Here is a 288,358-nt window from a genome sequence, read left to right as displayed (position 1 = left end):
GTTACTGAGAATCTTGTGTGCACATGATAAGAAATAATCCATAGCATAGAAGTCTAAATGGAAAAAAATAGTGTGTCTCCTCCCTTAAACCCCTAGTTCCCAGTCCTCTATCTAAAGGAATATTCTGTTATGTATTCACACATAAAGTTTCCAACATAGTCTGTGCACCTTTAAGTATATTGCTTTAAAAATGAAACCAACAGCATTAAAAGCAAGAGTTCTGGAGAAAACCTGTCTGGATGAGTATCTTAGTCTTACTGTTTATTGCTTAGATTATCTCATTCAAGGGTTACAACCTCCATTTCCTTATTTGTGAAATGTGGATAACAATACCTGCTTTATAAAGTGTGATAAGTATAAAACAATTTATCCAATAATAAAAAATATCTTAGAAGAATACATAAGCTGCACCTGTCTTTTGTGTGTGTACATGTGGGCAGGGGGGAATTCTGGGTTTGATCCCAGTTTCTGTCTTTTAATGCATGTATTGTAGATACTTACTATTCCACCCATACAGAGGTATCTCCATTTTATGATCTATTTTATATTTATTCTACAGTCCTTTTCACATATTTATTTCTTGCCTCCAAAATTAGCATCAACAACTTCATTTGCTCCATTAGCCCATTGCCTTTTGATTTTTATAGTTCAATTTCTCCTATTTTTATAGCTTTATTGATAGTTGTCCCAGGTTCTCTAGCTGATATTTCAATATTTTAAGAAATTTCATGTTTAGACTTAGATCCCAGTCCTGAGATATTTTGTTATGTATATGCTAATTATTTCCTAACCTGAAAAACTGTACTTTTTCAAAAATGGACAACTTGTACTTCTGAGGATCAGCAATCTCTGAGGTCTTCAGAAAATTCTGATAGCAGAGCTCTCATGACCTAATCAGTTTCCAAAGCACCACCTCTTAGTACTATTGCATTTGAGATTAGTTTTCAAAATATGAATTTTGGGGTCTTGCACAAATATTTGGACCATAGCAGGTAGATAGGTAGGTAGGTAGGTAGGTATAGATAGATAGATAGATAGATAGATAGATAGATAGATCGATCTTCTGATTCACCTTCTCTCATCAAATCTGAACTCTTTTCTTGTTATGTCTTTTAATCTTATGTTACTCTCCATTTTATCAAACTCAACTAAGTTTCTTAACAGCAGAAGACTACATGTACTATTGCCAAATATCTAAGGGCACAATGCTAATTAGTACATAGCAGATTGAACCTGTGCTTCCTATTGTTAACAATGTGATGCTTTTTGATATATTTATATTTACATACATACATTTATATTTATATACACTAACCCCTAACAAAGTCAAGTACTCCTAATCCCATGGGAAATCCATCTTTTAAATGTAGCAGTCCTGATGATGATAATAGTAATAATAACTAAATGCTAGACACTTGCAGAAATTAATTAACCAAATCCTGACCACAACCTCACAGGAGTCACAACTATGCAGACTGGTACTCAGGTCTCTGTTTCTAACCACACTCTATCCTGCCTTTCAATGCTGTGGTTATTATAGATAGATATTATACCCTCTATAATTATACAAACCAAGATTTCCAGTGAATAAAACTTCTATTTGTAGGATTCGTCTTTTTGAGTAACACATGTGTTAGTCAGGGTCCCAACAGGATGCAGATGGCACACTCAAAATAGGATAATTAGAGAGGATATATTTACTAGAAGACTTTATAAAATTGAAGGTAGCAAAACTACGAAGAATAGCACTATAACTGATGGCTTCATAGCAGTTGATTTGCTATCACCTTTAGGGACAAAAGAAGAACAGTTCCTGGAATGAGAAGGGAGAAAGGATTGTAGAGTGAACCACTGTGAGAAGTAAAATGTTTATAGCCAGCTCAAGACAACCATGAGACATCCAGAAAAGAAATACTGTGACCTCTTGTTCGCCTCTCCAATCTCCTCTTGGAGCTTCCCCATTGGCCAAATGCAACTGAAAGTCTGGCATCTGTCATTCACTCACTGATGTAATTCATGCAAATCAGCCTGGTAGAATCAGAAGTCAGTATAGATAAGGGTGAGGATCAGGACATGCAGAAGTTATCTGTCAGGTCTGCTTTGAAATCTTCCCAAATAAAAAGCATAGGGTAGTTCATCTGTTCATCATACTCTTCTTCTCTGTGGTCTGAAATATTTGCCTTTCAGAAAACACAAATTAAAAAATCTGTAAATTAGTTTACGAGTATAGATTCTCTCTCTGCCAAGCAATTAAGTCAAGTATGCATTATATATATATATATAAACTTTGATATTTAAATATCTCCTTGATCATAGATGAATTTCCACATGATTTCCAAAATACTTACCACATGCTCATGACTTAATTCTCCCCCAAGATCCATCCTACTGACAGCAGGTTTTTCCTAAGGTTTAGCTGTGTCTTTAAAAGCAAATCTCCAGGTAATCATGTCACACAGAAAAAGAAAGCATTTCCTTTTTCTACTTGCACTGCAACCCTTTGCTTTCGATATTGGACACATGCCATGCATTTTGCATTAGCTCTGTGGCAAATGTCTAGTGTTAAAATCCAAGCTCCAGTGCTCATTAGCCTTTTCAGGAGCTTAGAGACAAGAGTTGGAGAGGTACAACTCAGAGAAGTAATTCACAGTGAGCAAGTAGCAATTTGCTAAGCAGACAAAAAAAAATGAGCAAGAGGGAGGAGGAAACCCAGAGAAAGTTGTCTGAGTTAATGAACCAAAGTCTAAGCCTATGACAGCAAAGGAAAAATAAAAAAGGTGAATAACTTACTGCAAAATTCTTAAAAAGGACACAGTGGATAGGGTTTTGTGAGTCATTTCCCATAAATTCACTGTAGCCTAACACGCATGTCAAAAGAGAAAGGGCCAAGTGACTGAGGAGTGAACCACAGCCATCCTGACAGATGGCAAGGAGGGAAGATCATCAGGAGACCATGTCAACCTGCTTGCCATGTTGAGAGAGGGCTAGGTGCCCAGTCCACTATCAGAGCCATTGTCCATCCTGGGCAGAAATAACTCCAATTGAAAGGATATGACACAGCTAAATGCAGGTCTTTGTTAAGTGACCAGTCCATACTTGCTCTTCCACCTTCACCAACACTCATGCATATTCATCAGGGATACCTCCAGACACACATATGTAAACCCCTACAAATTTTACTGTATCTTCCAGACTTGCACAAGCATTTTAAAAAGTTATACTATGAGCAAAACTGAATGCCACTACATGTCATGTGGATGATAGAATCATGTTGGTCGAGGTGTCTGGCATGAGGGGACTTGAGGAACACTTAGGAAGACACTTGTCAAAGATCCATGAAAGCAAAAAATGCCATTTTAAACAAAGAGGGCTACAAGCAAACTGGAAAATTCTCTTCTTCACTATTGAAGTTTTCCTATTCTTAAAATGACATACAATCCCAAAAGTTTCTCTAATTCTATTTAAGGAAGCAAAAGAAGACTATAGCAGCAAACCTAATGAGCCTATAGGTATGAAGAGTCCATGAGAGTGTTACTTAAAAGTAAGTGTCATCTCATGATCACAGTGGTTCCCTACAGATGTATAATGAGAACCTTCATTACAAAGGAGATCCTTTCTTCCCGGGGGTGGGGTAAAGAACTGGAAGAAATCTCCAGCTCCTCGGTAGGAGAGGGAATGAAAGAGGTTGCAGTTATTGTCTCCACTGTTTTTCTCTTATTGGACGGTGGGTAGACAGGGCCAACATTTCACATACAAACATTCTGTCAGTCCCAGGGAACACTGGGAACCACTTGTTTTCACACCCATTTATTCATGTTCTTATGTTTCCTGTTACTATCTCCAGGTGGAACGACCATGACATTATTGTCCTTGTGCTTAGCCAGGACCACAGCACATTGCAAAAATTTCCCCAAGTTACCCAAACCTCCTGACCTGCAGCTCAATTCAATTTTTGTAGAGTGGAGTTGAAATATACACATTGCAATTCAAATTTGCTAAATGTGTACTGGACATTTTTCTAAAACTAACTTTATTTTCTTCTGAAATGATCATTGATAATTTTAGTGATTCCAAACTGTGTTGTATTAATTAAGTGGGAGTTATGATTACCAGTAGCTTCCTGTCTGTTTGGTTTGGGGTGGTACTTTCTCAAGAGAATATTCATGAGAATTGAGAGGTGGAAATGAAAGATAGACTTTTATATTGGGAAATCAGTTCCTGTCATGGTAATTTGCACGTTCTCTCACTGATCTGTGTCTTAACTTGTTGGTAGGATAATCAATGAGGCCTCAGCTCCCCCTTTTCGTTTTACTTCTCTGACTGCTAGGCTGGATATGTGTACTTTGATGGTGAAGGCACCAGCCTAATTTGCAGCTCACCCATATCATGCAATTTAGAGATAGGGAGAGACAGATGCCGTTCCACTTGGTTCTCATGGGCTTCAGTTGATCCTCACAGATTCCAGTTTTGTTTTTTTTTTCCTCTTTTTTTAAAAATTTATTTTTATTGTAAACAAATGGGATACATCTTGTTTCTCTGTACATGAAGTAGAGGCATACCATTTGTGTAATCATACATTTACATAGGATAATGGTGTTTGACTCATTCTGTTATTTTTTACTTCCCCCCCCACCCCTCCCACCCCTCTTTTCCCTATTTGTTTTTGTTTTTCATATCTTCATGTTCTGATTTTGTTCTCCATTGCCTGCACAGCTGACTCATAGTCACTTCAGGTCCAACATCTAGCACAAAAGAAGCAAGCTTGAGTAGACTACTCCCACAATTCATAAGACCTGCTTGAACCCTGAATGATACACTGAGGCACACTTAGAATTGATGCTTAGAGATATCCTGATTCCTTCCCATTAAAAATAGACTCTGAGAAAATAATCAATAGGTCAAGGTTGCTTCTTGATTCTTAAAGTATTTCTTTGCCCTGAAAGTGAAATTAAAATGCAAGGAGCAGATCATGAACATGCACATTGGAATCTTGCTAATACAAATCACAGGTCTCTGGTTGACAATGTATTTACCCACCCCAGAGACCGAGTCACATTTGATAAGCACACAGAACCCTTAAGAAATTTGGCACATAGTCCAAGATTCTCTCTGGATTCTTCCTTCTACCAGTTTTTCTTTCAACTACTTTATCCTGTTGGCCTCAACAGCTTCCCAGAAAAGAAACCTTCTCTGGAAGTCAAGAGCCCTGAAGGTCTTAAGTTGACCCTAATTTTCATGGAAGTCTTCTGTATCCCTATTTCAGGGAACTTAGCACAAATGCAGAGTTGAAGAATTTAAATATACATTCATTCTCTTTTCTTTCCTCTCTACATATTCCTCTACAAGTACAGGAAGTCTATTCCCTCCCTTTAATTAGTGGAGGAAGGGCACATCCATTTCATTATACCCTTTCCTTCTCCTCCTGTCTTCTACGATTTATATAAAAACTCTATTATCTGAATCAGCCAGGCTTGGTTCTTGTTAGAAGAATGTTTTGGAATTTAGAAAAAAATCTCTTCTTTCTCATTAAAACATTACTTTGAAGACACAGTCTTATTGAAATACATAAAATGTCAATTTGAAACTAGAGTGAACAATTACCTCTTTGTTCTAGGTTTCCTTGAAGAAAATACACAAATAATGTGCCTAGGTCAATATCACAGGACAATTAAGTCCTAGAGACAATTTAGAATAAAAATACATTAACATAATATTTCAGCATTACTCTTATTTTATACTTTCCAGTATTTTAATTGTAATATGAAATGTGTTATAAAGATGATAGATGGAAGTGAAATAATGAATTTTTAGACCCATAGTTGCTTAGACTTGAAAGAAACCACAAGACTGGGTGTTTGAATACACATGTACATGATAAGAATTGCATTTGGCTGCTAGTGAGAGGGACTAGAAATTCATAAGGGATTGAGGCTGCTCAGTCTTTTGGTTCTCCCATACCAAATGTGTTCCTTTCATTCTAAAGGTCATGTCATCATCCAAAATACAGGTGAAGCTAAAGCCAACATATCTGCATTCCAGGCAGGATGCCAAAAAAAGAGGGGAAGGGCACAAAACCTTTGCCAGAAGATCCATCCAATGATTGCTCTTTATACACCATTGATCACACTCATATGCAAGGAATTCTGGAAAATGTATTTTTCATCTGATAAAAAAAAAAGTACTCCAGATCCTATTGGTAAGACAGAAGAGAAAAATGGATACTGGTTAGTCCTTGAGCTGTGTCTGTCACATAACACATCTACCAAATTGTTGTCTATCGAGTCCAGTTGATCATCTTTAGTGATAGGGAAATCTGCCCCAACCAAAGGCAAACAAATTCAGTTGAAAATTTCCTATATTCACCTGAAAGTACCTTCATGACACTTCTTAACTATTGCCAGCTCTGCCCTATGACATTGATGAAAACACATGTAGAAGAGGAAGTCCTTCTACATCTGCCCTTCAAACTCCTACAGGCAAACACCACATTTCCTCCAAACTTCTCTGTATTATCCTTGTTATTTTGTTTAGTTTTATTTGTCCCACCAAGCTTCATCCGAAATAGTCTGTATCAATACTGTTCTGGTTTCACCTCTCCCTGTAAATGTTTCACTTACGGCATGGATCCAGAGATTGAACTTGATGCTTGAGAAGTTTTACCAGTTCAAAGGAATTGATTAAAAGAATCACTTTTCTGATCATTGTGAGGTACAGTTAACTAGTCTTAATGGAGACGTTAATGATGTTAATACAGAAGAATTTCTATAGAATTGGGAATTCTGTGAGCCATGATACATCATACCTTGGTGTTTTAATAAAAACTATGCCACACAATCATTTAATCCATCTACATACAGAGCTAGCTATAAATACACAGACATGCACAAAGGAAGGCTCCACAGCTACAGCTCAGTTACATTACTAGAAATATAATTCAATGGTTTGGAATGAAAATAATATGGATAACAAGGCCAGAAAAATATCCTCATTCAGATATCCATATTATTTCCTATTCTGGTTGAGTTCTCCCTTTTCTAAGCCTGGATCGGATTCTCATTTTGCCATATGCTGCCTGAAATTTGAGCAGTATGCTTATTTCTATCTGACATGGGAATGGCACTCAAGAGGAACTAAGTGCCTTTGACTTAAACGATTGAGTGAGAATTTGGAGGAAGAGAGTCCCCAGGTGCACATGGAAGAGGCACACACATGCAGCTTGGCTGTAATTGCTGGAAGGCTGGTTTCACTGAAGGATAGAGATGCTGACAATAGATTTCCATATAAAAATCAAAAGTGTTGGAACTATCAATCTAGGTCCCACTGAGGAGGCGAAGTGGGTAATATTCTCTACCATGTGGATGTTGTTGATATCTATCCTTCCAGGAAAACCCAGCCAATTCTGTAGATTCAAGTCACCAGAGACCATAGCAACCCCATCCATCACAGTTCACCTGTGGTCCCCTGACCACATGCTGGGGAATTGGCATTGCTTATTCAAATTACAAGGAAACTGAGATATTCATCAAAACACTCAGACATACCAAAGGAGTACTTGGCCATTAGGAAAACAAACCACAAATTTATGTTCTAATGTGCAATGCAGTCAGCATGTCCCCAGATGCTTACAAGGTCTTTGAGTATGTCTCTCAAGGAAGCCTGACTACTGAGGTTATAACACCTAACAGAAGTTATCATTGGTTTCCCTGGTAATTTTGTCCACCTCATCCCAGAGTAAATTCTTGCTTGTATAGTTCCCAAACTCTTTGAGTCCCAAACTACTCAATTCAATGCAAGCAAAATGAACAAGTTTTACATGCCAGAGTCTACACTAAGCACTTACACTACAAAAATAAATATGACACCATGCTCAACTCAAAATCTAAGGGCAGTAATAAGACAAGGAAACAAAATTTAAATATGATTTATTTCAATGTCAAGTTGGCAAACTAGTTTAAATCAAAGCAAAACCAAACAAATCCACACACACACACACACACACACACAAAATGTGTGTTTTTGGAAGGGGATAGAATTTATTGGCAACAAAACTAGATATCACAGTCGATTAGATATGGAAAAAGGGATAAGAGTTTAGAATACTGAAATTTTGTATTTTGGGATTAATAGGCTGGGACTAGATTTTGTGTTAGGATACCTCACATGACTTACTACATGGCTTGCACTTTGATAACTTAGAAAACCATGAGATGCTCCCAGTTCAAGGAGATGCATCAAAAAAGACTCTGATATCTTGTCACAATACCAAAAAGCAGAGACCTAAAGCCTAGAAGCTGCTGATACAGGATGGAAACAAGGCCCAAGTATCACCTTCCTATCCCATATCTGCATGTTTTGGCTCAGTAATAAGAAACTGAATTCTGAATGTCCTAAAAAAGACTGATTACCTGCCACTCATCTCTATAATTATTGGCCCTAAAATCATTGATTTAGTGGCCACTGTGGGATACCCTTTACCTAGTCTATGTGGCTCTCATCAATTTGGGTTACCTTTTTTTTCCCTACTGCCGTAGCCCTAAGCTCTTCAGAGTACTTCCTGGGTTATTGATGCTGCTTAGGTCACAACCAAAACTGCCCAAAAATGCACTTCTTCCAGGACAGCCTTTAGACGATGAATGACCATTATTGCTTTCACTCCAGATTTCCCCATAAGGGTCAGGTCAAATGCATCCTTCTCAGTGCTTTACTGGAGTTGCACCCTTGCTCACCTTCTTTGCCTTTCCTGTCCTGCTTCTCTTACTTTCCTGAGTTTCTTCTAGGCTCACTTCCTTAACAAATCAAAATCTGTTCTGAGGAACTCAACCTAAAAGAATTTGCTGGCCATCCTACCTCTGGGTAACACTCAACAATTTTGACAGCTTTATGTTCTGCCCTTTATCACAGCAGGTTCTTAAGCCCCCATAACCAAGAATGTATACAAACCTTTAGATTTTTCCCTGTGCATATATAACACACACACCTTTAGATTTTTCCTCACCATTTCAAAGAGTTCCTGAACCCCTTGAAACTCACCTGTGGACCTCCATTTCAAAGCTGTCACATGACACACAATTTAAAACTGGGAACAATATGCTAGAGGCAAAATATATGTCAGAAGGGAAGATTAAGAAAATACACAGTTAATGTTTTTCTATTATTTGCAAGGCCTCATCAATTTTGCAGTGTATCTCCTATTTTTCCATTTCTTTGCAATTTCCTCAAGTTGGCAACTGTTCTGGAGATATTTGATTTACCACTCCAGATCAACATTCCTTCCTGTTGAGCTCCAATAGCTGATTGTATGGGCTGCATCAGCAGTCTGCCTTGGCCTCTACCATTCATTTGAATTTGCCCCATGCAAATAACCACTAGCAGTTTGGAGGGAGGGGACAAGGGAGAAAGTGAAGTTTGAGGCTTAATTTCCAGGCTCCCTCTGCAGGACTACCATGAATGGACAATGCCCCCTGACCAAAGGTCATGGAATCCTCTTCACAGGACCCTCCCCTTATAGATTCTGAACACTCCTCCTTCCCTTACCCCCTCAGGCTTAAGGTGGTGAAGACTAATTTTTAGTTCCTGGAGTACCACATTTCCCCCTCTGGTTTCTATGCACCTTGCCAACACAGTTTTGTAAATAACCTTATATTAAATTCATTTTAATTTATCCAATTGGAGTGCCAGCTGTTCCCTGATAACTCTTTGATTAATGCATCATAAATAACCAAAATGCACAGATGACCTTTCATGCAAAAAAGACTAAAAGTGGGGAAAGGACTGGACTAGAGTTAAGCCTAAGACCAGCATTGGTGAGAAGGTAACCATAAATATGTGCCCCTCACTGTCTCTTTTGAGCTAGAAATTTAAAGTTCAGACATGATGAATTTTGTCATCTCCCATTTTCTAATACAGCTGACTATCTCAGCAGCTGCTAGCCACATGTAGTGATTCAGCACTTGTCATGTCAGTAGAGATTTGCTGTAACTACAAATATAACAGATGCTGACAACCAAATATGAAAAAATAATGTAAAGTATCTCAATACTTTCATATTAATTTTATGTATAAAATATAATATTTTGGTTATATCAGATTTAATAAAATATATTATTAAAATTAATTTCATTTTTTTCTGTTATTGCTTTTTAATGTTTTTAAAATGACTTACTACTGGAAATTTTAACATTTCATACATGGCTCATTTTTTTTTTTTTGGTAGAACAACAGACATTCATTATCTCACAATACTGGAGGCTAGACATCTGAAAAAAGGTATTGGCAGAGATATGTTGCCTCTGAAAACTGTAAGAGTAAAATTCTTCCTTGCCTCTTTTTCTAGTTTCTGAATGTCACAGATAAAAGGGTTCAGGTATGTCACCCCAAAATATGCCACTCTGACTGGAGGATTATTTTGAGCTCCAGGCAATTGAGAAAAAACAAAGGTAAGATGGGCTTTCTGCCTTCCACCATCCACCAGAACACAAACATCTATTCCCTTTGTGAAAGTGCCCCTCACCATGAAGGACAGAGGGCATAACCTTATCACTGGAGGTTAGATGGCATCCAGAGAAGTCTACATAAACAAGACTTTATAATCTTTCTTTGCCATCAGTTTCTCTATATTTGCCTTCCCACAATTTACCACCCCTCTGAGCTCAGTCCTTTCATCTTGTCACTTTTTTTTTTTTTGACATGGAAATCTTTTTTGTTTTGTTCTTATTTTTTAAACTTGTTCTTTTTAGATATACATGACAATAGAATGTATTTTGACATATTATGCATACACCGTCCTGTCACTTCTCTCCAAAAGTGATCATTCTTTGCTAAAATAAAATGCTGTGCAAGTTCAAGCTGCAACCACCACCTCAAGTTGCTCCTCACTGAGTACTCCTGTGTGCATGCCCAGCGTTTGCATTAATCAACTATTTGTTTTTCTCTTGTTAATCTCTTTCATCAGTCTAATTTGCAGGACCCTAGACAAAGAACCTCAAATGCATATGGAAAAAGAACTTTGGCATTCTTTGACTTGAGGCTTCATCTCTCCAGTTTCTACCTCAGCCTCATATAGCACTCTTCTCTGGCTCACACTGCATTTCTAACACACTGCACTGATCTAACTGTAGCACTGAGTTATATTTGTCTCCATTTTGAATTGCATGAACCTCAGTCCTTTACATTTGATATCTCTCCATAATATCTTTCCTTAAGTTCTCTTCTACTTTATTCACTATTCCACAGAATTTTTTTCTAGAAATTTCTTCAGCATTTCTCTTGGTATCATACATTTTCATTTAACTTCAGTACTTTAATATGACCCATTACAAACATGGAAAGTCAAAATGCAGTGACACCCAGCATTTAACCACAGCTGCCACTAACATATGATCTGCTCTATAATTTACATTTTTTGAATCTTCTTGTAGCATTGAGGAGGTGAGAAATGATGATCAATTTAAAATACATTGAGCCACTCACAGTGATAAGAATTTGCACAGGCATTGTACTGAAGCAGAAATATATTTAGGCAGCACTGCTATATTCCCAAATTATGCTCGTATAAAATACATTTTTTGAGAAAGCCTGCTGATTTCATATTCTTTTCTAATATAAGGAATTTGTTCATGATGTCTCAAAAATGAAACTGAGCATCAAGCAATTGTTACACTTGGTGTGGGAACCATCTTAGAACTGGAAATATTCAACCCATCATCTGGCTTTACTGAAACCAGGCTTTATGACAAAACTTGAACTTCCAAACATAGGGTCTGTCTTATCATTATGGAGCTGTACAGGATAAATCTACTACTTCTAACATAATGAAACAAACCTCCATATATTGTAGGATATTTTTACAAGAATTGTAAAATTCTCTTTAGGCATGGGTGAGTTAGGCAGAACTCTTTCTGTTTTAAATAAAACCCCAACTTAAACAGACTTTAACCAAAAAGGGAGTATGTAGCTTACAATACAAGTGTTCAGACTAGGTCACATAAAATCTGAAACTGTTCTCTCAGTTCTTCTTTCTTTAGTGTTATCTCTTTTTTTAATTAATTTATTTTTTAACCCCTCTCTATGAGATGAAAAAGATAGTGACAATTAAGTCAAACATTTAAGTTTCCATTTCAGCAATCCTCCCAGAAGGAAACCACCTCCTCCCCAATGGGTCAAGCAGAAGTCACAGGCCAGATGGTCAAAGAGCCCATGTCCTTGCCCTAAGCAATGACTGCGGCCTGGTTGATCAGGCTTGGATCATGAGTCCTTCTCTGGAGAAAAAGGAAGAAAAACATAGTCACATAGTCTTGAGAATATAGAAGAAACATTTTCCAAAATGACAGGAGCAACTCTGCTAACAGAATAAAGGACACAGGACATTCAAGGTTTTTAGATGGCACAACAACAGAGAAATAAGCAAAAGATAAGCAAAACTGAACAATAGAGCCTTCTTTCTTATAGCCAGATTGCTTGTGAGCTATCACAGATCAAAAATCCAACAGTTCTGAGCCATTTTTATCAAGAGAAACTGACAGAGAGACAGAAAGGTATCATCTGTGAACATTTGAGAAAGGATGATATTTCTTCAACCATTATACCTAGATTTAAATCTGAATAAGAGACACAGAGAGGTGCTTTTCTCAATCTAAATGTATCCTTGGGAGTCATGATGAGTAGGAGTGGAGATACTTAAACTCCTCAAATTCAACATTTTAGATTGAACACAGTGTGTTGCTTAACTAAATTTCTATTTGTTACTTGGCTAAATTAATGATCTATGTCCAGTAGCACATAGCAACCCTGAATCAGAAATGCTATGTTTAGATGATTGCCAATTAACAAATAGTGTTCTTAATGCTTGCTATATGTCTGGTACGATGGTAAATGTGATAAGAGATACTTAAAATGTCTTGGATGTGATTGGACAATATTGGGCAACAGATGAACAGTGCTAAATGCATCTACTGTAGACCCAATGCTATGGAAACAGATCAGAGGAAATTCTTCACAGTTATAACAGGAAAGTGAAGGGCACTCTACTGCCTACATACATTGATGCGATCAGAAAGAATAAGTGAAGAATAAAAACTAAATTACTTAATTCTGACCTTATGTCACATAAGTAATTTATTTCATAATTATTTATGATAAATGAATGAGCACAAGTTTTATAAGCATTCTCTTTGTTTTAGTCTGTTTCTACCAAGAGATCTGAACATTTCAAAACATTTATTAAAGCAGGAAAAATGGATATTCAAAGAAACAAAGAACCAAGGATAAAAGCCTAAAACATATTGTAATGACTATATAAGCATCATTTTTCTTTAAAGCTTTGTGGTCAAATCACTAATTTTTACTTCAAAAAATAATCCACAATTCCTGGCATAACTGAATATTTGGCAGTTGGTATGTATTTGCCACATCGAATGTAAGGTAACATCCTTCTATAACAATTCATTGCACTGGAAAGAATTTGGTGGGTGGTTATCACATGTCATCTCATTCACTGACTGAAGTGTAAGTGTGTATGGCTTCTCCCAGGGTAGGCAGTATATACCAAAACTGCAGAGCTCAACCCTCAACTACAGTCTTCAACTATAGTAGAGGGCTGAAATTGTTACTAATAGATGTACTAGTTTATATCCTTCCAGTGACTGGTTATCTGGAAATCCTGATGGGGCATAAATAATGTGCCCATCTTACAAAGTTAATTCACTAGCCTAGAAAAACTATAACTGTAAAGAAGGCAATTGTAAAAACTCACCATGAGGGCTACATTTTAACCTTAACTAGATTTTTACCTAATCACTAAAAATGATGCTTTTAAAATGTGCTTGCAAATACATTATAGTTTTAATAGTTTAATGTGTAAAACATTTTTTAATTTTTATGAAATACTTTCAAATATATTTATTCAAATTTTTCTATTCCACATTTTAACCAGAAATATGACACATTATTCTTTTTAATTTTAACCTTCATAGGAACTTTTAAAAATTCCTTTTCTAATTTATTAAATCAATTATAAATAATACATATTCAAGGTTGCAGATGCGGTGGTAACAGAAACCAGAGAGTGTTTTGCTTAATATGAGACTTGATATTATACAGCAAAACAGCTTATATTTGTTTCCATTTAAAGAAACACTGACTAGTAATATATGATTTATAGTTTCTTGTGTATTAGTAGAAAACCTAAAATTTTATACAGTTACAGTTTAAATAAAGATTATATGACTAATGTGATTCTAAAAAATGTGCAATCAGAAAAATGAGAAATTATACTCTATTTATGTGTGATATATCAAAGTGCATAAATGCACTCTACTGTCATTTATAACTAATTAGAACAAATAAAAAAGATTTAAAAAATTTTTTAAATGTTTATGTGGTAAAGATAAAAGCAAACAAAGTAGAAAGCAAAGAGAATAGCAATGGAATAAGTATACTGCAAAGCAGAAAATAGAAGATGAAATAATAAAAAAAGATTACAAACTAACAGATGTTCTGTGCTGAAAATTGTATTGCATTAATAAAATAAATATTTATCTTATTCTTAGTTTAAAGAGACACAATAGATTTTAATCTAATCTCTTGCCTGCAGAATTGATGTAGTTTCATTTTTTATTTAATAGAGTTTCTTTAAGAAATTCCAGATTTTTTTTTAGTACTCTTCTCTGTTCAACTAAACAGACATTTAAGCTCTGAGTATTATTTATACCAGTCTGCTGCCTTCCCATCCTTCTATTTGCTAGTTTTTCAAATCTCAGTCTCCAACACTCAGGTTAAAGAATAAAATTGGCTATTTGTAAATACTAATGGCTCTAATTTACCTTTTGTTTTCTAGTTATTCTCAATTTCTTATTATAGTTGATTTAGGGCAAAAATAAACACGTCCATTATAGTCCTTTTCAGATTTCAGTAGCAAAAGAACAGCATGAAAAGAATTTGAGAGGATTATATACAACTGACTTATAATTTACTTTTTTAAACAGAGGTCAGAAAAGTAGGGTCACTAGACCAAATTGTCTCACAAACTATTTTTTTAATAGTTTTATTTGAAAACAGCCATGCCCACTTGCTAACATACTGTCAATTATGGCTTCTGCATTGCAACATCAAAATTGAGTGGGGGTGATGGACCATGTGACCTGCAAAGCCTAAAGCATTCACTCTCAAGCTTTCTGTAGGAAAAAAAAAAAAAAAAAAAGTTGCCTATTCTGGTTTATAGCAAGTATAATATACTCACTTTATGTCCATTGTCTTTAAATTTAATAATAGCTGATTAATTTTAGAAGACTTACTTTGATGGTATGTGGTGAAAGTAACCCACTGCCAATGAACTGTCAGAGTGGAAATAAATTACAGGAACGTTGTGAATACATTTTCTCTAGAAATTTGGATGTGGGTGAATTTCAGTGCAAATATATCTTAACATGTAGCTTAGAAATATATATCCTGAAGGATTAACAAGTTTATGTTTAAAATGATGTTGACATAATGACAATTTATAATTACAAAGGAAGAATAGGCACTGAAAACCATCATTGAAGAAAGACAATGCTGATTTTACTGAACCTAAGAGATTATGCCAAGCTTTGTATGTGTCTGTGCCCACAAGCATTGCAACAGGGATCCCAACAGGACTGAATTCCACAATTCACTAAACACTAGCAATGCCTCATTTTAAATTAAGATGAAATGTTGGTAGTACTTAATAACATGCTGGGTGGGTTACCATTAGGTCATCTTTATTTGTCTAAGTCTTCAGAATTACAAATTAGTTGCCTCTAAAGATACATTAAAGAATTGCCCAAGGTCCATAACTGGTTAAGTGACATACTCAGTTTTTCTATTGAGACAGTTTGACTTAGTAGCTTTGAGTGTATACTAACAAAATTTGATACTGAGGTTGAGGAAGGGCTTCATTCCATTATCCCTCAGATGGTGAACTACCAGATTCTCCTCTGGAGTTTCCAGGTATCTCCTTCCACCAAACCAAGTTCTAAAGAGACCAGAGAACAGTCTGAGATCAGAAAGGAGTGGAAACAACTACCAGCATATTTTCATTTTTGGTAGTATGAACTCAGAGAAGACAAAATTTCTACAAAATCCAAATTTAAGAGCTGTAAGGTGATTTGGTTCTTCTCCAGTATTTTCCAGGTGAAGTATGCACAGCCAAACAAAAGGAAAGCACCTCTGCTGGACCTCAGGTGTCCTGACTCCTGGCTCATGGTTTTCTCTGTTACAAATGGCATAACTTTCTCAATGGCTTAGGTTGTTCTGCACACCCAAGGAGCAAAATTAGCTCTGAGTTCTAGCATGGGACTCCTTACTATCCCTCTCTCTCCACCCAACTATTGTTTTCTTTCCTCGGCTAATTAATCTCAAATTGTTCGGAATTTAGTGATCCTGGGTCCTTAAGGGTCCTTAAGAAACTCAGCTACAATCTTCTCTTTTGCATTGAAACATTGTGCATTTTGTATTTTATCTATCAACTAAAATTGAATGTATTTGTGGATTTATTTTCTTTCATCTTTCTTTGTAAAAGACAATTTTTAAACTGCCATGCACTATTTTTTTAATTTAGCTTCAGCTCTTCTATGAAATGGATTCTTATTCTTAAACCCTTTTGTTGATGCTCCCATGACAAAGGGTCTTTGTCTTGCACATTCTCTAATGAAAGTTATTTGCAAAGGGCTGTATGCACGCCACTGCCTTCAAATGGAGTGCTGCAGATGGAAGGAGTGTTCACAGGGGGAAGATAGAAATGAGAAGCTGGATCACACTGTGTATTTCATTAGTATTTTGTAGAAATATTATGGTTCAGTGGGTTGAGAATATCACATACATCTATTTTCCTAAATGGTGAATAAATTCAAAGACTGTGCTTAAACTAACTTCAATTTTGAAGATATAATTTGAAAGCCTTCAATATACACATGGCTGCATATACTTGCACTACTTTGGATTGAATATATAAAGTTGCAACTCATTCGTGAGAAGCAGCATGGGGTAGTGAGCAAAATATTGGCCTCACAGCAAGGAAACCAGAACTCTCAACCATGCCTGCCACCAGTTGGCTTTGTGACCCTTAGCTAGTCCCTTGAGTCACCTTGGACTCAGAGATTCCAATTTTAAAATAAGGACATTGAGAAAGGATGACTATAGTGAACTCTTTAAGCTTCTATAATTACGTGAACTTGCAAATTATCCCCAATTTTTTCCCTGAAAGACATTTGACTGGACACAGACAAAACAAGACAGTGCCTGTTGTTAATATTCCCAGAATTGCTGAAATGCTCAATCTAAGGAGGTAATGGAATTTGTTTCAGGCTAGTGTAGATCAATTTAATCTTATTAAGTAAGTTAGTATAATTGAGAAATAGACTGGGGAGCACAGATAACCAGTTCCATACCAAAACCATATAAATAAGAGGGGAAATAATTTTTTCTCAAACCTTCTATTTCAGAAATCAAAAGCCTGTTTTAGTAGCATGATCGCCTGATTTCTTACTATAGTCTGAAGACTTAAATACTGTCAGAAGTCTTAGGCTATATTCTCTCAGTTCTCCACATGGCGTAGATGTAGGAAGCACAATTGGCACAGAAGTGGTGACTGGTTTAACCAGTAAATAGCAGGCACTCCATAAATATCTGTGAATGAGGTTACCAATATCATCACTTTAGAATTTCTGCTGGAATGATGAAGATTTGGATCATCATCTTTTATTTTTTATTCTTACTATTTGACTATGATAAAAAAGAAAAAATATCAACCAGTTAAGAGAGGAATAAACAAAAGTGTCTCTCCACCCCACACACTCAGTTGTAGCTGTAACTTTTTTCATCCAGCACAAGTGAAAAAGAGGCTATTTAAACTCCATCCACTGGTCATTGAACTAGAGGAACAGAACTTGAAACTAATAACTAAAATGACATTGAACACAACATAAGTAACATTCTCTGTCACTCTATATGGTAAATACACTTTTGTGCTTGACTATAAAATAAAATTTTCTACATTTAAATGCTTATCTTCTAGTCTCTGTAATATAGAATTCTAATCATAGAAATGGGTTCCTTTTTTCAATGGTATACACTTTTATTAAGATAAAGTGTACATAAATTGTATAATTTCAACCACTTTTCAGATTTATTGAGCTTAAATTACAAATAAAAATTATATATATTCAAGGTATTAAATGTGAGTTTTATATATTGTAGATATAGATATACTCACACACGTTGTAAAATGATTACCACAACCAAGCTAATTATATCCATCACCTAATGTAGATACCATTTTTGTAGGTATGGTAATAACACTTAACACTGAAGTCCACTCTCTTGGCAAATTTCCAATATAGAATATATTATTAATTATAGTAGCCATGCTGTATTTTAGGTCTCCAGAACTTATTATCTATTATTTTAGCCATTTTTAAGTGTGCAGCTCAGTAATATTAAGTATATTCACATTTTGCCACTATCTTCACCATCCATTACCAGAACTCTTTTAATCATTCCAAACAAAAACTCAGTACCATGAAGCAATAACTCCCTATTCTCCCTTTCCCAACCCTTAACCCCCACCATTCTACTCTTTCCTTTTTTCTTTTTCCATACTGGACATATAAGGGCACTTACCACTGAGGCACATCCCCAGTCCCTTAAATTTTTTTGAGACAAGGGCTCACTAAGTAACTTAGGTTGCTGAGGCTAGTCTTGAATTTGCAATCTTCCTGTCTTAGCCTCCTGAGCCACTGGGATTATAGGAGTGTGCCACTGTGCCCAACAACTGCTTTATATATCTGCTAATATTATCACTCTAGTTTTCTCATAAAAATATAATCTTACAAAGTTTGTTCTTTTGTGTATACCTTATTTCACTTACCATATGTCTTCAATATCCATCCATATTGTAGACCACTAACATCAACCAACCCTTAAACTAAGAAGACTGTAAGGTAACATGTAATACATAGGAAAGATTTTCCAGCTTACCTGTAACCTGTCTGCCTAAGGCCTCCACCAATAACCTATGTTGAATATAAAGATTTTGTACTTTCTTTGTTCATTGGGTATACAAGTTCATGTAAATTCTTTCACTGTGGAACAAATCATTGAGTATAACTTGAATCTGTGTTTCCAGGTCATGGTCATGCATATTTTGCTCAGAATAAACTATTTTCTTATTTTCTTTAATGCAGAGTTGATATTTCATGTTGAAAATATATATACCACATTTTGTTTATTCATTCACTCATCAGTGGACAAATGCAGGTTATCTGTACTTTTTAAATGTTGTACATAATGCTATTTTAAACATTGATGTGCAAATAACTGTGCTGAGCTCTTGCTTTTGATCTTTCAATGCTCTTCATTTCCCTGTAGTGGAATTACTAGATTGTAATTTTTTGGTTAATTTTATTAAGAACTGCGACAGCGTTTTCCACAGTGGCTGTACCATTTTTATATCCCTACCTGCAATGTGCAAGCATCCCCAATTTTCCATATCTTTGCCAACACCTGTCATTTTCTGGTTTATGTTTTTGTTTTATAATAGCCATTCAATTGAATAAGAAGTGGTACTTACTTGTGGTTTAGATTTGCTTTTTCCCAGTGATTAGTGATATTGGGCAGATTTCCTTGTGCTTATTGGTCATCTGTATATGTCTTCTCTGGAGAAATGTCTATCCATGTATTCTGTCTATTTTTAAAGTCCAGTTGTTTAGTTTTCATTGTGGAGTTATAAGAGTCCCTTATAATCTCTGGATATTAATAACTTACGAAATTGAGATTTGCAACTTTCTCCTATTCCATGGGTTGCTTTTTTATTTTGCTGATAATGTCCTTTAATATATGAAGCTTTTAATTTTGATGAAGACCAAATTATACATTTTTTTCTTTTGTTGCATTTATTTTTGGTATCATATCCAAAGAACCATTGCCAAATCCAACCTCATGGATCTTTTCCTCTATATTATTTTTTTACCTCAGAGTTTTATTATTTTAGCTCTTATGTTAGTCTTTGAATTGATTTTGTGAGTTAAGAGTCCCATTTTATCCTTTTGGATATGAATATCCAATTTTCCAGAGCCATTTGTTGAAAAATTTTTCTTCCTCTGTTAAATGGTCTTGGTACTTTTATCAACCATCCACACTGACACATACTTTTAAATGACTCCTACATTGAGGAAATGTGAGAGAAGCAACAATTTTACTTTTGCTTTTGTTATACCTAGGAATGAGAAAGTAAAAGTGACTCTAGCTAGCTATAGTGCACATCCTCAGACAATGTAGAATTCTAATTGATAGGGAGACAGAACGAAGAGAGAAATATCCTTTGTCAAAAGAAGCAATGTGTTCCAATGGAAAGAAGAGTGAAACTCATGTCAGAAGAACAATGCTGCTGCCACAGAACTCTATCCTAGTCTATTAATTACAAGTTCATCCAGAGATAATGATTATTGTCCTGAGCCTCATTCTGCAGATCTATAAAAGGGGATTTAGTTCATTATCCCATAGGATCAAGTGGGAGGTATATGTCGCTAGATATTTAGAAAACAAAAACAAAAAGGATCTCCAAATATGATACTGTTGTTATTAGTTTGCTGGCTATCCATATGAATTTTGATCTCTCTTGTAGTATGTTTCATTTTCTTAATTATGACTCAGAGGTAATAATGGACCCTTTTGATTATATAGGCAATTCAACTGGTTGCTAGATAGTTGCCAAAATGCTTCTTTCACAAATGTACTTGAAGATGTACCTCTACTATCATTCAATTTCAATTTCACTGACATTTATTGATATGTATTATACCAAATACATTTAAATTTATGGAAACTCAAAGATGGAAACAACAAAACACCACCTACAATATAATTTAACGTCTAAGAGTAGAGAATCTTACTGGTCTTTTGCTGTATAAATACCTTTAATAGTTTTAAATTTTATAAACAAAACCATTGCAAGTATTTATACATATATGCAGAAATGCATTTAGAATCAATTTTAGAAATTTAATTTTTAAATTCTATACTATTGTATCAATTCAGGTATTTTAAAATGTGTAGCTTTAAACAAATCAAAGTATCCAAACTAGTTGTGTATACCTTTTATCTTCTGAGGAAACAGTCCCACTGACTTGTCCATATAAAATATATGTGAATTCATTCCATAAACTGAAATAATTTTTTAAAGTTTGAATTAACTACAGTGAAAGTTTATTTTTATTACTGCATATAGACAGGGTTTTTTTCTCAAATTAGACTATGGAAAGACAGATTTTTTTCTCACATTTACTTAGAAATCAGCCAACAGCAGTAAAAAATATAATGCTCTACACAAAGAACAATGTGAATACTGACAGATGAATTGTATTGTGCCAGAGTTTATAACAAATAATACAGATGGTATTATTTATCTTTTGCAAGTTGAGAAATCAGTCTTCTCTCTACCTACTTGTAACTAGGTACCATTGTTCTAGTATATTAGTAAAGGTGATAAAGACAGTTTAACACTTCTTATAACTGTTATATCCTCACCCATTTAACCTCCTTCTTTAGGGCGAGTTCTATACAGTAGTCTTTCCCCCAAGGCCAAGTATGGAATCTTTCTTCCATTTCCTTGACATTTATGCACTCTTCTACCTTTACTTCTATTTCTTTATGTCATTAAGACCAGAACACCATACTTGTTTTACATAACCTCTGGCACACAGTAGGTATTTGAATTCTTCCCAACAGTTGGTGCCTTCTGAGACAGAAGTGGGAAAGTAATGCAAACAGTGGGTATCAGAGTGGGCAGGCACAATCCCAGGCTCACTCATTTGTTCAAGTAGTATTTATCAAGCACTTTATTAATATTATGGACACTGTTCAAGTTACTGGAAATATGCCAGGGAGCAAAACAGACAAAGTCTCTGCTTCTGTGAGGTTACACTTTAGTGGGCAAGTCAAACTACAAAATACTGCATACACACACACACATACACACACACACGTGTGTACACTTCAAAATTGGTAAGGGGTAGGAAAAACTATAGTAGGGTGTAATATTGTTGATAACTGTTCCTTTATATAGGGTATGTGCAAATTAGACTGAAAGGGATAAAAGGAGAAGGGGAAGGTGATTTGGAGATTACAGCCTAAAGAAGCTATCTTCTAAGAAGAGGAGCAGACTAGAGCACTGGAGGAAGGTGTCATATTCTGCATGTATTTTAAGGACAAAGCCTTATGGATTGGATGTAGGATGTGAGAATAAAAGTAACTAGAAGAATGGAATTCCATTGACTGAAATGGCAAAGTCTAGGGAAGGAACTGTTTGGGGGAACAAAAATGAAGAACTCTGGATATATTGACTCTATTTAAACCCACTTAGAAACTAAATAAATTCAGACATTTTCATATCCATTCATTTGTTCCTGGGGCTCGCCTGCCAACTGGTGTGGTCAACCCCAGGAAGAAGAGGGCACACAGCAAAAAGTCTCTTCCTCAGTGTCTTCCTCTTGGGGTGACACTTGTTCTCATCTCTTCTTTGGTGTTAACTGGCTTTGATTTCCTGATCCTCAGCTTGACACTCATTGGCCTTTACCTTCACAAGGCACAGTTTCACAGGAGGAACACACATCTTTTCCCATTTCATTCTTTCACACAGGTTTCAGACAGAATTTAAATACTGAATTCTGGAATCAGCAGGAACACTTGGAAAGCTTCTCAGTTCCTGACTAAATGTCAAGCTGTTCCTTGCCTATCGCATTCTTCAGTTATTCCTTGGTAAGTATACACACACATACACACAAACACACATAGACATGCTTGTTTCCATTCTTTGCTGTCCCCCTCTGTCACAATTTGACTGTACATTGGCTCCAATACTTTCACTCAGCAGAGAAATGTAAATTCAGAATTTTATGGGGGTTCAGATAAGCATAGGAGTCAGAAGAAGAAGGAGAGTATTAATTTTCTAACCTGCTGACTCAACTCTCTACCTCACTGAGCTGGTGCAGACCTTATTTAGAGAGGGGATCCTGGTTTTCAGTGGCCTCATCAAGGCCAGACCTAGAAATTGGAGCATTTTCTATCCAAGAATTAATGCTTTGTCCCATGTGCCTCTTTCAGTATTGCATTTTGCAGGGTGTATAATTGCCTTGGTGAAATATTGCAAAATGATTTCATGCAGCGATTAAAATATTTTCACAAGTGTCACCAGGGGAGCAGTGGAAATAGATTTCTTAGTGAGATCAACTAGATAACCCCAAAGCTTAATGATATGTCCCTGGCTTAACCAGGTTAGCATGAAATTTAATTTGCAGTAAACTGCCTCAGACCAATGGAGGACAAACCAACCCCTAGTTAGTGTTTACTCCCTTCCAGCACACAATAACTCAAGGGAAGCATCTCTCTAGAATGATGCCTCCCTCCCCAAGGAGGCAGGAGAGCTTTTGTCATTCCACAAGACACTCAGACACTGTCTATTCTTCCTCTATTGTAATTCTTCCATCACAACTCTCCTATCCCACTGCTACCACCCTACTTGGGATCTTGTCACTTCAATTTTGTTTGTGGAAAGAAGTGCATTGGTTCACCTCTCTCTCTCTCCATATTTTTATTGCTTATTTCTACCATGTCAGTCTCCCTAAAGTATGTGTATGTCTATCATGAAATTTCCCATTATCTCACATTTGGTGCATCTTTAACCTGGTATTAAACACAATTATTTTTCTGGAGTTTACTTCACAGCCCACCCAAAATACAGGGAATTTTTTAACTCCTATGGCCTTTCTTCCTATCTCACAACTACCTAAGATGTCCTTTAATTATCTCTCTTCCTACCCATCATTTTGTACTTAAATAAAATTCTATCTTTTCCTTAAAACTTTTTCTAGCCTCAGAATTAGCCAAAGGTGAATTCTTCCTGGCTTCCTGGCACTTGTTGTGTAAATCCGTTGTGTAAGAATTCTGATAAAGATGGAGCATTTATTCAACTACCTTGAACTTTCAAAAGTATGTGTATTTTAAGCAGTTGATCTTCAGAATCCTATCTGAAGTAGGTTAAATAGATAATAAAGGTCAAGGATGTTATGTTGCTGTTTTGGAACCAGGGATTTAGATCATCATATTTGAATGAAATTTGAGACACGGGTGGGAAACACCAAGGTCAGTCCTTGCCTCCACACAGGCGATTAAAGAATCTTCACTGGATACTCTAATCAGCATAAGAGAAAACTTTAGAGGCTTCTCCAATGAAAGATGCCATTAAACAATCTACAACAGCATCCTAATTAAAATAAGTTATACTTCATATATGTACAATATGTCAAAATACATTCTACTGTCACATATATCTAGAAAGAACAAATTCATACAAATTGCCTGCCCCCCACCCCCCAAAAATAGAGAAACTATCTACAGCAAAGACCACAGACAAAACACCCCATGCATGGGCACAAAGCTTTCAGCTTTTGTGAACTTAAGTATGACCAAACAATGAACTTGAATTTAGGACATCTCAAATATGAAAGATGGAGCCTAAACCAAAGACAAAGGGGAAACTTGGAAGACAGAGAGACTATGAAAACAAAAGAAACTTCATGTACAAACAATTATTGTTATCCTCAGTAACAAGAATATACTATAGTCATAAGAGAAAAGAGAAGCTTAAAAATACTGAGAAAAAAGCAGGGTTTTCAGAGAATAGAATGGAAACTTTTAGAAATTAAAATAGGATAAGGGCTGGGTGCAGTGGTACATGCTGGTAATCCCAGATTTGGGAGCGTGAGGTAGGAGAATTACAAGTTCCAGGCCAGGGTCAGCAACTTAGCAAGGTCCTAAGCAACTTAGTTGCCCTGAGCAACTTAGTGAGACTTTTTCTCTCAAAATAAAAATAAAAAGGGCTGGAGATGTGGCTCAGTTGCTAAGCATCCCTGGATTCGATCCCTCGTACTATTTCCCCCCTCCCAAATTATAATAAAATAAAAGTGAAATTCTGTAAAGATTTGTGGAATAAGTTTGAGGACTTTTCCCAAAAAAATACACAAAAAAACAAAAATAATAGCATCAACAATAATGGTAATGAAGGGATAAGAGTAAAAAAAAAAGAAAAGAAAACAGACTACTAACCCTCAAGATTTAATATCTGAATCATAGACAACAAAGGAAAAATGAATAATGAAAACAATAAGTATACCTTATTCCCAAGTACCAGTCTATTTCCTGGGACTGGAGGATAGTGCTCAGGGACAAAGGGACCACTGTCTGAAGCATGTTGTATGAGGAATGACATGAAAATGTGCACAGTGACACATCAACATAAAATTTCAGAACCTGAAGGAGAAAGAGAAATCCTAAAGAAACATAGGCATCCTGTATGAAGAACTGACCAGGAGTGGAAACCGTAAATCAAAGGAGGAAGAACATCTTTAAGATTCTGAGGGAAAATAATTTCTGACCTAGAATTTTTACATTCATCAAAACAAATATGATGGATGGTGATAAAAAGGATGTTTTGGGATGTCTGCAGTTTCTTAGGTCTTCTTTTTTCAGGTTACTGGTACAGAAGAAAACCAAGAAACAGAAACATATAGGCTTTAAGCAACAGGGAACCTAATAATAAGAAGAAAGGCAATTCTAGGATGCTAGAGAAAGGAAAACCCAGACAAAATTAAATAGTACTAGCAAGGGCAGGAGAGCAAACAGACTAGATGAGAGCAAGAAAGAGGCTCAGAAAGCAATATGGAGAAAATGATCGAATATTTATTGGGGTAGAGCTTATTAGTTCTTCTCTATATCTGGGAGATAATTTGGTACTAAATCAGGTTACATAAATAAAAAATTTTTAAATGACAACAGGAAACTGTTACACTAAAGTGTGTGTATATATATATGTATATATATGTATATATATATGTTCATAAAAGGAAAAGTCAACATCACAGACTACAGTCCAACTATGAATTGTATTCACATACTCACAATAACATAAACTATACATTAGCATAACTGTCATGATAACATAAATATATAAAAGAAAATGAAAGACAAGAATGTGCAGTGTAGGGGTGTACATACAGACAAATACAAGGTGGGCTGATTGCATCTGAGGTGTGAAAAGAATGTGTAAAATTCTCCTTCTAGTATTGGGCAGTCCATGTATACTAAGCACAACAGAAAAATCAAAAAGTTGACTTAGAGATATGGCTATTAGTTAGAGATAAAAATTAAGCAAACGTATCAGTGTTAATGGGTAGAAATAAAGAGGATTTTGGAGACTTGCCACCAAAACACATTCTGTACATTAACCCACATTTAATTGTAACTTTGGTAAAAGCTAAAATTAAATTCAAAAATTCAATTAACTGTACACATATCCATACAGATGCAAGAAGAATGGAGAGCTGTGGAGGCAAACTGGATTAAATTCCCAGCATTGAAGCAGCCTGTCATATCACATTAGATCAACACCACATTAGTGTGAAGCCAGCAAATTCCCATAGACCTGCATGCCTCACTTCAGGTCAGAGGTGGCTATCAGACCAGCCCCTCAGCTGCCCTGATATGGGTAGGGTACCAAAACCTCAGGGTCATGGCACATGCTGTGAAGAAATTAATCAGTGTGTGGGCCCAAGAGAATTAGCTAATAAAATACATTAATTTTTTTGAAGGATTTTTTGTATGAATTAGAACAGGTGCAAGTTTTTCCTATAATACAAGTCTTCTTACATTCTTTTATTCTAATATATTTTCTTGGGTTTCAGGGAAATGTGTGGAGTTGCAGTAGTAAAGGCAAAAAATTGTCTTAAACTGAAATATAACTAATCAATGTTGCTACTGGTAAGAATCAATAAAAATAACCCGTCATATGTGTTTCATAAAAAAATAAAATAAAATAAAATTTAAAGGTGAGTCATTCTGATTTAATTACTTCAGTGTATAAGCCTAGTACAAATTACATTATCATGATTTTTTTTTTTTTTTTTTTTGGCAGGGGTGGTAAACTGGCATTGAATCTGGGGGTACTTAACCACTGAACAACATCCCCAGTTCTTTTTATTTTGTATTTTGAGACAGGGTCTCACTAAGTTGCTTAGGGCCTTGCTAAGTTTCTGAAGCTGGCCTGGAACTTGCCAACCTTCTGCCTCAGTCCTCCTGAGATGCTGGGATTATAGGCCTGTGCTAGCATACCTGGTCATCATGACTTATTTTTCCCCCCATTTGCCATCATGACTTTTGACAGCATCTATCAGTGTTAATTCTAAGTGTCCTTCCTTCCTTCCTCCCTCCCTTTCTTCCTTTCTTCTTTCTTTCCTTCTTCTCTCTCTCTCTCTCTCTCTCTCTCTCTCTCTCTCTCTCTCTCTCTCTCTCTCTCTCTCTTTCTCTCTCTCTCTCTCTTTTTATAAGAGACATGCTTCTGTGCAGCTAAGAGTTGAGAACAGTCAGGTAATTCCAGATGTGAGAAATGGATTTAGCAATTCCAGGATGCAAAATAAAAAGAACCTTTTTTTCATTCTGTGCTCACATTCAAATTTAAGAAAAATAATCTGATATACATGGGTTATGTGCCTAGTGATTGGCCCAATCACTCTTTCTTGGAAGGTCAATTACTATTTCTTGAGTTTTGATGACTGACCAGATCTGGAACATATGACAATTTTTAAAGGAAAAGTCTTCAGTGCTCCCCAATCCTATCACCACTACCTTCACTGATAGATGGCCGTTGTTGTATCTTTTGAATTAATTGCGAGTTCAAAGCCAGTCTCAGCAACTTAGTGAGGCCCTAAGCAGCTCATAAGACCCTGTCTCTAAATCAAATATAAAAAAGGGCTGGGGATGTAGGTTAGTGGTTAAGAACCCCTGGTTTCAATCCCTGGCCAAAATAAATAAAGGCTACTTCTAATGAAAGATTTTGATTATTTTAAAATATAAATGTCACTGAGATAGGAACCAATTTAAGCTATAGCTTCCCCTATGGCTTCCACTGGAGTGCACATTCCAAAAGAAGCAGGCATAAGCTGCCAATCCCCTTAGAGGCTGGACCTGAAACTTGTTGAGCATCACTTCTGCTATACTGTATTTGTAAAAGCAGTCACAGGCCAGCCGTACTTACGGTGGTGGAGAACAGTTTCTACTTCTCAGTGGGAAAATGGTTAGCACACACAGGGTGGAAAGAATCCATCAGAGCCATTTCACAGACAAACCAACAGAACTTCCAGCCATGGGAAAGTTTCAAGAAGCAGCAGGAGGAATTCTATTTTCTAATCCCCCAAAAGGCACAAATGACACTGAGTGTCACTTCTGGCCATTCTTCAGTGTTTCTTTTCATGTACTCCATGATGATAGATGTGAGTTTTCAAAAGTAAAAAGATTAGCTATTGAATTTATGCGAAGTTGCCTTTATTGCAATTCTTTTTTAAAAAGCAGCCTTTTTTTGGAATTTTCAGTTATTTGGTTGATGATTATTTATTTTCCTTTTAACAAATGACAAAATTTAAAAAGCATTCTCAAAATTGAAGAGTGTGATATAAAGGAGATATTTTCATATATTGCATTTAGGAATATGAATCATCGATACAGTACTATGACATGTATAAAGTATATTAACTAATTAAAAGATCAATATTCTTTGTCACAATAACTACCATTTTGAAAACCTGTCATTAGGCAGTTACTTGAAATATGTGTAGAGAAGAAGAAAAAAACTTTATGAAGAAGTATATTATTAAAGAATTATTTATGATGATAAACTTTTGAATGACTTATTTGTCCAAAAATGGAGATACAGATAATAACTTTGGCATGTCAATAGAACTGATTCTATTAATTATATTATTAATTATATTATTAAAGAATTATTTATGATGATAAACTTTTGAATGACTTATTTGTCCAAAAATGGAGATACAGATAATAACTTTGGCATGTCAATAGAACTGATTCTATTAATCATATTACAGTTATTTGTAAATAGTTTTTAGCATGGAAATTTTTATGCTTCAATTACAAATTTAAATAAAGGACACAAGATCATACAGCAAGGGCATAATCACAAATATGTAACCCAAAAGAAATGCTACGCCGGGAGAAAAAGGAACTGAAAACAAAAATTCCAAAAGTATCAAAAATATTTAGACAGCTAGACTATTGAACTTTGAATACTCTTTTCCTACTGCTTATTTCTAAATTTCTATAATAACATCATGTTCTTTAAAGAAAAAAAAAAAATGAGAGCAACCTTTTTCAGTTTAACTCAATTATCCACTAACCACCAAGCAGCCTCTGAAGACAGTATCGCCTTGACAAGTGAGCAGGAATCGTTTCCTTCAATCACTTCACAAGGTAACAATAATAATAATTCAGATAAAGATGTCAGGGCAGTTAACCCAAAGGGAACTAGAGTCTTCCCCTCCTGAACTAAAAAGTGGTCTTTTACTAGGGACATATGATGACACTTAGCAGAAACCCCAGGCATTTGTTCAAAACTCAAAGGTCCTGAGAAATGGAAGACAGATGAGTTTTCAGTCAGCAAAATACCATTTTATTGGTTGATAGCAAATAATAAATGATGTTGGTGATTGAAAATTTTGGTGCTTTGTAGACTTTGACTGTAATTTGAGCAGAACTCAGAAAAGTTTCTCCTGAAAGTTCAGACTCTCAAGTGTTTATGAACATGTTCCAATTCAGTTCAGAAAACATTTATCACATATTGTGGTAACATTTTGTAAACTTGAAGTTCTAGAGAGAGGTGAGCATTATAAACCCACATTGTGGGCACAGCTCTACCAAGCAACCAGGGTGGGATGTCTCATCCAGAAAGCCAGGAGTGCCCCAGACAGCGGTATTCCCATAACACAGTTATAACCAAGAGGAGGGAGAAGACCATGTTTAGAATCTAAGAGAAGAAATTATGGAAGTTCAGCATATTGTGACTTCGGTTGTTAAAAGCAATGACATTTGCCTATATTCCAAAAGAAGCTAACAGTTTCCTCCTAAAGAAAAGAAGTGAAAATTTAGTTCCACAGGACTAAATGGACAACAAGAATTAAAGACTTCCTTGGTTTCCTTAGTACCTTCAAATGAAGTAAAAATAGACTTCTGCTATTTTCTATCTTATTTTTCTGATGAAAAAAATCGTTAAATGATAACACATAGCATCTTGGCAGGAGATATTCCAAGTCTTTGAGTAGCATGTAATTGCCATACACATGGAAGTTTGAATGTGTGGTAGGGATGAATGTGGCTTTAGTGGCCATTGGCCCTGAGAGACAGAGTCACTCGTACTCACAGAGCAAAATTGGTCCTATAATATTATACTTGAAACCACCATCCACATAATTTATGAGTCTTAATTCAAAATCAAAATATGTAACTCTGCTAAAAAATTAAGAATTTCAAGATGGTGACAAACATTAAACCAAGCACAGAGAACTCTCCTGAGTGAAGGAATCTACAAATTTAAGAAGCCAGACCTGGGGACATCCATCCTTGCAGGCTTGGATCCCATATTCTTACTTCTTTGCATTCTTTACTAAAACTCTCTCGGCAAATGTATAACTGTTTTAATCAGCTATTTTGCTGCTGTGACTAAATGATCTGACCAGCACAATTATAGGGGAGGAAAAGTTTATTTGAGGGCTCACAATTTCCGAGTTCTTAGCCCATAGAAACCAGACTCCATTTCTTGGGGCTTGAGGTAAAGCTGAACATCATGGTGGAGTGTGTGGCAGACAGAAGCAGCTCACATGAGATCAGGAAGCAGACAAAGACTCCACTCACCAGATACAAATATATGTATATCCCAAAGCCACACCCTAATTCTCACCTCCTCCAGACACACCCTACTGCCTCCAGTTACCACTCAGTTAATCCCTGACGGGATGAATTAATTCACTGATTAGGTTAAGACTCTCAAAACCCAATGGTTTCTCCTCTGAACCTTCTTACATTGTCTCACAGTTGAATTTGGGGGGACACCTCGCATCCAAACCATAATAGATAAATGACTTGTTTCTTCTCTCTTCCTCCCCATCCTGCACTCCTCCCTCGACTCTAAAAAGTGACTGATTCTCTACTATTACCTGGCTGCTCAGACCCTTCCTTTCTGACATGCCACAATGACCAGATCCTACAGAGAAGACCCCAGCTTAGAGAATATCACCTCTCTTTCTTAAAACCAGGCTACAGTGTACTCCACATTTTTTTACATTAAAAACAAAAGGTTGATAATGCCAATTAAGATGTTTTCTATAAAGTACAAATTTTACTGTGAATAGACTAAAATGTCAGAATTACTGTTCTTCCAAAAATCAAGTGGGAGGATTTTCAAGAATAAAATTTTTCAATACAACCAATAGCATCCCCTATAACTAGCCATGAAGAACCATATCTAACCAAGTCTTTAGGGCCTTTTTCTTAAATGGCCCTCTCCCATAAGCACAAAGTTATAGAAATCACAGAGAGACAATTTGTCTCCAGACAAAAAAATTGTAAGCTGCTTTGTTTTAAAGATGTTTTTTTCCAAGAGAACTGATCTGTCTGTTCAAAATATCCATAGAGTGCTTATTTTTCACACTATTCACTACAAAGCTCTCAAAGGATCATATTTAGTTCCAATAGCATGCAGGTATGACTTTCCTATCCCATGCTTCTCTGGTTGGATTCTTTGAGAAGCAGACTCAGATGGGAGTTCAGCAGGCAGGTCATTCACTAGGTTGGACCTTTGAGATCACAAGAAACAGAATGAAAGGAAGCAGGATTGAGCAGAGAGGGAGAAATCAAACTGCAATTAAGGCCAAATGACAGTTTTAGCCAACCCCATGGGGTCCCTAGAACTAGAACACCCACTAAAAATAGTCCAAACTAGGAGCAGAGAAAATACTGGACATTTAAACCCCTGTGTCCATCAGTAATTGAATCTAGGCCATCCCCAGAAGGCTTAGTTCTTTTCAACTGAAGTAATCCTCTAATAAATTAATAGCTCTATCTACCACACTAGTCATTAAAATACTAAAGTAGCCCTGCTCAGTCTGGAATATCTAACCACTGCCCTGCTACCCTAGACACCCTAGCATCTTGGGATCCCCAGGAATGATCTAACTTAGGACTGATACCTGCTCTGCTTGGACAGAAGTACCCCAATTGTTAAATATTTTGAATGTCACCTCTGGAACACTATCAGCCTACATAGAAAGAAAGTCCATGACTATGAAGCAAAGATCTGCATGCGGTAACTGTTGACACAACTTGAATGTTGAGTTAAAAGTTTAAATTAGATCTGATTGTCTATAGGGAACCAAAGAGAGTCCTAAAAACTGCAAAGTAAAGGTAAGATTTAGTAGATATTGGTATTTTGGGTAAATTAAGAGAGGAGAACCTGATAGGCAAATGTGAAACAGGAATAAGGAAGGTGAATCGCTGTGGAAATAAAGAAGACCTGAATCCAAAATATGTTCAATTCAAATTATGGGGAATCTACATTTACCAGTTCAATTTCAGGTGATGAACTCCAAACCTAATTATTCTTTTTCAGTTACAATTCATTGATTACAAGAAGTGCTCTGCATTTCTGCCATAATTAGAAAGATTGCTTAATTTAATTTAATCCTGCTGTCCAAAGGACTCCTGATGGGTATTTAAACTCACAATGCAGAGTGACAACCAGGTATGGAAATTTTCTCTGGAGTATCACAGGATGAATGTAGTAAAAAGCATTCAAAATATTTCATTAAGCAAGAATTTCTGAATCACAACTAATTTTAAAATTTACATAAAATATCTCAGAAGATTTACAAACTCAAATTTACATTTCATAATTAACTCTAGAGCTGAGGTTAAAAACCAGATGTCACTGAGGTTTCTTTATACCTGTAAATAAAACATTAAGGAAGAAGAGCAGGGCCTGAGATGAAACGAAGATGAAAAGCCTTAAGTGTTTGACTCTTAGGTTGACAGACCTTGTTACCAGCACCTCTATCTGCAGTGCTCACTCATTCTCATTTTCAACAGAGACCTTCCATGAATGAGGAAGACATCTAAGACATCTTGACATAAGGACATCTTGAGGAAATTTTTGTTCAAATGGTCTTCAGTGAGCTTTCAGAATTATGTGAATTGCTCAAGGTCTTACAGAAGGCCAGAGGGACCAAAGACAGCTGAAGCCCCCACTCCCTACCTCAAGCAAAGCTGCTCTGCCTTGATTTTTTTTAATAGAGAAGCCTTTGACAAAGTAGTTAGCTACCTTAAATAAAATAAAATTTTTTAAGAGTTCATGCTTTAAAATAAGGCTTAAAGTGTTGCAATGAAATGACCCAAATTACAGGAAATGTGAGGGAAAATTACAAATATGTGTCATTTTAGGATAACGAAATATAAGTAACTTGAATGAATTGTGAACTCATAAATTGATAATTTATGGTAATTCAGGCCTAAATCATGATCACATTGACCTTTTCACTATATACATGGAGAAATAATACATTATCAAAGAAAGGAACTGAGAACTCAAGAGAGAAAATTTAAGAGTGTGACCCAATTTCAAGCTAACTTTGCATACAGTTGGATACTTATAAGTGATTCTGATTAAAGCAAGTGAGATGAGCCCTTATTTATTTTTCATAAGAAGATATATTTTATATTTGGTTTATGTAAAATTAAATGATATCTGATACAGAATTTTTAACTTAGGGTAACCTTCTTTCAATTCAATCTGAATTAATTATACTTAAATATGGGCTAAATCATAGAAAAATACAGCCAACTATAATAAATTGTAATACGTATAATAAAATTATACCAAAATGAGTCAAGAAAAGCAAATTGAAGGTTGAATACTCTATCACAGTGTCTGTTTTATTAAGAAAAATCTGTTGATTCTAATGCAGGATAAAGATAAATCTGACAGCATAGTTAAACTATGCAGATTTTAAGTTACAAACTACTTGTGAATTGAGATGTTCACTTTTTCCTTTGAAGTATTTTTCTTCGACATTGAGTTAAAAAGACATTACCTGAAAAGAATATTTTAAGTAGGAAAAAGAAAGATTGTATTTATCATTATAAATGATTCCATTTACTTAAAAACAAAAATAATTAATATTAAACCCAAATCTGATTAAGTTTTCAGTTCTAGCAATCCATTTGCAGAATATACAAGACACAGAGAAACATGTTCATCGGTACCTCAAAGATTTATGCAGCTAAATGCAGATTGTGGGAAGTGCTATTAAACCTGGATTTTTTTTTAATAAAATAGAAATTTATTATGGTCAAATATATTTTCATTTAAAGTCCACTTTGACATCCCAAGTATCAAGTATACTAAGAAGAGAAAGGTTCATAATAACAAACTAATAATAATAATGCCTTTTATACTAATACCACTAATAATATCACCTATAATGAGTCTATGTACCAAGCACAGTGGTACATGCTTTATATTCATTTGAAAAATTAATTCTCGCAAAAGTACCAGAACTTTTTTAAATTTCAAACCCTGATATTATATTTAAACAGGTGATTTGGTCAGTAAGACCTGGGTTGGAACAGATAATCTGCCATTTACCAGTTGTGTGTGACAGGGATATTACAGTACCTTTTTTTAAAATAATTTATTTATTTTGATTAACAAATGGGGTTCAACTTGTTTCTCTGGTTGTACAAGAAGTAGAGTCATACCATTTGTGTAATCATACATGTACATAGGGTAATGATGTTTGTCTCATTCTGTTATTTTTTCTTCCCCCCACCCCTCCCACCCCTCTTTTCCCTCTATACAATCCATCCTTCCTCCATTCTTGCCTCCCTCCCACCCCCCATTATGTATCATCATCCGCTTATCAGAGAGATCATTCGGCCTTTGGTTTTTTGGCATTGGCTTATCTCACTTAGCATGAAATTCTCTGACTTCATCCATTTGCCTGCAAATGCCATAATTTTATTCTTCGTTATGGTTGAGTAATATTCCATTGTGTATATATACCACAGTTTCTTTATCCATTCATCAATTGAAGGGCATCTAGGTTGGTTCCACAATCTAGCTAAACCTAGATTTATTTTTAACAAATAAAATGCAAGGAAAAATAAAGAGGAAAGGGACCCAGACTTGTAGGTTAGATATTTAAGAGACATAACAATGAATTACAATGCACATTTCTTATTTGGATCCCTGTTAAAGAAACTAACAAAATTTAAGTATGGGTCTGTAGATGTTCAGAGATGGGTTTGCTGAGGGTGAGGATGAAGGACACCTACCCTACCTAACCTTACCCAGCGCGCTTACCCAGGCGTCAGAGATTGAGCTCTGAAGGCATGGATCTCATTTTATTTAGGGTTGCACAGGACATATATAGGCACATTATCCAATCAGGTTAACATGCTTGTTAAAGTATAACAGAGTCAGCCTATAGGTGAACTATACGTCGAGGGTCCAGGTAGTGTAAACAAACCAAGCACGCCTAAGCAATTCTGCCCAGCAACAGGTCTGAGACAAAGGCCTGGGGGAATAGCAAGCTCCAGCACACAGCATGAGGCAGGGCAGTGCAGGCGAGCTCACATCACAGCTTTCTGTGATGCATGTCAGAAGGAGGCCTCCCCCCAGTTCAAACTCAAGCCTCAGCAACTGCAAAGACCTTCATTCCATGGCGAGTCTTTACCATTACCTCAGTTTCTCTGTTCAGACTGTTTGGCTTACTTAGACCATGGTGTCAATGACTGCTGTCAGATGAGCTTAAGGAATGTTCCCTACATGGGTCATTCTAAATATATACTGAATAAAGATTTTTATATTTTAGAGATATACGCTATCTTTTTTGTTTTTGTGACCAAAAGACACATGAAGAACGATTAGGGGAGGAAAAGTTTATCTGGCGATCACAGTTTCACAGGTCTCTGTTCATAGATGGCTGATTCCACTGCTCTGGGCCTGATGTGAGGCAGAACATCACACAGAAGGGTTTGGCAGAGGAAAGCAACTAAGGACATGGCAACAAGGAAGCAGAGAGAGAGAGAGCTCTGCTCATCAGTCCAAAATATATACCCCAAGGACATGCCTCCAGTGACCTGTCTCTCCAACCACACTACCTGCCAGCAGTTACCACCCAGCTAATCTATCCTAGAGGATTAATGCACCCATTAGATTAAGGTTCTCACACCCAATCATTTCATCTCTAAACGTTCTTGCATTGTCTCACACATGAACTTTTGGGGAACAGCTTATATCTAAACTGTAACACACTAAGATATTTATCAAAAATGGTAAGATTTCACAAATTTGCTTTAAAATAATTATGGAAAAGGAAAGGTATTGCTATCCATGAAACAAGATTGACTGTGAGTTAATTACTGATGTTGAACCACAGGCATATAGAGGTTTATTCTATTTTTGTGTTTATTTAAAATTTTCTTTTACAAAAAGTTAAAAGTAAAATGAAATTGCAAGGCGATTGACCTATGTATAAATAAAATGTTTGAAATTTGTATATACTTTAAAAAAAAAAAAGCTTTTACATGATTTATTAGCAGAGGGAACTCTCTCACAATGTCTTGATTTCCTGATCAGCTGTGGACCAGTTTCAAATCCCAAAGCTGAAAAACAAGTGGAACATGGGCAATTGCCATTAGATCTGCTCTCCTCATGGATAAAGTAAGCATTAAAAGCTCTGTTACAGATAGACATTGTCTGTTTCCTAACAGTTCTCAGAACTGGCCTGCCACAGGATGAGCCCTCCCCAGGACTACACACACACATTACCTCCAAATTCCTTTCATAAATTGACTCACCTTTTTTCCTTGTCTCAGCTCAATCACCTCCAGGTCATTCAAATTCCCTGCAGACTGGTTTCTAGCCCAACCAACATTTAAATATGGTTGGGAAGACGACCACAAAAAGCACCTTAAAAATACTCTAACTACAGTATCAGATATGACAGACAATGCCACCTCAACATCCATTTCTCTTTCTTGCTTCTCAACAGAACTCCAACCTGTTTTATTAAAATTATTCACCTTACCAGTATATCTCACAGAAGTAGTTAGCCATGTGGCATAGTCCTGACCAATGAAATTTAAGTGAATGAACTTAGATGGAATTTCAGGAATACTCTTTTGGAAAGAGCCAACTTGTTTTGTCTTTCCTTTCTCATTTTTCTGTATGGGTTGCAACATGATACCCAGTACTGCAGTTGCCATATTGTAACCACAAAAGCAAAAGCCAAGTACTGAAGATGACAGAACAAACAAGAGCTATGTTCCTTAAACAGCTAACCATTCACGAACTGCCTAACCCCTAGTTCCTATGACATGAGAAAAAAATGAAGCCCCATTTTATTAAGTTAATGAGATGGCATTCCCAATATATGTAACCAAAAATGGTCCCTAATTGATATATCTGCCTATAAACTGCCTAAAATGTGAAAAATATGGGAAAATCCTCAAAATTAAATCTACGCTATTTTGTCTGTATAAGTTCAAAGAAAATAAACTATTATACTAACAAACTCACACTTTTTGTTTGTTTTGGATTCTGGTATTAGGGATTGAAGTCAGAGGTGCTTAACCACTGAACCACATCCTCAAACCTTTGTATTTTTCATTTTGAGACAAGGTCTCATTATATTGCTTAGGGTCTTACTAACTTGCTGAGGCTAGCTTTGAACTTCAATCCTCTGACCTAGCCACTGGAATTATAGCATGCACCACCAGGCCCAGCACAATCTCTCACTTTGTTTAATCTCATTTAGAAGGTCCTCAAGCAGATACCTGATATAGCAAATGCCTCTTCTATTACTATTACTATTCTATGTGCCTATGACTTAGTTTAATAGTCTTTTATTGAGACCATACTACCTCTACTTTTATTTATGATGGAAGAAGTGATAGATGTGCAATGTAAACTTCTAATATGAGAGGCTCACACTTCATTGGAAAGACAAACATACAAATGTAGTGATTGTAATTTAAAAATGTATTGTAGCATCTTGTTGCTTACCCTGAAATTACTATAAAAGGTTGAAATCGGCCCCACTGCTAACCATTCAACCATTGTGCAAATTGGAAAACTGTGGCCCTTCCACAGAACATCTTATTGCTATCTGTAATGTCTGTGTATAATAAATATGTAAGTATCATATACAAAATGTGTGAGTAAATAGCACCCACTAGAGGTAGGCAGTGTACAACCTGCACAGGATTGAAGGAAAAGATAGAAGGAGAGATCAGTGTGGGCTGAAGAAGTCAGAGATATCACATATGGAAAGGTTTTGAGTTAAACCCTCAATAAATTAGTTAGGAAAAATAAAAGAAGAGTCAAATTTTGTGTTTTATGGATTTTAGATTAAGTTTGTGTTAGTTTAAGAAAGGGCACCTATCCTCAGAAAACAGTAAACCGTATCTTGACTATTGATCCCTATATCCTGCCAAGTCTGCAAAGGTAAATAACTTTTTAATCTTGCCATTAGAAATCCATGATGCATACTCTCCCGTTCCATTAAGGAATTCACTCACAAAGGGGCAGAAAAGCTTCTGGTGTGCTGGAGAATGATACACCTGCAGGGAATTGAAGGCATGCAGAGGAAGCATGGTAGAGATTACACTTTTATGACACCTGCATGCAGCTTCAAGTATCTACAATGTGCCAGTGAGTCTGCAGCTCCCAGGCTGAGACATCCAAACAGGGGTTTTATCTGCAAAACAAATGAGTATCGATTTAACCCCTTCCTAAACCAGACTAGGGCAAAGCAGAGGATCTTGATTTAATAAACTTTTCAAGTAAAATGCTTGCTTGAGTGCTCTGTAGGTTACCCTTTTAAATATCTCTATGGTTTCCTTCTGATTAAAAGCTGGAATGATTTCAATCTTAGGTAAGATCAGGTGAAAATTCATTTCTAGGTAGGTGAAGTCAAGAGTACTTAGCTTGATAGGGCATTCACTCACTTGAGATTTTGTTTCCTTTTTAAGACACAAGAATTCTTAGCTCACTTCAGTCCTCTCATCCCTGGGTAGAACAAGGAGCCTGTGAATTTTTGTAATTTTCCCCAAATTATTCAAATATTAGCCAGTATGGCATGTAATTGACAGATAAACCTTGCAAAAATTAAACTACATAAAAATCCTGGCATATTTATTTTTTAAATAGGACAGTGTTTCCCAATCTTTCTGAGGCCCTATGACTCATCGAAAATAATCATATTTTAAAAGAACACGGTGTAAATGAACGAGGTTGTCTGTTGCCAGAGCCCAAAGACCTGGGAGTCTGTATACACTCTCTTCTCTGACCAGTACCCAAGGGTGTAGGGAATGAGAACTCTGGCTCACCTGTAAACCACCAAGACAGAGAAGGACATCTCATGACATGCATTTTGACTCAGGTAGGAGAGAAACCAGGACATTGGTTTCTAATCAGTTTCCCTTTTCTCTTCAACTCCCAAAATGGCTTTATTCCTTATTAAGCAGAAAAATGCTATATCTTTATTTAATAGTTAATATTTATACCTAATATTAAGGAAAAGTTTTAGATATAACTGCTCTGTCTACACTACAACATCTAGAAATCTCTAGTTCCATTACTTCTGACTTGGTTTTTAGCACAAAATCTCCAATTCTCAATGAAACATGACTACTACAAATCAAAAGCAGTGATTTTAGACTATTACCCAGCTATAGATTTTAAGACTTTAAAAACTGTACTTTGCTATTCAAAGACGAAGGACCACTTTATTCTGGGTGGAAGCCACCTTCCAATCCCTGGACAATTCAGCTTCAAAAGCTATGCCTTAATATAGAAAGAGTACAGTGAAAATATGTATCTATTGTATTGCTTATTCATTTACTAGGTGAGTAGATGGCATTTCAAAGGACTAGAGAGTCATAATAAACCTTGATAGGAACCTTGATATGTAACACTGATCATTACACACACTTGAGAAGAATATGAAAGTGTTCTAAGAGGCTTTTTTTTCTTTTGTTCTTTCTTTCTTGTCTCTGTTTCTTTTTCCTTCCTTCCTTCCTTCCTTCCTTCCTTCCTTCCTTCCTTCCTTCCTTCCTTCCTTCCTTCCTTCCTTCCTTCCTTCCTTCCTTCCTTCCTTTGTTTTTTCCAGCACTGGGAACTGAACCCAGGGCCTCATCTGGACATTTTTAATTGATGTAATTCTCATAAGAGAAAAGGCAAGAAATATTTTGGGATATGTTAACCTGAAATTTACTTTGAAATTTTCATTGTAAGTACATTGTTTTTTATCACTTCAGCAACTCATTCTGTATACACAAGACACAGTAGGGCTCTAATAATTAAACCATTGTCAATGAACAAGAGTTCTGGTGTAGGAATTTTCCAGATAACTATAGCCTACTTCCTAAAGCCCTGATTCTAATTTCCTGCTTTATTATTTAAGTCAATTTTTTCCTACTCAAAATAAAAGCAAGACATGCTTACTGTGGGAAAAAAGTACAATTGTACAGAAAATTATAAAAGAAGAAAAAATACCTAAAATCTCATTACCTCATATGAATAACCCTTTGATGTTTCATACATTTTTATACACAATATATGCATGCACAGTGTATTAACATTTCTAAAATACTATTCAATATTAATGATCTTTGATAACCTGCTTTTTATAATAAACATTATATAATGGACATTGAAAGAGAAAGACTTTTAAATACTGCCCTACTTTATTCAAATGCTCATATGGTATTGATAGTAGATAAATTTTGGTATTATAAATAATCTGGCTATGAATATCTGAGCACATAGACTTTTGCACATCCTCAGGTATTCCTATAGAATTTGGCTTCCTAGAAGTAGGATCTTTGGAGTAAAGTGTGTTCATATTTAGCACTTTAATGCATATCACCTGAGTGACTCCCAAACACATCTGTCACCACATGAATGAGAATCATCATAGTCTGACACTAGCACCAACCCAACCTTTTCTTCCTTGCCAATCTATAAAGTGTTTATACTAGTGAATTTGAATATGATCTTTATACTTATCAAAGTAATTCTGTTTCATTTTCTAAAAAGAATCTTTTTTTAATTAGAAGGGCTTTTATAGATTACTAATAGGAACGAACCTATTGTGGGTTATATGCATGCCACACTTTTTCTCCTTCCATTTCTTACTTATAAAATTATTTTAATCCATATAATGGCACATGCCTGTAATCCCAGTGCTTAGGAGGCTGAGGCAGGAGGAACACAAATTCAAAGTCGGCCTCAGCAATTCAGTGAGGCCCTAGGCAGTTTAATGAGACCCTGTTTCACAATTTAAAAAGAAAATTTTTTAAAAAGGGCTGGGGATGTGGTTCAGTGGTAAAGTACCCCTGGGGTTCAATCCCTGAATCCCTTGTACCAAAAAAATTTTTATATAGTAAATGTCTACAAACACTTGAATTTGCTGGTGTGTGTGTGTGTGTGTGTCATGCTTAGAAAGTTCTTCCAAATCCCAAGGTTATAAAAATATTTGATATAATGCATGATAATAATTATAAAAACACAACTGAAAAAATTCAAATGATTTTGCTTCTTATATGTAGAAATTCAAGAGAGGGAAGCAATTTTTTTTTCTAAATGGCTGACCAGTTGTCAACACTATTTAATGACAAACTCAATCTTTCTCCAATGATTTGAAAGACATCTTGTATCACATATTAAATTTCATGTTTCTGTGACTATCTGTCTATAAAAATGCAAATATATATTTAATTCCAGGTTAAATATCATTAAAATACATTTAATTTTAATTAAAATTACAGTTTTGATTAAGATTACATAAGGACATAAATTCATTTAAAGAAAATTAATATTCATACTACTTACTCTTCCCCAAAACAAAAAAGGTATGTTAAGTGTTCTCATGAATACTATATTAAGTAAATTAATATATATAATGTTTCCAGAATGGTTATTTTATATGTATGAATTTTTTTTTATTTTAGGATAGATCATTTGCACCAATCACTTTACTACAGTCTCATATTATTTATAGTGTGTTTCAGGAGATTCTCTTTAACTTTTTAGGTCAAGGATCACACCATTCAAAAATAACAAGAAATTTCTTCTAACTCTCTAAAATACTTGCCTCATGCATTTTTCCTTCTTTGATATTAAAATCACACACCTAGGAATCCTGTTTTATTGAAACTGGGTATGAGCTATTCTTTCAGGGGAGGAAAGACTGTTTCCAATGTGTTCCATTTTGTGAGACCACATTGATGAGTAAATGAGGATACACATAAGGTTTATGCTAAATTTCTAATGTAATTCAATTTTACTAATTATCTTTTTCACTATGTCCACGTTGCAGTTTATCTAAATCCTAGTAATATATTAGTTCTTACTCATAGTTTAGTCTAATGATTTAACACTTAGTGACTCCAGATCAAAGTATAGAGGGGAATCTTTTAAGAGTGACCCAGTATACAGAGCTTGGGCATTGGCTTCTGTTCCCCTTGTTAAACAAAGCTGCAAATAAAGTTCATGTGTGCAGCATGGACAGTGCCCACAAGAGAAATGGCTTTGGTGTCTGCACATTCTGTGTATTTATCTTATTCAGTTTATCTTCCCAAATCTGTCAGCTACGCACTCTCTTTTTAGATTGTCAATGTTTTTAGAGAAATGGGTTTTGCTTTTATGGGTGATGGTGGTAGCTTTAATCCAGAGCTTGGTTGTTGTTTAAGAAGGGAGAATGACCTGAATTAGATGGTCTGAATTACTGAGGGTTTTGGGGTGAATATATTTAGTCACAGAGGACTGAAGCCTGTGTCTTCTTAGAGATGACTGGGTGGTGCAATTGAATATTAAGTGTATAACCAAGGAGCATTTCTGCAATAGACATATCTTTATCTGGCACATTTTTTTTCAAACTTTAAACACTAGCAAATTGAACATGTAAAACTAGAGCTTTCATCCCAGCTGGAATTAATTACTCCTTCCTCGGGGCTTTCAAAGCAATTCGTAACTTAATATGGCACTAAAACTTCCTTGGATTATAGATTTGTACATGCATGCCTGCCTTTCCCTTTTGATTGAAAGCTTCATGATAGCAGTTTCGTGTTTTCATCTTCAGAACTCCAACAGTACTCAGTACGATGGTGGTTGAAATGCTTTCAACACTCAGAAGATGCAAAAGGGAAACTGGTTGAGATTTCATCTAAAGCCAAATGTAATTCACCTTCTAAGTTTAAGAAAAAGGAATTCAGATACCAACTGGAAAAGTCAGGTTAAAGACAAATGTAACAGGTGAACATCTTTTTAGAAGGGTAGCAGAGCTGTTACGTGCTATTAACACTATTTTGAACCAATTTGTCAGCAGTACACCTGGGGACAGTACCTGGAAGATAAAGAACTATGGCAATGAGGACAGAGTGAGCAATCTGCCTAGATAGCCTGAGAAATCACATGACCAGCTGAAGTACAACAGTGTAACTTAGAAAGCCATGAGCTGCATAAGATGGATGGGAGTGGATATAAATGGATACATAGGTATATAGATCTGGAAACTGAGATGGGAGAAAAACTATTCTACTTTCAATTGCACCTAGATTTATAACAATGCTTCAGCAGAACTTACAATGCTGGCTGAGTACAGGCAGGGAAGAAAGAAATGATAAGGATAGTAATCCCAGGAAACTAGATCCAAAATTCTTACAACTTATCTCCTCATGATAAGGAATTTGGCTCCTGGAAGAAATTTGATAAGTCACTGTAAATTCCTCAGCGCTAACAGCAATCCATCTCTCCATTTTGATCAGGGAAATTTGAAAGTAAGTTCATACATATATATGAGAAAGAGACAGAGACACATGTGTGCCTCTGTGTGTGTGTGTGTGTGTGTGTGTGTGTGTATGTATGTGAGAGAGAGAGAGAGAGGATATACATACATTCTATTGGTTCTGTTTCTTTGAGGAATCCTGACTAATGCAGAAGATGGAGAAATGACATATAAACAAATAGAATACAACAGATTCCACCCTGAACCCAAAAGAATAGCCACATGTAATATTTTTAAATAATTTTCAGAACCAATTTCTCCATCTTTGTCTCCCAAGTTTTGTCATGATGTCAATTTTAAAAGAGCCTACCAAGAGGCAGAATGCTAGGTGAGCTCATTGGATACATAACAACCATTTCAAAGAAATTCATTTTCTTGTCAAGCCTGGATTCAAGAAACTTTCAGTTTTGTGTAGCTTGCAAAGTTTTATCACTAGAGGAAGTGATCAATTTTTAAACACATGCTAAACTTTATTCTTTGTACAACTTGAGACCTGAAAAAAAAATTACCTTTAAAACTTTTGCTCAGGTGAAATGGTCAGTCCCCCTTGCTGCATTACTGGCCACACGAGGAACAGGAAATAATGCCAAGGATGTGAGAATGAGCAAGAGGTACTAGTTCATCCTTTAATAAACTTCAAAGAGAAACCTTGCTGTCCATGTGCAAAACTCAACAATTCCCAATTTTAAATGTTATATTAAAGAAAGGAGTCTTTCTTCATTTATCATACTCTTGACTAGAGAGAGCTATACCTGAGTCTATATGTCTGCCTGGAAGTGAACCATCTGATCGTGGAGAGAACAAAAGGAAGTCACAACACAGGTTTGTCCATGCAAAGGCATTGCCTAGAAGGCCTCAAATGGTGTCAGGGTAGGGGATAACCCAGGAGTATAATTTTATATCTAGGTCTATGACAGTATATATTTTTAATATTATAATTCCATCAATTACCCTATTAGTTTGAAAATAATTATCATCCTGATTCTAATGCACTGGAAACTACAGGTTTCATCTGTTAAGCATGCACAGTGTGATATCACAATTAAGAGTTCAGGCCAGGGTTTTGGAGCACTGGGTTCAAAAAAAATCCTGGGTGTACCAATTGCCAAGTGTCCATTTGCAAGTTATTTTTCCTCCTTAAGTCTTAGTTTCTTGCTCTAAGAAGAGTTAAAGAAAATTATGAAATCACTTTGTTTTAAACAGCTCCAACACTAAGTCCCAAGAGATCAAACCAAAAAGCAAAATGGAGTCACTCATGCCAAATGCAATATAATCAAACGGGAGCTCAAAGGAAGTAAATGTATCCCAAAACAGACCATTTTTTTCCCTAAAAACAGGAAATTTCAGTTTACATAAGTCATCAATAAGGAAGTCTTCCCGACTTTAACCATCACAAAAAGGTAACCTTAAGAAACCTAACATCAACCAATTTTGTTTTCTATTATTCTGTTTCCTTGTTTCTACCTTACAAACCCACTCTCATGCCATTGTCCTGTGAAAGTGTTCATTCAGTTTTCTAAAATAGAGGCAGCCCTGATTCAGTAATCATGAATAAAAGCCAATAAGATCTATAACTAAATTTGTGGTAATTTTGTCTTTTGACAGAAGAACAATGAAGTACACGTTTTATAGGATTACTATAATAAAAAATAATTTACTCAAAATTCTCAGACTTAAGTAGTGTTCAACAAATGTTCTTCTAGAACATTTAGAAACTTAGAAATTTCATATAAATCAAGAATCCATGAGCAGAAGCTTTATATAGGCAACAAGCCAAAGAAGAAGGGACAGTACATGAAGTGGCTGTGAAATGAAAACTTGCCCAGCATTCTTTTCCAAAAACATCTCCCTTGTAAATATTTTGTGCTTGCTACTAGGTGGAAGCCAGTCAGAGACCCTGACTTTACAAAGAGAAACATTTAGGGTCATTTGAACTCTCAGTTCTGTCTTCAACTTTAGATAAGTCAGAAAACTTAACTTCCAACAAATAGAAGCCAGCAGTAGTTGCTAGTCATCTATAAATTGATTCAGCAAAGCTTTTTTTCATATCCTCATAGCTTCTTTTTTGAGTTTTGTATAAGTACAGAAAATGTTGTCCTTTAAATAACTCACAAATATATTAATATTTTAATTGGTATCAATTATTTTTCCTAAATTTAAACTCATGGTGCTTATTTAGAAATGGGTCATTGCACACCCATATGATAATTAAACAGCAAAAACAGAAACAGCTTAAAGTGGTCTTAATTTTTGCCATATTTGAAAGAATGGAGTTATTCAGACTCTCAGAAGTCCTCTATCCCCTTGTGAACAAAGATACAGGAGGAGATAACGGCCTTCCCTTTGCAATGTCTGTTTTGTTAAATTCCCAGAACACCCCTCCATTTCCCATCTCTATTTTTCACTGAGAGAAAAAAAATTAACCTGATAATTTGCCATTCTTATCCAGGTCATGTCCTCTACCTGCCAGCAAATGAATGAGCAAATTTTAATTTTCTTATGTGCAAGAGAAAAGCATTTTGAAAACAGATTAAATTCAAGAGTGACTCATGTCACATTGAAAGTGAACAAACTCTGCTATTTTCAGTGTATATGAACTATTATTTGAAAACTATGTAGCAATGATCCTGGACCACCTGGGGCAAGTCTCACTGTAAGAATCCCTGTAGATATTCCCCCATAGAGAAGGGTCACTATCCTCACTACCTGAGGAAGAACCTCATCCTTCAGCCTGAGTTTGGCCTTGGGAGAAGAAAGCACAGTCGGGGACCTCTGCCTTCCTGATCATGAAAGGTCAAGATGTCATGAATCATGAACTGGATTGGAGAATGGTAAAATGGCAATCTCCCTAAAGAAGCAACCTAACTAAGGAAGAATGTGTCATCAAAAAAATGTCCCAGAAGCAGCTCTGGCCTTCCAAGAAACCATGTGCTGATTTCTGTACAATTAGATCTTGGTATTTCATGAGACTTTCTAAAAACTTCCAACCACACTCAGCTCTTAAAAGGTAAAATAAAAGGAGGAGTGTTTTACCTGAAGAGTTTCAAAGGAGGAGCGCTCTTGCATCCCAGCAGGTAGTATGGCAAGGAAGGTCAAGCTGAGAGCAGTGATGGATTTATTTAAAGTAAGAGAATCAATCTTAGAAGAGCAGTCTAGTAAGGTGAAACAGAATGCCCTCCCCACCAAAAAGATCTCCTTCAGAGTTCAGTTTTAGGACCATTTGTTTTTTTGTTTTCACATTTTGAATTAGCAGAGCTATTCAATCACTTAAATTGGTACTATACTTCATGTACTTTATTTTATTTTTAACATTTTTAAAAATACCACATATCTATTTCATGAGTGTTTTATTACATTTTTTTGTTAAAATATTCCTGCAATGTATGAACATGCAAAATATAGTAAGTATTCTCTCAAGCAAGGAATTGAAGAGAAATTTTTCAAAGTGCATTCAAGAAAACATATAGCTGACATCATATTTAATGTTAAAATCCTGAATATTTTTCCCTTAAGACTGGGAATAACAAAAGAATGCTTCCTCTTATTCCTATTCAATATTGTACTGGAGGTTCTATTCAATGTAATGTAAGAATAAAAATACATAAAAGTTACACAGATTAGAAAGAAAATTATTTTTCTCAAACAACATGATAGTGTGTGGTAAATATATACTAATAAATCCACAAAAAGATAGTAGAATTAATAAATGACTTTAACAAGTTTGCAGGAAATAAAGTCAATAAACAAGGATGAATAGTATTTGTATGTATTAGCAATGAAACCCACAAGATTAAAATTAAATTGATAAATCAGTTTACAGTGTATTCCAAACCATGAACCAAAAGATAAATTTAACAACTTTGTGAAAACCACTGAAACCACAAACCAAGGTTAAAAGAAATTAAAGAAGACCTAAAGAAATGGACAAGTTTGTTTCATTTATTCTGTGAGTTCATATTGCTAGGATGTCAATGCAGCCCCAATCAAAATCCCGTCAGATATTTTTACACAAGTCAACAAGTCAATTCCAAAATTTAATTAGAAATACTAAAGACCTAGAATAGCTGTGATTGTTTGTTTTAGGTGTCAATTTGACTGGATTAAGGACCCTTTAAAGACCTGAAAAAGCATTGTTTGGGGTGTTTCTATGAAGAAGGTTCCAAAGAAGACTCTGAGAGACGTAGGTGAAAAAGAACCTCAATGTGGATAGACACATCTAATTGGCAAGGAGACTGTAAAGATCAAATGCAGAAGGCAAATCAGTCTCTTTTCTGATAATTGGGATAGAATTTTTTCTATTGCTCTGAACCTCAGAACTCCAGGCTCAATGGCCTTCTGAGTCTAGTATGTGCAACAGCAGCCCCAGATTTCTTAGGCTTTCATTCTCAGACTGAGACTTAAACTACCAGTTTTCTATGTTTGGAGGCCTTCAGGCTTGGACTACGCCATACTCCTGGCACCTCAGAGTCTCCAGCTTGCAGATGACCTATTATGAGACTCACCAGCCACCATTACTGTGCCTGCAAACACCCCTAATAAATCCCGTCTCATATATTTCTTTTTTTTTTTTTTTTTACGGTGCTGGGGATTTGAACCCAGGGCCTTGTGCTTGCGAGGCAAGCACTCTACCAACTGAGCTATATCCCTAGCCCCCGTCTCATGTATTTCTACTATATGTCCTATTGATTCTCTCCAGAGAACCCTGACTAATACAACAGCCCAAACTATTTTCAGAAAGAAGTACAAATCTGAGGAACTTACACTCCTCAGTTTGTGAGTCCTATTTTAAAACTATCATAATCAAGATAGTGTCATCCTGATAAGAACCACCAATCAGAGAATTAATTAATTTTTCACAAACTTTCAGTGAGGAAAAGAAGTCTTTTTCCCATAAATTATTGTGGAACAACTGGATATTCAAATGGAAAAAATAATCTTAATATTGACTTCATGCTACATATAAAATTAACTCAAGTAGATCACAGACCTATATGCCATAGTTAAGATCATGAAAAAAAAAATGGTTTCTGGAAAAAAAAGGTGAAAGAAAAGTTAGTGATCTTGAAGTGAGCAACAATATTTTAGGCACAGAAAAGAACAAAGTATATGTGAAAAAATTAATTATTTGGTGTGATCAAAATCAGAAAATTTTGCTCCTTAAAAATGCATCATTTTTTAAACAAATGCATGCCAGAGACTATAATATGTATGTAATATACAATATATTTTAACATTTTTTGTGTGGTGCTGGGAATTAAACCCAGGGCCTTGTGTATGCAAGGCAAACACTCTATAACATTTAAAATATATAAAGAAATTTTACATCTGTATAAGAAGCTCAACAACATACAAACATTCCCCAAATAACCACCATTTGATTTAATGATTTTTCAACTTTACAATGAAATGAAAGTGACATATACTCAGTAGAAATGGTGATTGTAATTTCAAAATTTAATATTTTCCCAGGCTAGCAATGTGCAGTACACCACTGTTTTATGATGCCGGGCAGTGACATCAAGCCACAGTTCCCACTCAGATACACAATTAAATGGTAAACAATTGAAACTCTATATTGTACAGTGTTGCCAGCATTTTTTGGGATATAGGTACTCAGTAAATTACATGAACTATTCAACAGTTTTTTACAAAACAGACTTCATGATAGATGATTTTTCCCAACTGTAGGCTAATGTACGCGTTCTGGTACATTTAAGGTAGGCTAGGCCAAGCTATGATATCTCATAGTTTAAGTGTATTGAGCATTTTTTATTAAGATATTTTCAATTTCTAATGGATTAATCAGAAGGTAATTCCAGCATAAGCCAAGGAACATCTGTATTTAAAAACACAGAAAGTTTCTCCTTCACAAAATAAGAAACAAGAGTAGCCAAGAAGGGCATGAAAAGATGTTCATACTCATTATTCAATAGAAAATGAACATTTTAATCATAATTAGATCTCACAACCTACCTATAAGAACAGCCAAAATTGACAAAGACTGATGTTGATGAAGCTGTGAAACAGTTAGAACCCTTAAGCTTTGCTACTGGGAATGAAAAGTGATCCAAGCACTGCGAAAAACAGTCGTTGATTTCTTTAAAAGTTACACATGCCACTACTATCTTATCCAGCCATTCCTCTTTTAGGTATTTACCCAAGAAGATAAAACTCTATTTTCATGCAGACTTGAACACAAATGTTCATAGTAACTTCATTCACATTATCTCCAAACTGGATGAAACCGAAATGGATAGCAAGTAAATGGATAAACAAATTGCAGTACATTTATGCAATAACATGTAAGAAGGGCAAAACTACGAGTACAACACAAATAAATCTCAAAATCACTATGCAGAGTGGAAGAAACTAGGCTCAAACAAGGATATGCCATGTAATGACATTTATTTCAAATCCTAGAAAAGGAAGATCTAACCTATAATGATAATAGAGATCAGAGGTTGCTTAGGCCCTAAGGTGTGAAAGGAGTTGATTGGAAAGGGGCAAAGCAGTCTTCCACAGTGAGCAAAACCTTCGAGTATCTTGATTGCAGTGATGATTATATATATGTATATATTTATCAAAATACTTTAAATGAGTGCATTGTGTTGTTCATAAATCATACCTCAATGAAGTCAAGAGTAATAACTCCACTGAAAAATAAATGTCAAAATTTAACCCTTAAAATATGGCCCCACTTTTTGTTCCCATTGCCACTTGTCCCTCTTCAAAGCAACCTGTCCATAATGCTTTCCAGTAAAAGTGCATTGGCATCATCCTGATAAAATCAGTGGGGCATATGTACAGACAACCGAACATCTTCATAAAAAGTAAAGAAAAAAAATATCATTTGTTCGGCCCTGAAGATAGCTTAAATTTTTGAGATAGCTTAGAGTTAATTCGATAAGCATTAATTAACATCTATTTAATGTGACTCCATTTCTTTTTGCCTTTTTTTTTTTTTTTTTTTTTTTGATTCAGTTGTAGAAGTTCAGAGCTTCTCCTCAGGCAAAATTATGACCATTAACAAAAGAAAGGAAGAAATAAGCAGTAATATACATTTAATTTTTTTAATCAAATGACTGATTGCTTTCAAAGTTGTCCGAGGTCTCAAACTCTGGGGATAAATACATAGAATGACTTGCCAGACTGACCATGACTGGCTTAGACAGTGGTCAGGTCAACCACATAGCCAGACTCTGGGGCTAACATTATCCCTACTTTGTGATTATTTCTTGTGATTCTCAAGAGTTCTGGAATACAGAGTAAAACTGAAAACTCTTCCTATCATCCTGTCCTTCCTATACATTCTTTACCTGCCAAGTTAGCATTTTCGCCCTTAGCATTTTCACAAGCTTTTTGACCCAGCATGGGCAGGAACTCACAGTGACCGTCTACTACTGTGCAGTTAAAATGTACTGGAAATTACTTAAGAGGGAAAAAAAAGTGAGCAAAGTCTGCTGCTCTTTCTTTTGATTTCTATACCCTGGGTTTAGTTGTTATTTCAAGATGCAGTTACTGTAAAGAAGGTCAGTGGAGATGTTTCCTAGGAGAGGATCTAAAGAACACTGGTGAGGCTCCCAATGTCTGGGAGATAAAGCTTTGTGTTCAATAATAATGATGAAAAAAAAAATTACTTATAAACACTAGTTCCCTCCTCTTGCTCTTTTCAGAAGTGTGTTTAATCCAGAACATTACTGCTCAGATTATCCTTTTCCACCAGCTTTCACTCCCTAGTCATAACTTGCTACTGTGTTAAAAATGCTGTTACTGGAGTGGCTAAGAGTCACAAAAATAGAAAAACTGGAAATGAAGCTCTACAATGGTGGCTGCAAAAAGGAGAAAATATATATGGTATAAAATGACTAAGCTGTCAAAAATGAGTCCACCAACTGCTACTTGACTACCAACTCAGGACTGTCCTCTCCCCCGTCACCAATGATACTGGCCTGATCACATTGTCAATTCCCCACACCTGTACACAAAAATAATGCAAACTCCTGATGATTTAGTCCTTGCATTAACCTAAAGAACAGAAGCATCAAACATCAGAAGTACTTCAGATTCTGTGTCTGCCACCACACAGACTTCTGCAAAAAATTAACTCAAATAATAAATCACCAATACATTCATTTTTAACTTATTTTTGAGGGTTATGAATTTCTCTATAAATGTGTTTCCCCAATATCTTTCGGCACACTGAGAATGCGTTTAGTCCTTAGTTCCTTAGTTATATAAGATCCAAAGATGTTTGAAATTAGTGGGTTTATAAATTTCAGCATAAATATACTTGGTCCTTTTCAAGGAAAAAGAAATAGGAGGAGAGAGACAAAAGAAGTAAGAAAACACATCAAAAGTCACACTGTGTCCTGTCTACTCCCCAAGTCTTTTGTTTAGCACTTGGGCCAGAACCTCATTCAGAAGTCTTCCCGGGGGGGAGTGTAGTCAACTCTAGAAGGTGGTGTGACTTCTGAGTGACTATGTGAATGACCTTTCTCTTTTTTTCTTTCCTACCTGCCTGCTTTACTTCTTTCCTCCTCGCTTCCTCTCTCCCTTCTTCCCTTTCTCATTCTCTCTTCCTCTCTTTCTCTTTTCGTTTATCTTTTAAAATCGGAATCACATGTGAGTGTGAATTTGTTGATATATGTAAAATACTTAGGCTTATTTTGCACATTTATGTTTTTTTTAATATTTCTTTACCATATGATTTTTCTCTCCACCTCTTGCAAGTACTTAGAGGGAAGGGTAGACAGGTTTTTTTGTTCTGTATTATTTTGCTTTTTTGGCAATCTTCCTCCTTATTTTCTACCTGCCACTCAGTACATAAATCCAAATATACCCAAAATGTGCCTAGTACATACGCCCAAAATACATGATGCATCTTGCAAAAGATTCTGCTCAGAATTGTTGCTTGGTAAATTCTTACTCTATAAGTAAAGCAGATTAAATAAATCAAATAGAATTACACCTATCTTGTGAAATTATGTAAATGTATTAAAATGACTGCATAAAAAAGAAGTAATCATTTTTTTCAAATGACACTGAAAAGTCTAAACATAGATTTACAATTATCGTATTTTCCAATGTTGACACTACAAAAAGAATTTTCCCAATCTTGTAAAATAACTAAATATTTGTAGGATTAGCAGATTTGGTGTTTTACATTAATGGTTAAATGGCGTCCACTTGATATACACATCACTCATTAATCATACTAAAATCCTAAGACTAAATTTGAATTACCTGTGAATCATTTTCAGAACTTCAGAAATATTCATGTATTCTTCACTTGCAGCTTTGAAGTCTTGAGAAGATCAAAGAGACTTGTTCAACTGTGAAAACCTTCTTAAGAGCTTTCTAAGACTCTACACATCATACACATTTCACATATAAGACAAGATTTAGGAGAATTTAGGCCACAGTGGTATAAATGTCAGACTTATTTGCTTTTAATATAAATAATGTAAATGTTCCTCTATAGAAGCCATGATCAAATTCTGCTTTTGGATGAAATATGGAAGCAGATGGCCCATTCAGGATGATTAAAGCAGAGTAAAGTGTTTTAATATGACTAATTTTGGGAGGGAGGAAGCAAGGAAGAGGGGAGAGAAAGTGAGAAGTTGAGAGGGAAGAAAGGGACAGACAGACGGTTTTATTTAAATAACGGTGCTTACAGTTAGAAGATCTGGTGATGACTGGGCCCCACAAGATTTACCTTTTCAAGTGGGGAAACCTAGGCCCAGAGTTGAGAAAGAACTTGTCACTTTCTTTATGCTTTTCTTTGTTATTAGAACACCACCTACATCATTAAATACATGCTGCAATGTCCCTCCAAAAAGAATCAGTCGTTTACAAGATTTAAAGAAAGAGGAAACCCCCTTCATCTTACTAGAATTTCATGTTAAAATACTTTCATTTTTGTTTTTTTTTAAAAAAACAGATCTCCTTGGTGAAAAGGTAAATTAATGAGCCTAGAATCAATTTCTTGATCTCTGATATGTGTTCCAAATATGTGGAACAAAAATCATGGGATTTAGACTGAATGCTTCCTTAGACTGCAGTCCAAGAAGGTAGAGTAAAATATGGAAAATAAACAGGTTTGGGAGCTTAATAATAATAACAATATTAACAACAATAACTGAATTGAATTCACATCTAATCCTTAATGATTATGATTATGTATTATATGGCAAGAAACATAAGCAACCCATTCTCAGTTTCTCTCTCCCTTAAAAGGAGTATCATAATGTTAATGTTATGCTGTTCTACTGAAGATTGTAGGAGAGAACACACTTTAAAAATTTTGTTAAAAGCTTGAAATAAAATTTCTTAAATATTATTATCATTATTACTTTTTATTATCAATTTTTTCAGCTTCACCATTGATCACAAAATTGATTCACATTCAAATGTAGCCCAATTCTACATTTTAGAATCTTTGAAAGATTCTAAAGTTTAATTACTTCATACTATCAAAATTAACAAATGATTAATTTAAATATTAGAATAGCAATCTTTTCATTTAAAATAGAAATTGGTCACTTAGAGAGGTGTCACTGTATTTGTGAGACCAAATTATATATCCAGGCATTCTTGATAGTCTTTACCAAAGGAGCTAAAAATAGTAATAACCAACACAAATAACGATTGAATGTTTAGTACATGCAGAGGAATTTTCTCACATTCTCTTGTTGATCCAATATCAATCCTATAAATTAAGCATTGCTGTTATCTCCATTTTAGAGATAAGAAAAATTGAGGTACAGTGAGATTCAGGACTTTGCTCAAGTTCACAGGAAAGCAAGCTGCAGAGTCAAGAATTGAATGTAAATTTTTCATGCACTATTAAGCCATATACAACTCTGCCTTCCTAGATCTGAGTACTATTTCCCAGAAGAAGAGATGCCATTGTTTAGGATGTATACTATAATAGGGAGTATTCTGACTCAAAATCATGGTGGTTTTTAAAAGATATTTTATTTCTCAGTTGTGTAAAAGTCCAGATAGGTGGTCTGTAGAGGTTGACATGGTGGCTCCATCCTCATCAGGAAGGCAGGACTGGCTCTGGTTGCTGTGCTTCTCTACATTGACCTTTCCCTAACTCCCAACACACTGCCTTTCTGCTGGTGGGAAGAGAATAAAAGCACCACAGTTAAGAGTGCACCTTACTTTTAAATGTTTGGTCCAGAATGTTCCCACACTTTTCCTGTTCCATTGGCCAACAGTTGGTCACATAACACAAATAAATGTAAGAGATGCTAAAAATGTATTTTGGATTTCAGATGGCACACACTCAGCTAGTATATGAGCAAAGGGAGAAACTTCCTATCTGTTCAATACTACCCTAGAGCTAGTTTTGTCTAACTTAATCTAGGAGTCAAGGTTCAGAATGTACCCCTGCCCTGGGACACAGTTATAAACATCCCGATATACTTCATGCTCTGCACCTGAGCTGAATTTGCATTGGCATTAAGGTTTTTTTCTGCTGCTGACCTGTTACCATTATAGCTCATTTTGCATTAATCACTATATTGTATCTTTCCTTTACCTGACATGGGATACAATTTTATCTTATATCAAGTAGGTTGCCCTTTGTAGGCCCAAGTGACTCTTATCTAATTTCCTTTGATCTAGTTCAATCTCTCTGTATTCTTTGCTAGGCATTTGCTATCTTGGGCAGATCAAACATGGGTAATAACAGGATTTACCATCAAGTTTCCAAGACCAAGGACTTCAAATAATGCTTATAAAAATTCAATTGTCTGTTATCAGAGTAAGTGTTCTGGTTCTCTTTTGATAATTGTATTTGGTTCTCCACTGACTGAAGAACACTATGGACTAGAACACATTAGGGACTGAATATAGCCCAGAGGGGATTTAAAAAAAAAAGAGTAGAGGTCCAGAAGAGGTAATTGATAACTTTTGCTAAATTATTGGAATAGAAGACAGCAATATAAGAGCAAACCCCAATAATTTAAATTGTGTTGGAAAAGCAAACACCTGATCTGATATTTAGTAGACAGCCTTATAACATTTAGGACAAATGGGATTATTTTCTTTCTCAAAACCAAACCAAAATGAGTAAACACACAAAACACTAGGAAACACTATTTTGTTCTTCCTCAATTCTTACCTTTTTCTCCTCTTAGGCAATGTTTTCATTACAATTCATAAAATCATAGTCTAACCTCCTCTTGACTTTGGTCTGGAAAGTGGTCCTAGCTATCTGGCATCTGAAACTCTGGCAACTCAGAGAATAGCACCACATCAATAGGATCAAGTGTGTTAGTTCAAAGGTCAAAATGTGATGGCTGTCCAAGTAGTAAAGTCTATTTAGAGAGTAACTTCATTTTTTATTTCCTAAAGAAACAACTCAACCAGTTCACTTCAATAAATGCCCCAAAATCAACTGGAATAATAAACATCAGAATGTGCTTTTGAACAAAGTTGGAGTGTTTGGGGTCTATTGTACACATGCTTTCAAATGCCCACACCATGCTCTTGAGAAACAGAAGTAAACATTGCTCTGCAACAATTAATGTCCTTTCAGTTGTCTAAGGGCACTGCACTTGGAAGCTGAACGAAAAGAGACACACAGATTTAGCCTGATTTAACCTTATAACACTGGTCTGGGCATGTCCCCAGCAGAGGCCCCATTGCCCTAACAAAATACAAGCCTTCCAATGGAGGGATGAAGCTTTTGGTAGCTTATGACACTGACTCTGATAAGGATAGCTAATTACACTAGTTTAATATGTGGAATTGTATCTCTTCAGTGCACTGTGGATTTTCAGAGGCTCTTTCCTGCTTCTAATGACATCCCTTCCTGAAATAGTAAAGATCCTTTGTGACCTATAGACAGCCCCAGGGAAAACAGCACCATAGACAAGTGAAGATACAAATAGTTCTTAATAGAAGCTGATATAAACCTAACACTGATTTGTTAACTGAGGATGAAATATTATTTTATTTTTTTAATTTTTGTACTGGGGATTGAATCTAGGGGTGCTCTACTACTAAGCTACATCCCCAGTTCTTTTCTTTTGTTATTTTGAGACAGAGTCTCACTAAGTTGCCGAGACTGACCTTGAACTTGGCGATCCTCCTGCCTCAGCCTCCTGAGTCACTGGGATTACAGGTATATGACACCACACCGAGCTGAGATATTGTTCTATTGAGTATAATGGATACTTTAATGTCCTTGGAAACCAACCTATCTGGAAAATGAAACATTTCAGTTCACTGAACTTTTGGTTACCTGAAAGTTCTTATAATCAGAATTCTTGAACTTGAGTCAACTTCTCATCTTAGTATATGATTTAGGAGTACAGTGAACATAAACAAATTAGAGGACGGCATTTCAGCAGAGACAACAATTGTCATGGACAAAGAAGTTACAAGGGATTGGAGCTAAGTAATACTGACCCCAGAATATATACCTAAAAGCCATTAATTCATAAAACAAATACCTATCAAATATCTATTCTCTGGCAGTCATGGGAAATAAACTTGTCCAAACTGGTAAAGGGGAGTATTCAATAAAATATTACACAAATAAATATTTAATCACAGACAGCTGGATCAATGTTATAAAAGCAGAGGATAACAGACCAAGTACAGCAAGGGTCCCATTCTCTGCTGGCTGTTGGAGGTTTATTGGAGGACCTGACATTTAACCCAAAATCAAGGAAAGAAATAGCACTTAGAATTTTTTTACAACACAATTTCTGAATTTCTAAATTTTTAGGTTTTGATTCTGCTTTTAAAAGAAACATTAAAATTTAAAATTCTGGCTATCTTGGTTTTCAGTCATCTGAGATTTGAGCCTCAAAATACAAGGATCTCCAAAATGTTTGACATTCTAGATATCTTGAACTTGGAAGTATTTAAGTCCCTTGTTCTGAAACATATATAGATTCAGAAAGTGAATATCAACTGAAATCCCCATTTTAGCAAGATCAGTGTTTTCCAAGCCATTCCTGTGGATTACAAACAATTCCCTTTTACTCTGATCTTTGTCTGCTGAATCTTGGGAGACTTTTTCCATATTACCTTTCTTACTTCTAAATTGGTTTTAGCCAAGAAGAAAATTGCACATCTCCCGGAGATTATGTACAACTTCTGTCTGATATGATTCTACAGCAGGTATTTGATATCATTCCAAAATGTCTACTAGCAAGTGTGGTAAAGGTTAAAAAGGAAATAAAAGTATAGTATAGCATAACTTTATTACTTTTATTTATAGTCATTATGGTTTTGAAATAATCTTCTCAGCCTTCTTTATACAATGCAGAGACATCTGTTATGTTTCAGGTTATTTTCTGTTTTCTACATCTCTGTTAAATTTCACTTTACAATATTTTCTAATAAATATGCAGGAAAAGCATCTTTTCCAGAATTCCAGTAGATGGCAGCATAGAGCTGCTTTTGGGCAGGGATGCCCCACTATTCTGCTGAGCAGAGTCAACACTGATAAACTTTAGCAAGTACCTAATACAGAATCTGAGCTGGGTCTGCAAGCCAAATCCAACCCAACTGATAAATATAACATCTCCAAATGTTCCTGTGCAGCAGCCAATGGGTGTTTAGAGTAAACAGTATAACATTGCAAATAACAAGTGAAAGGAAAACACATGCACTTCTTACACGCTAGCTGGTTCAATGGCACCATTTGCAAAGCTGCAAAAGAAACATTTATGAACCAGAATACTCCTTTTGGTCAACTAAGGGAAAGGAACTAGAAGCCTAAGTGCTTCCCACAGATTATTTTTAACCAGGAGTGATATTAAAAATAGTGAACGGCTGGCAGAAGACAGGGCTCTCTGCCATCAGAAAGTTGCCTGGCCAGAAACACAGAAGCCTATCCCCTTACCATGCTTGAGGGCAGAGCCTCAGCACTCCTCCCTGGAATAACTACAGTCATGGAGTTCCATGTCCAGGAGATATGGGGACAACTTCCAATCATTCCCCTCACCTTATCTTTTTCGACCCTCAATTTCCTCACTTATAAAATAGCAATAATGGGCCTTTCTCTGCTTCCTTTGTAAGCTCGTGCAGGGGATGAGAAGAAGGTGACAGGTACCAAGGAATAGTCTGAGGCAACAGGATTGGTGACAGAATAGTTGGCTCTGAGCCACATGTATGAACTTGAATCCCACCCCACACCATCAACCATTTAACTATGGACAAATTATTTAAGCTCTCTGAGTGTGGATTGTATCCACTAGCTCTGATAATAAGAACTATCTTAAAAGCCTAGAGTATATTTATTCTCTTCCTCTGTTGATTATTAAGAAACAGATTTTGCCCTGACCTTGCCATTAACCATCAGTCTGAACTTGGGTGGGTCACACAACCTCTCCAAGTCTCAGCTTCCTCATCGCTAAAACAAGTTGAATTTTAACTACATCTAATCCAATTTTATGTATGTTTAGTTGAAAAGCACCATATAAAATGAGAATTCTTACTAAGTGAAAATCTAGACATGAGATGAACTGAGCTGACAGATACTTTCATGGAAGTGGCAAGCTTAGAAAGGGAATTTGAATCAGAGAGTTGTTCATGGAACGTACATTGAGCTGAAGAAATACTTTTAATGACAATATATATATAGTTTTAGATTTTTTATTTTTCTACTTTTTTTCTATTATTTATTAAATTTTAATTTTGCCTGTCAAACCTATTAATTAAAAAGTTGGGACTTAAATTTTCTGTGTCTTACTTATTGGTTTATTTTACAAAAACTCTCACCACTAATGGATTGGGCAGGAAACAAGTACCTTACCGTACATAGAGAAACATTTCTGTTAAATATAGAAAGGTGAATCGGACCAAAAATTTTCCTGCAAGAATCTAATAGATCTATCAATTAAGACAACATTATTTTTCTTATAAGCATAATTATAGTAATTGTGTTTTAGCAAACATAATTCTCAAGTGCATTTTCGGGCCAAAGTGGATGGTGTTTTCCAGATCTTCCTCTGCAGTTCAGAGAGTGCAAATGACACAAGGAAGAATGGTTTGTCTTTGAGTTTTTATGGAGATTCCCAAACGTGTCACAAAAATGCTTCTGCCTATGTATCTTTGGACAGAACTTAGGCAAATGATCAAAAGGGGGCTTTAAGATATCTCTTAACCTGAAAAACTACTTTATGACTACTGTGGCATTCTACTTCTAAGGAGGGAGGAGGGAGAGAATAAGTGATGGGAAGAGAAACTTGCATCTCTGCCACATTGAGATACAAATGGCACATTAGCAAAATTAACTTGCAATGAAAAGTCCATGAAACAAGCAGAGATAAAATACTAAGGGAGTTAAGGAGATAGTAGTGTGTTCCTATGAGAATCCTCCATCAGGAAGGGAAAAAAGTAATGTGTTGGGAGAGAGGAAGGTGGTGAATTAGAGGAAAAATGTGCTTCAGCAGTTCCTCAGCCCCAGACTTCAAAAGCAGGAAGCCTCTTCAAAGAAGTATGTGACTAAGGGAACTCACTGAAATTCAATACTGGAAAGTAAAAGAAACCACAGAGTCACAGAAAGTCATAAACTTTGAACATAATATAAGAAATAATAGGTCAAAGATGCTCCAGTTTGACGAGCAGCTGAGGCAGCTGTGGCTGCTGAGGGGAGGGAGAATGCAGGCAGAAAAAGAGGAAAGTTGGCCAAAAAAAGCAAAAAGGAAAAAAAAAAGTCTTGAGAAAAACCTGTGAATAGGGTGGGAGGCTAGTATTAATGGACCCAGGGTCAGTGGGGGAGCTGTTGAGTGAAAAGCAACTAAATTCCCTTGGTCCTCAGGCAGATCAGTGGGAACTTGGATCACCAGTTCGGAACCTTTTTATAAGCATTGTGCAATTGCAAGCAGAAGTAAGAGAATGGGAACTTATAAAGGGATTTGCCAGCTGAATCAGCAGTCACCTAGTATGAGCCCCAAAGTGTGCCTGCACTACTGTGACTAAAATAGGCACCAAGATACTTACATCGAGGGGCATCCAGGATCCAGATGCCAAGGAAAGAGAGCTCCCTTGATGCTGGGGCCCCATAAGAACTTTTGAAAAGATGGCAATAATGAGCAGACAGGAGTGCCTGCACTGCAGGGCTGATACTAGGAAATCCACATGCAGAGCGGTGAATGTGAAACCTATGGAGGTTTAGACCTTACACCCTAAAAGTACAATTTAAGGAGGCAATGTAGTTACAGATGTCCAGCAGAGATCAGCGTCTCCCCTCCAACAGAGTCTGGATCAAATCTTAGATACTTACCAACAGAGTTCCAAAGATCAGTCAGGACAAATCCCAACTTCTAGAACTTACAATTTAGAACTTTGTACCACCCCTGCTACAGTATTACACAATTTACCATCACTCCCCAGTCTATCCCAACCTATACTAGAAGACTGAAAGCTGAGAGCTACCACAAGCAGCTTTAGCTCCTGGGCACAATGGCTGCCAGTTAAGAGATGAATACAAAGACATTGGCTTAATAAGTTTGAGCCCTTGAACCAAGGTGTTATGGTGTGGGTGTGAGGTGTTCCCTAAAAGCTCATGTGTGAGATAATGCAAGAAGGTTTAGAGGAGAAATGATCTGATTATAGATAGCCGAACTAATCTAATCAGTTTGTAAATCCCCTGGTAGGTATAAATTTGGTGGTAACTCCAGGAAGGTAGGTTACAGCTGGAGGAGATGGGTCCCTGGGGGTGGGGAGAGTGTGCCTTTGGGGCTTATATTTTGTTCTGATGAGGAGAGCTCTCTTTCTCTCTTCTGCTTCCTGAGGCCATGTTTTCCTGTTCCATACTCTTCTGCCCATGGTGTTCTGCCTCATCCCACACCCTGAGAAATAGGGTGAGGCATCTGTGAATTGAAATCTCTGAAACCATGAGCCCCCCAAATAAACTTTTCCTCCTTTAAAACTGCCTTTGTTAGGTCATTTAGTCACTGCAGTGAAAAAGCTGACTAAAACACAAGGGTTACAAAGCCAAAAAAATAAAAACCCATCCTTGCCAAAAGTTTTGACCACATTGGTGGAAACAAGTTCTTCATTTCTCATTAAGAATTTTTATGATATTTTTACAAATTCACCCATTTTTCACTTTCTTAAATTTTAACATTAAATTTTTTTTCAAATTTCATTTCTTCATTTTTTTTCTTTTCTCCGTTTTGCAAGATTTTGTGTGGATGTACATGTGTGAGTTTTCACTATGCAGATAAATCTAGAAAAATACAGACTTTTTAAAATTTTACCTTCATTTTAATAGTTTTATTCTTCACACATTTATTATTTAGCCTTGGTTTGACTAGGGTAAAATTACATGTGGGTTTTAGTTGTATTGATCTTACATTTGTCTGTTGGTTTCTACCTTGATTTTTGCCCCTCTTATCCCTTCTTCATGCTCTTCCCCAATTAAATGCCAAATTTTTCTGTTCTCTTTTCTTCTTTGTTTTTTTAAATTACTTTTAGTTATTTTTATTCCTCCTTCTATAATCATCATCTGCTACCTATCTCTGTTCTTCCACTTTAAAAATATTTCAAATTTTCTCTCGCCTTTCTATCCTACTTTCTATTCACTTGAGAAACTATAATTCCACTATCTGATAGAACTATATATTTCATGTAATTTCTATCCCTTTTATGTTATTGTTATCATGAACATAGTTGATGAAGTTGTAGACACTTGCTATTTAATGCCTGATCTAGTTCATGGTTTTTATTGGTACTGATGTTAAATGCTGACCCCATCATTCCTTTGTCAGGTGGCAGTAAGTGCTATAGATGTCAAAACAGACAACAGACATTTACCTTAAGGCTATACATCTGTTGTTAATGTCGGTGCTATTCTGCCCCCCCCCCCCAACACCCTTCTTCTAAGAGGGACTGGGAAGTGATTGAAACACTTTAAGTTCACAGAGTAGAGATTATGTTGCTGAAAAATACCCACCACTCAGCCAAGTAACAGTGAATCTCACCCCACATATGACCTAGCACTACCAGAGCCTCAAAAATATTTCAACACATAGAATAGGGGAGAGAAACCCACACATCAGACCTCAAGTAGGAAAAAAACAAAAGGGGCCCTCAGATTCCACTCCTGGACATCAGTCATACACCAAAAACAGAGAGAAGTCTAAGTAAAATAAAAGAGAGAGAGAGAGAAAGAGAACTACACAAAAAGATACAGGTTAAAAGAGAAGGGGAATCCATCTCAATTGATGTGCAAGTCCAAGACCTCTAAAAATATGAGGAAACAAGCAAATAAATCTCCCTGCAAAATTTACAATCCCCTAACAAAGGATCCCACAGATAGTTGTGGATAAAATTCCAGAAAAAGACTACAAAAAACTGATATTAAAATGTTCCATGAACTAAAAGATCTAAGGAATGCATTTAAAGAGCAAATATAGGAGATGAAAGTCCATTACAATAAAGAAACAGAGATAATGAAGATGAAATAATCAGAGCTAGAAATTAAAAATATAATGAATCTAATTAAAAATTCACTTGAAAGCATCAACAATTGTTATGGTTTAAATATGAGGTGTCCTCTAAAAACTCATGTGTGAGAAAATGCAAGAGGATTTACAGGTGAAATGATTGGCTGGTGAAAGCCTTAACCCAATCAGTGAATTAGTCCCCTGATGTGGATTAAGTGAGAGGTAACTGTAGGCAGGTAAGATGTGGCTGGGGCAGTAGGTCATTGGGGGCATGCCTTTGGGGTACATATTTTGTCCTTGTTGAGAAGAGTTATCTCTGCTTCTCAGAGTCATGTTCCCAGCTGCTTTCCTCTGCCATACCCTTCCTCCATGATGTTTTGCCCCACCGCTGGCCCTGAGGAATGAATTCATTCCTCATTCATCTATGGACTGACATCTCTGAAAACATAAGCCCCAAATAAACTTTCCTTCCTCTAATTGTTCTTGTCAGATCTTTTGGATACAGCAGTGAAAAAAACTGACTAAAACACCAACAGATTAGATTGCACAAAAACTAGTACTTTAGGCTTTGAAGGCAGAGCTGCAGTCCTTGAAGACAGAGTAAATAAACACTTATACTCAGTATGCAATGAAAAATAAATAAAAGGTCATGATCAGAATATTGAGGACCTCTGGGACAGCATCAAGAGACCTGAGAGTCACCGCATAGAAGAAAGCATGAAGACAAGATTAAAGACATGAAGAATATCTTCCATGAGATAATAACAGAAAAAATTTACTCATATTAGAAAAGAATTTACTCATTTTAGAAAAAAAGTTAGACATCTGCCCACAGGAGACATAGAGACCCCAAATAGACAAGATCAGTACAGAAATTCTCCAAGACATATCAAAATCAAAAGTCCTAAAATACAAAATAAGAAAAGAATATTAAAGACTGCCAGAGAAAAATGTCAGGTCACATTTAGAGGCAAACCATTTCTCAACTCAGACCCTGGAGTTGATGGCCTGGAACAAGATAGTACAAGCTCTAAAAGAAAACAATTGCTAGTCAAGATTTCTACATTCAGCAAAGTTATCTTTCAAAATTGATAAAGAAATAAAAACTTTATATGATAAGGATAAACTAAAAGAATTATGACCACTAAGCCAGCACTACAAAAAATACTCAAATTTATATGTACACAAAGGAACCCAAAAACAAACCTGAAATCTACCAAATGAGGATCACTAGAAGAGCCACCAACTAAATGAAAATCAAAACAGAATTAAACATAGAAAAGAAGCCAAAATGGCACATATCTATAATAATAACACTGAAAGTAAATGGCCTCAACTCCCTAATTAAAAGACATAGTTTAGCAGAATGGATCAAAAAATAAGGTATGTTGTTTGCCTCGTATGTTATCTGTATGAGACTCATCTCATAGGTAAAGACATTCATAGGCTGAAGGTAAAAGAATGAGGAAAACATCTTATAAAAATGGAGTCCAAAAAACAAGCAGGAACAGCTATTCTCATGGCTGACAAAGCAGATTTCAAGCAAAAAAATGAATCAGAAGAGACAAAGAAGGGCACTACATATACAGAAAGGGAACAATCAAACAAGAAGATATCATGATAATAAATACATGTGCTCCAATTGTCTGTGTATATAATTATATTTAAAAACTACTTCTTGACATTCTTGACATAAAATCCCAGAGAGATCCCAGTATCATAATACTGGGTGATTTCAACACACCCTTATCACCAATAGATAGGCTATCTTTGATATAAAATCAAGATATTTCTGACCTAAATAATAGCATAAATCAAACAGACCTAATAGACTTCTACAGACTATTTCACTTCAAAAGAACTGAATTTACTTTCTTCTTGGCAGCTCATGGAACCTTTTACAAGATAGATCATGTCACAATATAAGTCTTAGTAAATATGAAAAACTGCTAAATCCCATGCATCTTATCAAATTATACTGCAATGAAACTAGAAATCAATAGCAAAAAATAATAGAAACCACATGAACAATAGATATTGGACAATATTCTTTTAAATGAAGAATGGATGATAGAAGAAATGAGAGCAGAAATCAAGAAATTCTAGAAGAAAATGAGATCAGAGATACAGCAAATCAAAATCTCTGAGACAGTATGAAAGCAGCTCTATAAGGAATATTAATAGCATTGAGTGCCCACAGAAAAAAGAGATATCCCAAAAAATAAGCTTATGTTCTATCTCAAGCCATATAAAAAGAACAAACTAACTCCAAAATCAGTAAAACACAGGAAATAATTCAGATCAGAGCCACAAGTGATGAAATTGAGGAAACAATACGTAACAGCAATGAAATAAAGAGTTGTTTCTTTGAAACAATAAATGAGATTAATAAACCCTTGCCCAATCTAACCAGAAGAAAGACAGAGAAGACCCAAATCAACAAAATTAGAGGTGAAAAAGGAGGTATCACCATAAACACTTCTAAAATCCAAAGGCTCATTAGAAACTGTGTTGAAAATTTATACTCCAATACACTGGGAAATCCAGAAGACATCAACAAATTTCTAAATATATAGATCTGCCTATGTGGAACCAGGAAAATAGAGAAAACCAATATCAAGTAATAAAATTTTCACAGAAATTAAAGGCCATCCAACAAAGAAAAGCCCAGGATCAGATGTATTCTTAGCCAAGTTCTACCAGACCTTTAAAGAAGAACTAACACTCGTCTTTCTCAAATTATTCCATGAAATTGAAAGAGAGGGAACACCCCCAAATACATTCTAAAAAGCGAATATAAACCTAACAACAAAACCAGACGAAGACACATCTAGGAAAGAAAACTTTAGACCAATATTCCTGATGAACATACATGCAAAAATCTTTAATAAAATATTAGCAAACTGCATTCAAAAACACATCAAGAAGATAATACACAGTGACCAAGAGAACTGCATCCCAGGGATGCAAGGTTGATTCAACATATGCAAATCAATAAATGTAATTCGCCATATAAATAGAATTAAGATCAAGAACCATGTGATTATTTCAATAAATACAGAAAATGCCTTTGATAAAATCTAGCACCCACTCAGGTTAAAAACACTAGAGAAACTAGAGATAGAAGAAACTTGCTTCAATATTATAAAAGCTATATATATCAAAACCAAAGACAATATCATACTAAACAGAGGGAAAAAAAGCATTTTCCCTAAAATCAAGAATAAGACAAGAATGTTCATTCTTACCATTTCTATTCAATCTAGTTCTCAAAAATCTAGCCAGATCAATAAGGCAAGAGAAGAAAATTAAAGGGATATAAAGAGAAATAGAAGAAGTAAAACTATTTCTGTTTGGTGATAACATAATCCTATATCTAGAAGACCCAAAAAATTTGACCAGAAGACTTCTAGAGTTGATAAATGAATTCAGTGAAGTAGAAGGATACAAGATCAATATTCATAAATAAATAGCTTTCTTATACTCTGATAGTGATTCTGCTGAAAAAGAGATCAGGAAAACTATCCTGCTTACAATAACCTTAAAAAATTAAAATCTTTGGGAATTATTCTAACTAAGGACATGAAAGATAAATTCAATGAAAACTATAGGACACTGAAGAAAGAAATTGAAAAAAATCTTAGGAGATGGAAAGATCTCCCATTTTCCTAGATAGGCAGATAAACATTGTCAAAATGACCACACTAACCAAAGCAAAATGGAGATTCATTGTAATTCCCATCAAAATCCCAATGATATTCTTCTCAGAACTAGAAAAAAAAAGAGTCCTTAAATTCATTAGGAAGAATAAGAGACCCAGAATCACCAAAGCAATTCTGAGCAAGAAGAATGATACAGGAGGCATCACAATTCCTGATCTCAAATTATACTACAGAGTTATAGTAACAAAAACCAAATGGTACTGGCATCAAAATAGACATGAAGACAATGCAACAGTATAGAAGACTGAAACAAACCCACATACTTACAGCCATCTGATACTTGAAAAACATGTCAAAATTTTATTTTGGACAAAAGACAGGCTTTTTAACAAATGGTGCTGGGAAAACTGAATATCCATGTGTAAAAGAATGAAATTAGTTCCATGTCTCTCACCCTGCATAAAACTCAAATAAAAGTGGATAAAGACTTAGGAATTTGCACAAAAACTTTTCAACTGCTAAAAGAAAACATAGGATCAATACTCCAACATATTTGGTAGGAACTGACTTCTTTCACAAGACCCCTAAAGATTAAGAAATAAAACCAAGAATCAATAAGTTGACTGCCATCAAATTAAAAAGCTTCCACATAGCAAAGGAAACAATCAAGAGCATGAAGAGTAAGTCTACAGAATGGGAGAGAATCTTAGCCAGCTGCTTCTCTGATGGGATTAATATCCAAAATATATATTAAAGAACTCACAAAACTTAACACCAGAAAAAAAAAATAACCTAATCAATAAATGGGCAAAAGAACAAACCAAAACTTCTCAAAAGAAGGAACAAAAATGGCCAATAATCAGGAAAATGCAGAACAAAATTACACTTGGATTTCATCTCACTCTACTAGGAATGACAGTCATACAGAATGAAAATAATAAATGTTGGTAAGGATATGGGGAAAAGGTACACTCATATATTGTGGTAGAAATGCAAATTAGTAGAACCACTCTGGAAAGGAATGGATCACAATATGATACAGCTATCTCACTCCATAGTATTTATCCAGAAGAACTAAAATCAGCATATTATAAATATACAGTTACATTAATATTTATAGTAACACAATTCACAATAGCCAAATTATGGATCTAATCCAGACCCCCAAAATAATGAATAAAATGAATGAATAAAAATGAATGAATGAAAAAAGAATGTGGTATATATACACAATGGAGTTCTAATTTCATTCCAAGAAGAATGAAATTATGGCATTTAATGATAAATGGGTAGAAATGATTATGATGCAAAATCATAGAGCTGATAAGGGGTTGAATCCTGATTTTAAAATAATTAAAATATTGCAGCCAAAGGAAGCATAATGTTACGAAACTAAAGTCTATCTGTATCATTGGTGATTAGTTAAGTTGGGCAAGTACACAGAAAACCTGAAAGGGTAATAAGAATAAAAATGTGCCATTAGCCTAAGGCTGGATGAGGGATAGGATAATGTCAACCTCAAGAACTACTAGTTTAGCCTGTAATATGACAATTTCATAGAGAACACCACAAGTTTGTGCCTGGGAGAGTAAGAGGATTGAAGTGGAGCCTTGTCGTATATAAAAATAGAAAGCTGAGAGAATGGAATGTATTCAACACTAATTCAGAAGATGTCTTATCCTACACGGTCAGACACAATACTTAATTCCATTTTTAAAGAGGTAGTAGCAGGGAATAATGCAATGTGATACATAAATCCACTAATCATTTGTTTCAATATGCTTAAAAGTAAATTCACACCCTATCTTCTGATGTAGTGACAAAGAGAGATTAAAATCCTTCATTGTCTTTCTTGTATAAACTGACTTACTGCATTATCTATGATTTCTACTTTCTTCTCAGAGCTTAATGACATTGTGAAATAGAGTATAGAATCCATATAGATTTTTGCAGTTCCCCCAAAACAAAATGTGATTTGACAGCATGTTTTAACAACTTGACTTTATTGATCCCAAAGCATTAAACTGATTTTTCATAGACATAATAATTATATTTTCACACTTATATTTAACCACTTAGTATTTTATTAAGTTATAGAATTACAAGTGCAGCTGGCATAAGTAAGTGTGCAAGTCAACACAAATAATCCTGGTAAGCATGTGTTTCTCTTGGTGGGTAGGTACATAATTGCTTGGGCACTTGATTAGTCATAAAAGAAATAGTGTATCTGTGGGCCTCAGCCAATGTAACATATCTTCTACAAAAAAATAGAGATTTTCCATTACTCAAGCAAACTGCTTAAATAGAAGTCAGGTAAGGTAATATTCACTATATTTTATATTACTATTTTTATAATATATTGTTTTGTTTTTATTAACAAAATAAGTATTTTGTTTTGTCAGCTATATACTGACAAATATTGTATATTTGTGGTACACAACATGGAGTTTTTATATATGTATACATTATAAAACAATTAACTCAAGCTAATTAATGTATCCATCAACTCATATCCACATTTTGGTGATGGGAACATTTAAGATCTACTCCTTTTTTTTTTTTTTTTTTTTTTGGTACCAGAGATTGAACTCAGGGGCATTCAACCACTCAGTCATATCCCCAGCCCTATTTTGTATTTTATTTAGAGACAGGGTCTCACTGAGTTGCTTAGCACCTCTCGCCATTGCTGAGGTCGGCTTTGAACTCTCAATCCTCCTGTCTCAGCCTCCAGAGTCACTGGGATTGCCACCGCACCTGATACATTATTATTAACTATAGTCAACGGAGATTGTGCTATACAAATCTCCAGAACTTACTCCTCCTAACTGAACTTCTGTATACCTTATAAACAGGGTCTCCCTATTCCTTCCTCATTGCTTCTATCCCCTGACAAACACAATTCCACACTCTGCTTCTATGAGTTCAAACTTTTTAGACTCCACATATGGTATTTGTTTTTCTGTGCCTGCTTTATTTCACTTAACATAATGTCCCCCAAAGTTATTTAGATTTTTCCTACATTTTCCCTCATCATTTTCCTTGAATTTTCCTCAAACCTTTCCATTGAATGATTGCATACACCTCCGCCAAGTTACATTATTCCTATTTACCAAGGTGGATTGCCATCACACTAACCCCAGAATGATACACTCTATCCTTGTCTTAGCTTGTATCCTGGCACATGGTTTATATGATCTTCCAGAGTCATAAAACATTAAGTGAAAAGAATTTTAGAGATCTTAAGTTAAATGCTTTTCACCCTCTAGTGCTATCTAATAGAAACAGAATGTGAGTCACATATGAATATTAGAATTTTCCATTACTAAACAGACACTTCTCAAAAGAATGAATACAAATGGCCAACAAATATATGAAAAAATGTTCACATCTTTAGCAATCAGGGAAATACAAATCAAAACCACACAAAAGTTTTATATAATTACAGTTAGTACGGAATCATCAAGAATACAAGTAATAAAAAATACTGTGAAGGATATGGGAAAAAAGATAACACACACTGTTGGTGGGATTGTAAATCAGTAAAACCAGTATGGAAATCCATATGGAGATTCTGCAAAAGACTAGAAATGGAAGCACTATATGACCCAGTTATTCCACTTCTTGGTATTTATTCACAAGAATTAAAATCAGTGTACTATTGTGATACATGCACACCCATATTTACAGCAGCACAATGCACAACAGTCAAATTATGGAACCAATCTAGGTGTCCATCAACAAATGAATGGATAAGGAAAATATGGTACATACACACAATAGAGTTATAGTTAGCCATGAGGAAGAATGAAATTATGTCATTTGTAGAAAAATAGTGGAACTTGTGAGTATTTATGTTATGCAAAATAAGCCAGACTAAGGGCACAGTCAGTAGTCATGTTTTCTCTCATATGTGGAAGCCAGAGAGGAAAAGGGAGAAAAGGGAGGGATAATCTCATGAAAATAGAAGGCAAACCAGTAGAGGAGAGAAGAGGGAGGAAAGGAGGGAAATGAGGTCTTGAGGATTGAAATTAACCAAATTATGTTTTAGGCATGTAAAAATATGTAACAGGGAATCCCACCATTATGCATAATTCTAACCCACAAATAAAATATATAAATAACTTTTATAAAGAGAATTTTCTAGTAGTCATATTAGAAAGTACAAGAGAAATAGGTGAAATTAATTTTTAAATTGTTTAATTTATTATCTCCAAAATATTATCACTTCAACATGTAAGCAATATAAAAGGCAATTATCAATAAAACACTTTATATTTCTTGTACTGTCTTCAGAATCCCATGGTTTTATCACTCAGTATACCTCTGTTCAGACAGACCACAGTTCACAACCTCTAACATGGGTAAGCAACAGTACAAATATAACATAGCCACGCCTAACAGCTTTCATAGACCTAATGACTTCCCTGATGCTGCATTTATATAATTCGAAATTTAAGTACACTATAGAGATAATGAAAAATATCTAAGTATATATATGTAAGAGAGAATGCAAGTTACTCCTGAAAACAATCACAAATGGAAAAAACTGTAAATAATATTTATTCATGTTTTCAAAATCCCTAAACTTCCTAAAATATTGTTTTGAAATTTATTCCCTCTCTTTTCTTGTCTTTACCATTTCTTTCTATGTTCTTAAAGATTTCTTCATTTTAAAAAATTATTATGCATCATTCTCTTTCTGTCTGCATTTAAAATGCTGTGCAATTTTTCAATACTATTCTCAAAAGAGTAGCAGCTGTCCCAAATATCAACTTATGAGCATGGGGAAAGAGGAGCACAACAGGGATCTGGAATCATTATGTATTTAAATACTTCTAATAATCCAAAACTAGACCTGCCAGAGTCTTCCAGCTCTTGGGAAAGGTAGATGCCAGGTTCATGAATGCATCTACCCCAGTTTAACTTAATCTTAAAGTAATATCTTTTTTTCAATAAACTATCCCTTTTAAGGATCCACTCTGAAATGTATTCCTGGAACTATAACATTTTTTACTTTGAATATCATATGTTCCTTACATTAGTTTTACCTGAAGACCCAACCAAGTCTAGATATAACAGAAAATCAGAGTGTTCTACATTAGAATCAGGTTCAGCAGCCCTCACATAAAAGTCACTCTAGGCACTTATGTATGTGAATAAAGTTATGATTTAAAAATAACAGAAAAGAAACAATTTAGGCTGGAGAGAATTTGGAACTATGTGGTGCCTAGGGGAAAACTTAGGATCTCAAATCACAGCATAGAAATAAAAAGGAAATTGAAAAAGTGAATTAGAGGAGGTGAGGGGGTAATTGAGTTATTTCCAGCTAATATCACAGAAATTGGATTGCACCTAATTGTGACCAATCCAGATCGTACCAAATGCTTATGTTAATTGGCACCTCCTTACAGTATAGGAATAACTGGCATACAGGGAAGAGTTATTGGCCATGTTCATCAGATGAGAAGAGTTTTGCTTTTAAAATGCACCCAACAATCAACAAGCAAATGACTCCCGGAACAATGTGTGGAGAAACATGCAGAGCCAATTTCTCTCACAGCCAACTACTCGCCACGATTTATCATATTTGGCTTCACATTTCTCAGTCTGTTCTGGAACACATTTGACCTGGCTTTGATTGTGCATTTAAAGGCGATCTGTTCTGACTAGGACTCCCCAGCTGGGCAGAGATTTCCTGGCCTCAAGCCATGCATAACAGGCAGCAGCTCTGTCTCTGCTCACAGACCTCAGCAATTGTTTCACAATGTAAATGAGAACAGGGAAATCTGTGGGGGAGATTTCTCCTGTATGTCCAGTGGTTTCTAGAGTTTGGGTTCTAGGACAAAACAGTTTCGAGGGGGGGTTTTCTTTACGGACTGTACTTAGCCTGGCCCAGAAATACAGTTTTATATCTTTGTAAATATTAACACAGTCTGTCGTGTTCCAATTTCCTTATTTAGTACCATCCCACACAAGATACTATTCTAACTTTTGCACCCCTGTTCATGAAATACCCTTCTGCGCTTTCAATTCCATTCATTCTTTAAGGATTGCTTCTCCATCAAACCTCCCTGGGTTTCCTCAGCCTTTCTACCCTGCCTGCATTTCTAAGTCACTGACAGGAAATAACACACAACTAATTATTATCACTCTGTATTGTTATTCAAATGTATTCCTGAACACCTACCATGAATTTGGCCCTGTGTTGGGAGGTGGGGGGTGCAATCGTGAGTGAAAACGGCACAAATCTCCCCTCCTGGAGCTTTCAGATTAACAAGGGAGATGCACATCAGCAAAATCAAATAATAGTTTTCTCTCTTCTCTGAAGTCCTAGTTATACCTCTGATTTTACACTTGGTATGGACTGTGTTCTTATTTTGTTGTACATTTGTCTACTTTCTCTAACTAGACTCAAAATTTTTGTGGAAAAACAAAAATCTCCCATTGACCATTTTTTTTTTTTTTTTTTTTTTTTTTTTTTTTTATTTATTTTTTTTTTCTTTTTATTGTAAACAAATGGGATACATGTTGTTTTTCTATTTGTACATGGCGTAAAGGCATACCATTTGTGTAATCATAAATTTACATAGGGTAATGTTGTTTGATTCATTCTGCCATTTTTTCCCTTCCCCCCCTCCCCTCCCACCCTTCCCCTCCATCTATACAGTCCTTCCTTCCTCCATTCCTGCCCCCCTCCCTAAACCCAACTCCAACCCCAACACTAACCCTTCCCACCCCCATTATGTGTCATCATCCACTTATTAGCGATATCATTCTTCCTTTGGTTTTTTGAGATTGGCTTATCTCACTTAGCATGATATTCTCCAGTTTCATCCATTTGCCTGCAAATGCCATAATTTTATCATTCTTTATGGCTGAGTAATATTCCAGCAAGAATTAATAACTGGGATAGATTCAAACTAAAAAGCTTTCTCTCAGCAAAGGAAACTATCAGCAATGCGAAGAAAGAGCCTACAGAGTGGGAGAAAATCTTTGCCAATCATACTTCAGATAGAGCGCTAATCTCCAGAATCTATAAAGAACTCAAAAAACTCTACACCAAGAATGTAAATAATCCAATTGACAAATGGGCTAAGGAAATGAATAGACACTTCACAGAAGAAGATCTACAAGCAATCAACAAACATATGGAAAAATGTTCAACATCTCTAGTAATAAGAGAAATGCAAATCAAAACCACCCTAAGATTCCATCTCACCCCAATTAGAATGGCAATTATCAAGAATACAACCAACAACAGGTGTTGGCGAGGATGTGGGGAGAAAGGTACACTCTTACATTGCTGGTGGGGCTGCAAATTAGTGCAGCCACTCTGGAAAGCAGTGTGGAGATTCCTTAGAAAACTTGGAATGGAAACACCATTTGACCCAGCTATCCCACTCCCATTGACCATTGATGCATTCCAGGTCTTATGATCTACCACTTCACACATATGAGGAGGCACATGTGACTAACACTGTTATTTTTTAATCCTCACTACAATGCTGTAATTCTATTATTGATATCTTGTGCATTAGGGCCATGAAACCTGAGAGATATGATGACTGGCCTATGATCTTGCAACTGTTAACGCTGCTAGCCCAGGACAAGCCCTTCTTAAGTATTATTTGAATCCATGAATGATTGACTGAGAGTGGATGAAACAGGAAGTTGTGTTCTAACAACACATAAGTATACCAACTCATCATCAGAAATAAAATGTCTTTAACAATAGCTATAAACAATACACACTAAAAGGAAATTCTTGTTTCTTTTTTCCTCAATTTTTTATCATATCAATGAACAACTTTATTTTTTACACATAAAGGCTGATGAAAAACCATTACTGGTCCTATTAAAGAATATCCAACATTTCAATTGAGAAGAATAGTAACTATTATTTGCTCATGAAATACTACTTAAGTTTTCTAACGCACAACTTGTAAACATCTAGCATGCTTCTTTAATTTCAGTACAATGGATTCAAGACCAAGATCAAGTATACAGGTTACATGCATCAAAGCCAGATTACAAATTATCATTATCATCATCATCATCATCTTCACATCTTCTCTTCACTGCATTTGATGATTCCTTGGAAGTATTTTGTGATTATACCATACTACTGGTAATAAGAATGCTTTTGGACCCAATTATGACAGATTAATCAGAACATTCTGAACTGCTGATGTTGCAGGAAATGAGGCTTTTATAGCAGGGGACTGTGAAGCAGACATCTGTACTGTAAACTTTGCCCTGTTAGAGATACTGGAGTCCCTACTTTAGTTGAAACAGACATGGCATTGGTGTGCCTAGTATGGGAGTACTTGGTCTGCTATTAACTGAACCAACACTTAACCATGGAACTGTTATTCTTTCTACAGATGGAGATGCTTTTTTTTTTTTTTAAGACTTAAGCCTATAGTTTGGAGCTGTTAAGCAGTATCTATCAGGAGGAGGCAATCTGGGACCTGAATATGACTTGATCAATGGCAAAGGAGTTTGATTTCTTTGCCTTGCAATATCTAATAAAAAATCTCTCTGGGGAGGAGAGGTAAAAAATTGGTCAGCTCAACACTGGATTGCCAATTATACATCATCTGTATTAACAGTAGCTTTCTTAGCATGGCTGGAATAAATTTAAGCATCATCTATAATTGTGAATATTGGAAGGCAAATTCAACATCTGATTTATAGCTCTTGGCTTCTATTCTGTAATCCCCATACCCTTCAGGATTTGTGCCATCTTCTGTGCATCTTTCTGCATGTTCTTGGAAGAAGTCATCTTGCCAGACTTCATCATATCCAGTGATCAAACTTCTCTAGCTAAATCACCCACATTAATGTATTTCAGTCCTGATCTTGATGCAATTTCTTTGCTTAGTGTAATTTTTCCAACTCCTGGAGTACCCGTGAGCAGAATGTTCAGTTACAACATAGTCACAGTGACCACACCAGCACCGTGGCACACGCGCCCATCACACTCCCCAAATGTTTTTAAAAGCTTAAGTTTTTCTTCTTCACTTTGCTAAGATCCCCCTTCCTGAACATACAAACACACACTTTTATTCCTTCTCAGTATATTTTCCTAGATGATTTGAGAAAGTCCACTGATGGCATGCAGTAACTCAGAAAGATACCATGCCCATGGAGAGAGCCCTTTAATCCACTAGAATGTGTTTAGTGGAGATGCCTGTGGCATGCCCTTCAAGACCTGCACATCTGATGGAGTAAGCTATGTCAAGGGATCCTACTCTTTTATCTTTGAATTAGTCTAAAAACTACTTCAGAATTAGCAGAACCTAGTGCACTGGCTCTAAAATAACTTTCCATTAACACATCCCCAAATCCTTTCTTGTCCTTTAGCCACAAGACTGAAGGGGAGAATCCAGAAGACTGTGTTGTGCTCCAGCCTTAACAAATTAAAAAGGAAAAAAGTCACTTTCCTTGTGAAATAAAGTAGAAACAGCTGTTCTTATTTATGTGATTTTTCTTGTTGTTATTTGTTTATTTGCAATTTGGGGGTTTGAGAAGTCATCAATAATTAATCAGTTTCAGTAATAAATCCTATCCTGGGGCAGTGCAGCAGGATAGAGTATCATCAAATTTAAGTAAAAGGAGGTAATATGAATCTACTGTCTTCTTTTTCCTATAAATGGAATTCTACTTTCTTCTTCTTTTATAATTGAAAAAAACAGTAATTTAAATCAGAGAGAAATTATGGTAAAAACAGGTCACCTTACAAAGAGGAGGAGTAGCAAAGTTTCTTTCAATATGAATACAATGAGAGATAAGGTCTCATTTTCCACATCTGTAAAATGGGAGCAGTAATAGTACTAACTCAAGACTACCACACTACAAAACTCTAGAGGATGCTCATGATTCACACCATCGCTGGACATAACACCCTGGACTCATTCACCCTCACAGGGGATTTGAAAATATTAAGTAAGTGTTTCAGTTAACTTTTTCATCATTATGACCAAAAGACCTGATAAGAACAACTTAGAGGAGGAAATGTTTATTCTGGCTAATGTTTTAAGAGATTCAGTTCATGGTCAGCCTGGGCTCACTCTATTGCTCTGGACCTACAGGGAGACATAACATCATGGCAAAAGGGTATGGCAGAAGACAGCAGTTCAGGAGGTGGCAACCAGGAAGCAGTCTCTCAAGCTTGTCTCTCACGGAGGAAAAATATGAACTCCAAAGGTACCCCCTCAGTGATCTACTTCTTCCAGCTACACCTTACCTGCCTGCAATTACCAGCCAGTTATAATCTCATCATTGCACTTCTAAACCTTCTTGCATTGTCTCACACATGGTCTTCTGGGAGACACCGCACATCTAAACCATAACAATAAGGAAATACATTAAATATAGAACAACTCCTATCATACAGTAAAAGCTCAACAACTGCTAGATTTTTTTAAATGAATTTCTAATTTTCTAAATTATCTTCTCCAATTGTTCTCCACCACATGCTTCCATAGTGACTGGATTTCTATTTCACCCATAAATTTTCTTAAAAATTTCATTTGCTATCGAATCCATAACTCTCTAAAACATCTTTCCTAAGACCTAGATAACTGATTATTTTTTTTCCTGGGACTCTACCAACTGATTATCAATGAATTTAAAAAATTATCCTCCTAGACATAAACAGGCTAATATGGAAGCCAGTCATAACAAGTAACTGTTGAGATTAGAACAACAGAGATGTGTTGTCAAAGACTTAGCGTGATAAAGGAATATAAAATAGCTCATTAATCATTTTTCATATTAAGATCTAAAGTGATAATATTCATGATATAGTCTGTTGAATTAAATATATTATTAAAATTATTTCTACCTGTGTCTTAGATTGTTAATGCACCTATTGGAAAATTAAACATTGCCTATGTGTCTCATGTGTTTATTGAACTGCTCTGGCCTCAACCATTTTTCTTTTTTTTTTTCACAATATATTACATCAGTACTTTGAGTGATTTGCAAAAGGCATTTTTATTCTTTCTATGCATTTTCAGCATCAACTGATATCCTCTCTTTTTGTCCTCTGAGTTTGGGCACTGTGCTTAGTTCAGCCTTCACCCAATTCTCTGGGCCTCCTAGAAACAAACCCAGACATGCCTTCTTTCTTCATCCAGGTTCATGATGCTGTCCAGGGCTGTTCAGTACTGACATTGATGTAAAGCTTTTCAGAATATCCAGGGACAGAACCTGAACATCTGAAAGTTTCAAACTCTCCACAGATGATTCTGAGGTACAGCCAGATTTAGTAAACTTCCCCAGATGTTGATGTTTGAGGGAATTCAGCTATGTGAAATTAAGGGTTCAGTAGAAAAGAATGCACTCTTGTCAGCTATTTCTGTTACTCCTCTAGAAGGAATGGGAGAGAGAAAATGTTTACCACTAGAGGAGTCCTTGCCCTGTGCTGATAAAACCATAAAGGTAACTACACAAATAAACCTACTCTTTTGGGTCTTCAGGTCAGATTTTACTGAGCTCTGAAACATATTGTTATTTTAGTTTTTTAGGGAATTGTAAAACATTAACTATTAAGATGGTGAATAAATTAAGAAATATAAATAGTATTGCAAGTGGTGACTTTCTCATACTAAGTATTGGTGGTTATTTTCTATTGCTTACTTTTCTTTCATCATTTGCTTTTCCCCTCATTACATATCCTAGTGAGTTGCTTATTGATTTTTCACTGGTAATGACAGAGGACGCTTTGGAACAAGTCCCTTTACAGCCAGGAATCAGTCAGAAACTTGTTGGTTTAAGACATCTGTCTGATCTTCTAAGGCAGACCTTGCTGTTAATTTAGAACAGCACCTGCTGGTAGAACCCCTACCAAGAGTTTACAAGATTGGGAGTATGGAAAAACTAATTGCCTCCCAATATCACAACTAAAGGAAGTAAAATGATAAGAACTACATTTACATCTTTGCATTTAAGAATCCTTCTCTTAAGGAGAGAAGGTAAAGATGAACCAATAGTCAAAACACAAAAAGAGAATATTTTCTTACCCTAAAAAGAGAATTTCTTACCCTAAAATTCTCATTTTTCATCAGTGATTCACCAATACCCAGCACATAGTCTGAAATATAATAGGTGCTCACAGACTATCTGTTGAATGAAGCATTATTAGTTCATAATAAGTTAACTATTTCTGAGGAAATGTCTGATATTATAGTACACTGGGAACTTAAATACTAGTAAGACCAAAGAAAATAATTAGATGAATTTTGTAATCATTTCTATATAATAACCATTATTAGTTGTATAAGACAATTTAAGTTCATGAACTTCATGTTTCACAATGAATATACATCAGTTTTATAATTAGAAAAATATCAATGAGACGGACAGAGCGGTGCATGCCTGTAATCCCAGCAGCTCAGTAGGCTGAGGCAGAAGGATCAGAAGTCCAAAGCCAGCCTCAATTTAGTGAGGTCCTAAATAACTTAGCAAGACTCTGTCTCTAAATAAATAAAAAATTTAAAAAGGTCTGAGGATGTGCCTCAGTAAACACCTCTGGTTTCAATCCCCAATACCAAAAATTATCTGTATATGTTAATAAACTTTCAAAGTACTAACTATGCTTCATGTAATTAAATCATACTTTTAAGGTAATAGAATGGGTACCTATCCTTAAAATAGAATGTAAGTGTGGAAAGGTGCCAGAGTTACAGAAGGTGTACTTATTTGAAAGTGAGATATTAGCCAGAAATGAAAGGGAAGTGTTAGAAAAACTTTCCCCCCACATAAATAGATGAAAAGAAGAAAAAAAGAAGAAGAAGAAAATATGGCCAAGTGGAAAGTACTTTTCTAGAATTTTGAATATCAACCTTAATAACTATAAAGGCATCACACACGTAATTTCATAACTAATAGTATCTTGGCTGGGTAGAAAAGAGATTCTTAGGGGCTGGTTTGCCTTTTGTGTGCTCTGGGAAGACTTCATTTTGCTCTCTTCAGAAGCTCTGGACATGAATTACAGAAGATTTTGCAGATTAAAAAGTGCTTAGAGGGCTAGAAACAGAGGCTAAAATATCTCTGGATCCCCCTGGACACAGGGCCCATGAAGCAGAGGAAAAGATCCTAGCACTTCTCTAGAGTTCAGACACAGGTCTGAGAGAAAAAAACTGGACCTCTGAGGCAGGTAAGTATAGGGGCCTGGCAAAGTAGGACCCACGAAGCAGCTGTTCTGGGTGTGAAGGGAGCAGGATGACCATGTTCAGTGAGAAGAGGGTTGAGACAAGAGGAAAAATAAATTCTAGTCAAAAATAGAAAAAAAAAAAGAACATTTACAATAGTTGGGCTCCTTCTGCAAACCCCTCCATGTCAACTGTAAATGGCATTTTACATTACTTATTTAATTTTAAATACTAAACTCATACAGACCAGTACAATGGAAAGAAAAGAACTGGAAACAAACAGAAAAGAGACAAATTTATGATTACTGCCTTAGCCATTTTGAGAGAGCTGAATCCTAAACTAATCATGTTAAAGTTGAGAAGAAACCAGATTTGCAGGTCCAAGAAAAGGTTCAGGAAAAGTTGGCCTCAGAGATCTCTTGAAAATTTAATCAAGGAAGAGGAAGAGTAAAAACAGATATTCCCAAGCCAGGCACTGTGGTGCACACCTGTAATCCCAGTGGCTCAGGAGGCTGAGGCAGGAGGATTATGAATTCAAAACCAACCTCAGCAAAAGTGAGGTGCTTAGCAACTCAGTGAGACCCTTTCTCTAAACAAAATACAAAATAGGGATGGGGATGTGGCTCAGTGGTCAAGTTCAATCCCCAGAACCGAAAGAAAAAAACAAACAAAAGAAAAGAAACAGATATTCCCCAAATCCTCTTACCAGTTCCACATAGATGAACAGATTCCCCTTCCTCACTCTCAGAAACTGTAAAACAGCCTCTCTAGACAAATATCAGACATCCTGTAAGGTTGGAAACACATAATCCAACAAAGAGACTCAGTGAACATTCACATACTGCATCTTGGTGTTCCCCTCAGGGTCATGTTACCAGTTAACACCACAAATGTGGAAGCAAGAAGCAAGACTTGTAGTCTCCATGGCAAAGATAGGAAAATTTTCTGAGCATCCTGATCAGGACAAAATGTTAAAGGTATTGGCATGGGTTCTCCAGGGAAATGGTCCAGGCAAATCAACTTTCAGTGAAGCTCAGAATTGACACGCATCCACCAATGGTGGTTACAATCAGCTTCTCAGTGACATAGTCTTCAATATAAGCAGAAAGTCAAGGACTACTCTGCCATTAGGAGACCTCTGAACATGAAAGATTGAAACCAGAGCTTACAAAAACAAAGCCATCCTAGGAAAACCATCAAGTCAAAACAAAGATTCTAGAAGAAAATTTCAAAATTAAAATCAGTGTCTAAGAAAAACAAGAGAAGATATTTCATCTACAAACTATAACAGATCAAAAGTTCTTTTAACATAGTAATATAACATAAACTAAAAATTCAAGAAGGTTTGTAAGACAAAATTAAGAAAATCTCCCAAAGAGTAAAGGAAAAACTACAGGGAGATGAAATGTGACATTAATAAGAAAAAGATCAGTCCAGAAGGACCAAAGTCTGAGTAATGGACCTTTCAGAAAAAAACAAAAAGAAGGAGGAGGAGGAAGAAGAGAAGAAGGAAGAGGAGGAGGAGGAGAGGAGAGGATGGAGAGGGGAGGGGAGGGAAGAGAGAAGGAGATGGGAGAGGAGAGAAAAAAAGAAAAATAAGAAACACATAAATGAAGAAAAGTTCTCCAACATTAAGTAGTGTGTTTCTGGTATGATAAGAGCCTACTTAGTGCTCGCAGAGTGGATAAACATAAACCCACGTGAAAGGCATGGCATCATGAAATGCTGGAGACAAATAGAAACATTTAAAGCAAATCTCAAGGAGCATTCTCCATAGGTGAAACAAATTGAACCAGAGAAGGTTGGAGCAGGTTGGAGTGTCCAAGAAAGGCACCCCAGGAAGAGGACTGACCACTAACAGCTTTTGTACAAAGAGGAGATTTAAACAATTTGGGAAAAGTGTAAAGTTAAGAATGGGGGGTGTTCGCCATCTAGAAACGTATGGGAGGGATATTTTAATGTGTGTGGATTTTTCGTGTGATCTTTTCATATGAATTTGTTCATACTGTAAGAAGTATATATTTATTTCCCTTATTTTAAATTTATTAAATATATTTTAGTTGAGCAAAATGCTTATATATTCAAGGCACTCCATTGGCTTTTTACTGTCCTGACTCCTAACAACCAATACGTCAGGAAGCACTGTGAATATAAAGTCATTCAGAACACTTTAGGTAGGGACCAACTAGATTTAGCAAAAAGTGAACCTCTCTTCTTGGGTCTCCAGTCATTCTTTGGGATTCTCTAGCTAGGACGGAGTTGGAGGTTGTAGGAAAGGGCTTGTCTGTTCACATGCTAAACTCCTGCTTCTGCAGTGGCATTTATCTGGGTTCTGTTGCTTTCAGTGACCTTTGTTGGTGTGCTTCCCAGGGCATTCTCCTGGGCCTGACGCTTTCTATGGACAGCATGGAAATTTCTTTTTTTTTCTTGTGAACAACTTTCAGTAGAGCTTTTCAGAGAAATGAAGTTGACAGTCCCAATGACAGGGTTATCTTCTTCTTTTCCTCTTTTTTCTCTTCCTCCTTTTTATGAAATTATTTTCTTCAAAGACACACATAAGGTAAAAAAAAAAGATACTTGATTTCAAAATAAGATTTATTGTGAAAAACAGTATTCCAATGATTATTTGTTGCTCTCTTATATGCGTAGATCCCCATAGTCAAGCATTACAATCTATTTTATCTTATTTCTTTGATATTTATTGCCATATTTTAAATTTCCTATTTCCATTTCAAGGTTACTTATAATAGTCGTAATAGTACTAAAGCTGAATATTTAACCAAGGTTTCGATGTAACCATATTAAAGGATAAGAGGATGGGAAATAATGAAAGTTATAGCTTCATCTTACCTAGTAGAAAATGATAATTACAGAAAAATTGAAGAATGGCAACATAATCATTAAATTTAGAAAAAAAAAAGAAAAACAGAATGGGAAAAATATAAAATAGAAATAGAAAAAAAAATCAAAAATGGAAAGAGAAAAATTTAAATATGGTAATAAATATCTCTAAGGAGACAGTGCATATCCCTAGCAAGACAAGGATGATATAGTAACTAAAAGCTCAGGTCTTAGAAGTGATCAGACCATCAAATGTCAATTTTACCACTTTCTTTAAGACCTTACAAGCAGGAAGCAATGGTGCACACCTGTAATCCCAGGGATTTAAGAGACTGAAGCATAAGGATTGTAAATTCAAGGTCAGCCTCTGTAACTTAGTGAGATCATGTCTCAAAATAAAAAATAAAAAGGGCTGGGGATTTAGCTCAGTGGTAGAGTGCCCCTGGGTTCATTCCCCACACAAAGACCTTAAAAATATTCTTTAAACTAAGTCTCCGCTTTTTCTTGTGAAAAATGACATAATAATACCAAATATTTAGATTGCTCTGAGGATTATGAGTGAATGTGTATAAGTCACTTAGCACTGTGTCTGGCATACAGAAAATGGCAAATAAGTAATAGCTATTACTGTATTCTCAGAAAAGGATTACAGAAAAACCAGGCCGAAGAATCTAATGTATTGTTGCCCCTCCCAACTCCAGCATGTTCTAGAAATACTGTATGTGCTCTTACTTAAACTGAAAAAATTACCCAATTTTGCAAAGATGGTAACTGTTAGATTTGAATGTAAGCCTATATTGAGATATTGATTTGAAGACCCCATACTTTTCACTAAAAAATTCTTACCTGAATTCTGTTAGTGTATCTTCAAAGATTAATCCTTCAGATCAAAAACCTACTCTTTTTCTGATCTCTACACATCACTTAGAAAAGAAGAGTACTTTGAGGACATGGTACAGTTGAGAGAAAATATTTGATCAGAAGAATGAAGTAAGCAGAACTCCAGGAAGTTTGGCCCTACTTAGAGGACCCAACACAGGGGACCCCAAGAACCAGGTGTGCCTACCCAGATACCAAAAGAGTGGGGAGGATGAAGAGGAAAGAGGAGAAAATGAAAGAGACCATTTAGAACTATGAGAATGAATTACCTAAAGGGCCCTATTCAAGTCCAAACACTTCCCAGCTAAGTATTTTAGTCCTATTAGAACTCTTAATATTTTATTATTAGTACTTCAAACATTGAAAGCTAGTTCATTCTAATTAATACTCATTATCAATGATTTACAGTAACTACTCTTATGTCCTATGCAGATTTAAAATAACAGAAACACAGCCTTTACCTCCAGGGAGTTCACCAGTTGATGCTTCTGATTAGACATTCTCAGTCACAAAAGACACTAACAGTACCCTACACTTTTTAAGAAGAAGCTGATGAGTGGTTCTCACTGTATCTATGGAAAGAACTCAGAACTCAGGACAAATCTGTGAGTTGGACAAACCAGGAAGTGTCTCTTAAATTAAACCTTGAAAATGGATTTGATTCAAACTCATAGAAACCAAGAGTAGAAGGTAGCAGATGCCAAGGATTGAGGCTGGTGAATGGGGGAGGAAGATGTTCAAAGGGCATAACATTTTCAGTTTTAAGATAAACAAATTCAGGGGATCTTATTTTAGGATGGATGTTGATGAATGTGTTAATAAATTTGTGGTAATCATTACACAATACATATTTATATTATATCCTCACATTGAACATCTTGCAATCCGAATTTGCCAATTAAGCATTATAAAATAAAAAGAAATAAAATGGATTTGAATAGAAATAAAGGAGGTATCAGAATTTTGGAAGACATGAAGGAGTGAATTCATGGGCATAAGAATGCCAACGTGTGTTGGAAGGGCAGTGATTTGCTTTAACTGGAAATGAGAATCCAGGTTGAGAAGCAGTAAAAATAATACTGGGAAAATAGGCAATTGCTGATGGTAGAGAACTTGAAATATCCAGCTAGTGAGTTTGAACTGAAACTTCTAAGAGGAAGAAGGCATTAAGGGTTGGATTTTGCTTGCTGGTTACTGTTCTAATCAAGAAATGATAATTACAACCTTATTCTCCATTACTTCACTGCAGTTTGATCTGTAGATTAAAAATGAAATCCCAATATAAATCTCAAAAAGTTTTTTGTAGATGTTGACATACTGATTCTAAACTTTACATGGAAAGAGAAAGGAACTAGAAGAACCAATTCTGAAACTCTGAAAAAGATAAAAACAAAATCACAGGCCTCACATTATCCAATTCCAAGACAGTCTAAAGCTACTTTAATTGAGGCAATGTTGTGTTGTCAAAAGCATGGACACACACAGGTGAATCAAGAGCCCAGAATTAGGTCTGCACAAATATCCTCAATTTTTGACCAATGTTCAAAGACAATAAAGTGGAAATAGTTTTTTAACTAATGGTGCTAGAATAAGTGGACATCTATGTAGGAAAAAAAAGCCTTTTATCTCACACCACATTTTTAAAAAAGGAGATTAACAGCTGCAAATTATCATATACTTCTTTTAGGCAAAATCTGTGTTTTCTGTGATCTTTCAAAGAGTTTTTAGATACAACGCCTAAAACACAGTTCATTAAAGAAAATATTGATTAATTGGGACTTCAAATTTTAAACTTTTGTTTCATGAAAAATCCTGTAAAGAAAATGAGCATACAAACTACTGAGTAGAAGATTTGTACCAAAGACTACTCAAAGACTTTTATCAAAAGGATATAAACACCCTGGAAACTCAATAAGAAAACAAACACTGCAATAAAAAGTGACTAAAATGCTTTAAAAAATACTTTATCAAAGAAAATACATGGATGGCAATGAGTTGCTCAACACCATTAGTATTTGGGGAAATGCAAACAGAACACAATGAGATGCTACTTTTGTATTAAAATGATTTAAAATTTTATTCAAATTTTAAATTGGCAAATAATAATTGTATACATTTATTGTGTATGATATGATGTTTTGAATGTGGAATGGCTCAAACAAGCTAATTAACATAGGCACTACTTCACATACCATTTTTGTTATGAGAATATTTGAACTTGCTCACAGCAATAATACATTTATTTATTTTTAATTTATTCATTTATTTTGCAGTACTGGGGATTGAGCCCAGGTCTTCACAAATGGTAGGCAAGCATTCTACCATTGAGCTATATCCCTATTCTGATTTAAAATTTTTCAAACACGCAATATCTAATGTGGATGAGGATATAAAACAACTGGAACTCTCACACACAGCTGGAAAAATTAAAAATGGTACAGGCACTCTGAAAAACCATTTGTTAGCTTTTTTGAATGTTGGGCATACACATAGCACATGATGAAACAATCCCACTACAAGGTATCCACCCAAATGAACTGACAAATGTATATTCATACTACTCTATTCATAATTGTCAAAAGCTAGAAAGAACTTCCAGGTCTCCTAGAATGGGAGAATAGATAAACAAACACCAAACATCAGTCAAATGTAATATAGGAGATATTAATTCAAGCAACACTGTAGAAATCAGATCCCAAACACTAAATTTTTTAGTATTCAGAAAAAAGGAAACTATTGAAATGGGAACTAAATCAGTGGTTGCCAGGGTTTTTGTTTGTGGGGATGGGCTAACTCCAAAGGGACAGTATAAGAAAACTGGGAGGGAATTAAAACACTTCAGTATAATACATGACTGTATGCATTTGCCAAAACTCATGACACTGCACACAATAAAGAGTAAATTATACCACACAAAAAAATTTCTATTCCATACCATATTGATTTCAATTTTCTCAAATCAGAAATATGGTTACTATAATTAAGGAATATAAAAAAATATCTGAAGAGCTGGCCATTGTTTACCAGGCAAAGTACATAAGTTCAAGTCAACTCATGCTTGCTCCCCTTATCCCTTTCCCATGATCAATGTAGAGACAAGAATTTATACATGATTTGATCCATGACCTCACTTAATTTCTCCCCTGTGCAAGAAGACATGGCTCCTATGTGGTTCTTTTATGCTTCTCAAAGTATATTTTGGATCATATGAACCTCAAAAGAGACAAAAAAAATTAAGGATTTAAATTGTCATTGAATAAACAGTCACTTCAACTTTGTTTTGTTGCTTCTCGAACTTATCTGAACTCAGGATTTTTCCTGCTTGTTAATATTTTGACTTTCTTTAGAACTTGTTTTATAAGAAACACAGATGGTGGAACGCAGATCTCCTCATCAGATAATATGAGAATAATTTGGAGTCAGAAAAAAATTTTGAGATCTTAGGGAACTGGAGAGGTTTATATTAATTTTTGTATTGCCTATTTAGAGATCACTCATGAAACCTATTTATATATGTATAACTCTTAAAAATATCACAGTCCACATGGTTCAGTCCCAGAGATGGGCCACAATCTGAAGAACCCAATTCTTGCACCAAAAAGTAATTTTAAATTAACTCAAGTTCTTAATTTTCTTGTATACCTTGAAAGGGATTTATAGTCTACTCAATATTTTTTTTTGAATCCTCTTTTTTTCCTTTCCACTGCATTTACGCTAAAGCTACCTACATTTCTCTCTTCTTAATGGTTCTGCCAAGCTCCTACAATGCTCACTACCTCCTATGTTTTGGTTATGTTTCTCTACCCCTTTACACTTCAATTATCACCTCTGAAATCCAAAAAGTCTGACAAGGTAGGACTTTTTTCTCGGAGAAAATGAGGCAGAAGCAACTGAAGGTCCAGGCAGAGGAGAAGAAACTCAGAAAACAATCACTTGTTAAGAATTCTATTACAAACCAAGAAGGGACATGCTTCTCCTAGAGGAAAGCATTATAGCCCCAAGAGATTAGTCAATTGACATTAAGGAGAATGAGGGATTTGATCATTCTGAACAATTGTAAACTATAAATAATGAGAGGATAACACTTGGAGATTATGTCAGTCAAGGTTCATTAGGCAAGCAGGGCTATTGATCAGCCAGGGATTGTTTAGTAGGAATTAGACTCTACACAACTATTGGGTGACAGAGAAAGTGAAAATTCAGAAGGGGTTGAAGCATTAGACAATTGGTCTTGTTGAAGCATGGGGGCAGGTGAAAAGTTGGAACTGTCAGAATATTCTGAGATGCCACATGGGGTCCATGGAAAGATCAATGGCAAGTGCACTATATATGTATCTCCCGCCGGCAACCATCCACAACCCACTCTAGGGCTGGGCTATTGGCATCAGGGACATGGGTGGAAGAACCAGATGACATGGAGGAAAATGAGAACAGGTTGAAACCACAGGGCCTGCTGTGGTCAGCTCTTACCATTGCTGCCTGAGAAGATTATGAAGGAATGCTGCTGTCAAGCTTCTGCATTCTAGAATTAATCTCAGGCAAGTTCCTTGTTGGCTTTCTCTAACCTAGGACTGAACGTGTTAAAAGAAGGAACTCTGAGCTTGATGGATTACACAGAGCAACCCACCACAGTGGTTATTTCTGAAAAGAAAAATAAACAAGTCCCCTTACTGGTTGAAATCAACATTCACAAAATTCACATTTAACCAGTTAGAGGGAATTCCACCCAGTGTTAAGGATTGTACCAGATTCTCTCTCTCTCTCTCACATGCAAAAAGTTGGAACCCAGGGCATGGGTTCTTCCACCCATGTCCCTGATGCCAATAGCCCAGCCCTAGACTGGGTTGTGGATGGTTGCGGGCGGGAGATACATATATAGTGCACTTGCCATTGATCTTTCCATGGACCCCATGTGGCATCTCAGAATATTCTGACAGTTCCAACTTTTTTCTCTCTACATATACACCCCCACACACCTTCTTTAGCAGCCTCGTGCCACTTGCTGTTTGTTCTCATTTCTTCTGGTTACAATGAAAGACAAATGATGAGGAGTTCAGACAGTCTGATGAGATGAAAACAGCAGTACGGTTGAAGAAGAGATTGGGTAATGAGTCAGAGAAAAAGTTCCAGAGTTTCTTGATGCAAATTCTGGGTCCTACCTTGTAGAACCCAAGGGATCTTTGGTGAATTACTCAATTCTGCTTTTCCTCAGCTTTGTCATAGCAAATCTCAGATAATACCTACCTCATAAGGTTGTTGTAATGATTATATGTGAAAGTATATACATGGCACCTAAGGTGAGCGAAAATATAAAGCTCAATCTAAGAACAATAGAAATACGTATTAGTCAGATTCCTACATGAGTTTACAAATACAATTTTTTAAAATATTTCATTTTGAGATAGAATAGTTTAAAGTTATAGCTAAGTATTTTTGAATTATATTCTTTTTCATATCAATCAAAATTTTATACCTATCATTAGTTAATAACATATGATAACTAAATAAATAAAGCATATCATATAGGGTTTGGTTAGGATATTCAATTTTCAACACTACAGTGTAAAATGGAAGATAATCTGAAGTAGTATGAACTGATGCAAAAACTCTAAATGACTGAATAACAATTTAAGATCACTGAGTTAGAGGCATAAGTTGCATATTAAGAAAATAAAAATTTAGACTGAACATTTACTTCTCTCTATATTGTTTAATATACATGAGGCCTAATTACAGCTTCATAAACTGGATTTTGGCCTAAGTTAATGTCACCACTTTGGGCCTTCCTCTTTATTACTGTCCAATAATCAACAGCATCTCTAACCCTTTGCTCTTCCTTTATAACTATTTGTCCTAAGTGGGACAATCTTTCATTTTGCTATTATAAGCAAGATGTCACTGTTTTTTGACTGTGTCCGCCACTTTTTTTGGCTTTGGCTCTCAAACACTCAATGTTTCACACTACCTCCTCACATGTTCTTTTCTGTAAATTTGATTAAAGCATAATTTACTTCTCTAGATAATTTACGAGGCACTTGAGGAGAGAGTAGGGTTTGATTAGCAAACATTTGAGGAATTTTAACTCACAACTTAATATTTTTGCTTCAAATATTCTGTTCAATGCTATTGGTATTGACAAGTACTTTTTATCTGAATTAACTAAAAATAATTTTTGTAAATTTTCTCCTCTATCTGGACACATGAAGAAATAAGATTATGGATTGATTATATATAGCTAAGTTCATTTTACATTAAAGGCTTACTTTTTACATTATTCAGCAAAGTAAATCAGATTTAAGCTATTCAGAGTGAAGCATTTCAAGGAAGGACAAATGGGCACCTGCTCATCTACCACATTTCACTTATATTACAACTTGTTTGACTCCTAATCAAAGGATCCATTGAACTAGAAGACAATGAACAATCCCTAGAAATGATATCATCCTAGACAGAAGTTCTTGAATGTGCTAAAACATTCAGACCTTGCCCAAAGTTATTCTTAAAAGAGCCATGACAATTTGCCAGATATTCACTCTTTATGAGGTAGTGCCTCATTTGGCCAGTAGATAGCACTAAAGATATTCCAATAAGTGAAGAGAAGGCATTTGATGCAATGATTGCTCTGCCAGGGAAACATTAGACAAATTCATTTTAGATCAGCAAAAGAAGAAAATAGAAGCCCCCAGACACTTAGAAATTGGAATTTGAAAAAAATCAAATCCAAGTTGACACTTAACGTAAAACTTGTACTTTAACATGATAGGAAAATTAGCCTGCTTGTTTCCTAACACAGTTTCTCTATGCAGGTAAGAAGGTATCACACATTTGACATAGACTGAAATAAAACACAGACTGAAATAAAATAGTATTTGAATGGTAATGCTGAGATCCAGAGAGATCATGAAGTAGAACATGCCAGTTACATTTCACAGAAAGAATGAAGAAGACTCCAAATGCAACACCTTGTAGTACTCATTGATACTCCCAAAGGGCATAGTTTAAAAGTTACATGTATTTCATGATGCAGTGTTTTAACAACTAAAAGCCTGCCTATTAACAAAAGATGGGTCCTGATTACCTTAAGCAGGGAGATAGCAGTGGCTACTATGTTTTGACAAGTGATGATGGCCTTGGGGTTTAAGGATCAATTCCACTTTCCTTTCCAGGTAAGAAGTAGTTAAAGATCCGTTCATGTGATTTTGAACCAGAGTCCACATGCAGAAATGTCAGTTCATCTACATCACCAAGAATGGGTCTGTATTTAAAAAGGTAAAGGGTGCTGTCCAGGCAGATACAGAAGGCTTAGGTATGAGAAGTCAGGAGTTGAGAGTCAGCCAAGTATCTCTCAAAGAATAACTGGAGGCATGTAAGGAAGGAAAGCCTATGTTAAGGGGAAAAGGCATCTGAAAGAAGTTGATGATACAACTAAAGAAATAACTTCAAATTCCTTCTGTAGAAAATTGGTGGTGATGGAAGAACTAGCTCTTATAAAAATTAGAAGATAGGTTTTTGTTCTCCACTCTCCAGGACCAACTTTCACCTTTCTGCGTCTTCTGCTTCAGCCCACTGGAATGAACTTACACATACGCTGGATGGTCAGCTCTAAGTACAATTCATGAATCTTCAAAGTTAGCCTCAAATTGCCTAAAACTGCTTTCAACCTTTGAACTTCAATTCATGTAAACCATAAAATTCCTTTCCGCTGTGGTTTGTGTTTGGGCACTTGCAGACAAAATGCCTCATTAGTACATGGTAGGAAATCACGGGCAGAAGTGGTGGGGGTGGGGGTTCACTCCAGTCTCTTTTCATCTTAGGTTATGGTCTTACCTCTCCTAGGAATCCTACATATTCTCAAATCAGGAAATTTCCATTTGATTGTCTATGAAAGTGTTTTATAAGTGCGTTTTCCCTTTCATAATTAATGGGACATAGGAAGTTCGCACTCCACAGCTCCATGCCATCCCACAGAGGAAGCCTAGCATAGTTTGAGAGCCACTGACCCTGGGGTTAGTCTTGATGTGACCATGTGACCTTGGAAATCTCTCTTTCCTTCTCTGGGCTTTAATTTTTTCCTGTATAAGCTAAGCAAGATATTATAATTATATGTCTTATGACTCTGTATCCCTGCCCTGTCACCATATATGAAGCAACATTCAAAGCAGGTTAAGTGATTCCCACAGTAATGACATATATCATATTTGATGTTGAGGTAGAAAAGGTGACTGTTCAGTTAACTATTCATGTATGCATGGACAGTGCATAGGAACACACATGGAAAAATAGGGAAAGTATATAAAAAATTTGTCTTATTTGGTAGAGATGTAACATTAGCTTTTAGGAAGAAGCTCTCTACTGCCTTGTCAGTCCTGTGTAAAGTGCTCTTGACCCAGCTGCCTTCTCATCACAGAACCTACTGGGATCCTGCCTGTCTCTCTTCTCTTCTAGCCTCTCCTCTGCTGCTGACAGTGGTGTCAACCACCAACACACTGCTGTTACCTCCTTCCAACATCCAGGAGAAGAGAGAAGAGGCAATGTTGAAGTCACCAAAACCGGGGATAAAAATAGTGTCACTGCAGGTGAAAACTTTGATTTGTGTTGGAACATCAAATAAACAATGCCATGAAACTATAAAAATCCTCCAACAGCACCCAAATATCTCTAAAGAAAATACCCAGTTCTGTCCTGAGAAGGTCCTATAGAACCAAGAATAGGTTCTGATGATATTCTGTTAAAGTTTCAGTATATTCCAACAGTTCTTCCCCAATTCTATTTGGGAAGGAAAGAAGAAAAAGAGGAGGGAAGGAGGCAGAAAAGGAGAAAAGGAGGAAAAAAATAACAAGCTCCTGGTAGAGCAGTAGTTTTCAACCATGGTTGTATTTTGAAATCTGCTGGGTGAAAAATATTACTGTTCCAGTTCACCCTCAGAGATGTTTAAGGTGTCCAGTGATTCCATTGTGCAATCAGGGTTGAGATTTAATGCAATACATTATATTTTGTGAAATAGTGATTCAAGGATACTTAATTGCTGAAGAAGAGTAGGACTCAAAAGGATTTTAGTTGTTAAGAATTGCTACTGAAAAGCCCACTAGCCTCTTACTGCAGAAGTCTAAAAGGTTGGAAAGCTCCCTGTGCATTTTCTCTGTCTTTGGGGAAGTTCTGCCTTGTTCTCAAATCCTGAATCCCACTTCTCCGCGCACTGCACAGTAGCCCTATGCCTTGTCATTCTCCTTCCTGCTCACCTTTCTAAAATTATTGCCAGATCAATGCTTCAGGCTCAGTATAGTGGGAACTCTTTTTCTGATAGGAATATAGATTCTGTGGCTTTTAGCATCCATAGATCATTCCCACATTTCTTATTAGCTAGAGGTTCATTCGTTCACTACATCAAAACTTTTATAACTGCTGGCGAGTTGAAAAATACCTGAGGCAGAGTGATGAATTGGAAAAAGTAGTGCACCGGGAATCTTAGAACCTTGAATAGAGTTACATATTTGCCCCTGCCTCTTTAGGTGACCTGAAGCGATTCACATAACCTTTCGAGCCTCTGTTTCCTTAAATGTGAAGTGCACAAGTTGGATAATATCTCATATCCATTTGCAACTCCGAAATGCCACACTGCATTCTACTTTCCTATCCACCTTCTGGTAATGATGCTAATGAGCAGTAAATGGTAAGAAAGTAACTAGAGGGAAAAAGCACAAGAAAAAAGTTAATGGTCCAGATAAGCCCCAAGTTGACAAATCTGCTCTGCAAGCATTGAACATATCCCTACAAAACTACTGTGGGATCATGTGACAGTAAAATTCAGTAGGTTCTAGCTTCTGCCCCTGGTCTATATGAGACGATCTTTCTTCCTCTCTCACACTGTGAAAATCACCCTTAGAGAATGGAAAAGCAATGATCTGACTCTGTAGTTAAGTTGACCAAAGAAAGAGAAAGTAGTGTTTTAAAAAAATTTTTTTTCTAATCTGCTAGGAAAGTTTTAAAATATTCAAACCTCAAGTTCAGTTCACTGTTCCTTTACAAAGCTCTTTCACCCACGTCTTTCCACTCCTTTCTTTCCAACTACCATGACCTTCTCTCATGCCACCTCCTCCTCAAGACATCCTGCATTCTACCACTGAATACATCTTATGCCTCTTGATGTATGACTTGTCTACTCCAAAAATGTTTCAAGACTCCTTATTTCCTGCAGATTAAGACTAAACTGTTTAACTTGGCATTCCAGATCACTGTAGTCTAGTTCATAAACCTACCTTTCCTTTCATGTTTCCTCAATACATTTCTTATCAAGTCTGGTCTGCTTTTTTGTCCACCCATCAGCTATGCCATCTGAAAGTCCCTCCACTCTGCTTTTGCTCATGTTATCCCTCCTTTATGGAATTGCCTTCTTTATGGAATTTGCCTCCTTTATTCCCGTTTTCTCCAACATAGACCAATCTTGGACATTCGTGGAAGCTGAGCCCACTAGCATTTCATCTCTTCCACAAAGCACTCCTGCTGACCTATGATGATGGATGATCTACCCTTCCTCCCCCATACCAGGCGGTACTTACATATTCTGGTATGTTTCCTGGTTAGGCCACATGATTTTATTGCATGTTTCCTGGTGAGATGACATGATTCTGGAGGACACAGACACCTATTAAATGCTTCTACCTATCTTTCTGCCTCCCTCCATCCTTCCCTCTTTTTTTTTTTTAATCCTTCCTCACTCTTCCTTTCATTTTCCTGTCATTTGTACAGTAGATTTTAGGCAATCTAGAAAGTGATCAGTAGTCACCTTATTAAAAACAACAACAACAACAACAAAACAGCTGTACAGACTTAAGCCAGTGAGATCCTCTGTATTTCTATTTACACAGCCTGACCACTGGGATGCACAAGTTCTCTTGTGACCCTTAAATTTCCTCTTGGAATTCCACCCCCCTCAGTAAGCTGGTTTGTGAGAAAACTTGGTGTTACAAGAACACATATCCAAATTTAGGTTCCACTTTTACATTTAATGTATAAGTTTCCTAAAAGCACAGAAATGGTCTAAGAAATATGAATAATTTGAAAGAAAAGAGTGAAGTATTCCAGTATTTCATTCTACTTAATTACTTATTTTGATGTGTTTAATCATGCATTCCTCTTTTAGAGAGTTGGTGATAAGAGAATTAAAAACTACTAAATTGAGAAGGGATCTTATTTCCTGAATTTACAAATGAATCAGTTGTGGCTCAGGCACAGACATTTAGTCTAAATAAGGTAGGTACTTCATCTTGCACAGTTGTTTGCCCTCCTTCCCCTTCTAACTGCACCTTTTCAAAAGGAGGTTCCTCTATTTTTGCCAAACACTTTAAGTCCTTTTTGTTTTCTAAAGTTATCTGTAAATAAATGAAACCCTATCCAGAGTTGGGCAAGAAGTTCAACCAATAAAGACTTCTTTCAATTTCGGAAGTATCTTATTTTTGGTTTTAGGACAGTCTAACTTTCTAGAAGAGGTGGAACTGGGTTCTAAGCTTTGGTGAAAAAAAAAACTGTGGGTGAGCTATAGATTTAGATATTCAAATAGTGATTTTATTTATTTTTGAGTCTGTTGCAAGGAAGAGTCTAAAGCTCAGCAGAAGTACTACAAAGGTGATGTATCCTTTGCAGTAGGTCCTAGAACCCCCCAAGTCAGGCTTGGCATGGGCTAGGAAAGACACATGGTCCGTCTTTGCTGCAACTCTTCCATTCAGGGAAAGGATGGTACTGGTGGGATAAGCCACTATTAGCCTCAGGGACAACACCCTTACCAAAACACACTGGGATTCCAGAGCACACTGGAATAACCTCCCTCTCCTCTGCACAATGTCAACACAACCTCTGAAAAGATGAGTAGGATTTGCCCTACTCAAATCAATCCTCCTGCCTGCTTCAAGTATATAGTTTTGGACCAAACCCCTTCATTTTATTTTGAAATCAGGGTGGTGTGAGGAAGAGAATGAAACTTTTTTTTTTTTTTTTTTTTTTTTGGCGGGGGGGGGGTGGGCTGGGATGGGGATAATGTCTTCAGATTACAAACCAAACTACTCTTTTTGTTTTATTTTTTAAAACTTGGAAACAATTGCAATTTTACTTCTCTGCTTTAACATGTTTTCCTTCTGTTTTAAGTGCTTTGCCTAGATGTAAGGGTTAGTGTTGCCTTGTGTTTTCTGTTGAAGCAGCAGCTTAGACTCTCATCCCTGGAGAAGCGAATTTACCTCCCGGAACTTAGGTTTTCCATCTGTTCAATAACGGGGTTGATGGATGGCGACTGAATTCTCAGCCATCGTAAAAATTGTGGGAGTTTGAGAGCCCCATTGCCCTTGACTTATCCACTCGAATGTCCAGCACAAAGATAGTTAAGGTTAAGGATCTCTCCAATGGAGAGTTGTTAACACAGAGGTTGAGGCACACGGTCAAGGTTTGCAGACTTGCTGGGCCTCAAAGGTTTTTCTATCCAAGGTCTCTGGAGTGGAAGGCTGCGGCATGCTCTCCCCTCTATTCTGCTCCTCCCTCTCGGGGGCAAAAGGGTCCCGCAGCGCATCTCTGCGGGTCCTGATCACTGGCTGTCTATACCTTTCGCAAACCACAGTAAGCTGGAACCGCTACACCTAGCTTCATTTCTCACTGCCCGGCCACTACCACTCCACGAGGTTCCTTGAGGTCTGTATTATTGCCAATCCCAAATATCCTTCCAGCTGTGCCAGCAACATCTTGCACCTCTTGCTTGAGACTCTGCGAGCGAAGAGCTGCTGCAGAGTAGGATACTCCTCTGGAGTCCGGAGCTCCAGTCCCATCTCCCCGCCCCAGTCTTTTCTGCTCACAGCTCCACGCCCCGCCCCAGGACCCTGTCGTTGCCTTCTCGGACGAACTCCCTTGGTGTTTTCCCGAAGCTCTACTTCTTGCATCCACTCAAGAAGAACCCTTCCTATCCCCACCCCATCAGCCTTCGCAGCCAAAGCAAGAGCCAGTCAGTGGGCAGGGTGCCTGGTACAGTCAAGGCGCCCGGACCGGACCTCTCTTGGGAGGGGGTGGAAGGAGGCACCCGGCCTCGCAGGGCTCTGGTGCTCCCGCTGGCCAGGCACGTCCAGATTGGCTAGGCAGCCGCCTGGCAGGGCCGGATCCCTAGAATAGCCTTGCGCTTGAACCAGGCACCAAAGCTCCGGAGTCGCTGCCTCCAGCCCTTGGGCGCCCCCTGAGCTCACCTGGATCCCAAACAAGCCTGAGTACCGGCCGCGGTTGGAACCCCGCACAGCGTGCGGTAAGCTCTGCGGCCCGACGCTCTTTCCCGGCCCCCTCCGAGGAGGGGCGCGCGGGGGCCTGGAGAGGCACCTCCCGCCCGCTTACCCTCCCCTTTTCCTCGCCCGCCCACCCGGCCTGCGCTGCGCGGCTCAGCGCTGCGCTCGGATTCTAGGAGGGAAGTGCGGCGCTCTGTCCCTGGCGTCCTCAGTCCTGCCCCAGAAGTGGAGATGCGCGAGAGGCAGGCGAGGGCGCGCAGCTCCTGAGACGCAGCGCTAGCCGGCACCATGCGCCTGCGGCCGCTGCCCCTCGTCGTGGTCCCAGGCTTGCTGCAGCTGGTGAGTGCCCGGCCCGCTGCTCCGCTCCACGCGCTGGAGATGCGTTTCGGCGGGAAAATCACGCTGGTGACCGACTCGAAAGCGGAGCTTCGGGCTGCTTGGAAATGAGGCTGGGGGAGCTTGGAGTGAAGGAAGTTTTGGTTTGCCTTAGGGCTTGATGGGGAAGGAAGAAGTGGGTACTCGAATAGAGGGGACCTAAAGGCGAAAGAGGGGCTTTGCAGGGTTGGGATTTGAGGGCTGGGGTAAAGTAGGCAGAAGGGAGGTGCTGAAGAAGAAAAAGGTTTATTGATAAGCGGTGAGTAAGAGGATGGGAGTCGATGGGTATGATGAGGATGGGTTGGAAGACCTTCCTGTAACCAAAGATTGAGAGACTTGGCGGTTTTATTTTCTCGTGTTTGGCCCAGATGCCCTCAGACACTTCTTCCAAAACGGAGCATCATGTGTCCTATTTCTTAGGGTTAAGTGGAGGCGCCTTGATGGGAGAAACTTAAGCAAAAGACTGATTTTAGGGGGCAGCTTGAATTTCTCTCCTTTTTCTGTCTGGCGCTGAGGACTGGGATGAGGATTTCTGCCAGCTGGGAACGCGAGATATAACTTGGCGCCCAACTCCACGCAGGAGACCCCTCTCCGACATTTCTAAATAGTCTTTTCCCGGAGACCTCTTTAACCCGGTCTGGAGGGCTCCGGGAGGATGTTGAGGAATAGGAAAGATATTGAAAGGTGGTTCGGAGTTTGCCAGCGATACTGGGCGACTATTAGTGTTAGGACTCTCTTCGATTTCCCTGAGTCGCGTCATGCTCTCCTCCCAATATATGGGTTTATACTATATACGTGTATATGGTATGTTTTGCTAGTTAATTTAAGACCGATCCAAAGTAAGACCTTCAGAAGCAACTTTTGAATAATATTGTAGAAAGGGACTGCTTTGGCTTGGTCTGACTCTTTGATGGATTTTTCCTGGTCATTTGGCACCTGTATTGCTTGATCCAGTACTATTAAAAGGGCTTCTTCCCATGCCACGGTTTCTTTGATCCTCATGCTTAAATTTTACCCACTTAGCTCTGGCTGTTAAAACCAGATTAAAGGACCTAAGAACATACAGATAAACAATCTCTCCCCTTTCCTTTTAGAGGGAAAATCAAATAACTTAGGAAAGTTTCTCTGTGAAATGTACAGTATTGTAGAGGCAGAAGCACTTTCCAAGTGTCAGGGGTGTAAGGGACTGTAAAAGGAGTAGGAGAGACAACACGGAAGGGTCTATGGTCCATTCTGTTACAACAGAGATTAGCTTTACCTGCACAGTGTTAATTTAGGCATTCTTCAATGGCATCAAGAAGAAAATGCAGTGATATTCCTGAATGTCCTAGAATGAGCCAGTATATACTGGTTATTTACAATACAGCATGTTAAAATAAATTTTACACTTAAAGCCCTATGCATTCAGACTATATGCCACATTATTCTTTAGTATTACTTGCTTTTTAAATTTTTTAATCTGAATTTCAGTGAAAGGCAGCCGACCAAGCAACATCTGTATGGTGTAAGAAAAAGCCTGGGGGGAAATCAAGTACTTATTGTAGGGTCATAGAATACCTTCAAAACTCTTAGTACATTAATTTGCATTCAAAGATCATGGACTGTGTATTTGCTCCATAACTGCTGTATTAGATTCTTAAACAATAAGGAAATATATTTGGACATGTGTTGGGAAAAAGTTCTATCAGCTACTATTTTGGAAATGTTAGATTTTTTTCCCCCTCCACATTCAATAAGGACTAGGAAATGCATCTTGAAGGGATTATACACCCTCCTTAAGAGCTAGATTCTAATATTACAGCATGGATTGATTGATTACTTTTTAAGGAAGCTTATGTCAAATTCTAATCCATTTTTGGATTGTACTGGGGTTGTAACGTTTTTTTTTTTTTTTTTTTCCTGGAGCACTTTATCATGGTAAGTGAGGTGGGGAGCTGCAGCCCTGTGATAAGCCCACAGCCTTACATTGCCATCCTCTTGGACAATAAAAGGCTGTTTACATTCTCCACATTCTTAGAGCTGTTTCCAGCCTTATAACACAAGGGGGTTAGGATGTGAAAGGAAAACAGAGTGGCTGAGCAGGGAAGATCTGAATTGTAACCTTGCCCAGTCCCACTATTCCCCCTCACCCCAGTAGATATCAAAAGGACAGATCATAATTTGTTCCTTTGGATGGTTTATAGTTTTGTTCTACCTTTTCCAGCTGATATTGAACTTGTTTTTCAAATCCCAAAAGCAAGTGGGTAAAATCTTTTTTATTTTAGAATTGAAAACTAGTCTTTTAGTATTCTAGGAACCATAAATACTCAAAAGACCTGCTCTCTGCTGTATAGATATTTTTAAAACTTGTTGGAGGGGGAGGGGTGGACTTGCATTATTTTGTAAATTGGATTTTAGTCGTCCATCTGCATTGCCAGCCTAAAGAATATACTTTAAAAAAAAGAAAAGCTAAATATTTTAAATAAATATTGGATTCATTTGGGCATATTCAACATTTAATTACATGAAAATTGCCTGTTTCATCTGAAAGCAGTAACAGGGAGTTGGGCCCAAATAAGTCACTAACCATATAATATTGTTAGGACAACTAGAATTTTTTTATTTATTTTATGTCATTTAAAACTTTTAAGAAAACAATAAACTGAACTGATAAAGTTGCAGGTAGCCTACAAGAATGTATGTATGCTTCCTGTCTTTGCCCAATTTTGCTGGCCTACGTCCAGCCTTTTTAACAGATAGGTTGCTATACCTAATAAATGAGATGACTGGACACTTGCAAATTTATATACCCACTTTGAATGTATCCTTTTCTTGATATCAGTAGCATTTTTTATTTGTTTTTTTAGATATACATGACAGTAAAATCACATTAATACATACATGGAGTATAACTTATTCTAATTAGGATTCCATTCTTGTGGTTGTACATCAGTAGCATTCTTTATGAGAATATTGATAGAACATTATTTCTTTTCTGACACCCAATGAAGAAAAATTATTTGGAATTAATATTGTTACAAAATGAGTGTTGTTTCATGACATTATACAAGATAATGGCTTTACCAGTTGTCATTTTCTTATAGATTTGCTTGTTAATTTGTAACTCATAAGGGTAACTTTTCTTTTAAATGCAGAAAGTAAAAAGGTTAGTTTGAATTAAAGTGGATGATATGCTCTAGTTGAGATAAAATGTAGGAGTGACTAAAATAGGTTTGTTCAACATTCCAACTCATTTTTCTGTGATACAGTGCCAAATTTATAAAATAAAAGCTAAAAGTGATGTAAATAAGCAAATTTTTAGAATCTTATAAATAAGAACACTTGTGATGTAAGATAGTGAGATTTTAAGTTCATCCTTGTTATCTAGTATTGTCTTACATGAATAAAGGGCATTTATATTTATTTTAACCAAGTAATAATTTTAATGTTTGTTTAGTGTGATATTCATAGTTATTCCTTGTTTTATATTTACCAGAAGTGATAACTCATAACCATCTTCCACTCAAAAATCACGATTTCCTTCATACAATCCTGATCTATAAACATCAAAACAGCATTTCCCAGGGTAGGATCAATAGTCATCTGTTGACTAGAAGACAATGCGGAGGAGAAAAAAATACTTCCATATCACAGTTATGACTGAGAGATAGCTGGGCTTTAAAATTAACATACAAGCAACCATGTCTTAGAATTTTTAAAAATAAGAATTAAGATTAGATAATTAAGTCCTTGGTTCCAGCCACCCACCTCTCAGTAAAAATTGCATTTCCTTGGCCTATTGGGAGATTATGATACCTGGTCTAGTTTAAATGCCTTAGATAGGAACTGACTCCTCTGGGGAACTTATATTGCTTAATAGATTTCTGAATTGAAAAGAAAAGCTTTTTAAAAATCGTCATTCTGTATTTTTTTCTGAATTTTCTTTTTATTGTTTCCGATTAGTGGTCAGAATACTAAATAAGGTGGAAACCTTTTTGAAAAACCTTTCAGAGGTTTACATTGTCAGCTTAAAATGCATAGTTACTGCAGAGTGAATGAATTAAATGTTAATTTTGTCATGTACAACAATGATGTTTTGAAACATACATTTGTAATATATTTACCTACCTTTTAACTATTAAGGACTTAATCAGTGCATCTTGATTTAGTCATTTAGTGGTAACAATCAAAGGTGAATAAATGTGTCCTAGGGTTGTGATTTATAAAAGCTCCAGGATGTCTCCTAGTGTTTACATATTCTGTAGAATCCTTTACCTGAAGCTTTGCTGGGTAAGATTTGAAAAAAAGAATTATAGCCACATACTCAAGTGCCTACAGTTAAGGCTGTGTCAGCGTTTCTGTGAAGAATCTCATTTCTATCTTAGCCATAAGCATTATTGCTGGTTAGAAGCTGGCATTTAATATCTTGATTTGGAAGTCAATTATTTTAAAGCTGCTTTAAAAAATTGGTCCAAGTGATTCTGAGCACTCACCCATGTGAGGTTGCTCTCTAGGTATGCTTATAGTGTGCAGGATGGTGATTTAAAAACCTAATTTCTGTATTATTGACTTAATGACTAAACTAACAGGCAGAATCCTATAGTTATGACTTGCATGTAATTATAACCTAAGTTGTAATAAAATTATTTTAGATTATCTTTTTCCAATTAACCTATTTATTATACTGTTGTGTGACTTTATAACACTATTTTATCAGAAGCATTTCTCATTGTGTCAGATTCAGGTACCCTAATCAGTGTTTTATGAATCTTTATTTACCAACAATCTATTTAAATTTTGTGTTACTGGTGATATGACCAGTGGTGTGGATGACAACTCCATTCTTTAAAGTTCTGCTCAATAAAAAAGTGATCTACAGTAATTTACAGTATAGATTTTTATATTATGGAAAAAATTCTAAGATTTAATTGACTGAAAACATCTTTTTTATGCTACTTTAATTTGTGAAACTCTAAATGCAAACCCGCAAACAACTGTTTGGTTCAGTATAGTATAAAAGGAATTCTGTTTCTTTATAGAACAACCATTAAAAGTGAGTTTTGTTATTTTAACCATTGTTATAGGAATATCCTTTTTCTTTGTCAGATCATTCAAGAAGTTTAGATTGTTATCTTTAAAATCGCCATTTTTGTCAATCTTTTCTTTATTAGACATATGGATCTATGGTAAGAGAAACAGGACATTTTATAAACCCAAACCACAAGTATAATAATGCTTCACCTATTCTTATCCACCTATAAGTTTCTTTCACACAAGTTATTACGTTCTATTCTCACAATAAGACTAGAAGATAGAGAAGGGTATTTTAAATATTTCCATTCTTGGAAAGAGCAACGACCATAGTATCAAAAAATATGAGTTCTATTTCTAAATGAATTGAACATTCAACAAATATTACTCTCTATTTTGACCTAGACCTTGTGCTGAGACTACAGCAAGCAGTAAAGATACAACAGTAAACAAAACATACCCAGTTCAAGTTTGTGAGTGTGATGTGTTGGGTGTGTGTGCTCACGTGAGTATGTGCTTAGCTCAGGGAAATCACTTACCAGCCTCAGATCCCTCATCCATAAATGAGATCATTATTGATTTTAAAGTACATGAAAAATTATTTCTACAGATATAACAGTAATTCTGGATTTTTCTTTTTATGAATTACATCTTTACTGTACAATTTAAAATATTTCTTACACACAAGTATAATTGATTAAAATATAAAGTCTATGTGGGTTTATGCTGTTAACCACATCATAAATGATAAATATACTTAGAAGTTGATGTACAATACTGTGAGACTGATTACTGTTATCTCTGCTTATGGAAAAGGAAAATTTAAGCAAAGGGAATTGATGAGCACTTATTTAACGTATCAAAATGAATAAAATTTTAAATTAAAATAGTGCATTCAGGATTCCCCCTTTTTACTTTTTTAAATTTGTAAACAACTAACATCTATTCACTGTTTGAATATAAATAAAAAGAAAATTGACTCTCAGTTAAATTCTAATTATTAAGTAACATTACAGTTTCTTTCAACCAGAAATCTAGCAAGTGGCTTTTGTATGCCTCAATGTAGAGTACAGCCTGTTCAAAACAGAAATACTTTTAATGCCAAGAGTTCAGGAGTTGGTGTGTTACAAAATTTTGTTTTATTTTATTTATTTTTTGTGGTGCTGAGGATTAAACCTAGGGCCTTTTACATGCTAGTCAAATAAAGCCATAAAATAAAAACACATAGCATAAGACAAGTGTCAAATGTGAAGAAAATCGGCAACTTTCCTAAACTTGGGAGATAATCTAAGTGAAACAGAAAGACTTAGTCCTGAGGTTCAGTTCATCTGTGAACAGCACAATGTCTTTCACAATGAAACTTAACTTTGTGATATTGCTGTTTTGGAGGCAAATAAAATGATTCAAAGGCCATAAAAACACTTGCATATGTTTATGCAAGAATATGCAAGATTATGATTTTTAAGATTATCTTAATGACAATTTTTAAAGCTAATCAGTTTGTTTTGAATTGCATAGTGTGTATCTTTATCTGCCCAAAACAGTGACATTATAAATCATGTAGATTTTTTGAAGGAGAGGATCCTACATGTATTTTTATATGGCGATTAACAATGCCTATGATTTCTGTTCCTGAATTCTTTTCCTCATTTGTATGTATAGACTTAAGTGGTAAAAGTGGTTGATGCATATTTTGAATTGTTAATATATATAGTAAGCAAATAGAGACTGAAAAGAACCATTGAGTATTCTGTAGTAATGAGAGCAATAATATGTATTAATGATGTTTTGCATTTGTATAGTGCAGACTGGAGTTGACTGGGGAGTAGTTTAAGGACTAGGGTCACAGAAGTGGAAAGGTAGGTGTAGTTTTCAAAGACATGTTTTACATATTCTTGACTGTATCTGTTGCTCCTGTGTTGGTGACTCTTAGTTTCTATCCCATTAGGCTCCAAACCATATTTCTGTAACTTACTATTCTTTTTGGTTTGAACATTGTACTGCCAACTCATGTTCAACATGTCCAAAGCCAAACACCTTTTCTGAACAAGTGCCTTCCAACATTCATGGATTCTGTTTCTCAAAAGTTGCCACCTCCCTGTTTTTGATGTCTGGGTCTTTATACAAGTGACCTGGAGTAAAGTACTATATAGTTTATAAAATTCTTCCGTATATTTGATTCCGTGGTCATCTTCACATCAGCCCTGATACGTAAGTAGAACCATAGTTGTATCTATTTTGCAATTGAAGAAACAAAAGCACCAAAGATTTCAGAGACAGACTGTAGCCGTATGAATGGTAGATTGAATTGTCTGCCTCGTTCAGCCCTTAATTAACTCATGGCAGCATCCATTTGTAGCAGACTGTGGGATGCATGATGAGTGCTGTCTTTCTAGTTACCACTGAGCTACAGCCCCAACCCAGGAAGATGCTTCTTAATCTATTTCACATTTAACCTCACAGAATCTGCTTGCCATATGTTTCAGCCTATACTCAGCTTTCATGTTAAATTGGTGTCTAGTGCATGTGACTCCAGATAGCATCAGCAGAGGGTTTCAGAGTTCCCCTAAGTTCTCAAGACCTCTCCTTAGCACTTTAGATAGAAAAACACGAGAAGCAGACAGGGAACTTGGAGGTTCAAAGGCCACTTAATCCTGGTTTTCTAAGAAACATGAGAAAATGAGACAAAGCTGGAGCGGATATGGTGAACCCTAGTCAGCGTCCATACTTGTACAGAGTTCAAGTGCATTATATAGAATTTTGTTTGGCTAGTAGCACACTACTATTGCTCTCTTTCTTACTTTTTATGAAAATACGCATTTTATTATAAAAGTAACATTATTTTGGATGTTGTTGCTTTTTATCCAGATCCATTTTGGGGATGCTTTTTGACAAAATGCAGTCAGAGCCACAAGTGCTATTCAGTTCTGGAAAACTTCATTGATGACCTAATGTGCCACACTGTGGAAAACCCAGCTCCCTTGCCCAGCTCTGAGGTGTAATGGGTACTGTGATATCCCTGCAGGAGTAGGATGAAGCAACTGTCTGCAGAACTTTGTCTCAGATAACACACTTCCATGTCTTTCTCCTGGTCCCTCAGCTGCCCCCCAGCCCGCCACCTGCTTCCTTATCAGACTTTTCTGGAAGCCCTTCAGTTATAAATCGCTTTTACCCAAATACTTGTATCAGTGAATACTTCAGGGGAACTCGACCTAAGATTTCTGTTTAAGATTTTTTTCAGTATTTAGACATTTTTATAGTAGCCATGGTCACCCCTAACCTGCTTTCTGCTACATTGTAGTTCACATTCAGAAATAATCACTATTTTCAGTATAATGTGTTTCCCCAAGATATAATAGATATGTGTGCTTTTATCATAATAATATAATGTACAACATAGTGTTTTGTTACATGCTTTTTAATATAGTGATATGTTTTGGCCTTTTAAATACTATATAGAGCAACTTGTATTTTTGCAAATTCATAGTATTTCATGGGCATGAATGCACCATGATGTAGTCAGTCCTTAATTAATATTTTGATGTTTTTAATTATAAAATACATTTGTAAGTCTATCTATACAACATATTCCTGGAATTGAAAGTGCTGGCTCGATGTTGAGAACATACAATTTGGATTTGTATAATACAATTTTTTCCTAAATGATTATAACAATATATAGTACTACATACAGGGTATATATGTGCCTATATCCACACCACAATATTGGTGGTTTTTCTAAACTTGCTGGCCTATTATAGGAAAACACCTCATTGTTTAAAAAATCTGTAATATATTGTTTACTAGGGATGTAAAATGTTTTTAATATTTAATAACATTTGTATTTTTTATTTCATGAATTGCCTTTTTAAATAATCCTGTTTTTCAGTTGTCTTTTTTTTTACAGATTTTAACTTTTGTAGTTTCATTTTAATATTATTTTTGCACAATTGGTTTTTTGTTTTTCCTAGATGTGTTATACATTATGGCATTGTTATGGATATTTTTATGCCCGACATTTTAAATTGATTTTTTGCTGGAAGAAAACTACGTATTTTTGTTATTTATGCTTATATCTGTTCTATTCTGAACTGGATTATTGGTTCTAATAATTTTTATTTGGTTCTCCTGGATTTTGTCTAGACAGTCATATCATCTGCAAATAATATTTGGCTCTTCCTGTGGAACATTATATCTCACATTAAAATTTTCTTAATACAATGGATAGAACCTTCAAAATATTTTGAATAAAACAGAAATTGGGTGTTTTTCACCTGTTTCCAACTTTAATGAAGACATAAGAAAATATGAAAGTTGCTTTTAGTTTCTGATAAGTAATCTATCAAGTTAAGAATATATTTTCATATTCACACTGAAATGATTTTATATCAAGAAGACAGGTTGATTTCAGATACCTTTTTAGCATCTCTCATGATCATATAATTCTTAAATGTAAACCTGTGTATATTTTTTATTTATGAGCAATTTCCCCAACATTAATCTGTTTTCTGTAAGTCCGAATTGTCTGTATTTTAATATACTGATAAGTCTGTTTTTACATTAGTACATTAGTATTTAATTAGGAATGCTGACTATATATTTATAAGTGAAATACAGCAAATGTGAAACATGCCAGGTTTTGCATCAGGATTACAGTATGTTACAGAAAATCTTCAATATTTTTCCCACTGAGTTTTGGGAAAAATTAAAATTGGAATTGTTTTCTCCTTTGAGAAAACCCTTTTAAGCCTTCCTACTTTGGGGGAGGAATTTTTTTTTTAATGAACTGTTTATTTTCTTTATCACTACATATCCATTCATAAATTTCCTTCAATCTTTATTGAATCCCTTTTACTAATTTTGAAAGAAATGTATACAGATTTGACTTATCTTCAAACTTATTTAGCATGAAATTAGATGTACTATGACTTTAATTTTTAAAAATACATCCTATAGTTGTGAATTTGTACACTGTATTTTCCCCCAAGTTTGTGTTGATCATTTTGGAACATTGAAAGCTAAGGGACTGCCCTCATTTTGTCTCTGGGTCTAGCAATGTAGACAGAAGGCCTCTGTGGCAAATTCCATAGATAAGTTACTAAGTGGTCCAGGCTGGATTAAATCTAGGGTAAAGAATGAGTGTCCAGAACCCACCTGCTTTCTTTCTGTAGGGGACTTCGCGGTCCCCTGTAGCTGCCTCTCTCCCCATTCCTGCTGCATTAAACCTGGTGGTGGTTAGGGGCATGTGGTGAGGATAAGCCTGTTTCCTGATCAGGTGTTGTTCTCCTTTGCCTTTGGTTACAGGCTGCTCAGCACATTTGGTTTATCCACAATTCAGATACACTCTTCTTTGTGTCTTCCAGACAGCCTCAAATTTTGGGGACTCTTTTGGCATCATTTTTTTCATTTTAGCACCCCAGTGCATTCATTTTTGTTTTTGCATTCCAAATTAATTTCTTCAGGATTTGGAGAGGAAGACGAAGTAAATGCATTCATTCAGCTTTCCTCATTGCAGCTAGAAGTCTTGTAGGCATTTTTGGCTTATCTTTCCTCATCCCTGTAATATCAATTCGGTCACAAAATCCTGTAAAACTTCCCTCAGAATCCCTCTGTAAACTGTCCCTTTGTCTCCATTCTCTGCTATTTCATCACTACCTCAGCCTCTGAGCTGGTCTACCTTATTCCAACATGAGCCTTCTAAATTCATTCCACATATCACAGAATCATCTTTCTTAGATTCTCTTTTGATTTACTATGCCACTCCACTATTAAGAATGAGATTGTGATTCTCTCTTTTTAACACATTAAATCTAAATTCCTCTTCCTGGCTTTCTTAGCGTTAAACCTCTCATCCAATATTCATCACATACTCTTAACTGCAGATAAGCCTGTATCCTTAATGCTCCCTGAATACTTGAGGTTGGAGTGGAAAGCATAGGTTTTGGTGTTGGATTAACTTGAATTTTGGCACTTTCTCTGGCGTCTTTGTCAAACTAATAAATCTAATCTTTGTTCCTTGCTTCATAAAATAATTGTAATTATATAGCTGTTTCAAAGTGTTCATGATGGTTACATACAAAAATGTAAAATACCTGGCATATCATTAGCTGAACAAGTGTCAATTTTCCTTTCCACCTGTACTAGCTAAGATTTTTTGTGTGCAAGCAATAAAACCTGACTCTAATGTAAGCAGAAATAAATTCATTGAATAAGTTTCTAGGTCACCGGGAAGGTTGGAGAACCGTACATGTCTAGAACAGAATGGAGCGCCTAGGTATCAGGAAATTGTCTAGTAGCTAAGATGATGAATAAGTGCTAACCATTTTTTGTTCTAATCTTGCTTCATTTTATTTAAGAGGTCATGTCCTGGTTGAGAGGGTCTGGTTGGGATGGGTCATATGCTTTGGCTTAAGAATGTGGGGGTGTTGATCAGATGAACAGCTCCACATCCTAAGAAATCAACACTGTGCTCCCATTAAAGAGCTTGTGATCACTACTCCTACTGCAGAAGGAGCTCCATTAGAGAAAGACACAAAACAACTACAGAGAAGACCCATTCCAGCCTTCCAGAAGAATCAACACGGTCTTCCACTCATAAGTGGATAGAAAACCAGACCTCCAGACACTTAAAAGAAATCTTCAGAGGAAGAATAAACAAGAAGCAAACAAAGCAAAACCAGAGAGAGAACAAGTACAACTTATCCTGGAAGAAACCAGTAACACAAGGAACAGATTTTAATTTCAAAAATCCTCAAGCAGTCTTCTCCGAGAGTCAAGAAGATATTGTGTCCTGAACTAAAGCAGGTCGCAATGAAGAAAGTAAACTGGGGAACAAGTAGTAATTCTTAGAAATGAAATATGTAAATGTCTACAATAAAAAGTCAAGGAAAGCCTGAAATGAAAGGAACAAAGAGCATGCTGCTGCACTATGAAGTCATGGAAATTACCCATGTCTAAAATGGGAAATATGAGAGAAAAGTTGAGACACAGAGGATAAGTACAGAAAGCCCAGTAAAGAGCCCACAAAAAGATGACAGAGGAAATGAGGGGAAGGACACTAGTCACAGAAAAAGTGTTGAATAGGCTGACTAAAAAAAAAAAAAATTGTGAAATTTCTGCATTCAAATGATAAATAGAAAATCCTAAGTGCTTTCAGAGAAACAAGATAGATTACTGTTACAAAACAAACACGTCTCATTAACCACACTGGATGTTAGAAGCAGTGGAATAATGCCATCAAAGTTGTAAGGGTGAAGAGATATTGAACTGACAGCCAAATTATCAATGAAGTATGAAGGAATAGGGGCGAGTACAGAACAGAGAGAAAACCAGAGAAGGCAAAATAACATTTGGGATTGCAAGGATCTCAGAGGAGTTACTGTGCTCTCCATGTAGAACAGTTTTCAAAGAGATGCTTTAAAGCAAGAAAGGAGTACAGAACAAAGAGATGGTGTGAATCACTGTTGCAGTCAAGTCTTAGTGTGACTCAGTTAGCCTCTGACTCTGGAAGGCATGGGGTCCCATTTCCTTCTGTGGTGCAGGTGTGGTGGCTCTGCAGGGCATTCCTTTGAAATAATTCTCAAGTTCATAAATGTTATTGTTAGTTTGCTGTGTTTGAACTGGGTTTTTAAACAAAGTCTGATTTATGAAAGTATAGCGCAAGTGTAATATAATAAATATTGATGAGCTGTAAAAATGAGGTAAAAGAAATGTAGAAGGCGAATTTAAGTGTGCATACCAGGTTCCTTATCTTAAGTAGGAAGATGGTAATAGAATTAAGAATAGGCATAATATCTTAAAAGTTACCAAATGCCAAAAGAACTAAAAATAATAACAACCAACAAAATATCAAATGTGTAAATTTGTTTTCTATGTGCTTTTTGTTTCTTCTGTAGTTTAAGTAGGTTAGAAAATATATGTAAAATAAAGACTTAAAAAAGGAATTTTGAACCTAAAATATGATTTTGTTTTAATTTTTACTTCAAAATGTTCTTTTTCTGTATTGCTTTTTGATAAGTGTTTATAAATCAAAATTTCAAAATAAAGTTGTCTTCTTAGCTTTCGGAGAGCTGTCCAGCAGAGGAGAAGACTTCTTATGAGGTCAGGAGCTCTTCACTACAAGAGGAAAGACAGACACTGCTGTAGGCAGGGTTTATCAAGCCCCAACTCTGCTGTCATTTGGGGCTTTTATTTCAGGATGGGCCATCCTGTGCATTGTTACTAGCATCTCTGATCTCTAACCCATAGAAGCCAGTAGCACCTACTCCCATTGGGGCAACCACTGTCTCTAGACATTGCTGCATGTGCCCTAGGGAGCAGAGTGCTCTAGTTGAGAATCTCTTGTGTAGATGCTTTCTGCCTATCTGAGAAGCTGGACCAAGTGACCTCTTTGGGAAGGGAGTTATCACTTGGCATAGAACCTTTTGTTTTCACCAACACTTCTGTTTTTCTAACTCAGGTAAATTTCCTTCAGTTCATTCAGTTCAACCAATATTTTTGAGTGGCAGGCTCTGTTAGGCTCTGTGCCCAGTGCACACATCTCTATTGGACATGTTTTCCTTTTTAAGGGAAATAGATGATGAATGATCCCCTGATATTTCTCACTCTGAACAAGCTTTCCTTCCACACTAGAAATTGTCACACATTTTATTTTGCCTCAGGTACAGATCTTACCAGTTGTTGGGGCTGGCTCAGGAAGTTTTAGTAAAGCCTTCTAATTTCCATATTTTGAAATGCAGTAATGAGAGAGAAAAAAACTTGGCTAAGCTTTTCCTTAGAATGTATTCCTAAGGCAGCAGAAAAAAACTGAAACTAGCAATCATAAATATAAGCTGTTAATAAAATGTGAACTAAATCACACTTGACATGCATATTTTTTATAATTAAAATATAGTTGAATCCTGTTCTTCAAAGATTTTATCACAAAGTCAAGTTATATTTTGGATAAAAAAACTAAAGGGTAATAGTTTTGAATATAAAATTCGAGTCAGTGTATTTGAGATTTTAAAAAGTAGCTTAAAATTATTAAGTTTAACTTTTAGGGGCTAAATTCAATTTTTATTGAAAAGTTGGGGGTTTCAAGTTTACTGAAATGGAAAGTATAAGTTATTTTATTTTTATAAATTGTATGAATCACTTTCTTCTACACAGAAATGTATTTTTTTTTCCTTTAAGGCAGTTCTCATTTTTTTAAGAAAATATATCTATGAAGGTGTCCCACAAAAGTTGCATCTTCTGATAAACGGATGATGATACATAATGGGGGGTGGGAGGGAGGCAACAATGGACGAAGGATGGCTTGTATAGAGGAAATAGCAGTGGGAGGGTGGGGGGAAGGGAAAATAACAGATTGAGACAAATATCATTGCCCTATGTACTTGTATGATTACACAAATGGTATGACTCTACTTCATGTACAACCAGAGAAATAAGTTTTGCCCCATTTGTTTTACAATGAATCAAAATAAATAAATTTTTAAAAAGTTGCACCTTATCCCCTGGAGGTGGATATTATAATTGAAAAGTAAACAGAATCACTGCTGGTGTTAAAATTTGAAATATGATGTGTTTTTATGAAATTATAGTTATGCATAAGTAATGACCATATTTATTGGGATAAAGTCTGAGAACTATAGTGAGATGCAGCTCAGTCCCTTTATACATATGGAAGATGAGCTTCCAGTTACCCTCCAGTAGCCTGGGGTGTGTTGGGGAACCCTGGACAGAACAGCTTATTCCTGCACCTGCCTTTATCCAACGCACATATGCACACATAGATAACACTCTCCTACTGAATTTCCCACCACATAAAAGGCTGTATCTTTTCATTAGAGGAGTATGTCTTAAGCTAGATTGTGCTACTAAGCCTTCCCCATACAGATGCCTAAACAAACCAGTATTTACCAATGTACCCTTAGCTCCAAAGATTAACATGAGACATTTTTTGGTGCTATATCTATTCATGTTTTCATTCATTCATTCACTAAGTAGTTTAAGCATCTACTGTAGGCATGGCATTAGGCTAAGCTTTTCCTTAAAATGCATTCCAAAGGACAAATATTTTTTCCTGGTAATTCAAGTATCCTTGTTTAAGGAATGAAAGTTTTGAATTGGTGTTTATTTAAAAAAATTTTTCCTGTTAAGACATGCAGTGCTAATTTATAGCTCAATTACACTAAGCATCTTTATTAAACCTAGATTTCTTTCCCATTATATAGTTCTTGACCTTGTATTCTTTTACACATGGTTCTGTTATAGATGGCTTATGTGATATGCCTTCTAAATATTTTTACAGTATTGGGGCTAAACATTCGTTTGCCTGATATTTCACCATTGCAGTTCCAATATGCCTATAACACTAATTTGGTGAAACTGTTTTAATTCTGTGGGTATGAATTTTCTCTAAACTTTTTCTTCTGAATATTCAGGTGGTTGAATTCAGTGATTCCCAAATGCTGGTCCATGGACCAGCTACAGCAGCCACAGTGAGGGAGCATTTTCTGAATCTTCAGGCATGTTGCATCAACATCTCTGGGACAGGGCCAAGGCACCAGGTGATACTGAGATCCAGCCAGCTTTGAGAACCCTTGGACCAGATGGTCTCATAGATGTCCTTTGCCTTTATAAATTCATGGTGCTTTTGGAGCTTTGGCTCCTGTGGGTGGAACATAAGCCAGCCCCTAGGAAAAGAGCTACAGAGACACTGATTACACAGCCAGTGAGTGCCTCAGGAAGGGGAATACCACAGGACATAAATAGAGTTTCCAGCATTGCAGACATCTCCCCCAAAGAAGTGTTAAATGCTTCTTTCTGGTCTCTTCTACACCCTATTTATACCTCCACTGCAGCATTTATCTCATGGTATTGGAATAGTGGGTGCACATCTTTGTATATTACCCTCCAATGAAACCTATGAACCCGGAGAATGTGGATGTCAACCTCTGTAATATACCAAACCATCCATGTAGTAGGCATCAGATAAATACTTTAATGAATGAATGAATTGTTGAAAGAAATCACACAGCAGTTCCCCTGACAGGCTGTGCTTCAGAGCCAATGGAAAGCTACCTGTGACAGATTATAGGGAACACATTTGGGCAGCATATGAAATCTGAACCCATAGTCCCCTTAGCTCACTGTCATTGATCTTCAAAGTGTGCATGAAACCCTTTCCTTTGGGAACTCTGAATTTATTCAGAAAACGTCCCCTGTTATTAACAATATTATCATTAGACTCTTTGGGAATGAAACTTCTATGCCTAGGTTAAAGTGCCATATTAAAGTAGAATATTTCCTCTCCTGACTTTTTCAAGGTTAACCATGTTTACTACTGGGGCAAAGAAAGAGAACTGGTTAATTCTCTTTTGGAAGTAAATCCAATAGACACAAAGTAAAATTTGATGTTCATTCACCAAAATCCACTTTATAATTTAGAATGTCATCTTCCTTATTGACTCACACATTACTTCTACAATATGCCACACAGTTGACTCATTTAATATATTGATGCTTGCATGACTATAGAAATAAATAATTAATATGGGAAATAAATGTTTAGATTCAGTTGCATGATAGAAAAATACTACGCAAATAAGAGTTAAAGCAGTCAATAATTTTAAATTTATATCAAGACTTCTGATCTGGTATTTAATTCTGATATTTTAGTGCTTGTCTGCATTAATGTCCTTCTTTTTTTTTTTTATTATAAAATTGTAAACAAATGGGATACATGTTGTTTCTCTGTCTGTACATGGCGTAAAGGCATACCATTTGTGTAATCATAAATCTACATAGGGTAATGTTGTTTGATTCATTCTGCCATTTTTTCCCCTTCCCCCCCTCCCCTCCCACCCTTCCCCTCCATCTATACAGTCCTTCCTTCCTCCATTCCTGCCCCCCTCCCTAAACCCAACTCCAACCCCAACACTAACCCTTCCCACCCCCCATTATGTGTCATCATCCACTTATTAGCGATATCATTCTTCCTTTGGTTTTTTGAGATTGGCTTATCTCACTTAGCATGATATTCTCCAGTTTCATCCATTTGCCTGCAAATGCCATAATTTTATCGTTCTTTATGGCTGAGTAATATTCCATTGTATATATATACCACATTTTCTTTATCCATTCATTAATTGAAGGACATCTAGGTTGGTTCCACAATCTGGCTATTGTGAACTGAGCAGCTATGAACATTGATGTGGCTGTATCTCTGTAATATGCTGATTTTAAGTCCTTTGGGTATAGGCCAAGGAGTGGGATAGCTGGGTCAAATGGTGTTTCCATTCCAAGTTTTCTAAGGAATCTCCACACTGCTTTCCAGAGTGGCTGCACTAATTTGCAGCCCCACCAGCAATGTAAGAGTGTACCTTTCTCCCCACATCCTCGCCAACACCTGTTGTTGGTTGTATTCTTGATAATTGCCATTCTAATTGGGGTGAGATGGAATCTTAGGGTGGTTTTGATTTGCATTTCTCTTATTACTAGAGATGTTGAACATTTTTCCATATGTTTGTTGATTGCTTGTACATCTTCTTCTGTGAAGTGTCTATTCATTTCGTTAGCCCATTTGTCGATTGGATTATTTGCATTCTTGGTGTAGAGTTTTTTGAGTTCTTTATAGATTCTGGAGATTAGCGCTCTATCTGAAGTATGATTGGCAAAGATTTTCTCCCACTCTGTAGGCTCTTTCTTTGCATTGCTGATAGTTTCCTTTGCTGAGAGAAAGCTTTTTAGTTTGAATCTATCCCAGTTATTAATTCTTGCTTTATTTCTTGTGCTATGGGAGTCCTGTTGAGGAAGTCTGGTCCTAAGCCGACATGTTGAAGCTCTGGACCTACTTTTTCTTCTATAAGATGCAAGGTCTCTGGTCTGATTCCGAGATCCTTAATCCATTTTGAGTTTAGTTTCGTGCATGGTGAGAGATATGGGTTTAGTTTCATTCTGTTGCATATGGATTTCCAATTCTCCCAGCACCATTTGTTGAAGAGGCTATCTTTTCTCCATTGCATATTTTTGGCCCCTTTGTCTAGTATGAGAAAATTGTATTTATTTGGGTTTCTGTCCGTGTCCTCTATTCTGTACCATTGATCCACCTTTCTATTTTGGTACCAATACCATGCCGTTTTTGTTACTATTGCTTTGTAGTAGAGTTGAAGATCTGGTATTGCGATACCCCCTGCTTCACTCTTTCTGCCAAGGATTGCTTTAGCTATTCTGGGTTTTTTATTCTTCCAGATGAATTTCATAATTTCTTGCTCTATTTCTGTAAGGTACATCATTGGGATTTTAATTGGAATTGCATTGAATCTGTATAGCACTTTTGGTAGTATGGCCATTTTGACAATATTAATTCTTCCTATCCAAGAACATGGGAGATCTTTCCATCTTCTAAGGTTTCTTGAATTTCTTTCTTTAGTGTTCTGTAGTTCTCATTGTAGAGGTCTTTCACCTCTTTTGTGAGATTGATTCCCAAATACTTTATTTTTTTCGAAGCTATTGTGAATGGGGTAGTTTTCCTAATTTCTCTTTCTGAAGATTCATCGCTTATATATAAAAATGCCTTCGATTTATGTGCATTGATCTTATATCCCGCTACTTTACTGAATTCACTTATGAGATCTAAAAGTTTTCTGGTGGAATTTCCTGGTTCCTCTAAGTATACCATCATATCATCAGCAAATAGGGATAGTTTGAGTTCTTCCTTTCCTATTCGTATCCCTTTAATTTCTTTGGTCTGTCTAATTGCTCTGGCTAGAGTTTCAAGGATGATATTGAATAGAAGTGGTGAAAGAGGGCATCCCTGCCTTGTTCCAGTTTTTAGAGGGAATGCTTTCAGTTTTTCACCATTTAGAATGATATTAGCCATGGGTTTAGCGTAGATGGCCTTTACAATGTTAAGGAATGTTCCCACTATCCCTATTTTTTCTAGTGTTTTGAGCATGAAGGGGTGCTGTATTTTATCAAATGCTTTTTCTGCATCTATCGAAATAATCATGTGATTCTTGACTTTAAGTCTATTGATATGGTGAATGACATTTATTGATTTTCTGATGTTGAACCAACCTTGCATCCCTGGGATGAAACCCACTTGATCATGGTGCACTATCTTTTTAATATGTTTTTGTGTGCGATTTGCTAAAATTTTGTTTAGAATTTTTGCGTCGATGTTCATTAAGGATATTGGTCTGAAATTTTCTTTCTCGATGTGTCTCTGTCTGGTTTAGGAATCAGGGTAATATTGGCTTCATAGAATGAGTTTGGGAGAGTTCCCTCCTCTTCTATTTTCTGGAATACTTTGAGAAGTATTGGAATGAGTTCTTCTTTAAAAGTTTTGTAGAACTCGGCTGAGAACCCATCTGGTCCTGGACTTTTCTTTGTTGGTAGGCTTTTGATGACTTCTTCTATTTCATTACTTGAAATTGGTCTATTTAAATTGTGTATGTCCTCCTCGTTCAGTTTAGGCAATTCATATGTCTCTAGAAACCTGTTGATGTCTTCGAAATTTTCTATTTTGTTGGAGTATAGGTTTTCAAAATAGCTTCTAATTATGTTTTGTATTTCGGTCGTGTCTGTTGTGATATTTCCTTGTTCATTCCGAATTTTAGTGATTTGGGTTTTCTCTCATCTTCTCTTTGTTAGTGTGGCTAAAGGTTTATCAATTTTGTTTATTTTTTCAAAGAACCAACTATTTATTTTGTCAATTTTTTGTATTGTTTCTTTCGTTTCAATTTCGTTGATTTCAGCTCTCAGTTTGACTATTTCCAGTCTTCTACTACTTTTGGTGTTGGTCTGTTCTTCTTTTTCTAGGGCTTTGAGCTGTAGTGTTAGGTCATTTATTTTTTGAGTTTTACTTCTTTTATTAAATGCGCTCCATGAAATAAATCTTCCTCTAAGTACCGCTTTCATAGTGTCCCAGAGATTTTGATATGTTGTTCCTTTGTTCTCGTTTACCTCTAAGAATTTTTTAATTTCCTTCCTAATATCTTCTGTTATCCATTCATCATATAGTAGCATATTGTTTAATCTCCAGGTGTTGGAGTAGTTTCTGTTTTTTACTCTTTCATTAATTTGTAACTTCAATCCATTATGATCTGATAGAATACAAGGTAGTGTCTCTATCTTCTTGTATTTGCTGACATTAGCTTTGTGGCATAATATATGGTCTATTTTAGAGAAGGATCCATGTGCTGCTGAGAAGAAAGTGTATTCGCTCTTGGTTGGATGGTATATTATATAAATGTCTGTTAAGTCTAAATTATTGATTGTGTTATTGAGAGCTATGGTGTCTTTGTTCAATTTTTGTTTGGAAGATCTGTCCAGTGGTGAAAGAGGCGTGTTAAAATCACCTAGTATTATTGTGTTATGGTCTATTTGGTTTCTAAAATTGAGAAGGATTTGTTTAACATACATGGATGAGCCACTGTTTGGGGCATAGATGTTTATGATTGTTATATCTTGCTGATTTATGCTTCCCTTAAGCAGTATGAAATGTCCTTCTTTATCCCTTCTAACTAACATTGGCTTGAAGTCCACATTATCTGAAATGAGGATGGATACTCCAGCTTTTTTGCTGAGTCCATGTGCATGGTATGTTTTTCCCCATCCTTTCACCTTTAGTCTATGGGTATCTCTTTCTATGAGGTGAGTCTCTTGCAGGCAGCATATTGTTGGATCTTTCTTTTTAATCCAATCTGCCAGTCTATGTCTTTTGATTGATGAATTCAGGCCATTAACATTCAGGGTTATTATTGAGATATGATTTGTATTCCCAGTCATTTGGTTCATATTTAAAATTTTTGACACATCTTGGTTCCTCCTTTATTTGACAGTTCCTTTAGGATAATTCCTCCCTTTGCTGATTTGCTTCTTTGTTTTTTATCTCTTCCTCATGAAATATTTTGCTGAGAATGTTCTGTAATGCTGGCTTTCTTTTTGTAAATTCTTTTAGCTTTTGTTTATCGTGGAATGATCTTATTTCATCGTCAAATTTGAAGGTAAGTTTTGCTGGGTATAAGATTCTTGGTTGGCATCCATTTTCTTTCAGAGCTTGAAAAATGTTGTTCCAGGCCCTTCTAGCTTTTAGGGTCTGGATTGAAAAATCTGCTGATATCCGTATTGGCTTCCCCCTGAATGTAATTTGGTTCTTTTCTCTCACAGCCTTTAAAATTCTGTCTTTATTTTGTATGTTAGGTATTTTCATGATAATGTGCCTTGGTGTGGGTCTGTTGTAATTTTGTGTATTTGGAGTCCTATAAGCCTCTTGAACTTGGTTTTCCATTTCATTCTTCAGATTTGGGAAATTTTCTGATATTATTTCTTCAAATAGATTGTTCATTCCTTTGGTTTGTTCCTCTAAACCTTCCTCAATCCTAATAATTCTCAAATTTGGCCTTTTCATGATATCCCATAGTTCTTGGAGATTCTGTTCATGATTTCTCACCATCTTCTCTGTTTGTTCAACTTTGTTTTCGAGGTTAAATATTTTGTCTTCAATATCTGAAGTTCTGTCTTCCAGCTGTTCTATCCTATTGGTTATGCTTTCTATGGAGTTCTTAATTTGGTTTATTGTTTCCTTCATTTCAAGGATTTCTGTTTGGTTTTTTTTCAATATCTCTAACTCTTTATTGAAATGATCTTTTGCTTCCTGAATTTGCTCTGTTAACTGTCGATTGGTGCGATCGTTCAATGCCTGCATTTGCTCTTTCATCTCATCGTTTGCTTCCCTAATCATTTTAATTATGTACATTCTGAACTCCCTTTCTGTCATTTCTTCTGCCATGCTGTCGTTGGATTTTATTGATGTAACATCTAGATTTGTTTGGGGCATTTTCTTCCCTTGTTTTCTCATATTGTTCAGGGATCAGTGGATCATTAAGATATTGCAGATTTCCTCTATCAACTTATAATGTCCCTGAAGATTGCTAGTATATCCCCTCTTATCCTTCAGTAGCCTGAGGTCTTGGAGGAGGTTGATAATGCAGAGCTCCACGAAGAAGCTGCCTCTCTAGGTGTGGTAACCCTCAGGTGGCGTATATTCCCTGCTAGTGGGCGGAGGTGCCTCCACTTGTTGACCAATGGTCATCCAATGGGGAAGTAGACTGTGGGCTGAGGCAAGGCCTGTTTGTGCCTATGTCTCTGGCTTTACCGTCCCTGTGGGAAAACCTCCCCCGGCCGGGAAGAGTCACTCGGTGGGGACGTCTCGCTAGTCAGTTGCCCTCCTAGAGGTTCCCCTCAATCTACAACTACCTCCTGGGCTGGGATGTCTTCTTCTGCAACGATGACAGGGGCCCGGACCTACGTCCTGGGCCTGGGAGCCTCACCCTTCGCAGGCGAGTCTCCTTAGGCTGCCTCTCCCAGAGAATCTGCCCGCAGCCCTGGAAACTTCGCTCCGCCCCTAGGCGTGTCTCTGTGCGGCTCTTCCAGCAAGAAGCCACCTAGCTCCTGGGACCCTGCTCTGCACCAATCGCCTGGTTATGCAGCCCCTCCCCTGAGCCACCACCTGGAGCCCCGTACAATAGCTCGGAGACACAGAGACCCGCCACACACCTCCTCCTCCGGACAGCCGCCCGGTTTCCGACGCAGTCACTAGGAATCCAAACAACTCACTTCGGGTCTCCTCCTCCCGCCAACCACCCATAGCCCTAGGCAGTCACTCCAAGTCCAAGTGACCCGCCCTGTTCCTCCTCCTCCTCCTTGGGGTAGCCCCCCAGGTGTTCAGGAACGGTGGCTCCGAGACCAGGTGACTCACCACGCTCCTCCTCCAGGCAGGCCACCGGTGTTCAGGAGCGGTTGCTTTTAGTCCAATCAGCTCACCACTCGCCTCCTCCTCTGGCAACCGCCTGTGGTTCTGATGCAGTCACTCCCAGGCTAAGCATCCCACCGCTCTCCTCCTCCAGGCAGGCCACCAGTGTTCTGGAGCAGCTGCTCCGAGTTCAAACAGCTCGTCACGCAGCTCCTCCTTCGGCAACCGCCCGCGGCTCTGATGCAGCCACTCCCAGGTCAAGCAACATGCTGCGCTCCTCCTCCTCCTCCGGGCAACCTCCTGGCACTCAGGAGCGCTCGCTCTGGGTTCAAACAGTTTACCACGCAGCTCCTCTTCTGGCAACCGCCTGTGGTTCTGATGCAGTCACTCCCAGACCAAGCGTCCCGCCGCGCTCCTCCTCTTCCTCCGGGCAGTCCCCCGGCGCTCAGGAGCGCCCACTCTGAGTTCAAACAGCTCACCACGCAGCTCCTCCTCTGGCAACCACCCGTGGCTCTGATGCAGTCACTCCTAGACCCAAGCGACCCGCCGGGCCTCTCCTCCTCCTCCGGGGAATCCCCCGGTGTTCGGAAGCGGTCACTCTGGGTCCAAACAGCTCGCCACGCAGCTCCTCCCCAGGCAGCCACCCGGAGCCCCAGTGGCTGCCCGAGTCCAAGCGCTATGCTGAGCCGCCTCCTCTACGATGATCCCAGTTGTCCGTGTTTACCGCTCCAGCGGGGGGAGGGGCGTCTCGCCGAGCAACTCCACTTCACAAATTCCCTGCGTTCCGGGGCTACCGCCCCATCCGGGACGCCTCCCCAACAGGAGAGACTCACCCGGCATCTTTGAGTTGGTCCCAAGTCTCTCACTATCTCCTCTTTTGAATCTTGCGTCCTGGAGCAGCGTGAAATGCAGCCGCCCTCTAGTCCGCCATCTTGGCCCCCACCTCTAATGTCCTTCTTTATTCCCATGTTTCTTGGTGAGGTAATACATTTAATTTGCTGATATTTGTGTAGCAAAAACACTCTTGATATAGCTTAATTTACCATCATTTCATATTTTAATCACTCTCAAATGTTTGTTCATTTTTATTTAAGGTGATTATTTCATTAATGACAGTGAAAATTTTCAAAAACCAAATGATTTTGATAGTTATCACTTTGTCTAACTGCAAATACTTTAACTCTCTTCTGAAAATGGGATATCTCCAAACTCTCCTGCTGTAAATGGAAATAGATTCAATGTAGCATAGTCTGTGTAAAAGTCAGCATGACCTGACTTGAGAAGCCAAGAAAGTCTCTGTGGGAAGTGGAGCCTCTTCTCATGGTACTAAACAAGGCAGTTTCCAGAAGCAGATCTTCCTTCGTTTGAAGAGTATCATCTGTAGACTGCCTCACTTCAAGAGGGACACAGCCCTTAACTCTATTTCATGAAGACATTCTCTTACCACCTACCTTAGGCTGTCAAGGAGGGGACTTACAGTTTCATCAATGAACAAATTTTCATCTGCTTTCTAAACAAGAAACATATTAGGTGTAATAAACCCTTCCTTCATATTGTATCACATTACCATAGTGGGCCAGAATTGAAATGGTGAAGGCATGTGACTAAGTTCATCAGCAGATTTCCTCCATAATATTTGGTTTTGATTTGTCTGTCTTTGGATTTATGCTGAGGTGATGTGAAACCTAAGCAGCCTAAGTTATTAAATGAAATGCCTGCAGTGGAACAGCAATATTTTATCAGTGCTTGCAGTGGGCAAAAGCTGTGATCTTTGTTATCAGTGAGAGATTTGAGGATATTTTATTAAAATTTTGGGATGCTTGAGGCTTCTGGGTAATGTCTGAAACTTGATGGGCGGTATAGTATTATTGACATATAATCTGTTTCCTTTGGTGATGTGACAAATGTAGTAGCTTATGGTTTTCTGTGACCTCAGGTTGACCCTTAATTGTGAAACACTGGAGTGCACTTCCAGGCCCTTCTCTCCAGATATGTCAGAGATAAGCTAGAAAGTATATCAGAAAAGAAGCAAGAGCTGTATCTTTGTCCTCACATCTGTTCTTTCCTTCCGTCTTCTCACTTACATTCAGTTCTGAATCTGCTTAGTTTGATTTCCCGTAGAAATTCCTCCTAAGTTTGTTCCTTCAGGACTCATGTTGCCCTGGCTGCTTCTCAGTTCTGTGTCTACTGTTCTCTGATCCAGGAAAAGAAATTCTCCAAGTCACACTTGCACCTGACCCTTATGTTTCTCTGGATTTTAACCAGCTAACTAATCTAGGATTTCTACCTCTGTAACCCTGTGCACTCTGAAATGCGACATTTCTGTGTTGAGCATTACTCTCTTGACATCCTCTCTGAACCCCTACCAGTGCTTTACATGGTTAGTTCTGACCCCTGCCTTTTCATTTTCTAAATCTCAGAACTTCTAGGTTTCTCTTTAACTGAATCTACCAACCTTCTTTTATATCTTTAGATAATACATACATTTGAATGCATAAGATGAAAGGTGTTTTGCTTTAAATATATACTTCAATCAGAATCTTTGAAAGTTAAATATTCTTATATCTGCAAGGGGCCGGAAAAATCACTTTCCCAACTTTATTTTAGTGAACTTTGGGGGTGGAAGAAGATGTACTTCAGTACTAAAACCCAAGACAGGATCCTCCTTTCTCAGCTTCAAATGGCACAGGAAACCCCTTTCAGATTCCCAACATGCTCTCTCAGAATAGCACTCATTTCTGTGCCTCAGAACATGCTTCAGCTTCTTGCTTAAAACCAACAGGAGGCACAGCAGATGTATTAGTAAATCAAAGAGATTTCAAAACCATGAAGAAATGCAGCCAAATAACATTAAAAAGCTCTGATGCATAAATGTGACTGGAAGGATACTCTGGCCCCTGAGGCATGGGGGCCTGGACATGGAACTGGGTGTCTAATCGACAGTCATAGGTGATTGGTGAAATTAGTCAACACAGATCAGACAAAAATCATTTGGAAAAGGGGTTAGCTATGGCAAACAGAGAACATTTTTGAGAATGCATAGTTGTAAGAATTAATTCAGGACAAGAGAGCCCAGGTTGGAAAGACGGGAGGAGGCTGGTTGTGCTCAGATGGTAAAGAAGTTTGGGCCAGGTAGAGGGAGTAGGTTTGGATGTAAGTTTTGGATCTTCAGGGATCCGGAGCTTCAGGTAGAGCTCTCTTCTTCACTGTGAACATCCCTGTAGGAGGGACATGTACCTGGCAAGGTTACTCATCAGGTGGAGGCTTGCATGTACAGACCCTGTACCTGCAGAGCCTGACAAAAGAGCTGCTCTTGTCCTGGATTCTTGCTTGGCCAAGGTGGCTCAAGATTTTGTCCTGAGTTCCATTCCTGTGCAGAGTTGAAATGATTGTTCTCCCACCAGATTTTGGCTTCAGAAAGAAGGTTCATATATGGTCTGTCTGGAAACTTTTTCAGTCTCTTCACCCAGTTCATATATCTGTATGTGAATCTAAGAAAGTAGTTATCAGATTTTAGTATGCAATGACCTGGGAAAGTTGCTAACAAATAGGTTATTTGGCTCTTGCCACAAGTTTAAGGTAGGAACCAGGAATCTGATTTGAAGCAGCATATAAAGGGTTTCTATTCATGTTTAAGGGATAACAAATTTTTTTTTTCGAGGAAGCTATGGGATGCTTTACCACTGAACTGCATCCTCAGTTCTTTTTATTTTATTTTGAGATATGGTCTTGCTAACTGACTGAGGACTTCATTAAATTGCCCAGACTGGCCTCTAACTCGTGATCCTCATGCCTCAGCTTCACGAGTTGTTGAGATTACAGGCTTGTGCTACCATGCTCAGTTAGAGATGACACTTTGAGTAACACTACCCTAAAAGAATCTGGTTCTGCTTAGCATTGGAAAATATTCTTCTAGATGCATTATGGTTTTTACCTATGAATCTTGACAACATTCACCCTCCAGAGAAGAAACCTTTGTGCAGTGAATGAGGTGTGGTTCCCTGGACACTGTGTGTAACTTCTCAGGATTTCACCCTTGGTGAGCACATTTGTAACACACATTTCTTTTTAAAAGGTCAGGATGAGTGATCTTAAAACTTGAGCAGACATTGCAAATGGGACAGACTCAGATGTAATATGCATCAGGGAATAAAGGGGAATGATTTACAGATGAGCTTATTGTTGCTCACTAGTAGTTGGGGAACCTATTTGTCTTATTGGTGTGTTACCCCAGGCATATACTGTTAATTTTCCCAGTTTGGGGGGACTGAACAAATTCAATGAGTTTTAATTTTTTTATTTGGGAAAAAAAGTTCTAAAAGTAGACTTTTAATTTGAACACTTATTTAGAATGATCGTCGAACACTTTATAGGAGAAAATTGACAAAATGTGTAGCAGATTCTGCTGGCTAATTGTCACAATCTTCATTTATAACTTCTTTGTTCTTTATAAAATGCCAGTTCAGGTGGCTTATAAGACAAAGGCATGACCAGTGGCACCCAAGTGGGAATTTACTAAGTGCTACTTTCAGGAAACCTTCTACTATTTTGTTTAAAATAAGAATAAATTGGGTTGGTATGCCTTTTATCCTTTGGCATTTTGCCCTCTTTCTACCTTCCTACCTGTAATCTAGACTTAAGACTAGAGAATGCAGCAGCCACACTGTGAACCTGAGGCAGCACGCTTGGAGTAACGTTTTACAAATGACAGAGAGAAACAACGGACAAAAACTACATCTCTTATGGTATTACCAAGCCTCCGTACCAACCCTAGCCTGCCTGCCTTAGGACTTCTTGTTTCTTGACTACATGCCTATTTAAGACTTTGGTAAGGTTTTGTCCTGATGCAGGTGAAATACTAACCATTATATGAAATGTACCACCTTATCGAACACACCCATAATCAATGATAGTTTTAAATCATTATTAAAGGGACATGTTGGTTAAAAAAGAGGAAGAAAGGAAAGGTAAAGAAAAATGCTCTTAAAAACCACATGCCCCAGTAGGACACACCTGTAATTCCAGCTACTTAGGAGACCAAGGCATCAGGATAACAGTTTGGAGGTCAGCCCTGGTAATTTAGCAAGACCCTACCTTATAATAAAATAATAAAATTTAAAAAGGGCTAGAGATATAACTCAGGTGTAGAGTGCCCCTGGGTTCAATTCCAGTACCATGAAAATAAAAAAAATAAAATAAAATAAAAAACCACTCAGCAATCTTATGGGGTTCAAAAGGAGTTGCAAAGAGTGTTCAGATACCAGTTTATTCCTCCACCTCAAGAATGCATGACCATACATTTATCACTTGAAGTGGGTAGTTGCAAAATGTTTTAGAACCATGAGTTTGGCTATCTCTGAAGCTAGACAAAGAAAACACTTTTATGACATAAACATATTGTGATGCAGAAATTGGACCAGCTCTCCTTTCCTTAGAATGGGGGAGTGAGAATGGTCTGGCTTGAATTCATTGAGTGAATTTTTTGAAAATAATCTTGGTGTGGTACAATTCATATGGGTACAGTCTGTTCACCTCAGAGTTTTCTAGACGTGTAAACCAGTGGTCAGGGAATAAGTCTATAATGCTGTGTGTGCTCTCTGATTATGAGCCTTTACTTCTTCAGAGCTGGAAATCTGCATCTGTAAGCATATGACTTGACAAACTTAGGATATATAGTAAGCAGGACTTGTTTCAAACAAAAGGTTTATCTCAGGAGTTTAGTCAGGTGGAGACATGAGTGAAGCACAGAAAGAGTATTTTACAGAGAACTCTTGGTTGGTGGCAGAGAGTTGAATTTCAATCCTGGCTCTTCCTGTTGATTAGCTGAGTGACCCTAAGCAAGTCACAGTGTTGCTAACCTTCAATTTTCTTCTCTACAAATGAAGAAATACATGAACTTTAAAATTACACTCAGATCCCAAAATCTATGATTCAGTGTTAATTTCACAAGGGTAGAGGAATATGATTTGAGGCTAGAGCAAAATTCAAGCAGAGGCCTAGGACCCCCAGATAGTTCCTTGGTAATACTGTTTAATATTATTATAGATAGAGCTCAGGTAATAATATTGAAAAGATTGATGAGATTTTTCAAAAGTGGTACAGTCATACTCAGTGATAGTTTTTGATTTTTCTGGAGTTCTTTGTTGTAAAAGGATTTTGACTTCTTTTATGAGGTTTAGTTTGTGACTTTAAAAGATGATAGAAATTTCCCTAAAAACTTGAGACTGTCTGAGAGTCTTAACAGGTTTGTCCCTGGTTCATCTTTGTGATTCTCTGTTTGTTAGTCACACAGCTGCGGAGAATCACATTTAACTGTAGTGTACTTGGGCCACCATTCCTGCTACTCACATGACTCTCAGGGAAAGTTCATTGGTGTGTATATCTGTCTGGTTTAAATCAGACAGGCAAAATCAGTGGAAGACCATCAATAGATATTTAGATATAGATATGCATACACACACACATGCATGTGTGTGTGTGTGTGTATATATATGTATGTGTGTGTGTACATATATATATGCACACTTGGTTCTACATATCTGCAAGTTATGCATCCACAGATGGAAAATATTTAAAAATTCCAAAAAGTTCCCAAGAGCAAAACTTGAATTTGCTGTACACCAAGCACTATGCTAAATCACATGCCCTGCAGTAGCTTCCTGCTATTTCATGGATTCTGAGCCTTTTTCCAGCACTGGTGTGAAAGTGTTCACCTGCAACTCATTCATGTACTTGTAGCTAGGCCTTGTGATGATTGCATCTATAGTGAACATGTGTAGACTTTCCTGTTATTATTCCCTAAACAATACAGTATAACAACTATAAGGCATTTACATTGTATTATGTATTATAAGCAATCTAAAGATGATTTAAAGTATATATGAGGAGGTGCACAAGTTACATGAAAATCCTATGTCATTTTATATAAAGGACACGAATATTCATAGACTTTGGTGTCTTTGGAGTGGGGAGTCCAGGAACCAATCTTCCATAGATACTGAGGAAGGATGGTACATATATACGCACATATACATTTATTTATATGAGAGAATGATTTGTTTGTGTTTTTTGTACATCACCGATTTATTATAGGCATTTGGCCTTTATGCTGTTTGAGGGCTGATTAATTACTCTGTAAGGCTGTTTCCTCCATGTCTGATGCTAAAGTGAGGTCCAGGGCAGGCAACCAGGAAGGGGAGACCACTAGCAGGCTACAACTGACAAAAATGAGCTCTAACCCCACATGGATGGACTGAAATACATGTCAGTTTTAGTTAAGTCTGAACTTGGTTACAAGGATAACCTTCAGAATAAATCAACTAAGGCCTTTTGCCAAAGAGTTAAGACACTGACACCTGGCCAGGAGTCAGAGGAAGGTGGAGGAAGACCCAAGAGAAGGTGGAATGAGTGCAGACTCAGCTGCTGCTTCATGTCAGCCCAGCAGTTCAACAACATGTGTGAGCTACAAAACGGTGGTTTTCTTCCTTCTGCCTTCCAAAGCTCACAGAAAATCTCTCTTGGCCCTCCTATCCTAACATGCAAGAAAGAAAATTCTGAGAAATGTAGTTCAGCCTAGCCAAATTGACCCATTACAAAGCCATCACAGTGGGGAATATGAGGAGATATAAAGCATATTTCTTGCCCCATAGAACTTTATAGCTTTCTTAAATTAATGGAATCTCTGTAAAGAGATTCAACATAATTCTCATAAACTGCTAGTTGCTCTTTCCAGGTAGTCTTGTATTGTGGTAGACTTAAACCCACACTTAGTCTTTGCTATTTAAGTCATACTGCTTCAGATTATAGCAGTCACACATCTGCAAAATCAAGAATACTATGTTGTACATTACTTTGTTTAGTGTGAGAGTTTAGTATTAAAATGAGTGGGTCCCTTAGCTGCTGAGTGTTACTTCATTTGTTTATTGGGCCAAATTTAAGGCTATAACTTAATACAACCAATTACCTCTTAATCCACTTGAATTGTTTGCCAGCCTAGCTAGCAGCTGAAAAATTAAGGATGGGCACAGCAACTGGAAAAAAGGCTAGAAGATTTCCAAAAATTCTAGGCAAATTCTGCCTCCAGATTGCTTTGCAAATATGTTCATTTAGGGGGTACTTAAAGAAACTGGCACTGAAAAATCTGAAAGAGAGTGTGGTTTTTTACAGGAAAAATTAAACATAACTATCGTCAGTGGGCCCATTCTCAGAGAAAAGTTCTTATCCTGTTAAGGGAAGACTGGCATTTTTATATATTTTGGTCAAAATGAAAAATGTTGTTTTAGAAATTCTACCTAATGTGAAAGAAAAACAAGAAAAAGGAATAATGTTCATACTAGAAATGAAACAATAAAACTGTCTTGAATCATGGATAACAAGATTGTGTAACTAGAAAATCCTCCTCAAATCAGCAAAAACTAATAAGTGATTTATTAGCTTAAGTCAATTAAGTGGTTATTAAAAGGTCTCAGGATATAAATCTAATATACAAAGGTTTTTTTCTGTATGCAAGAAAAGAACCATTGGAATTTAAAATTAAAAAAAAAACATGATTTATAATAGCAACAAAAATAATGAAGTACTTAAGTATGATGCTAATAAAATATGACAGGATCTATATGAAAACCCAGAAAACACCCATGAAAGAAAACAGGTAAGATCTAAATAAGTGGAAAGTGGTGTGTGTACATGATTGGAAGATTTAATATTGTTAAGATGTCATTTCTTCTTACCTAGTTCTACCTATTCAATGCAATATTCACTAAAAGCTATTTTGTAGATATTCATAAATTGGTTCCAAAGTTTACACTGAAAGGCAAAGACCTAGAATATTGAACACATTACTGAAGAAGAACAAAACTGGAGAACTCACACTACCTGATTTTAAGATTTAATATTTTTCTTCAGTATTATAGTTTTGGTGAAAGAATAGACACATAAATCGGTGGAACAGAATACAGTTCCCAGGAATAGAAAGCTGGGCTATACTTTCACAGATATAGTCAGCTGATCTTTAACAAAGCAGTGAAGGAAGCTCAGTGGAGAACAGAGTTTTCTTTTTTTTTTTTTTTAACAAATGATGCTGGAGCAATTGGACATCCCCATGCAACATACGTACCTGGACAGATCTTAACACATCTCACAAAAATTGACTCAAAATGAATCATAGATATAAAATACAAAACAATAAAACTTCTAGAAGAAAGCAGGACAAAATCTAGGTGATCTGGGGTTTGTTGATGAAATTTTAGATACAAAGCCAAAAGCAAAATTCATGAAAAAGAAAATTAGTAACATGAACTTTAATAAAATTAAAAATTTCTCAGTATATGCATAAGAGAATGAAAATAAAAGTCATAATCTGGGAGAAAACATTTGCTGACTACATCTCTGGTAAAGGACTTGAGTGCAAAATATACAAAGATCATTTTTGTTTTGTTTTTGAGACAAGGTGTCACTATGTTGCCCAGGTTGATCTTGAACTCCTGATCTAAAGTGATTCTCCTTCTCAACTGAGATTGTAAACACACACCACCATGCCTGACTTAGGCAAAAAAAAAAAAAAAAAATTCTTGAAATTAAGCAATAAAAAACAATTAAAAATGGGCAAAAGATCTGAACAGAAACCTCATCACAGAAGATATACAGATGGCAAATCAGCATATGAAAAGATGCTCTACATCATTTGTCTCCAGAGAATTGCAAATAAAACTATTATGAGATACCACTATGCACTTATTAGAATGCTGAAAATCCAAAACACTGACGATACCAACTGTTGAAGCGGATACTGAGCAATACAAACTCTCATTCATTGCCGATAGGAATGCCAAATTGTACAGCCACTTTGGAATAAAATTTGACAGCTTCTTACAAAGCTAAACATAGTTTTTTTTTTTTGACCCAACAATTGAACTCCTAGGTATTTATTCAACAGATGTGAAAACTTATTTCCACACCAAAACCTCATACAAGGGCTTATAGTAGCTTCATTTATAATTACCTAAAACTGAAAGAACACAGATATCCTTCAATAGGTGAACAGCTAAACTATGGTATGTCCATGCAATGAAATATTATTTAGTGAATTAAAAATGAAATATGTGAATAAATCTTAAATGTATATTACTCAGTGAAAGAAACCAATCTAAAATATTGTATACCTAATTCACATTATGTAATATTCCAGAAAAGACAGAACTACAGAACCAGTTAAAAGATCATTGGTTGCCAAGAGCTCTGGAGGCAGGGGAGGGTTTGAATGATGAAGAACAAGAGCAATTTTAGGACAGTGAAACTATTCTGTCTGTTACAGTAATGGTAGATTGGTGACTCTATTTGTTAAAACCCATACAGTTTTGCAGCACAAGGAGTAAACGTTTATGTGTATAAGTTTCAATTTGTGTGTCTGTGTGTGTGAGTGTGTGTGGCACTAGGGATTGGACCCAAGGCCTTGTGCGTGTTAGACAAGCACTCTACCACTGAGCTACATCCCTAGACCAATTTTTTTTTTTTCTTAGGTATGGGGGATTGAACCCAGGGGGACTTAAACACTGAGCAATATCCCAGCTCTTTTTCATATTTTATTTAGAGACAGGGTCTCGCTGAGTTACATAGAACCTCGCTAAATTGCTCAGACTGGCTGTGAACTTGTGAACCGCTTGCCTTAGCCTCCCAAGCCACTGGTATTAGAGGTGTGCACCACCTCGCTCGGCTGCCCAGACAAAAATTTTTAAAAATCAAGGGATTCCAGGGTGGAATGCAGAATACGACAGAAGAATCTAACTGTATTATAAATATATGAGAAAAACTTCACTGAAAAGGATGGGGAGGGGAAAAGGTTGCTGACCTCCATGACTTTATAAATGAGGAGATAAAGCTAGATAGTATAACTAATTGATAACATTGTGTTACATGGCAGTATGAGTTAGCTATTCTTACATCATTTTATATGTATACCAGAATGGATCAATTAAGCAAATGAATGATACATGGTGGGAACTTGATTTTTCACTTTTGAAATTGGAATTTACAGCAGGAGGAGGCTAGAATTATCCACTTGGTAATAGATTGGAGTTTGGAGACTCTTGTATGATCTCCTGTTTAGCAATAATGTAGATATAGATGGTAATACATTCAACTTAGTACAAACACATATATTCATGGTCTACCTACTAGAGGGCCTAGAGGAAACCACACCCTTGCAGCAGTGAGCATGCCTAGAATCCAGCTTTTATTTTTCAACATTTTTTTTTAATAAAAAGGATCAAAGTCCTTTGGAGAAATGACTGATTCTAAAACTTGAGCATGAAATATCCAACATAAACTTGGAGAATCTTGTATGCTGGAAAGTAAGACAGTACTCAAAACCAGAATACTGCACCTCCGCATTAAAAAAAAAAGAACACACACACACACACACATGAAAACCCACACCCTGAATGATAAGGGTATGGCTACAGGACACAGGAGCTAACTGAAAGAGTTTCCAGTGGCCAGAATGGATAAAGGTGAACACCAAAATAAATTGATATGACATTATAAAGTATAAAATAAATACCCATGAGTCTTTACTAATACTAGTTATTGAGTAAACAGATGGGGCAAAATAAACATCTCTCATGGAGAATTCCAAAATGATTTATATAGATACTCCCCCATTATGGAAAACCTCACTTCTTACACGTGGTCTGTGCAGTGACTTCCTTCCAAAGAATACAGCATGGAAAGGGGAAAAATAAATCTATGCAGGAGAAACCTGACACTTGCTACCTCAGCTAGATGATCAAGTTTAAGTTCCACATGAGGTCAGGCTGATGATATGTATCCTTGATATACTATTGTGGAAATCTCGGCAGTCTTTGGACACATGACCCAAATCTGATTATGAGAAAAACATCAGACAAATCTCACTTGAGCATTTTACAGAATACCTGGGACTGTACTCCTCAAACTGCTTATGTTCTCAGAAGCAAAGTCTGAGAAACTCACTAGAGGAGCCTAAGAGATGCAAGTACTGAATGCCATGTGTGTCCTGGGTGGGATCCTGGAACAGATAAAGGATGTTAGGAAAAAACTGAGGAGATATGAAAAAGTATGGATTTTAGTTAATAATAATATATCAGAATTGGACTATTAATGACAAATATACCATACTGATATAAGATGTTAATATTATGAGAAATTGGGTGTGGAGGACCTTAGTACTTACTATCTTTGGGATTTCCTGTAAATTTAAAACCTTTAAAATTAAAGATTTATTTAAAACGTGTGAGGAGAGGAACTCTTGTGCAAGCCTTGGTTTTATTATCTCATCCAGTCTCCTTGACCCCACAGGAATAGTGTTTTCTTCCAAAGGCTAAGGAGGCTGATGTTGAGGGAAAATCAAATTTGTGAGAACCCTTATCTCTACTAAATGAAATTTGAGTGGAAACGAATTCATAGATGTACTTTTTCTCTTTATATTTCCTTATAGGAGAATTTAAAACATAATTAGATATAGAAGGCCTTTAATAGCATGTTGTTTTCTAGAATTGTCTTTCCTTTGTGTTGTATTCTCAAATTTTATTTTTAATCCCTTTTATGCCTCCATTTCATTGTTCCACATATCTTTGAAACCAGACTCAAACTAATTTAGGTATCACAAAAATTCCTTAAGTTTCTGTCCACAATCTCAGTGATGTCTGTTATCCAATTTAGTATTTGTGTATTTAATATTAAGCAACAGATTTAGGATTTAACATTACAATTTGAATTCGGCGTTACACCCTTTCTAATAAGAACTGAAGATACCCTGGAAAAAAATATAGTACTAGTAATTTTTTTAAAATCTAAATACTTATAAGAGTATAAACAAATCCTTTAACCATTAAAGTTAATATAGGTGTTATAATTTATCATAAAATCTGTCATTTTTTAAATCTGGTGACCAAGAAAAACAAGGAAATCTGATTAAATTATATCTCCTTTGAAGAGGGAATTTCTCAGAGAAACAAACCTTTCCCTTGTTACAGATTTTAAAAAAATATATATTATTTAAGGTATTTTAAGGAGGTTAAAAAAAGAAATGTTTGCAATGATTTTATGGCCAATATGAAAATAAAATTTTATGGTTGTTTTCTATAAAATCTAACAGGTTGAAGCCATAATAATAAAGAGCTTCTCAACATACATAGTTATTTGAGTGATATTATAATCTAGTCCATATACATTGTAGTACACTCACTTCAAATTTTGTCACTTTTAGAATATGTTAAATGACCAAGAAAGGTATATAAAGAGCTTATTCCTGAAATTATCTCCTCTACATGTTATCTCTCTCATCTGGGCTTCTGTGGGGAGCTCCGTCAGAGAGATGATGTGTATTCTCTGATAAGTGATCTGTACTGCTCATTGATTTCTTGCACAAATAATTCTTCCCATGTACCTTCTATGTCCTGGTTCATTTGACAACCAAATTCCTGCTCTCGAGAACATATATTGTGGGAGAGGCAGAAATAACAAGGAAGTCGATCATCAGGAGACTTGGGCAGTGAAAGATGCTTTTAGGAAAATCACCCAGGGTAATGAGAAACAGGACAGAGGTGCTTGTGGATGGCAGGCACAGTTTTATAGAGGTAGTAAAAGAAGTCCCATGTGATGTGACACCTCAGCTGAGACCAGAGTAAAAGGAAGAAGCCTGATGTGGGAATAACTGAGGAAGGATAATCTGTTCCCAGGAAGAGGGAACGGAAGATGATGTGGCACCCATTTATTTCCAGTTTGAGTGTTAAGAGGTTGAATAACAATGATGTCAAAGTAGCACAGTATACCTTTTAAAGGAAGGCAACTGAGGACTATGCTAGCATCCCACCATCTAACGTTACCTGGTTTAACAAGAAGTCTTTCTGCCTCCTCTGCTGATGGAGCATTAGTATAATGCAGCTTTTGAAAGAGGCTTAATAAAACAGAATTGTTTCCCTGAAAGGTGTAAACAGACTTACATTTTCCTTGAAATATTCTTCATAAGATGGGAAAGATTTTAATAAGAATAGCCTTGCTTCTGCTGAAAAAAAATGGATTGAGAGACAAACTTGCTATTTATTAAAAATGAAATTTTCAAAGCTAGGAATGAGACAAATATAGTATTGGAACAGCTTAGTAAATTAATGGGCACACCATCTTTAAAAATATAAGATAGTGCAATAACTCTAATTATAATTTCAGTTTATCTTTTTAATTAATCATCTCTGAACTAAAGGGTTGAAATGAGGAAAGTAATCTGTGTATAACCAATGATAGTGTGACATTACCAAGAAGTGTTTAAGAAGGTCGCCTTGCCTTATCTAGCAGGATGCCTGGGGCCTTAGACTTTGGAACGTATTTCCTAGAACTAGAAAGCTTTATGTTATTACTCTATAATTATGTTACACACCATTCACCCAGCAAACGCATTTCCAGACTTGTCACAGTTCTAATAGCTAAGCCTAGTGTCTACCATGGGGATTTATTTTATACCTTTTAAAGTAACAAAGTATTTGTTAGAAAATATTTAATAAAGTAAAATGTTTGCTTAACTCAGTGCAATCAATTAACTCTTGGTAGGTTTTTCTGTGTGCCTTCTAAATAACCTGAAAATGCTTTTTTCTTTCCAGTTATTTTTATTGTGTTCAGGAAGGTGTATTTGTCTGAACACAAAATGTTCTTACTCAGTCAGGCTCACTAGGTCCTTGAGCTAAAAGATCTGTCTTATGCTATACCACGTGAAAAGCCACAAAATAGTCTAGGGCAGTAGAACTCACCACTATTGTTATAATTTGCAACGAGGGCCTCAATATTTCTGCTTGACCTACAGCTTGTAATATTTACATCTTTTTGTTGTTATATTGGAGTTACTGGAGCTGCGTATATATCTCCTCTTGCCTTTTAATTTAATTTCAGTAATATTATTGTCCAATAGATTTGTCATCGTGCACTTCACTGTAAGGCCTTCATAGGTAAGAACTGTGTCTTATTCACCTTTTTGCCTCTCATACACAAGTATAAATCCTGGCCTGTATCAGCACTCAATAAATGTTCATTGAGTCAGTAAGTGAATGAATAGATAAAACATGAGATTTCACTCTACTCATACATATTTGTAGCAACACTCGCTGGACTACATCCATAATATTTATAACTCTACAATTTGACTGTTTACTACATATAGTTCTTTTTATTTCAGGAACTTATTTTATTTTGATATCTCAAAATGATGAATTATTTAATTCTTAATTTGCTTATGCCATAGGGTATATTTGGACTGTATGCTCATGTTCTGAATTAAATTAGTTGCATATTTTCCAAGTTATTTTTTAACTCCATGAGAGATAATAAAAGCAGAATACAACTTTCACATTCTCAAAATGCTTCCTTTGAGCATAGTAGTTGGTAGACTGTAAAAAAAAAAAAAAAAAAAAAAAAAGAATACAAGAATACAACACCTCAGTTTTCATCATGGAAGAGAATAAAATAAGAAGACCTGAATTTTGGAAGCAACAAAAGATTGCATTTTTATTTTTATCCTGTTTGAGCCTCACATCACCCTGCATATCATTGAACGTGTATCACTTGTGTATTTTCTGTTTGAGACCAAGAGGAATAAAAGTTCAAATTCTGATGCCTCCTAATCAGTGAAAGGTTATTTCATCTATCTTCTCTGAGGTTCATGGGTAATAGACACCTGTGACCCTAAGTTTGTGGCTTCAACCATAATATTTTGAACTCTACAATTTGACTATTTACTAGATAGTTTTTTCTTAAGAACTGTTTAATTTTCATATTCCAAAATGAAGCTCCTGTGAAATGCAAAACTAGACAAGGCTTTTATATAAACAGTACACTCCCTGCTATTGGTTTAATATGGATATCAGGAAGCACTTTCATTGCTCTTAAGTTAGCAGAGGAAAGTTGGTTCATTTTAATACTCCCTTATAAGAAACAAGAAGACTGTGTGTTTCCAAAAATAAGTATTTTATGAGTGAAATTTATTATTTTAATGTGACATTCTAAATTATACTTTTAACTATTTGTGATATGAAATATTTTTCCCCTGCAGTTTTAGCAACTACCCTGAAAACATTGAATAATTTTGCCACTGTGTGTGTGTGTGTGTCTATGTCTGTGTCTGTGTCTGTGTGTGTCTGTGTGTGTGTACTGGGGATCAAAGCCTTTGCTAGGCAATTGCTCTACCATGAACCATACCCACTCTGCCCTGCCTTCTTGTTTTTAAACCAAGAATCCTACCTAGAATGCAGAGACAGACGAAAGACAATGTTTAGGGAAATCTCCAGTTCTTGAACTTGTAGTGTTTTCTTTTTTTTTTTTTTTTTTTTTTACAGTAAAAAATTTACTCTCCAAATGTTCAAGATCCATTATTGGAAAAATTCAAAACATATTGATAAAAGATAAAGTATATGAAAGTAATTTGAGAAGTATATGCAAATATTTAAGGTCTTATTATTAGTAATTTTACTCATGAAACCTCACAGTTTAGGACCAGATGAACTAAATCATAAAAAAATCACAGCCTTTTTTGAAAGAAAAGTAGTTAAGAAACAAAAGTGCAAAACTACTTTTTTATTCTATTTTATTGTATAATCACAGAGTAGACATTAAGCATGCTGATCACAATGCATAATTTTCTCTATAAAAATGCCACTCTTGATCTAACTTCAAGTTGTACATTAATTTCTCTTAGTCTTGGGTTTGCAGTAACATGCCATCTTTGATTTCTAGAAGTTAATCCAGTAGTAAGAAGTTTCTACTGCTGTTATTGAGATATAGTAATTCCTTCTAATAATAATAAACACATCTGTTGTGTATTATTCTGTGTATATGTGTGTAAATTTCTAACCCATTTCTAGCCATTTCCATATTACATCTGGATTATTCATTACATTGGAATATGTACTGTGTTTGGAATATGTACTATATATGAATGACTGGTACTGTGTTTTTCTATACCTTTTTGTTGTTTGTACTATTATTCTTGCTCAAAGAGTGAACTGTGATGGGGAGGCAGTCAAGAAAGTGGCCTCCCTGGACACCAGGATGCCTCATTACAGTGCTGACCTGCAGAGGATATAAATGATGATGCCAGATAACTTTAATGAGCTCTCACTCTCAGTCACGGGGCTAAGAGCTTTACGGCACCTCTCATGTAGTCCTCGGAGGTAGTCATAATCATTTCATTCCTGGGTAACAGATAAGGAAAACTGAGGCCAGAGAAGCTAAGCAAATTTTCACTGCTTATCATCCCTTTTCCCTAGTGACACACTATAGCATCACTAGCTTCTAGCACAGTACCTGCCACATAACAACATCCATAAACAGTCACATAAATTAAATTTATGACATGATTTGCTATAGTAAATGATAAAGCTGATACAAAAGAATTCTTAGCATCAGACTCCAAACCTGCTTACCTAACCTCACAAGTTTATGTCAGAGGGACTATGTTAAAAAAATCATCCTAGAAAAATAAGTCCGGAAGCAATGGTCAGAGCAAAGAGGGCCTGAGGCTGAGGGTCTATAATTCCAGGTACTTGGGAAACTGAGACAGGAAGACTGCAAGTTCTGTACCATCCTGGACAATTTAGTGAGACCCTGTCTCAAAATAAAAAAATTAAAAGAGTTGGAGAGGTTGCTCATTGGTAAATACCCAGGGGTTCAATCTCTAGTACTGGGGTGGGGGTGGGGGCAGGCAGAGATCTAGGAGAGAAATGGTTGTAAACACAAATCCCAAGCAGGGTAAATTATACCAATTAACTGAACCTGGAGGAAAGGGAGCTGTCTAGACAAATTGTGGTGGAACATTGATGTCTGTAAGTGGGTTCATGAGTCATTAGCATACATTTTTGTGATCAGGTTGCATCAACCTTATGAAGCAAAGGTACTCCCCCAACCTTCCTGCTTGGGCTCCTGTCCCAGGAAGGACGAGCCCAGCCAATGTCTGACTGATTTCAGAAAAAACGTCCTGAAGTGCACTGATACACATGTGGATGAGATTTACACCCGCCTTTCTGTACCTCACTCTCTCTCTGAAGCCAGCTGGGGTACATCAGTTCCTCTGGAATCACAACAGTGACATTTTTCAGAGAGGATCCGGTAAAACCATGATGGTCTCACAGCCATAAGGGGCACAGGTCATCATCTGGGACCAGTATACCATGTGTTGTCCCTTAGTAGCCTTTGAGGTTAGAGTTTGATTTGGCCCCTCTGTGGTCCTCCATAGTGGTCCACCAGTTGGTATAAAAGCACAGTCCCAGAATCAGGGCATCTGCCTCGCTGACTGCTTATCCTAATGTACCACCCCTCCTCAACCAGCTCTAGGATACCTCATATCTGTGAAGTTTGGTAGGTAAGGTCTTCATTTTTCTCTCCCTGCCAGATCTCCATCAAGCTTACTAGGAGTGTAATTGTCATAACTTTGACAAAACTGAGGATGTGTGATAAATGTGCAGCAGTGTTCATCATGTCACTGGTTGTGATAGTAAATAATTAAAAACAACTTAAATGTCTCTCAACAAATACTCAAATAACTTGAGATTTATCTCCATAGTGGACTCATTAACCCTAGGTGAAAGGGGAGTATACTGTATTTGATGAGCTCCTAAATTGGGTTGGCATTTATATATATAATACAAAGTTTATTGCAAGGTTTAGATAAAGAATTCTCACTTATTAGGAGTGGGGCCAGTTGCTGTATTTATCATACAGTCACTTGCCTTTGTTGTCTTCTGCTTTAAGAATACATCTTTGTAGGAAATCTACTTGGTGAAAAAACAGAAGGAAGTATTTAATGGTTCTGGGAATTTCTATGGAGTAAAGACAACCCTAGGGACCAAATTCTAATGTGAAATGAATGGAGTGAAACTAATGATGTCATGTGGCTTTAAGTATGAGAGGCCAAGGGAAAGTAGGGTGGGAGCAACAAAAAGCAGGAGTCTTATGCTGCCTTCTCAGATGCTCAGTTCAGCATTTTTATTTACAAGAACTATGCGCTTCCTGAGAATTAGCAATATCCTCACCTACTGGGCAATCTTGGTTGGGTTGGCAGTTGACTTACTGGGCAGAGGTTGGCCTCCAAAGCTTCCTGTTGCCCAGAGAGCTACCACAAACTCACCATAAAACCAGATACAGGTCACCTTTAGTTCTTCATATGACTGGAGCCAGGTACAACAAGGGAGCAGGGAAAGTCTTGATCCATCTCCCCAAGGGAGTTCCCGGTTGCAGAAGTTGTATCTCCAGGTACCTGCAGTCTGTGAAGTGCCTCTTTGCATACACTGTGGTGTTTCTGTCTAGTAGCTTATTCTTTCTTATGTTGCCAGAGAGGGCCAAGCACAGGCAGATATCAGAGGAATTGATGGGGGCCATGAAGAAATCTCTATAGGCACCGAGGAGCATCTCTATTGTTATGACAAAATTAATGAAAATGGAGAATTTGGTGGACTTGGCTGCTGTTATAGGCTAATGTGCAATATCCCCCACTCCTTGTTAGAATGTGCTCAGAGTGCCAATTTAGTCCATTCAGAGAACTACAAGAAAGAAGAATTCACTTCTGTGCTGCCATCTTCCTTGCCTCCTCTCCCCAGGACTATGAGCATTACCACCAGAATTTTGGGATCTGTGGATGGTGATCTTGACCATCTCTTGGTGGACGAGGCAGTTGTGCTGTCCCACAGGAATGGAAGGCCTGTATGTAACCAAATGATATTATAATCCTTTAATCATTTGGTAATTATGGAGCATATCATTTATTCTTTCCATATTTTTGTTGTTGCATTGTAATTCTACATAATGGGATTTGTTGTTAGATGTTCATCCATGCACATGATATAACAATATATTTGGTCAATATTGTTCCCTAGTGTGTCCCTTTCCCTCTCTTCCTCCCTCCCCTAGTCCCTTTCCTCTACTCTGCAGGTCTTCCTTCAATTTTTATGAGATCTCGACCACTACCTTGCTTTCCTTTTTCCTCTCTAACTTCCACATGTGAGGGAAAACATATGACCCTTGACTTTCTGAGTTTGGCATCTTTCACTTACCATAATGTTTCAAGTTCCATCTGTATTCCTTCAAATAACAATTTCCTTCTTCTTCCTGGCTAATTAAAATTCCATTGTGTATATATTCCACATTTTCTTTATCCATTCATCCATTGACAGACACCTAGACTGGTTCCACAGTTCACCTATTGTGCATTGTGCTGCTGTAAACGTTGGTTGCATGTATCACTATAGTAAGATGACTTTAATTCTTTAGGAAAAACACCAAGGAGCCGTATAACTGGGTCCTATGTTCCATGCCTAGTTCTTTTTGTTTTTTTGTTTGTTTTCTTTTTTGGTACTGAGGATTCAACCCAGGAGCGCTTAACCACTGAACCACATCCCAGCCATTTTTATTTTTTATTTTGAGACAGGGTCTCCCTAAGTTGCTTAGAGCCTCTCTAGTTGCTGAGACTTGTCTCCAACTTACAGTCCTCCTGCCTCAGCCTCCCAAGTCCTTGGGATTACAAGCATACACTACAGTGCCCAGGCTCATGCTCAGTCTTTTGAAAAACCTCCGTACTGGTTTTCATCATGATTGTATTCATTTACAATTCTGCCAACAGTTTAAAAATGTTCCTTTTTCTCCACATCTTCTCTAGCATTTATCATTGTTTGTATTCTTGATAGCTGCCATTCTGACAGGAGTGTGATGAAATCTCAGTGTAGTTTTGACTTGTGTTTCCCTAACTGCTAAAGGTGTTGAACATTTTCTCGTATATTTATTGGACACTCATATTTCTTCTTTTGAGATGTATCTGTTTAGTTCATTTGACTATTTATTAATTGGGTTACTTTGGGTTTTGGTACCAAGTTTTTTGAGTTTTTTTACTAGATATTAATCCTCAGTCAAAAGAGTAGCTTGCAAAGATTTTCTCCTATGAAACATACCACATTTAATAAATAAGATGCTATAATTATACTTACTTTCCTGCTGTTCTCCTTCCCTCTCCCCTTATATTTCAATTCCTTTTCCAAAGGTAGGAAAAAATGCAAATTACTCAATTTTTTTTAAAAAAGCAAAGGACTTTGACAGACAATGCATGAAAATGGAAACTTCATTGGCCAAGGCACACCTTAAAGCATGCTTAACTTCAATGGTAATTGCTAACAAAAATAAATCTTATCCATTTATATGTTGGAGGGAGGTTAGGCAAGTTGACATTGTTATGCCCTGCTGGCACAACTATGTTGTAAAACAATTTTTTAGTATATGGAGCAAATGCTCTGACCTACCTGATTCTGTTTCAGGGAATTACTCTTCACTCTTCCTTTCTAGCATAAACCTAGAATCATTATTCATTGAGTTTTCCTAGTTAATGCTAGCTTGAATCAAACCAACAGGGGAAGACTGAGCAGGGTCTCTGTTAGTCTTAGAGTAACAGTCTCTCTGTTAGGAGTAGAGGCATGGTGGGAATCAGGCTGCTGTTTTCATCACTGCAGCAGCTGTAGCTATTTCCATAGCTTTGCCAGTCGCACATGGACAGCTGACAGCTGGGCACACATTTCTGCACTTACACCCATCAGGCTGCCTGGCTAAGAATCCCGGGCTCCCCTGGTGCACCCAACCATCTCACTCCTCTTGACATGGATATATTTGGGAAGAGCCCTCTGGAAGCAGCAGTCTACACAGAGACCCAGCACCTCACAAGGGAAAAAGTGAACCTATCTTGTTGGTCCTCATGGAGGGAGAGTGGGAGCCTAGAAGAACAAATACCCTCACAGTGGAAGAAACCAGACCTTAAGGGCCAGAGCCAAGAGAGAGTGACTAGGAAGCACGTTCAGTCAGGTCCATAAGGCAAGAGAGGCTCAAGAGGAGGAGAAGGGACTGAGGCACCTGAAAAAGGGAGATCTGGTGTAGATAAAACTAGGAGTGCAAATTAAAGGAATAGCAAGTGCATGGAGGCTAGGATCAGCTGGACACCTATCCAATGCCAGATCATGGAGCTAATCAAAGAAGAGACTAAGAGGTGACTTTGGGTACTGGTGGGACAACCAGCTTATTATACGAGCCTGTAACAAATAATGTGAAATAGAGCTAACACCAAAGATAACAATTACTCTTTCCCTTTTTTTGGTCCTTTTCCTTCTCACTTTTATTTATAAATTTATTTATTTTTTAACCTAAAGGAGATCCATTATGAAGTTAGTAATCAATTCAGAAACTATCTGTACTAGTTAGAGGAAAAAATCTGTAACTTGTTTTATTTATGATGACGAAATTCTTAAGAAAAATCTATTGTAATACATACAGATCCATAACATTTTACGTACTAAAAGCATATTTTTTATTGCCCTAGAGTAACTTTTCTACTAATAATCTTCATAAAGAGAAGGACATTTAAAGACAAGGTAAAAAATAGATTGAAATAACAGGATTGCTTCAGTCATTTTTATAACAGTTTCATTGAGATATGATTCACAGACCATAAAATTCACTCTTTGAAAGTGCATAATTCTATTTTAGTACATTGAAATAGTTGTGAGGCCTCACTACTCTCTAATTTTAAAACCTTTTCCACCACCCCAAGAAGAAATTCCATACTCACTGAGCAATCACTCTCCATCTGCTCCCCATCCACTCTCCAGCCTAAGCAACCCCTGAATTGCTTCTCTAGATTTCCCTATTCTGGATGTTCCATGTCAATGTAGTCATGCAATATGGGTTGCTCTTGACTAGCTTCTTTCACATAACATAACATTTTCAAAGTTTATCATGCTGCAATAGTGTTTGGCATTACTTCATTCCTTTTTATAATTGTACAGCATTTTACTGTATGGACATACCACATTGTGTTTACCCACTCATCAGTCAACGGACATTACTTTCAAGTCTTTCCAGTTGCCCAGATAACCCTGACTTCTAGGAAATACCTCCTGGTACAGGTCATTTCCTTTCTTCTTGACTTGTGTAGCTTTATCTAATCAATGCAGACTAACTGCCTTTGTGAGAACCATTCAAAAGAACTACTTAGATACTCTCAAAATCCCTAGAAATACATTTCTAATTCCTTTCTTTTGGCCATTTTTTAAATGTGAGTTGCAGATATTTACCAGAGGGAATATTCCTGACATAGAAATTATCGTATTAAATTATGCTAATACACATGGATAGAGAAGTGGAAATGCATAATAAAAATATTATTGCTGTTTGTGATTGTCATACCCAAGGTTGATTAATGTTTGTTATTTTTAGACACTACTGTATTTCTATTGTGATCTCCTCCGTTTTTTCTTAATCCATGTTTTCTGAATCCTGATGGACACTGAGCTTCAAAAACATTTTGTTGACCTTGCAAAACTCAAGCCAGGATTTAAATTGACTACTTTTTTTGTTTTTTGTTTTAATTCATCAAATAAAATTGGCTTGTACTGGACCCAACAACAAGGGGAGATATCTGCTTGCTATAAGCTGATGCTAAGTAGAAGTTTAGCTAAGTAGAAGACTTGGTGTTCTTATCTGTTTGATATTCTGATGTCTTTTATTCCCTTCACATTCACATTTATAGAATCTACTTCTGTCTCTGAACACTCCTGGTATATCTGGGAACCTTAAACTCATACTATCTGATTCATAATAATGGTATTAACCCATACCAGGGTTTTTGAAATGAATACTCAGAAGAAATATTAGTGAAAACATTCCTATGGAAAGACCTCATTACATTCCCAGAACACCCAAACTCGTATCTTCATTATTCAAAAGCACTTCCCATTTTTCGCCAGTATTCTCTGTTAAAAAGCCCTCACTTCTTCCCAGGAGACCTCAATATTTAGATTCATATGGATTCCAGAGAAAAATTTGCACCTTTTTAAGGGCTCCAGCAAGGTACCTTAAAGATAGAGTTGAGTGTCAGCTCAGAGGCATCTCACGTCTGCAAGGCTACAAGACACCCAAATATAGAGCTATTGAGGATCAATAAAACAATCTGGAGTCTTAGCCTGAGACTCATTATCCCTAGGATTAATACCTTCTTAACAACTTCGTGCAATTCGAGCCAAATTTTGTGCTGATCTCTTTTATTTGGAATGATGACAGTTAGCTAGAGCTATGGGCTACTAACAGCATGGACTGATTTTGCAAGTCTGCTAAACAATAGTATGTTTGATTTTGTGGAAGATGTAAACCATGAACTAGCAAGAATACATTTTACCATGGTAACATTCTCTCCAATAATACCTAACCCGAATGCCACACAGGTCTTTCTCTGCTTTGGGGATCCTTTACTTCTGTCTATTTTTCATCTAATTAATTATGTAGGGACCAGAAGGAAATGGGAGAAAATATAGGAGATACCTGTTATTTCCAGCAGTAATCCAGGATACAAATAAATGAAACCACTATGTATGAAGTACATAGTCCTTGAAGTGCCTTGCTTTCATGTCAATTTTCACTACTTTTTCTATTTTAGTCTGGGCTTTTTTTCTTAGTTAAATTAGAACATTTTTCTCTAGGTTATTTTAGGACTTACGAGTGCCACTCCTTCTGTAAACAGAGAAATTAGTTAAATGATAAGACCTGACATTCCCAGTTGAGAAATCTGTTTGGATATCTTATCCTGAAATCACTGAGATTTTAGGGTCAAACAATTTTAGAACCTCCTTTGTGACAAATATGAGGAACGAAAAGTAGAGAGTGAATTCCTCTTTCTCCAGCATTCTCTGAAATCACTTCAAAGAGAAAGTCAGTGAGGTGTCTCTCAAGGACTTTGGCCTAACATTCCTTTGACTGAGTGGCTGAATGAATGATGGTGTATGAAGCTGTGCAGGCGCTCGGTCTCTGGAGCCAGTAATGCCCACAGCTCTGCCACTGGCTTGGCCAGAGGTGATAACTGCCTCTGCACGTCATCCTTCTGTGGATGAGTGCCTCCATAGATTTTGTTCATTCCATCCACAACAGAGCTAAAAAGAATCAGACCAAGTCCTCAAAAACAGGAGTTTTCATTCCCTTTCTCAGATCTGTTAAGTGAAATTTCTATTCTGTTTTATTTTAAAATAAATCATTTTTGCCAGGAGTTGATGTAACACCTATTATTTGCCAGGAAAGCATAGAACGGGAGGTGGGAAGCAAAGGAATTGTCCCAACATGGTTTTCCACTTTAAAGTATCATTCCAAGGTGCATTTTTCTCATCCAGCCCCCACTCACATTCTACTTAAAATGAATTTTCAAAAGTACAGAGCAATCCAACATTGCTTTAGCAGAATTTACAGCATGGCTTCATGAACATTGTTTCAGACCTAAAACATACCCTCCCTTTTTCCCTCAAGCCCCATTACGAACTCATTCTTAACGGTGATCTATAAAGCAAGCAAGAGACTTTAAACTTTATAATGCAATAAGAATTAAAATTTTGGATGATAAAAGTTATCACACATGAGTGAGTTTGTCTCTCCAAATCAATGAAATAAATTAGGTTCCCTGCTTTGTAGCATATGGTATCCTCAGAATTGCCTTCATATAATTATAACTCTGTTTATTAAAAAGAATTATGTAACAATATGGTTGATTTATTCTGATGTGATTGCCTTAGTAACTTAATTGGACCAAGCAACATACCGAGATAAAATTAATTTAATTAGCAGATTCATTTCAGGATGACTAGAACCCCTCATCACGTTTTGATAATCTTCTGAAAAGGTGCACAAGCAAACAAGCAAAGTTCAGGAACAATTAGACACCTGTGTGGCATGTCAATTAAGAGATGAAAGAGAATAAACACAGCACCATTCCAGAACACCTCCAGCCAAAAAGTTGAAAAAAATAATAATTCTATCTCATGCAGTTAATTTTTTTCCCAAAGGACAGATATTTTTAAAAGACTGTTGAAGTTCTAGGACCCTCTCTTCCTGAGATAACCAACACCTAAACACTAAAATCTCTAGTCTTGCCCTTTGTCCCTCCATCATTTCAGTCATGGCCTCCAGCAGGCCAGATCATCCAAGCACTCTGGACCCTAATGTGAAGACCCTAACCTGACCTCAGCCCAGTATAGCTAATCAACTTGCTTTTTCCCAGGGAATTAGAGAGAATGCCATTTTATCTACATGTGCCCCTGGGTTATAGTGAGCAGAGATAGATGGATTAGGGGAAAATGACCATGGCTATTCTAGAAGCACCCCCAAAGTCTATATATCCAAATAATTCCAGGGTCATGCACTATATCTTCCCACTTGTCTTCTGTCTGTTCTCCCTGCTTTTTTCCTCTCCTCTTTGTATTTTAAAAATTCATTTCTGTGCTTTGCTACTGCTTTTCTGTTTGCTTGTGAATACTTTTTGTTTCTTTATACATAGACACAGATCCTGCCTCATGCCAGAAAAGAGACCTGAGGCAGATTCACTGCCCCTCTGCTAATCTTGCACCACTGCTTTGTTCCTGTGTCACTTCCCTACTTGAGAGCAGATGACTTCCCATTGATTCTACATCAATACTGCAGAGGAAGCTCACACATCCTCAAAGCCCCAAGTTCCCTCTGTAAGTTCCCACCGTGTTGCTCTGGCTTTGTCTCATGTGAGCCTGCTGTGGGGACCCTGTGTGGCAGGCACGTGGGACTACTCACCGTTTTCTCCCTTAGCCATTCCCTTTCTCATTTTTTGTGCCTTCTGTATCTTAGCTTATCCCATATTCTGTTTCCACAGGAGTTGCTCATGGCTTTCCTTTGCTGCTTCGTATGTGAAACCTCTCCTGATCATCCCAGCCAGTAACTCTTTCTCCCATTTTTATGCATGTGTGCACTCATGTGTATACTTTTGGTATCAAATACTCTGCTTGTTTACAGGTGTGTAATAGTTGCATTTACACGGGGCCTGTGACCCTCTTTCTCCATCGAGTGCTTCCTTGTACCATAATCTCATGGAATTTAGTGACAGCTTATTGAATTAAACATTAGTATTATTATTGTGGTGGTGGTAGTGGAAGTCGTTATTGTTGTCATTTTACTTTTATTATTGATAGAATTCTTTATAGTTTCTGCCTTTCAGAAAATAAAACCTTGACTATGGAAACAATAATATGCAAACTTATTCACTCTTCCTACATCTGTTGTAAAATTTAACCCATTGCTTTCAGAAGGTTCCTTTCTTAAAACAACAGATTGTTTCCCTGGAGTTCAAGCATTATTGGAGCCAACCTATCTTTCAGGGCTTGCTGACTCCTATTGTACTGTCTATTGAGTCTGTGTGAGTCACAACCAGACAAGGTCTCTGAGGGTCATATTATAGGACTGTCCATCTGCAAAGAAGCTGATGAGAGACAATGTTCCAATTCATATCGGATTCTGCACCCTTTGATGCTGCAGCACACGTGGCTTGAGCGATAACAGCACTAACCAGGCAGAGCAAGGGGAGCGACTGCAAACAGTCCCCTTGGTTCTGCCTCTTTGTTTCGGTGTAGTTAGCCCAGAGTTGCACTGCATTGCATTGAACTTGGGTGCTTTGATTTCCTTTGTTGTAGGAACAAAACTGCGAAAGAGAATAGAACAGAGGTGCTTCTATAATGAGCATTGAAGTGATCAAGGAAATCTATATTGGACAAAGACCCATTTATCAGTGCCATGAAAATCCTTTGAGTAATAACAATGTTTTCTTTTTTTCTTCAAATTCTTTTATCCTTATGGACTGATGTAATCAGTATATCTCTAAAGGCTAGATAAAGATTTTTGCACACAATGAGGGGAGATGAAAATATGTTTTCCAAAATAAAATTTTAAATATTAATTATCATTTGAGGGTGAGTTCATAAGTGTTGTGCATTATTCCAAGTATTTTTTATTTAATTATCAGAATGGCCCCCTGAGCTTCATAACATTCCCATTTTAAAGATGAAGCCTTAGAAAGTAATAAAGTCAGATTACAACCCAAATACTGAACTCTGCCTTCTTTCTCTACTACACTTGACTATATCCACATATGAAAATGAAGATGATTGGTTTAACAAGGCCATAGAACAACTCTTTTGTGTTAATCATTGAGTTATTAATCAGAAATTGGGTTGGCCATGTCTTTCAGACAATGCCACGCTATATTATGATTCAGAGAAGCTCTTCAGTTTTTACTTGCTTGAAAATCGTGTATTTTCCAGATACTACTGATGAGAATGCTGGCAGTTTAAAGGACTGGAGGGAGCATCCAGTTCTAACTAATTCAAACTTTGCTCTTGAAATGGGAGGGACTGTCCCACAGAGGTGGAGACATTCCAGAGATGGATGCTTCCAAATACATATGAAAATACATGGGGACTGGAGACACTGGAAAGCAAGAAGCAATACCATGAAGGGATCCCAACCGTAAAAGCCGTTCCCAACCTCCAGCTCTCAGTTCTTAGCCATAGAGACATAGGCATCAAATGGCCTCATAGTCCTCAAACCAACAGCTCCAAGTTCAGAGGTCTTTTTCATGGACTTTCCAGAGTGACACCATGTTTATACTTATGACCGCATATAAATCACTGCCTGCCTGGCTTCAAACTTTCTACATCTTTGTCAAGATGTCTCTGAGCCACTGAGAGCTCAGTTTACCCAGCACTGAACTCTCCTGTCTCTTTATCTCCATACATGCACCTGGTCACCCCATTTGCTTTTTATTAATTATCATTCAAACCCAAGTGTGGATCTGGGGAATGTTTCTGGGTTTATTCCCTTTCATTCCCTTTACCATATCTATTAGCCAGCCAGTCTCATTCATTCTACCTCTTCCAAATCTCCTACCCCTACTGTCATCTCCCTCTGGCTTATTGCTGTCACCTTTATAACTGACACTCCCATCCCTTGGCTCACGTTCCATGTTCTAGATTTCATCCTTCTATGAGTAGGTGTGCATTTGCTAATGATTCTGCTCAAGCACACCTTTTCTCCAGAAGTGTTTCTGGCTTGGCTAGTTCTTCCTCTCTGCCACCTATCAATAATGAACAGTTCACTTAATCTCTTTGCCTCTTCCTCTGAATATAACTTGGACAACAGAGACTCAGCCCTATGTAGCTTTGCATTGCCAATGCTCAGAACATGATAGATATTTAAACTTCTATTGAATTGAATACTAATCTGAATTTTTCTGCTCAATAACTTCTATTCATTCTACACTGTCCCTTTACAACTGCTCAGAATGTCTCATTCTTCTTTTACTTAACATTTCTTCTGATATTTGTAAATAGCATTCGAAGTTTCCCTATGCTTCTCTTTTCCCAGTGTATACCTGCAGATCCCTTAACTGTTCCTGACTTATGTTTTCAGGACACTTCCAGAAAACTGTCTTCTAGCAGTGAATCATTCCTCAATACTCTTTTTAGAATCAAACATGAATATTGAGATGTGGTCTGAAAGGAATAGATACAGGTCACCTATTTGGTGGGTTTGTATGAGAACTTTCTTAGATAATGTATCCTCTTATTCATCACTGATAGGGAACAAGTAGACATCCAGACTTTTTTTTCACATGAAATGACAATTTCTGCAGGATTTTTTTTTTCAAATTTTAAATGTAGGACTTCACATTTCTTTCCATTATTTTCAAATTTTTCTCTTGCCTTTTGAAAACATTCATTCGTGGTTCTGTAACTTGACATATTAACTGTCACTCTTAATTTTGGATGGCCTGAAGATTTGATTAATGTTTTTTTCTCTAAGTTCATATAGCAACCCCTGTTAAAAGTCAACTATTCTTTCTCAACACCTAGAACTTGCAGTTCTTCTTTCTAAGCGATCACCGGTTAGCCAAGTGACCATTTGTTTACCTTGATTCAAGCCAAAACTAGTCAGAAGGGATAAAGAAGGACATTACATACTGCTTAAGGGAAGCATAAATCAGCAAGACATAACAATCATAAATATCTATGCCCTGAACATTGGCTCATCCATGTACGTCAAACAAATCCTTCTCAATTCCAAAAATCAAATAGATCACAACACAATAATACTAGGCGATTTTAACACACCTCTCTCACCACTGGATAGATCTTCCAAACAAAAATTGAATAAAGAAACCATAGATATCAATAACACAATCAACAATTTAGACTTAACCGACATATATAGAATATACCATCCAAAAGAACGAATACACTTTCTTCTCAGCAGCACATGGATCCTTCTCTAAAATAGACCATATTTTATGCCACAAAGCCACTGTTAGCAAATACAAGAAGATAGAGATACTACCTTGTATTCTATCAGATCATAATGGATTGAAATTAGAAATAAATGACAGAATAAAAAACAGAAACTTCTCCAATACCTGGAGATTAAATAATACACTATTATATGATGAATGCATAACAGAAGACATCAGGAGGGAAATAAAAAAATTCGTAGAAGTAAACGAGAATAAAGACACATCATATCAAAATCTCTGGGTCACTACGAAAGCGGTACTTAGAGGAAGATTTATTTCATGGGGCGCATTCAACAAAAGACGTAAAAATCAACAAATAAATGACTTAACACTACAGCTCAAAGCCCTAGAAAAAGAAGAGCAGACCAACACCAAAAGTAGTAGAAGACAGGAAATAGTTAAAATCAGAGCCGAAATCAATGAAATTGAAACAAAAGAAACAATCAAAAAAATTAACAAAATAAATAGTTGGTTCTTTGAAAAAATAAACAAAATTGATAAACCCTTAGCCACACTAACAAAGAGAAAGAGGGAGAAAACTCAAATTACTAAAATTTGGAATGAACAAGGAAATATCACAACAGACATGAGTGAAATACAAAACATAATCAGAAGCTATTTTGAAAATCTATATTCCAACAAAACAGAAAACTTTGAAGACATCAACAAGTTTCTAGGGACATATGAATTACCTAAACTGAACAAGGAGGACATACACAACTTAAATAAATCGATTTCAAGGAATGAAATAGAAGAGGTCATCAAAAGCCTACCAACAAAGAAAAGTCCGGGACCTGATGGGTTCTCAGCCGAGTTCTACAAAACCTTTAAAGAAGAGCTCATTCCAATACTTCTCAAAGTATTCCATGAAATAGAAGAGGAGGGAACCCTCCCAAACTCATTCTAGGAAGCCAATATCACCCTGATACCTAAACCAGACAGAGACACATCAAGGAAAGAAAATTTCAGACCAATATCCTTAATGAACATTGACTCAAAAATTCTCAACAAAATTTTAGCAAATCGCATACAAAAATATATTAAAAAGATAGTGCACCATGATCAAGTGGGTTTTATCCCAGGGATGCAAAGTTGGTTCAACATCCGGAAATCAATAAATGTCATTCACCATATCAACAGACTTAAAGTTAAGAATCACATGATTATTTTGATAGATGCAGAAAAAGCATTCGATAAAATACAGCATCCCTTCATGCTCAAAGCACTAGAAAAAATAGGGATAATGGGAACATTCCTTAACATTGTAAAGGCCATCTACGCTAAGACCATGGCCAATATCATTCTAAATGGTGAAAAACTGAAAGCATTCCCCCTAAAAACTGGAACAAGGCAGGGATGCCCCCTTTCACCACTTCTATTCAACATCATCCTTGAAACTCTAGCCAGAGCAATTAGAAAAACCAAAGAAATTAAAGGGATACGAATAGGAAAAGAACAACTCAAACTATCCCTGTTCGCTGATGACATGATTATATATTTAGAGGAACCCGGAAATTTCACCAGAGAACTTTTAGAACTCATAAGTGAATTCAGTAAAGTAGCAGGTTACAAGATCAATGCTCATAAATCCAATGCATTTTTATACATAAGTGATGAATCTTCAGAAAGAGAAGTTAGGAAAACTACCCCATTTACAATAGCTTCGAAAAAAATAAAATACTTGGGAATCAATCTCACAAAAGAGGTGAAAGACCTCTACAATGAGAACTACAGAACACTAAAGAAAGAAATTAAAGAAAATCTTAGAAGATGGAAAGATCTCCCATGTTCTTGGATAAGCAGAATTAATATTGTCAAAATGGCTATACTACCAAAAGTGCTATACAGATTCAATGCAATTCCAATTAAAATCCCAATGATGTACCTTACAGAAATAGAGCAAGCAATTATGAAATTCATCTGGAAGAATAAGAAACCCAGAATAGCTAAAGCAATCCTTAGTAGAAAGAGCAAAGCAGGGGGTATTGCAATAACAGATCTTCAACTCTACTACAAAGCGATAGTAACAAAAACGGCATGGTATTGGTACCAAAATAGACAGGTAGATCAATGGTACAGAATAGAGGACATGGACACAAACCCAAATAAATACAATTTTCTCATACTAGACAAAGGGGCCAAAAATATGCAATGGAGAAAAGATACCCTCTTCAATAAATGGTGCTGGGAAAACTAGAAATCCATATGTAACAGACTGAAATTCAACCCCTATCTCTCACCCTGCACAAAACTCAACTGTAAATGGATCAAGGACCTCAGAATCAGAACAGAGACCCTGCATCTTATGGAAGAAAAAGTAGGTCCAAATCTTCAAGATGTCAGCTTAGGATCAGACTTCTTTAACAGGACTCCCACAGCACAAGAAATAAAAGCAAGAATCAACAACTGGGAGAGATTCAAACCAAAAAACTTTCTCTCAGCAAAGGAAACTATCAGCAATGTGAAGAGAGAGCCTACAGAGTGGGAGAAAATCTTTGCCACACATACATCAGATAGAGCGCTAATTTCCAAAATATATAAAGAACTCAAAAAACTCTACACCAAGAATACAAATAATCCAATCAACAAATGGGCTAAGGAAATGAATAGACACTTCGCGGAAGAAGATCTACAAGCAGTCAACAGATATATGAAAAAATGTTCAACATCTCTAGTAATAAGAGAAATGCAAATCAAAACTACACTGATTCCATCTCACCCCAATTAAAATGGCGATTATCAAGAACACAAGCAACAATAGGTGTTGGCGAGGGTGTGGGGAAAAAGGTACACTCATACATTGCTGGTGTGGTTGCAAATTAGTGCAGCCACTCTGGAAAGCAGTATGGAGATTCCTCAAAAGGTTGGAATGGAACCACCATTTGACCCAGCTACCCCACTCCTTGGCCTATACCCAAAGGACTTAAAATCAGCATACTACAGAGATACAGCCACATCAATGTTCATAGCTCCTCAATTCACAATAGCCAGATTGTGGAACCAACCTAGATGTCCTTCAATTGATGAATGGATAAAGAAACTGTGGCATATATATACAATGGAATATTACTCCACCATAAAGAATGATAAAATTATGGCATTTGCAGGCAAATGGATGAAAATGGAGAATATCATGCTAAGTGAGATAAGCCAATCTTAAAAAACCAAAGGACGAATGATCTTGTTGATAAGCGGATGATGACACATAATGGGGGGTGGGAGGGGTTAGTGTTAGGGTTAGGGTCAGGTTTAGGGAGGGGGGCAAGAATGGAGGAAGGAAGGACTGTATAGAGGGAAAAGAGAGGTGGGAGGGGTGGGGGGGAAGGGAAAAAATAACAGAATGAATCAAACAACATTACCCTATGTAAATTTATGGTTACACAAATGGTATGCCTTTACTCCATGTACAAACAGAGAAACAACATGTATCCCATTTGTTTACAATTAAAAAAAAGGACATTTATAATTGGAACATTCATGCTAAAGATCAAAAGAAGCCTTTTAATCAAAGGAAAAAATCTTTAAGGGCTTTATTTTTCAGAATGTTTTATTATAATCCCTATAGATACAGATAAATGGAAACGAACATACAACACAAGTTACCTCAAAAAGTTCACTTTTCTCAAGTGTTCTCTCCACCACCAGAAAAAAAGGAGAGTAAAGAAAACATGTAAGGTAATGTAAGGCATTAAAAGATTTGGGTACTTCAAGTAGGATAAGAGAAGATTTAAGGAGCAAGAAGTCATAGATGGTACCTGAAAAAGGAGAAAGGTATTAAATTGCTTAGAAGCTTACTTTATATTATTAAATGTGTATGATTTGCCTCAGAATTTTTCTTTTGAGTCAGATTGCCAAAATGTACATAATCAAGAACAGTGAGCACACCTCTAAAAGTGGAATAGAAAGAATGAGCAGTGAAAGAAGGAAGAGCCATGTTCTTGAATTACAAAAAGACAGTTTTTAGGACTGAATAAGAGGTGAAGGCCACAGACCAGAATCAGAGTATTAGCAGGAGGAACACTTAGAGGAATCAGCACTCAGAAAGAGAAGTCAAAAGGGTGCAGTTTGGACTTATAAAGTCAAGGTGACATATCAAGAGAACTGGACCAGTATAGCAAAGCTTTGAGGTCCACCAGTGGGAAGGTTGGGACAGTATACTCGTGAGAAACCAAGATCTCACCTAAGATGTCTGGCCTCAAGTCTGATCTTTGCAGAATTTCATAAGTCATCTGAAGAGAATCCTGCTATTCACAGGTTAACACATTAGTGTTTCTACTCTTTCTCTTTACCTTTTCAAAGTAGAAGCATAGTGCTTCTTCTCACAGTGCTAGAGGTATAATGGTTCACCAGAGAGGCCTCCCAACCTCCTGCTCTTCCCTGACTTCTTTTTCTTTACAGGATTCGAAAAACGTTTTTGTTTTCTTGGCTTCTGATATAGTGTATGTCAGAACAGCAACCTCGGCAGAACAGTGTTGTCCAGTGTTCCTGGATGTAAACTGAGGTGTCTGAGAGCAATCAGCCAGTTCTGTAACCTGCACTGCCACATTAGACACATCTTTCTTTTTTGTTTCCTCTTGATCTCTCTATCCATTCACACCTGTCCACTCTCCAGAAGTCATTTTCAGATTTGGGCAGAGGTGCATACATGTGGGTCACAGGTTGAGGCGATGTACAATTGGTGAATAATGAAGGAATCAGCTAGAAACAATGATAACACGTGGACAAAAAGAATGTATAATTTCAAAAGGAAGGGACTATAAAGAACTGTGAAACTGGACTTGATTATGACCATGTTCCTCTCTCCTCCTTATGATGGTCTTATGACCCTAGTTGCTGTATACAAAAAATGCTGATGTGCAGTCCTGGGTCTCCAATCCTGCCTTTGGAAACTTTCAGTTCTCTCTGCGGGTTGACTTCCCTTTTTAGCAGGTCTGTCTACCAATTTACTAAAATCTATAATATTTGGTACCCATGGACTTAAGGCCCAGCCTCATGTTTACTAGAGAACTTGGAAACTCCACTCCACTTACCAAGTGCAGACAGTGGTTAGCATCTTTAGCCAGTATTTTCATCAGTGTTGATTTTTACCCTCAGTTATCAAAGTCCTGGGGAGACTGTGCCCAACAGTTGCCACAGTGTTCTTCTCTAGAAGCTCTACTTATGTATTTGGGTTTCTTTGTCCGTCATTGCATCGTCAGTTCCTAGATTAGAGCTGGCGAGAGCAGTTGCTCAGTAAAAGTGCACTGCTTCAATTTAACCAAACCTCTTCCCGAATCCAGTCATACTATTTTCAGTGATTTGTTCCCCAGCAAAAATAGAGCAATACTGAACCCATATTCATTAATTTTTTCAACAGATATTTCACAGCCTCCTACTATAAGCATGCAAAGCATATCCTATATAAAACAAAGAAAAATAGTTATTCCTACTCTTTAAAAGCCAGTAGAATTGGGGAATGAAACTAAACAAATGTATTATATTCCATGCTTGTATAATTATGTTAAAATGAACCCCAATATTATGTATAACTGTACTGTACTAAAAACCATAAAAAAGAAAAGCTACAAAAATTTTTAGGTATTAGAGCTCTGCACATCTAGCAAAGAATAGAACTATAAGTAGAATTCAATGTCAGTCTCATTTTTTAAAGGAGGAAATACATTTTTCTTTTTAAGAATAACAAGTGTAACTTGTTCTCTAATGAAATCACTGGCAATGTGTAAGGAGAATTCTGAATACATTGGGGAAGACTGAAGACATACTTCATAACCTACATCTTTCTCCAGAAGATAATCTTGTCTAGTAATTTGGCTAATATGTGTGAAAAGAAACAGAAGCAAAGTCCAGATCTTTTTAACTCTAAAAAAAATTAATACGATTTATAAGAGAATTTCAGTAAGGTATAAGAAAGTGGGATGCCAGGAAATATTGTAAGCCCTTAGCAAAACTTTGATTTTGTCTATGTGATTCACAACATTTAGATTAAAAAAATGACATCATAAGTAATTAAAATGTTTTGTAAAGCCACATCTGGATTTTTAACTTATTTTCCCGTTTTTAATTTATAATTTTTTGCTTCGCTTATTTGCTTGATTTCTTGATAATGACAAACGTTTTTATCAGAGAATAAATGCACCTACACTGTTGTTCTGGCAGTATTTTCATATATGATTTCAAAATTTTTATTCTGTATTTATAAGCATTACTTATGCCCTAAGGAGAAAACTGATGCCAGTAAAAGCTTTCTTTTTGACTGCCAGTGAATTAAGAACCCTCTTATTTAAACAAATAGTTAACATTTGTTCAGATTTCCATGTCAGATACTATGCTCAGTCATTTAAATGTTATTCTTTTAAATCCAAATAGTCCTTTTCAGGTATGTGTTATTTTTATACTCCAAAGATAAAATACTCAGTTTTAGAGGTTGTGTTAGTCTTCTAGGTTGCCTTAATAAAGCACCACAGACTAGGTGACTTAGATGACAGGAATTTATTTTCTCACAGTTCTGGGTGCTGGGAGTCCAAGATCAAGATGTCAGTGGCTTTGGTGTCTGGCCATGATCCTCTTCCTGGCTTGCAGATGGATGTCATCTGCTGTGTCTTTCCGTGGCCTTTCCTCTGTACACTCATGGGAAGAGAACGTGAGAGCTCACTGGTTTCTCTTCTTCTCATAAGGACACCACTCTTATTGCCTGAGGCCCCATCCTTATGACCTCATATAAAGGCCCTATCTCCAAACAGTTAAATTAGGTATTAGGGCTTCAGTGTATGAATTTTGGAGAAACACAGTGCAACTCACAGCAGAGATATTAAGAGGGTATGTGAGAGCCAGGATTGGAGCCCAGGTAGCCTGACTGTAGAGCCTTGAGCCTCTCACAACAACTTTACACTTTCACTCACTTGACATTATGTGGGAACATCTGCCTCTGTTTTCCAGACACTGTAGCAGGATACTCAAAAATAGGAATAAAAGGAGTGGGTAGAAATAATTTGTTTTAAAGAATATGAAATAAAACTCACTAAAGTAAACATGAAGGTGAACCACAAATTGGCAGAAAATATTTGCAGAAGACACATCTCATAAAGGAATATTACCTGAAAAATACAAGAATTTATAAAATTCTACAGTAAGTAAACAACCTGATTTTAAAAGTGGACAAAACACTTGAACAGACAGTTCAACAAACAGTTTTTCCAGATCACAAGAAAAAACATGAAAAAAAACATGAAAAAGATATACTTAAAGAAGTACAAGTTAATACAATAATGGAACACCACTATACATCAACTAGAGTGACCAAGATCTAAAATGCTGATAGCTCTAAATGTTGGTGCTAAGAGCAACCGGAACTCTTATTCATTGCTGGTGGGAATATAAATGGTACAACCACTTTGAATAGTTTGGTACTTATGCAAATGAATTGAAGAAGTCCACACATGTTAATCTTGGCCACATGAAAAGCTGCACATGGATGCTTGTAATAGCTTTATCCGTGATTACAAAAAACTTAGAAGAAACCAAGATGTCCTTCAGTAGGTGAATGGATAAACTATGGTATATCCAGACAAGGGGATATTATTCAGTGCTAAAATTAATGAGTTATCAAGCTATGAAAAGACATGGAATAGTTCTAAATGCACATAACTCATGAAAGAACCAATCTGAAAAGGCTCTCTACTGTATGATCCCAACTATATTATATTCTGGGAAAAGCAAGTTAAAAGATTAGTGGTTGCCAGGAGTTAGAAGGGAGGCAGGGATGAATAGGCAGAGCATAGAGAATTTTTAGGGCAGTAAAACTATTCTGTATAACGATGAGTACATGCCATTAGACACTTGTCCAAAACCCAGAAAATGTACACTGCTGAGAATAGATGTAAACAATGGCTTTGGGTAGTCATATATCAGTTCAGATTTATTGATTGTTACAAATGTACCAGTCTGGTGGGGGACATTGATAATGGAGGTGAATATGTACATGAGGGGATAAGAGATGTATTGGAAATCTCTGTGTTTATTTGATTAAACAAAAATAAAATAAGTTGCTTAGGAACAACTTTGAAGTCCAGACACAACTTTGTTTTAAGAAGACGTGTTTTGTTTTAAGGCTGCAGTAGCTGATACAGCATCTCCTTGCTACCTTCTCCAGCCTTCTCTGTGGACCACAGCAATGCATCCAGAAACCTATTAGTTAACACAGGAGTTTTTTTTTTTTTTTTTTTTTTTTTTAAACACATTTCCATTGGTTCTTCATCTGCTCATTGCCGGTAGGAAATGTCTGTACTTACTGCTTAATTCTGCTCTAAACTTAAAAATGCTCTATAAAATGGTCTGTTAAAAGATAAACACACAAATCTATGACTTATCCAGTAAAAGCTGGGCTTTGGTGCTATGGAAGAGATATATATATTTTTTTTCTTTGATTTTTTGAAAAGGGATACAAATTAAGCAATTTAGTTCACTATACATTGAATATTTTTAATCTCTAGAAATTCTGAGGATATTAAGGTAGTATAGTAATGGTTCAATTTTGTAACACAGTTTCTACATCTTGGTTAATAATCTCTGAAGAAATAAATCAACATTATGTTAATTAAACTTTAAGTCGACCATACTTTGGTAGCTATTATGCTGCTGAAGAGATAAAGTCAATATGCAGACACCTAGAATATCAAGATATTGTCAGGAAATTGCAGCCAAGATGAAACAAATTCATACATCCTGAAACAAGAATATAAATGAAGATAATGTGAATGACAATAAATACTAGAAGCAGGCATACTGGAAGAATGGAAATACTTCTTACTGCACATTTGAAAACTCTTTACACACAGTAAATGAGTTTTTTATGCAAGAGAATAGAAAAGCATAGAGAGGCTGTCAGAGAAAAGCCACTGATCATTGAAGCTGGGAAATACAATTCGTTAGAAGATCATTTTGAAATATGAAAAACAACTATATACATATATGATGAGACAAGTATGGGATTAATTCAAGAGTAAAATACATTTTCTTTACAGTGCCAGCTATTATATAACATAATCTTAGAATATTCTTTTGCCCAATCTTGAATTAAAGCCATCTTTGAAAAAGTCTCTGCTCGTGAACTTTACCTAAAAGTCATGATGTTAGTATCTATTAATGAATTATTTGGGTTCAGCTCAATAATCATTATTGAATCAGAACCTGTATTATATAAGAAATTAGAGGGCTGGGGATATAGCTCAGTTGGTAGAGTGCTTGCCTCGCAAACACAAGGCCCTGGGTTCAATCCTCAACACCACAAAAACAAAACAAAACAAAAAGAAATTATAACTTTGCAGATTCATCTCCTTTCTCCATTCTACCCCAGGAGCTTACATCTATCCCAAATTGGGATAAACATGAGCAAAATGCAACATAAAGAAGAATCGTGTTCAGAGGATAGGCAAATATTTGAGTTTATCTTATCTGTTTTGGGATTCTGGCTCAGTGTCCAACACAAAATATCAGATGAAAAATTTAAACATCAGCCACTTTGTAAATATTTGTAATGTGTTACCTCAGTAACTGTACAGTTTGAAAACTTGCAGAGGTTTAACAGAGAAGGATAAAATATTCTCATAATCAACGGACCTCTGAACCCTTTTGCTATGGAGTAGGCATAATTCATACTTGTCTTTCATGCTATGTTTTTTCAAGAGAATATTAAATGTCTTTTAATCAGATTGCATCTTAGCTCGTCTTTTTCTCTGCTCCCATTTGTTAACACAGAAAATAATGAGTCATCCGTAATTGTGGAGAAGCAGAAGGGACAGCTCAGCACACAGCAGTCGCTGCCACTGGTGGAGTCTCTTCCACTCGCAGACTGATTGTCAACTGTGTGTGATGTTATTTATGAGGGCTGCTTTCAAAGGGCATGCAGCGTAATGCCTGCTGCATAATAGGCACTCCATTGCTACTCGTTTAATTAATTAGCTAATTAATTAATTAATAATGGCATTCCTCTTGAGTGACTAATAGACAAATTCAGACAAGAAAACACACACAGGTCACACACATAATTGTGACTATTTCACAATTTCACTGAATCACTTTAGCACTGAAGCAGTTAATCATGAGTTAATCAGTGTCCCCACCACCTCATAAGCCTCTGCTTTTCTTAAAGATAGAAACTCAATGAATACAATGAGTAATTCAAGGGGGGGAAATGGTCAGGATGAAGGGACAAGTATCCAGTAGTGAACAATGATCCTGCCCCACAGGGGGATGGATAGAGGCTCCCTAGGACATTTATAAACATGGACGCACGCACACACACACACAGGCACAGAAAAGCATCCCTTTAATGGCACTGGTTACTTGAAGTTAGATCTGACTTTACGTCATTGTGTCTTGTGTCCTCTTCCCACACTGCAGACTCTGAGGATGTGACAAATGATTGGTGGGGAATAGAGTCAGGCTGAGTGGAGGCAACTCTCCCTGGAGTTGATAAGATGCTATGTTTGCCTAAAACTGTTCCTGATGAAAGTGTTAATAAACCATGAAATGAATGGTTTCGGCATAATGGTGAAATAATCAGGGCTCACAGAGTGCAAAATACCAGTCGGTGATAGTGCTGGAAGAATGGCTGTGAACAGAGAGGACAGGTCTTGGGCTATGCCTCAGCTCAGTTTCATCCCAGCTTCATGATGTAACAGCTTCATTTATTCACCTCTGATGAGTGGAAAAAATAATGCTCAAGCTAGAGTGGCACTATGAGAATTAAGCTTGAGTATTGAGGACGACAGGAGGCAGAGACCCAGGAGACATTAGTTTCCCTCTCTAATGAAAACCTGAAGGTCTTGTGGATGGCCTACACTTGGAAAGGGCAAGATCCAGCATTTTATGTGGAAATCCATCTTGTAAAAGTAGGATACCAGCAAAACCAAAGCTGCTCCCCTAACGGTTGGTTTAATGTGAAAACTAGATTTCAGGGATGGAGTTTGAGCCAAATGGGTTGATTCTTTCCTCAGATGCCAAGTAATCTGATAAGCACACTTACCCATGTTTTTTTCCACAAGTTTTCCAGTATTTATAATCTTCAATGAATTTCATTTTTTTATTGCTTCCTTCTGGAACTAAATCTTCTGCCGTGGTTGGTTGTTGCTTTTTAAGGCTTCATTAAAGCTACTTGGATAAAGGCTTCAAGCCATGAGAAACACAGTTTGCTTGACTGCCTGCTTGTGCTGCTTCACTTTGCTTTAATAGGAAAACCTACAATGAATCTCCAGAGTTTTGTTTTGGGAAGGAAAATACCTTGTTTCAAGCAGCTCTTCTTGCCTCTGCTTGCCTTAGTGACACATATAAAAAGATGTGGTACTTAACCTTTTCATTTTGTTTTACCTAGAAAACAGGCAGTGGAAGAAGACCCAGGAGGCTAAAAAAGCACCTGGTGTGCTTTGACTGTGTTCTGCACAGGCCAAGGTTCTGTAGGGGCCTGGAGCTGCTGAAGCCAAAGAACCTCAAGGGAAGGTATTGTGGTTTACATATGAGGTTTCCCCCAAAAACTCTTGTGTCAATGCAGGAATATTCAGAGGTGAAATGATTGCATTGTGAGAGCTGTAAACCAATAGTGCAGCATAGTTTGAATGGACTGACTGGGTGGCGTAGGTAGGTGGAGCTTGACTGGAGGAGGTGAGTCACTGGAGGCATATCCTGGTAGGGTGCAACTTCTTTGTGGTCCCCTTCCTCCCTCCTCTGCTTCTCCAGTTGCCAAGAGTTGAGTAATTTTCCTTTGTCTCTGCCCTTACTCCATGATGTTCTCCTCACCTCTGGCCCAGAGCAAAGGAGTCAGTCAACTAAGGACTAAACCTCTGAAACTACAAGCCCCAAATAAACTTTTCCTCCTATGACTTGTTCTCGTTGGGTACTCTGTTTACAGTGAGAAAAAGCTGACTAACACAGAAGGGGAATAGGAACTAATGTTTTTAAGCAGTTACAGGCACTTTGTCCACTTTGTTTTATTCTTAGAAATGAGCCAAAATTCTTTTAGCTATAGGTCATTCCTTGGCCATTCATCATTAAATCTTATCAGCACCAACTTGTAAATATATGCAGAATATAACCACACCATAACACTCCCACCTGCTAGCCTAGACTAGGCCTTCAATGCTCTATGAGATTTTGTAGCATCTCCTGAAGATTGGAATGCTCTCTTCTGATGTGCCTTGCAGTCTACAATCAATACTGTAGTCCAAGTGATCCTCAAATAAGACAGATGGTGCCTCTGCTCTGCTGAGTGACTGCCCATCCTTCTGACCAGTCCAGGAGATTTTGGCCTGAATGCATGCCCATGCTTGCTGGGTGAGTCTCTATGCTGCCTGCACATGGTCTGCCCTGCACCGCTTCCTTGGGCTCTTCTCTGCCACTTTTCACTAACTGGTGTCACTCTGACAAGACACACCTCCTTGATGTTCCTTTTCCAAAGCCAAGCTTTCTTCTACCTCCGACCCTTTGCATTGCTGATTGCTAGACCTGGAATTCTTTCAAAACTTAACTTCCTGTAAGTGTGTCCTCAAATATTACCTTATCAAAAATACCTTCCTTGACTGTCTTAAATCAGAATCCATTCTCAGATCCTCTCTGTCCCCTTGCTCACTCTGTTCTTCACTACATATTCCATCATATATGTTTGTTTCATCTACTTCCACTACCGTGGGAATTTCATGAAAGAGACACTAACAAATGAGATTGACTTTCTGCAGGAAATTAACTTACTTCCCTCTAATCTAAGTGTAGCAACTAGAATTCTTCCCTCAGTCTAGCGGTCTCTGCAGCCTCTGCTCTTTCTGCTAAATCAAGCAGCTGACTTTGAAGCAAAAATAGCCACGCTCCATCCATCGCTATTGTAGGTCTGCAAATTCAATAAAGACAAAATACTCAAAGCACACTGCACTTTCATATCTACCTGCTGCATCTGAATCCTGCAAACTTACAGGCATTATCCACTTGCTGACAAGGTTACTTAGCCTGGGGAAGTTTAAGCCTTTATCAGTCTCAGATTTGCTGGGAGAGTAGAGAGCAAGAGTGAGCCCAACAAGGGATTCCTTAACTCACATAGTTTGTGTCACCTCTGTAGGTATTAAACATGCTTTTTTTTTTATTAGTTTTTTTTATTTCTGCACACATCATCTCTCTCCCATTGTAACTCAAGAAAAAATAGTTTCCTTTGAAATAAAATAATCTTCTGTATGCTTTATTAATATACAGTCATACCTCCAAATACCTCCAGTATATTTTCTGTACTGTTACCAGGAGGGTCTTTATAAAACATGAATCTGATTATTTTACCCCCCCCCCCGCCCTTTTTTTAAAGACTGCAAACAAAACAAAATCACAATTCCTTGACCTGGCATACAACATTCTTTCTAACTGAATTCTTGTGCCCCTCTCAGCCTTCCACCCAGCTTTCTCCATCTGGAAACTTTTAATTTCACAATACAAAATGATTTTATAAAGTCCAGTAGACATCCTTCGATTTCACATCTATTTCTGTCTGCTGCACATTTCTGGTTGTCATTGATATCTAGCACCTCTTGAGAGCCTACAATGTGTGGAGCATTGTTTGGGCTGTTTCATACATTGCTGAGTGAACACACAGAGTCTTCAAAAGCATTCTCGTCTAAGTTTCATATATAAAGGAGCTGAAGCTCACAGAGCACAAGATCCCATAGCTTGAAATTGGGAGAGCAGGGTTCTGAGCTGCATTTTCATGCCACAGTAGGAGTGCCTGCCCTCCTGTGGTGCATGCCACCATCTGCCCAGAGGATTCCACCTCCTCCTGAGAGCCACAAGCTCATCACTGGCAGAGCCTTTTCTTTCTCTTGGCAGCTGCATGCCTCAATGGCCTGGGCCATCAATTTTGAAGTCACATAAGTAGTTTATTGTCTGTGAAAAAGAATGTGACTGGGAATTGTGTCATCACATAACCATCATGGGACAGTCAGCCCTCACCATTAGGCACGTGGCCTTGCCCCTCACCACCCCTTCAAGGCTATCTAAGCAATGCCTGAGCTTCGCTAGCATTTACTCATTCAGTGTGCCGTGAGCCCTGGTCAGTGAGCACAGCCATCCCTGAACACCCTTGTTTTGTTGCAATGAGATGATTTATAAGCATACTTGTTTTCAGTCACTGAGAATAACACCCGTGGCTTCTGTTCTTCATGCCATCAATAGGAAACTGGTTTTGGGCTGTCCTTCCAATGGAGGTAATTGATTTCTGTTGATCTAACCATGCTGGCTTTTTTTGTTTTTTTTTAAATATTTTTATTTTAGTAACAATGCATGTTTCATGCATTCCAAGAAAATTTTGAAAGATTCACTTTTTTGTGATGGGCTGAATAATCGATTTGAAAGTTCATATAGAAAAATAAATACAAGAATTCCCAAGAATATATGAAGGAGGAGGAATAATGAGGAGGAACATAGAATATCAGAGATTGGAATTTACTTTAAAGTTAATGCAATAAAAAAAATGGTATTTGCACAAGAAAAAGCAAATATAGGAATGGAATAGAATGAACCCAGGAAACATATAGAAGTACATGTGGGAAGTTACTGTATGATAATGACAGTTTCCATTCCATAGGAAATAGAGTTTATTTAATAAGTAATATTGGCACTATTTGGTTACACAAACAAAAAGTTCATCTTTTAATAATACATTTAATCTAAGTTCTAAATGAATAAAGTAAGAAAGTAACACTATACATCTATATACTTACGGGATTTTTCTGACTTGCTATATAACACATTACATTTACAATGTTAAAAGTATAGAAATTATTTTTAATGTTTACATATTACACATTAAAACAATTCAGAAGTTTTAGAAATACATACTTAAGGACTCCTTCCTTCCCAGTATACTGTTTCTCTTTCCGATATTTTTATCTGATTAACATATACATATGTACTCAGACATCTCAAGATTTTTTTTTTTTTTTACTTGACAGGAATGATTCTATACTCTCTGTAAATTTCATTACTTATATTGACTTTAATGGGGACAGCCTTTTACGAAATACTTGTCTATCTATACACATATCTCATTCTTTCCAAGCACTATGTATTATATACTTACATGGTTCTGCTTCAATTTATTTGAGTAATCCTTTATTGATAAGAGAAGTCTTTAGTATACTTTTTTAAAGTTGAATCATACAGAAGGATCAAAAATTGAAATTTGGGCGATCTTGTACTGTATCCCTAATTCACTCCACAAGGAAAAATGTAAAAGCTTCTGTATTATGTATTATAGCTTAAGCTGTATTTCCCTCTGTTATTTTTTTTTTCTTTTAATTTTAGAGACTAGCTATCGACTTGCTGATTTAGGAACTATGTAGTCTAACCAGTTTAGACTGCATCTCCTCCACTTCCCTCCATCTGCTGTTTTGTTCTGTGACTGTAATTATGTATTCCATGTTTAGTTCATAGGTTAACTCAAGCGTTAAAACAAACTTAAAAGGCATTAATGGAATTATGCTTTTATTAATATCTACTATAGAACCAAGTTTTTCTATTGAATTTATGGAGAAAGAAATATAATGTTCAGATATTAACCTCCAGCCAATCCAAGGACAATTGCCCAAGCACAGAGGTCCAAGTGGGAGGGTCTCTCTTTTTTAATTTCTTTTCGAGTTTTCTTCTCTTAAATCATATGCCTTGCTACTCTTGTGGCCATCGTGGGTTACATAGATAATACACAAGCTTTTTTTCTGTTGTTTGCTTTTGGACAATGTGTGAAAGTGACAAACTTTATGAAAATGTCTATGACTGGAAATGCTCCATAAAATAATAGTTGAAATAAGGAATTTTGAGTGCATAGTCTTTCCCCCGGTGAGTTGTTTGCTCATTGCCCCTTGGGTTCTAGTGTTCCGTGGTGCCCATAGGCATCTGCTTGTTGATATCTTTTTCCTTCCTTTGATGATGACCTTGTTTTTTCTCTCTTTAAAAATTCTTAAAATTTTCTTTCCAGAAATGTCAACAGAACATGTTTAAATATGGGGTATTTTTTCCATCTACCTCACATATCCTGATGAGGATTTTAGTATGAAGAATTTTATTTTTCTTCAGTTTAAGATATTTTTATTCCACCATTGTTTCCTCTCCCTTCCTTATTTCCCTTTTGTCCTCCCTCTTTTCTATTCATTTTCATTTCTTGGATCTTCACTGGGCTCAACTTTTTATATTTCTAAACTTTTTTTTAATTTATTTTTTTATTTTTCTGTCTTTTTTGTTTGGTTGGTTTTTTTCTTCGGGGCAACTGGAAATTTCTTGGTTAAGCTTCCAATCGATATCTTAGTTTTTTAACTACACCATAATATGTGGTAGACCATCAACTTTTTTAATTTCCAGAAAAATCTTTCTTGGCATATTATATAAGTATAATAGCCTCACTAATTTTTCTAAGGATAATATTTAGGATTTCAGGGTTAATTTTTTTCCATTTATTTCCTGACATTTCTGTTGATCTTCTGCTGTCTGATTATAAGAATCCTGTAGGCTGCCTTGAGGTGCTATACCACCTTCAGGTGATTCTTATGTGAGGTAAAGACTCAGGTGTGCTACTGCCAGTTCATCGGGCAGGTATGGTGATATGCATTCTTCTTCACTTTGGTTTTTGTCATCTAATGTAATATGTTCTGCAGATTTTTCCTTATCATTGTTTGTAAAGTTCCTCCTTTTTTAAAGCTTCATAGTACTCAGTTGTGTGGATGTACTATGCTTATTGAACTATTTTCCTGTTGATTTGCATGCTTGAATAGTTTCAATATTAGGGCAGTATCACAATAAATAATATCATTCGTCTACCATTTCACACATGTGCAGTTACATCTACAAAATAAATTCTTGAGGGAAGGATTGTATACTCAAAAACTAAATCATTTTTAATTTTGACAAATATCAATAAATTGCCCTTCCATGTTAAATGGGAGGAAAAATCCCCGGAAAGATGGGTGATCACAGTTACATAAGATGTTTGTTCAAGAGTGTGGAGCAGGCTGTCATTTCAAGAGTTTGAGTCCAGCGTTCCCTCCACTGGGTCGCACTGCTTTTCACTGTGTCCTCTCGAGGGGACAGTAGCTGTGCACTTAATTTGGTGGAACTGGTAAAATATCTAAATTTGCACATATCACTGGGGCTATTCAGGGTAAGTAAAGGATACCTTTAGCCCTCTTGGGCTGCTGTAAAAGGAGTGGTTTAAACCACAGGGGTTTATTTCTCAAATGTTTATTTCTCATCTCTCCTGATCTGGGAAGACCAAGATCAGGACTCAGGCAGGTCTGGTGTCTTATGAAAGCATTTTTCCTGCTTTGCAGGCAGCTGTCTTCTGGATGAATCTTCATGTGATACAGAGAGGAAGTTCTAGACTTCCCTTTCTTATAACACTAATTTCTTCACAGGGCTCCACCTTCATGATCTCACTTAAATTTAGTTACCTCCCAAAGACTTCATCTTCTTATACCATTTCATTAGGGGTTAGGATTTCAACCTAATAAATTTTACAGGGACATAAATATACATTGCATAACACCTACCTACCTCTTATCCTTCATGGTCTTACTGAGATAAAGACAATGCAAAGTAATATCAATACTGGAAAAAAAAAAGTGGAACTAGTAGTTACCCAAAAAGTGTCAAGAAATTTGGAAAGCAGTGTATAAAAACTAAACAGGAGATAAAAGCCATTCTTCTCAAAAAAGCTTCCCAAGAAACTCCACATACAAATTATTAAGGACAAAGGCAAAAAAGCAGATCATTAAGCAAACACCAAGATATTAAGTTAAAGAATATTAGATATTATTATATCAAGGAATATTAAGGTATCAAGTTAAGAACGTACTGTGAAACAGCCAGTCCAGCTACTTCCTCACCCTCACCTCGTGTGCATAGGTGACTGTCAGCTGATGTGGAAAGTTTCTGGCCTGGATGTGAAGTTCACCACCTGTTCTTTAAACAATAGGTGACTGTTGGGATCAGGGGAGATCCTAAGAAATGAACTGAACCCCCAGAGAAGAGAAATGGAGATTACTGTGACTCCAGATATCAATTCAGAAAGTGAAGGAAAATAAAAAAGAAGTGATTCTCCAGTAGTAGAGCAGAAAAGCCTTCTGCTGCCAGAATACCGCCCCCTTTGCCCACTGCGGGGATGCCTGGGCTCCTCTGCACTCCACTAGGAAACCTGCCTGTCACACACCTGTGTTCTGCCCTCTGATTCAGGGGAGAAAGCTTATTGTAAACAACCAACCATATGAGTGTGGTCATGTGGTAATTAATCCTGCTATGGCACTATCATGTTTGTTATATTTCATATATTTTTAAAAAGTGCTGATGTATATGGACTCCCATAGTGATCAATTTAATCTCTGGAGGAAGGGCCCAGGCACTGGTATTTTATAAAACCTCCTTGAGCAATTCTAAGTTGTAGCCAGGGTCGAAAAAACCTGCTCTGAAGAACTGAACTCCACTGTGTTCTGAAAAAAAATAATTTCTGCTCTTTTTAAAATTGAGTTGAACCCGGGTGCGGTGACGCACACCTGTAATCCCAGCAGCTCAGGAGGCTGAGACAGGAAGATTGTGAGTTCAAAGCCAGCCTCAGCAATGGTGAGGGGCTAAGCGATTCAGTGAGACCCTGTCTCTAAATAAAATACAAAATAGGGCTAGGAATGTGGCTCAGTGGTAAAGTGCCCCTGAGTTCAATCCCCGGTACCAAAAAAAAGTAAAATGAAATAAAATAAAATAAAATTGAGTTGAGAATAAATTCCATTTAACAGATAAGAATTTATGTACCAGCCTGTAGTCAATTTTAACAAACACACAGGTACCGAAGTAAAATAACACAGGAACTATAGGGGACTTACCATGAAACACAATTCTTTTCAGCATGTTTGGGTGAGTGTACCTACAAATATCAGAACATCAGTGTCACCTCACTGATGAATAATTCATATTATGCTTTAGATTTCACTTCCAGATTTTACATCTCCTGTTTGTCATTGGTGTTCAGGAATTTCATCGATGCACCTACACATGGAATTGTTTTGCTCATTCTCATTGTGTTATTATCTGCAGACTCATGCCATTTTCATTAGTTCTAGAAAATTCTCAAGCCTTACCCCTTCAACTGTTTCTTCTTCTCCACCCTCTCTATTCTCTTTCTGAGATTCTCATTAGACATATGCTAGAATCCCACATTCACTTCATATTTTTAAACTTTTCTTTCCTGTTTTCCGTCTTCTTGTCTTTCTATGTTAATGATATTTTCTTCAACTCTCTGTTACTAATTCTATCTCAATCCAACTGGCACTTTTGTCTTTTTTTATTCCCTTTTTTTTTTTTTCATTTTTAGAGTTTCTGTTTGATTCTTTTACAAGTCTACATGGTCATATCTACTAATTCCCAACCGTTTCTTTCTTTTTTTTTAATTCTTATATTGTTTCTTTAAATAGTTCACACATAACTAAGTATGTATTCTGTATCTGACAGATCTAGTTTCTGCAGTCCTTGAGGGACAAATCTGTTCCTTGTCATTCCCTCTGACTCTTACCATTGGAACTTGCTTTCTCTTGTGCTTGGTGATCTTTGCAAATTTTTTGTTTGTTCTTTTGTGGGAATCTGAGGGGCTGCTTTCCTCAAGAGAGTATTTGTATCTATTTCTGCTCTGAATTGAGGGTCTCCATCAATAGGGGACCATTCCGCCCCTTGGAGAGTTTCAGGCTCAGTCTGTCTGTGCCGGCCCACAGTTCAATATCTAATTTACTATGTTACCCTAGGTATAAGACCTCAAGGCAACCCTCACCTGCCCCCTATCATTTGCCATCTCGTCCTGGTTCTGGACAGTTCCTAGTTCAGTTTTTATGATCATCCAAAAGCATGCTCTAACTAGGAACTTATAACAGCAGATGAGTCCTGCAGAACAACACCTGGTCTAGCATATTGCTGGAAGCAGTTATCTTTATGAAATATTTTTAGCTATGTACTGGGAAACCATGAGTGATTATATCAAAAGTAAATGATCATAGAAGGAAAGAATTTGGTAAATTAAGATAAACTGGAATCATTCAGTTATCATCTTAATATAGTGAAAATAACCCTCTCGGGTTTCTTCTGTATTAGTCCAACATCTCTTTTCTAACTTCTCAAATTAATTTGTTTGGCCACAATGTTTTATAGATCTACATTAAAAAGTGTGAGGAAATGTACTAATAAGCCTCTTAACTAACTTTGCAAGTAGGTTTACTGACTGTGTGGCACATATATAATGCTTTCTCCAGTTTTCCGTTGCTGTGGATAAAGAATTCACAGAGCTAAAGCTCATGAACATCAATTTGACATACATGTATACATACACAGGCATACATATACTTTTAGATGTTTTAATATTTGGAATGAAAGATTGTTGTAGTACATTGCCTAGTTTTTCAGGTGCTGAACTTTTGTTCCTGTATTGTGTGTGTGTGTGTGTGTGTGTGTGTGTGTGTGTGTAAATCTGTTGAAAAAAATGGGAAATCTGGCAGGAAGACATAGTGGAAGCAGGTAGTTCAATTGAATCGACTTCCTTTTCCTAAAAGGTGGACTTGGTTCTTTAGTCCCTCACCCTTATTTTTTTATCAGGACAGTAGCAGAAAAATATGTTATTTCCAGTTTTGGAGAAGGTAAACATAGCATGCTTCCTGACTCTGTGTTACAAGAATACAGCAGTCTCCTCTTGTGTATCTTCTTCAAAAGCTCCCAAGGTGCTTCCTATGGTGCTGGGAAAGGGGAGATCTTGTGTTTATATGAGGAGGGAGACTCTGTCAGGACATGAAGATCTCCTAAATGAGGACATGTCCAACATCAGCATGTCCTCCTAAATGAGGACATGTCCACCATCAATGCATATACAGGATAAGCATCTGTTGAATGAATAAAAAGTGACAGAATGAATCCTTTTACAGTACAGAATGAATAAAGTACAGAATGAATAGTACTAAAATATCATGGAGGAGTGATCCAATGTGTCTTCTGCCCCAGCATAAACATACGTGGAAAGATAGAGGGACAGGCACAGAAAATAAATGTGAGGTATATCAGCATAAGGCCAAATGAGTGCTCTCTTGTACATCTAATAAGTTAAGACATATATTTAATCTCCTATCCTTTTACAGTAACAAAGAAGAAAGGAACCCCTTCTGACTGGTTTTTCTGCATAGTTTTGTTCCACTAAATGTAGCTGGATTTTGTTTGGTTGGTTTTTATTATTGTTCTGGGATTGTTTTTTCTATTTACATATTTGAAGTGGAGCACTGAATAGGAATGTGCTGGTTGAAACTCAAATTTATCTTGTGAGAAGATAAGATGCAGTATCTGAGGATATTTCAGTAATTCACACTGAAAACAAAAAGGTTCGATAAGAAACACAGTGGATTCCCCTGCTGGGTAGGCTGTGACTTGGTGCAAAACAAAAGACTCCTTTGTGCCCACAGCCCCACCTCAGCCTGCTGATCTGGGCACATGACTCCAGCACAGAATGTGCAGTGAGATTCTCTTAGGGTCCTGGGCAAAGGAAGATTTTTGCATGCACCAGTTTTACAATTTTTTAAAAATGATTTCTACACTTGAATCTAGGTGCTGTTGAAGCGGTCTTTAGAAAGAATTTTAAAGACCGCTTTTGTTCTTCTTTCCTATTCCTTTCATTTCCCTCACTAAAACCAAGAAATAAATGGATGGCAGATGACCAGCACCATGTGGTAAAGTGGAAGGCAAAATCCTCTTGACGTTTATGTTGTTTTCCTTCCTTTGGAAGCTTCGAAAGATAGCCAGGGAAATGAATCTTACCTCCAATGTTTAAGGGTCTCTCTTCAGATAATTTGGGTCAACAACACATGCATGAACATTCAGCAAGTTGACCTGTAACTTTTGAGTTTTGCTACTTGAATTCAAGTGGTCAGACCCAAATCAGAAAGGCAGCAATCAAGAGCCCAGTCACAGGTCCAGGAAAGAAGAGCCACTTAGCAGACCCTTAGTGATCTCTCAGTCCAGTGTTCTGCCACAGACAACACCCTTGGATTTAGCAGAAGGACTGTTACTTTGTAACCAACTATTTAAGAATCATGTAATTGATTTAACATTATTTTTTCATTGAGAACATTTTCATCAAGAACAACAAACATTTAAAATTATCTCAAGACAATCGCTAATGGCAGATATAGTGGGAGAAGAAAAAAGTAGAGGTAATTTATTCAGAATATTTATTAGGACAACCTCTGGGTTAGTGGTCACATGATAGAACAATAAAGTAATTCCCAAGAACATAGGGAAGGAGGGAAGATACACTTTGTCTTCTGGAAATAAAAGGGTTAAAATGGGAAAGGACACTTAGGCACATTTCAGTGTTTGAACTTGGTTTGGATATAAGCCAAAATCGTGTGCTGCTGCAGGATTTGGGGGAAGCAAAGCTGTACCAAAGTCACCTTAGAGCCTCAGGGTGTAAGATAATGTGCTGAATGGCATTGTTGGCTGTTGAAAGTAAAACTGTAAGACTGCATGTTAACAGAAGATGGATGTTATGGTTTGGATATGCAGTGTTCCCCCAAAGCTCCTGTGTGGATGAGGGAATATTCAGAGGTGAAATGATTAGATTATGAGAGCTGTGATCTAGTTGGTCTCTTCTAGTTTGACTGGGTGGTAACTGTAAGGATGTGGCTGGAGGAGGTGGTCACTGGGGGTGTGCCCTGGGAGGATCCATCTTCCCTGCGGACCCTCCCCTGCCCTCTGCCTCCTTACCACCATGAATGGAGCAGTGCCCCTGCACCACAACCCTCCACCATGATGTCTGGGCCCTCACACTGGGCCCAGAGCAATGTAGTCAGTCCACCATCTGAAACTGTGAGCCAAAATAAACTTCTCCTCCACAAAGTTGTTCTTGTACATATTTGGGTGACAATGATGAAAAGCTGACTAACACAATGATCAAACCCAGATAGGGGGAAACTCCAAAGTACAGATATGGGGCGTAATCATTGGTCAAATAACATGAGCAGGTCAGCCTCTATGACAGAGGAATCCCCATTGTGGTTCATCAAGCCATCAGTTTCTTTTGATTTCCTACTCACTAGATATTCCCATTATAAATTGGCCTCCAGTGTAAGTCTCTCCATTGGGGAAAAGCTCTTGTACTTATGTAATATACATGCTTCAGTTCATGTAAGTTATACTGTCATTATAAATTAATTAAGTTAATGGCATTCTGTAACGCACACATAAACCCATCAGTTTCATCATCTCAGGTAATGTGTATTCATCCCTGAGAGACAATCTCACCAGAATGTGTAATCCAAATTCATGTTTCCCTACTCTACCAGACTGAGAATGAGACCTTAACCTTTGGTGACTGCTGGATATGTGACCACTTGGCCTCCAGCCATCTGCCCTCTTTTAGTTGCATGCTAAGCTTGTGAAAGCTTTTCAGATCAAGCAAAGTATAAGCCAGATATTATAAACTACATGAGATGAGCAGGGCATATACATTTCACTTCTAGCCACAGTCATCAAGGAAACTGTATCCTTGAACAAAATGTGGAGGGTTGTTAGCAAAGGACCATGGTGAATGAGAAGCAGAAAGACTGTCTTGAACCAGATGCAAAGGGAGGTACACAGCAGGTAGGCAAGAGCAAGACAGGAGACTTCTGTTAGGAAATGATAGGAGAAAGGTGGGTTGGGCCATTGTAGAAGGCCAGAATTTCATGAATCACACTTTTGAATTATACTGAATGGGAACTTAACAACTAATAGAATCAAGTAAAATAATCTGTACTGTAAATACTAGGCAGCTGACAGAAGTGTACTGAAGTACAATTTAAAAGCAAAGCCATAAGTGTGGAAGCTCTTGTCATGAAATAATTACTGACTCAAGTAGGATAGAGGCAGATGGACGAATGAAAAGAAGGTACACATGAAGGAAAATGAGAAGGAAACTTCTGTTAGTGTTCATTAATTAGTTAGCCTTTTTCTAATTTATTTTCTAATTTCTGTGCCAGTGCAAGACAATATTGTGCAATGTTAGGGTCAAAAGGAGCATCTCACCTCATTTTAATAAGGGGAACCTGGTCCTAAGATGCTGGCAGCAAGAGGTATGTTAACTGAGGAGCAAAGAGGCTATCAGCAAGAAACGCCGAATGGCCCAAGGAAAGTCAGGCAAAGACTGAGGAAGTGGGTGAAGCCGCCAGCTGGGATAAGTGTTAAGCCTAGGTGGTTGGGGTGAGTTTAGAACTTAATGGCTTGCACTACTTCAGAGTGCGAACCAGAGGATGAGAGAGAATTGGGATTCTATTAGCAGAAGGACACCCATGGCATAGAAACCAAAATCCTAGTGAGGGAAACTCCAGTGGAGAACTGTACTTCTGAGACTGGTAAATTATAAAAGCTTATAGTAAAATGTATCCTATAGAGTCTGAGGTGGAACAAATATGCTGACTACTCAAAAGGCCAGGTAAGTTCAAGTTAATTCTCATTTGAACTAATCACTGAGTCTAAAAAATCTGCGGTTTGGAATTCTTGTGTGTTGTCGATGGGAATGTAAAATGGTGCAGTTACTGGGAAAAGTTTGGCAGTTCCTTAAAAAGCTAAACATAGAATTACCATATGACTCAACAATTCCTCTCCTGGATATAGACCCAAAAGAATTGAAAACAGGGACTCAAATAGATATTTGCGCACCAATCTTCATTGTGGCATTATTCACAGTTGCCAAAGTTTCCATCAACAGATGAATGGATAAATAAAACATGGTTTATATATACAAATGAATGCTATTCAGCCATAAAAAGTGAATGAAATTATGATGCATCCACAGCATTGATAAACCTTGGAAGCCTTATGCTAAGTTATATAATCCAGAAACAAAAGGACAAATATTGTGTGATTTCTCTTATATAGAATATCAATAATAAAGAAACTCAGAAACTAGATTTCTGGAAGTCGGGAGTAGGCTATTTCTTAATGGCTAAAAGAGTTTGTGATGGAAAAGTTTGGAAAACAGCAGTGATGGTTACACAACTTTGTGAATATAATTAATACACATAAAAATGGTTAAAACTGAAAGCAACCAAGATGTCCTTCAGTAAGTGGAAATACCTATTGTACATCCAGACAATGGAAAATTATTCAGTGCTAAAAAAGAAATGCCCTATCAAGTTATGAAAAGACCTGGAGGAATCTTAAGGTATATTACAAAGGGAAAATATTCACCTGAAAATCTACCTACAGTATGATTCAATGTGACATTCTAGAAGGGACAAAATTACAAAAACAGTAAAAGGATCAGTGGTTGCCAGGGGTTAGGCAGCAGGCCACATGTATAAGTAGAGCACAGAGAAGGTTTAGAGCAGTGAAACTCCTCTACATGATACCTTAATGGTGAAAATGTCATTATACATTTGTCAAGACCCATAGAATGTACAACATTAAGAGTGAACCTTACTGTAAACTATGGGTTTTGGACAGTGACTATGTCAATGTAGGCTCATCAGTTATAATAAATGTATCATTCTGGCGGAGATGTTGATAATAGGGGAAGTTATGCATTTGTGGGGACAGGAGGCATACAGGAACTCTGTACTTTCCATTTAGTTTTGCTGTGAACCTAAAACTTAAAAAAAATAGTCTGTAAAAAAATTTGTTTTGTCATATATATTTTAAAACCAGGAAAAAATATTTTTAAAAGTGACTGAAGCCAGGTGCAGTAGCTCACACCTGTAATCCCAGCAACTCTGGAGGCTGAGGCAGGAGAATCACAAGTTTGAGGCCAGCCCCGGCAACTTAGCAAAATCTTGTCCCAAACATAAAATAAAAAGGGCTGGGATGTAGCTCAGTGGTAGAAGTCCCCTGATTTTAATCCCCAGTACTGGGAAAGCTGTGGAGAGTCTGCAAAGTCTGCTCTAGGGTCAAGAGTAAGAGAGAAAACACAGTCAGAGCCTACAGGTTGCTGAGGGCTCTCCTCTCCTCCCTGACGCAGTTGCCCAGTTGCCCTGAGAGAGTGAAGGAGCTGCTGCACCCAGCATCCCCCAGGAGCACTCAGAGACAGTCCTGTGGAACTTAAACAGTTTCCTGGCTAATTGGACTTAACTCCACTGCCAGGCCCTGCTGCTAGAATACACACATGGACCAGGGGGATATTTGAAGTGCCTATTTCTGGAACTCCTTATCTGGTAATGTGCCAGGCAACACAGATTTTGCTGTCAGAATTGGTCTAAATTTAAATGCTCCCTTGTTTTTGTTTCAAACTGGTCTGTGTGTGTGTGGCCACAGCTTAGGTTTGTGGGCACAGTCTATTTTGTCAACATGGAGAGAATGAATCAGAGTATTTTGTTGTCCAAAGCATCTCTTGTGTTCAGTTTTGATTTCCCCAAGCTTTGATAAGTGTCCTCGAGCCCTTGGATCAAGGAGAGGCTGGAATCTAGCTACTTAATTGGAGGTTTTCCAGTTCACAGTGGTTAACTTTTCGGCAACTTGTCTCCTTAATTTAGAAGAACATTCAAAGAATAATAAGCACTATACCTCACATTAGTTTGGGCCTATTTCTGGACTGCTTTGTAGAATATTCAAAACTAGAAGACATTTATTGTCTTTCAAAAGTTTTCAGTAAGATTGTGGAAGGAAAAGGAAGTTGCTTAGAAATTTGTTTAACAAATTTCAGTCAAATTGCTAAATGGGCTAATTTAATATTTTTTTCTGTGAATGCAGAATTAATTTGCATATTAAATCTCATTACATCTGCCTCCATTAATAAAATTATTTTTAGATTTAGGCAATCAGTACAGTTGTTTACAATACCCAAATCTTGATGAAAAATAATACTGGCACAATTATATGGTCAGAAACTTTCTAAAACTCCTGGGTTTATCTATGTTTATTTTACTCTTAAGTTTGGGTTCCTGGTTTCATAATAGTTGTGAAGTGGGCAGTATGTTTGAAAGCTGGGGACATAGAAGCAGTTTTTTTATTGTCACTTCACAGATTTGTCTTCTTTGTTGAAAAGAATGAAATTCTCTAATTTAAATGTATTTATCAAGTACCCTGTGTATTAAGCTAAATGCAATTGCCGACAAGGCGACACAGAGCCATGTATGAGCCTTTTCAAGAGAAGACAGCCCTGGCATCTTGGGACACTCAGATTTGTGACTGCCATCATAAATTACTCCAGTAAGAAAGAAACGGAAGAAGTATCTATAGCAATCAGCTTGACTGCCCAGGGAGCCTTCTGACAAGGTCACATTTTAAAAGGGCAGACACAAGTCTTACTTATTAAATTAGCTGATGACATGAGTCTCAGAGAGAGAAGGGATATGTTGGCTGACAAGATTCAAAAGGATCTCAGCAGGCTAGAATGATGGGCAAGATCATTCAGAAAGAAGGAAGTTAAAAGGGATAATTTCAAGGTCTGGCACTTGGATTCAAAAAGGACACCCCCACCAGAGGATAAAGGATATATGGATAGCAAGTATGGAAAAGTTTAAGTTGAAAATAAACTAAAGTTGTGAATCATCAATATGGCGAAAGCTTTCCAAATGTGCATAAGCTTTCCAGAATGCTTATGCAACCCCGACTGTATTAATAGACTGTGGTATTTAGTAAGAGGAAAGTGATAGCATAAAGCATTTGCAGGCAGTATACACAGATGTCAGGTGAATACTCTTTGAGGTCAACCATGTTTCAGACCCTAGCTCCATCTTGGAATGTAGTAGAAGCTTGCCTCACCAGAGGAGGACCACAAGTGGGTTACAAAAATATTCAAGGTACATTAAATGTTTTAACTTGCATTCTGAGTATCCATTCATCACAGATCTTTTATGAAAGATTGAGCCTTACTCTATGGCTGTATCTGATTTGTGATTGGCCTCTGTTCTCATTTACTTGCTGTGTATTCCAATTGGTTATAATATGTGGAATATCATTGCTCTGACGATGGGATCCCTAACTGGAGTTTTTAAATTTTTTCATAAGCCTCCTCATCCTTTAAAAATCATCTAAGATTTCTAGCTATTGCTTCTCCTTTTTTAGTGGAATGAATACCTAAAAACATTCTTAATCAATCCAAATTATTCTAGAATTTTTTATCTTTTCCTTTTGTAATTTTTCCCCTTACTTGTTTCAATAACCATTTGCAAAGAGATTCAAATGCAAGTTTTCTCCAAGCATTCAATTTTATTTTGATATTTAAATACAGCTTTTTTCTCATATTTCATCAGCTTATATAATAATTTATTAAATTACATAAAGTGACATATAACTAACATAAACAGGATGAGAACAAATAGCTAGCTCCCATAAAGCTCAAAAGAAGTAGATGGATACTGGAGAAAACCCCACAGTTTGAGCATTCAGTGTGCTAAGGGCCTCAGCAAGACCCACGGGAGGGGTTTAATCTGGTCAGTTGGTTATCAGGACCCATGGAAGAGGTTAATCTGGTCAGTTGGTTATCAGGCATAAGGACACCCTCACTTTTCTACAGTAAATCATTTTAATACAAAAGATCATTGCTCTGTTACTCCTTATTGACATTGCCAACTTAGTCCCTGAAGCCTCAGTTTCCTCATCTGTTAAATGTGGATAATGGAATAATACCATTGACTTCATGGGGCTCTTACAGGGTCCAAATGAAATAACATAATCCATAGCACAGAGAAAATTCTCAGTAAATATTCCTTATTATTTTATGAGTTGTCATAATCTGTTCTTTAATGGTTAGACAAGCAATAGATTCTTTTCCCTTAAAACATTTTCCCCCACTCTGACATAATAGATTACAAACTCCTGTATAGCAGGAATCCTGATTTTTTTCAACTCTGGATCCCTTCTACAGTTTGAGCTTCTAACAAATGTTTCTGGAATTAACTAATGACATTTTTTGTGGGGAACATAAAGAAACAAGATCATAATCAGAGTTAAGTCATGAGAATTGTTATGGGAATCAAGGATGGTTTATGATTGAAGAAAGTGGAAGCATTTGGTCTGAGAAGTGATGATTTGTGATGCAAACATTCACAGATATTTGAATGTTTATTATTCACAGATATTTATTATATGGAGGAATAACTGTGTTTCTTTTGTAAGACTCCAGAAAGCAAGAACTAGGGCCATCAAATAAAGTTGCAGGCAGACAAATTTCAGCTTAGTAGAAGTGTGAATTTTAATAAAGGATTTAAAGATGAAATAGGCTCCCTTGGGAGGTAGTTAGTTCTGTCACTAGACATGTTCAGACAGGGACGGGATGGCCAACTTGCAGTGGTGATATGGAACACATTCAAGATATTGTATGGAATTCATAGACAGAAGACAGTTCTTGAGTTTTAGATTACCAAAATAAGGGTAGTCCTAAATGTAATGGTTCATCTTAACTTATAAAAACATATTTTACTTCTAAAATCAATCATTACTTATTGTCTCAAGATGTCCAAAATATGACTTAAGTATGTATATGTTTATGATAATTACATATTTCAAATTGAAAAGGAAAAATATCTTAATATTATTTACAGAAAAGATATTTAATATCTCTATGATGTGAAGATTTGTTATATGAATTTCAGAGTCCTACAAATCTGAAAGAATATATAAGGTTGATAATGCTTAATAGTGCTTACTCTGAAGCATGGGAAATGTTGATGGCTCCTACCCTGTGAAATAAAGTCCACATGCTGTAGTTGTAGCACTTCGAGTGCAGAAATTAAATAGTGTTGACATCCCTTTGTTTTCATATTAAGGAACAAGACAATAGTCCAACTCTACCATAGTTGTCATGTTTTGAGGGATATAATTTGAGCCCCAGGCAGTATATCTTTTATCAGTTCCATGATGGAGTTTTACTCTACATCATGACCATCAGATAACCATAATTTCCATTTTAGAATCCCTTTCAGGTACAGCTACAGAGAAAAGGAAAGTGTCTTCCTCTTCACTATGGTTGCACCTGTCCAAAGTAGACTTCTTTGTGAAGGCTTGAACATGAAATGATGACCTGGAGCTTAACCTGGTGCTATAGTACTGATTGACCTGCCTCCATTCTGCTTGGTGGACGCTGACCAACTTCCATTCCAATCGGTTAGTATCCATGCTGGACCAGCCAATATCATATTAGAATTTCCTGAGGAACTAAATTCCCTGGAGATGTTGAGACAGTGCTCTCCTTCTGATTTAATTGGTCTAAGGTGGCACAAACTTTCTAGGATAATTATTTTCTAAACCATCTGTATAAGTGACCAGTAGTTGCAGTTTTTTAAGTTCCAATCCTATGCTATTATAAAGTAAAAAAATCTCAACTTCGTATGTTGCAGTGTCAAATTGTTACAAAAATTTCTGAACAGAGAAGTATATATCTTGGACTGCTAAGAGTTTGTGGATTCTACTTTAAGGAGTACTTATTCTAACATGAATAAGTTAGAGTTAGAGTTTAGAGAGCCTGAATTGTTTGTCAGTTATTGCCTTTCCCATGACTTCTTACATATCTTCTAGAATTGAATATTTTAGCCTGAGGACACTTTTTAGTCAGGACCACTTTAGGCAAATTTCATGCACATTAGAAAATGCTAGACCTTTATTAATTATGCTGCATTCCAGGCATAATCTCAGACTTAGAGACAAAGGGTAACTCAGATCCTGATTTTACCCACAATAAGTTCACAAATTTATGTAAGAGAGGATAACTAGCATGCATTGGAACCATGACAATGCAGTTAGTATGTGCTGTAATAAAGTCACATCCAGACAGGTGGTGTAGGGAAAGCCTGTGACTCCCAGGGGTTCCATACATTTGGAATGACCCCCAACCATTTGTACTGTAAAAAACATCCCCCTAACCCACCTTGTTAAAGGCAGATTAGGAGTAGACATGTATTCTCGATAAATTTCTTTTTCTCAATTAGGAGGTTGTTTGCCATAATTTTTTTTGTAATAACTATTTCACCTTGCTAAGCATTCATTAAAATGTACATAAAAAATAAAAGAATCAGTGTCATTGATTTTCATTATTTTGCCCAGTTCACATTTAGTTACATCATGTCCCGAATGTTATAACCAAAGTAGATACCCTGAGACTTGCTTTAAAACAGAGAGGTATCAACAAAGGTTGTTCTTACATAAAACTCCGTGAAGATAGAACCTGTGCTAGGTTTTAGTAATATACCACTCAGACACCTACTGGGTTTCTCAATAATGACCCCCAGGATCCGTCTCTCAGTTGCACTCCCGTGGATGGAAATAGATAGCTGTGGCACCTCTGCCTTTAAAAGGCACTAGGGACTTATTATTTTAATCCTCATACAGCCTGATTTATCCCTTCAAACATCTGTCAGCTGTGCTTTGTCTTGAAATTGGTACTGATGCTGCGGCTGATTTTCCAACAGCAGCTGGGAGACGTTCATTAGTTAGACTCTCAAAGGGTGTATATGGCTGTAATATTTTCTTTTACTAATGATCTCTGAAGCATTAAATATTATGCATCCCATATCTACAGGAAATCTTGAATTTTTATTTCCCTGCTTCAAGACTCGAAGCATTAGGTTTTACTCAATTAGCTAAATTATTAACAATCTAGTCCCTGGGTCCTGGAGATATAAAAGAAAAATGGACTTTAAGTTCCTGGGTTAAATACGTGTTATTTAACACAGGGGAGAGTATGTGGCCCATTCTCTCCAGCAGATATAAATAAGAACTGAAGCACAATTTTTTCTCAAATTATTTCTAAATTAATTTGCAAGTAGAGCATCCCCTGATTCCACTCTTGTTAAGCTTGATTTTGCCCTCGCCTGCTTTACCTCCTTCCACACTCAGATCAGAGGAGATACGCTTTTGCCCTTCCTCGTTTCCTAAACTTCTTTCTCTGTTTTTCTTTTTCTTTGCCAGTGTTAAAAAGCTTATGTCTGCTCAGAGATTTAAAGGTTTCTCTTTAGTTTTTTGTTTTTGTTTTTTGTACCTGGCAGTTTACTTCTCAGATATAGACAAAGGCAACCATTTTTTACTATTTGTGAAGCCCTGAATACAATGTCAAATAAATAATCAACCCCTCTGGCGTAATTTGTTACTCTGCTTCCACCACTAATTCTTTTTCCTTCAGGTTAATTTTATTCAGGTTATGGTAGGGTGAGGGATGGAGGGTGAATCTTCTGTAGTTGCTCCTGATAGTGGGTGGGTAGTTACTCATGAGGCTGTGGATCAATTTTATAATCTTGTGAACACTAAAACCTAATATTTTATAATTTTATGAAATATATTAACTCATCTTGTCCCATCAGTCCAGATGTGAAACACCTGTAAAAATGTAAATAATTATATAATTTTACCTATTGTTAATTAATATAATAATATATAAACTCTAGATTGTGATTTCCAATCTGTTTTAATGCAACTGTGTCAGTTTTATTGAAGTATGCACAGGATCGAAAACTTGCAACTTAATGGATTAAAAAAAAAAAAAGAATAGTCTCCGGAAAATGGTAGGTGACCTCTGTGTTGCAGAGAATTTGCCCGGTGTTCCTGCACACCTCCTTTGCCTTAAACCAGAGTAAAAGGCAGTGTGCCTTCACCTCTCCTATCCCATGATAGGCAGCCTACAGGGCCTGTTCCCCACAAAAGCTAGATCTCCCTGAATATGTGGCATAATTAATATGCATTCATTTAGAAATGAAACATTTTGCAGTGGATTTCCACACATTCCATTCTCACACCCTGAATCTGATCTCTCCAAGCTCAGTCTCCTCATCTATATAATGTGGATAATACCTCCTTGGCACAGCAAATGGTCTCTTTTAACCTCCCTCCTTCAGGTTCTGGTGTAATAACTGCTCGAAAAAAAAAAATACAATTTCTCCTCTCCATGCTATGTCTTTCCTCTTCCTTGCTATCTTCCTTTTTCCTATCCATCTTTTCATCCCTAGTTCCTTTTTGAAACCCTTTCTGTTTTCCTGTTTGCCTTTTTTTTTTTTTTTTCTCATATATTTATACCTTAAATCTGAGAATCGCACTCTGTTCTGCCAACCAATGGGCATTCCCTCAGCTGGCTGATGCCACTCCAGCCTAAAGATATCATTGACCTTTATCGTAAAACAAGAAATCACCCACCCCACCCCACTTCCCACCCACTTGAGCCAACAGATTGCATATTCTCCTGGAATTAGATTAGCAATTGCATAGTTAAAATTCTCCCAAATTGACAAAAGAACGATTACCTGGCCTGCTTCTATGTGATTGCTTATGCCTTTTTTTTCCCCCTAGAAGGTATTATCACGAATAGTTTTACAATTGAATTGATTTACCATATTTACAATTCTTCCTGCCTGTCTTTGCTGCTTTTCTTGAAACACAGTTCTCTACATGTCTTTCCAACTGCACCACAGTAACTCTTGCTTGAGGCTCCAGGGGATGAGAACAGATGTGAAATTCTCCTGCAGTTAGAAGATATCAGCGCCACTGTGGTTCAACCACTGATATGAACCAACAGATAATTACAGTTTAAAATTAGTATTTTAATGAACCAGTCTTAGCAAATGTAAAGTGAAATCTCCCAGGCATTCAAAAAACAAGCAGGAGGGAGGACATTAAGTAAGAAGTCCAACAGACGGATGGTCAGCAGGTGCTGGTTTGAGAGAATTGAATGTTCCAATTTTTATGTGCTGCATAAAAGGGGAAGGAAGCCCATATTTAAAGGTGAACAGAAATGCTTAAAGAGCCATGTCAAAATCTAATCAGTCATAGCTGTGAAGCTTAAATCCAGGAACCCCAAATTAAATATCAGTGCAAAATATAGCAAAAAAAAAAAATATATTGCTTATTCATTTAAACCTAATCTCAAGTTCTTTTTTTCTCTTTCAGAAATTAATGGCATCATTAAATATTTATGTGGCATGATACCCCACAGTAATTGATAGCAATATCATAAACCATTTCAGCAAAATAGAAATTTTAGAAACCATATATTGATAGGCGAGATTGTTGAATTGTGAAGGTTTTTTTTTTAAGTTTATAAGGCTAAATATGTATTTTACTGAGGACTTAGTCATTATGCAGCCTATTCAATTAAAGGAAAAGTTGTAAATAATGGAAAAAATGGTTCGAATGCTGGATTGAAATGGACTGTTAGATACATCCCTGTAGGGATAATAAAGGGTGTTTGGCTCTTCTTATTATCCAGGCCTCACTTGGTTGGGGAACTTGGATAAGTTGCTTAAACTCTTTGTGGCCTGATCTCTCATCTACAAAATGAGGTTATTACCATTTGTCTTACCTGGCTTACTGGGAAATAGGGAAAAAGAATTTGGTGATGCCTTCAAACTGCATGGGCTAGCACAAGGACATATTGAGCACTTGAATGGGAAAATGTCATAATATTCCATGGAACAGGCATTGAGGAAGACCTGCCACATGTGAGTACACTAAGCATGGTTTCTTAGTGTATTTTGGCCTCCTGCAGAAAATTTAATTAAAGGTTGGTATTAACAAGGAAATACATTTGAACATATTTCCACTGCTGGTGCTTTGCACCCCAGGAGGAGACTGATAGATCAGGTAGAAAAGTTGCTCACACAAAGCTTTGACTCAGTCTAATCCCTGCAGAAGATGCTTCCTCTGTGCCAGCATCAAGCCCTCTCACAGTGGGCACAGCCAGACCTGCCCTCACTTACACCTCCACCATAGGGTAACATCTTTCTCCAACCCCAACTTTGGCTCACATCTTTAACCCTGTCCCTGCTGCCCTAAGCCTTCTTGGCCATCTCAGGTTCACAAGTTACTCTAACAGAGAGTAACTGCTAGATAATACATAAAGCCAAGGGGGAATGTCTTGCTCTCTTCCCAGGCACTATTAAAGGTGAGCCTTCTTAATGAATTATTCACAAGGTATCAACTGGTAACCCAGGTTGTACTGTTTCTTTACTTTCTCTATTTTCACAACTCTACCCTGGGGCCAGCTGTGATTGAATAAGGTGGGAGGGGAGGAAAAGAAAAAGAAAACCTTCCATTGCTGTTTTCTCCCAGGCTGTAGGACAACACTTTTATTTCAGTAGATAATTTTTATTCCTTCTGCCCACAAAAGACTAAGATCTTTACTGACAACTGCAAAATAGGTTTGTATTCATTCGTTTTCTCTACTTGTACACTTGAAACTTGTTACATATTGTTGATTAATTTGGGAAAACATCTTTTATTATGTATATATATATATGTTTGTTTATGTACATACACATATTCACATGTCTTTAATTTTTTTCATTTCTGTTCATTGTAATGAATATTTATTAATGATTGTGAGCCAGGTTTTATGCTAGGCATCACGTATACAAATCTAAGTTTTTTAATTGCCTAATGAATTGTTTACTCTCCAGGCATAGAAGTAGCTTGAGTCCAAAAATTAATTATACCCTTTTCAATTTTGCCAGAAACGAGAAGTCTAAATGATTCTATGGTAGATAGCAAGTTACTTGTAACAGTTGATATTGGTCTAGACATATTTTAGTTTCTGAATCTTACTTGGGAGAAGTTAATTAAATTTACACATACTTACTATTGACTATTTTCAAAATACAGGAATGTATTTAAAAAAGGGAGAAATTTTCAGTGACCTTTCTGCCCTATTATAACCTAAGGATTTTTGGATATTCATTCTAATTTTGTTCCATTCATTTTTAATAAATGCAATCAAAATATTATCTTTTACAATTTTGTAGCTATTTTAACCAAACGTTACAGAAATAAGCATTACTCCATCCTATTAAAACTCATTATTATTTTAAAACCCCAGACGAGCTTTAACTAAATACATCAAAATCACGTAACAATTTTCTTAGTTTTTTTTAGATTTTGATCATTTTGCACTTTATCATAGTATAAATGATATTATAATGGACTCATTTTGCATGCATCAATAACGATTGATGTTATAGAAAATTTCCTAAGGGTAAACCTTCAAAGTTATTAAATCACAAGGAATGAAGAATTTTAGGACTCTTTGAGCACATTATAAATTGCTTTCTGGAAATCCTCTATTAATTTGTATTATCATAACAAATGAGAAAATATCCTTTTACACAGTAGATATTCTTATTTTATTCTAAAAAATAATTGTATTTTCAAACATTTCATTTTGGATAATTTGTTAGTCAGAAAAGCATCTGTTGTTTAATTTGATTAGTACTTATTTGATTAGTAGAGGTTGTACTTTTACTGAATGTTAATGTTATTCATTTACATTTCCTTTAAGAAGATTTACTTTATCAATTATTTTTATTTTGTTTTTCTCCAATAGCTTGAATGATTTATTTTTCCAGATTAGAAAAGCAATGTAGGCTTAATATAGAAAGTGAAACATAGAGACAAGTACAAAGAAGATAATAAGAAACACCAAGAATCTGTTATCCTAGGACAATCAGTTATTTTGATATATGTGCTGCCAATAATTTTTATCATTTTTTAATCTTTTCCCTTTTTCCAATTATTTGTAACATATATAAACAATTTTTTACAAAAGTATATCACTTTTCTCCACTCAACAGTATTTTATTTTTCATATTATTATTCTTTATGTACAAATAAATTACATTTAATGCTTCATTAAATATATGCACTGTACTACATTTTTCCATTATGAATAATTCTACAGTTTACATGCTTGTGCATAAATTGTGAGATCTTTTTTTAATATTGTTCATCAACTTTTAAATGTTCACATTGGTCTAACTACCATCTGAATCAAGATATAGAGCTTCCACATCTTCAAACAATTCTCTTAAGTCCCTATGTGGTCAGCATCCCCACCTGCTTGGTCAAAACCTCTGATCTGCCTGCAGATGAGGTTTGCCAGTTCTAGAATTTTACATCAATGCAATCATACAGTAATACCCTTAAATTTCCAAGATCTTTTGGATATTCATTCATTTGGGAGCATGGTATGAATAATTTTTGTTCTTTTTATGCTTTTTATAAGATTCCATTGTATGAAACTATTTATTAATATTTTCTCTATGATCACATTTTTATCTGTTTTATTGAATTTCATTTTTAAATCTAATTATCCACTATTTTACATTTGAATATTCACTGTTTAATTTTCTGTATTTGATGGTCCATTATTTGGACATTTGGGTTATTTACAATTGGGACTTTTACAAACAAAGGTGCTATAAATATTGTGTAAAAGTCTATATTTAAAGACTATATATAAAGTCTGTATGTAAAGAGAAGTGAATATATACACATAGACACACACATACACACACATACATGTGAAATGAGTACACACACATATATACACACATATTCTCATTTCTCTTGGATAGATATCTTAAAGTTGCAGGGTCTTATTGGAAGTATACCTTTAACTTCATATAAAAGAATTTTTTCCAGAATTACTTTTTACGTTTTATCTTCCCACCAGCCATGTATTATGGCCTTAATTTATTCTTATCTTTACCACTATTTGAAACTGCCAGTCTTTCTAATTTTAGCCATTTTGGTGGGTACATAGGTCCTGTCTCATGTGGACTTTAATATTTGTTTCCCTGATGACTAAAAAGTTGTAGCATTTTGTAATGAGCATATTGGACACTTGTGCCTTTAGTGAAATACATCTTCTTTTATTCAACTGTTTTTTTTTCCATTTTTAAAAATTAGATGTTTATCTTCTTATTGTGCAGTTGATTGAGTTCTTTATTACAGTCTAAATACAAGCCCTTTGTTGGATAAATATGAATGTTTCCCCAGTCTGTGACTTGTCTTTCTTTTTCTTAACAGGGTCTTTCAAAGAGCAAACATTGTTAATTTTGATGACATGCAATTTTATCAATTTTTTTTTTACTTCTGACTTGTTTTTTATATACTAAGAAGTCTTTTCTTATCCCAAGATCTCAATTATTATTATTTCCAATTTTTTTTTTCTTTCAGAAGTCTTAAATTTTTAACTTTTAAATTTAGGTATATGATCCACTTAGAGTTAATTCTTGTGTATGGTCTAAGAAATTCATTCATTTTTCCATGTGGATAGTCAGATGTTTCAACCCCATTTGTTGAAAAACTATTTCCCTTTTTATTTAGTTTGGCAATCAAAAATCTATTGGAATACATGGTTTTATTTCTGGGATGTCCATTCAGTTTCATTTTTCTGTCATTACATGTGCCAATACCTTTGGGCATCATTTTTGACTTATGATAATTTCCTAGACTTGGAATACTGGGTTCAAAGGGTATCTCATTTTTTAATGATATTGAATATGCCTGAATTTCTTTCTGGTAATATTACATGTGTTCATTCTTCTAGGCACTTTCCCAGTCTTCAACATGGGTAGATTCACTTTGAAGAAATTGTCAAACTAATTTTTGGAAATGTTATATCACTCTTTTAAAATGGATATTCATGTACTTATCACAATATTCATTGTCTATTTGTATATCTTGTGAAATGTGTGTTTTTATCATTTGTGTATATTTCAAAATTGAACTTTACTTCTTTCCTTGGTATTTATAATCTGTTTAAATGATAAGGATATGGAACCTTTCTACCACATTTATACATAGATATATCAAATAGTTTATCAGTTTATTTGCATTTTAACTTCGTTAGACTTATATCATGAGTCATTTAATATTTATTATTTTACTTCAGAGTAGACATTAGAATCATTTTCAATAGCCTGTAATAAAATCCTCAGGATTTTTGAATCAAGTTACATGAAATACATACATGTATTTAGGTAGAAGTGCTATCTTCACACTATCCATTCCTCTCAGACTAGCACATGATATGTCTCTATTTAGTGTAGTCTTGTTTTTCTTGTAAAGTTCTGTAAACTTACTCACAGAAGCAAATAGTTCTTATTTTGCTTATTTTTATACATGTTAAACTTTATGAATATGACCAGCATCTTTTCAAATTACATTTAACACTGTTAATATTAAAATATAGGAAACTATTTTTGCTTATTGCTCTATCATCTGGCCTCTTGATTAGATTAATATCAATTTAGAATTATTTTAATTTGCTATCCATGGAATTTCTATTTGTAAATTATTTTTCTTAGTGGATACTGATAATTTAATCATTTTGTTACCTGGAATTTTTCCAGTTATTTTGCATGGTGCTTTATTGAATAGGCTACTACTTCTGCAACAGTTCAAAATAATTAAAATAATAGTAGGCACATAGTCTTAAAACCACAAATAGAATTTATAGAACATACAAAACTATATTTAAAATGAAGATTATTGGGCATCAAAATATAGAAATATTCTACATTAATTCTAAATGAGTTTATGAATTTCCCTTGTAACTGTAGGCACTGTGCTTTAACATCTTGAATGACAAGGAAGAAAACTCCAGTATTTGTGTCAGTTTCCTAGGGCTGCCATAACAAAGTACAGTAGACCCCTTATCCATAGGAGGTACATTCTAAGACCCTCAGTGGAGGCCTGAAACCACAGATAGTACTGAACCCTATATACATGAACCCTGCAGATAGTATATTTTGTCCTGTACATATATGTTCCTATGATAAATTTATAAATTAAGCACAGTAAGAGATTAACAACAAAAACTTAATAAGAAAGAGCGATCATTATAATATGCTATTATTAAAGTTATGTGAATGTGATCACTCTCAAAAAAGTCAAGACATATAATAATATTTGCAGACCATGGTTGACCACAAGTACCCAAAACCACAACAAGTGAAACTACAGGTAAATGGGGACTACCGTCCTGCACACTGGTGACTTAAAACTGCGGAAATTTATTCCTTCACAGTTTCCAGGCCTTAAGTCTGAAATTAAGGTGTTGGCAGGGCCACAGCCTTCTGTGACCTTCTCCAGGAAGGATCCTTTCTTGACTCTTTCAGCCTCTGGTAGCCTCAGGCATTCTTGACAGGGGACAGCTTGGCTCCATTCTGTTGCTGTCTTCTGAGATTGTGTCTGTCTATAGGCACAGGGCCTCCTTCCTTTGTACTTCACCTTTCCTATAAAGACACCAGTGGTATCGAATTAGGACCCACCCTAATGACTTCATCTTGACTTGATTAACATCTACAAAATCCCTATTTTCACATCAGGTCACCGTCACAGGAGGCCAGGGTTAATACTTGTTAAGAGAAAAATATGAAGCAAAATAAAAATGTTAAGAGTTTGAGTAAACCACAATTCATGAATTGGGAAGCATTCATCCCAAAAGGGTTTAGTGCTCTGCTGACAAAGCATTGGGTGAACACAGAAGTCTAATGCAATTATTTAATTGGTTATAGTTATAAAATTGACATTTTTGGTTTACCTTACTGGGAAGTCCCTGATCTTATAATTTTATGCTGGTTGACTATTTCTGATGACTAAGTTTAGGTTTTGCTTTTCTTTCATGCAGGCATTTACCAGAAATGACCCAAGTTAAATTTTGCTTATGTTTGCAGTTTAAGCAAGGTTAAGGCTATTTTTAAGGTCTAGCTGGTTTTGTTTGCTCAGGAATTTTTCAGGGCTGGTCTCCATTTTAATTTTGCTTTAACCGAATTTAACATGTCTTTCGGAAGGACACAATTCAACCCATAAAACCATCACAGGAGCAGGCTACCGTATTGATGGGCAGTGGTCAATGGTGAGAATTCTCTTCCTTTCACCTAGCCACAGTCTACCTATTCCCTCTGTATGTAGGCCTAGGGCAGATCACTAAATAACTCATCTGGCTGCTATTGGACAGCCACGCAGATATACCAAAATAACTCATATTTGATGAAAACAATAAGACATACCCATAATAAAGAATCCATTTTCATACAACTAATATCACTAATTCATGGAGGGTACTTTAAAAATGTGCACAATAAAGCTGAACTCTTGGGCTTGTGAGTTCTGAGTAGCCTGGTCCTGATTTTCATTGATTGCATCAGGAGTCAGTCCCTAATTCTTATGACTCACATGGCATCAGGATGCCTGACCTGATTTTATCATTCCAACCCAGTCTACTCCTTGGCATGGCCTTGCTTTATGATTTTAGCCTGGCCAACGGCTTGTAAAGGAATGACTTGCACACTTTCTTATTAGGGAGTTATCTCCTACAGGTACATAGTTGATGAGGAAATGAGTGATCAGCATTTACAGTTTTTAGCCCTCTGGTGATTGACCATAGTGACCAGAACAGATGGCCACTTCTAAGTGATTCAGTTATGCTAAATGACAAAGCATGAGAAGCCAGAACATTCATGGGGCAAACCATGAAGGCACATCGAGCATAGACATTTGGAAAAAGAGAAAATATGGAAAAGGAGTCAGCAAGTGTTAAACATTAGTAATCCATTAATTCCACATTTGAGACTTCTTTTAAAAAGAAAATATGCATAAAATACAAATATATTGTACAAAACAGGAGAGCAGTTTAATTTGTTTGAGAAATGACTTTCTTGAGATTCTGACAACTGATTTAGGCTTCTTCTAACTGCTTCTTCTTCTATCCTCTGTGATTACTTATGTGATTCTTTTATGAATATTACCAATCTCCAAGTACTGTGAGGCACACACTGTTTAGAATTAGGTCAAAGCCAGATGAGAAGTGAAACATAGCTGATGATCAACTAAGCTATGTAGAGTATATTAAGTAAATGTATAATATAAAAAAAGCAATTTAACAATCATGAGTTTCATCTGCTTTTTCTTGGCCTGGTTGGCAATGTTGTCCTAACATTTTTTTCTCTTTAGGTATCTGTACAAAATTAATCTTTTAGAATCCTCTTCACAACAAAAAGATACCTGATGAAGACTCAAAACAGATAGGAATTCTTAGACAAAACAAAACAAAACAAAGAGATGACTATTTAAGCATCTGAGGTTAGTTACTCGAGCTTCTCTTATATATATATTGATTATCACTGGAATATTATATATAAATTGACCAAAGCTCTGCAGTGGCTGATGAAGATCTAGTATTGGTGACTTGGTATATATTAAACATGACATTAGCCTCTTATAGAATTCATATCACCAGTTTACACTTGGGTGACAGTGTTCAGGAAAACCTCAGAATTAAATAATGGACCTTTCAAGAATCTGCCTCAAAAATAACTATGACATCTTGGAGTCAGAGTTTAGATGGACCACATGGCTCTGTGTGAGCTGCATAAATTAGAAGAACTCAAATGAAGTATCCAGGCAGTTTCCCACAGGGCATTCAACATTCAGACAGCATCATCTCTAGGGCAAAGTTCTGATCTTTACCCCTGTGTGTTGTGGCTACTACTCTACATTTGCATAGAGTTACATAGGGCTTCCAAGTTTCAGCAATTAACTGCATTAAAAACCAACCCCAAAATGTGATATCTTAAAACAACAAACATTTTATTATATTTCAGGATATTATGGGTCAGAATCTTGAACAGGGCTTCCTTGGGTGGTTCTCGAACTCTGTGTAGCATTAACTAGGATTGCTCAAGGACATGCATCTGGCAGTGGAACTGGTCTGAAGGGCTCAGGATGACTTCCTTCACTTGCCTGATACTTGAGAAAAGATGTTTGGGTTTTTAATTCAGCCGAGCACCTTTCCTTCTGTATTTAATTCACAAACTCTATGCATGATCTTTCTAGTAAGGTAATTAGACTCTTTACCTGGTTATTTGGATTCCAAGAGTGCCTATGTTAGAGAATTACAACTTGGTCTCAATGAGGAATCACTTCCCTGATGGAGAAAAAAATAAGGGGGTAATTTTACAAAAGGAACATTCATGCTATTAATAGTAATTGTTGGCAAAATAAAGAAAGACTCCAGAAGACACATTCCAGTAAAAGACAGTAAAATAATATATAGAAGTCACATTTCATCTGTGCATGATAGAATCTGTGATGGTCATCTTCTGGTGCCATGTAATCCCTTCTCAAGTCTGCCTCCATGTCTTCATGTGTACTGAACATTATTTATAGTGATACTAGACATAGCACTTAACTGGGAATATGGAGACCTCAGTTCTAGACTTTTCTCTTAATTTTAAGGACCTTGATATCATTACCTGTATAATTTTGTAGTTGAAGTATGTTCATCTTATGAAAATGCTAGATATTTATTAAACACCTCCAAATAAGTGTCCCACTCAATCTCATGCACTAATGATCTGACTTCTCCAATATCACCTTGTGTCCTTTTCCCCACTGACATCTTCATCCAGCTCTTGCAGTTCACTAAGGTTAGTCAGGCCTTGGGGCTTTCACGCACTGTCCCTCTGCTCTGCGCTCCTCTAGTGTTTGAATGAAAAGCTCCAGCTAATTCTCTCTGCATGAGCTTCAATGTTACCTCCTCAGGATCATCCATCTTCCCTGCCCACCCATTCTAAAGTGATCCTATTCTCTGATACAGTCCTATTGGATTTCTTCTCTGCAGTCTCACAGTCCCTCTGTTTTGTGAATGCATTTGTTTACAAGTTTCCTCTTTTTCTTATGCCTCATTCTCCATTGTGTCCCTGTGCTTAGTACACAGCAACATGCTCAAAATATGTGTGGTAAGGCTGTTGTTAGAGACTCAGCTAACTTCCAGTGAGAAGAGGTAAAATGAGGCAGATTATTAATATTCCTTAAGAGAGTCATGAGCAAAGTTCTCCAAGGGTTTTCAAGAAGAATTGAAAGATATTCAAAGACTTTCTTGTTGAAAAAGCAGAGAAGGAGTCAGTCTGAAAGAACCTTTTTGACCACTTAAGGAGACTGAATTTCCCTGTGCAATAAATGAACTGAAGAGTGTGAGCAGTGGAGAGACAGATTCTGGTTGTGTGAAGCTCACTCAGGATACTGTATGTGAAGGTGATTGAAAAGGTAAGATTCAACAAGAGAACTCTGAACACATTAGGAGAGAGATCTTATTGCTCATAGAGGAGTAAATGGAGGTTAGAGAGTTAGATTTAAAATGGATTTGGGTAATATTACATTGTGTATATATACCACATTTTCTTTATTCATCTGTTGAAGGGCACCTAGGTTGGTTCCACAGTTTAGCTAATGTGAACTGAGCTGCTATAAACATTGATGTGAATGCATCACTGTAGTATGCTGATTTTAAGTCCTTTGGGTATAAATCGAGGAGTGCGATAGATAGCTGGGTCAAATAGTGGTTCCATTCTGTGGTTTTCTGAGGAATCTTCATACTGCTTTCCAGAGTGGTTGCACCAATCTGCAGTCCCACCAGCAATGTATGAGTGTACCTTTTTCCCCACATCCTTGCCAACATTTTATTGTTGCTTGTATTCTTGATAATTGCCATTCTGACTGAAGAGAGATGAAATCCTAGAGTACTTTTGATTTGCATCTCTCTAATTGCTAGAGATATTGGACGTTTTTTCATCTATTTGTTGATTGACTGTATTTCTTCTTCTGTGAAGTGTCTGTTCAGATCTTTAATCCATTGATTGACTATGTTATTTGTTTCTTTGGTGTTAAGTTTTTTGAGTTCTTCATATATTCTGGAGATTAATGCTCAGCCTTAAAGAAGAATGAAATGATGGCATTTGTAGGTAAACGAATGGAGCTGGAGAATATCATGCTAAGCAAAATAAGCCCATCCCAATAAACCAAAGGCCAAATGTTTTCTCTGATATGTGGATGCTAATTCACAGTAAGGGGTTGGGGCTAGAGAAAAATAGATGTATTTTGGGTTAGGCAGAGGGGAGTGAAGTGAGGGGAGGGGGTACAAGGGTAGGAAGGATAGTAGAATGAATCAGACATTATTATCCTATGTACATATATGATTACAGGACCAATGTGATTCTACATCATGTACAACCAGAAGAATGAAAAGTTATACTCCATTTATGTATGATGTGTCAAAATACATTCTGCTATCATGTATAACTAATTAGAAAAAATAAAATATAAATTTAAGAGAAAAAGAAATAATGTTAAAAATAAAATAACTTGGGGATAGACTATAGGAATTAGTAATGAATTAGATGTGGGAGGATGAAAACAAGGGAGGGCTGAATAAGAACTTGAGGTTCTGAGTTGAGCACTAGTGAATGAAGATGCACTAGAGGTGAGGAGAATACATTTGCAAGAGGGATATCAGAAAGAAAATAAGAGCAAAAAATAAGACCCTGTCATTGCACAGGGGATGACATTGTTAAGGAGAGGTTTAAGATGGTTTCCCAGTCACTGGTTATTATTTTCTGACTTCTTCCTCCCTCTGCCACCATATTAAGCTACTCCCTGAATGTGCTGCCTCATGCATTTTCACTGCAGGTTCTTACTTTCAGAGGAAGTCACCAGTATGGTCTGTGCATCATATTTGCTCAGTCAGCACCAAAGTAGACTGAGTTTAATTACCCAGTTGATGAGTTCATGTCTTGATATTTCTCTATAAAGACCCCTAGGTCACTGGTTGTTCCTTCTACCTCAGTAACGCTTTGGGGAGGTTTCCACTGATTGTTAAATATCCTGGTTTACTTATTCAATTGTTAAATTTGTCTATAAAAGCCAAATGAAGTATAGAGAGAAATAGAGCATTTTCCTATGTGACTTATGTCCAGAACACTTTTGGTCTGAAACAATCATTCTTTCCTACAATACTGTGACTTGTCTGAGTAACTTTGTCCTTATTTCTTTACTTTGACATGAACTCTCCTGGAAAACTTAACAAATTTAGTGGGTCCTGTGCTAATTCTCCCCAGAACATCAGAAGGTTCTTCTCACAGTAAATTCTCTCTGTTTTACAAGGGCAAATCATAGCCTCCCCTTTCCAGGACCCTTCCTGAATCTGACTATGCCTCTCAACCAAACTCAGCAACCAGTCTCCTCTGGAACCTCCAGGAATATTGTTGACTCCCTAAGGTCCAGAACTGCCAAGACCCATCAAAAATTGCTTACAGCATCTCACTTTGTTCCCTCCTCAAATGTGATTACATGCTCCATGTTTCCTACAAAAGCCTCAGTCAGTTAAGCCTCTTAAATTTATTAATAATTTAAAAATATTATGTAGTCATTTGAGTACAAGCCAGGAATAATTTGGCAATACTTAAAACCTCAAGGGAAATTTTAACCAACCATTCAATCAATACTGTAATGATATTGGAACTTCATGACATTTTCAGCAACATATGCAGCTAACTATGGGTACTTAATTTTAGGCATTGTGCTGGCCTTGGGAATACAGCAAAGAATAAGATGTCCTTATATTTGAGTTCAGCCTAGTGGAGGGACGCACACAGTTTAAACATTATTATAGGAGTACAATGACAGGGGCCCAAATGTGGGGAGGGAGTGACCAAGTCCATCAGTAGTCAAGAGATGCTCTGAAAGAGATGCTGCTATGAGCTATTTTGAGAGAGATGTGACTTCAGTGATCATGTATAAGCTCTGATTTCAAGTTCATGTTTGCTAAAAGATCATTATGATTCTCATTCAAAAGCTGTTAATGAAAATTATTATGCATTTGAACCCACATATAATTATACATTATAAATGGCATTCATGTGTCTTGTATATATTGGAATTCTACAAAAGGGGGAAAAATGTTCCATGTCACTGAAAGTATGAAATCCCTGTTCTGGATAATAGGGAGCTATTACTTATGGGCTTTAAATCAGGAGGTCTCACAGACAGATTGGCATTGTTACAAATTCATTGAGCCACATGGTCTGGCAGACTGAGTCTGTGCCTTCCCCCTGAGCCATCTAATCCCAGTAAAGTTCTGTTTGACCTTTCCCAGGACTTCTGAAGCAGGTGTGGAGAGCAGTCTGGGTGGGAAAGAAGGGAGAGCCACTAGAATGTCACCAAAGAGACAAGAGATTTGTATCTCATTTGTAAATAATTGCAGATGCCAAGAAAGAAACCACAACCCATTTCAGCCAGGTACCAGATGGACTGGAAAGAGCTCCCCACAGCTATACTTAGCTGTGTCTGTTGTCAGCAAGATAGGAAAGTCTATTTGGTTGTACAAGCAAAACTCCAGCCAGGTGCAGCTCCTACAGGGAAGTGCTGTGGTCAGTTGAGTTCTCACATAGAACCCAGAATCTCTCCCTCTAGACTTTTAAAATTTTTGTCCTCATCTTTAATTATTAATTACTACCACAGAGGAACCACATGTGTTTCACAAAGTGCAAAACTGATGTATACTTTTCATGGTTCAATTAAAGTGGATCCATTTATTCAAAAACTAGATAAATATGATATGGGCTAAAGGTAGAGATCTCTGTGTCAATCTCAGACCACAGGTGGTGGATAATCATCCCTGGAAAGCAATAGACCTTGTTATTTTTATTACACTTTGTCAATTAATCTTTTAAATAATTACTACCCACCTTTTCTCTTGTTCTATTTAAATGTTTTGATATAAGTTAAATTGTACTTATCTCAAATTATCATGACTTATTATTCCATTCTGCCAATGTCTAACTTCTCGCCTCTCATCTCCATTATTTTTCCTGCTTGACTGCTTTATTGGCTAAATCTCAATTAGAATTTAAAACATTTCCCAAAATGGCCTAAAAATAAAGCCTAAGGAAGTAAATAGTGAAGTCTAAGACAGTGAAAGGTTGTGGAAGTTATACACTGTCAATCAGTTTATTTTCTCTGTTCTTATTGGGAATTTATTCTGAGTCAAGCACTGTAAAAGGGGGCTGGAGACATAAGTAAGCTATAGTAATTGTGAGGGAGTGTGGCTCAGTTGTAGAGCATTTGCCTCACATGAGGCCCTGGGTTCAATCCCCATCACTGCAAAACAAACCAAAAATAACAAAATCAGTGTATGTGTGTTTATGTAGTTTGTGTGTGTGTGTGTGTGTATACAGCATATATGTGTGTATACATACACACAATATATACCTATATCTATATACATGCATACCTATATTATATATACATGTATTGTGTGTATATACAACAAAAAAGAAAGTGACAAGTGCGGTGACATGTACTTTCAAAGTTTACCCTAAGAGCAACAGATAGAGACATTTAACTCAAAATCTAAACCTGTGACAACTAAGTCACCATCAAGTACCATACTATGTTCTGTGGAGGATATAGAAATCAAGGGCATAATTGAGTCATAAAAAAATGATACTCACACACATAATAATTAAAATCACGGGAGTTCTCAAGAGACACAGACCAATAGAATGGAGAAGTAAATATGTAAAGAGCTTTATTTCAAGGAATTGGCTCATGTGACAATGTACTGACAAGCCCTAAATCCACAGGGCAGGCCAGCAGGCTGGAAACCTTCAGGCATCCATTAATGCTTCAGTTTTAAGGCAGAATTTCATCATTCTCAATGCTTAGTTGTACTTTCAAGGCATTCCAATTGGAAGCAGTGCACCTGCTTTATGAGAAGTAATCCACTTTACTTAGGTCAACTGATTGCTCTGGAGAAAACAGTAAAGGTGTGACTGAACAACATTTGCTAGAGACATTAGGTATATGACACATGGCTCTAATCCACCACCTCAGCAGAACCCAGGAGTTGGGATATGAGGACCCTCTTGATGACTTGGACTCTTGTGAACTGCCCAGAAGACTGACAAGGAGTTGAAAACCTTACACCCCCAGTAATGTTGCTAGCACAGACCGAATGGGACAGAGAAGGGAAGAAACCGAGAAAGTGAAACTTTGAGTACAGAACCATGGAACAAAGACCAGGATAGATGGGACCTCCTTGGGCTAAGAGGGCAAGTCTTCCATGCCAGTAGGCCCAGGACAGTGAACTTGCTCCTGCCAGAACCATTCAGGAGCCTTCTATCTGCATTTTGATGATAAATGCTATAACAAGAAAGCCTTATCCAAGGTTTAGGGAAGACATCTAGAGAAAATCAACATTAATTTGGATTTAGATTTTATTCATCATAATAGCAAGATTTGTTTTCTTCCAGGGTTTTTAAACTATAATTCAACTGACTATAGTTTTCTTAAAAATAAAGATAATATAGAAAATATATATTATTTATATTGCCTAGAGGAAAACCATGAATTAAACATTTAAATAGTAATAGTTATCAAACTTTAATTTTTCTCACTTTTATTTTCTAGAATAAACCTCATTATAAAGACAATTTTTAATCTATTAGGTAAATTTATTACATTTTATTATATTAGTTGAAATATTTCAGTGTGTGTGTATGTGCACGCATGTGTGTTTTGGTGTCAGATCCATTAGACCATTAGTGAAGAAATAACTGACTTTTTACCCCAAAACCCCAATTTCTAGATTTATTGATGCCTATTAGTACTTGGACCTTGAACAAGTCATTTAACCTCACTAAGGTTATTTCTTGCCCTAGATGCCTTTCAGGATAAATGTAAGAATAAAATGGGATTATTTATGAAGACTCTAATTCTCAATATAAATATCAAGAATAATTATTGCAAAAATATTTTAACATAATTATCAGTTTCATATACACAAGTTATGTGTGTTTATTTTTTATTAAGTAGCTTTTTTACAGTTTGTAAACTATTTCCAATATTACGAAACATATTTAAGTTGAATCATAATCAAGCAGCACATTTATATAGGATCCTGTGAAAGTCCCCAATAGATTGAATGTTACATTTAAGTGAAATATTACACTATGTGTCTACTCCAATTTGAAAAGTTATTTAAACTAACATGTCACATTTGGTGAAAGAATGTAACCAATAAATGCTAACGTTATGAATAGCAACAAAAAAAGTCAACTAATATAGATGTTAAGTATATCTACAAAATGCCTTCACACCAGTGCCTACATTAGTGCTTAATAGCTAAGTTGACACAGAGCTGACCAGGACAGCTAATGTAGGCTTATTGCCAAATCAGTGGTACCTATAGATTGAAATACCAAGTGGATCTGATAGTAAGATACAAAACTGTACATACACACAGTTCTAACCCTGGCCTGCTGCCTCCTCCCCACTTCCCCACACATTTTCTCATCTCTCATTGACACCCTGCCTAAACTGACATGGAAATAGAATAATCTGGCATTTCCACTCCTCATTTGATTGCTCTTCTCCTGGTTACAACTCTCCTTTTTAAATATCAAATCTTAGCGGTCAAGACACAGATTTGTGTTGTCTCTCTCAGGCCATGGTATTTTGGTAGTATTTATGTGTTCCTAACATGAGAAGCCATCTCTCTCATTGAAAATTTGAATGGGGTTTAAAGGACCCCCAGTGAAAGCAGACTGGGGCCACTTAACATGCTGATTCATTTACTCAGTAACAAAAGGACCATTTCAGTCTGTTAGATTTAAAAAAAAATTCCTTGCTTGACTATGCATAAACTGTGTTAAATGAGATTGCCTCCTGACCCTGTTTTAGTTGGAAAACGTGGTCATACCATATTTAGCAGCTCCTTATCACAAGACATCTTTAACATTTGCTTCCAACCTGTTTATAACTTGTTTAAAGAGTCCTTTTTATTCAGCTTTCTAATATAAAATGAAGTCTAAGTTTTTCCCACATAATCCTCTTAAATGTTTATAGAAAATTCTGGTGTGTGCACACACACACAAGTGTTTATGTGCATGATTTCTGTGTGTCATATTATGTGTGAGTGTGCATTGGTGTGTGTACTGATTTTTTTGCAGATACTTGTGTCATCGATATTCCAGATTACTGTCTTCAAGATAAAATAAGAATTGCCATATTTAACCTTAGCAGTAAGACTGCTGCCAAGCATTGCAATCTAGCTTTTTGGCTCTTACTGCTAAGATTTCTGTCTTCACATTTATGTTTCCTGTTAGTTCCTGTATCAATTTAGAAAAATGTAAAGGGTAGCTATTAAAAGATATTTGGAAGGTAAAATGAATTGCTACTCTCAGCAGAAAGGATGTCCATTGTTTAGCTTTCTTCTCCTAAGCAATCATTTGTTTTCTAACTTGCAAAATAAATTTTGAAATAATGCCACATCATGCCACAAAATATTAATAGGTATAATTAATACATTGAAAGATGTTTGATTCTGTCATTCTTCATTCCTTTTTTGTTGTTCTTCTTTTAATCTGCTCTGACAGTTCTGTAATGGAGCACCAGAAATATGACTCTAGGGCAAACCATACTAGTAATCATCAATATAGGATTGTATGTTGTCCAACAGATACATGTTCCTGTTTTGTCAGCAGGGATAATATTCTGTAAAATTTTTACCTAGAGAAAATGCCTTCCAAGATTTATTTACAAGCAAAAAATTTAATGGGATGCTGAGTTCAATCATAGCAAGGTTGTTTTTCGTAGGTCTTTGTTTTTTTTTATTTTTTATTTTCCTGCTGACCAAATTGTCATTTAATTTTAACTGCAGGATAGAGGACCGTATTGTTAACGAAATCCATTGAGGTAAGCTGTATGTAAGCAACAAAAGCAAGGCTTTGGATCACCACTCATTATTGGTTCTAAGTTTTCAGCTGTAAAGGGATCTGCAAGTCACCTCCAGGTTGCATAACGGTGGTCACTTTAGGGTTCTTGGCTTAAACTAATACTCCCAGTGAAATAATTAATGGTCAGCAATACAGATTCCATCATTACCACTACAAACAAATTCATCAAGCATAAGCATCCATTCTTCCCAACTGGCACTTAGGAATGGTTGTCATTATTAAAGAATATGAATAAAGGCCTCCAAAGTATCCAAGAAGGGAAAGTGCCAGGGCAGTGGGGTATGTTGCAAATGGGCCAAAGAAAGTTCCCAGAGACATCATGGGAGACACATGGTTTATTGGGGAAAGTTTACAGGAGATCAGCAACTATTCCAAGAGTTCAGTGGCAACAGGATGACAGCACAGCGGTGTCTCATGGTACTTTGCCAAGCAGAGCCTCCCCTCTCTCACAGTGTTTAGTCCTGTGATGGCTGACTGGATGAGTGACACATACTCTTTCCATGGTGCCCTTAGGTCCGTGCCAGGCCCTGCTCAGAAAGGAGTTTTATGTTAGACTGCAGAATTAGAATGAACTTGCTTAGTTTGCTTGCTTGTGCATCATCCCAAGGAGAACTGTGCTGGTACACACGGACAAAAGTAGCTTTCTACAGGTAACACCACCATGCCTTAGGTCCCAGCGTGCATAAGAGAAAGTCAGTGTCCTTCAAGTTAATATGTATCTTAACTTTCTGGCCCAGGCTTCCGCTTCTCATTCTCTTAACTTGACTAGGTTTTGGAGAACAGAGAACAGGCATTCGGGCCATGGCATTTTACTGTCCCCCTTTCTTTTAGGGATGATACAGTAAACCAGCTGCCTTTAAAAGTATTTGTACAAATCTGTATCGATTTATTCTTTGCAGTGTATGCCAATCCTCTTGTCAAGGAAAAGCCAACTCTCCTAACTTGTTACAAATCCACATATTGGAACACACAGCTCATTTTTCAAAATCCCCTTCTTTGACGGATAGAGTAGTACGTATTTTTGGTGTACTGTAAAATAGTTACAGCCTTCCTTTTTTGATGGTAAATGATCTATGCATTGTGTACTGTATGTTACACCAAGTGTTTCACAGTAAGCCTGTATAGACTATAAATATTTTATATTCAGTGCAAACACAGAAAACTGCAAACTCTCTTGAAGTATAGTGCCTCTTTGATATTATAACTATGTTGAAAAATTAGTTTGTTTTGTTTTTACTTTCATTTAGAACATTCATCAGACCCTGTGATAGTCATGGACATTAGCCAGATTTGTTGTCTTTTAGATTATTAAGACACCTATAAACATAAAAACAAATCTATTATTGAAGAATATTCTTATTCATTCAGAGAATACATAGTTCATTATCGATTATTGTTATCATTAACAGCCTTGATATATTACATTAATTTTACATAACTAAAAAGAGAATTATACCATAATCATGGCAAAGCTCTCACTATCCCAGGACCCAAGAATATATATTATGAACTTTCTCATAGCTTTTGGAAATTTAAGAGTAAAAGACACGCCTGCGTTGCTGAGGTCCTCTCTTCCTAGCACCAAAGCTGCAAGTCAAGAATTCAGCAGACTGAATATCACAGCCTACTCATCCTGAGCCTTTCACTAGAAAAAATATCACTATAGTCTTATAATGTTATCACATCTCATTAGTAATTATAAACAAATCAATAAACAATTTAGATCGGGTGATAAGGGAATATAAATTCTGAGATCGATTTGTTTTCTTGTCACTAATTCATTCTTTATCAGCTATCAACTGATCAGTCTTGGATTTCATTTCTCTCATCTGAATAAAGATATTAATTGCTCAATTCAGTTTATACCAAGATGCATTTACACATACATGCAGGCCCTTATGACAACTGTAAATAAGTAAATTATTATTTATGTATGATTATTTCTTTAATGTTTCTTCCCACTGCTTTTGTACAGACTGCATGAAGACAGAACTATGTGTGTCCTGTTCAGCATCACACCAGGCCGAGAATATACATACAAGCACCCAGATAAATTTGAAAAGTGTGTGTTGAGTAAGTGAAGAACAAGCATGGGCATTTGTGAGGGCATTGGTGAGCACAGTTGGTTTCCTTGCCTCTCTGCACTGCAGTGCTCACTTCCTTACAGAGACCCTGCCACAGACCTGTTCGCTTATTAACTGTCTGTCTCACAGGCTCCTCCACTAGGTGACTCCATCTGCAAAGTGCATCCCTTCTGTGCTTTATACCATTTCACTGTTAAGAAAACCAGGCTCAGAGAAGGGTTGTGGCTAGGATGGTTAAGTGACTGTGCCAAATGTCTGTTTCTATTTTCCTCAAGTTCATCTAGTAAATCAAATCTCTACCACTGCTGTTCCCATCTCTCTTTTCCCTTCTTTCTTTGATCCAACCTGTCCTGAACGAGCTCATTGCCCTGCTTCTTTAATTAGTTCTTTAACTCTTGGCAAAATTTTTCTGATTGGGTAAATTCAGCCACTGATGGATATGGTAGCCTCTTTTCTTTCTTCTTTTTCTCTCAAAAATATTTTCTTAGTTGTAGATGGACATAATATCTTTATTTTATTCATTTATTTTTATGTGGTGCTGAGGATCAAACCCAGTGCCTCACACATGCTAGGCAAGTGCTTCTGGCACAGAACCACAACCACAGCCCTGTTAGAGTTTACTACAGTAGGGACAGACTTGAATGGGACATTCCACTTTTCCTTGTCTTCCAATCAAATGATTGTGGGGGCAGTGAGGGAGTCCAGTAGCATTCCCATGATTGCAAGTATAGATAAAAAGTCAGTAAGCAACAAACTTAATCCTCTAAAAAATAAAATAATATTTCTGTGAAGCTATTTCTGAATACGGAATAATAATTTCTTCTAGTCTTTTCTGCTAAGCTAGGAGAAGCATATTTAGAAGCAGTGGGCTTAAAGGATTCAGCTGGAATTACCTAAGGAATCCAGGTCTCCCCTATCCCCTGTTGCCATTAAGTGAGGAGTCAATAAGAGCTAAATAAATGTGTCAATTAGAATTGCCAAGCCCTGGCAAGGCTAGTGGTGATCTCTCTTCCCTTAGGGTCCCCTCAAGTAAGAAAAAATAGCATCTCTTAGGACTGCTGTAATACAGAGCTACCCACACTGATAATGGCATAATAGGTATTAAAGTTTAAAGATTTCAAATTCCCTTTCATTATTAACTAAATGCTTAAAAATCATTTTCCCCCACAATTGATGACCCATGTAGCTACCAAGAAGAGGCAAAGCAATCACAATGATGGATTTATAGAAAAGGGTTAACCCACAGTATGGCAAAGCTTTGAATGTCATGGAACCCAGGGTAAGTCAAGCAAGCATTCATGGTGTTCTACCACCCAGAGCACTGAATATAGAAGAGTCCTTAGTGAGGGTGTCTTTCACTGTTACCTTTGGTAAATTGGTTGGCCTGGATAGAAAGCCCCATCTAAAGCTTGATACTTTCTCATTAGATATATAGCATTAATTTCTGTGCAATAGACTAGTTCCTAAACCAAGAAGGGTCATTTGACATAGTCAGCAAGTATTTTGTACAAGATGTTTGTAGAATAAACTTTTCTTTATGGAGCTCTTAATTATCAAAATGGATCCAATTTTTAAGGAATAATATTAAGTAAAAATAAAATAGCAATATTAGTAGTGATGTTGACAAACATTTATAACATGTAAATTGCCAGAATTTAGAAATCATCTATGAGTTCCTAAACAACTGAGGTTGTTTTAGACAATTCAGTGATGCTGTGAAGTTATAAACTGAAATAAAGTTTCTGACTTTAAAAAGTCAATCCTTAACCAAGTACCACTGAACTAAATATAAATTAAACTGTTTATGATAATAAAAGTCTATAATCCTTATGAGAATTCTGAAAACAAAACTTTTTTTTTTAAGGAATCTCTTCTACTTAAGCCAAGATATGAAGATTAGCCTCAACAGGGTGTAAGCCATGTTGCTAGCATGTACGCTTGAAATGAAGCAAAGAAAGTAACCTTTTACATCTGGATTCTTCCTACCCCAAACCTATCCCCCAAGTCTAACCATGAGAAAAACACCAGAGAAACCCAAATTGAGGGGCATTCTACAAAGTGCCTGATCAGTACTCTTCAAAACATTCAGATCATCCAAAACAAGGAAAGCCTGAGAAACTGTCATAGCCAAGATAAGCCCCAAGGATTCACAGTGACCAATGAAACATGCAATCCTCCATGAGATCCTGGAACAGATGAAGGACATTAAGAGAGAAGTAAGGAGAACAAAGTGTAGGAGTCAGTTAATAATACTGTATCAGTATTGATTCACTGGGTGTTACTAGTGTACTCTAGTGTTAGATGTTAACAGTGGAGGAAACTGGGAGCAGGGTGTGTGGGAACTCTGTACTATGCAACTTTTCTGTAAACTCAAATTATTCCAAAATAAAATGCTAATTAAAAAACATAGCAAATACAGTTGAAAAAAGGCTCTTCTGATATGATGTTTGCAGAGGAAGATGCCTTTTAGTTTATAAATTATTTCCATAATTCGTGACAGTTCTCACATCTGCTACTATAAAATTCATAGCAGCTTCTCTGCCTCTTGGGAAAAAATGCATTTAATTATCAGTGAAATTCAACTTCAGCTTGTTATGATGAATGATTTGAACCTGTCAGCCCCCCCAAAAAAACAAAAGAACCAAAATGAAATGCAGTCTTATTCCTCTACCCCTTCCTTCCACCTGCTTCATTTAATTGATGAAGGTTTGAGCTTTTATTAATCTTTTTGAGCTCTTCTGTAAGATGCAGAAAAAGCTAATATGATATCATTGTATCTAGCTAATGTGTGTGCTTTGTGAAATTGATACACCCTGCCAAGACATAAATTACTTAAGCTTTGATAAATGTGTTGAAATCAGGGAATGTTCAAACAGATAAAGCACAGCAATTCCTCTTTCTTCCCCTGTTTAAAACTCCATTTTGTGCTTGCGGTTAAATGTTTTGCATTATTATTGTAATATGATGGGACAGAAGACAGCAGTGATATTGAAATTAGCATGAAGAGCCCCAGCAAGTACAAAAAGTAAGCAGGGGAATACAGCCATGTGTTTAGATAACATCTATCTTGCCTTGAACAGAGAGGGTTGCCAACAGCTTCAAAAACACCTGCAGTCTTCTCCCAGCTTGTTACATCACAGAAATTCTCTGTGCAGGAATGAGGGCACCTGCCAGACACTTTGTCCTTTCAGCTCCCTTTGCTGACTCATTTGGTAGGTTAAAATCAAAGATCCACAAACACATTTTGTTGGCAAAGAGAGTTCACCTGTGTTTGTGATCTGGGTGTGACTCGGAGACCAATGGGACTGGAACCATGAGAAAGCATTTGATTGATGTTTGGGGGTTGAGAAGGTTGACATCTACTTGGTTGTTAATTTATCACACAGTGTTAAACAAGTTGCTCAATTAGCCATTAATTAGTTTTCTGGAGGTTTGAAAATTCATGTAATCCTTTGACTATGTGGGTCATAGACAGTGGAAGGCAGAAGGCTGCCCATTGGACCATGGAGAAGCCGTCAATCTTTGAGTTTCCTTTGCCAAGAATTAGGCTCCATCCATTCTTTTGATTAGCCTGTACAACCAACCATCAAAGGAGATATAGGTGAGAAAACTGGGGTTCTGGTCAGCACTTGAGCAAGGGGCGATGATGTCATCAGGTATCAAACTGCTTTTTCTACCACGTCATGCTGATTCCCAGTCAGGTGTGGGGGGGGTGCAGGGTGTGCTCACCAACCTTCAGTTCCCCCGTTAGCTCTCCTGAGATTAATCATGAGCCTTGGAGACTTAGGTCATACAGTGATTTAGTCTTGTATAGGAAAGGGTACCTTCTCTGCCTTGATGGTATAAAGTGATGATTTATAATAAGGGGCTGCCAGAACAAGGTACATACACCAAAGGAAAAGGAAATTGAGAGAGGGAGGCAGCTTATATATGTTTACATAAACTTATACATATAATAAATAAACATACAGTGTGTATGCATTTTATCTAAGGAACTGCCATTTAGTGTTTTCATTAAAAGAGAGAAATGTTATAAATCTGTGCTACTAGCTCAATATTACTATTTTTTATATAGACCAACTTTAAAATCAGTGGCTTCTTAAGCAGGTTTGGACCTGAAGAGTAGTATGTTAGAGTAAATTTTTTATAAATTGAATTCCATTTCAAGTTCTTACATGAAGAATTTTTCTGAGAAATTAAAGAGTCTTTATAAAAAAAATCATATTCAATTCATCTGTTTGATAGGCTCAGTTAGTTTTTGTTCTGTTTTGTTTCAAACTCCTATTTCTTAAGTAAGTTTGGGTGAAGTTCTGTTACAACATAAATGAATTTCAGGAAAATCTTCAGATCTTTAAAAAAAAGTTTCAGTAACTGGTTACACATTATTATTATTGAACAGTCTCAGAACCATCACAACACAAGTCCTAAAAATAAAGGGAAAATCTCTTAAGATGTTGGAGGTCTATCGTCTCTTCTAGAATGCATCAAAATTGGCTGAGACTATGTGATTGCCAAACGTACTCATCATTGAAAGATGGACTCATGTTTATAGGTTTTCAACAGTAGAGTGAGGAGAAAATCAAGCAAAGCACTGAATCAAGAGAAATTTTCCAGGCAGAAAAATTTCAGGAAATTATATAACATAAAACAAACACTTTGAGGAGAAGAAAAGAAATATACTGCTGCTGGTGGTAGCAATGAATGTTTTTGTACATGTGGTTGAATAAATATTTTGGATGGAAATATGTATCTTAGTTGTGCTAATGAAGTATTAATTAGCACAGTGGTGGTAAAAATAAGAATGGAGGGGTTTTTAAAGGCATATTAAGAAGGTAGCATGTCAGAAAGGATGTGTCCTATAAAAGAGAGGAAGGAAAGCAGGAATGAGGGAGGAAATTTGAAAGTTATACTGAATCAAGGAGTAGCAATGGGGAGGCAAAGGAGCAGCTCTTGTATACCAGATGCTGACTGAATGGTAGATGTTATCTGTCAACATTTCCCAAGCAAGACAAATCTTATTGGAGACAGGTGTAAAATAGGTGACAGACTCTGGGAAAAAAGACTCATGATCACAGAGAAGAGAAATCAGACCTTGATCAGCAAGGGGCTTCTTGTCTGCTCATGTGACTTTGATGCTCTCTGGAGTGAGGCCAGGACATGTCCTTTAGACTGGTCTGCATCAGTTCTCAGGAAACTCAAGTCAGAATTGGATCCAGAGTACTGAACTCCATGGGCTGCTATCAGTTGATCTACATACTTCATAATTAAGAGTGCTCAGCATTAGAAAACTATAGTTAGAGTATCAGACATATATTGAGCCACGAATCCTTAAGGATTATCCTTCTTTCCCTGGTGAATATGCCATCTTTACAAAAACAAAGAAGTAATCAATTTAGGATATATAAGTCCCTAAGAGGTCATACGGGTTCTTAAAAATGTAAGCTTATGCATCATATCAATTTGCCTTTCTGTCAACATCAGTAATTTTAATGAAAAGACTTTTTTTTTTAAACTCTAGAAATTGGGAAGAAGAGGCTTTGGAAAATTAATCAAAGAGAGAAATATATATGCAATACCCCTTTACCACTACCATCATGGAAAAAATAAGCCCACAATTCCTCCCCTAAAGTGATCCTGGGAACAAGTATAGATGGAAACACTTTTCACAAGGTTCTGTTAGAACTTAGACCTCTAAAATTTTATGAACATACAAAAGAGGACCTCATGTTATCAAACTACACCATATAGCTGAGTGCAATATTTATAATCCAGGCTGTGTCTTTTTTTTTTTTTTCAAAATTGTATTGAAAGCAATAATTTCTGGAATAATTTCAGACTAGTTCTACCAAGTGCTTTGCCAAGTTTGAAAGGACTGGAGCAACAGTACATAAACACAGCCCCTCTCCTCCCCTCATCCTTTTCATCATGCTGACAGTTCTCCGTAGAATCATCACAGGAGTGGATTGTGCCATTAGAGATAAGAGACTATCTGTGTTTCCACTAGAAACCTCTATTTTCCAGACTTTATAACTCATCCATAAATATTCACTCCAGTCAACAGTTTCATATGTAATGATTCTGCCCCTCGAAAATCCATATTGACTCAACTAAATGATTTTTAGAAATTGTAAGGACCCTTATAGTACAAAAGGAATAAAAAGGAAAATCAAATGCAAATAATGTGCTATATTTCAGTGGCTAAGATTTGAACTAAAAGGCTGTAGAACCAGTAAAACATGTGCATGATGCTTTCCTAGCAATCTTGTCTTTTGATTATAATATTGCTATAAAAAATGAATTAAATCATGTCTATCAATTTATACTTTTAACATTAATTTCTGTTTCTATTAAGACTATTAAATGCATAATTATTTCTTAACTAAAACCAGTAAAACTTCTCAATACTAATCACATGCTTTTTAAGTAACAGTTTGAGATGGAATTATATCAAAAATTATAAAATTTTGAGTCTTAAGCCTTTGAATATAATAATATCCTTAGTATTTTCAAATATATTTACTAGACTTATCGATATCTTATATTTTAATGCTTTATAGCTCCTTGGTAGAAATTTTCAGCATTTAAGTTGTCTTCCAACAGAAAAGACCTCACAAATTTAACAGTTTTTATCAAATGGGGGCCAAAACATGATACTTTTCACAATCTGGAAAAGAAAATTGTGAAGATGAGGAAACAGAAAGTGAAATCACATCAACCAATCAAAATGAAATGCCCTCTTCTTAATCTTACCATTTTAATTTTTATATTCACAGTTGGAATTAAATGCTCATCTCATAATACTGTTGAGCCCAGCTGTGTGTGTGAATGCTATCTAACAAGACTCCAAGTAATACTGAAGCTCTCTTTTATATTTTGTCTTCAGTCTGTGCATAGGCTCAAAGCCTACCTGAAGTTTATTTCTCTTTCTTCTTTTCCCACAGCTATTTTGTGATGGTAAAGAGGCTGTACATGCCACAGAAGGTCTGGATTGGGAAGACAAAGATGCCCCAGGGACATTGGTTGGAAACGTGGTGCACTCAAGGATCATCAGTCCTCTGCGCCTGTTTGTTAAACAGTCTCCAGTGCCAAAGCCAGGTCCCATGGTGTATGCAGACAGTATGGAAAACTTTTGGGATTGGCTGGCCAACATCACAGAGGTTCAGGAGCCACTAGCGAGAACTAAGCGGCGGCCAATAGTGAAAACAGGAAAATTTAAGAAAATGTTTGGATGGGGTGACTTTCATTCCAACATCAAAACTGTCAAACTCAACCTCCTCATCACAGGGAAAATTGTCGACCATGGAAATGGAACCTTCAGTGTTTATTTCCGACATAATTCAACAGGCCTGGGCAATGTTTCAGTGAGTTTGGTACCTCCTTCCAAAGTGGTGGAATTTGAAGTTTCCCCCCAGTCTACCTTAGAGACCAAGGAATCCAAATCTTTCAATTGTCGCATTGAGTATGAAAAAACAGACCGGGCAAAGAAGACCGCCCTGTGCAACTTTGACCCATCCAAGATTTGCTACCAGGAGCAGACTCAGAGCCATGTGTCTTGGTTATGCTCCAAGCCCTTCAAGGTCATCTGCATTTACATTGCCTTTTACAGTGTTGATTATAAACTTGTGCAGAAGGTGTGTCCTGACTACAATTATCATAGCGAGACCCCATACTTATCTTCTGGCTGAATCTGTCCACAATAATGAAACTGAAAGACCTATGTATTTAATTAGAATGAACAAGAAACAAGTCCAGCTTTTCATAGTAAAGGATCCCTTTTGTTTCTCTCAGTGAACCATCATTTCCTATCACACTTCCAAATTAAAAGAAAAAGAAACATATTCCAATGTGAAATGTGTTTTCTATCATAAGTACCTTTATCTAAAGAGTCAAACTGTTTATGAAAACCATCACTTTCATGTAAGATGGCTAAGTTCTAGAAATACTGTTTTCTGTAAAAGCAGCATCAATGGTAGCCACATGGGAAAAAGAAGGAAGTGAATTACGCATGTGATAAACATTGCTTTTGAAATGAACCTGCCTTTGAAATATATTTTGGAAAGTTACCTCAAATTCGGTAAAGATTTAGTAAAATACCTAAAAAGATCATCTTTGATAGATGAATTGTGTTTCTGACATTAGGTACTTTTTTAAAAAAATTGTTCTCTTTCCCCACCTTGGTGCCGGTATTGATATGAGAGATGCAGGGGTAAAATTTGTTTCAAAACCTGTGTGTGAAGTTTCAGTGCCACAGTGGAGTAACCTGAACAGGAGTTCAGTGGAATGTAATTCAAGCACCTAGCCCTGTGTTGGTCCCCACCTTTATGATTCTCACCTGAGTAGTAATACTGGAAAGCAAATTAGGTATGTCCATTCAACAATAATAGAAGACCATGTTGTCTGTAGAGTCTTTTACCAATTTCAATGCTGTGAGATTATCAGATGTGACAAAATTTGTATTCATCCTAGAACTTAGGCTCTTATTCTATTCATTTAATAGTGTGATTTTGTATACATATGTAGAACAACTCTGAAATTGAGCAAAAGTGGTTGATTCTTAGACTGGAATGTAAAAAATAAAAATGAAAGCTGAGGGAAGAAATTACAGGATTGTGGATTCATAATTTCTAACCTCTCAGATTCAGTTCTCCTTGCATTTAATTGTTAGAGAGTGGGATGAAATTCTATGTGGTAATAATGAGTTATATTTGAACTTTTCTATATTATTAAGTGCTGATATCCAAGATACCTGGCTCACTTGACTTTTGAAATTACTTCTAAATTAATATCACTCATAACTGATGCCCTTTCTGAATTCCCTGCCAGTTCAGTGGCAACCCTGTGTGGTAGGACTGGATGATCACTGGATTAGCACAGAAAGAGGATCTGCTTGGCCAGGAAAGAGACTTCTAGAACTTGGGCTTGTGAAATGACTTGCTATTGACAATAGATGTTAACTTCTTTCCCCCTTCTTATCTGTAAAATGTCAGTTAAAGTAAAACATTCAATCGTGGACTAAAGGAAGATAAGTCCTTAGCAACAAAAATGCCCTTACCACACTGTTCAGAAAGCCAACAGCTCTGTTCTCTATTTTTACATCTCCATTCTCTTCCTGTGTGATATCTGCACAGTGTTCGATTTTGTCTTTTGTAAAAATTGTACTAGGCTTAGTGTGTGGTAGTATAGGCTTGAAGTTTTTGCTCTGAGTTCATCAGGTGCTTTTGTAATTTTGTGGTCAGTAAGTAATATTTTGAGGCATCTTTTTATTTTCATCTAGAAACACAAGTAGAATACTATTTATTGTAAAATACGTGGGACCCATATATGTATATATACTTAGAATTTTCTGTGTACAGAGAAAGTGTGTGTACACATTTCTATGTAAATAAAAAGAATTTGCTAGATCTGTCACATGATTTCAGGGTGGTTATATTTTAAAGAGTCTTTATTCTTCTATTCTCAAGAATTTATTCTCTGTGTATGTGTGTGTGTGAGTGTGTGTAATATCAGTGGAGCATTAACATTTTCTTAATGTACATATTAAATAGGGCATCTTGGCTATAGAGATTATAGAGTAAAAGGATAATTCACATAGAACATATGGTACAGAGCCTGACACCTAGTAAGAAACTATAAATGTGAGCTGCCATTGTGATTGTAATTACTACAACATCAAATGAGATTTAAAGCCTATTTGATGTTCCAAAGTTGAGAGATATAAACATTATTTCCATGCAAAGGAAAAATACCTCTGTAAATTGATTTATACAATCTGTGGATTTTAGTCGGGCTTATGAAATTTTTTTAAAGTTTCCCACAGGCATATTTTTAAATTGGAGTAGAACATATGCCACATGTATTTCTAAGACATAATTTTATTTCCAAGCCTACGTAATTGTCAGTGATGGCACTTGGCGCAGTATAAATCAGACCCTATTTAAACATGCAAATGCACACATTTCTACAAAGCCAGTCTCGCCTTTTCGTACTGCAGATGAGGAAAAGGACACTCATGTAAGCTAATTTTGCTCCCAGTTACAAATTGTTCAAAAATTAAGAAACACAACTTTTGAGAATTTAAAATTAAACTAATGGGCATATTAGTAACTAAATAAATAAAAGTGGCTAGTCCAGTGTCAACAAAGAGATGGTAATATTTTAAAGAGTGCACCTTACACTGCTGTTACAATCCCCACATTTGAAGAAAGTTATACCCAAGTCCCCATGAAGGCAAAGGATGCTCCAGTAGTGAGTGGCAAACCTGACTGAAGTGCATTTCTCCTGACTTCTAGGTCCAGGACTTATGTTCCATCAGAAAGACAGCTTGAAGCAGGTATTCTAAGCAGCAAAAATAATTACAGTGAGTTTATAATAACACATGACTCCAAAACCCAAACTAAACAAAAATGACTTAAAATGTTCTCCCTCTGAAATCTTCATGATTACAGTTTCCCTAAGAATACATTTTTACAAACTACAACTGCAGAAGAGTAAAATACAGAGAGAGCCATTAAGGCTGGTGCATGCCTTGTAATCCCAGTGACACCAGAGGCTGAAGCAGGAGGATGGCAAGTTAGAGACCAGCCTCAACAATTTAGCAAGGCCCTAAGCAATTTAGAAAGGCTCTGTCTTAAAATAAAAGAAAGAGGTCTAGGCATGTAGCTCAGTGGTTAAAGTGCCCCTAGATTCAATCCCCAATTCAAAAATAAAATAAAATAAAGAAAAGATAGAGCCTTTATATCCAAAGATCAGAGTCCTGGAATATTTTAGAGCTATGCCTGGCTAAAAATTAATAGCAGTAGAACACTACATTTGACAGTTTTCAGATGGTTACAGCACCTGAGAATATGTTTGCATGGAAATTGGTAAGTTGTATTGAATATAGTGATTGCCTAAAGGTCTGATTTTACCTCATAAAGAATATTAAATCAATTGACCCAACTATAAAATAGAGGATAGAGTTATATTTTTATTTGTAATAAACTATAATTAACCCAAAGTTAATCAGAACTTTCAATGAATGGAAACTTAATATGACCCAATGTAAGAGGCAAAACAGGAAAACAAATTCCTACTAGAGATTTTTTTCCTTTTTATTGTTTTTTGTATTTTCATCTTCTAGACTAACCTCTAGAAGATATTCAAGGATCATTTCATATCTATTCCAATTTTCTATTCCATACTGAGTTCTGGAATTCTGGGAACACATCCCATTCTGTTTTAATTTCCTTTTTTCTTAATTCAACTCTGCTTCCTCCACAAATAGTATGTAATCTATTCTCTAAAAGAAGGTGCCCTCCACAGAACCTGGCAAAGTGTCATAGTTTGTAATAGTGTTTTAAGATTCTCCAGAGAAACAGAACTCATTGGCTATGTATGGATATTTGATATTTACTATTTGAATTAGCTCACACAGTTATGGAAACCAAAAAGTTCCAGTGATGTGCCACCTGCAAACTGGAAAGCCAGAAGAGCAGGAATTATGATTCAGTCCAAAGCCAAAGGTGTAACAACTAGGAGCCCTCATGTTCAAGGACAGGAAAACATGAATGTCTTTGCTCAGAAAGCAAAGAATGAATTTGTGTTTCCTCCACTTTCACGTTCTATCCCAGCCCTAAATGCATTGAGTAATGCCCACCATATTGGTTAGGGTGAATTCTTACTCAGTCTGCTGATTCCAATGCTAATTGCTTCCTGAAATACCCTCAAAGAAACACCCAGAAATAATGCTTTTCCAGCTAAACATCAGAGTATCCCCAATCCAGTCTTGTTGACAGATAAAACTAATCATCACAGGTGAATACTTGATCAGCATCTATTACTTGATATTTTCTTAATCTCCAGTGTAATAAAATGATTATTTAAGACACACTCTTTTCACACAAGGTGAGAGTTATCTTGCACCATTTCCAATACCAAAAACCTTGCTCCAGCTGAACACAGTATCCACTGAATATTAGCTCCCAGAACCACAGACACTTAAAAGTTAGAAACAATTCTGGAGTTCATCTACCGTAAGTTTTGCTTATCAGCTAAAGAAATGGAAACCTAATGAGGATTAACAGCCTGGTTATTCTTATTGTTCTTCCAGCCTAGATAAAGCCATTCTTTCTCTTCATTCCTCCAAATCATGGGTGCTTTTCATCAATGATAGAGACTCCCAGGTGTCCACCACAATATGTTCTATTTGTCCCATTACAACAGAAAGGTCAAGTACATAGCTGACCAGCTAGATTGCATGTCCCTGCCTCTCACACAGAGAGGTGCCTTGCTGAGCTGGAGTGAGAACCAGGGAGGTATACACTTCCAAGAGTGGAGCCACATACAAGTGCACTCATGCTCTTCTGTGCTCCTTCCCTATCCTTCCCTTGGGTAGATGCCCAAGGGACCCATTGACTGCTAGCCTGAGTGTTTTTCTTATCATGGAAGAGAATTACTCAACATTCCAAAACCCATACTGGACTCCTATATGAGAGATGAACACATTTTTTTCTTTAAGTCATGAATTTTTAGGATGGATTTGTTACTGCAGTTCCCTATTACATAACCAATACAAACATTGCATAAAATATTAATGTCATGTGGGGTTCAACAGGTGGAAAAAGATACAAGGCATGGTGTGAATAATGGTCATTATTTTTTTGGAGGTGGCCATAGCCATTAACCAGTCCTCAGCTTCAACTTTAGCCCCCAGCCAGTTCCATTTTAGCAGCTCCCCTTTGCCCATTTCATTAGGTCCTTTTTATATGCAGGTCAAACAAAGAAGGCACACTGTCAACAGGTTAGATGCGGAGGGTGTGCGCATGTTCACAAGTTAATGTTTATGACCTTGAGTCTATACACTGAAACACAGTGTTTCTGGCCTTGACTAACCATAACACAATCAGTTCCCAGCCCTGGCTACGCACTAAAAAAACAAAATAGCCTGATGGAAATCTTGGTGAGGGACCTAACTCACTGTGATCTTTGTCTTTTTGAGATAGTGCAACCCACAGTAATCATAATCCCACTCCACTTACTTTATTAAAGAACCATGCAAATCTACTTGGTTCCACCAGTATGCTAAATACAAATAAGCACAGACTTTAGAGTTGACCTTACCTGGATTTATGTCTTGAATCTGCTATTTATTAACAGTGTGATCTTAAGCCAGCTGCTCAACCTCTCTGAACATCAGTTCTCATCTGCAAAATGAAGATATAACACCTACCTCATAGTGTTATTGAGGTGAAGGTAGATATCATATAGTTATGAGCAAAAAGAAATGACAAGAACTTTCAAGTGCAATGCTCTTTTTATTATGTTTTTGCTACCAATACTTTTATGCAGGGTAGACATACTAAGCCTAGTGTAGACAATCAGTCTTCTTTTTTATTCCAAATCTCTCCCTCAAAAATTGTCTAATATATCAGTCAGTGAAAACATCTTCATTCCTAGGCTCAATACCATATCTATATGCAAGTAGACAAGTAATTGAATTTCTCAGGTGTCTTCAGAGTGATATCTACTTAAGATGTTTTCTTTCTCTCTGTATTTGAGAAAAATGAAAATTTAGATATAACATTTTGCAAACAGAAGGTTGAGTCAATATGATCGCCCACCGCCCGCGGGACAATCACAACGCATACGCTCTTCTTCATCACAGGAACCAAAAAAGCCCTTTATTCCACAAGTCTCCGACTTATATTGAGAACATCAGCCTATCAGAGAGTAGACTGCCAGGAAAGTCAGCCTATCAAGGAACAGTCTCCAGGCAGAAACCAGGATCGCCTCATGTACAACAGCCAACCAGAGTTACTTCCTAAAACTTGTATATGAGTGCAGCTATGTCTGGCAAGCTGCCAGGCGCCATCTTAGAGATCAGGCCACAATGCGGCTCTGGGGCCCTCAGAGCCCGCCCCTGACAAGTCAAAAACTAAGACACAGCATATTATAAAACTCAAATTTCCCTTAGGTAGAAAATAAATATTGCACTGAACAAAAACAGTAAAACACAAATAAACTAATTTTACTTAATTAATAAAAGTTGTTTAACAGAATAATGATATCTAAAGGAAACATGACTGAAACTGTCTAGGTATAGAGGGTACCTACCTAGTCTTATCTTTCTTGTTAATTTTACTTCAGCAAAGTTGACATAGTTATGTTGCTAGATCCCAGCAGCTACTTTGTGTAATTTGAACTTTCTCCTTGTGCTCTTTCTGCATCACTGAGGAGTACTAAGAAGTCTTCTCTGAGAATATAGAGTTAGAACTAACAACGAGTTTATCTTGAACACTACACTTTTGTTTTCTTGGCTATGATGTTTTCCAATATGTAGGTGAGAGAAATAGTGAAGTTTTCCTGCTAAAAGAGAAAGAGGAAAGCATCTGAAAGGAGCATAGTTGAGAAAAGGTGAGTCCTTAATGGACTCCACTCTCTCCCTCTGGTGCTTTCCCAAGGCTGGCCGCAGTTCTTATCTTCGGGCTCAACAAGACAGCAGCATGTATCATTGTGATAAAACTTGACTTTTTCTAAAATATTTTTAGTCAGAGTCTTAGCAGGAAACAAAGGTCACCCAGATGGTCTGAGAATCCTGTTGCAAGAAATGTGTCCCCAATTGCTTGAGCAGGTTTGATCACGTTGCATGATTTGGCCACTTGGATGTGAGTAGACTTGACTTTACCTTATCCAAGGAGAAGTTTTATGTGCAGTTGTAAAGTTTGGGTTTGTGTTATGGTTTAGATATGAGGTCTCCCCCAAAAGCTATGTGTGAGGCAATGCAAGAAAGTTTAGAGGTGAAATGATTGAATTACGGGAGCCTTAACCTAATTAGTGCATTAATTCCCTGATAGGGATTAATTAGGTGGTAACTGTAGGCAGGTAGGGTGTGGCTGGAGGAGGTGGGTCACTGAGGCATGCCTTTGGGTTTTATATTTTCTGTCTAGTAAGTGGAGTCTCTCTGCTCCCTAGTGCCATGTCCCTGGCTGCTTTCCTCCAACACACATTTCTGCCATGATGTTCAACCTCACTTCAAGCCCCAAGTAATGGAATCGGCCATCTATGGACTGAGACTGCTGAAACTGCGAGCCCCAAAATAAACCTTTCCTCTTAAAATTGTTCTTTTCAGGTTTTTTGGCACAGCAGAGGAAAAGGTGACTAAAACAGTTAGCTTTCTCTTAAGTGTGTCCCCTGAATCGTGAGAACATTATCTCTTCATCCTTGGATCTGGAATGAGAAGACACTTGGAACCTGAGCCACAGAAAACCCATAGCTCTCATATTTCATGAGAAAAATGCAAATTTTTGTTGTAATCTATTAGCCACTAGCCAAAATGGCAGAGAATGGACAGAGACTAGAAAGGGAAAAAGTGAATAACCCACAGGATGGTTCACATGGTTTTATGTCACCTGAAACCAACCACAAGTCCTCTTAAACCAAAAGAAAAATTTGACTTACATGAAAATTAGCAAGAGAAACATAACATTTTGAGAAGAATCTTTCAATAAATAAACAACAAATACACTGTGATACTGGTGGACCATAAGCTTCTTTACTGGGGGAAAACTCTTGATGAGAATAGGAATCATATTTTACTAAGCAGGCTCCAGGATACCTTGCATGTTCCCACATATTTTTAAATATCGCACTAAATACTTGTTCAGGATAATGATCATGATGAGAGATTTGCTTCTCATTCAGCACCAATTTGAGTAGTTGCATTCTTATTTCACCAATTATAAAATGTAGGGGGAGAAAAAAACAGCTTTGTGCTCTTGTTCCCAAAGATCTCAGGTAAAGAAAGACAGCATGTCATTGCTAAGGACAATCCTGAGTTGTTGGATTCTACAAAGTGATTTATTCTGCTACGTCACAAGAAAATAAATGCTCCTTCCAACTAACTGAGACTCTTTTCATTTGTCAACTATTGATCCCCTCCCACAGCCTCTCTTCTTAGCTCCATGATTCTTCTAGAGGTTAAACCAATGAAGCCCAGTCCCATTTATTTCTTCCTACTTTATGCTGTGGTATCACCATCGATAACATCAGAGCAGCCAGCCACTCATCTTCAGTTAGTAGCAAAGTGGCAGACACTGGCTACAGGGAAGCTTTTAGAAGTTGTCTAGGCATTTCCTTTCAGTGCCCAATATTATAAATTAAAGGTTGAAAGCATTTGTGGAATGTTTATTTTTAAAAATTATTTCCATTAAATTTGATGTGTGACTACAGCAGCAGTACCCCTTTGTTTGGCCTAAGAAACAGAAAGCCAGAAAGAAAGTCCTATCAGCCATCAGCATGTGGAATGTTCAGTAGGAGGAGGCAGCTTACAAGAGGGGAAGTGAAAGAAATGTGCCAAGTTCAAGGTCAAAGAAAAATCTTCACCACACCTAAATGTTGTACTCTTGATAATTTATTTCTAGTGTCCACTATTGATGTTCCCTTTACTTTCAACTTCTCAAATTCTACTGGAGAACATTTTGCTCCCTGAATATTTGTATTTTTTGATTCTAATTTATGAATAACTACTTCTGATTTCCAAGTTATTTTTCAGGGGCACTCATTTCATCTTTACATCTCCCCCACTAAATTGGCATGGTCCTGAATACCCAAGGCACCTGTACTCCACAAACACTTCCAGTACCCAGACCCTATCTTACACTGGCCCTCACTCCAAAGGAAAGCATATGTGTCTCTGTAAATAATTAGATTCCTTTAGGATGATGAGTGATTTTGTCATTGGAGAGATGTTATCACTAGTATTGTACTTCTTAGACAGGAAGATACACAGTTTTTTTTTTTTTTTCAAGTTCCCTCTTAGCTTCTTTTTGTAACTTCTTTTAATTGTAGGTCGTGTCCTGTCATTGGTGCCTCATCAGTACTACTCAAGGTTAACACACATCCATCTCTCTCTGTATTTACTTATCCATTTTATCCAAGGAAGAATTTAAGTTTTTTTTGTAAAAAAATGTACTGGTAGCTATATGAGTACTAAGCATGAATATGAAATCGATTAGCAATGTCTTCCGTGAGTACAGGAGGGAAAACAGTGAATATGCCATTCTGGTTTGTCAGTGTAAAGAATGAAGCCAAGTATTTAAGGAAAATATAAGTAAATAATAATATACTAGAAAAGGTCTTCCCAAATACTGAGCTCAGGCAGAAGCCATTGAAAAACTTGATAAATGAAAATTAAAATATCAAAACAGACCACAAAAAAGATAAATAGCAATGAGACACTAGAAAATATTTGACAACACTCATTAATTAAAATATTTTTGTTCTTTATGTTTAAAGATCCCTTCTAGGTCAATAACAAAACAGTGGTCTCCACAATTTAATGTGGACAATTAACATGATATGAGCTTCACCTAATAGCCAATCCAACTTAAAATGACTTAAGCAAATAAAGGTTTTTTTTTTTTTTTTTTCATGCAAAACAAATACAACTGGGCATGGTAGCTACTTGGGAGGCTGAAGCAGGAGGATCCCAAGTTTGAGGCCAGCCTCAGAAGTGAGCAAGACCCTATGTCAAAACAAAACAATTTAAAAAATGTTTGCAGCTATAACTCAGTAGTAAAGTGACCCTGAGTTCAATCCTCAGTATCTCCTCTCTCTCTCTCTCTCTCTCTCTCTCTCTCTCTTCAGTCATTTTGGGGACCCAGCATCTCTGGCTGTGCCATCCTTAGCAGGTGGCTTTCATCTCCTCTCACTTGATGGTGACAAGTCCTGAGCAGTGCAGTTATATACAGGCAGAAGGAAGAGGAGAGACACAGTACTCCACCACTGATACAAGCTGGCTTATCTGCCCCATTTTAAGGGCTTTCCCAAAGTTCCCACTAGCAACTCTTACCTACTCCTCATTAGGCAGGACTTTGACATACAGCCAACCTAACTGCAAGATAAGCTGAGAAATATCATTGTCGCCATTGTCATTTAATTTGGCAGATGACAGCCCTGAATCCAGTTGAAGTTTTCTTCACTAGAAAAGAAGGGGAGAATGAATATTGTAGAAGCAAGTTCCAGTGTTTGCATGCATAAGCATGAGCCTGCCAGTTGAGGAAAGAAGGAAGGAGAGAAGCAGAGAGGGGAGAAAGGATCAAGAAGATAAACAGCTAATAAATGTAAAAACAGCTTTTGTCCTCACCATTAATCAAATTAATGCAAATGAAGATTTTATTTTCACCTAATAAATTGGAAATTTTAAAAAACAAATTGAAAGGTCTGTAGGTGTACTAGTTCATTTCTGTTGCCAATAACAATGCTGTAGACTGAGTGAGTTATAAAGAAAAGAGGCTTAGGCTGAGCATAGTGGCACATTCCTGTAATGCCAGCACCTCTGGAGGCTGAGGCTGGAGGATCACAAGTTCTAGACCAGCCTTAGAAATTTAGGGAGACCCTGTCTCAAAACAAAAAATAATGGAAAGGACTGGGGATATAACTCAATGGTAGAGCACCTTTGGGTTCAATCCCAATACTGGAAGAAAAAAAAAAAAGAGAGAGAGGCTTATTTGGACTCAGTTTTGGAGATTCAGTGTTGAAGGATCACATCTGATGATGGTCTTCCTGATGGCAGAGTCCCAAGGTGAGGCAGGGCATCACATGGCAAGAGACAGGGAGCATGCATGTATAAATGTGTGTCGTGTATGTCTTGTCTTCCCTCTCCCTCTTCTTATAAAGACACTAAAATTCAGTCACTCCAATGACTTCATCTATTACCAGTCACCTCCCTAAGGCCCCACTCCCAAACACTGTAGTCAGATTGAGTTTCCACCACACTGCCGGTTAAATTTCAACACATAAATTGTTTTTCTCAAAGACAATTTGGCAATAATTTTAAAATTGTTTTTAGGCTTTACTTATTCTGTGACCCTATTATTGCACTATGAAAGAGCTGGAAATATATGAATGTAAAATTTAAGTAACAAGGATATTCATTAGAAAATCAATATTTATGTGGAATATTGATATATGCAATAGAATGTTGTACAATCATATAAAATGATGATGCAAAAGAAAATCCTGTTGGGACAAGTCAACCAAGGTCAAGTAACTAGCACCCAAAAAAAGGTATTTTTAATTAATTCTAACACAGCATAGTGAACTTTGAACTCTCAACCTTTTGGTTGTTTTTGTTCTTGGTTTTTTGTTGTTGTTGTTTGTTTTTTTGAAGTACTGACAATTGAACCCCGGACATTGTACATGCTAAGCAAGGACTCTACCATTGAGCTACATCTTCCATCTGCTTGTTTTGTTTTGTTTGTTTGTTTTGAGACAAGGTCTTTCTTAGTTGGTAAGGGCCTCACTTAATAGCGGAGGTGGAACTTGAACTTGTGATCCTCTTGCCTCAGCCTCCCCAGTCTACCTCCATGTGCCACTATTCCAGCCCTTTTCTTTTCTTTTCCTTTCTTTTTTTTTTTTTTTTCTTTTCTTCTCTTTTGGGATAGGAACTTCATAAATTTCTCAGGCTGCCTTTGAACTTCTGATCCTCCTGCCGCAGCCTCTGATGTAACTCAAGTTCTCAACATTTTCTTGCACAGTTGCAATAGTTTAAACCTGAAAGTCATTCTAAGATAGAAGAAACCAAACAGCTGCCTTTCCCCAAAACAAAATCCCAATAACGTACCCGTCAATTGTCTGGGTTTCAGCAAGACTAGTTTTTCAAGTATTTTACAAAATGAACTATCCAAAATGTATGCCAAGGGGGGAAAAAGTTATTTTACAATAAAGCATTCTTAGTCATTGAGGACATTTACCAAAAATAACTCTAGTTAAAAAAAAATAAACTGCATTTTCTTTCTGGCAAAAATCAGGAAGGAATTGTTTGTTCAGGTCTTTTCTAATTCAATATAATAAAATTCTATCTGCTGCAAATAAAAGAATGGTTATCTTTCTGTTCACAGTTGTGACAGGTGGAGGCAGATCAGGTAAGATGCAATTAATTCACTCACAAATAATTTAAGTATGTAAGAAACAAGTGAAGGAGAAAACATTTCAACACACCTCCTGTTGTCACCCAACTGGAATTTTTTTAACTATTTCATCCCCAAACTTTTCCAAACTGATTCTCATACAGATCCTGTCTGAGTATCAATATAAAGAGTTCCATGCTGAGTGTTTACCTCAGACCAAAAACAGATCAATAAAACCACAAGTAATTAAGTATTATTTTACTTGATTTTCTTATAAGATGGTAATGAATATCACATGGTAGAATAACTTTGGACCATGTGCTATTTAATACGTTACCTTGCGATACATACAACCTTAGTTACAAGATATCTGGTCAAGGTACAGTATGATGCAATGATAAATAAAGGGTGTATAATTTTGTGAGTTAAGTGCTGCCCTTTTAACTGGACTGTCAACTCCCTCAGACCATATATCTTTTGTGAATTGTCTTTTCCTAACACTTGGCAAAATGCCTGACCCTCATATGCTCAATAACATATGTTTAATTCAGTTGAGAACCAGAGTAACAGCTGGATGCAGTGGTGCATGCCTATAATCCCAGTAGCTTGTGAGACTGAGGCAGGAGGATCACGAGTTCAAAGCCAGCCTCAGCAACTTAGTGAGACCCTGTCTCAAAATAAAAAGGGCTGGGGATGTGGCTCAGTGGTTAAGTGCCCTTGGGTTCAATCCCTGGTATCAATAAATAAATAAATAAACAAACAAACAAAACAGAGATACTATCTTCTGGGTGTATTCATTCATAGTCATGATTACAGAATTAATAAAAGTCCACCTGTTTAAATGATTCTTTAAAAGTCAACATGATGTATTGGGCAGTGTTCTAGCAGGAAACAGAAAATGTTCTGAAGAGGTATTTTGAGGAAAATTTAATGAAGGGACTACTTACAGAGATGTGGCAGGAGTAGGTAACTAGCAAGGGATGTTGAAGCACTAGAAAAGGCATCAGCAAGAAGCCACTGCTGGGCTGGGGATATAGCTCAATTGGTAGAGTGCTTGCCTCGCATGCACGAGGCCCTGAGTTCAACCCCCAGCACCCCCCAAAAAAAAAAAAAAAAAAAAAAACAAAGAAGCCACTGCTACTCCCAGGCCTGAGAGGTAAGGGAAGGGATCAGTATTACAAAGGCCCAGTGAGTTGATCCTATGGAGGATGGGATGCACAACAGGACTGTAACCACAAAGTGTTCAAACACACATCTATACCACCAGAACCTTAGCCTGGGACAGAGAAGAGAAATATCGCTGCTTTCTCTTCTCCCACCTTCCAACCTGCTGGTAGTGTCTCCACTGGTCAACCCAACCATGAGCCACAGTGCAATGTAGACCACAAGGTGTGATATGTAGAGGTCGAATTTTGATGGTACAAAACAGGGCAAAGAAGATACTGCCCTGGTTCTGGGGAGGTAGCAGCAAACAGAGACTAACCAGCACAGGGAGAAAATAGTCCCCCCCCTGCCCTGCTGAGGAAGTTATTCAGGATGGAGGGGCATTACTGGGATCCAATCAGAAGGAAAGAAGAGATAACCCAGCTTTGTATGTGTGGGAGAAAGAAACCAATTAGTTGTCAGCTGAGATAAGGCTTTCTAAATGTCACTCCTGGACCATGTCTTTGCTAACCATCTTACTCTTTCCTCACTTAATAAGACCACCATGCTCAGCTTCTCCATGTTTTACTCTAATTTTTCAAAAGAAGTTTATAATGTGCTCTGAATTTTTCAGGACCCTCTATGACTATTTTTAATAAGGCATAATTTGTTCCTGTTTTGAATTCATTTGTTATTTGTTTTTCTGTAACTTGGCCTTCTGCAGAAAATCAGGCAACAAGTAATTGGGAGTCATTTTTATACAGGTAAAACCAGTTTGTTTTCAAAATCCTGTTCCATCAAAAGGAAGAAAACCTCGGCCTCTAGGTATCCAAATAAATACTATATAGTCCTTAGCTCTGAAAGTGTTCGAGTTCTTCACATTCAGCAGTATATTAACATTTTGGGCCTCAGGTTTCCCCAAATTTCCATGGTAGCTCTGTCCAAGGCTAAAACAAAGGGGACCTCTCTCCTAACCTCCAGACCCACCAATCCTCCTGTCTATTCAGCATTTCCATGCAGATGCTCAGTAAGTACCTCAATCCTAACCAATCCAAACTCAAACTCCTCATCCTCCACTCAAAATCTGCTTAAAGGCTTCCATTATCTTTCCCATTCTCGGCCCCAAATCCTGGCGGTCATGCTTGACTGCTCTTGCCTTGCACCTCACATCCTATCCCAGTGCAAGTCCCATTGGAGTTGCCACTTCAACTGTGCCAAAGCACATCACCTCTGGCCTGGATTCCTACCTCATGACCAACTCTCCTCCATCTATTCAGGCCTCTTCGCCTATTCACAAGCAGCAGGCAGAGTGATTCTTTAAACCATAAGTCAGATTACATCTACCCTCTGCCCACAATCTTACAAGACTACTTTCTCATTCAGAAACAAAGCCTAAGTGCCTACAACTGTCCATCATCTGATCCCTCCTACTCTCAGGTTCCTTCAACTCCACTGCCTTCACCTGTTCTGCCAACTCCACAGGCACATCCTGCCTTAGGGCCTTTGCCCTCCTGTCCCCCTGTGGAAAGTATCTGCCCCAAAAAGTCATGAAGCACTCTTCCTCACTTCCACTGAGTCTTTGCTCTAGTGACCTTTTATAAGTGAGGCTGCCCCTGGCCACCTTATTTTAAATATCCATCCCCAACTGTATGTTCTTTCTCCTTCCATCTGCTAATTTTCTCCATAGTCTGCAGCATCAGTGACATTCTGTATATATGTGTGTGTGTGTGTGTGTGTGTGTGTGTGTGTGTGTGTGTGTGTATGCACTTTCTTTTCTTTTTTTTTTTTTTTTTTTTTTTTTGTTGTTTTGTTTTTGGTGCCGGGGATTTAACTCAGGGCACTTTATCACTAAGCTACATCCCTTACCATTTTCACTTTTCATTTTGAGACAGGATCTCAATAAGTTGCTTCAGGTCTCCCTCAGTTGCCAGGGCTGGCCTCAAACCTGCAATTCTCCTTTCTTAGCCTCCTGGGTCCCTAAGACTACAGGTATGTACCACCATGCCCAACTTTTACTTTCATTTTTGTTGTTTCTCTCCATCACTCCTTCCCCACTCCCAAAAGTAAAACCCCAAGGGGAAAGGTAAGTTATTTTCCAGCTGATTTCCTACATCTGTGTACCTGTCACAAAGTATAAGCTCAATAAATAATTATTGGGACAATGAAAGATTGAATGAATAGTAGACTAACTGCTGTAGTATATGTGTGGGTAGATTTTAAAATCTTCATTAGGTTTTTCTTCCTGTGCCTATTATTTGAGTCTTCAAATTCTGTTCAATAAACATTTTAGGGAGGATTTTTCATTTAAATTATTTTCTCTCTTTAAAATTGTGTCCTGGTAGGAACCTCTCATTCCTCAGTTTGTCTCAATCAGGGATCAATAAATACTTTTCTTAAAAGGTGATGCAGTAAATATTTTCACTGTCTCTTCAGTGGTAAGGGTGTCTGGCATAACTCTCAGCTCTGCCATTACAGTCCTGGAGCAACTGTAGCCAGGGCCAAATGAATGCACGTGGCTGTGATCCAATAACGTTCTCTGACAAAAGTAGGCTGTGAACCAAATTTGGCTCTTGGGTCTTGGTTTCCCAACCCTTGCACTAGATGAAATCCCAGGAGACTTGTTGCTAATCCTGGAGTATAAATTCCCACAAATCACCAACCCTTCCAAAAGATGGACGTGCATTCGGTTTTCTAAACCTACTGAAATCAGTGGGCAAGCAGAAACCAACTTGATTCTTTCTCACTGCCATCCATTCTTATCTATGAACCATGTTTTCTTTTCTTTCCTCTGAATGAAATCTTGGGCTTTTTCAGTAGCTCTCAGATTAAAAAAAAGAAAAAAAAATTAAAAATTCCACTAACGTTGAAATAGCAAAAGTCCACTACCATATTTTCAACACCTAAGTCTATCACCTGCCCCTATTCTAACATCACTCAAGGGCTAGCACCTCCCTGAAGTCTCCTTTGATTGTTTATAGCTTGTTATGATTTAAATATGAGGTGTTCCCCCAAAAGCTCATGTGTGAGACAATGCAAGAAAGTAAAGGGGAAATGATTGGGATTCAAGATCCTTAACCTAATCAGTAGGTTAATAGGGATTAACTGGTTGGTAACTGTAGGCCGTATGGTGTGGCTGGAAAAGCCTCTCTCTCCCTCTCTCCCTCTCTCTCCCTCTCTCTCTCTCTCTCTCTCCCTCTCTGTCTTCCCTGTGTTGTTCTCCTGGTGTGATGTCCTGAGCCTCTACCACACTCTTCCTCCATGGCCTTATGATTTAACTCAGGCCCAGAGCAATGGAGACAGCCATCTCTGGACTAAGACTTCTGATACTCTGAGCCCCCAAATAAAGTTTTTCTCTTCTAAAATTGTTCTCATCAGTTCTTTTAGTGACAGCAGTGACATAGCTGACTAAAATACAACCTGGAGCACCACCCACCCCTGACTCCAGCTAACGTGTAGATTGGAGTCTGCGTGTATATTTTGCCAAGATACCCTGACATGTACTTTCATGTTTCATTTGTTTACTTTCTAACTATTGATAGTGTAGTAAGTTCTAAATCTTACAGACTTCAGGCTGAGGGATCCCCTCACCTCCATCTTCCACACCTCTCCCTCTCCCCTAACCATGTGTGACCTAACTCCTATGCCTGTGCCTCTTGACTCTTCCCTTGATTTTATTCCTCACTCTACAGAAAAAGTAGTCTTTCTCTTTCAAAAGGCAAATCTTATCTTTTCTCTATCTTTGTAAGAACTTTGCTGACTTACTTTGCTCTTAGAATGAAGGCACAACTCCTTAGTCAGTGTAGCAGGTAGTGGCTGCCTGACCTGACCCTCCAACGTTCCCAGGCCCTCTCGGTCCCACCCCGCTCTCCTCCATGCCTTTCAGCCCACTGACTGTGCTTTAGTCCCTCATGGTCACCAAGCTCCTCAATGGCAGAGGCCTCCCTGTGCCCCCACCTCTGCCCTGTCACTCTTCCCTCTGTGCTTCCCCTCATTAATTTGTACCAAACCTTTCTACTTAATTTCGGTTGTCACCACCCCATTTTATTGATCTTTAGAAACCCTATGAAGAATAGATGATGTAGACACAAACCACCCTGCAATGTCAAGTTCACTGTCCCCACTCTGTCTCTGCTGTGTACTCAGCCTGGCAATTCCAACTACCCTTCCAATGCTCATGACCTTGTTGTGAAAGTATTTCCTCACCATCTCTGCCACCTTCCCTCTGTTTTCTGTTTCCATCATATCTCTGGCATCTATCAAATAAAGAGTATTATAACCATGTGTTCATTTGTCTGACTTTTAAAATGAGCAGTGAATTATTTGAAGAATGGGACTATTTCTTCTTATGAAATTTAATCCTGTCATTTTACTACTTAGTACTGTGTCTGAAACTCAGGAAGTACTCAGAACTGTAATTTAAACTAAAAAGACATGGAAGTGACCACCTTCACAGTATGATCCAAGGAATCCCGTCAATCTCCATAGCCTCAGTGTTTTCCATTCATCCAGATTCTAGTGAGTCTCTTAGAGTTGGCACAGCACTGGAGCAGGTGATTTCTCTTGAGAGCACCACAGGGCTTTGCTGGTTATGGGAGGTAAGCCAGCCTATTCTTCAGCTGAAACCAGCAAGAGATCATCAGATCAGGGAGATGGGGACTTGGGATTGACTAAGCTCAAAACTAGATGACATTGCACCCTGTTTCTTGCAGAATCTCTTTATAGCCATCAATATACTTGCACATGTTTTTATATCCAGAAAAGAATGTAAACTTTGGATGTTATTCAGAGTGGAGTGGGAGAAGGATGAAGAAGTCCTGAAGGGAGACCTGAAAGACCAGCAGCAGAAAGGTATCTCTCCCTGTTCAGGCCAACAAACTAGGTCAGAATCTTCACGACTAGACACAAAAACTCCAGAAACAGATGCAACTGTTTTTGTTGGTGTGTTTGTTTGTTATTGAATGAAAGCAATGGGGAGACATCAGGGCATAGTGAGAGGCAGAAGCTGATGGGACCCTGCATCTCTGAGCTAGAGCAGATGACTTTGGGGCCAAGTGATGGACGAGGCAGAGAAGTGAGGGTGGGCCACTGTGTCCTTGACTGTGAGAAGTCACTGGGCAATACTAGCTCCTGAGAGCAAAGTTGTTTTCATCCTGGGGCAATTCTAAGAGTAAGACCTCAGAGGGAGACCTCACAGGCAGTAGAAGTGCACAATAGAAAATGAACCAGAGGGGATAGTAGGGCAGATGCTTCCTGCCATCAGTAGTTGACAACGTATGTGAGAAACCCTTTCAGTGACACTGCCAAAATATTAGGGGTCTTCCTCTTTCCCCTTCCCCTTCACCAGGTTCAAGCTTTTGGCTAATGCACTCAGTAGGGAGCAGTATGTACAGGGACCTAATTTCATCTGATCTTGTCAGGGGAGTGAGAAAATTAATAGATACATTAAAAATAATGGAAGCCTGGTTTTTCATTTCAGATAAGGGAGTTATAATTAAGAAAAAAAAAAGAATGCTAATAAACCTTAGAGTGCTGAATCAAATTGGCTTGTGATAGAGAGATAGATATATGGTTGGTACATAGGTAGGTGTGTGCATAAGTACATAGATTTCCCAGCACTGCCCGACAGGAGACTCTGGAAGCAACAGCACTCTGGGAAATCTGATCTTGGTTTCTTAATATTACTCTCCATTAAAAAGACTCAAGACTTCTTAGAGAAAAATTCATCATGCAACTAATACCTTTTTTCATGTCAGAAAATGAAGTACACTCAAGAATGATGGGGACTTCAAAGGAGAACAGAACCCGCCTAAAGAGGTTCCACTGGTGAAACCCAGGACAGTTTGAGTATGAAGTTAATGATTGTAACATATTGTAACCCTCTGAGTAAAACATAGTAATCCATGAGTACTTGCCCATATAAATGAATAAATAAATGAGGAAGAGGAAGGGAAAACTCCTCCCCACAAGACATTATCAATTAATAAGTTCAGAAGAAATGATAGAATTAAAAATCATTTGAAAAAGCCTGGTTTGACCATCGTGCTTAACACAGAAAACAGTTGGGAATATTCTCCCTTTCTATCCTGGCAATGTTCATCTTTCATTTCACTACATGTAGGCACCTTATTTATCATCCACAATATTTTCGTGACCTGCTGTTATATTACCACCTATAGTCGTTTTTCAATCCCTGATTTGGGCCTCCCTGAGGCTACACCACCTTTTTCCACCATCTTCATTGCTTCCATCACATCTCTGCCTGCCTCCCCTTCCCTGCCCTGACCACACCTCAAGTCTAGAGCCCTCACTTGCTGGCAACATAGGTTACCTTCTGTTCCATAATATGAGTAAGATTTCCCTTCTTCTTCTTTCAATATCTCATCATATTTCCCCCCAATGTAATCTAAAGTGTGTTCAGGGTAATATTCCTGCAGGATGGGCCTCTGTTGAGTACTCTCCCAGGCCCCTCACGGTTGAAACAATACAAGTCACCTAATGCCCTATGCTGCACATCATCTGTGCTCCTCAGCTACTAAAAAGATGAAAAGCAGATATGGAAGTAAATTTTCCAGCTTGGTTTGTTTCCTTCTCTTTTCTTTTCATCCCAGTGATCCCTCTTATCCTTCAACCCAGGAATTATTATCTTGATTATAAGATAAATGAAGGCATATTAAGCAAGTAGCTCAAAGATCTGCATGGCTGCTTGAATCTGCCAGCACAGATTATATGAAGTGAGCAACCTAACCATTTGAACTTGTTTATTTACCAAAACAATGAAAGGTTGAACCTAATAACCTCTTAAAGTCTTTTTATTTCTGAGTCCATGAGTCTGTGATTTGACCTTAAGTGCTGAAACACTCCTAGGCATGCTTCTCAAAATTCTCTTGGTGATTGACCCTGGAAGATCTCATGCAGTCTCTAGTGTGACATACAAGCGCATTGATCCCTCTGTATCTTTTCATGCCAGTCCTGGTCCCTCCTCTCCTCTCATTATGGACTCCCATCTTCAGCTCCCCAGTTGCTATCTTAATTTGGCTGTCCAACAGGCTTTACCAATTTGGCCTTTAGAAGGGAATTGTTCCGTCTGTCCCCTGCAATTCTCCTGTCTTCCTCATCTCAGTAAATGACACAACCATTTAAGTAGTTTCTCAGACAAGATATTTGGCAAATTTCATTGGTTCTTCTCTTTCTTTCACTCTCCACACTCAAACTCACAGTAATGTCTGTAGGCTTTACCTTCAAAAATATCCTCCAAATCAGACCATTTCTTACTTAGCACTTCACGTGACATGGCTTGGACCTCCTCCAAGCTGTCATTACCTTCCTGGTGAACTATCTTTTCTTTTCTCCTTTTTCTTGTTTCTTTTTTCTTTTTCTTTTTTTTTTTTTTTCCAGTACCCAGGATTGAACCCAGGAGCACATAATCATTGATCCATATCCCCTTTTTTGTATTTTTTGTATTTTGTTGGAGACAGGGTCTCACTGAATTGCTCAGGGCCTCACCAAGTTGCTAAGGCTGACTTTGAGCTCGCAACCTTCCTGCCTCAGACTCCCAAGCCTCTGGGATTATAAGGTGTGCACTACCGTGCCTGGCGCCCCATAAATTATCACATAGTCTTCCTTGGCTCCTACTGTAGATTCTACAAAGATATTTCAAGTCGTTTGTATAAATTAAAATCCAAGCTTATAATACATCTTTATCCAAAATCCTATGGCAGCATCTTAATATACTAGGAAAATAACATTGTTCAAAATCCCTACCATGACCTAAAGACTTCACTGCCCTAACATTTGCCCACTACTCAAATTCATCTCTTACTCACTCAACAACAGTCATTCAGGCCTTCTGCATATTTTTCATATATACCGTGGAAATTCAGAATCAATTTTCTCAAACCTGCATCCTCTTCCTCCTGGTTACACAGCCAGCTTCCTTCCTCTGTTTTCTTTGCCATTAGGAACTGGTGGCATGTGACTGAGTTCTGGCCAAGAGAAAAACAAAATAAACAATTTGTGCCATTTCCAAACCTAACCTGTAGAAACCTCCCATGTGATCCATTTCCCTCATCTGCCAAAAGGATGCATCAACACATGTCCTGGCAGGGGACTTGGGACCTAAAGGGTAAGGGCACCTAAGGGAGGGATTCTGGATGCCTAAAGCAATAATAAGTAGAAACACATCTGCCAAACTACACTATCCTCTGCATGAGCAAGAGATAAAGTCTTTTCTATTATACTACTGAGTTTTGGTAGTGGGTTGAGTGGTATTTGGTAAAGCATTAAGCCTCCTCTAATTGAAGTATTAACTCCTTCCTTTATCGCTTAGTCTGCTTGAACACTTCTTTCTGTATTTATATTGCTTACTTCATCAAATCTTTGTTTAAATGTCACCTCCTCCAAGAGGCTTTCCCTGATGACTCATCTAAAATAATCCAGTTCTGTCTGGCACAGTGATGCAGGCCTGTAATCCCTGGCCTAAGGGCAGGCTAAGGCAGATGAATTGCGAGTTCAAAGCCAGCCTCAGCAAATTAGTGAGGCTCTAAACAACTCAACAAGACCCTGTCTCTAAATAAAATATTAAAAAGGGCTGGGGATGTAGTTCAGTGCGCCCCTGGGTTCAATTCCCAATACCAAAAAATAAATAAATAAGTAAATAAATAAATAAAATAATTCAGTTCTACTTTCATCCCGCACCACGTGCCCCTGCCTTATGCTATTTTTCTTTACAGTGCTTATTACCTAAGGTTGTTATATATTTGATTTTTATTTGTTTATTTTCTTCTTCACAATAACATATAAATTTACAGGGACAGTTCTAGTTGTTTCTTCTTTTCTCCCTGTTGTTTATGTCAGGCCCTTTCAATGACTAGTACAAAGTAGGGGCTCTGTCAACACATAAATGAATGCCTGGATGAGTTAATGAATGAATTCAAGCTGCTCTTTAGCAGCCTGGCCCTGCTTCAGCTGCTGCTATCACAAGTCCAGCTTCCTCATACACATGTCATTTTTCAATGTATAATAGCATCTATCTCATCACTCCCCACCCATGACACTTACACTCCCCTTAATTTAACAGCTCCTGGGGAGGCAACATGCCTCCCACAAGGGGACATTCTGTTACAGTTTCAAAAATAAAGAGAAGTAAAAAATCAAAAGTGAACACAAACAATGAGAACCTCCACTGTAGATCCAGCTGAGGAGTGGGGTGATGGCACCTCAGGTAGGTGCTTCCCAGCCCCTGCATTCAGGCAACGTTTTGCCAGTCCTTCATTTCTCTTTGGCCCCTTGGGAGGCTTGGGCACCTTTGCTTTGAGTATACTTGGAAAGAACTTTGATGTAGTTAGGATCAGATATTTTTAGTTTCAAAGCCAGAATTTAACACCATGGAATCCACCAATTAAATAGTGTCTCATTCATTAATTCAGCACTATTTACCAAGTCCTTTTTAAGTGCAACCATATCCTGAGTGCTAGAGAAACACTACTTCAGAGATCACATCAGGGATCAGCTCTCTCATCTCTCTGTATCCTATTAAGTTGTTATATTTTAATAGGACAGACAGGCGTAACTTCACCATTCCTTGGTTACAGTTATGACAAATCATCTGTAGGAGAAGCCACATTGTCCATGGTGATTCACATCAGTTTGATCTGTGGAACTGGAAACCATTTTCAAAGTAGTATTGTATGGAAACCAAGGATGAGAAACTAACTCAGCAAGGGCAGCAAAGCAGGAGGGTCCTGAGAGTGTGCGGGGGGCATGGGGAAGGTGCCTGGAGTATTAGAAATGTGGCGCCTGACCAATGCAGCCTGTACTCAGTGAGCAGAGAGGAAACAGGCAAAAGGAAAGCCAGGGCAAGATGGTACAGCCCTGGGAGGCAAATTGAGGAGGTTGGTGTTACACTAAGAACAATAGGAAATCACTGAACTATTTAAGTAAGTGGGGAAGGCAGAGCATGATCAGTTCCGCATTTTGTAGTGATTGCTCAGATTTCTGTGGAAATAATGGATTATTAGAGGGACAATCATAGAAAAAGGTTATCAATTAGGAAGCTTTTTTGCAAAACCCAAGTGAAAAATCATCATTCCTTGGTAGACTGTTAACAATGAATACGGAGGGAAGCAGATGGACTTGAGAGGTGTTTGGGAGGCAACATCAGTAAGACTTTGTGATATACTGAGTACAGGCAATGAGCGAGGGAAGTGCATGCCAGAGAATGCCTAGGCTTCTGAACTGAGCAACTGGGGAGATGATACTGCCACTCACAGAGCTAGGCTGTGCCAGAAGCAAGGCAGTTTCAAGGGGAAGTACATGATTGTGATTTTGGACTTTTTGACTTTGTCTTGGCGGCTACTTACATTTTATGAGTCCTGAGTCCATCTGTGTGATAGTAAGAACATGACCATCTAAAGAGGAGTTATGAAATCTGGGGCATCATCCAGCACAGATTGAGTGGTCAACAATGTCAACTCCCTGTCCCTACTCACTCCTTGTCTTCATTCATTAATTCACTCAAGACATACTTATGGATTGCCTCCTATGTGTCAAGGTCTCTTCTAAATACATGAGTAAACCAACAAAGTCCCTGCTGCCATGGAGTTTACTATGTAACAGAGGCAGATAGATCACAAGATGGACATGTATACTCTAGATACCTACAAGGTAGATGCATCCAGCAGGGAGAGGAGGAGAGAGAGCGAGGCAGAGATGGTGCACCGTTCTATATAGAGTGGTTAAGGAAGGCCCATCTGTGGAAGTGCTATTTAAGTGCAGATCTGAATCAAGTAAGGAAGTCAGCCATAAATATGGGGATGAGGAGGAATAGTTCAGGCAGGAGACTTAAAGTTCTAATGACCCTGAAGTTGCATTTACTTAGGAAGAGCATGAAGGCCAGTTGGCTGGAACTCTTGCAGGAACACCATGTGATAGGATTTAATCCCAAAGAAGAGGTTCGGGATAGATTATGCATGGACTTGCAGGCCAAGGTGAGAACTTTTAACTTTACTCCAAGCAAGATGGAAACCACTGCAGGATTGAGTAAAAGAGTGACAAGAGTTGGGGAGTGACAGGATTGACAACTGACAAGGGGCTTAAAGTATACCAGAGAAGAAGCCTTACTTAACAGAACCAACTCTTTTTTTCTTCCATTTCTACCTCAACTCAGTGAATGAATATAAAACATCTATAGAATATAAATATTTTTAAGATGCATTATGGGGCATTTACTGAGTCTCTGACAGGCTCTTTCACATGTTACAAGTGGTTCCAATGTCAGCCTCCTGTTATTAAACATTTGCTAGAGATTAGAAACAGCATTCACATGTTTGTACATTATTTCATGTAGTGTTAAAGACAACCTAGGAGGGAGATTTTATTGCCTCTAGTTTACAGAGAAGGAAACTGAGGCTCAGAGAAGTTATATAACTTACATAAAATCACCCAGCCCATGAGCACTAGAGACAGGATTCATCAGATATACACAGGGTTCCAGACTCCATGTCATATTGTTTCCATGACTTCATGGAAACAATGGGAGAATCAGCAGAAGCACCTGATTCTCCCCCTGAGCTTTTACATAATGGAAGACATGGATCTGAAAACAAATGGGAACATGACCAGCAAAGTTGGTGTATTCACACTTTTAAAAGGATGTATGTCAACCATCTCTCAAGAAAAAAATTTAAACAGTGCATTATAAACAGTGAATGTAGAAGAAGGCAGAAAACTCTCATCACCTGAGCATGGCATTTTAGAATTGCTCAATACATCTCCTAGTGTCTAATATTCCAGGCAGTGATCATTCACCTGGATATATTGCTTGCATGGAGAAAATTTAAGTTTGAGTTCTTCTGAGTAAAAATTTATTTCCTTCTTTCTAATTACAAATTTTCATGGTTTTCCTCAGGATAACAGTGACAGAAACAGCTACTTACTATCCAGTGTGCATCCACGTGTCTGGTGTTTGGTTATTTTTATACATCATCTTTAACCTTCACAAACCTCAAAGATAGCATACACTATTTTGTTTGATATGGTTTAGTTTGAGTTTTCACAAATGACCAAGCCTAGCCCCCCTAAGCACACACCAAATAACTTTTCAAAAGGCACTCAACTATTCTAACCTGTCTGTTTGTTACCCTTTTCCTCAGGCTATATTGTTTCTCCCATCAAACAGCTGAATAACTTCATTGGTCTAGGTCTCAGTCTGGCCTCATTTCCAAGTTGTACCATTTTACTTATTTGCCAATTAATTATAGCTTTACATCATGTTAGACAAGCCATTATAGACTGCAAAGTGAGGTCTGAGCTCTCTTTCCTGTCCGTACTGTCCCTGGTACCATCCTTTTGTCCTGCTAGGGGTCCCTCTCCTTTGAAGTCATCTCAATGTCTTTAGAAGTCCTATGACTCGACCCTGTAGCTATGAATTAGTGACAAATTTAATCCTTCTAAAACTGGTTTTAAAAGCAGAGCTTTTGGGGGGGGGGTGACACTTACCCCCCCCAAAAAATAATGACACCCAGTGTGACCTTTGGCCTTGAGATATTTGAAAAAGTGACACCCAGTGTGATTTCTGCCTTGAGATATTTGAGTGGAGGAGAAATTTGAATTGCAAACACTCCTTGACTGCTAGGCTGCTTTTTCTGAATAAGATCTATCCCTGCCCCTAGGCATTGAGTTGACCTGCAATAACCCTCACTGCAGCAGAATTGGTTGACACAGTCCTCTCTAGGTAGCTAATTTTGGGATGACCTCTTAACATCTACTTGTTGTGCATCCTGAGATAATTTTCCAGAGACTGGGGAGCCTTAGACCAGGTCAAGAAAGCACTTTCTTTAGCATGTGATGGAAGTCAACTCACAGCCAGAAGTTCACTCAAGTTCTGCAAACTGATAAATGACAGGAGTGGAGCAAGTTCCTGGCTCTTCAGAGGACTCTACACTTTCTTGAGAAATACTCTAGTCCCTTTCCTGCTGTCAACTATATAATTCAATCTAGATGAACAATCTGTAGAAAAGAAGACACTGCCTCCCTCCTCCGTCACTTCTCACTAATAACAAGCCCCACCTTGTTTCTCATCTTAATACCAAACTCTGAAAATGAAGACCATTTCCTAGCTGTGCTCTCAGATAAGAAGATACCTGGGCCTGTTTAAACATGAAAAGCTTTTGGTAAGTCATTTACATTGTAGGACATATGAAGGGGTTCTTGGTGGTCACAAGTGCCTGTGGTGATCCTCAAACTTTGCTACATGGTCCATCAGCTAATCCATCTTTTCTGTGGATCTGTCTGCCAAAGACAGATGCCATTGTTAAGACCACAGAAGCAACATTAGGAGTGAAGAGAACAGATTGAAAGCCAGACATACTTGAGCTTATGTCTACAGTCTACCAAAGGATTGCATTTAAATTTTCTGAGGGTATTTACCCATGAAGGTAATAATAACTATGTTGCAGAATTATTATGAAGTGAAATTATTAGTTAATTATTGGGTCCTTATTATGTAATGAATGCTATGAAGAAATGTAAAACATGGGAGAGAGAGAGTTGTGTAGAGGGTTCTGAAATTTTATGTAAGGTTGTTGGGAGAGACCACACTGAGAAAATGGCATTTGAGTTGAGATCTGAAGGAGGTAAAGGAACGTGTCATGTGGTTTTGGGGGAAAGAAACTGCCAAGCCAAAAAATAAATAAATAAATAAAAGCAGAGTGCACATATGGCTTTTGATTTTTTAAAAAATTTTTATTTGTTCTTTTTAGATAGACATGACAGTGGAGTGTATTTTGACATATTTATACAAACATGGACTATATCTTATTCTAATCAGGATCCCGGTCTTGTGGTTGTACATGATGTGGAGATTCACTGTGGTACATTCATATGTGTACATAGGAAAGTGATGTCAAATTCATTCCCTGTCTTTCCTTCTCCCATCCCCCACGCTTCCCTTCATTCCCCTTTGTCTACATTTTTTTTGGGAGGGTACCAGGGATTGAACTCAAGGGCATTCAACCACTGAACCACATCCCCAACCATATTTTATTTAGAGACACAGTATCACTGAGTTGCTTAAGATCTTGCACTTGCCAAGGTGGATTTGAACTCAAGATCTTCCTGTCTCAGCCTCCCAAGCTGCCACTGGAATTACAGGCATGCATCACCACCCCAGCTACATTTTTTAAATTGTGGTACAATAGACAGAGCATAAAATGTCTCACCTTAATCCTTTTTAATTTACCACTTATTGATATTAAATATATTCATGTGAAACATTCATAATGTTTCACAACATATCCATGACTTATTTGTAAAACTGAAACTTTATCCTCTTGAAATAATATCTTCCTATTCCTTCTTCTCTTCAAACTCACCAGTACCTGGCAAACACCATTTTCCTGTCTATCTTAGTGATTTTGATGATTCTAAGTCCCTCATATAAGTGGAATCACATAGTATATTTTTGAGACTGGCTTTTTTCACTTAGTATAATGTTCTCAAGTTTCATATATGTTATAACATACGTAAAAATTTCTTTCCTTTTAAAGTTGAATAATATTCCTGCACATACTGTCAAAAGACCTATTATTATGCTACCTACCCCAGCTGCAGATTAAATCACTGAAGAATGGTTGTGCGAGATACATGTGTATGTTTCACACATATACACACATTCTAACTCCTCGTAAGGTCAATTAAATCAACATGTTTTAAAAGACCCCATGTCAATTCTTACATACAGCCAGGGTTAAAAATGCTGCTTAGATATTGTTTGTTAAACGTCATTGCTCACATCCCTGACCTCTGCTGTCTTTCTTGGCTCACCTGTAGTGGGGGCCAGGAGTCTGCCCATTGAGTAACCCTGTAATTCTAACAACAGTTATACCAGGATTATAATCTGAAAATCATCTCAATCACAACTCAGTAATGATAATAATGATCATATTTGCAGAATCATGCATTTGGCCTACAGGCAGGAAAAAAGTAAATGGCAACATAGGTGTTTAGGAAGATGTCATAGTTAACCTGAGAAGAAAAAGCCATACATCAGCAGAGCTCACCAGAACTTCAGTGGCTTTCTAACTCCTAAACCACCCACTTAAAAAAAATAACTAACCACAGTATGCAATGCTATGAACAGGGAATACTGAAGTCATAGAATCTCAAACATCTTCCCAAAAGAAGTACTGCATCCTTTCAGAGTTTCCATTTCCAAGTGATTTCTGAGCACTTTTAATATGGAGGGCAATAACTCAGGCTTTTTTTCTTTTTCATAGTGCACAGCTAATTACCAGACTTACCCGTACTGCAAGCATTTAATGCCAACATAAAACATGGTGCCATAATGAAGATAATTGAAAGTATGACTTTCATCAATATTTAATTAGCATTTGGTGCTAACTCATTATTTCGGTACAATTAATTTGACATCTTGCTATATGTCCTGAACAGATTTCAATCCAGAGGGCTGTTTTATTGGCGAGACATATGTAAAATCACACATGCCCCTGCCCAGAGGAAACAATATGAAATATGGGGGGAATGATTGACAATTTAATCTAGTTCAAAATAGCAAAGCCTAATATATTAAAACCAAATAAGCTTGTTTACTTAGCAAGGCAAATCAGTACTAGTGAAAATCCTGGCCTTACTCAAGAGAGTCAGGAATAAACCCACTACTGCCTCAGCACTACTTTGTGGGGTGTCAGGTATTGTACTTGTATTGGAAGCATTCAGACTAAGAGGCACATTGCAGATCACCTGAGATCAAAAAGTTGAATGCTCACATGTCTACGCAGTCTGAGAATCACAAATATGATCCTGCTAAAGGCAAGGAATTTAATAGCAGGAGGAGAAGGATTAGGTATCCACAGACCTATTTAGGTCCTAAGGTATAACCACTCTCAACCTTGGGGAGTTAATGTGTCAGTTCATATATACGTGCAAATGGAAAGAAGCCCCACAGAGAGTCTCTCTCCAACTCTCTGTGCTACAGAACCAGTTTTTGTTTTTTTAGTTAAATTTTTTTTTTCAATTAGTTGCAAGCTAGTATTTTCTTAAAATATTAAAATAAATGAAAACTACTAAATTCCTAACTCTGCCCTGGGAACTGAGGTGACAATGAGGCAAACAAAAACTCAAACAAGTTTTCTAAGTCCCTGACCCTTAAAGTCTGTGAGAGAAATAAACCAAGTAATGGGCCAGAGAGTGATAGAGAAAAATGAGTTGCTTCTAACTAGGTGGTGTCAAAGGGTCTCCAAAGCAAGATCTCTGGAGTTGAAATTGGATGGTGGGAAGAGTCAGGCATACTAAACCTTGAGGATTACGGCACTTACCCTATTTGTTGATTGCCATCTGCATACCGGGTACTAATGTAGACAGCATTACAAAGATTGATATGGTACAGGCCCCACCTCTGAGAATATCATTTTATGATTATTATGAAATGATTATTATTATTTTAGCAGATAAATAAAAGTATAAATATGAGGCACTGTAAGATAGTTTTCCATGATGTTTTGATACATGTACACGATATGAAAAAAATTATCTATCTGCTCAAACATTTATGATTCCTTTACAGTGGAAACATTCAAAACCAAAAGTTCATTTCTTATTAATAGTCTAAGTAATTTAAGCATTTTAATGTAAGAAAATCTTGGTTATTTTATTGCCATTTTGACTTGACCAGTTGTCTAAAAATTGTTAAAACTGATTTGATGCTGATAATGATGACATAAATATTTACCAGTTGATAAAAAGGCACAGAATAGGTAGTTTTCCTGAATCACAATTAGCAAATGGAAGAGGCAGATGTTTTGAGGAAGATGTCAAACCCAGTGCCCTTGACCTTTTGTATTATTTTAAGACACCTCCTTTCTGCGTTAGAAATACCCTTCTTCTATGGAGTTCAAGAGGCTTATACATTTCAAAAACAAAAGAGAAATAATCTTTTCATTTTGAAACAAAACATACTTTCCCATGCCAATATTAAATTCAACTATTCTGCAAAATGATAAGGCATCCATTTCTCATTAAAATAATTCATAACTTGAAAAAAAGAACAGAAAAAATAAAATAAAAACACAAAACATAAAGTTCCAATTTTGTATGATTAGATTCTATAGAAGTAAAATCTCTCTTTCAACTTGCTATGAGTTTCCATACTATTATTCTCGATTTTTGAGCTTGTTTTATTGTAAATTGGTAAACATTTGCAAGTCATACTAGAAGAGCACTGCTTTGGACTTCCTTCAGGGTTGTGAGAACCAATGACATTTAAGAGATTTTAAAAGTATTTGAAGGAAGAGTGAAAAGCACTCTATGAAAACAAAATGTTATTTCTGAGAAAAGGAGGCAATAGTAGCATTTGGAAATATAAAGGAGATCATGACTTTTCTTACAACTTAGTTAAGAATCTGGACTCTGGGATACCTACTCAAGAACAGTACAGTTAGTTTAATTTTGGTCCTGCTGTTACCAAAAGAGGAATAGTGAACTTAAATGGAATTCTAGTATGTGTGATATAGAAAAATTCAAAAAGCAAAGATAAGTGCTTTATAATATCCCAAGATACATGCTGTGTGCATGATTTTTTTAAATTGACATACAAAATTAAAATTGTATATATTTAATGGGATACCATGTGATGTTTTGGTACATGTATACACTGTGTAATGTTTAAATATCCTCATACATATATTCTCAAACACTGATCATTCCTTGTGATGAAAACATTCCAAATTCTTTTCGATAGCTTATTTGAGGTACATAGTGTGTTATCATTACTATAGTCATCCTACTGTGCAATCGGACACCAAAACTTAATTCTCTTATGTAATTATAACTTGTTACTGATAGAATAAGATTTTCACTACTCCTGCCTCCCTGCTACTATCTCTAGCCTCTGATAACCATTATTCACCTCTCCACTTCTATGAGATTTTTTTTTTTTCAAATTCCAATGTATAAGAGAGATAGTGTGATGCTGGTCTTTCTGTGCCTGGCTTACTCCACTTAACAAAATGACCTTTGCTTCTATGCATGTTGCCTTCAGTTACAAAATTTCATTCTTTTTATGGATAATAGGATTTTGTTGTGTATACATAAAACATTTTCTGTATCTGTTCATCAACTTATGTATGCTTCACACACATCACCATGAATTTAGGTCATTCTGTACTTTCAGTCACGTTTGGTTTTCAATGTATTGGTCTCATGTATTCTCATGTATCATTTGTCAGAGTTATTTCTAAGAATTTCACATATTTCCACATTATTATAACTGTCATTATTTCTTTTCTACTCAAATGTTAGTTGTTGGCTGCTAGTATATAGAAACACTGAACCATTCATCTAAATTTCCTAAGGAAGGCAAATTTCAGGAACTATAGTTGCCTTTGAGAAAGAAGATGGTTAGCAGGACTTGTCATGGAGAGTCTCAGACTGTCTTCTCCCTGTTCCTTGGAGAGTATCCCAGGAGATTAGATCCAGGCACTGGTTGTCTGCTGGCCTTGGGTGTGTAAGGAGAAACCTCATGGATAAGGCACGTCTAGTTCCACTGGGAAAATGAGCTTAATGCAATTGTGCTCATCATTCTTTGTTAATTGATTAAAATCTCAGTACCCTGAGGAGTCCTAGGATAAATACAGAGTTCAAAAGGAACAGAGGAAGTCAGGTGTGATGTAACACACCTGTAATCCCAGCAACTCAAGAGGCTGTGGCAAGAGGATTGCAAGTTTGAAGCCAGCCTTGGCAATTCAGTGAGTGCGTCAGCAACTTAGCAAGACCCTATCTCAAAAAAAAAAAAAAAGGGCATGAAGCTCCTTGATAAAGCACTCTGGGTTCAATCTCCAATACCAAAATGGGGTGGGGGGAGGAAGAGAAGAAATGAACAGTTAAGTATTGAGAGAATATGACCAGTTGAGTAATTCTGGTCCTTAAATAGACAAGTCTACATCTCAAGACAAGGGAGTCTTGGGCTGAAATCTTTTTGTTAAAATTCTTAGCTCTACAGGAAGAGTTTTAACTCCTAACCATAGAGAGGATGCATTAGTCAACTTTGTGTTGCTATGATCGAAATATCTGACAAGAACAATTTAGAGGAGGGAAAGTTTATTTTGGCTCATGGTTTCAGAAGTTTAATTCATGGTAAGTCAACTTCATTTTTCTGGATCCAAAGCGAGTCAGAACATTAGGGAGGAAGGGCATGGTAGAGGAGTGCTATGCCTTCCGTGGCACCCAGGAAATAGAGAGAGGGAAAGAGGGGAAAGGGCCACAGGGAAGATATACCCTTCCAGGACAAGCCCCAGTGACCCACCTCCTTCATCTGGAGTTACCACCCAGTTCACTTAAACTAGGATGGTCTGATTAGGTTACAGCTCTCACAAAACAATCATTTCCCCCTCCAAACACTACTACACTAACACAGGAACTTTGGGAGAACACCTCATGTCCGAATCTTAACAGAGGAATCCCATCTCCATATTTACCTAATGCACTTAAGTTGAGCATGCCTGGATCATCAATGAAATTTTAAGAGCAAGAGTCTTACAAGTAGGCTATAATAGCCCTATTAACAGCAGAGGACTGAACTGCTAACCAGGTTGGAAAATGGCCAAGCTAGCAGTAGGATTCAACTATTGGAGAGATCCTGCCATCAGATGGGTACAGCTGGTTCTGTCATGAGTGAGGACCACCTACTTAATTTTTTAAAGTATATACTAGGCCTGAGACTTGTAACTTCACAGATAAAAACACATTGCATGACAACAGTATTTTTTTATTCAACAAAAAAATGCCCAAGGACTAAGAATGAAAGAAGTAAAAAGTAATAATAATGGTCATATTATTGGGCAATTATATACCAGATACTTAGTCAAACACTTCACTTTTTCCTATTTAGTCCTCTGAGCACATTCCATCAAATCTTACCCTGCAGGAGTTCACAGCCTATCAAGGCAGAGAGATGAATAAATATCTAAATATAATACAATGTGATGTTCATCATAATTAGAAATGTATAAAATTCTGTGGGAAGACAGGTAATCTGGAATGTTTACATATGAATTTTATTTTTCTCTTTTTTTTTAGCAAACAATTGAGTTCTCATCTCATGGGATTCTAGCAGAACTGTCAGTCATAGCATCTTTCCTATATTATGTACTAGCAAATTATCATATTTCATCTCCTTGACAGCAGTTCTTGGCTGAAGGCTGGAAATGGCATTTAAGCGGGGCTAATTAGAGGGGTGATAAAAGAGTGCTGGAGGAGGGTCCTTTGGTTCTAAACTGACAACTAAACTGGTTGAGACTAAAGTGAGGCCAGTGAGTTCCTCGCCTTGGGCACAAAATTTAATAGTGTACCAAAAAAACCTTCAAATGCAGATCTATATTTATCAGTTTAATTGATATGTATTATATATTATATGTCACATGATTATATAGCATATATAATAGTTTTAATTGATATTTTAAATGAAAATATTAAATTATGAACAAAAATCAAAATTTCAAATAATAACAATGTCATGATAAAAACTTGAAGCTAGCCAAGCATGGTGGCGCATACCTGTAATCTCAGCAGCCTGGAAGGCTGAGGCAGGAGAATCCCGAGTTAAAAGTAAACCTTAGCAACTTAGCAAGACCCTAAGGAACTCAGTGAGACTCTGTCTCAAAATAAAACATAAAAGAAATGGCTGGGGATGTGGCTCAGTGGTTAAGCACCCCTTGGGTTCAATCTTTGGTACCAAAAAATCAAAAAAACCTTGAAGCTAAAGAAAAAAATTGGCCCTTTATACATGTTTGTATATATTTCTTAATGTTAATTTTTCCAGAATATGAAACTGTTTTAGTCAGCTTTACATCACTGTGACAAAAAGAACTGACAAGAACAGCATAGAGGAGGAAAACTGATTTTGGCTCATAGTTTCAGAGGTTCAGTCCATGGTCAGTTGATGCCATAGCTCTGGGCCCAACATGAGGTGGAAAATCATGGTGGAAGCACATGTTAAATGAAAGCAACTCAAGACGTGGACACTAGGAAGCAGGGAGAGAAAGAGCTCCCCTCATCTCAGACAAAATATAAATCCCACAGGCACACCCCAGGGACCCACCTCCTCCAGCCACCACGCCCTATCTGCCTACAGTTAACCACCCAGTTAGTCCAGAATAGTGGATTGATCCTGTGATTAGTTTAAATCTCTCATATACCATTTATTTTACCTCTGAAAATTCTTGCAGTGTCTCACAATAAACTTTTGGGGAATATCACATATCTAAACCATAATAGAAAGTAATTGAAAAAAACATTTAAAAAGTGAAAACAGATATATTAAAACTTGCAGCATTTTTAAGTATAAACATTTTCTTTATACTGAAAATAGAACTTATTATAATTTTACTTTAATGAGACTATTATCAATTATATTTTAGAAATATTATTCTGGAAAAACCTTTGCTACTAAAAAAAAAAATGTGTAAAAACATTTACAGTGATATTTTTCTTTTCTTTTTGCCTCAAGCTCCAGCATGACTCAACACAATACAGCTTCCTGAGCATAAATCCATGCAAAGAAAAAAAAAGAGATGTAAAAGTAAAGAGAGAGCCAGAGGCCAAATGGGAGAGACACAGAAAGACTAATTTTCTTTATGTTCAGCTGGCCACATCAGAAGCCATATCTGTACCTGGGCTTCTCAGCTGTGTGAGCATAAATTTTTGTTGTTGTCACTTGAAATTTGAAATCCATGTTTAAGCTAGGTCTTTGTCTTAAATGTGGTTCCCGACGTTGATTCCCAGACTAAGAAGTGAATTCAAGTAATTTGTTTGGGAGGTGATTCCAGAAAGTCTAAGAGGAGAGTTAAGATTCAAGGTGGGGAGAATGAAATGAAAGGAAGCTTTATGAAGCAGTCCCTCACTGTGGGCTCTTCTGGAGACTCAGTGAGATGGTGTAGAACACTGTCAGAGTTCCCTCACTCTGCCCGGGGGAACAAGAGCTGGAGTGTTTATCCTTCCACTCCCATGAGTCATTGGTTTCTGGGGACATGAACGTTCTGGCACTTCTAGTCTGCTCCTTGCTCAGGCAAAAACAAAGATGTTAAGAAGAAAATCTTAGGTGTCTACAGCACGATGCTGTCCAATCACCTGCACTGGAAAAGTGGGTATATGGTCAGAGCATGTTCAGTCTCTCTCTACCTTGAAGAATTATCAGTGGCACATGACACAAAGTCACTCTCAGTAGGGAGAAAACTGGAAAGCTGGTATTGTAGAGGATAAAGCTCATAGATTTATAAAAAGGAGATTGATCTTATCTCTAGATCTTCATGGTTATGTGATTTGGACCAACCTCTTCATTGTCTGTCTATTTCCTCATTTGTGTAATGAGTGGAAGACAATAAAACTCACTTCAGTGCAATGCAACGAGAATCAAGTGAGGTATATAAGTGATGGGGAACTGGTTTTAGTTTTCACTATTAAAGTTTTCATGGGCTGGGGATATAGCTCAGCTGGTAGAGTGCGGCATACCTCGCATGCACAAGGCCTGGGTTCAATTCCCAACACCACCAAAAAAAACTTTTCACGTGTTAGGGAATTGTAAAAGATGACTTAGAATGCTTATTAAAAGCACAGAGTCCTGACACCCACACCTAGTTTCTGATTCAAGGTGCCTAGATTGTGACCTAGAATGTATTATTCAAAAGTTCCCGTGATTCTGAGCAGAGGGTCTGTGGTTCACACTTTGAGAAAAGCTGCAAAAACATAAAATATAGAGTCAGAGAGAGAGAGAGAGAGAGAGAGAGAGAGAGAGAGCGCGCGCAAGTGGATGTAACTGAAAGATAGTCCTAAATAATGAGGTGAAGATTATGCAATAAACTCAGGGGGACTTGGACTTATTCTGTGAATAGAGGCAACATGTAAAAAGTATTTCTAATAGAGGAGTGATATGATGAGTACCATGTTGTAGAATAATACTTCTGACCACAACATTGAAGGTGGATTAGGGGAGTAGGGAAATAGGGACTGAGAAAATTAACAGTAGAGGAAGCTACTGAAATAAACCAGAAGAAAGGAGTGAGACCTGGAACTACGCAATGAATGTGAGTACAGAGAAGAGGGGACAGGGGCACAAGGAAGCAAATGCTGGTAGAGGTTTTAAGAGAGAAAGGAAAAAGCAGAATTCAAAAATATCCATGTGGACCACAGGTTCCTATTTTGCTTGTAAGTTGTATATATGTCTGTGTGAACACACACACACTTATGCAGAGAGAGAAAAAAGTGCAACCAAATGTTAAAAATGGTTTTCTCCCTGTAGTGTAGGTGATTTTGAGAGTTTTAAAAATATATGTTTTTCTTCCATAATTCTCTATAATAAACATGTATTACCTGTTATGGTCATATAAAAAAGAATAAAAAGAAAGCTGAAAAACTTCATTAAAATAAACAGAATTTCACAAGGACAAATGAGAAACAGAAAAATCTATCAAAGAAAAAAAATCCTTTGTAAAGACTTAGAACCAAATATGATGAGTCCTTTGACTTTAGTTACCTACGATGTAGCAATTAGATTTAGGCTCTTTTCAGCTACTACTATCACATAGGATTGTAAAATGCAATTAAGTAAAAGTTACTAAAGGTTGATTGATGGCTGAAATCTTGCTTGCTTGCAAAATGGGTAAAACTTGAACGATATATTTATTACACATTCAAAGGGTGAAAATGCTTTTCTCTTTCCTTAATGATTTTTAACTTTAAGGTAGAGTCAGATATTCACAAGGGAGGGAAAAAAATCTATAATTTTCAGAACTGACAGAAAAATGTGTAGGGTTTTCTAACATTCATGCCAAGTACCATGGTGTGGTAATATATCTAAGTGAGCACAGTATACTGAGTAATCCTCCCTAGACTAGCATATGTTAATTTTGGTTGAAGGAAACTTGATTGGAGGTAGAAAAGAGTAAATGTAATTCATGAACACAAAAATGGGGGATGCCATAACACCGAACATTCAGGATTGGCAATTTAATGAGCTTCTGATGAAAGTCTAATATTCATACTTCACTTTAAAAGAGATTCAAAGGGTCCTTAAAGTAGCCAGTATTTCTGAAAGATCCTCACAGTCCCTCTCCAAAATTCCTTCTCCAATGACCTCCAACACAAGGGAATCAAGAGACCTCTTGATCTTTATCTTCAAGGAGTAAGTCAGGCCATCTTTAAACATCTAAAGGGCTCATTGCTTCACAGTGTTAACAAGGGTGCAACAGGAAGTTTACTAACAGCTGGGTCAAGCAGGGACGTGACACAGGTGGCACAGGTCAGAAGAAAGAGGGTTCATGCTCTGCTATCATTCCACACAAAGCAAATGGCCCAGCAAGGTCACCAAGAAAGAAAAGCCTCGTGCATATTTAGTCAATACTTGTAATAAGATTAGTAAATGGCAGGGTTTGTGTTCTGGAAAATATTGGAACATGAGTAGAAAATAAAACAAAGCAATAACAGAAACAAGCAGAATTCAAGTCGACACTATGGAAACTGTACTATTTTCTGTCAGTTACGCAGGAGGTCAACATGTCCCCTTACAGTCTTATTCAGAAGAAGTTACTAAATTCAGTGGTTACTACTTTGTTGACTGTGGGCTTTTAGGGAAACAGGTATTTTGCAAGGGCCTTTATACCTACAGAGATACAAACCCTTTATAAGGAGGTACAGGAATACCATTACCTGTAGAGAGCATTGGTATTACTGTTAAGGTATATTTAAATACACATTACTATTTTTTCCCACTTCTTTTAAATTTACAGACTGCATTTTGATTCACTGTACACAAATGGGGTACATCTTTTTGTTTCTATGATTGTACATGATGTAGATTCATACCATTCATGTAATCATACATGTACATAGGGTAATGATGTCTGTCTCATTCCACCATTTTTCATACCCCCTCTCCCTCTCATTTCCCTCTATGTAATCTAAAGTTCCTCCATTCTTCTGTCATTCCACCCCCCGACCCCCATTATATATCATCATCCACTTATCAGGGAAAACATTTGGTCTTTGGTTTTTTGGGATTGGTTTATTTCACTTAGCATGACATTCTACAATTCCATCCATTTATTTGCAAATGCCATTTTCTTCTTTATGGCTAAATAATATTTCATTGTGTATATATACCAGAGTTTCTTTATCCATTTGTCTGTTGAAGGGCATCTTGGTTGGTTCCACAATCTAGCTATTGTGAATTGAGCTACTATAAACATTGATGTGGCTACATTACTATAGTATGCTGATTTTAAGTCTTTGGGGTATAAACTGAGGAGTGGGATAACTGGGTCAAAAGATGGGTCCATTCCAAGTTTTCTGAGGATTCTCCACACTGTTTTCTAAAGTGGCTGTACCAATTTGCAACTCCACCAGTAAAGTAAAAGTGTGCCTTTTTCCCCACATTCACGCCAACATCTGTTATTGTTTGTGTTCTTGATAACATGTTTGATTGGTGCATTATAGTTGTACATACTGATGGGATTCATTGTTACATATTTGTACATGCACACAATATACAATATAACAATATAGTTTGGCCAATATCACTCTCCAGCACTTTCTTCTCCCTCCCCACCTCCCATCCCACTCTCCCTCAGCTGGTCTCTTTTCTCTATTGCTCGCCCTTTGATTTTCATGAGATTGACCCACCTTTCTTTTCCTTTCTTCCTCTCTAGCTTCCACATACAAGAGAAAACACAACCCTTGACTTTCTGAATTTGGCTTATTTTGCTTAACATAATGATCTCCAGTTCTATCCATTTTCCTAACAATGACATAATTTCATTTTTCTTTATGGTCAAATAAAATTCCATAGGCTGGTTCCATAGTTTGGCTGTTGCGAATTGTGCTACTATAAACATGGGTATGCATTATCACTGTAGTATGATGACTTAATTCTTCAGAATAAATACCAAGGAGTTATATAGCTATATCAAATGCCTACTTCCTTGCCTATTCTTTCTAGCAACTTCCATAATGATTTCCATGGTGATTATACTAATTTACAATCCCACTAAGAGAATAAAAGTGTTCCTTTTTCTCTATATCCACTCCAGCATTTATTATTGTTATTCTTGATGACTGCCATACTAACTGGTGTGAGAGGAAACCTCAGTATAGTTTTTTTTTGTTTTGAGGGGTTTTTTGTTTGTTTGTTTGCTTTTTGTACTGGGGCTCAAACCTGGGAGCACTTAGCCACTGAGCCACAATCTCTTTCTTTTTTTTTCTTTCTTTCTTTCTTTTTTTTTTTTGAGATAAGGACTCCCTAATTCACTTAGGACCTTGCTAAACTGGCTTTGAACTTGTAATCCTCCTGCCTTAGCCTCCCAAGCTGCTGGAATTACAGGCATGTGCCACTGTGCCCAACAAATCTCAGTGTAGTTTGATTTGCACTTTCCTAATTGCTAATGATATTGAACATTTATTTCACATATTTGCTGGCCATTTATATTTCTTCTTTTGAGAAGTGTCTATTTAATTCATTTACTCATTCATCAATTCGATCATTTGATTTTTTGTGAGTGAAAAGTTTTTTGAGATATATATATGAATCATATATATAGATAGATATAGATATTCTAGATATTAATCCTGAAAGAAGAGTAGCTAGCAAGGTTTTCTCCCCAATTTGTAGGTTCTCTTTTGATATTATTAATGTTTCCTTTGCTGTGCAGAAGCTTTTTCACTTGATTTTCCATTTATGAACTCTTGGCATTATTTCCTGAGTTTTAAGGATCCTATTTAGAAAGTTGTTGCCTGTGCCTATATTCTGAAGTGTTGACCCTACGTTTTCTTTGAGAAGTTGTATATTTTCTGGTATAATTCCTAGGTCTTTGACACATTATTAGTTGGTTAAATACATATTGCAATTTTTCAAATGTGTATCAGTTTTGTTGAGATTAATTTATAGTTACTGTCTGACATGCAGTATTTTCTCAATCTATAGACAATAAAATAAGCCAAGTGTGGAATGAGAGACTGTGAAAGTCTTTGACATTGAAGAAGCCCTTACCTGCATAAAAAAATTGCTAGGAATTCCTGCCTTTAATAATACAATTATATGTAATACAATATCAATCTATAATAATGAAAGAATTTCTGATAACAGCTGAAAGCAATAGTTCTTAACTTTGGCAGCACATTCTAATTCCCTGAAGACTTTGTTGTTGTTGTTTTAAACTCTCGATGCCTAGTTCACAATTCCAGATACATTAAATCAGAATCTGTTGGGGGCGATCTCAGGATCAGGATCAGTATATTTAAAGTACACGTATCTCAATTTCAACTTCTGTGAAAACTGAAAAGATATATATGGTAAAATTTCAACACACAAATAAGGACATAAAATGAAAATTAAGTCTCCCTTCTGGCTTTCACCCCAAGACATTTTATTTTTCACAGATACTACCATTACTACCAACTTTTTGGGAATGGCTCAGAGATATTCTAAGCATATCTAAGCATAAAATTATTATATAAATCATCAATGATAATCCTCACCAAATACTTAACAGTTTACACTAAATATGTGTAGCAAAATCTGTGAGCTCATGAATCCACAAAGAGAAAAGCTGCTAACCTGAGTAGGATCAGTGGTTTATAAGTCTTAAATTAATATTCCTTTGCTATGTGTTCATCAATTTTACCACCTGTTAGCTCTTAGTATCAGACAAGCAATAGTAGATACCAAAGGTTAAAAAATACCTTGGGAAATAAACTTTGATTTTAGAAAATTCTATCAATTAACTTAATCTTCATGCAAATGCTTGCCACTATCAGAATTTAACTTTGGAAACTACTTTGGAAGTCATTGCCTTAAAAGATTCCAACCATTGCTTGGGTGCAAAAGACAGAAAGGGATGACTCATTCTGGCTCTATCCCTTTAAATGTCTCACCAAGATTAATTAAAATTTTCTCAAAAATCCAAGACTTTATGTTTTCATGCCTGTCTTGATTTTTTCTCACTTAGCATCCCACTGCACTGTTCCCCTTACCTTCAAAGGGAGTCATCAGTGCAACCCTAAAGCCCAGAAAGGTGGCCTGGCCTAGAGTCAAGATCCACAGGAATGGAACAATTCCAGGCAACCATGAAACTGCTTGGGGAGTTAGATGTGAGTGTTTGGGATAGACAAAAGAGAAATGCAAACTCACCAAAGAGAACTTTGTCCAAGGAATTTTTCAAGGACAGAAGGTAAAAATTGGAAGGTCTGGGTTCAAATTCTAATCCTGGTATTATTTGCATGGCCTTTGGTTGAACCATATTTGCAGCTTGAACTGCACTTTTTTGAATGTTTCTTTGTGAGGTAGGGTGGGAGAAGCAGTGTGAGAAAGAAGCCTGGAGTACCTGGCGCGGCCCTCTCCCCTCCTTTCATTCAGAACAGTTTCCATTGCTCTGAGCCTGTAGGGGTTTCTCTATAATGTTATTAGAAACGTTGCTCTAAATCTGGGTCAAAACCAGCTCAAACATTCTAGAATTCAATAATTTCTCAATTTAGAAGATATGAAATTAATATTATAGAACCTTGAAGTTTAAAATTCACTTCTTTTTGATCTGGAACTGAATCATTTTCTAGAAATGTCTAATAAAATAGTAATGCTCTCACATGATCATTTTATTTTATTTTTTTTATTCATTTATTTTTTTGTTTTGTTTTTTGGTACCAGGGATTGAACTCAGGGGCACTTGACCACTAAGCCACATCCTGAGTCCTATTTTGTATTTTATTAGAGACAGGGTCTCACTGAGTTGCTTAGCACCTCTCTATTGCTGAGGTTGTCTTTGAACTTGCCATCCTCCTGCCTCAGCCTCCCAAGTCACTGAGATTACAGGTGTGCGCCATTGTACCCAGCTCACGTGGGCATTCTTAATCCACATATGCATATGTGCATTAATGTCTTTTCAATATTTCCTAGGCAAATCAATACTTCTGTCTTCTAAACTCAAATTTTTATAAAGGCAAAGATATTTAACTGGCATATGAATGACCCACAAAGACTCACCTCTTCTGTGAAAATTTCCACTGAAAATCAAAATGTGGAAACTATTTTTGCTCCACCCCTCCCCTGCCAACTTCACAACAAGTGGAGGAGAGCTCCACTTTTCTGATAGCGTCTACTTCACTTCATTTAAAGATAACAAATGAGAGAGACACTATCCTAATAGGAATCAGGGAACTGAAGGATTAATTATTTTCCCTGAAGCGGTCTCTCCCCACTCTTTTGGAGTGTGGGCTTTCCCTCCCAGGTTCTCTCCCTCCTGGCTGATAATGCTGCCTTATGCTACAAAGCATCAGCAGCCATCCTCACTACACTTCCAAAACTCAGACCCAAGGACCTAAGACAACTTAGATTTTTGAGTGTAATGGAACAGAACTGCACTAGGATTTAGCACACTGAGTCCTAGTCTTGATTTCACTGAATGACTTCCCAAAATCTCAGAATTCTCATCTTAAAAATGGGAATAGGATCCTTGCTCTATAAATCCTGAAGGGTCTTCATGAGATAAGATACATGAAAGTTCTTTACTGAAGGTGAAGCACCATATCAAATTAATAAGTTGTATGTTGGCTAGTCTGTAACAATCTGCTCAGCATTCATTACAGCCTTTTTCTAGAATGCTGTGTGGTTTTCTTTCTGCTGCCAATAACAGAATACCACATACCAGGTAAGTTATAAAGAAAAGAGATTTATTTGGTTTATAGTTCTGGTCCAGAGTTGAAGGAACACATCTGGTGATAGCCTTCTTACTGTCAGAGTCCTTATGGGATTCAGGGCATCAAAAAGCAAAAGACAGGGAGTATGAGACACCCAGACAAACTGGTTTTTTATAACAAACCCATACTTGAGATAACCCATTAACCCAGTAATTCATTAATCCATCAATTGCATGAATGGATTAACCCAGTGTTGAAGTTAGCATTTCATCATTGTAACAAATGCCTAAAAAAATAAAAAACAATTTAGAAAAACAAAGAGTTGGCTCATGTTTCAGAGGTTGCAGTCCATGGTTGACTGACTCCATTGCTCTGAGCCTGAGGTGAGGCAGTACATCATCTGGGAAGGACATGGCGAGCTGCCTATCAGCTCATGGCAGCCAGGAAGCAGAGAGAGAGGAAGGGCCCTGGGACAAGATAGAGTCTGCAAAGGCACAACCCATGACCTACTTCCTGCTATCATACTCCACCTGCCTGTAATTTTCACCATCTCCCAATAGTCTAGTAAGCTATTAATGGATTAATCCACAGTTGAAGTCTGAGCCCTCATGATCTTCCCAAATACCCAACTTCTGAAACTTGCTGCATTAGAGACCACATTTCCAACTCATGAAATGTTGGGGGGACATTCCAGATATACACCATCCATAAGAGCAAAACCCTAATCACCTCTTATAAGTCCCCCAGTTGGTCCCATTTCTTAATATCTCATAATGGGATAAATTTCAACAGGTGTTTTAGAGATGACAAACCATACTCAAACCCTACCCAACTGGCTTTCTATAATACATAATTGAATTGAGCAAAGAACCCTGGCTATTTTGGTGTGGAGTGTAACTACAGTGGCACCATTTAACATCTGACAGCTATAGGGGTAACCTCAAGGTCAAAGGCAGTTTGTGATCATGGTGAGACTGTCGTGTTCTTGTCAACCTGATCTTGAGATGTGCCTTTGGAGTCATTCCTGGAAGCCCAGTCTACAGTTTTTCTTTAGTCCTCTAAATGATTCTGTAAAGTATTTAATATTCTGCTGTAAAGTTTGCTTTAAACTAACAAGAATCCAAAGGTATTTCTGTTGTTCTTAAGTGTGGTCATCAAGGAGAGATGATCTCAAACAGAGGTGGAAACAATTCTCAGAATAATACTTAGAAAACATTAAATTTTAAAAATGGTCTGAGTAGATAGAATACAGTGTCTCAAAACACACAGGCAGGGGAATTAGATTGAGGTGATTTGTGGGCCAATTATGAAGGATTTTGTATACATACTAAGGGCAGTGCTCCCTTACTTTGAAGCTAATAGGGAACAGCGTATTTCTATGTGTGTTTACTGAATGTTCAGACAGGGGAACCTAGGATAAAGAACAAGCCCAGAATCTTTGTGGCTTACAATAGCAAGTTTGTTTCTTGCTTGTTTTACTTGTCTGATACTATTAGCAGTGACTCAGCTTGAATTGACTTTACTCCAGGACCCATAGTAGAGCAACACTTTCCTGGACTATTGCTAATCTTTGACAGAGGGAAAGGAAGAATTAGAAAACCATGATGAGGCCCTTACAGCCTTTGCATGGATATGTCATGGGACACTCCATTCCCATGTCATGGACCAAAGAAACTCACACAACCAAAGAAAATCACACAATAGGGCAGAGAATAATTCCAGTCCCACAGAGGGAAAGCAGGGTTATTCTTGAATAATAATAATATAATTTGTCATGCTCTGGAAGTCCTGTGTGGAATAAATTGAAGAGGTAGCACAATAACAGTGAAGTATATATTTCCTTGAATGGTCAGTTAGCCAATTCTAAAGTGCTGCTGTCAAAGGAAAATGTCCAGTTGTACAAACCAGGAAGTCATTTGGTGGTTTGTTTCTTGTGGGGAGGGTGTACAGACAATGCTCAATTTGGAAATTACCCTCTTTTTGTCAAAGACCTTTCAGTAAAAGGCAGCTGAATTACACATTTTGCTAAAGTGTGTATTAGAGCAAAATTAACCTCTTTATGTTTCATAATTACATGAATCTTTACTATAAGCCAAGAGGAGCAGAAAAAAGTAGGGAATCATAAAGAATTGACACAGACATTGTACTCTGTGTCAAAATTAGACAGAAATTCTCTACTTGTGAAATAGTAAGCCTGCTATAAGGAAGTAAATATTCGAGTGCACCAAAATGTGAAATATCAACCAGGGTGAACATCAAAAATAATCAGGAAATACAGAGCTAGAATGAGGGCCTGATAAGACCATAAAGAGTATTACCTCAAGACACCAGGATGAAGGCATTGCCCAGTGCTTCCTTTCAGATGACTATGAGTTACTACTAGGAAAAACCAAACGTTCTGGTTGAGTAAGTTGAAAATGTGTCATACTGTTGTTCTGTGCCAATTTTGGCATTCTGTTCCAGAAAACTTGATCCATCATTGTTCTCTCTCTTACCTTTGTTCTGGAAAGGATTCTTTTCAATCAGAAAAAATGTAAGGTAAGGTAAGTACCCAAATATTGCTCTTGGGGAAGACTTGAATGTGACGAGTATAAATATCCAAGACTAAAATGTCAAGGAAACTGCATAGCAATGTATCGGATGCTTTAGCCCTGTGTACCCCAAAGTGTTAATAAATTCCTTACCCTGGAACAAGATTCAATTGCCCTGTGCTTGAAAATCATGGCATGTTATTGAGAGATACAAGTGAATTTTCAACCTAACAATTATTCATAAAATTTGACCAGACTATCTCAGGCAATGATCAGGGACCTGCTCCTTGCCCTTGCTGCTGAGGGAAAGACAGTAGAGATGACAGGACTGTGTTTGGCACCTTGTTACTGGGACAGGATCATTGATCTCTACAAATGCCAATGCACAGTTAAATAAACAAAACCAGGAAAGGAAAAATAAGAGTCCATCCTGAGAATAGAGTATACGCCCCCCACCCCAAGAGAAGTAGGTCACTGCACATGGAGAAATGTCCTTTGACATGGTAATTCCTTGGCATGAACACAATGAGGGGAGCCCTTCTTCTTTTGCTTGGGCTCTGAGTATTTTCAAAGCAGGAAAGAGGATAGTGAGGATTAAATTCCAAGGAAAATGAAGCTTTTGGTGTATTAGGAAGGGGTCATTTTCAGTGATCTCTGCCATAAGATTACAGGTCAGGACCAAGCTGACAAAGACCCTCTCAAATAACACTCCAATTATATTGAATCTTTATAAGCCTAGTTCCTCTAGTAGCACCTTTAACTTTTCAGGCTGTGTTGTGCTTCTGTTTTCCCCAAGTGTATAGTCAAGTCTATATAGAAGTCATATCATGGTGTTTCTGAGTTGTGCTGGGAGGGGTACCAAGAGTATTGTCCATTTCCTTAAGGTTAGTGGAATTTTAGCAGTGTTCTTTGTCTGAGAAGAGTGTTGACCACCAGAATAGTCACAATATGAGGGTAGCAGTAACAGAGGCCCACAGGAAAGGTTTGTGCCTATTTGTAATTCATCCAACAGTAGTATGGGCCTTGGGCAGCCCTGCCTCCTGTAGTGAGGAGAATATCTACCATCTAATCTTGCCCCCTGAAGGTCCCTGGGGCCCTTATGTTTTACAACAACAACAACAAAAAAAAAAAAACAACCAGTAAGCCTCCTTTATGCCTCCAACTTCTTCTTTCTATCTTAGGATGTGAAAGGACTGAAGTTTCAGATACTCATCCTCCAACCTGACCCATCCATTCACTAAAAAAAACAGCACTCCCTCCCTTGCAGAGTGAATGACAACCCAACACTCCCAGAAAGGAATGTACCCGAAAATACCATCTTTTGAACATTTAAAATTGCAAAATAAAATGATAGATTCATTATTTCTCTTCCTGAAATAATTCAAGATTAGTTCTACCTTTTTTAACTATAAATCAGCACTTTTTCTCCCTTTTCTCTCTTTTTAAAGTTCTTTTTAGTTACACATGACAGTAGAATGTATTTTGACGTTTCATGCATATACCGAATGTAACTTCCCATTCTTGTGGTTGTACAAAATGTGGAGTTACACTAATCATGTATCCATATATGAACATAGGAAAGTTATGTCTAATTCATTCTACTGTCTTTCCCATTCCCATCCCTCCTCCTTCCCCCTATACTCACCCTGTCCAACCCAGCGAAGCTCCACTCCTCCCTCCCCACTCCACCTATCAGAGACACCTCCATATCAGAGAGAACAGTCAGCCTTTGGTTTTTTGGGCTTATTTCCCTTAGCATAACAGTCTCCAGTTCCATCCATTTATTGACAAATGCCATAATTTCATTTTTCATTATGGCTGAGTAATATTCTGTTGTGCATATACCACATTTTCTGTATCCATTCACCTATTAAAGGGTACTTAGTTTGGTTCCATAACAAAGCTATTGTGAATTGAACTGCTATGAACTTTGATGTGGCCGTGTTATTAAACGGTGCTGATTTTGGGCTGGGGATATAACTCAGTCGGTAGAGTGCTTGCCTTGCGAGCACAAGGCCCTGGGTTCAATCCCCAACACCGCAAAAAAAAAAAAGAACCAAAAAAACAAAATGGTGCTGATTTAAGTCCTTTGAGTGTAAGTGGAGGAATGGGATAACTGGGTCAAATGGTGGTTCCATCAGACGTTTCGGAGGAATCTCCATACTGCTTTCCAGAGTGGTTGCACTAATTCGCAGTCCCACCAGCAATGTATGCGTGAACCTTTTGCCCACATCCTTGTCAACATTTATTGTTACTTGTATTCTTGATAATTGCCGTTGTGACTGAAGTGAGATGGAATCTCAGTGTAGTTTTAATTTGCATTTCTCTAATTGCTGGAGATATTGGACATTTTTTCATTTATTTGTTGATTGATTGTATTTCTTTTTCTGGAAGGATCTGTTTACTTCCTTAGCCCATTTATTGATTGGGTTATTTGTTTTTTTGGTGTTAAGTGTTTTGAGTTCTTTATATATCCTGGAGATTAATGCTCTGTCTGAGATTCAGGTGGTAAAGATTTTCTCTCATTCTTTAGACTCTCTCTTTATGTTCTTGATTGTTTTCTTTGCTGTGAAGAAGCTATGATGTAGATTTTTTTCTTCTCATAGATGCAGGGTCTCTTGTCTAATGCTTAGGTCCTTGATCCACTTAGAGTTGAGCATTGTGCAGACTGAGATGTAGAGATCTAATTTCATTTTCTTATATATGAATTTCCAGTTTTCCCATCATTGTTGAAGAGGCTATCTTTCCTCCAGTGTATGTTTATGTCTCCTTTTTCTAGTATGAGATAACTGTGTTTATGTGGGTTTGTCTCTGTATTTTCTATTCTGTACCATTGGTCTACATGTCTGTTTTGGTGCCAGTATCATGCCATTTTTGTTACTATAGCTCTATAGTATAATTTAAGGCCTGGTGTTGTGATGCTTCTTGCCTCACTTTTCTTGCTGAAGATTGTTTTGACTGTTCTGGGCCTCTTATTTTTCCAAATGAATTTCATGAATACATTTTATATTTCTATGAAGAACATTATTGGAATTTTAATAAGAATTACATTAAAACTGTATAGCACTTTTAGTAGTAGTGTGACCATTTTGACAATATTAAGTCTGTCTATACAAGAACATGGGAGATTTTCCATATTCTAAAGTCTTCAATTTCTTTCTTTAGGTGTTCTGTAGTTTTCATTGTAGAGATCTTTCACCTCTTTTGTTAAATTGATTCCCAAATATTTTATTTTCTTTGAGGCTATTGTGAATGAGATAATTTTCCTAATTTCTCTTTCAGTTGATTCATCATTGACATATAGGAATGAAGTTAATTTATGTGTGCTAATTTTATATTCTTCTACTTTGCTGAATTCATTTATGAGTTTAGAAGATTCAGTGGAGATTTTTGAGTCTTCTAAATATAGAATCATGTCATCAGCAAATAGGGATAGTTTGCATTCTTCTTTTCCTATTCATATTCCTTTAATTTCTTTCTTCTGTCTAATTGTTCTGGCTAGAGTTTTCAGGACTGTGTTGAATAGAAGTGGTGAAAGAGGGCATCCCTGTCTTGTTCCAGATTTTAGAGGGAACACTTTCAATTTTTCTCCATTTAAAATGATGTTGACCTTGGGTTTAGCATAGATAGTTTTATAATGTTGAGGCATGTTCCCACTATCACTATTTTTTCTAGTGTTTTGAACATGAATGGATGCTGTATTTTGTCAAATGCTTTTTCTGCATCTATTGATATAATTATGTGATTCTTGTCTGTAAGTTTATTGCTGTGATGAATTACATTTATTGATTTCCCCATGTGGAACCAACCTCGCATCCCTGGATGAACCCAACTTGATCTTGGTACACTATCTTTTTAATATGTTTTTGTATGCAATTTTCCAGTATTTTATTAAGAATTTTTGCATTTATGTTAATCAGGGATATTGATCTGAAATTTTCTATCCTTGTGTCTTTGTCTGGTTTTGGTATCAGGTGATACCAGCTTCATAGAATGAGTTGAGTTCCCTTATTTTCTATTTCATAGGTTTTCCATTTTCTTGGTTCTAATACTTCACATATGAAAATTTAATACAAAGTACCTGGACAGATTTGTTATACCCTTAAATTTCCATGCAAACTCCTAACTGGTGTCATTGGACAAATTGCCCAGAACAGACATAGTTCAAATGGAAAAGGTCAGTTATCTTCCAGGCAACAGTATCATATTAGAAATTTCAGGTTTAATTAAAATTATTAATTCAAAATGATTTGAGGTTTCCTACTCGTTTTAGTCAATGTGCTTATTTTTGGCCCACAATTAGTCATGTGCATCCGTCTATGTGCTTTTTACAGGGTTAGATCTACAGAAGCAAGCCAAGAAGTATAATTGGAACAAATTTTGGTTGAAATAAAAAAAAACTTGGATTTTATAACACGTACTAGTGCCTTCTTTTGCTTGGCTTTAAGCATATAAGTTAAAACTTCTACTTTTAATTTCTTCTTATGTAAAAGTAGTATGATTATGAAGATACAAGATATAATGAAGTGAACAAGCTCTGAAATTATAAAGAACTTGCCAGTGATATATACAAATGCTTTACATCTTGTCTTTCACTAGTCATTACAACCCCTGATGGCAGCATTTGTTCTTCATTTTAACAAAACTTCCCCAAAGTCCTGCAAGTAGTTGACCTTTCTTTATATTATTTACTGCAAATATAAAAATGTGCACTATAAATATTTAACTTTCAAGTCCTATTTTTCTTTTGATGTTTATCACTATCTCTGGGAGAAAAAATGTTTGGACAGTGTCTTAGGCTGGGTTCTCAGGAGGTCAAGCCTGAGGTAAAATGTATGTGCTAATATTTATTAGAGTATGCAGACCCAAGTCTGCAGGAATAATGGAGAAGAGAATGAGACTAGGAAGGGTCACCGAGCTGAGTGCCACTTTCTGTATCTCAGCACTCTCTAAGAGACCTGATGAGGACTCAGGTTGGTGCACTGTCTAGGGAAGAAAGGAAGATGTGTCTTTTCTGTTTCCATTTCTCCCTGGCCAAAGGTGTGTCTCTCAGGTTTGTGTTAGCTCCTCTATCCCTCTAGATGGCATCTACCGAACAGTCTGAGTCTGTCCCAATTGTTCAACAAGAAAACCTGAGGCTAGGTTGAGCACTGTCAGTTAGCACCTGTGTAAATTCAAACAAAACCACAGCAGCCACTTAGGGCCAAACAAGTGCCCTAAGGTGCAGAAGGTGAGGCTACCAGGACCTTAAATGGTGCTTTAAATATCATATTGAGGTACTCATTCCAACATCCTCAGTATCTTCTTTAGTGCTTCCTTTCTACACCTCCTCCGCACACACACATCACATGATGCCTGAAGATTCAGCCCAGGAATAATCCATAGGAGGTGGTCTCTAGTAAAAGTTTAATGACTATGAAAGAATTTGGCCTGTGCACTTTAACCAGGAGTTCTTTCTTTTATTTATTAAAGGTAGATTCAATATACTCAGAATAATGACTCTCAACCAAATTTCAAATTAACTCAATTGTTCGACTTTGTTATTTTTCTGTCCAAGATACTTTCCTTAAATTCTCAAAGGAAAGGAAAACAAGGAAAGACAAGGCAAAGTAGTACAACCAGATGTGAGTTTTGGATGTCTTCATCTTTTTATTATATCCATACTTATTAGTCAGACTAGGCCAGTTTATGCTGCAGTAACAATCTCAAATCCTCAGTAGCCTAACATAACACAGGTTTCTTTTTGCTAACACAAAGTCTGCTATAAATCGAAACAACTCTCTTAGATCAGCATTCTCTCGTGTGTGACTCAGCAATCCAAGCTGTGCATCTCAACATGAGTTCAATTCAGATGCTGCGGTGGTTTGTCTAAACCTTGGCCTGGAAATGGCCCATTTTTTTAGTTAATATCTAATCTTATAACCCTGCCCATCTGTGAGGATGCTGGGAAATGAAGGGAAGTAACTGCAATGTTTGGAGAATATCCTGTCTCCAGGATATGTTGGTCACTAAAGGTATCAAGGAAAAAACACAGAAAGCAAGAGGACAGCCATGGACCCGCAAGCCTAATCTTTGCTTGCTGTACTCTGCTGCCAATTCCAAAATAGAAAATCCTGGGAGGTTCTTATACAATTTAGTATAGCAGGTAGAATTAGTTGGAAAGGACATTAGAAGCTTATTTCAGTTTCCCCCAAATCCTGCCACCACCACCCCCAACATCTGTGACTTTGGTTACAATAATCCCTTCTTGAAGGTATAATTGTCAAAGGACTGCTTCTCTGAAATAGCAATGTTCCTACAAAACAATTTAAAAGACACAAGTTATGAAAATAGAACCAAAAATACATTTTCAAGTTGTTTGTTAAATCATTTTGTCACATGGTTGTAACTGTAAGCACTTTGTGTTTTATTTTATATACTGCTCAAATTCAGAGGAGGAAATAGCCAGAATTAAACATCCACCTTGGAGAACAAGAGCTTGGCATCAGCCTACTTTCCCAGATTCTGCTTTGGCAAGAACTGGTTCTGCAAACCACAGAAGACCCTCCAGGGTTCTGGTCCTGTGGCTGAGGGGAGAGAGACAGCATGTGTATGTGTGTGTGTGTGTGTGTGTGTGTGTGTGTGTGTGTGTGGTGTGAGAGTGTGTGTGTGTGGTGTGTGTGTGGTGTGAGTGTGTGTGTTCACACATCTGCATTTGAGACTGTAGACAATTGGTATACTTTTCCTTACATTTCTCAAGTTCTCCAACAATAAAATTATCGGTGGTAAGTTTTAATTGGAAAACTTTTTGGAAAAGAAAGTGGATTTGGGAGAAGAAAAAAGGTCGGGGGAAAAAGTATGCTCATTCTTAAAACAGTGCTAGCCAAAATTTCATTTTATTTTTATTTTTTGGTGGCACTGTGGCTTGAACCCATAGGCTTTCTAGTACTGAGCTACACACCCCAGCCCTTCTCATTCTTTTATTTTAATTTTAAGACAGGGTATCTCTGTTTAACCTGCTCAGACTGGCCTTGAACTTGGGATCCTTGGTCTCTCAAATTGCCAGAATTACAATCATGTGTCACCATGCAGGGATGCCAATAGATAATTTCCCCCCATTTAAAGACATTTTTAGATATCAGTCATTCATTTATTCATTCATTCATTCAGCAAATATTAAAGACCAGTGTTAAGCTCTGAGAAATCAATGGACAGTGAAAGTAACATGCCCCTAACTCAAACAGATCAGTCAATTATGGAAGAAAATGAAATACAAACAATCACATAAACAAGTACATAACTTGCCAGTCTTGGATCTGGGCTTGTTTGTTTTCAAAACCATATCTCTCTTTTTCCCTGCTCTGTGTATTTGCTCTGCCTTCTGTCTCTCTGGTAGGGTTAGAAGACAGAAGGCACTGGCAGAACATTGGAAGATGGGAGAAGGAGAAGAGCCAGGGACCTCCCAACCCCCCACTACTCCTCTGCACAGCCTGGCTGTGACTCTAGTTCCCACTTGGTGACTTCGTCCTCCTGATTTCAGCTCCCACTGGGCATTCCACATCTCTTGAAAGCACTCTCCTCTTTATCCCTCCAGTGGTGGCAGCGGCTTCCAACAGCTGTTTCCTACATGCCCAGCACCCCTGTAACCAATTCTTTTCATAAAAGTTTCCTATGGCACAGATTTTCTTCCTGGGCAATTGTGAAATAATAAAAACAGTGACAAAGACCAAAAGAAAAAAGAGTATGTTGAGCTAAGAGAGAACAATGTGGGCTCTGTCATGGTCTCCATGATCAGAGGAAGCTTCTCTGAAGAAGGAACAATAGTGCTCAGATAGGAAGGGTGAATCAAAGTTAAAGAGGCAAAGAATGTGGTTAAAAGTGTTCCTAGAATAGAGAACACATGGGCAGAGGCCCCCAAGTCAAAGGAGCTCAGATTTGTCAAGGGACTGGAACAAGAGTAATGTTACCAGAGTGTGGGAAGCAAGAGCAGAGCTTGTCATAGAATGAGACTGCAGAGTGAGGAACAGATTGGGTCATGAGGCCCCACAGACCACGATTAAGACTTCAGTAGCCATCATGGACACTAGGAAACAACAAAGGAGTATTAACAGAATAATGATAATGATGCATATGCATTTAAAAATGTGATTCTGACTTATAGTGCAAAGAATGTACTAGAGATTGGTGAGGATGTATTTTAAAAGACTACTCAGGGTGTCCTGCAATAACCCAGGCAAAAGGAGATGGCAACTTGAGCAAACAATAATGGTATTTGGAATGGAGAAAAGTGGATGGACTCGCAATAAACCAATAGGACTTGGTAATTAGTTAAAGAGGGAAGATAAAGAGAGAAGCATCAAGGATGATTTCTGCAGTTTGCCTTTTACAGGTGGAAGTGGGTGAATGGACAGTGGTTCCACTCACCAAGTCAGGAAACAACAGAGGAGAAATGGGTTGTGGGTGTATTTATGGCAGGAGGAAGAGATGGATCACAGATGCCCACAGTGAATTAAAAGTGAATTGAAGGCATCCAAATACATTTATCTCCAGGGATCCCTAAATACTTGGGACCAGAGCTCTGTGACAGCCTGGATTATTCCTCCCAATTCTCCACTCACCTGTAATAGGAGTTTACACCTGCCTCCTTAGACATGTAAGTTTTCAGTGTCTCTGATTCGTAGGAGGAGCACATTTCCTCACCCCATTGGTCTTGGACTTGACCATGTAACTAGCTTAGGTCAGTAGAATATTAGTAGGCAAGATGCCTGCAGAGACTTTACACCTGCCTTCATATTGGGCTTGTGCTCTTGGGACCTTCCATGAGAAGAGCATGTTTAGATGGTCTCTGCCTGTCCAGGTTAAGCCTCAGGATGAAGACATATGGAACTTACTTGTATACAACCCCAAGCCTGGATCCAGCCTGACCCAACTGAGAACTACCTCGCCTAACTTATCAGAAGACCTGTGAGCATTGTGAAGCACTGAGCTGTTGAGATTTTTTGTTATGCAGCAGAAACCAAAGAATATAACTGAAAGGAAAGGGCTAGACAAAAGATGTACATGTACATGTACATGAAGAGATCTCTCAGAGATAACATTCATTGTAGAATTTTGGAAACATCCACTTCAGATCAGGCTAGACAAAGTTTTCCTTGACCAGACCTCTGTCATCTAGACCAAGCAGTGCGTCTCATTTGAATAGCTGTATCCCCCTCTTTCATGTCACTCTAGCCAGGCTTGGCAGTCAGCTTCCAAACTTGTGTCACTGCCTTTGCACCCAAACTCCTCATTTTTTACCCCTTCTTTTATTTTTTGTGTACTTATTATTTATTTGGGGAAACAGAGTCTACCAATGTTGTCCAGGTGAGCTTCGAACTAAAGGCTCCAAAGGCATGCACTACGGTGCCTGCCTTCAATTTAAATATCTGTCGTGCATTCTGAATTGGTATGTCTTTGGGTGACAAAGGCTTGTGCCTCTTGGTCAGGTCACTTGCTTTTTTTTTTTTTTTTTTCATTTTTCACAAATAATGGTTTTTATTAGCATTAATGTGTGTGTGTGTGTGTGTGTGTGTGTGTGTGTGTGTGTGTTTGTGTGTATCAAACCCAGGGTCTTGTACATGCTAGGCGAGCACTCTACCACTGGCTACACCCATTTGCTTTTTAAATGGAATCTTCCATGCCTTAGACCAGAGTAACCCAGAATAACAGTCTATTTGAAGTTGATATCTTTGCCAAAGGAAATTTCTATCTGCATCACAAAGGTGACTGCCTGCGATCAATGTAGAACATCATTCACCTTTCTCCAGATGTCAGTGGGTGACTTGAAACAGAGTTCTTCTGAAAGCTGTTTGTTTTTTTGACAGAAGGAAAAGTTAGTGAATACTTAAATTATATAAGCTGATTCATGATTTCTTCTGCAGTAGGATCAAAAAGAGATAAAAATAGGTAAAAAGGAGACAAACTAAAGGACAAGGAAAAGATAATTTTTGTCCAAAAGGCTGTGCTAATGTTCCTCAGACCTTTGTTTCCCAAGCCATTTCTCTCTCCCAGGCCCATCACTTGCAAATTTTGGGGGAAATCTACAAATTTTCACTCACAATCTTAACGTTACTGGGAATTTACCTACTTATGATAATTGCCCTGTGCACTGTTATTTAACCCATTAATATAATAATATAGGGCACTTTCCCAGAATTCTATAATAAGAGTACTTGCCATCATCATCTACCTAGCCAATAACGGAGACCACATCATCCTAAGGATCTTGAGAATTGCCAGACCACCACAAACTGTCTTGTGATCACCTGATTGCTATCACCCCAAATAACATCCCATACCCACCCCTCACCAAATTTCCTTTAAAAGAAGTGCCTGAGAACCCCAAAAGCATCTCACTGAGATACCTCACCTTGTCCCCTGTGTGTGTCTCTGTTTTACCAAACACATTTTTATTTGTACCTCTAACTGACACATCCCTAAATTCATTTCTGTGATATTTGTCAAGAACCCCACTTGTTCTGAGTCAATGTTCCCCTCTCCCAGAACTCCTTAGGTCTCCCTGGTGATACTCCAATTAAGGAATTCACATAGTTGTTCCAGCTTAAAAATACCTCATATCTTCTCATCTTTCTTTCTCTTCCTCTCTCCTCTCATTTATTTTTTCTTTCTCTCTTTCTCATTCCTTTTTACTCTTTGTTCCCAGGCCTCATTTGTTAATTGAAGCTCTCCCAACTTAGTTTAAGGAAACATCTGGAATATTTAGGTAAATTTCTTTTCTCCTATCCCTGTGCTAATTTCTTAGCTTATTCAATAACGTAATAGAAATTTATATTTACTTTCCTCCACCCCTCTGTTCTTTATATTTGAAGAAATCTTTCTCGTATTCATTGCATTCAGGAACCTAACTCTATTTTGTAAATGACTCCCTTCATCTTTCAGACAGCTGTTGCATATAAATGTTTTTCCCTCTAAGTTTTAAATCAACCTACAGGACCAGGGTACAGCTCAATGATAGAATGCTTGCCCAGCATGCATCCGTGCTCTGGGTTCCATCCCCAGCATCAGAAAAAAAACAAAACATAAACCTGCAATCAATATGCAAAGAGTTTGAGTCCTACCTGGTAACAATGGCAAAGATCAGGGAATGTCCCACGGCATTTACTTCCTGCTCATTACCAGTCAGTCTCTCTATTGACTGTTTTAAAGGACACTCAGCAAGAGTTGGAAGGCCTGGACTGCTGCTCTAGCTATTTTACTGGGGAACTTTGTCACCCTAGATAATGTCCTCTTTAGCTTTACAATGGAGATAATCTCATGCCAGTTACTGTACGTGATTGTTGACTTAATTAAACTGAATAAGAAAATCTTTAAGTGTGCTAAGTATCAGGAGCTAGAGCAGTTGAGAATATGTATGGATAACAGAAATAAGCTAATCAACTCACAGTAATTAGAAACTGGGTTTATTTTTCTCATAGAACAAAACTAGATTAGGTGTTTAATGGGGTTGGTTCGGTGAGTCAATAGTCTCTTCTTCCCCCATCATCAGGAGAGCAAAACCTTTCCCAGAACACCTCCTACAGATTTGCTCTTACTCCACATGAAGTGGTTCACATGGCCACACTCAGCTTCAGGAAGACAGGAATATTGAATATATGAAGGTCAGAAAATGACAAGAAGGGAATATTTTAGGAAGAGTCATTTAGAATTGTCTACACAGAAAGCTTTGGATTAAAAACCCATGAATCAATACACCCAGAGCTTTCCTCTTCCTTAGACATGGTGCTTTCAGAGGCACCAAACATCTACTTGCTCAGAGAAAGCAAAAACTAGAAAGAAGATCCACACGCACACTGTGCATCTTCCTCGGGGCTCTGTCTTCCCTCCATCTGGGTTGCTGGTCCAAGGCAATCCAGTGAATCTTTGGGTTTTATAAATGCTTTTCTTGGGCACTGAGCTATTTTATCCAGTGACTAATTAAAAGTGCAAACTCCAGAATCACATGAATGTAGGTAGGATTCTGACTGTTCTTCTTCATTGATCCTGGGCCAGTTAATGTTTAGAACTCTGACATTATTCCCTTGAAAATGGGAATAACTATTATTCACCTCTTGTTTCACAATGAGGATTAAATGTAAAGCACCCAATACAATCACTGCCATCTAGTAACTGTTCAGTAAATGGAAACTGTTATTATTGACATCAGTAGTTGTATAGACTAAACGTTTGTGTACATGCAGCCTGATCCTCATTCAACATGAGGGTATTTGGAGGTGATTCCTCAGGTGGGTAATTAGGTCATGAAGGTAGAGCTTTTGAGAATAGTATTAGTGCTCCTAAAAAGGAGACCCCAGAGAGGACACAATGAGACAATGGCCATCTATGAATCAGGAAGTAGACCCTCACCAGACACTAAATTAGGAGCATCTCGATCTTGCACTTCTCATCCTCCTGAACAGTGAAAAACAAGCATATGTTCTTAAACACACCCAGTCCATTGTATTTTTGTTATAGAAGCCCAAATAGACTACAGAAGCAACAATAAACAATATGACTTTTTTTAAATGTGAAGATTTCCTGACTCTATGGCAACTTTATTCCAAATGTTAGATAATAATAAAAGTTATGCTAAATAACAATCTCCTTCCATTTTCATCTAAAAGTGAATCATACTGTCTTATTGGAATTCATCCTGGAATCTCTATAATTACTACTATTTGAATGACATACTCTCCTATACATTTATTAACATTTTCAAAGAAAATTGCCACTCCTGAGTTTGATGATGGATCCCCATAATAGATTTAGTAAGTTCATTAGTTACTTGTACTAGTATCTTGCCAAATTTAATTTTCAAAAACAACAGCTTCCTCACGATGTATTTTCATCTTGTTTGTAATATTGCCCACTAAATCAAACATGTACATGGTAGATTTTGTTCATTTCAAAGCAAATTATAGAAGGTGACTAAATTGTGCACCAAGAGAAGGAGTCCAATATTTCACCATCAGGCCCACAAAATCAGACATCTGCTTTTTGACAAGCTGAGAGATCCAAAGAATTGGAACTTGATGAATCTCAACACTGTCATATACCACAATGTTCATCAATTACTTCTTTGTGAAAGAATGACTAATGATAATCCCTACTAGGGAATCATTTGCACATTCAAACTCAAACATTATTTGGAGAAGGGAACGTCAATTTGTTATGAGATCAAACTCCTTCAGGTTAAAGTTCTTCTTCTCTACGAACTATTATATTAGACTTGCTATTGGAACTCAGGGAGAAATAAAATATAATTCAAGAACTGAGCCCAAATCTGTATTCCTATTTCCAAGAAAAAGAAAAACAATACCTTCTTTTCATATTTTGGACTAAAATTTTTCAAAACCTGTTCTGCAGCTGCCATTGTTCATAGGGAAAAAGCAATCTGAAAACAATTGGCCTAATCAACTCTTAATCTGAGAGCTTAAGTGGATGATTACACCTAGTGTTACCCAAACAAGCAACTGCTGACACGTGTTTTTGTAAATGCTGCTCCTGACATAAATACCAGGTAGATGGCCATAGAGATTTCAAACTCTGGAGCACATAGAGAAACTGGGCCAATGCATCTGGCGGAAACACACTGAGCCAAAAGCCTGTTTTTCTTCCACAAACAAAAGAGCCTTGAGGTTTTTGTCTTTCTGCGACCAAGAGCAGCTGTTGACCAAGGTTGTCACCTACCAATAAGGTGAAGTTGGAAGGAACCAGGAGTCAAACACATCAACATCAGTCTGATTAGTTTGACAGTTTGATGCCAGGAACATATAAGGAGGTCTTGCTCCAATCCTGCACACAATTCCTCCCAACTGAAAGGGGGAAATGATATGATACAAGGCTAGAAGCAGCAGTACCTCCACCTGCCCAGCCACAGTCTACCATCAGCCCATTCCCTTGATAGCATAAAGCCAGACCTGCCCTGGTCTATTAATGAAGTCTTCCTAGAAGCCATGAATGACATGTGAAGGATAAACAGGAGACATTCATGTGAGTACAGAGGAGAAGGTAGTTCTAATAGAAAGAATCTCAAGGGTTGGGTTCACAGGATTGAAACACCATTACCACTAGCTGCACTGGTTTCTCAGGGCCACTATAACAAGGCACAGAAACCCAGGTAGCTTCAAACAACAGAAATTTATTTTCTCATAGTTCTGAAGACTCGAAGTCTAAAATCAATGTGTCATCAGGGCCATACTTCCTCAGAAGCCTGTAAGGAAGCTTCTTCCTTGTCTCTTCCATTTTCTCATGGTTCCTGGCATCCCTTGGCACATTGGGAGCACAATTCCAATTCTTGCCTCATTTTCACATGGTCTTCTTCCCCTTCTCTCTCTCTGTTTCTAATAGTGTCCTTTCTTTTTCTTTTTCTGTCTTTTTTTGTACCAGTTATTGAACCCAGAGGCTCTTGAGTCACATCCCAGTCCCCCTCTTTTTTTTTTTTTTTTTTTTGACACAGGGTCTTGCGAAATTGCTCATAACCTTATTAAATTGCTGAGACTGGCTTCAAGCTTGCTATCCTCCTGCCTCAGCCTCTCAAGCCACTGGGATTATAGACATACACCACCACACCCAGTTTCTGATACCCTTCTCTTAAGGGTGTCAGTCATTGGATTTGGGACCTACCCTATTCCAGTATGATCTCATAATTTGGTTACAACTGCAATGGCCCTCTTTCCAAACAAGGCCACATTTAAAGGCAGTGGGGGGGGTTAGAACTTTAATGTATCTTTTTAGGAGACACAACATTGGCATAGCAAAAATGAATAGGAGGCATCTAGGTGAAAATAGAGGAGACAGTATTTACCTATTCTTACATAGAATGACATGAGGGTACCCAGGGACTTGAAACACCATGATGCTTTTGCAAAACAAACAGCTGTCCAGTGGGTGGTTTGTGCTCTCCACCCTCACTCTTCCCTCCAGGATATGCCATATTTCACCTGTAGCAACACTTGAAACACTTAGTATTATTTGTCAGTTGTATGTGCAGAGAGGTCAGTAATGTAACCACAACACACCAGCCTATCCCTAACATTTGCAGGGCTCAGAGTATGAATACAAAAGGAAACCCACATAGCATGTGTCTAACAATTTCAAAGTTATAATTCATGCAATAAGTAGTTAAGTAAAATACATTCTATTTTGACAAATTTGCCTTCATTATTACAAAATTTTAAAACAAATTGGAAAACTATGGTTTCTATTTTATTGAAAGTCAGCAAAACATCAAAGACAATCTACCTGGGTGTTCTGTTAAAGGGTTGGTGATGTTAGGATGAGCAATAAAATAAAGACATATGCAACTCATAAGTCATCACATATTTATTCCATAGAATTTATTTTTCTTGCTTTGATTTCAGAAAGTGCACTAATTATGTTGTTGTTATCAAGCTTTTCACAAAATTTATGTCTTATTGACAGTACTGCCAAATTAGAACAAATTCCTTAAGTGATTATTGTTCTCAGGGATTTTCCATGAATTTTAATCTTGAGAAACTTTGCTTTGCTGAGTGGGGCAAGGGTAACTGGAATTTTTAACAGAATAGTTAAATACCTAGATTCAGATATAGACCATTAATGTTTTAGGTCATATTCAAACATAATTCATTTACATATGAAACTTCATCATTAGCATAGGAAAACTTTAATTTTATTATGAAAATTTCTGTCACTTTTAGATTTCAATGTCCTTATGGTTGCTCATGTAAAGAAGATAAAAATTCCTGGCATGTTACATGTGTACATGTGTATACACATACACATACATATTTTAAATTGTTTTATATTACAAAATATTCCTTGGTTGTCATGTACACTGTAGTGGATACAGTACTAATTCATGGGTCCTTTCTTAACCACAATTGGAACAAAAGAGAAATAAGAAAATGAATGCTGGATACTATCATAAAATGATATTTTGCTGATCAAAAAACCCAGAGTATTCATGATTTCAGAGAGGGAAGACTGGAAAAGTTAATTAATTTGTCATTTCTCTTATCTAAATTCTCCTACCACCCAAATCCTCCTCAAACTCCAAATTAATGTTTGACTCCAAAGTTGTCAGTGATTCAAAATACAAATCTTCACAATCAATAATTTTTTACTATATAAGGTATAAAATTTGGTGTCTCAGGGATATGACATGGGGCCCTCTAACATACAAAGCCCAGAGCAGAATACCACCTTGCCCAGGAGTAGGGGTGATGCTGCAAACAATCAAATATCCCCAGGACTCCATGCAGTATAGCTCACTGGCTCATTGGATCAGTATTGTAGGAACTTGATAGACTAAAGCAACAATTATAATCATATTCATAAATTTGGACCCATGAACAACATATGTGTATACACAAAAGTATACACATTGGTATGAATATTTTTATAGTCTGCGTGTACACCTAATATAAATAGTTTTATGATAACAATGATGGTGATGCAAATGATAAAAAAAAATGAAGAAAGGCGAGTATTATTATTAGCTGGAATTTAGACATTATGTATTTGTTTATTACAAAAATGCTGCATCAGACAACCTTGTACATACATCCTGACATGTACATTGATTATAAAGAATGAACAAATAGTTTTTGAATTACTAGGTTACAAAGTATACCCATTTTTTTAACAATTTGATAAAAATTGCCAAATTACCTCCCAATATTACAAATTCATACTCACACTAAAATCATCATAACTTTCAGCTATGAGAAATTGCTTTATTCAAAGGAATATATTTGAAACTGGCAGATAAACTGCCTCTTAAGTATATTCAAATGGTGCCTAAAGTTCATACAAATCTGTTTAAGGTCTCCAGCTATGAGTAGATAAATGAGCAATAGGTAATTTTTCTATAAACAAAGATGCACCTCTCTCTCTGCACAAATCTTTACTACAATACACTGTCTGTAACTTTTTCTTTCTTAAGGAGAACAAAACCATGAATCAATTGGGAATTCAATTTGAACTTAAGTTCTTTCAGGTTTAGGGGATGGTAATGATAAAACTCGCATTGGTCTAATGCTTTTAATTTTCCAGCTTCTTTCATGAATCTTCTTTCCTCAATGAAGTCACAGAATTTAATTTTTAGATATAAAAAGGAATCTGATAAAGTTTTATTGGATTTGGCAGTGTACATAGTTAGATATTGTGCTTCCCAACCCTGGCACGTGACCTCGGGCAGGGACTCTCATGTTTTGCTCATCATAGTCTGCCCGTGGCCCTGCACCAGGCTTGGCATTTAGGAGAGAAAAAGAAAAAGGAAATTAAAAAAAAAAAAAAAAAAAAAACCTAGTTTAAGCATTTACTTGTTGGAACAGGAAAACAAAGTGCTAGACAATTTTAGTTTCTTACCCAAGGATGTGGATTTTATTAATGACATAATGAGAAATCTTAGTAGCTAAAAATATAACACTGAATAGGCCACAGATTGGTGTGTTCTGCTGTTTGCACACAGCTTTGGTCACACGTGGGTACTTCGCTCACAACCAGAACTTGCCATTGGGTTGATCATCTGGTTCTGAAACCTGAAGTCTTCTCTAGAAGTATATATTTCACTTGCCACCTGTGTGCTGAATTGAAAAGTTGCTATTTGGTTCAATTATTTCCCCTAATTTGTAAATTAAAGACATCTTTTTAAGACAGAGAAAATACCCAGTTTGTCTGGGCATTCAACTTGTTTTCCCTATAGACCCATGAAGGACACCTCATTTTTTCTCCTCTTTCTTCTCTTCTACCTCAGTGTTTCAAATTTTTCTTCAGGCATTTTATACGAATTAGAGATTGGTGGAAACGACCATACACATAGACCGGAAATTCCTGGTTTTGTTTAACTGAGGAGCCTGAAGTTAAGGGAAGCCAGTTGGCAATGTGGAGCAAAGCAGGTGGAGCAAAGCAGATGGCGCCTGTGTTAGAGAACTTCTCCCTGAAGCCTTGACTCACAGATGGTGCACAGCTGCTGGTGACCTCAGACCAGGTTGGGACTCTTGAGCAGAGAGAACCCCGAACACTTGCCTCTCCACTGCCTTTTTAACGTGGAACTTCCATTGCCAGCCCACAAGAACTAACTGAAAATCAGACATTCTTGTCTAAAGAGTTTTGGAGTCAGCTGGTTCTGGAGCCAAATGTAGCATTAAATATGTCATACCCTTCTCTGGAAGAGGGGAGCCCCGTGGATCTGGACAGCCTAGCACACTGCCTCCAGTCTTGTCTTCTAGTAATCCAGAAAGCTTTGTCATGACATCTCCCGAGTGCTAAAGTGGAGGGTCAGGTACAGTGACAAAGATAATTAAACTATGGTTTCATTCCCCAGGAGGAACATTTGGGTCCACAAAGATTAATGTGACACAAACCAATATGTGATCAACATTTATGAGAGATCTTCTAAGCATTTTAAAAAAGAAGAATTAACTCCCAAGGTGACTGAGGAAAAGACAAAAAGACCAGAAAAACTACTTTTCAGTTTCCCACCACATGCCCACATTCTTTTGTGAACAGCCAGTACCAACTGCTCATGCCACCTCTCCAGTGGGAGCAGAGCTTTCTACCCACTGCTGACCTCAGATGACCTCAGAGGGTATAATAAGAGTGAATAAGTTTTTCCCAGGGACTGTGTTCCATCAGAGGAAGGTTCTAGCTCTCTGAATAGTATTATTTTTAGAAGTTAAGAAAAAAATGTCAGCAGTTCAAGTCAATTCAAATTACTTCTTAAAAGCTGAGCATTTATTGAGTACCAGGCATATTTTTCCTAAAAGTGTGCTGTCCTGACACTTATTTCCTAATGATCTGTTACATAGTCCAGTTACTGTGAAAGGATTTGAAACATTACCCTGAATATATCTAGTCATTTTATAATTAGAATATATATAAATTAGAATACAGAGAATACAAACATATATTTTTTAAATAGGCTGGGATACTACAGGAAAGCAAAGAGGAAGTTTAATAGTATAAAACACTCTTCCACTAAATTATTATTGGGACTGACTTTTTTATGTCAGTTTTCATATTGGGCAAGTATATATCTGATCCTTAAAAAGTGATAAAGAATAGTCACTATATTGAAAATAGTTACTGATACATATACATAAAGTGACGTTTCAAATCAGCTGTGACAAGTATTAAAATAATGGGGAATGTATGTGAAAACAATTAAATCCATATCTTTTATCATATACAAAAGTAAAACAAAAGGTACATATTTAGTGTCTAAGGAACAGACCAGCTTGACATGTTAGTCCATTGGACACTACACTCAACAGAACACAGCACCTGACAACTGCAGAATGAGATGGAACATTTACCAAGCTAGAAGGTGCTAGATCATAAAACAGTTCTTCATTAACTTCATCATAAGAAGCTGCATGAAGAAGAGAAAGTCAAACCTTACAAACTAGGTAGAAGACAGGATATAATAAAGATTAAATGAAATCAATGAAACAAACAATAAGAAAAATTAACAAACCAGAAAGTCGTTCTTGGAAAAGATTAATAAAATTAATAACCCTTAACAAAATTGAAGCAAGATAAAGAGAGATAAAATACAAATTATCAATTTCAGGAATAAAGAGGAGATATTATTACAGCACTTATAAGCCATAAAGGGATTAAAAAGAAGATGCTATAAACATCATAACATTCATTGAATAACAGGTATAATGGAGAAATACTTTTCAAACACAATTTACACAGTTTACACTAAAAAAATTAAACAATTGAATAAGCTTATATTTATTTTTATAAATTATATTTATATAATTAGAAACTTTCCCACAAAGAAAATTCAAGACCTAAATGGTTTTGTTCACTGAGACCGTTGTTGAGAAAGCTAAAGAAGCCTTAAACAAATGTGTAAACATACCATATTCAAAGCTTCAGCTGGTCAATATTGTTAAGCTGTCTTTCCTCCTCACATTCAAATTTATTTGTAGATTTACTGCAATCTCAATAAATATTAACATGATTCATTTTAGTAGAAAATGACAAGCTAATTCCAAGATTTATATAGGAATGCAAAGGACTTAGAATAGTCAAGACAATCTTGAAACCGAATAAAGTTGGAAAACTTTCACAACATTATTTTGAGACTTGCTGTACAGCAATACAATTTGAAAATTCTGGGTACTGATATATAAATAGATACATTGTCTAAAAGGACAAAATCAAGACCTAAATTGATCAGTTCATTGATTTTTCAAAAAATGTATCAAGGGAAGGAGAGAGATGGGAAGTGACTCTTTAATGGGTCTGGGTTTCCTTTGAGAGTGATGACAATATTACAGAATTGAATAGACATGATAGTTGCACAACACTGTGAACTTATTAGTGGTACTAAATTGTATACTCTAAAGGTTAATTTTACTTTGTGTGAATTTCATGCTAACAAGAACAACAAAAATACTAAGATTATCAAGCAATTCAATGGAATGAAAGAGTCTTCTCAACAAAATGGCACCATAACAACAATATATTCACTGGAAATTTAAACAAAAGAGAAGAACCTTGAATTTCACCTCATTTCAGTCACAAAAATCAACTCAAAATAAATCAATTATTCAGCTATATAAGTTAGAATTGGAATGGTTTCAGAGGAAAGCAGAAAATGAAACATGTCCATAAGCATGGCGTGGGAAAAACTTATTTTAGACAGGATACAAAAAACACTAATCATTTTAAGGAATAGAAAAATATTTTGTCAAAATGTAAAATTTCTTGCTCTTCAAAAGTCACCATTAAGGAAATGAGACCATCAGCCATCAACTAGGAATAATGGGGGGGAAAATATTTTGGCAAAGGGTATCTGGAATATACAAAGAAAAGTTAATACCTAAAACCATAAAAATAAATATGTAATAAAATAAATTTAAAATTTTAAAGTGCATAAGACTCTTGAATAAACATGTCACAAAAGAAGAAGACATGTGAACAACACACCTTAAAAAATGTTCAGTATCATTAGTTAAAACACTGGTTCATACAAAATAGAATAGCAAACTAAAAAAAAAAAAAAAAAAAAAAAAAAAAAAAACTGCTAGTAGAGAATATTGGCACAGATGTGCCTATAGCTCAAACACTTTTCTGCTGAAAGTTAATGAAAGTACAAAGTTTAGAAAACTGTCATTTTAGTTCCTTATACAGTAAAACTTAAACTTATCCTGCAACCCAGCAATTCTACTCCTAGACATTTCACCATAAGAAATAAAAAGACCTCGAACTTACACAACAAAAATTTGAACCATAATCTTCATAGCATCTTCATTCATGATAGTTCTCAAATGACAACGATTTAAATATTCATCAATAATGGTGCATCATTAAAGAAAAAATTGTTTTACGATCATATAATGGAATGTAGATCAGAAACAAAAAGCATTAAACTACTAATACATACAAAGTATGAATAAATCTCTACCGCATTATACTGAGGGAAAGAAACCAGACATAGATGAGTATATATACTGGATTTGTTCACTAATAAGAAGCTCAAGATCAGGTAAAACTAACCTATGGTGACAGAAATAGAATAGTGGTGTTACCCATGGAGGAAGGGGACTGATTGAAAAGGGGCATGAGGGAACTCTCTGGGGTAATGGGAAAGTTGGGTAATGAAAATGGTTGGGGAAAGGTTTCAGAAGTGTACAAAATGAGTAAAGCCCATTACACTTAAGATCTGTGTATTTTAAGTCATAATTCAGTCTCAAATGTGCAAGGAAAAGAAAAACTACCAGAAACAAAACTAAAAGAAATGTATAAACAAACAAAATAAATAAATGAAAGACACTCAAAAATCAATAAGACCTATAGGAAAAGACAGATTAACCCCCTTAAAATGTAAAGACACCATAAAACAATGAAAAGACAAATGGCAGACTAAAATGTAATGAGTTGCAACCTATGAAACAAAGTCTTAATATTCTTAATACACAAAAGTTTTTCAAATCAGTAAGAAAGTTCAAAAAAAGTTTTGGCAAAAATACTGAAATAAAACATTATTTTATCCATAATATTTCTTAACTCAGAAATTTCACTTTCTAAATGTACACAAAGAGACAATATGTATAAGATATCTGTTTTTATAACATTGAAAATCTCGTGAAATCAAGGGACTATCAATTCTCTATTGATGAGCTATTAGCATATTATAGAATTCATTAAGACAGCCTAAAAAGTATGAAGTAGATATGTCTATACTCATACTGAAATCTCTAGTATATACATTAGAACAGAAAGTAAACGGAAGAAATATAGACTTTTTTTTTACTGTAAAAATAATTTTTAAGGGTATCTCTTTGTACTTTCCCTTTCCTTACTCCTTCCTGAACAATTTAATTGTAAAGTCATTACATGGGGAAGAAGGAAAAAGTCAACCCACACAGAAGGGAGAAGCTGTGGTGATCCATAGTGAAATGGCAGTGACTGAAGAGATGGTCCTGTGAGTTTGGGAGAGTGGCAGAGATAGGAGATTATTTACACTCAGGAAAACTGATCAAAACCAAATATTTTACAGATAATGAGATTTAGTTGTAGCACTAGGAAAGGAATCTATAATTATAACAAGAACACTAAAATGAATCCTGTGGTTTAGGACTGGACTTCAACATGTAGATATGAATTTGTGATCTTCTACATAGACCAATAGCTATAGAATAAACATAAGAAAAAATATTCAAATATATATGCATATATATATGTACACATATGCATATGCATTATCTGTATATATATGTATATACATACACACACTCATATATATATATACACACATAAATATATACACACATATATTCCCTAACTCTATTAATAGGAGCTGGGAGTAGAGAAACTCAAGTAGCAATAAGCATATCAAGTGCCCAGATCTGGGTTTCTAAATACCATTCTCCACTAGAAGGAAATGGAGCTAGTTGGAGAAATGGCTACTTAAGGTCAAGGTGGGAGATGTTAAGGTAAGTTTGAAACATTTTGATGTATCGGGGAGCAATGAAGTGCTTAAAGAATGTTAGCAACACGACCAAAGGACAGAGAAATCAACTTAATTAAGCTTTCACAGGCCAAATCAGAGCAGTGGTAAGAGATGATAGTAAGAAACCTCTGAACAGAATAAAACCCATGGGAGAGAATAAAAGACTATGTTCAGACAGATCTAAATAGACTGTGTTTGGTGATGAATGGGACACTATGAAACTTCAAAGTATCACCTTCCAAAATGCTTATTAATTACAAAAGGATAAAGAGTGACATTGCAGTGAAAAGACCTGGTACATACTCACTTAAGGAAGCGAAATGATTATGATAAGTGAGGGGAGAAATGGGAGTTGGGTGCCACCAGATCAGATGCAGTGAGAACACAGATCCACTTGTGGGATATTCCTACCAGTGCCTTCCTGTGTGTAACCTGAATTTAACCATGAGGGAGAAAAAAAATCAGACCTGTCCCGTTGAGAAACATCCTACAAAATAATTGCTCAGTAACCTTTAAAAGTGTCAAGGCCATGAACGGTAAGGGAAAATGAAGGCAACTAAAGAGACATTCCCCCTAAATGCAATATCTGATGCTGAACTAGATCCTTTTGCCAAAAAGAACAGTGAGACCATTGTTTGAAATGTGAAAGAGGTCTCACATGGATGGCGTGATGGTCAATTGTGTGTGTCAACTTGACAGGACTACAGAATGCCCAGATGTCTGGTTAAACATTATTTCTGGGTGCTATGGTTTGAATATTGTTTGTCTCCACAAAGTCCCATGTATTGAGAGCTTGTTTCCCAGGGTGTTAGTCTTAGATGATACAACCTTTAAGAGGGATGGTCTAGGGAAGTCATAGGTCAATCGGAGGCATTCCCTCAAAAGGCATTCAGTTATTTCGCCTGGACCCTAGTTAGTTCTCACAAAAGCATTGTTATAAAGGTCTGAGACTGTCCCCACCCACTCTCATTTCCTGTCTGACCATGGGATCACTTACCTACATGTACTCTGGCCATTGCCATCTGCCCTAATGTGACATAGCAAGAATGCCCTCACTAGAACAGAGCTAATATGGGCACCATGTCCTGGAAGCTCCAAAACTATGAGCTAAATAAACCTTTTTTCTTTCTTCACAAATAGCCTGTCTCAGGTCTTTTGTTAAGGTAATGAAAAACTGGCTAATACTAATACATTAAGTGTCTATGAGGATGTTTCTGGAAAACATTAGCACTGGAACTGGTGAACTGGGTAAAGCAGATGGATCTCCCGACTGTTGGTGGGCATCATCAATCCGTTGAGGGCCTGAATGGAATAAAAGGCAGAGAAAGGTTGAATTCACTTTACCCTTGACTGCTTGTTGTGGGACATTGACCTATCCTTGGCATTCCTGGTTCACAAGCCAGACTCAGACTGGAATTCACACCATCAGCTCTCCAGCTCTTAGGTCTTCAAACTATATCACTAGCTTTCCTGGCTCTCCAGCTTGCAGACACAGATCAGGGTTTTAACTTCCATAATCATGTTAGCCAATGTCTTATAATAAAGCTCTTTTTATATGCAGATTTCTATTGATTTTGTTTCTCTGACCTGATTAATGCAGATGGCTTTTATGTGTTGATGTTGATTACCTGATGGATAGTACTATTGGATAACATCCTTGACAACAGGAAATTCACACTAAAGTATTCAGGGTTATGGAATATCAGGTTAACAACTTACTCTCAAAAGGTTTAGGAAAAAAGTTTTTTTGTGCTTGCAGCTTCTCTGCAGGCTAGTGGTTGTTTTCGAAAGATATTTTTAAAAATATGTGAATGAATAGTATATAAAGTACATTCCAAATATGAAAATAGAAACTATGCATTGTTAACATTCATTTCTATGGAAATATTCAGAAAGAGTTTTAGATAAATAGTAGTTACATCTGGGAAAGATAGTTAATTAGAGATACTAGGAGAGATTCCTATTTGTACTTCAAAACATTCCTGTAATATTTAACATATTTATGTAATTATAATTCATATATTGCTCATATAAAATTGAAAGGAGAAATTATCACTACTTTCTGATAATATAACTTTAGTCTTAGAAAATAAAAAATCAACTGGAAATATACTGTGAGCACTTAAAGAATTCAATAAGGTAACAGAGTAGAAAATTAACATACAGCAATCAATAAATTTCTTAAATAGCAGAAACAAGTCAAGAAATGCAATATATTGGGGGGGGAGGCCATTTCTAATTGCAGCAAAAATGATATAATACCTAGGGGCAGAAAATAACAAAAACCATGAAACTCCTATGTGAAGCAACATTTTAGGACCTAAGAAGACTTAAACTTATAAAAAGGTATTCTTGAGTGGAAGATTCAATGTCACAGAGATGTTTGTTCTTAATTTAGAAACTAAATTTTATGGTTTAGATGTGGTTTCCTCCAAAAATTCATTTGCTGGAAGCTTGGTCTTCGGTATGCAGTACTGAGGTGATGGAGACTAAGAGGTGGGCCTAGTGGGGGATGGTGGTCCTGGGCTTCATGCAGTTGGTTCCTCTTCACACAACAAACACAGCCTTTTCCTTTTCTACTTCTCTGTCATTTTGTTGGCATCAGATTTTCTGCCACAGCAACACAAAACAGAATAATACATTAAAAAGTTATTCTAAAGTTTACATGAAAAAATAATTAAGAAAAGTAGCTTGGAAAACTGAAAAAGAGGAACACTGAGGAAGGTCTCGAACCAGGTGTTAAAACAGGTGATAAATTGTTCATGATAATAGGGTTGAAAAAATAGGCAGAGTGGACAATGGAAAACAATAAATATCCAGAAGCAGACCTACATAAAAGCAGCATTTGAAACTCTGCCTGACAAGGCTGACAAGCTGGGTGCTTGATAAGCAATGTTGGGAAAACTAGATATTCATCCAAAGAAGAAATAATTTTGGAATGCCAGTACTCCTCAAATTATTCCATGCAATAGAAAAGGATGAAACACATCCAAACTCATTCTATGAAGCCAGTATCATACTCCTACCAAAACCAAATAAGGACACATCAAGGAAAGAAAACTATAGACCAATATCCCTGATGAACTTAGTTGTAAAAATACTTAAGAAGATATTAGCAAATCATATTCAACAATATTTTAAGAAGATTGTACATCATTTTCAAGTTAGTTTGATTCCAGAGATGCAAGGATAGTGTAACATATTCAAATTGATAAATATAATTCATTACATAAATATAATTAAGGACAAAAATCAGTTAGTCATCTCAATAGATGCAGAAAAGGCCTTTCAACAAAAGTCAGCACCCATTCATGATAAAAACATGGAAGAACCTAGGTATAGAAGAAACCTACCTCAATATCATAAAGGCTATATATGAAAAACCCAAAACCAACTTCATAGTACTGGAGAAAAGCTGAAGGCATTTTCTTTAAAATCTGGGACAAGGATAGACAAAACTCTCACAAGTTCTATTTATTACAGTGCTAGAAATTCTAGCCAGAGCAATTAGGCAAGAGAAGGAAATAAAAGGGATAAAAATAGCAGTTAGCAGTTGATTTGATCTTATATGTAGAAGATCCGAAAAGCTCCACCAAAAGACTGCTACAGCTATTAGACAAATTTGACAAAGTAGCAGGTTATAAAATCAACATACAAAAATCAATACCTTTCCTATATGCCAACAATGAATGTGCTAAGACAGAAAGCAGAAAATCAACTCCATTCACAATAGCCTCAAAAGCGAACAAACAAGCAAACAAAAACCTAGAAATAAATCTGAGGATAAATCTAAACCTCTAAAATGAAAACTATAGAACATTGAAGAAAGAAATTGAAGAAGACCTCAGAAGATGGAAAGACCTCCCATGTTCATGGATAGGCAGAATTAATATTGTTAAAATGTCCATACTACCAAAAGCAATCTACAGAATCAATGCAATCCCTATCAAAATACCAATGACATGCTTCACAGAACAAGAAAAAAAAGTCCTAAAATTCATTTGGAAGAATAAAAGACCCAGAATAGCCAAAACAATTTTAAACCAAAAATGCAATGCTGGAGGCATCACAATGCCTGACTTCAAATTATACTACAGAGCTATAGTAACATAAACTGCATGGTACTGGCATAAAAACAGACACATCAATCAATGGTACAAAATAAAAGACATGAAGATACACTCACACATCTACAATCATCTGATCCTTGACAAAGGTGCCAAAAACATTCATTGGAGAAAAGACAGACTTTTTAACAAATGTTGCTGGGAAAACTATTCATATGTAGAAGAATAAAACTAGACCCTTATCTCTCACCCTGAGCAAAAACCAAAATGAATCGAAGACCTAGGAATTAGACCACAAACTATGCAACTCTTACAAAAAAATGTAGGGTCAATAATCCAGGATATAGATACAGGCAACAACTTTATCCCTAGGACCCCTAGATCTCAGGAAATAATGCCAAGAGTTCATAGATGGATTAGTATCAAATTAAAAAGCTTCTGCAAAGCAAAGGAAACAATTAGGAATGTGAACAGAGAACCTACAGAATGGAAGAAAATCTTTGCTAACTACTTTTCTGACAGAGGATTAATATCTATAAGTACATAAAGAACCCAAAAAGCTTTATACTGACAAAATTAAACAACCCAGTTAGTAAGTGGGCAAATGAATTAAGCAGACACTTCTCCAAAGAAGAATACAAATGGCTAACAAATATATGAAAAAATGTTCAACACCATTAGCATTTAATGAAATGTAAATCAAAACTACACTGAGATTTCATCTCACACCAGTTAGTATGGCAGTCATCAAGAACAGATAATAAATTCTGGAGAGGATGTGGAGGCAAAGGAACACTTTTACACTGTTGGTGAGATTGTAAATTAGTACAACGACTAGAGAAATCAGTATGGAGGTTTTGGAAAGACTAGGCATGGAACCACAATATGACTCAGCTATACCACTCCTGAGTATTTATCTTGAAAAATTAGTTACACTACAGTGACACATGCATGCCCATGTTTAACCAGCACAATTCATAATAACCATAAAAACTTGTACTCATTAAAATAACAAAAATAAGCAAAATTAAAATATAGGTGATTAACTGGAAATTGATTTATAATTCATTTTAGAAACATAGTGTTATTTATTTTCTTACTATACAAACAATTCCTAGAAAATGATAAGAATAAGATATGCATCTTATTCTTTTAAAAAAAAACAGTGTGAGTAGACTTTTTACAGAAAGCAAAATGCAAATGATCTGTAAGTGAAAAAGCACAGAGCTTTATTCATAATAGTAAAAATACAAATTGCAACATACTAAAATATTACTTTCCCCTTGTCATATTAAATAAATTTTAACAACACATTTTGTTGGTGACACTGTATGAAAATGGCAGGGAAATGGCATTTTCTTTTTTTTTTTTTAATGTTGTTTTTCAATATACATGATGGTAGGGTGTATTTTGACCTATTATACATACATGGAGTGCAACCCATTCCAGTTAGGATCCCATTCTTGTAGTTGTACATGATGTGGAGTTACACTGGTCATGTATTCACATATGAGCATAGGAAAGTTAGTCTGATTCATTTTACTCTCTTTCCTATTTCTATCACCTTTCCCTTCCCTTCATTCCCATTTGTCTAATCCAGTGAGCTTCTATACTTCCCCTTCCTACCTTCCCTTGTTGTGGATTAGCATTCACATATCAGAAAGAATATTCAGCCTTTGGTTTCTTGGAACGTGCGTATTTCACTTAGCATAATAGTCTCCAGTTCCATCCATTTACCTGCAAATGCCATAATTTCATTCTTCTTTAAGGCTGAATAATATTCCATTGTGTATATATACCACATTTTCTTTATCTATTCATCTGTTGAAGGGCACCTATTTTGGTTCCATAGCTTGGCTATAGTGAATTAAGCTGCTATAAACGTTGATGTGGCAGTGTCACCCTAGTATGCTGATTTTAAGTCTTTTGGGTATAAACTGAGAAGTGGAATAACTGGGTCAAATGGTGGTTCTGGAACCGGCATTTTAGTTCAGTGGTTGGTAGGCGCTCACACTGCTCCAGTGGAGCAATGCAGCAGTAACCATCAACACAGCAAATGCGCTCATTTGATTCATCAGCTCCATTTCTGAGAATTTATCCCGATCATACATCTGCATACTTGGAAATAATGTCAGTGTTATCCAATATAACATTGTTTACAATACAAAAGAATTTTTCTGATGGCATCAATAATTATCAGAAAAATATCATCAAACTGAAAAACAAAACCATCAATCACGGTTGGTAAAATCAATCATGTAACAGAGCTTCCGTGGCTCACTGCGGGGCAACTTGGCCTTACTGAGGCCCCTACAGGTCTTGTGCATGGCAGGCTTCGAAGGGAAGCATGGAGCGCCGAGGGAGGCAGTGCAGCCGCGCCCTTCTCTTGTGCCTCAGCCCCGGCACCGGTGCCCTGGCACAGTGGACCCCGAGGGACTCCCTGCGCTTCCCTCCGGAGGAGTAGCCTCAGGACTAGTGTATTTCCACATAGGAGACAGACATTTTCTCCGCACTGGAAGAGCCCACCGTGTGCAGGGGTCTGGAGGAGGTGCCGGAATAGTGGCACAGGCACTGAACAAGCTGGGTCTTTGAATGGACTTCTTGGCTTCAACCAGGCAACCCTTGTGTGTGTCCTGGGCCAGGCGTTTCCCCTTGCCCCGATTTTTCATCCTTGTATCTGGTTTCTGTACCTGGGACCTTGGTCTCATGAGCCCAACCTGCTCAGCATTTTTGCTTCATGTTTTTGGGAACATTGATCGTGTCATACCCTCTTGGGAAAGTATACAGCTGGCTAGCTGATACCCTGAAGCCATCCCTCATCCCACTCTGATGGCCACTTCATTCCTAGCTGCATCCCAGTGCCAGGACTTCCTTAAATTCTTGGACCAGTTTGCAGAGTGAAAAATCAACAAACGCCTCTGCCCTTACCTTTCCCACCCAGCCTCGGGGCAACTTCTGTAACCTAAGCCCTCCCCATTATTTTTCCCACCCTAGGACTGCATCCTTGTGCTAAGATGCTCCTCACCATTACCACTAAGAGTTCTCAGGATCCTATGTGAGCCCTGCCTTGCACTAAGGAAAAGGGAAGCAGGACACCTTAATGGATTTGGTACCCAAAAGACCAGAAAGACCTGGATGAAAGGATAGCCTGGGAGAAGCAGGGGCAGACACCACTGTAACTACCACACATAAAGTGGTGGCTTGGATAAAAAAAATAAATAATGGAATTCTAGGGGGGAGGGTTGATAGAAAGTGATTGATACGTCATCATTTTTTTAAAATTAGGGCACGTAACAGTGAATAAGGCATATTCCTTTTTGTGAAATAATAACATTTATATTTGCTTATATTGGTATAAAGATATTCTGGAAGGAGACACAGTAAACTGTTAAAAGGAGCATTAGGTTTGCATGGAGATAGAGGCAGGAGACGCTTTTCCTTATATAACTAAGCTTTATAACAACACCATGAGGAACGGGATTAATACACATGAAATTGGCAATATTTGATTCTTTTTGACAAATGAAAATGACAATTTCTAATATCAATGCCACTTTACAGATTTTCAATACATGTGAAAATGTTGGCAAACGTCAGATGCTGGGATTATTGGAATATTGTATTCTGATCAATTTAACAAATCAAAATTCAGAAAGATGTCATTTGAGGTGTTGATAATTTCCTTTTATGGCATTTTCTGGGCATTCATTAGCTTTTTCTTTTTACCTTGGCTAATTGGAATCTCGAAAAATGTATTAATGTCTAATGGTCATTATGTTTTCTCTCACTTTTTTCTTTCTAAATTTGTGATTTAAAAAAATCTATAGTATTAAGTTATTTATAAACAGTGTGGTATAATAATAATTATATCTGGTACAACTAATGACCTTGCTTATCTAGAGAAATAGAAGACCTAAATAATTTAGTAGCAGGATGTACCTTAATAAATTAAAGCTAAGTTCAGAGAGTCATAAGAGGTACAGAAAGTTCAGGTGTGGTGACAGATGCCTGTAATCATCACCACTCAGGAGGCTAAAGCAAAAGGATCTCAAGTTCAAAGCCATCCTGGGCAACTTAATGAATCTCTGTATCAAAATTTAAAAAATAAAAATAAAGAGGGCTGGGATGTGGTTCAGTAGCACACTTGCCCAGGATGTGTGAGGACCTGGCTTTGATGACCAGTACTGCAAAAATAGGGGGGAAAAAAAAAAGAGGAAAAGAAAGATAAAGAAGAACAGTGAGTGTACTGTAATCAAATAGTCACAAAATACACAAAATTTTGTTGTCATGTGAACTTCTGAAGATATCTCCCTGATGGCTAAGGTTAGTGTGAAAGCGTAGAGAATCCCTTATAAAAAGAAAAATGTAGAGACCCTCAGATATAAAACAAC

At 36.9% G+C, this 288,358-nt stretch overlaps 1 protein-coding gene and 1 pseudogene across 1 annotated transcript; one reads left to right on the top strand and one right to left on the bottom strand.

Moving 5' to 3' along the window:
- Window positions 1-74,871: 74,871 nt before the first annotated feature.
- On the bottom strand, window positions 74,872-75,643 carry LOC124980789 (transcription initiation factor TFIID subunit 9-like; annotated as a pseudogene).
- Window positions 75,644-97,028: 21,385 nt separating this feature from the next.
- Nxph2 (neurexophilin 2) lies at window positions 97,029-213,073 on the top strand. Its single transcript, XM_047546060.1, has 2 exons — window positions 97,029-97,309; window positions 210,622-213,073. Exons 1-2 carry the CDS (start codon window positions 97,259-97,261, stop codon window positions 211,363-211,365), a joined length of 795 nt encoding a protein of 264 aa, XP_047402016.1. The 5' UTR covers window positions 97,029-97,258; the 3' UTR covers window positions 211,366-213,073.
- Window positions 213,074-288,358: the final 75,285 nt, after the last annotated feature.

This window comes from Sciurus carolinensis, chromosome 3 (genome assembly GCF_902686445.1).
Source record: "Sciurus carolinensis chromosome 3, mSciCar1.2, whole genome shotgun sequence".
Taxonomy (NCBI): Eukaryota; Metazoa; Chordata; class Mammalia; order Rodentia; family Sciuridae; genus Sciurus; species Sciurus carolinensis.
Note: the sequence above shows the minus strand (reverse complement) of the source record. Positions and strands in the feature narration are given on the sequence as shown.

Bases quoted from the DNA above. Each gene is read 5' to 3' on its own strand.
- Nxph2 (XM_047546060.1), top strand. From the start codon at position 97,259: ATGCGCCTGCGGCCGCTGCCCCTCGTCGTGGTCCCAGGCTTGCTGCAG. The intron at 97,310-210,621 runs GTGAGTGCCCGG...CTTTTCCCACAG, and splicing joins TCCCAGGCTTGCTGCAGCTG to CTATTTTGTGATGGTAAAGA.